Source organism: Sebastes umbrosus, chromosome 5 (assembly GCF_015220745.1).
Source record: "Sebastes umbrosus isolate fSebUmb1 chromosome 5, fSebUmb1.pri, whole genome shotgun sequence".
Classification (NCBI taxonomy): Eukaryota; Metazoa; Chordata; class Actinopteri; order Perciformes; family Sebastidae; genus Sebastes; species Sebastes umbrosus.
The window spans coordinates 22,160,052-22,408,303 of record NC_051273.1 but is presented as its reverse complement, the minus strand read 5'-3'; the positions used below and the strand labels follow the sequence as shown (position 1 = coordinate 22,408,303).

General features: G+C 42.1%; 4 protein-coding genes and 1 long non-coding RNA gene across 9 annotated transcripts; 4 read left to right on the top strand and 1 right to left on the bottom strand.

The window, feature by feature from the left end:
- Nucleotides 1-6,301: 6,301 nt before the first annotated feature.
- sema6bb (sema domain, transmembrane domain (TM), and cytoplasmic domain, (semaphorin) 6Bb) lies at nucleotides 6,302-173,057 on the bottom strand. Its single transcript, XM_037769257.1, has 17 exons — nucleotides 172,140-173,057; nucleotides 94,767-94,891; nucleotides 92,236-92,350; nucleotides 84,714-84,774; nucleotides 84,495-84,557; nucleotides 72,179-72,277; nucleotides 69,599-69,689; nucleotides 67,782-67,901; nucleotides 67,132-67,220; nucleotides 66,110-66,327; nucleotides 56,405-56,536; nucleotides 55,657-55,806; nucleotides 52,244-52,423; nucleotides 48,328-48,468; nucleotides 44,153-44,230; nucleotides 38,689-38,747; nucleotides 6,302-8,925 (listed from the first exon to the last, which is right to left on the bottom strand). Exons 2-17 carry the CDS (start codon nucleotides 94,870-94,872, stop codon nucleotides 8,018-8,020), a joined length of 2,610 nt encoding a protein of 869 aa, XP_037625185.1. The 5' UTR covers nucleotides 94,873-94,891; nucleotides 172,140-173,057; the 3' UTR covers nucleotides 6,302-8,017.
- On the top strand, nucleotides 74,153-76,321 carry LOC119488062. Its single transcript, XR_005206861.1, has 3 exons — nucleotides 74,153-75,550; nucleotides 75,636-75,656; nucleotides 75,873-76,321. It is a non-coding gene; the product is annotated as an uncharacterized LOC119488062 (long non-coding RNA).
- A 17,797-nt stretch (nucleotides 173,058-190,854) lies between the features above and the next one.
- On the top strand, nucleotides 190,855-205,224 carry plin3 (perilipin 3). Of its 2 annotated transcripts, none has more exons than XM_037769102.1 (8): nucleotides 190,855-191,018; nucleotides 196,584-196,673; nucleotides 196,894-197,089; nucleotides 197,401-197,483; nucleotides 198,878-199,109; nucleotides 202,476-202,819; nucleotides 204,045-204,260; nucleotides 204,641-205,224. In XM_037769102.1, exons 2-8 carry the CDS (start codon nucleotides 196,605-196,607, stop codon nucleotides 204,779-204,781), a joined length of 1,281 nt encoding a protein of 426 aa, XP_037625030.1. In that variant the 5' UTR covers nucleotides 190,855-191,018; nucleotides 196,584-196,604; the 3' UTR covers nucleotides 204,782-205,224. The 2 variants fall into 2 exon arrangements, with proteins under 2 accessions (XP_037625030.1, XP_037625029.1); XM_037769101.1 differs by having other exon boundaries at nucleotides 190,857-191,018; nucleotides 204,042-204,260.
- Nucleotides 205,225-208,269: 3,045 nt separating this feature from the next.
- On the top strand, nucleotides 208,270-218,084 carry zgc:77486 (uncharacterized protein LOC405808 homolog). 2 transcript variants are annotated; one of them, XM_037769103.1, is made up of 6 exons: nucleotides 208,270-208,445; nucleotides 211,170-211,369; nucleotides 211,717-211,828; nucleotides 214,604-214,731; nucleotides 215,121-215,228; nucleotides 216,865-218,084. In XM_037769103.1, exons 1-6 carry the CDS (start codon nucleotides 208,276-208,278, stop codon nucleotides 217,011-217,013), a joined length of 867 nt encoding a protein of 288 aa, XP_037625031.1. In that variant the 5' UTR covers nucleotides 208,270-208,275; the 3' UTR covers nucleotides 217,014-218,084. The 2 variants fall into 2 exon arrangements, with proteins under 2 accessions (XP_037625031.1, XP_037625032.1); XM_037769104.1 differs by having other exon boundaries at nucleotides 208,295-208,445; nucleotides 211,207-211,369.
- Nucleotides 218,085-225,718: 7,634 nt separating this feature from the next.
- On the top strand, nucleotides 225,719-235,771 carry abhd17ab (abhydrolase domain containing 17A, depalmitoylase b). 3 transcript variants are annotated; one of them, XM_037771146.1, is made up of 5 exons: nucleotides 225,719-226,470; nucleotides 228,581-228,946; nucleotides 230,954-231,148; nucleotides 232,175-232,354; nucleotides 235,345-235,771. In XM_037771146.1, exons 2-5 carry the CDS (start codon nucleotides 228,582-228,584, stop codon nucleotides 235,568-235,570), a joined length of 966 nt encoding a protein of 321 aa, XP_037627074.1. In that variant the 5' UTR covers nucleotides 225,719-226,470; nucleotide 228,581; the 3' UTR covers nucleotides 235,571-235,771. The 3 variants fall into 3 exon arrangements, with proteins under 3 accessions (XP_037627074.1, XP_037627073.1, XP_037627076.1); XM_037771145.1 differs by lacking the exon at nucleotides 225,719-226,470 and adding an exon at nucleotides 226,522-226,639; XM_037771148.1 differs by lacking the exon at nucleotides 225,719-226,470 and adding an exon at nucleotides 226,697-227,102.
- The last annotated feature ends 12,481 nt before the right edge of the window (nucleotides 235,772-248,252 follow it).

Below are 248,252 nucleotides of genomic sequence, written 5' to 3'. Positions count from 1 at the left end.
TACTTGAGTAAATGTATTTCCCACCACTGCAGACCCTTTATGTCCAAACCCAACAGAAGGCACTCTGCAGTCTGTGCATAAAACTGATTATCAATTATAAATATACAACTGCCTTCCTCAGTGCAGCCTCACAACAAAGAACCAGAAAAGAGACAAAACTCAGACAAATAAACACAAATGATTGACAATAAATAAATAAATAGAATCAACAGTAGAATAAAACCCCACCAAAGCAGACAACGTTGACATGTATAAACAATATAGACTCCACAGCAGCTGGCTGCAGCCACTAACACACACATTACAGCACAGGAGAGACTGCAGTTTATACACACAGTGTAGCGCGCACCCGAAACTATGTTGCTAGGCAACGTCCTTGCCTGTTGTCAGAGTGTAGAAGAAGCAAAGAGACGAAACTCTATTGTTTTTATGACAACAGCCGCTGCCGCCACTTTGGACTGAAAACGCTTATTATATTTATAATATTTTACTTTTCAGCACAGGCCATTTCGATAGAATATGACAATAGAATAGAAATAAGTTTTGTTTTACTTTTGTATGGCACTTTTTAAGCTGGCGTTTTACTGGCTTCCGGTGGTCGCTTTCAGTCCAAAATGGCGGAATGGGTAACTCTCAGTACGTCACAACAAAATGACACGCCCCCTTTTGGCACTATTTGACTTTACAGTAATACCACTACATTGGCTGTTAACAGGTGGTGCATTAAAATTAGTCATCAATTAAGATAGGTGCAACATTTTTTTCAAAAGGAAGAATCTTGATATTATATGTTTTATTATTTTCTATTGTATTTAGTTCAAGTAAAACTATTCATCAGTTAAAAAAAAACAGCTGCTATGACTTTTAATACACACTAGTAATTTCTGTCTTTGTAGGAAAGGTATAGGTAAAAGGTGATGGTATTTCTCCTTTTCTTGTTTCTTATGTTTAAAAACAACTAACAAAACGCTGTCTAACACACACAGGCTGTACTTACGTACAATTTTGAGCTACTTGCACTTTACTTGAGTATTTCCATTTAGTGGTACTTTACACTTCTACTCCATTACATTGATCTGACAGCTATAGTTACTTTGATTTTACATACAAAACATATGATAAACTTTGGAGGTTTAACACTCCATTAGACTTAATAAATAATTTTGCTTTTTGAATACATTTTGCTGATATTACTTTACTTACTAGTAACATTATTTTCAGTGTGGTATACTACTTTTGCTTAAAATAAACACTGAATAGTTCTTCCACCACTGTGCAACTCAATCAAAAAGGTAATGAGGCCAAGAGTCTTTTCTGAAAAGAACATATTTCACGTTGCATTAATCACTGTGCAACAGGTTTTTTTTAAAGGTCCCATATTGTAAAAAGTGAGATTTTCCTGTCTTTTGTATTATAAAGCAGGTTTAAGTGATATATAAATGCTGTGAAAGTATCAAAACACTCAATCCATGGAGAAATATACACAGCCCGTATTCAGAAACTGTGCGTTTGAAACAAGCTGTCAGGACTTCTGTCCATTTGTGATGTCACAAATCTACAACATTTAGACCATTTCACAATTTTAAACATAAACATACTAAATGTGTCCCAGTTTATTTCCTGTTGCAGTGTATGTAAATTACATCAGCTGACAGGAAGTAAACATGGACCCAAGCTGTTTCCTAGCAACGCAATTCCGTTGCCACTCCTTTGAAATGCGCTAAAACAGAGTGTTTCAGACAGAGCGTGAGTACAGGTATATTCAGACAGACAGTATGAGAAAAATAATGTGTTTTTTGAACATTAAAGCATGTAAACATGTTCTAGCAGAAACTCAAAATACAAGCATGAACCTGAAAATAAGCACAATATGGGACCTTTAATGTTAGTATGAGATTATAAATAAATTATATAATTCAACTGAGGAAGTCAAACACACACTGTAGTCAATGATGACACCTCAGAGGTCAATGTCTGAGTGGTTTATTAGAATAAGAAAGTTGACATAGAGCAAAGTCTCCATGCGGAGTGACAGGCAGAGCTCGGGACAATGTGGAGAATGGTGAACAACTGCTGGAGTGTGTTTGCGTGTCGTGTGTGTGGTCGTGTATGTGTGTGTACTGGGCAGTTGTCGGAGGGTGCATGCACGAGTTGCTTTTTGCGTGACGACAGACAGATTTCTTCGCGGACACAAGCACACACACACTTGCATGTACTGTACAAATTCACACGTCGCTACTTCTGTACACACACAGAGGCTGTGTCGTCATGCAGCTACTGCACTTAAATTACATGTAAGCATCAAGGTTATGTACACGTAGTAGGGACATGTGTTGCGGCGAGCCTCTGGTGAGAGCCACAGGACGGCGGGGTCCTTCACAGTAGCAGGAGAATCCACTCCACAGGAGAAAAGCAGAATCTCTTTTTAACCTCAGTCTGTATGAGTTAATTTCCTCCTCCTCCTCCTCCTCCTCCTCCTCCTCTTCCTCTCAGCTTCAGCATCCAAACAGGACACACAACACCTCAGTGCTGCTCACAGTACTGCTTCATTGTCACTGTCAATACAATAATCATGATAGTCATCAGGTTCGTCTTCATTGTCGTCATCAAAATCCGACACACCAGAGAAATTGAAATCATATACAATAATATTCCATATAATTTCAAACCAAATATCTACCACAGAAACAAACTATAGAAAAAACAAACATGACAGAAATGATCAGTGCTGACTAAATAACATCTACAACTTTACAAAAATGTTGTTTTTCGCCTTGTTTTTGTGCTTTTTTTTCCTTCTTTCGTATGTTGGGAGCAGATTCATGTCACTACTCTCCAAGTGCGATGGATTTAATACAAGATAGCCTCCATTTCTGGGCTCGTTTCTGGGGCGTAGAGCAGCACAGTGGAGCGCTGTAGGGCAAGATGGCAGTTATTGGCTGGGGGGGAGGGGCATCGCATCACTGGGCCACACGGCACAAACAACCCCAACACACAAAAGGCTCTTTAACAAGCACACAGACACAACCTGATAAATAAAAACACAGACTGGGTCATGATGGCTGGGTGGGAATTTCATGTATGTGTGTGTCGGTAGAGATAAAGAGGGAGAATGTGTGTGTGTGTGTTTAGGACTGGAGGCAATATGTGTCAACAACAAAACTCCAAACAAAATAAATTCTAAGCAAAGGAAAGCAATTTACCGCATGAGAGGCTTTGAAAATGTTTGTAACACATTAAGGATTCGATGTGAAATAAAGCGGGATTTTGTGAATTACTTTGATTTCTGTTTCTGTCACCGACTCATTAAATTAACAAGCTAACCTTTAATGGTGACAAACAGGATGAAGGCGCAGCCCGGGCTTACATTACGTGTGTGTGTGTGCAGAGAGATAGCGTGAGTCTGTTAACAATAATAAAGGAGCTTTAAAAGAAGAAGACAAAGTGCAGCTGTTGAAAGAGGAGGAATGGGAATGACATGATGTAAAGCTTTTTGGGGCCAGGGACCCTTTAAAGAGGAGAAATCTCCAAGGAGCCCCTTTCAATCGTAACACCATTAAGCATAATGTCAATACTTGCCAACCATGAGATCTTAAAAATAGGGTTGATTTCAAAACCAAAGCGGGGGGTCTTTAATTCTCATGAAAGAAAACTGAATCATTCGCCCCTCTGGCATAAACGTGTGTGAATCTCTAGTATGAACTAATATTCATCGTTTTTTATTGCATTATTATATTTAGTCTCCCGTCGCTGTTGCTCGATATATGTTGCTTCTAGATGCCGACAGTAAGGTTAATGTTGCTGTTGCTTAGCAGCGATATTCTCCCAACTTAACCACTTGAATGCCAAGCATATCTTGTACACAACTTCCCATGTCGTAAACACAAGCTCACGAGTTTCATTTGAAGGCACCATGATTCATGACAGCTTGACGTGTCACAATCATATCAGAGTTTCTATCGGCCCAAAGCTAACGTCGGTGGGAGGTATGGACACAATATGCTCGTTTTATTGGCGCAAATGGTCCTCATTTGTAGGTATGTACTTTTTAACGATACTGCACAATTTCATAAACTTATAGCTAATTATTTCGCGGACCCCCTGACAGAGTGCCACGTACCCACTTTGAGAACCACTGCTGTAAAGTAGAGGGAGGATGAAGGCTTTAATAAACAGGCTTGCATGAGGCTACACCTGAATTCTTAAGCTGCCCTGTAATGTTGAACAAATGTAATCAAATTACACAGTCAGCACGATAACATCATGTACAGTAGCTTTCCTAGAACCAGTCAGTGTCCTCCTATTTCTAGCCTGTTTCTCATTTTAATTCACTTGCATTGGTTAAAGGGGCCGACAGTATTTGTGTATATGCTGTGAGTGTGTGGCTGGTGGTTAGTAGCGGGGTAAAGAGCTGGTTGAACGTGCACCTCCCTCTTAGGGCTGATGTGTCTGTAGTAATCTTCTCAAGGGCTCATCAGGCCATTAGAGGGCTGGGAATGTACTTTGCCTAATCAAGCATGTTTAGTGAAACACCGGAGGAGATGCAGAGCGAGGACACGGCTGGCTGGGCAAGCGAGGCCTCATTCACACACACACATACAGTATATATACAAGCCGGCACTCAGGTCACAGCAGAGATGGAGACGGAGAAAGATAAAGAGAGGCCGGGCTGGTGGAGGGCTCCCTATCCTCAATACTAATGACCTGTTTCAGGGTGGAATGTGTAAAGAATACACTGTACTAATGTGCTGAGGCGGTAATGCAGTAACATCATGTTCGCCCGCCTGACCTCCTCCTCTGTCCTTGCTTTCATAAATCTCTTTCACTGGCTTGTCTCATGCAGCACCACCAGCTCTGGCGGTCTAGGTTTTAGGGCTGGGTACTGAACCTCCGTGCCGCTTTGGTACCAACAGAAATTAATCCGAGTGTCAAAAAACTGTCAGCTGGTGTTGAATATTTAGTCTGATTTACAGTCTTGTTTACTTTTTTTATGATCAAACAGTCCTTGGTTTAAATTGAAATATTTAGGGATGCACTGATTTATCGGCCAAACGTCGGTATCGGACGTTCTTTGCCTCGTTGACTGCCATCGGCCTATCGGCAAATAAGATGACGGCAGTGGCCGATGTTTATGTGTCGCGTTGCATTCATTTTCTGCCCGCTAAATGTGGTGTTGTTATAATTAATTATTAATAATAATTTATTTCCCTGGCACTAAAGGGGGAATATATAACAACAAAATAAACAACAACAAAAAAAAACGGTATCGGTATCAGGTATCGGACAATGTCATTACATTGGCTTTTGTTGTCAAATGGAAAATAGGATTTTGTAGAAATTTATATTTCTCAAAGTTAGGTGTTGATAAAAGTGTTGTCAGCTATTGTATTGGCTTTTGTATTGAAACATTTCAAACAATATCCAGCAGGTCTTTTCAGACGAGGAGTGATTGACACGTGATTCATTTTCAATGAGAGGCGAGCGGGCAGGTAGGGCGGCACAGGCTGAGCGACTAACGGGCGCAATCCCGAGAAACTGTCGCGGTCATGCTCGTCTCAAGCACACGCTTGCCCATTGCCAGAGTTGAACTGACTTTAACTTTTTTTCTACGCGTTGTGACGCGCAGTATAGTTTTAACAACAACTTTAGCTATCAACAATAACAGCAGAAACAAGCTGAAAGGACAACACTAACATAATCTTTTGAGGCAAAGTCCAATATTCACTCTCTGTTTTAGCTCTGTTTTTGGTCTCCACCAACTCCTGAGGCAAATATCTGGCTCTGTCTGCTGTTTGGTGCTGGGAAGGTAGTGTGCAGTTGATTCTTATAGCATTATTGCTAAAAACAGCTGCAAGCTGAGGCCGAAAACGACACTAATGAGCCAAGTAAGTTGCGCGCCTGAAAAACAAAACAATGAGCTAAAACACACTATAAAGCTCCACATTAACACTTTAAATGGAAAATAGTATCTAAAAAAGTTCCAAACGATGCCCAGCCCTAGTTTTTCTATATTTCCTTGTGAGTGTGTGTACTGTATATCTATGAAGGTGCAGCCCAGCTTCTCCAGTTTAGCCATACTTCTTTGTGTGAAGTATAATGGTTTGAATATATCATATAGCATACACTGCTCCCACGCAGGGCTCCGACACTGTTATCGCGGATTTGTGAATGTCAAGCAAAGGGTTGCTGCACATTAATGGTTCAATAGAGAAAGAAACAAGGGGTGGAAAAGAAAGAGGAAGGGTGAGAACGAGAGTACAACTGATCAAAGCTGTTTTTTCGCACTCAATATGAGTAACGCATTCATGGACACAAACCCAAAGAGACTCACAGACACAAAAAACCACCACCTCTAACACACCGTGACCCAGATGAACTAAAGCTATCTCTGGATCTACATTTGAATCGGATGAGGACAGACAAAAAAGAACATCAAAAGATCAGACAACGGAGTGAAAGAGTAACTCCACACCCAAGTATACCAATGCCCATCTGTTTTCTTTATCCCGCTTTTGTTGTGAAACACACTGAAAGGGATAAAGCCACAAGGGATGACCATTGTGACAGTTAGCAGTGCCCCAGCTCTGGCCTCAGCCCTCAGCTCCTCCTTTAGTCCTGGCAAACCAGTGAGTGGGTGAAGCACAAGAGATGCCCGGTCCTGGTTGGTACATCTCACATGACGGATGGAGCCGCTGTCCTCCTCATTGATATTCCGCGAGGCTGCGGCGCTGGGCTAGGTTCCTGACTCTTAACGGCTATTTGTTGCCGCAGTCTCCTCCTGCTTCTGGGGCACAAAGAGGCTCAGTGTCGGGCAGAAGAGGCTGAATGGAGCTCCCAAGCGGCCGGGCCTCACAGCTCCAGTCAGACAGCCAGACAGCCACAGCTCACATTCCCTCCTCCAAATGGACTGCGGAGCCCGTGGGGGCCTCAGGTCAGGTCGGACAGACCCGGGCATACTGAGAGGCAGCGAGGGAGGGAAGAATGGGAGGGGGAGATATTGTTCCTTTTCCCAGCGCTCAGCTCCTCCTGACAGCTCTTAACTTCACTTTGCGGAGAAAACATTATAAAATTAAATTGGCTTTAACTTCGTCCTTATATGTTTCTTGCTTATTATTGCTTTCTTTAACTTCATGATGGCTCTGTCCAGCGCTGCCTCTGAGGTACTGGGAATCACAAAAATTGACCAGTGGGTCAACCACTCATACATCTCTGATTGGTAAACACATAGAGACACATAATAAAATTTGTCTCTCTGTGATTGTTTTATAAAAAAATGTTAACTTCAACCTCCTCCGTACAGAAACTTCATTATATAGTTATACTTCACAGTTAAGACAGGACACTGGTTGGGGTTGTCGTGGCCACTCACATTCTCACACACACACACACACACACACACACACACACATACAATCACACACTGCATGATTCGTTGAGAGTCACTTGCCCTCTGGCACGGCTACAACAGTTTTAGTCTCATCTGAAATCCATTGTAAAGCACATTGTTGTCTGCTGGATGCCACTGGCACAAAAAAAAGCAGAAAATTTCACACTTAAAGAAGATCCATGGTGTCATAACGGTGAACAAAAAATGGTGGAGGTGGAGGGAGACCTTTCACATTTGGCGCTGCAAGGGAAATTGTCATTTAAAAAAAAAAAAAATTCTCCTTTGAGAAGATTCCCTTTCCTTTGCACCCCTCTCTTTACCTTCCTGTTTGTCCCGTGGTGTCAAAGTCAAGCTCTGCGGGTCGTACCACTTGAGCAGAGGGGTGCACCTCGGAATAAGAGCAGAGGAACGGAGACGTGAGGAGAGTTTGCTCCTCGTTTTCGACTCTCTCTTTTGTCTCTCTCTTCAGTCAGCTGAATGACGTCAGGACATTGAATGACAGTGAGAGAGGACAGACAGGGTAAGGTTGGACCGGGACAGTGAGTCTGAGGGGTTTGATTTATTCCAGTCTGCTGTTGGAGGGAATGGGTGTTCAGAGAGAGCTTGGTGCCAGGGCTCACGTACTTTGCCTCACTGGCCACTGGGGGTGCGCTCTCCCATGTTCTTCCCTAGAAGGTGGCTGAAGTCAGCCAGCTCCCCCAGCCCTCGAGGCCCGTGCATGTCTGGCCTGATGAGGCCCGGGCGCTGGGGGTGGTAGGGCACGCCATTGTTGCTGTTGTAGTTGAGCGCCTCGTGACTCCAGCGAGGCTCCCCATAGTCCATGTGGGGAGTGGGAGCGGACACCACCCTCCGTCGGTCGGGGGAGTCCTGCGGCGTGGCGGGGTAGATGTAATCTCCCGCTGAGTTCCTCAGGGTACCGCTTGGACGACCGCCGCCGTGCTCCCCTCTCTGGGTGGCGAGGATCAGGTAGCGCTGGCGCTCTGTGTGCGGGGGCAGCACGACCTCACCCTGGTCCTCTATCCGGACCATCCCTCCGCCCCCTCCGCCTCCATGTAGGAACTTGGAGCTCAGGTAGATGACGGAGTTGTTGGGGCAGGGAGTCCCCACGGCGGTGAGGAAGGTCTGGCTCTGGTCCCAGTCGGTGTCCGGGAGACGCATGGCCCGCTTCTGCTGCAGCGGGGTCTGCTCCGGGGTCGGCAGCAAGCCGGGGTCCATCTCTCCTTTGGGCCAGCCGTTGGGCGTGACGAAGGGGTTGTCCGCTTGGGAGCGCCGCCTCTCACCGCCGCTGGTTCTTGTTACGCTCATCACTGACCCGCTGCGGCCCTGCCCCAGCATGCTCTGCTCTTTGTCACTCTTGCGCCGGGTGCCGTTGGCTCCGGAGCCTCGAGAGTGGCGGTGGCGGTGACTCATGATCCAGCAGACGGTGAGGCCGGAGAGGATGGCTCCTGTTGCGAAGGCTGAAACAGCAGAAACCACCAGCAGGTTTACAGACACCAGACCGTCGGGCTCCTCGATGAAACTCTCCTGGAGCAGCATTCCTACAAAGAGAGATAAAATCACAAAAACAAGTCCGTCAGTTAAACAGCATCAGTATTTCCTGTATTAAACATGTGGGAGTTAATAAACGGCCAGACAAAGTGGCCTATTTTCTCTCTCCCCTCCGTGGGTGGGAATGGTCGTATGCTTTCCAGCCAAGGTAGCTCTGACTAATTGCCTTGATTACGTAAAGTGGACGGTGATTTTAATAGCTGTAATAACTGTCTTCCTGATTGAGAATAGCTCTCAGCCCTAACATGTTTCACAACATTAGCTTAATGGTGAGAGATGCCATGTCTGGCATTAATGGTGAGTAATAATTTCAAGTTTTCATATTATATATACCATGAAACTCTGTCATACTTTCCTGGATGTTTGTGTTCTATAGGCTACATTAAAACAGCACATATAATAAGATAGATAATAACGCAAATTCGTTTTAACGCCACTAATTTCTTTAATGCATTAATGCAACTTGCAATTTTTAGGTTGTAGCGCGCTCAGTTTTAAAGCTAGAGTGAAGATACTGGCATCATATGAAACTAAAAAACCTAAAGAATCCATTAGTAACAACCATGTCATACTAGCTTGTCGAGAAGGAGGCTAAATAACGCTCCAAACTTACTTTCAAATTTGTTGAGGAAAAACTGGCATGGGCATTTTCAAAGGGGTCCCTTGACCTCTGACCTCAAGATATGTGAATGAAAATGGGTTCTATGGGTACCCACGAGTCTCCCCTTTACAGACATGCCCACTTTATGATAATCACATGCAGTTTGGGGCAAGTCATAGTCAAGTCAGCACACTGACGCACTGACAGCTGTTGTTGCCTGTTGGGCTGCAGTTTGTCATATTAGGATTTGAGCACATTTTTCCATGCTAAATGCAGTACCTGTGAGGGTTTCTGGACAATATCTGTCATTGTTTTGTGTTGTTTATTTATTTCCACTAATAAATATACACATACATTTACATAAAGCAGCATATTTGCCCACTCCTATGTTGATAAAAGTATTAAAGACTTGACAAATCTCCCTTTAAGATACATTTTGAACAGATAAATGTGCGATTAATTTGCAATTAAATCGCGATTAACTATGGATAATCATGTGATTAATCGCGATTAAATATTTTAATCGATTGACAGCCCTAATAATTATCCCGTTAAGTAATGGATAATGTACAGCGAGCCGGTCATTGTTGTGAAATAAACCCCAACAGGGTGATGCAGTGGACCCTGATGCAAACCAAAGAGGTTTATTTCACAACAATGACCCGTTAGCTGTACATTATCCCGCTTATTACACGGCTACTTACTTAAGAAATCAATAATTTGACACAAAAATGCTTCACCAGAGTCCGACATCAGAACTGCGCCCATAGCAGCGGTCTGTTATAAAGAAATAACAGACCGTAGAACGCCGTGGTTGACCAATCAGAATCGAGTATTCAACAAAGCCGTTTAATAAGCTTATATAAAACACCTCTGGGTACCACAGAAGCTGGATACAGCTATTTGTCTAATGTACAAACACAGTAAAGGCAGTAAAGAATCATCTGAACTTGTTTTCTATGCTGTGAATTTATATAAAAAATACTTCTACTCCTTTTCTGCTCAAATAAATAGGCTGATATTTTCCCCTCACTGCGTCTATATGCCAAAGTCTTTGCAACGATGAACACAAGGCGTCATGTTTATAGATAAAGGGTAAAATATCAGTAGACAAGACCATGGATTTCTGTACTTCTTTTATATAAGGACATGAGATGAACTCCCTCCGAAAGAACTGTTTATGAATTATTGAAGATATGAATACAGCGAGACCACAGCACGGGCTGCCATGGATCAATTAGGAAAATGCCAGAAGATAAGTTGTTCTTTGCAGCGTGGGCTCCTGGGACCAACACCAACGAATACAATGAAATTGTGCCAAGGGAAGCAGATTGGAGAAAAACAGATGAAGAAAAGCGGAGGGTGTTACAGAGAGAGAGAGAAAGAGAAAGAGAGAGAGAGAAGTTGCCTAAAGCGAACTCGAACATTTGGGGCCTTAGACAAACATAGTAATAGTTGTTAAATTACAGCAGCAATAGCAGCAGAGGGAGGACTGCCTCCACAAGGACACTGAAATAAATCCTTTCTCCCAGAAAATAAATGGATGTCATTAATAGACATTGGGAGCCACTTACTCACTTCCACACAGCACAGAGAAGCAGAACGGGAGGAAGAATGAACATACAGAGAACAGCAGCGTTTTTTTTTTTAAACAAACATATTTTTATTGTCTGACAAATTCATTTTTAATGGGGACAAATGGAGCTGGTTGTGGTGCGAATGCTCCAGCATGAGACAGCCTGGTGGTTAATTAATGTGGCCTGTGGCTCGCTATAATAAAGTGTTACTCTACACATTGACGTTAAGCCGGGGAGTGGCAGCTAAAACCCCTGTGAGAGGCTGCTGAGCTGCTGCGCTGTGCCGGAGGGGCTCTTCTACACATTAAGGGAGCAGTTCATCAAAAAACAATGTAAAAAAACTATTTCTACTCTTACCCACAATGCGATATATCTAGTTTCACGCAGGGCTGGCTTTAGCCTTTGTGGTGCCGTAGGCGAAATTTGGATCTTTTTCCAGATGTTGTCATGTATGAAAAAAACAAAAGTGAACAATGTAAGCGGACAACTTGATTACTATAAGCAAATTATATAAACAGCGTTTGTATAGGAATGATTCTGTCCCAAACTTTTTGATCAACATAAGTGGTTTCCTCTGTAACTGTATTTATTATAATATAAACAAACAATTGGTCCCTGATATTGTTGGCTTAAAAGTGTTTAGTCAGTTTCACTTCAACGAGAGTTACAGGAATCGAAAGTGTGTCTTTCTTTATTTGTTTATTTGTTACGTCAATGCAGAAAATGAGGAATGAGGGCGCCTTTTAAGAGGGCAACCAACGCCCCCCAGAAGGTGGCGCCGGCCCTGGTTTCACATAATGTTTGGAGGTTTGGGCACATATGATTAAGCTCGTCCCAACAGGTTAAAGAGCTCAAAGCTGGTTTGTGTTCGTTGACCACAAAAAAGAAATCTCTACAGTAACACCTCTTTCCAAAAACAATGACACGGTTTTTACTTTTTCCCTCTGTGAGGAGATGCTGGCAACTGTGCTGGTAGAAATAGTTCACAATGAAAACTACAATTACCGCCTCATGGCTGTATGCCTCCGCCAACCACTCAAGTTGCAGTTTTACATCCAAAATATCATCACTTCATTATTTCATCCTCTTAGACGTTTGTGTTAAATTATTATAATTAGCATATGAATTCTTGAGTTATGGCCATAAATGTGTTTTGTGAGGTCACAGTGACCTTTGACCACCAAATTATAATCAGTTCATTCTTGAGTCCAAGTGAATGTTTGTTCCAGATGTAATGAAATTCCCTCCGGGCGTTCCTGAGGTATCCGCTTTCACGAGAATGGGATGAATGTAAGGTCATAGTGACCTTGACCACATTAATTTCTCTGGGTGGCCATGACTCAAAGCCTTTCCGAAGACACAAGTACAAATCAACACGTTCTCATCCCAGCTCATCACATACTGCCGCATTGTCAATTTAACTTTAGGCAATAAAACCACATAGATAGGTTTGGAAAAAAACGACATGGTTGGGCTTAAAACTACTACGTCTGTACAGTGAAAATGACACTGAATGTTGTGAACATGGGACACGAACAAACAGCTGATTGTAACGTCAAAGTGAAACTTAACATATGGGACACAAACAGCGGTCTCATAGTTGAAAGCCTTGTGTTTGTTGGACGCATCCACCTCAAGTGTATCTTTTCACCACACTCCCGGCGCACTTTCTCTGAGTGTTTACTGTTGCCGCGGATGGGTTTTCATTTCAGTTAATGGAAAGCACGGTGTGGCGGTATCACACGCTGACGGCCGTAACAAAGCTTTGGTATTTGACGCCCCGTGAATGAGAACGGGCTGGTACAATGACCTCATAATGTGCAGGGAAAAGACCAGAAAAAACACTAATGTGGTAACAAGACTAACAGTCTACTATGAGGCTGCACTTTAGCCATGCTAAATGTTAACATCAGCATGCCAACATGGTCACAATGGCAATTCTAACAGGTAGCAGGTACAATAATATTGACCCTGTTGGTATGCTAATATTAATTCATTAACACCATTCACAGCTAGTGCTGCACAATTAATCAAAATCTTAACGAAACTGCAATATGGCCTTCTGCCATATTCAAAACGCAGGAGGTGCAATATTTGTTAAAGGTGAAATGTGTGTGACAATACTATTTAATATTCAATAATGTGGTGCTGCAGAGATGTCCTGGTCGACACATCATACTTAAAAAAAAACATCTTTGTTTTGGTAAAGATCTCTGTAAAAATCACACTATAATCATTTCAATATATTTTTCAATGAAAATGAGAATAATAATAATATCGCAAATCATCATCGCAACGGCAATAACAGTCAAAACAATTCGATATTTTTTCAAAGTCGTTCAGCCTTATTCACAACGTACAGCTGAGGCTGATTGGGATGTCACTAGTTTTGCAGATATTTGATCACAAATCAAAGTATTGGACAAATTAACCTGACCTGATGATGGCGCTAAATCAAAAAAGGGTTTTTACAATTCATCCTGAGAGGAACATGACTGTCTGAATTAAATTTTATTTGGAATCATCCAGCAGTTAGTCAAAACATTTCATTCAAAACCACAAATGTCAACCTCATGATGGCTCTAGAGGAAATGTCAGGATCACCAAAGTCAGTATGGTTCATCATCTGAGGAACATGAATTTCTGTACAAAACTTCATGGCAATCCGTTGTTGTGATAAGTGGTGGACAGGCATTGCCATCCCTAGAGACATGTTGCCAATGTGGCCAAAAATATAAGTTTGTCAAATAGAAGCTAAAGTCTGACCTAAAGGTAAAGTACTGTATAGACTCAATAATGACATATTATAAGCAGAGAGGAACTTTGTCTGTTTTTCTTTTATTTATTGGTTCATTGCTGGACTATAGCTTTACAGCAGTGGCCTTCAAGCAAAACTGCACTCTAAAGAGTCACAGTAACAAATGACCAGAATTATATTAAACCATTCATCCATCTCTTGTCACTTACAATTCCACCTTATAGCTTGGACAATAAATCCTCGCCTCTATTGAAACCAGTCCATACTCTCAACAAGTTTGCGGTTTCTATTGACTGAGACCTGGCATTAATCAACTGACCTTGTTGGTCAATCAATGTCCTTTTCAGCACTAATTAGTCCTTTATCGCCAATCCAATAAGCCCAGCGATAGACGTGGACACAGGCCTTACTTACAGCCTGATAATTATGTGACACGCACAGCTCAGTCCAGTTCACCGTCACACAAATCCTCCTGAATAACCGGAGATCACATCTCATCAGCGGGATTGTCTTCGGTCTTAAAGAGTATTTGTTTTATATTTTTTTGTTTGCTTGATGACACGACCTCTTCTTCCCTCATTTCATTTTAACTTCTTCTTCTTCCATTAGTTCCCCACTGCTTCTGAATATTAACTTTGGAATAAAACATTTTCTCGTAATAGTTTGTTCTAAAATGGGATTGTTCAGAGGAATTTTTCTTTTAACGTTCTTCTTAAGTAGGTCATCTCGTGTGGCTAGAGTTAGACATTTTAAAGTGTTTATTTAACCGCTTAAAACTCTGATGGTCCGCCGGCAGGCCCGGCCGCTATTCGGTATCATATGAAACTAGAAAACCTAAACAATCCAAACCATGTCATGCAAGATTGCTAAATAACAAAGTTACACTAAATTTTGGCGAGGAAAAACTGGGTCCATGGACCTCTGACCTCAAGATATGTGAATGAAAATGGGTTCTATGGGTACCCGCGAGTCTCCCCTTTACAGACATGCACACTTTATGATAATCACATGCAGTTTTTTGAATGCAGTACAAATGTGTTATTTTCGACTATACTACAATGATGTATTTCTGCATACTGGGGTCCCTAAACAGTCTTGGAATTACATAAATTGTGTATCACTGTGAAGCTGAGACTGTTGTGGATCCAATGAGCCCAACTGTATTCATGTGTGATGATGTTAGTCCCCATAGGAGCCATTTCATTGTAGTGAGACCGTTTTTTTTTAATTTGACCTCACTGTATAAAATGACCTGTGGTGACCTCTAGGATAATCACAGCCTCATGAAACTTTAAAAACCACAAACTAGAGACCTAGAGCATTCAGAGGATGGATGGCTTTCCTAGCTAGATTGACAATAAGGGGGTTTCTGAGCAGTTTACACAACAGAAGTGCTCGCCATCCAATCACCGAAAAATGAATTCTTGCAGAAATCTCCAAATGTCAAAAGTTTTTGATACCAAATCACAGCATGGCTTTTTCTAGTGTGTTCCTCAAGATCTTGGTGTCTTAATGTGGTATTTTGGAGGGATTATTGATAATTCTTATCAATTCCCGAGTGGTAAAAATGGTTAAATTTAGCACCAAATCTGTATAACAAATGTTATCAACAGCAACTTATGATACATAATAGAGCATGGGGATGTCCATCATATACTTCTATCATAATGTTCTACGCTCTTATACACGTTCACAATCTATTTTAATTGAATAATTAATTTATTCATTACTTTTTTATGTCTTCTTAATGACTAGAACACAGTGCTGAGCTGCATCTCAAATTAATCTCCAGGTTCCCAGCTTTCAGATGATGTGCACCACTTCTATGTGACATCTACTGTTGACTATTTATCTCCCCCTGAACATCCCCTCTCTCCCACCCTTATCTTTCTAAAAAAGAGAGCAGAATGGTTAGAAGGGGTTAACTGAATATTAAGGTTTATTTAGGAGGTTAGTTTTGCCCCAACGGGATGTAAAAACTTGATTGCTCAATATCTCAAAAATGCTCAGAAGGCAGCTCATAATTCAGATCCTACGACATGTGTTTCTTCACTTCATTCCTTCACGCTGTCACACAGCCAGCTCGTGTTTACATTAATCATTTAAGCACACATGTTTTTCAATGTCTATATTGAATTTGACATTTGTTCATTGGAACTTCTCTCCTTGAACACATTGTTGGCCTCTTTGTTGCAGCAGCCTAAACAAAAGATTCTTGCTGTATTTATTTTCATGTTTTAGGCCAATATTCAATTTGCAAAGACTGCCAGGTTCAATTACATTATCTCCGCTCTCCTCGGTAAAAAAGGGTGTTCGTGGGGGCAGCAGATGAAACACAAAGAAAGGCATTTAGAGGTTACCAGCGTGTTCATTTATAGTATCCACACACACACACTGGAGGAGTTTGAAAAGTCGGGTAATGAATTGATTCATTGCTGGATGTTTTTTTTTTTTCGAATGAACCGCAGCCTTGCTGACTTTGTAAACAAAAGCGAAGCGCTGCAACCACAGAGAAGTCAGAACAAGGCAGCAACAAACCGCAAATCTCCTCTCACACACACACACATCACATCTGGAATAGTTCTTGCTGCACTCAGCTGCAAAGGTTGTAGATATTTCTCTAACATTTACCTTAACTGTGGTCCGGGGTTGCTGTGTGGCACTTCAGATTAAATTCTGCACGGTGCAATAATACTGCTGTCATCCTCATGCAGCAGGAGAGGTCTTGACAAGTGTGTGTGTGTGTTAGTACGGCTTTCTGTGTGTGTGTAGCTGCTGGCCTTCTCACACTCAATATGCTTCCTCGACTCTCTTTCTTTGACACGGACATTCAGATAATGTTAATTATTTTGTGCATTTCTTTTATTCCCCCACATCTGTCTGTCTTTCTTGGATGCACAACGGAAATCTTTAGCCGGTGGCAACAAGCTGAAACAGCCGATGAAAGGAAAGGATAGATTCGGAGGAGTGTGTTTGTGTTTATGTGACAGCAGTAAGGTTTCCCTGCATCCTATCAAGAGGTGACAGTAGGAGCAGCAGCATGCTGCACACTCTCCCCTCCTTTCAACTCCTTCTCTCCTCCAATCCTGCTCACTTATTAAAGCTTAATAGAAGCCAACGGGCCGACCTGTCAGCCTGACGCACACTGAGCTGATCGTCTCCAGGCTTCCAGCTCCAATTACAGACTAACAATGAGAGGAGAGGAGAGAGGAGGAGAGAGGAGGAGAGGAGAGGAGAGGAGGAGAGAGGAGAGGAGAGGAGAAGAGGAGAGAGGAGGAGAGGAGATGAGAGGAGAGAGGAGAAGAGACGAGGGGTGGAGGGGAGAGGTGAGGAGAGAAGAGAAGAGAGGAGAGGAGGAGAGGAGAGGAGAGGAGATGCGAGGAGAGAGGAGGAGAGAGGAGGGGAGAGGAGGGGAGAGAGGAGGGAAGGGGAGAAGAGAGGAGAGGAGAGGAGAGGAGATGAGAGGAGAGGAGAGGAAAGAGGAGGAGAGGAAAGGTAAGGAAAGGAGAGGAGAGGAGGGAAGGAAAGGAAAGGAGGGAAGGGGAAGGGAGGAGAGGAGAGGAGAGGAGAGGAGAGGAAAGGAGAGGAGAGGAGGGGAGGGGAGGGAAGGAAAGAGAAGGAGAGGAAAGGAAAAGAGGGAAGGGTGGAGAGGAGAGGAGAGGAGGGAAGGAAAGAGGAGGAGAGGAAAAGAAAGGAGAGGAGAGGAGAGGAGGGAAGGAAAGGAAAGGAAAGGAAAGGAGGGAAGGGGAGGAGAGGAGAGGAGAGGAGGAAAGAGGACGAGAGGAAAAGAAAGGAGAGGAGAGGAGGGAAGGAAAGGAAAGGAAAGGAGGGAAGGGGAGGAGAGGAGAGGAGACGAGAGGAGGGAAGGGAAGGGAAGGGAAGGAAAGAATAGGAGAGGAAAGGAAAGGAGGGAAGGGAAGGGGAGGGGAGGGGAGGAGAGGGATTTTAAACAGATTGAGGAAAAGGGAGGGGAGAAAAGGACATGAGACAAAAGAGGAGGAGAGTTGAAACAAAAGAGGTGAGAGGATGAGAGGAGGAGGAGACGGCTGAAGAAAGAGTAGAGAGAAGAGAGGAGGACATAAGTGAGGATTAAAGAGATGAAGAGGAGAGAGGAATGAGTAGAGGCGGAGTGTTTGGAGAAGATGGCAACACTGAGAGGATATTTGTTTATAATATATAATATAATATTTTTTAAGAAGTTAACTGACAAATTGAAACTACAAAGGAACTCTCACAGAGTTAAACTATTTTCATGGTATTTCATTTCTTTGTCTCCACCCTGCAGTCATGTGTTCCTTCACACCCCGTATCGTCCTTCCCTCCCTCCCGCCATACTCTTGTTTGCTGTTAATCCTCTCTCCATATCTCTCCACTCCTTTGATCACCAGGGTTGGCGGCATGATGGGAGTAAATGGCTTCAAAACCCCAAAAGAGAAATAAAGAAACTTTAGCTCGCACACATACTTTCAAATCAAGGTCGTTCCTGCACGATCAAATTTAATATCTGCGCCACAAAGTGAAGTTTCCGTTACACGCCGAATGTGACAGCTGTGCTCGTGTTAATCTGAGTGATTTTGTTAAATTTTCCCTCATGTCTTCCGCTCTCATTTTCTCCCTCCGTTCTGCCGGTGAGTCGGGGAAATTAATGGAAAGCTCTGCTAGCTCCATGCCAGTTGTTAAACATTTCCCTTGATTAGAGCACTGGCAGAAGACTCGCTGTATCTGCCCGGCCCATGCTCGCTCGTCTGGCGGCGCTTTCCACAATGGCCTTGTGAACATGTGTGCGTGAGATAAAGACAGAGAGTCAGATGAAGGGTGATTTTTAACCCAGCGTGAGTGATGCTGATTAGAAACACGCATCCAAAGGATAATCACGCTTTATTACAACTAGGGTCTAATTTTCATAGTTTTGGCTGTCATTGCTATCGAGTATGATGTTCCCGGATCTCAGCAATTACTTTGATGAAGTCTGGCGAGAAACACCAGCGTTCAAACGATCAAAAAAGCCGACGTTTAAGCCGGTAAATCTAAACCAGCAGTTCTCAACCTGGGGGTCGGGACCCCTCAAAGGTGTCGCAAGAAAAGATCTGAGGGGTCACGGGCTATTTAACATGTGAAGAAGACAAACAAGGGCTGTCAAAGTTTACGTGATAATAATGTGTTAAAGCAAATTCGTTTTAACGCCACTAATTTCTTTAACGCTTCAACGCAACTTGAGATTTTTAGCTAGATATTGTCATCATATGAAACAAGAAAACCTAAAGAATCCATTGGTACCAACCATGTCATACCAGCTTGTAGCAAAGGAAGTTAAATGACGCTCCAAACTAAATTTTGGCGAGAAAAAACTGTCATGGCCATTTTCAAAGGGGTGCCTTGACCTCTGACCTCAAGATATGTGAATGTAAATGGGTTCTATGGGTACCCACGAGTCTCCCCTTTACACACATGCCCACTTTATGATAATCACATGCAGTTTGGGGCAAGTCATAGTCAAGTCAGCACACTGACACACTGACAGCTGTTGTTGTCTGTTGGGCTGCAGTTTGCCATGTTATGATTTGAGTATATTTTTTATGCTAAATGCAGTACCTGTGAGGGTTTCTGGACAATATTTGTTATTGTTTTGTGTTGTTAATTGATTTCCAATAATAAATATATACATACATTTGCATAAAGCAGCATATTTGCCCACTCCCATGTTGATAAGAGTATTAAATACTTGACAAATCTCCCTTTAAGGTTAATTTGCGATTAATCACGATTAACTATTGTAATCGACTGACAGCCCTAAGAAAAACATGTTTCTACTACCCAAAATGATCTTTTCCTTCTTGGGAACTATTTGAGTTTTGCCTCCCCCAAAAATCTTAAAATCAAACAATGTGAAGGCAACAATACTCTTTGGTGCAACTGTTCTGGTACAACTCATAATAATATGCAACTTGTAACAAGGGGGTGTGAGTATGCACTGCTTAACTAGGAAGGGCCACAAGCCAAAGAGGTTGGGAACCAATGATCTAAACCAATTTATTCGGAGGTAAAAACCTAAATTAAGTGCACCCAACATGTAGGTCATAATCCCTCATTCTACAGGAAAACTGTGTGTGCTCATAACTACAACAAGTATGACAAGAAAAGTAAAGTTAAACCAAAAAAGAACAACAACAGATAGGAAATGAATTCACAGTTTGCCTTCGTTTTCTCTTCTCTCTGGTTTTTCATTAAAACTTGTACAGCTGTCTGACTTCTCGTGTTCCTTGTCTTGTTGGACTTCTTTATAGTGATGTTGCAATTAGCAAGTAACTCAGCAATTAAAGTTGTTCTGTGAAACCCAACACTACGTCCTTATTTTGCACATGCACTTTCCAAAACCGAGCTGTGTGGAGGTGAGAAAGCAAACAGGATTTGAACGTCTCTCTTTTTTGATTCTTAACACAACTATTTCTGTCACTTCTCACTTAGTGCAACACTAAGTATTCCTTCTTGAGACCGTCTGAAACTGTGCACCGTCATCCCCGATGATGATATTGATTCTCCTCTATCTTTATAGTACGTGTTCTCAGGGTTGTTTTTGGACGTTCACGTCGCTTCGTTCTCAGCATTGGACGCTTGATGGGCTGCCCCTACGCACTATGCAAATGTTGTTCTGGAAACAATCGAGGTGAAAGGTAAGCCATGCAGTTGCTGAATCTGTCTTAATTCTAGATCGACAACGGTGAGTTTAAACGTTTTTCGGGAGTTTCCAGAGGCGGAGAGTCACGCTGGACGCCCCTACAAAGTAGCCTAGACCTCAACTTTATGCAAACGAGGAGCGGCCAAGGTGACGGTCTGTCTCTCGAAACGCAACGCTGCGCTACCGGAGGGCAAGAATGCAGAATCGAGTTTGGCCATTCGGAACAGCTAAAACTAGTTCATTTCTAGCATAACCCAACTCGTATTACTGATCGTGATGACCAAAACTACCAAAATAAGACCCATGTTGGAATAAATTAAATGTATAAATGTATATATCAACGGTATACAAAACAGCATCAAGAGGCCTGTTTCACCTGCTCGCTTTCTACAACGATTACAGTCTGGAGGTAATTTAGATGTTATCGAATGAATTTGGGAACTATTTGAGGCTTCCTACAGTTCAATAAGTTCCTTAATCAAAAGCCAGGCAAGGGAACTTTTATGCAGTTTGAGAGCTGGAATACATGTATTAGAAACGCAGCACATCAAAACAGAACAAAGAGACTTCCCAGCATCCCGGCGGACCTGTCGATGCCACGAGCACACACTTCTGAGCTTGATAGGTTACGACTCCGTCAGCGTACAGCCACTGATCTGAGGGCCTTTCATCTCCACCATCCACCATTTCTCTGCATGTTAATGTGTTTATGCACGCAGTGACGGCAGGGATGCACGTGGCAAAGCACACGTGTGAATAAGTGTGTGTGTGTATAGATGTATGAATATGTGTGTGTGTTAATAAGTGACTGCGTGCACTGCCTGCACCCATGGCTCAGTGATTTTGCTCATTATCCTCCTCTCCTTTCCCTCCGTCGAAAGACTGCAGGCACTATTTTGTTTCTTGTTTTTTAGCACGTCTTCCTCCTCCCTGCTGTCTCGCTCCTTTTTTTTTTCCCACCATCCCCATTACTTCTCTTTCAGATACACTGTCGATCTCGCTCTCTATTTCCACTACTGCGTCTCACTTTCTCTCTTTTTTTCACACACAAACATACAGTCACGTTCCAGCTGTAACACCGACGTGTGTGCGAGGATGGAAAGAAACTGAGAAAGAATTATTGAAGCTCTTTAAAAAAAAAGAAGCTGGAACTCTGCAGAGCTCCTTACTCGGACCGAACCTCGCTTGCTCGTAAACTGTGTTTACTCTCGGGATGATTGTAAAGCCATTTACTGTCCCTCCCAGACGGCGTTTTCAGAGCCCGGCTGCCGATGGCGAGTTCTGCACGACTCCCCGGTTAAAAAAATATAAAAAACATAAAAAAAGAAAACAACCACAGCTCCTGAGGGCTAGTCAGACGTGCCCGACCGATCAATATGTTAAAACATTTATGCGCGACAGCCATGTGTTTGCAATTAAAATTCCATAAAATCTCCACCAAAAAACCTGCTCTTAATAGATTCAGGTCTTCAGCTGGGTCTATTAGTGAGGGCAGATCAGGCGTTTGGCTGGCTCAGAGTCAGGGATTGCAATGATGACTACATAATTGCATACCTGCACGACTCTCTTGCTGCCTATACATTCCTCTTTTTCCACCTCTAGCTACTTCATTTTTAACTCTTCCCTCATCTTGGCTTCTTTCTCCCTTTTCATGCTCACAGAAAAATCTCTGCTTGGGGTAAATGAGGTAAGTCTCGAGTTGCTTTAGGGGAGCGCTGCGTGTTAAAATCATCAGAGGTGGCGGGGGCTGACTCCCTCCCGCTGCCGTGTAATCAAAAGCTACTTTTTTTTTGCTGCCCATAAACGTTTTTTTCTTCCAGCCCATACACACGTGTTGCTGTCAGGAATGTTCCTCATTGAATTTGTGGATTCAATTAAATCAGGAGACCTCGTTTTCACAATCTGGTCAACCTTTAGTGAGAGGCAGCTTAACAAGGGCCAGTCTGTTAGCCGTTTCAGCTGCATCCAATCCAAACAAAGCAACTGGGCTGTGGCGGACACTGTGGCGAAATAAATTGTTTTCCGGGAGAGTTTTTGAACGCATGAGAGTGCACGTGTGTTATACGTAAATGTGTTCTCAGCAGGATGCAGGTTTTATTCTTTTCCTCTACATACTATAACTTACAGAGTTGGCGACGCTTTCGTTTGGTAATTGATATTCTCATTTTAGGTGCAAAGCCAAAAGCAAACCGTGAAGAGCAATAATAAATATTCACAAACATGTCACAGGCAATAAATTGGAGAGCAGGTCCGCATAGCATTAGTCTAACTATCTGCCCAGAGGGCTCATATCTCTCATTCCCAAATCATGAAGCAGGCAATTTCAACTTAATCTTTCTCACATGCTACGTCCATATATCACATCAGAGCTACGTGCTAAACTACGCACCCACCAGCTGAAAACACTCGCCAATTTGTTTTTATGTTAACTCCCCCAGCGCTGAAGCGTTGGACCCGTTCCTGATACAAATTTCTGAAGGTTTAACAGAATGATTAAACCATCAGGCCTCATGTCGGGGCGGCACACCATCTGGGTGGCTGATTGAAACTACCCTCGCCCCATTCGTTCAGCCACCCGCTCCCCCCCGGTCTGTTAATTTACAGGCCGCCTTTAATGAAATGTCTCCGCCGCGACACGGAACAAGGCCTCGCAGGTGGACATCAGGACACATCCTGAGCTGAATGATCGCTCAGAATCACAAGCGCCAATGTCAGCTGACCTAGACTAAAGAGAGTTCAAGGTAATCAATACCGAGGAGCTGCAACAAACCGGCGTGTAAAAGAGATAGGAAGAGACTGATGGACTGACTGAGAGAGAGAGAGAGAGAGAGAGAGAGAGAGAGAGGGAGCTATGGAAAGAGAAACAGAGGCAAGAGGGAAGTGACAAAGAAAGAAAGAAAGAGGAAGTGTCAGAGGGAGGAGGAACATAAAAGCGAATGAGATTGAGACAGAGAGAAAGGGGAAAAAAAGTGTTATTGATGTGTTGCAGAAAGGACGAAAAGTGTTGTTTGACGCAGGGAGTTAGGGGAACTCACCATGGTCGATTTCTGTCTGAGTGATAGACACAAAAACAATCCCAAGTGGTGTGCGAGGAGAGTAGTTACAGTACTCTGGATGTCACGCTGCAGGACTTTCCGTTGAGGCATTACACAGCGCCTCCAGGTCCTGCCCGCACTTTATTCGACAACTATTACTCAGCACCGGCCACAGACCTGCCCGAGGCCCTTATTCTTCATCAGACTCTGTGTGTTGGGGTGTGTGTAGGTTCAGCCAAATTCCTTAAATGCCAGTTTCTGGCAGATAGTGAGAAGAGCCGGTGGCCGGTGGCCTCAGCTGGTGGTGTGTCTCTTCATGTATAGCTGTGTGTAAAAAGGCTCCAGGTCCCCTCACACAATGTTCAATGTGCCAATCTGTCATTTTCCAGCTTTTTAAAGGGTAACTTAAAGGTAACTTTGAAAGGGTAACAACCTTGACAATATTTTCCCATGTTTTTGTGTCTAAGTGACTAATAGCGACAACTTTTTTTTAAATTGGTCCGGTGTTGAGGGAGAACGCTGCAGACGACAGCCGCAAAAAACGAGCTGCGAGGGAAAGCGAGCAGCGTCATTGTAACGTTACGTCACCTCGCCAGATTTCAGAACGAGACATCTCCTTGAGGAATACTCTTTCCATAATGTCAGACACTTAAAATAACAATCAGAGCCTGTAATGGCAGAAACAAGCACTTTTAGTGGATGTAAATGACGGTGCCAGCTTGCCCCACTAGCACCATATTGCAGCCTGTGAGCAGCTGCCGTCTACAGCGCTCTCCCTCAGTACTGAGAGGGGAGGGTTACACTGTAAAGGACAGAGGGTGTCGTATCCTGACCAGATTGTAAAGCCCCATGAGGCAAACTTTGGGCTATTCAAATAAAATTGACTTGACTTGACTTGACTTGACTTGACTTGACGACTGGACCAATATCAGAAATTGTTGTCCCTATTAGTCACTTCACAATCTTGTACACACATACTAGTCTTAAAGTGGCGGTAGGCTGTATATTTTTGGCATCATTGGGCAAAAATTCCATAATAACCTTTCAGCATATTGTAATTCAAGAGTTCGGAGAGATAACTACACTTCTGCACCTCCTCATGGCTCTGGTTTCAGGCTTTAAAAAATCTAGCCCGTGACGGGAGACTTTGACCAATCACAGGTCAATTCATTGAGAGAGCATTCCTATTGGCTGTGCTCTGGTCATGTGACCGGAACTTGGCGTTCCTTCACCAGATTTTACAATGGCGACCGCGTCACAAACTTTCTCATTTTACAGCTAAACCGTGCACTACGAGATGAATCTGAAAACATTTGAGGCGAGGAATAGGCATTACAGTAACAGAATATTGATTCATATTTGATCAGCGCTGCCTAGTTTGACCGTTTGGTCGGAGTTCGCGAGTGATTGACAGCCGGCTCTCATAGACAGCAGCTGGACAGCGGGCCTCAGATTAGCTCTTACTGCTTGTTTTCCCCCGGTCTGTGAAATCTTGCAGATGCCGTTAGGAGCACCGGAGGACAAAGAGGCACATGATTTTTGTCAGGTTACCTGTTTCATGTTCTACCGTCACAATAAAGCAACCGTTTTATAAAAATAACTTTTTAAAAAAAATCATATTTGCTCCAATCTCGCCTACTTCAGCTTTAACAGTGCGCCATGCTTTTGGGATATATTCCATTATAAGCCCTGCATGCGTTATTATAAAGTATAACTCTGAATTCACACTATAGGCAGCGGTGAAGTGCAACTCGCTGCAATAATTACATTTTTCTGCGGCCGGGAGGCGTATTCATGTTTTTCAGGCGTGAAGAAATTCTTTGTAACAGAGGTCAACATGTCACAGGAGTCACAGGATCTGATTACTGATTGGCTGTGGGTCCTCGCAGTGATCAGTGGCCTCTTGCAGCATGGAACAACTTTTGGACGTGTGGGAACATAAAATCAGGGTGAAGGTGGTTTTACACTGACGTGCTTCTCTTAAAATTTGGTGTATGTTTTGGTGAAACTCTTGAAAATAAACAAAAAGTCTTAGAGTGACTGCAGGCTATATGTGTTCAACCCCTCACCACCCAAATATTCACTTCAACCTGTTGAAAGATGGCATCTATCAACGAGGACCCGTGGCTCACCGAGGGGTCAGTTTGTGTTTGTCAAGGCTCTTTCTGAGCCTCCCGCTCTGGAGAAGGAGATGTGAGGAGCAGAGGGAGGACTCAGAGGAGGAAGTTAGATGAAAGAGCCGAAGCCCTTCAGGAGTCCTCGCACCTCGCCGAGCCTTCCACAGGCTGCTATTCTTAACTTCTTAGAGCTCGCTAAGAAAACATCTCTACACTGGAAACCGCACATACAGTATTTCACTTCCTCTTTTTTTCCTCTGCAATGCCCAAGTACACACACACGTCAATTGTTATAAGGCGCATGGGTCCTCATATTTCATCAGCCCAGCCTCAGTATCCACTGAGGGGATCAGCTCTGTTCTTCAAGCCTCTCAGTAACTCCTCGGGGTGGGAGAGACGTGTGAGTTAGAGCTCAGTCTGACATCTGGGGGATGCACAGCTTCACACCACACTTCCTCTATCTCTACTCGTCTATTCTCCCTCTCCCTCTCTCTTTGCCACTGGTGTCTGACTTACAGGAGTGACAGCAGAGGGAATTAGGAGAGGAGGAAGGACGACTGTGGCGTCAAGGTTACAGAGCCCTCTCTCCGTCTGAAAGAGGAGACCACATCAAACAAAAAAAATGAACTACTGTGGCGAATGCTTCCTCTCTTTTCTTTCTCGTTTCCCGTCTGTCTCTTTGTCTCTGCTGGGGTTCAAGCTACAGGGCAGCTCATTTATCATCAGCAGACTTAAGACCCTACTTTAACTAGCTGCCATGTAAATACAAAGAACTGTGTCGGCTTTATGGGTCCCCCCCTTCCTAAGCCTCAACTCAGGCCCCGTTCCAAACCGCAGCAATTAGGATGGAACTAGATGAGACAACAGTCGTAAATTTGCCAACAAATTTCCCCTGCACAACCACGAGGGAGAAAAGACAGAGCCGATCCTGGCTCTGCGGTGATCGTCATCCCCTCTAACATGACGCCACAACAAGGAATCTCCATACCGCCATTCGCCTCATTGATGTTTCAGCGGACCTCAATTACGGAGTGATTGCATCCCGCTGTTCCACCAGTCAAAACACTGCCTTTCTTCAGGAAATATTTTCACAGCACCATAATTGCTTCCATCTGTAGCTACACTGCGGCAACACTAGCTGTGTCATTACGGCGGAGTGAGTTCACAGCGAAAACGGGTGGCGAATGTGTTCGTGCGAGTGTGAAACGTTTGTGTGTGCTGGCGAGCGTCTGGAAAGCCTTATCAACGTGGAGGAACCAGAGATTCGAGGAAAGTGTTGAGTTGGAACAACGAGGGAACGTGATGAAGCAGGACGTAGCAACACCTCCACACACACACACACCTCCTCCTACTCCTATTCGATGGCTGGTTTAACAGAGTTGACTTTAGCTGATGAGCTGTCTGTGCAAACACAATTTGACTCGCTCTCCCAAAAGGCCTGCAAACAGCAAAATAAAACGAGTGAGTGTTTATCTCATTGCTGCTGGGAGATTCAGGCGCTGCTTCAAGGTGCCAACAAAATGATTTGGATGTAAGAATCTCTTTCCTTTAGAGTTAAGAGACCCTCGTGGCGAATTAAAAAAGAGAAGTTGGAGGTTTGACAGACCATTTATCCCACGTTTACGCTGTAACCGATCTGCCTGTCAGCAAGGGGTCACGACCTGGAAAAACCGAGAGCCAGCCAATCGACACGTCGGCGATTACCTGCCGTAAGTGGATCCGACATCCTATACCGTCTGCCGACGCCTGAACCAAATCTCACTCATTGCGCTGTTTACAGAAGTGGTTTATATTACCTGTCACATGCGTGTTCACACATCCAAACCTCACAAACACACACCGGAGCAGTTGAGAGTTAGTTAGGTGTCAGCAGGGTATGTTCTGCTCAAACATCATTAAAACTGAATCCAGCATAAATCCAGCTGCGGTTTGTCACGCTGGCTGAGTTGTCCGCTGTGAAGAGACCACTAATTTAGAGGGCAAACAACTGCTCACACACACACATACATTAATGGCTCTATTTTCTCTGCAAGCAGAATTGCTAGCTCAAAGTGGGTGTGACTACTTTATTTGCAATTTTAGAGACCAGAGGCGATATTGCAGCCCTGGCACAGCCGAAAAAAAAAAAAAAAGGCTGAAGCAGAAATGAATAGTTTATTAGTGGGAGGAATACAATATCAGCAAATGGAGTCAGGGCGAGCTTCACTAATCACGTCAGGTCTGATAGTTTCCTAATGACCTTCAGGAGGTGCAGAAATCCCAAACCACATGTACACTGCAGATCAAATATGTTTATTCGGTGTTCTTGATATGCCTCCAATGGCAGATTATGTCCCTTTTTGAAGAATATAAGGCCCAGACGCAGCAAACCGACATCAAAGAACTAGCGGCGATGAAAGGCCACCTGTTGCGTCGACTCACGTCACCTTTGTCTTGGCCAAAACGTTGCACTCGAAAACACCGCAAGGACTACAGCCGACGGCTGACTACCACGTACGTTCTGCGCCTGCGTGAGATGATATAACTCTCCACACCAGTAAACGGCAGTAGTCTGTATCCATCATTCAAAAAAGGACAATATTTGTCATTGTTTTGTGTTGTTAATCGATTTCCAATAATAAATATATACATACATTTGCATAAAGCAGCATATTTGCCGACTCCCATGTTGATAAGAGTATTAAATACTTGACAAATCTCCCTTTAATGTACATTTTGAACAGACAAAAAAAGTCTGAAGAGTATAAACATGGAGTCTGTGTGTGCAGAAAATTTGAGATGTTTGAGTATTTTAGTTTTTAGATAACAGTGCTGTGTCAGAAAATGTAATAACTGATGAATGTACTACCTACACGGCTTGGCCTGAGTGTGTAAATATGGGCATTACATCATATCGCTCAAACTACAGACAACAGATTGGACAAACATATTATTTAAGCTGCTGTATGATGCGCTACATGTGTTTAATCAAGTGAAAAGGGAAGAACTTAGACTTACAGTTCATCCAAAACGCATTGAAACACTGTCAAAAGATGTGTGTTTGAAAGATGTCAAAGTTAAAGAGGTGAAACTCAAAATGCATGAACGTTTTGGGATTTTCTGTGTATGCACCTCGGTACTAAAGCCTTGAAATTGCTCTTTGTGCATGTGTTTGCAATAAAATGTGATCTTAGCAGGTGGAAAAGCAGTTTCATGCCACAACGGCTGCGTCACTTCACCCCCCTCGGCGTTAGAGCGTTTGTTTAGACCTATAAAATTAATTACTGAACAACAATGAAGTTAGCTTGCTTAGCACCTGAGAGAAAGTAGAGCTCATAGGCTAACAGACCTACACACACACACATTTAAACAACGTATTTATGTCCGCATAACAAAGAACGATACAAGGACACAAATACTAAAGGTGCCGTGGAATACATTCACAAAATCATGGACCAGTGACATAGACCTTCACGACAGAAAACATAGTACTCAGTTCTCAGGGATATAAGTAGCAGCGTCTCTGCCAATGATAGCAGAGACAGCACAGTACTTAGCAAGCCATTTAGCCCCTTTTTGGGCATCCCACGTTGTTGAAACCCTCTAATGACCAACCTGTGAGTGTGTCCCAGGCTGCCAAATATGAAAACAAGTAGTGTGCATCTATAACCAGCTCTGAGATGGTATTTAGGAGTGGTTGGTATTTAATGACCGTGGTCATAAAGGCTTCCCCTAGGCTGATTGTCTTTTGATGTGTGTTTGAAAGATGTCAAAGTTAAAGAGGTGAAACTCGAGATACTGGAACGTTTTGTGATTTTCTGTGTATGCGCCTCGGATACTAAGGGCCTTGAGAATTGCTCTTTGTGCATGTGTTTGCAATAAAATGTGTTCTTAGCAGGTGGAAATGCAGTTCCATGCCACAACGGCTGCGTCACTTCGCCCCCTTCGGTGCTAGCCTGTTGGTTTGGACCTACAAAAAATAATTACTGAACAACAACGAAGTTAGCTTAGTGCCTGAGAGAAAGTAGAGCCCATAGGCTAATAGACCCCTACACACACACACACACACACACACACACACACACACACACACACACGCACACACATAATTGAAGCCAGTTATTTCTCTGACCTCATCTCTTTCATCAGAGTGTCCCTCCCACAACACATCGTCTCAATTAGACGTAGTGCTTCCAAACTCTGCTTTGATCAGAGCGGGTTTAGAGGAACGGCATGTCTCTACATACTAATATTTGATGTGTGTGTGTGTGTGTGTGTTTGGGGGGGGGGTGATCTTTGTTTTCTAATAAAGGCAGAGAGAGCCAAGCATAACTACAAGGCAATACCCATAGCTACGCTCCACTTCCTATTTATGTAAATAAATTAAAGGGCCAGTGTGTAACAATTAGGGGGATCTATCGGCAGAACTGGAATATAAGAATAATAAGTATGTTTTCTTTAGAATCCCAAATCACATGTACACTGAAGACCACACATGTTTATTCAGCGCTCTTAAAGGAACAGTGTGTATAAATTAGGGGGCTTTATTGGCAGAAATGGAATATAATATTGATAATTTAGCTTTCTTTAGTGTATCATCCCCTGATAATAAGAGTTGTTTTGTTTTTGTTATCTTAGAATGAGCCGTTTATGTACGGTAATGGATAATGTACAGCTAGCGGGTCATTGTTATTGCATTGTTATTTCACAACAATGAGCCGCTAGCTGTACATTATCCCGCTTATGACACGGCTACTTACTTAAGAAATCAATAATTTGACACAAAACGGTCCGACAGAGTCCGACATCAGAACTTGTTTTGCTTTTTTTTTTTTTATAGAAATAAAATCTGTTGAGTTAATTTTTGCGTATCAGTGGACGACGGACGCTACAAACTGATGGTGAAAGTGTCTGCTCCGTACGGAGTCTCAGCTCAGAGTAGCAGGAGTCAGATTTCACACACGGGACGAGAGAGAGTTGACAGACAAGACGATGGCGGAGGATTTGGTGTCAAAGGGAATTGGCAATATTTCAGATTTAAATGTAACGTTAATGAGGCCATCGCTGTACGGAGGACGGAGCGGTCACAGCTGTTGTGCGCGGTGTAGCAGGCCCAGGTGGAAACGTGCGGCCCCGCAGAGAAAGCTGGACAGGAGAGGCCAGACACAGCCATCCGACGTTAAAGATCAAAGTAAGCGCTCTAAACATATTGAACATACAGTGTTATCAGCAACACCAGTGTTTATTAACCGTCACATCCCTATCTGCATCTTCACCACTAGATGTCACTAAATCCTACACACTGCTCCTTTAACTGATGTGCCACTTTGACATTGCAGAATGTTTTTTTTTTCTACCAAGGACTTTCTCATCATCGACTTTTTATGATAAATTAAGAAGAACTGAATGATACAAAGATAAATAAGCAGATAGTAGTGTGAAGTGAGGCGAAGGGCAGCAGCTCAGTGATACAGGAAAAGAGCAGATTAAGAGGCGGGCAGTTCACGTCACCTTGACAGAATAACAGCCTGGCCTCGAGCCCACTGAGGAGCCCGGTGACAGCGCTGTGACACAGGAGACGCCGGCGGCGCTCTCAGTCTATTTGTCACAGCGGCTCGGCCATGCGCCCATGAAAACCGCCTCTCCTCTCACTTCCCTGCACCTCCCACCTCTCTCAGAGCTTTCATCCACCCTCACCTTCCTATGTGATTACCACCACCTCGCCTCTCTGTCCTCCTCTGACCTCACTCTCTTCCCTTTCTTTTCTTATTCACCCTCATGACTTTGCACTTCTGATCCTCTGAACCGTTTCACCCCTTCCATCCTCAAAGTTTGCCTTCTTCCTATGATCTCTCAATCTCTTTTTTTCGCTCTGCTCTGTACTCCTTGATCTGATTTACCCGGTCTCATCTCCCCATCCTCGCTCTTCTCAGCCCCATTCCTTTGCCCCTCGCAGAATCACCCTTGATATCTATTCGACTGCCATCAGCCAGAGGAGAGATGAAAATCGATTCTCCTTCCAGCGGCCGTTTCTCTCTGGCTGAGGAGAAAGGGGAGGCAGTTAGCTGGGCTCTAAGTAAGGCCGTCCATCCATCTCCCTTTGAGGTCTGACGACAAGGCTGCTCTGAAGTCAGTGTAGCACTGACTGGGACTGGAGAGAGGGATGAAACATGAGGGAAGAGGAGAGGCTCTGGAGCAGCAGAGGAGCAAAGACTATGACACAATAAATGACTCCAGACAAGCTGCAAAGCCAAAACCATAATTTCCTCTTTTTAAAAAATGATAATATAAGCAGCCTAGCCTCAACCTTAAAGGGCCAGTTCATCCAAATTACTGACAACTTCTTCCTCACTTAGGTTTTATTTGGCCAGGTTTACAGACACAGTGTCTCTGAGATTTCTGAAGAGACTCAGACATTAAAAAAAAAATCAATTTATTTCAGTCGTAGGGCCATTGTCAAAAATGTTTTACTGGAACTACTTTATACTGAAGAAACCATCCCTCAAAACCAGGGCAAATAAAACAAAATGCTATCATGGCTAGATAAGCCTAGAAGTAGGGGTGGAAGAAAAAATCAATACAGCATAGTCTCGCACTATTAATTGTATCAATACACAGACGTCAAGCATCGCTCTTTTATTATATGAACTACTAACCTCTTAATAGCCACTATTCTGTCTTTCAGAGATTGTAGTGGGCTCAGTCTTTAAGCTAGAGTGAAGATACTGGTATCATATGAACCTTGAAAACCCAAGAAATTGGTACCATTTACCATTGGTACCAACCATGTCACACTAGCTTGTTGGGCAGAATGCTAAATAACGCTTTAAAAAAACTGGCATGGCCATTTACAATCATTTTAAAAGGGGTCCCTTGACCTCTGACCTCAAGATATGTGAATGTAAATAGGTTCTATGGATACCCCACGAGTCTCCCCTTTACAGACATGCCCACTTTATGATAATCACATGCAGTTTGGGGTAAATCATAGTCAAGTCAGCACACTGACACACTGACAGCTGTTGTTGCCTGTTGGGCTGCAGTTTGACATGTTATGATTTGAGCATATTTTTTATACTAAATGCAGTACCTGTGAGGGTTTCTTGACAATATTTGTCATTGTTTTGTGTTGTTAATTGATTTCCAATAATAAATATATACATACATTTGCATAAAGCTGCATATTTGCCCACTCCCATGTTGATAAGAGTATTAAGTACTTGACAAATCTCCCTTTAATGTAAATTTTGAACAGATAAAAAACGTGTGTGATCAATTCGCGATTAATCACGAATATGTATGGGCAATCATGCAATTAATTGCGATATTAATATTCTAATCGATTGACAACCCTAATAAATAGTCTTGTGACCCCCTCAGATTTATCTTGTGACCCACTGAGTTACCCGACCCTCAGGTTGGGAACCACCAGTTGAAGTGGCCCTTTAACCTTACCTGTTACCTCATGCCTAACCACAATCTTGATTAAAATCATGATTAAAAAAAGCTGTTTTTTAGATTCCTGACTGTTGGAGATTGTCTGAACTTTGATCGTGACTGGAGGCCAGAGAGGGAAAATTTAGTCTGACATGCAGCTGCAGAAAGAGACTCCTCCCGGAGGAATGAAGTAAGCAAAGGGAGGGTGAAAATGAGATCGCTGAATTTCCCCAAAGAGAGACAGATAGGCCACACCAAATCTCACCTCCCATCTGCTGGGTCAACATAAACACATGTGGACTGAGTCCAATATAGAGATATGAAATATTCAGCAACCAAAAAGCCTTCTGTCCATACTCCAACAGTCCAGGTCCCTGAAGAGTTTGTGTCGGCGTGTGTGAGCATCTGTGTGTGTGTTTGTAGGTACACAGATGTACAGTATGTGTCCTGCGTACGTGAAGAATGAGGCGAAGCACAGAGAAAGATGCTGACAGTCGCATACAGAGAGGCAGTTTTCAAAGTCTTAACGGTGTCAGTGACAGTTTGTCATAACAAGCTCAAGCTGCGCCTCTCTGTCTTCCTCTAACTGAATATTGCGTTCGCAGATGGCTGGAAGAATCTTTGTCTAACGGCAAGACAAAGAAAGATGAAGTCAGCGTTAACTAGGAGCAAGAAACACTGAGGAAAGCATCCATATCAGGGGCAATGAAAGTGTCAAATAAAAAAAGAGATATGATGAAAAGATAGGCCGCGGCACCGAGTTCATCACGCCATCTGAGACAGAGTGCTGTGTAAGTGTTGGTGGCAGCCGTCACATAGATACTGCCTCACATTCCTGTCTTGCCAACACCAGCAGATCTCTCTGCAGCCACAACAGAGATCACCTCCGTCAACAGAGTCCAGCTCGGACATATTTCATGGCCGGATCAGACGCAGGAGCACACGTGACTCAGAGCTCAGAAATTCGTCATAGGCCGGTCCAGGGAGCCGAACGGTACATCTCTAACTGACACCGGTCCGAGAGGAGCAGCCATCGGGCCACTGCACACTTTCATCTCTGTGTGACGGATTTCTTTGATGTGTACAAATCTGAAAAATTATATTCTGCTTCACATTTGTGGCCAGTTTAAAGGAGCACTGCACAGGTTTTTACACATTTGAGTCGTTTTACAAATCATGGCATAAACTACACAGCTTGTTAAACAGATCTGTAATGTCTTTTGTTGCTCTGGAAGAAGCTTTGTCACATCTGCCATCAAGTTGCATCCTGGGAAATGTAGGATACTGTGTTTTGGGGCTCTAGAAACAGAGCAGAACGGACATTGAACTGTTTTCCTTGGTCATTTGTCTAGTACAAAAGAAATTGGCGAGTGTTGTTATGGTGACAACACATGTCAGTGGGGTCATAAAGTGTGGTCGCAGATTCTGGGTAGCTTCTCCTGCGGAGTGGCGGGAAGTGAGGCGGAGCGCCCGTTAGACCCAGCGCTGCCGTGGGCCACCAGATATTTAATACTCTTATCAACATGGGAGTGGATAAATATGCTGCTTTATGCAAATGTATGTATATATTATTATTGGAAATCAACTAACAACAAAAAACAATGACAAATATTGTCCATTAACCCTCACAGGTACTGCATTTAGTATAAAAAATATGCTCAAATCATAACATGGCAAACTGCAAACTGACTATGACTTGCCCCAAAACTGCATGTGATTATCATAAAGTGGGCATGTCTGTAAAGGGGAGACTCGTGGGTACCCATAGCACCCATTTTCATTCACATATCTGGAGGTCAGAGGTCAAGGGACCCCTTTGAAAATGGCCATGCCAGTTTTTCCTTGCCAAGTTTGGAGCGTTATTTAACCTCCTTTGTGACAAGCTAACATGACATGGTTGGTACCGATGGATTCTTTAGGTTTCCTAGTTTCATATGATGCCAGTATCTTCACTCTAGCTTTAAAAGTTGCTGTAGCTGAGTCCACTACAACTTAAAAAACGCAAGTTACATTAATGTGTTAAGGAAATTAGTGGTGTTTGACTTTGACAGCCCTAGTCTGGAATAAACCAAAGTTGCTTATTATCTTTCCGTAAACTGAAAAACAATAGTTTTTTTGGTGATATAATTTAAGAAAACAATAATTTGTGCTCAAATAACAGCTGTTATACTGCTTCTTCATGTAGAAATGTGTCTGTATAGTGCTCTGGGAGAAGGAAATTGGATTTGTCCATTGTGTGATCTCGGGGGAATACAAAATGAGCATCAATTTGTTTTGTTTTCATGTTCTTTGAATTGGAATTTTGTGATCTTTTGTTTAGTGATATAAAATATTCAAGAGAGCTGACGGATATATGAATGACTCACAATGACCTGAAATAGTTGTTTGGATATAAGACATTCAAATTGGCATGCTATGTTGTGAATTTAGATTAGAGAGAAGTCATCAACAATAAGTGCCACAACGCTCAGTTTCATATTCCACCTGACACAAGATTGCAGGTGCATGCAGCAAGGCATGAAAATGCAGGAAATGAGAGTGAGAATGAGAGAGCATGTTAGGGGACCAAGTACTCATATTGGCTAAGGACTAAAAGTCAGGACGTCTCGGCTTTGATTTGACCACTTTCTTTATCTCTCCCCCAACTTTGCGGAAATGAAACATTAAATCGCTGTAGCACTTCTTTAAGGGCGGTAGACTTACAGCTCATTCAGAAAGCAGAACTACCGCCTCATCCAAGTGAACGTTTGTGCCAGATGTAATACAATTCCCTCCAGGTGTTCCTGAGATATCGGCCCAATCCCAATGTCCCCCCTAAGGCCTTAAACCCTGAACCCTTTAACTGACATCACCTGGTAAATGGTTGAGTGTGAGAGGCTGCAACGGCTTCAAATGGTCTAAATATGAATTGGACAGCACTTGGCGGGGACATATCACGTTACCTTGATGATGCCAATTGTGGGTTTTTATTTTGTTTTTTACTGCCTGGTTTGAACGCGTTCCAGGCTACGAGAGGTAATTGTCAAAAACAGCATTACTAAGCAAAATGAAAAGAACTGGGTAATGAATAAAGCAGGTGTGTAATACAGTCTAATGCTTGTATTAGTGTTTTTATGTTCCATCTTAAATCCTTAATGTTAATGTTTCTGTTTCATTTAAAATGCCAGACTAAATATGTGTCGTCCTCTTTGTATACTTTTTAAAAAAAAACGTATCCAGGGTTTACACTGTTAACCTTGTGTTTAACGTCACAAAGCTATGAATTGTGGGTAATTCCTTCATGCCAAAGTCTGCAGAAATGTGTGCTTCATCCAAAATTGCATACTATGCACTACATACCCAATAGGTGTGCTATCGTTCAACATACTTCTGTGTGAATAAACAGTAGTATGTATCTCTTTGGACGCACTGAGCAATAATTTACGTCGACACTTCCTGAGAGCCTCATTGCCGGTTGGAGACGTGTAACCATGGTAACCTGTGCTAAAGTCATGTGACCAAAATGATGGTTTGTGAGAATCAAAGTCTGAATTAATTTAAAATACATATTACTCCTAGCAAAGTGAAATCTTATATCTACAGTTAAATTGAAGCTTTATTGATGTTACAGAGCTGTCCGTCATCGTCCATTATGAACGTTGACGTCACTACCGCATTGCATTGTGGGATAGTTTTGCCGCCGTAGTGTCAACAATTGCATACTGTAATATTTGACCAGAAATAGTATGCAATTCGCGCACTATTGGTTTCGGACATACTAAAATATCTCACATACTGTTTTAGCGTACTAAATAACATGTTAGTATAGAATTTCAGACGTAACTGTGGACTGAAGGAAAGTGTTCATAAAGTGCTCTAAATGTCTGCAAGAGAGCCCTCAAGGACTTGATGATCTGACAGTGGGACGGCCCTAAACCCTCACAGACTTTACAGGAACACGCCTCAAAGTCCGTGAATCCGTGAGTGTGGACATTGGGAAAGGGCCATGGCTTTCACAAGAATGGGACGGACGTAAGGTCACAGTGACTTTTGACCACCAAAACCTAATCATCCTCAAGTCCAAGTGGACATTTGTGCCAAATTTGAAGAAATTCCCTCCAGGCGTTCCTTAGATATCCCGTCCACGAGAACGGGACGGACGGACGGACAACCTGAAAACATAATGGCTGTCGCCGGCGCTGAGTCATAAAAAAAGTGCTGTGATGATCTACAGTGTGCAGTGAGTGGAAAGTTGTACTTTAATAGCGGTGTCATTACTTTCTCTGACCCCGAGACCTTGCACCAGAGGTCAAGACATAACAAGTACAGGACGGGGATCCAATACTAGAGCTTGTAAAACACTCCATTAGCACTGAGCAAGAGTAATTATGTTCATCTCTCACCCGCTGGTGTAGTAGAGAAGTAGAGTAATGATCATAGAAGTTGTATTTTTAATTACAAGCTTCCTGCACAACACTATGTACCGTATTTGCTGGAGTGTAGTTTGCTAATGTAGAGAAGAAATATTTTTCTTCCAGTTCATGTTATTTTACAAACTTGCAGGAATGAAAAGCAGGATACACGCACAACATGATCTGTTTTAAATATAACAACCCCTTTGGAAGATCATGGGTTTCTGTTTTGGAGCAGGACCAACAGCTTGAATAATGTCCCCCCCACATGTTCTATAAGAGCTACACATGTGCTCAATGAAGACTAATAACTATCTCAACTTCACCATGCATTAAGGGAGCATCAAGCCATCAGATCCAGAGGCCGCCGCCGCCCCCCCCTGTGGTTTTGGTGGTCAGAGGACCTGAAGTGAGAGAGCAGCATCAAACAGATCGCCCATCTGAAACGGGATTAGAGTTGTTCGCGGGTTCTGATTATGCAATATTTATCTGTTCTTTTTCTCAGGGAGCACGGGGCACATGAACTCGGGGAACTTTCAGAAGCAAAGGATTAATTTGCACGCATTGGAATTAGCGCTCAGATCAAAGAGAGGGGGCGTCGTGGGAGTATCCAAAACCTCTGTGTATCTAGAATAGAGATTTCGCTTTGCTGTGTACCACTTCTATTTTCATAATGATATGGAGAGAGAGAGAGAGTAAGAAAAAAAGGGAAACATCAAGGGAAATTCAAACTGGAGTGGAATATAATTAACCACATGTATATATGCAACAAAACCTACCAGACCAAAGCAAAGATAGTATACAAGTACGGACAGAGTAAACAGTGAGGAGAACAAAGTTAGCCGTAAAACATACACAGGGATTTTCTTGCCGGCTCGACAAAACGAGACCAGCCGACTGTCTTTGAGTCGGATGTTGGTGGTTACTCTAGGGAGAAGTGAGAAACTACAGAGCACTGAGGTGGATTGGGACTTGTCTCTGTGTTTATTTACGGATTCCCTCTGTGTAAACTGAAACTACCAGGCTCTTCCTCTCCTTTTACTGAATCGTTGTTTACCCTGAAGATACACCGAGTTATGTAAGGATCTTAGCAAAGAGACAAGAGAGCTATTAGCTTTAACACTTGTGGGTAAACACACACACACACAAACACACAAACAGAATGGGAATCACTCCTCTTACCGTCACAGTCACCCAAGTGGGCCACGTTTCCCTGTTCAACATCTTGCTCGAACGGCAGTCTGCAGAGGAGAAGAGACACGGTCATTAATCAGAGGACACAGCAGCCCGGCCGCTGACACGCAGCACAGATCCACTCTGATAGAGGAAAACTATTGCAATGTTACAGCAGAGGGCAACTTACAAGGCAGCGTATATATATATATATATATATATATCTCTACAGGCTCCTTTAACACTTTGTCAAAATAAAAACAAAGATTTCTGCAATCAAAGTGAGAAAAAGAAAATCATTAAAACAGCAAAAGAACCCAAGAGGCCATTGAGCTGCCTAATAATCACCATTATCATTCAAAGATAACCACTTATGCCTACAGGGACATTAATTAAGCTAATTAATGCACTGAATAAGAAATATTTCTAGGTCAGCATACTTATCTTCACATTAGATATTTGTGAAGTAAATACTTGCCTTCGAGTTTAAAATCTGTTTAGTCATTAAAGGGACTGTATGTAACTTTTTATACATATAAATCCTCTGTTAAATGTGAAGAACCCGGTCATGGATGACATCAAAGAGGCCGTTTATAGATCTCACTAAGACTTTCGATATTGTGGACCACCCTTTACTCGTGAGTGCCGGCATTGGATGCAAAGCGGCAAAGTTGCTCCACAGTTTTCTGTCTAATTCTAAATCATACCTTTATGAAAAAGTAATGTGTCATGAAAGTAAACTTCAACCTTAACTTTTGAGATATTGCCACATATCTTATTTTAACAACTCAATTCTCGCTGCTTTAAAACTCATTTCCCATCCGGGCAACGGGGGAGCGTGGAAAACTCAAAGGACAAAAACATCTGATGAGGTGAGGAAGCAGAGAGGAAATGAGAACAGCACAGAGAGACCAGGTGCTCACAAAGAAAAACACAACTGCTCTTAATCACGGCCTCGCATCAGGGAAAACAGCACCGAGTTGCAAAGCACAGGCTACGAGTGTGTATGTAGGATTCATTCAGTACATTTACAATGATCAAATTCTCATCCCGACTTGTCACATACCGCCAGGCTTAACTACCACTACGTTTGTACAGTGAAAATGACGAACGAACAGCTGATTGTAACGTGACGCACGGGACACGAACAGCAGTCTCCTGGATAAAAGCCTTTTGTTCATATTTTTATGCTAAAAACCCTTTGGGGACAATATTTGTCATTGTTTTGTGTTGTTAATTCATTTCCAATAATAACTATATACATACATTTGCATAAAACAAGCATATTTGCCCACTCCCATGTTGATAAGAGTATTAAATACTTGACAAATCTCCCTTTAAGGTACATTTTGAACAGATATAAAATGTGTGATTCATTTGTGATTAATTGCAGTTAACTATGGACAATAATGCGATTAATTACAGTAAAATATTTGTATCGATTGACGGCCCTAAAAACAACTAACTAACATAGTGGTCATTTTGTGTCTTACAAGCTATTCATTGTTCAACATTTTCACAGTTCTCAATCGTGCTTCAATCCAATGCATGACGTATAAGTTGATATTATCTGGGCATGATTTCTTTTTCTAGAATTACCTAGATTGAAACTGACTGGGACTTGACTTGTGACCAAACACTTCAGACTTGTTTTAGTGCGGATCCATCTGTGAACACTTGGCAGCAGACGTGACTTGATGCAAGCCTACTGTAATAATTTAAGGAACATTTAGAGAAATGGGAGCTTATTCAAAGTTACAAGCCTGCAGGGGATGAAGCATGTGTTGAATGCTGGCCAAACTCTTTTCTACTTAGAAAAGGCATTACATTACATTCTGGTTGCTATGGATGGATATAACACGCTTTACTTTGTGGTAATGTGTCAGTCGAAACCACTGACGACACTTTGGATTAAATAGGAGAATCCTTACGCAGAAGTAAACAACCATTTAAAGTTCTACATAGAATCACACTGAATCACTATTTAGCCTCCAAACAACGTTGAAGAACCGGAGCACAAAGAAGCAGCTCATTGGGACGAGTGACTGCAGTCCGATTTCTGCAATTAGCTAAAGGCTCGGCAGCAGCGCAGCCAAACATCTGTGCTTTTAATGCCTAGAAATCACTGTGACAAATGAGTCCGAGTGCACTGTGAACCAACAGCGGCTTGTCACCTTAATAAAGAAAAATGTTTTGTGTTCAGTTGGCTGCCTCTGACGGACTGCGGGTCATTTACTTTGTATACATTAGCTCTGCTCTGTGGGTCTCTGTGTGTGTTTTACAGTGCTTTTTATTCCCAGCACATTCTCCCAGGTGTATTAGATCTATATTTAAAGACTTCATAATAAAAAGGAAAGTGATAAAGACCATGTGTGTATTCATGTTGGATGCTTGAGTGTTTACAAGCCAACCAGGAGGACTTGTACCTCAGGGGTTACTGCTGCTGCAGTGGCCAGGAGGTATGTGGAAAGCTAATCCAATAAAATATAAATTACAGTTTGACTTAAAAGTATATCCATGTATTAAAGCTGTCGCAATAACATCAATATTGCAGTACTGCGCTATTGACAAGCCAGCTGCAGGGGATGGCAAGCAACCGCCACAACCGCCATGTGCACGTTTTTTTTTTTTTTTTAATTCTTTGCGATGGGAGCGCCGCGTCTTTACACTCTGCTACAAACGGCAGCAGCGTGACGAGGCGGCGAGCTTCTATTCCGCCCTCAGCGTTGCACGTTTTGTGTTTTTTTTCTTGTCGCCATGAGTTGAAAGATTTTTGACTTTGGGTGAAACGCTTCGCTCGTCACTGTCACTTTTTACTCAGCCATCCAATCACAATGGAGTAGGGGCGGGACAAATACCACAACTGTCACATCCTACATGTAGGCTACAGGTGCTGAACAACAACAATGTCCTCTCTCCTTACATACGAGAGAGTACTCTACTTGTTGCCGACATTTTGATATTCCGTATCATAGCAACCAGATGCAACCAAAGCTCTCAGCTGAAAGAAACGCTGCGCCTCATTGCCCTTCTGTGTTCTGCATTTAACAATAAACAAGTATTTAATTAGCTGTCATCTTGTCATTGACAAAGCAAAAATATACCTTATAATAGCCTAACAATAAAGCTTATTTATATAGCACTAAAATCATAACAGTCGCAATATTCTCACTGGAAGAAGCAAAAGAAAGTGAGACATTGTTTTGTATCACCTTGTTGAGCGGTACAATAATAACACTCTGGGACATTCACAACAATAAAACCAAAGAAAAAACTATTTTTCCTCCCGGTACAACAATTTTTTATAAAGAACACAAAACTTCCTTTCCTTGGAAACTGCCCAGATTACACATATAACATCTGCTGAGCTCTCCTCTGGCGTCAGTGTGCAAAGAGAGGTTGCATTAGCCCACAAAGAGGAAATCCACTGTAACTCGATGCAAAATCGATTGCCGAGTTGACCGCCCTTGGTAAATCAAATCAAGACCAACACAGAGGCCTTTAATAGTATAAGCAGGCAGCCTGAGGTGGTCTAAAGGCCCATGTTGTCTGTTCCGCTGGCACTACACCTGTGTTTTGAAGGCCTAATTCAATAAGCAGCTCGACTAAAGAGATATTTGATTTCGCTGGAGGGAGGCAGACACGGCTGGAGGTGAGCTGCCAAGACAGACCGCTGCGTTTCAGTAGCGGGAGGAGAGAGAGGTCACGCAAACACACATCCAGACACATCCAGACAACACACTGTCTGGGTACATCATGCATAACACAGACAGTGTTACACAACAAACACAAGACTCTGCTCTCAGTCTCTTCTCAGTGTTATGTGGCCACCGTTTGATAAAAGCAAGGTGAAAGAACACAGTATTGTCTAACAGCGGCCGCAGACATCTTGAATCAATAATGTACGCAGAGCAGACTAGTGTGACAGGTTACTTAGAGGGCACAGATGTTACTCTGCGGCTCAAGTCATCGCAGATAAAACCAAGGACTTCCATACCAAATAAATAATATATAGGACGTCTCTACGGGCGGTCTGCTACTGTAGGTGGGCTGTCAGAAAAATAACCTTGAGAGGAATGATAAAAGTAGAAATAAATCAAATCAAAATGAAACAGAAAAATAATGTTGGATTAAGGAGAGGGGACAGAGAAAGGTGGTAAAACAGCACGCAGACTTAAAGACAAAGAATAAAGCAGACAGAGGGTCAGTATGTTGATGGAGGGCTGGTACTGTCAGGGGTGAAAGTAGGCCGGTACGGTCGGTACTCCGTACCACTAAAAGATTCAGAGCCGGTACGCAGCTGCAACCCGTCACTCACGATCACATTTCCAACAAGAAAACACATCTGCTAACATCACGTCAACATACAGTTAGTCACCTCTGCCAAGGAGGTCATGTTTTCGGTTCGGTTTGTCTGATTGTTTGTACGCATTCAAGCGGCAGTAGGCAGAATATTTTTGGCATCATTGGGCAAAATTTCCATAATAACCTTTCAGCATATTGTAATTCAAGTGTTCTGAGAGACTTCTGCACCTCCTCATGGCTCTGTTTTCAGGCCTTAAAAAATCTTTGGCCAATCAAAGGTAATTTCAGAGGGAGAGAGCGTTCCTATTGGCTGTGCTCCGGCTGGTGGGCTGTGCTTGGTATTTCCTCAACTGATCTTAACATGGCAGCCGGGTCACAAACGTTCTCATTTTACAGCTAAACAGTACACTACAAGATAATTCTGAAAACATTTGAGGCGAGAAATAGGCATTACAGTAACAGAATATTGATTCATATTAGATCAGCGCTGCCTAGTTTGACCGTTTGATCGGAGTTCGCAAGTGATTGACAGCTGCTCAGAGACGGCAGACTCCAGCTCGGCTCTGATTGGTTGTTTTCCTCTAGTCTGTGAAATCTTGCAGACGCCATTAGGAGCACCGGAGGACACAGAGGCACATGTTTTTTTTTTCAGGTTACCTGTCTCATGCACTACTGTCAGGATATAGTGAGCGTTTTATAAATATAGGTTTTTTAAAATCATATTTGCTCCATTTCTACCTACTGCAGCTTTAACACAGCAAGATAGGGCATTTGTGCTGCCTTGATTTGGTGTCGGAATAATCGGAATTATGAGTTACCGACTGGTAAAATTCACATGAATGCCCCCTTTAGTCGGAACAACAACAAGTTTTGTCAACATTTACAAATTATTCTGCATCACTCTCACCATTTAAATAAATAATTCTCTATACATGATGTCAAGTGTTTCTGATTTCTTTCTACACCATACAGGCATTGAATGGTGTGTTTGGGGATGCATGAAGCTGAGGGTGGGAGGAGAACAATATCAAGTGATGAAGGTTGGGATAGCCTAGTAGTACCAGCAATCTACTTTCACCCCTGGGTACTGTATATACTGTATGACAGTGTGTGTGTGTGTGTGTGTGTGTGTTGTGGTGATATATATATGAATGGACAGGTGTCATACCTGGTCCCAGGTCTGAGGAAAGAGCAGGTGCTTCCTCTGGTCCAGCCACAGTAAGGATCCCTGGAGGCGATACAGTTTCTGCAGAGATGCAAAAAAAAACACTTAGCTGTGAACCCCAAAGACTCTCTATTCTATTTCACTTCAAATTCCCTTTACGTAGCTTAAATATTAAATAAAACGTAAAGGGACAATCCATTATTTGCACAAATGAAGTAAGGCTGCAAATAACTTATCATTATTGATTAATTTAGGGATTATTTTTTTGATTATTAGTCAATTAGTCTATACTAGAAGTCGGGATATCTCGTCATATCTCATCCTGATTATTTTTGCACATCTGAGCCCATCAACTACAAATCATGAATTGTAATATTGATTTCCTACTTCCCAGAAAGCTATTCATTCCAAACTTCTTAATTTGCTTGATGATGTTATTCATCACAGCGAATATTTTGTCATCTACTTCAATATTGGGCAGGGTGCAGATGCAGTTGAGAGCAGAAATAGATTTTATTTCAACTGCTTTCTTGTTAGTTGATTAAAGTAGTCCTCGGAATGAAACGTGGAAATTAATTCTTGACGAGAGGATGGAGATGCAGATGAAAGTATTGGGAAAAAGTGGACTTTAAAGGTAGGATTTGGTAGAATCTAGTGGTGTGGTCGCAGGTTGCAACCAACTGAGTACCCCTCCGCTCACTCCTCCCTTTCCAAGACTGCTGTAACGTGAGGCCATCCTCACCATAATAACACTACTTTAGGAGCAACAGGAGTCAGACGGCGGCTGGCGGTACCACGGTTTTGCACTCTGCGGCTCACATTACAGCAGTTTCACAACCGTGTCGGAGAACTACTGTGGCCATCAGGTAATGTAAAAATGTGAAAGGCTCTCTCTAGAGCCAGTGTTTGGTTTGACCGTTCTAGGCTACTGTAGAAACATGGTGGACTCCGTGAAGACGACCCGCTCCCTATGTAGATATAAACGGCTCATTATAAGCTAACAGAAACACAATGATTCTTAATTTCAGGTGATTATACACTAAAGTCTTCACATGATAAGAAATTTGCTCTTCACTCACTGTGAGGGATGCAGAAACTTGCAGAGACAGCAAGTAAAATATCTCCCCATAAAGGGCGCAAAGAACGCCATTCACTGTTTCTAGGCATCAACAACAGTAGCAGCTGTTCTCATTGGTTGCGCAATGAAAGGTCAGCAGCAACCAAGGTCAAAGTTGAGATAATTTGAACCTTGAGCATAGCGCTCAGTGGCAATATCAAGCGGTGCGCCACGCTGAGGTAGCGCCTTATTGAAAACATGAATAATATATTCCATTTCTGCTAATAGATCCCCTGAAATGCTGCACACTGGTTCTTTAAGATTTAAGTTTTTTTTCCCTGAAACTAGGACTACTAAATTGAGACATTATGGGAATTGAGAGCTAACTGTCCAACAGCAACCCTTTTATATGCAAGAACATTTTTATCACAATAACAGTTTCACAATGCCCATGCTGCTTGCGGTTTGTCTCCTGGGTTTGATTTTCAGATAACATGGCTCAGGAATAACACATATTTCAACTCCATCTCTTAAACAGCAGATGTTTGAATGTCGCAACAAGGAGAGTTTCTGAAATAAAAGACTCTATGTTCACAACTACAATCATGATGTAATCCTGGAAAAATGAAAAACACAGCCAGGGATGTTCACTGTGATTGATTACCAACCTCAAGACAAATTCAAGTCTCTGTAAGTTAATTTTTATACCGCGCTAGCGTCATGAATAGAAATGACTGTGCACCCTTAAAAAAGAATCAATCTAAAAACCTGGGGTGTGTTTTAGAAAAATGGATGGCAGGGATGTCAAGTAGCCTAAAAGGGATTAATAGTTGTTGACCGATAATATGTAAAACCTCTGATATGGTCCTCGGTGGTTAACTGCACAACATGACTTTTTAATGACCTGTCTGTGCATGAGGTTAAATGAGGTTAAAAGGCCAATCTGTAACTGTATGCATTAGAAAGCAGACTGTAAAATGATGAATAATTAAAGATTTATTTAAAAAAAAAAAAAGCCAACCATGTAGACTAAAAGCTTTGTGGAAAGGAAACGCTCTTCAGAGGTTAAAAACCAGACCTGAAGCTGCTGAAGCGTGACTAAGAAATCCTGAACATACTCGCGTACACAACATTAACTCTCAGTCTCTCATCTAAACACATAAACTCACACACTAAACGCACCTCAGGAAGAATGAGAGCGTTTCTTAATGTGCTCTGGATTTCACGCTTGTGTGACTCACCTGGTTCAGTGAACACACTGTACGCCTGATGTGTGCTGGTGTGTGCACCGGTTTGTGTTAGTGTGTCAGTGGACCCCAACGGGCCACAGCCGTGGGCAGCGAGACTCGGTAAATGTGCCAGTGAAGGGAGAGAGAGTGTATTGTATTGTGGCGCTCGTGTGGGTGTACAGTACGCAGGTGAAACATCATTACACTGAATATATGCATTCTTATGTTTAATTATGTAGGATTAGTGGACTCGGGGTATTGCTGCACCTTCAGTTTGAGTTAAACACATTCATGATGGCAAACTGCCAGAATAACAAAAGACCTGTTTTTATCTTTTTTATGGGAGTACAGGGTGTCTTTAGGGGGAAATAGCAGATCAACAGTAGATGTCACATAGTAGTGGTGTACATCATCTGAAAGCTAGGAACTTAAAGATTAAATTGAAATGCAGCTCAGCACTGTGTGTCAAGTTGTTTTAGTCATAAATCAGAAATAAACATGAATTAATTCCCATCCCCCTGCTCTATTATGTCTCATAAGTCGTTGCAGCAATTTTTGGGTTGATACCATTTGTTACACAGAATTGGTGTAAAAAAAACATTTTTTACCACTCGAGAATTGATAAAAAATTATCAATAATCCCTCCAAAATAGCACATTAAGACACCAAGACCTTGAGGAACACCGTAGAAGAAGCCATGCTGTGATTTGGTATCATTGTCATTTGGAGATTTCTGCAAGAATTGCTTTCTTCGCCGATTGTATGGCGAACACTTCTGTTGTGTAAACTGCTCAGAAACCCCCTTATTGTCAGTCTATATAGCAAAGCCATCCATCCTCTGAATGCTCTAGCGCTCTAGTTTGTGGAAGTAAAGTATATAATTCCAAGACTGTTTAGGGACCCCAGTATGCAGAAATATTCAAATACACCATTTTTAGTATAGGCGAAAATAACACATTTATACTGCATGCAAAAACCTGCATGTTTTTTTGCCCCAAACTGCATGTGATTATCATAAAGTGGGCATGTCAGTAAAGGGGAGACTCGTGGGTACCCATAGAACCCATTTTCATTCACATATCTTGAGGTCAGAGGTCAAGGGACCCCTTTGAAAATAGCCATGCCAGTTTTCCTCGCCAAAATGTAGCCGGTTTTCTAGTTTCATATGATAGCAGTATCTTCACTACACAGCTTTAAAACCTGCTACAGCCTCTGAAAGACAATAGTCAGTTGGGATCGCACACGATCCCGTTGGGTCTCAGGTTAAAACATTATAAATCATCTGCTATATTAAATAATATATCACATCAACTATGCCTTATACTGTACTTTATCTGATGATGTAGTAATATTATTCAACTCTTATATAGATTTGTCACATGCTTACTATTCTCATAAGCTTAATTATCATTTATTATTATCATTTATTATCATATTATGTATTACGCTATCAGTAAACTACTTTTATTATCATCTGTTAAAATGACGGTACATCTATGATAAAGATAGAACTGCAGGCAAAGGTAATAAGAGCATTATATTTAATGGGGGAAGTGTGACACTAACGGCTTTTATTAGATTTGCTTCCAATTTACTGGCGCATTTTATTGCCTTTTGACTCATTCCAGTATTATAAGGCAGTTAACAGATTATCACTTTGCTCAAGGGCACAGTGACAGTTGTTATTAAGTTGTAGTATGGTTATTGTTGCAAGAAAAATTCAGGTCAGCTCCAGAGCAGCGACCCTGGAGGAGCTGGCAGAGGTTCACAGTGTCATGCTCAAGGACACTTGTGAAGTCCAGATGGTTCTTGAACGGTCACCTAACTTGTTATTATGCCGCCCTGCTGCCCTTTTATCTTCCTGTACGCATGGTGTTTTGGGGCCGACTCACTTCATGCATCGGGAGTAGAGCTGGCATCGTGCCACCGGCACTCTGACCACACAGGATGGGAAGGCGAGGAGCAGAGTGTGGCTCGGCCGGTCCAGAGTCAGAGACAGCAGCTGCCTGGCCTGCACAGAATCTTCAGCGCACCTGCAACACACACACACAAATATGCATTTCAACTACCCGGCCGGGACCGCAAACATTAAACCTCTGACCTCACTGAGCATTACAGCGGAGAAAAAACACATTCCTCATGACTCACTGTGAAACAACCAAACAAAAACAGGTCTATAAATAAAAAACATAATAAAAGAGAAAGGGATGAGAGGTAGCCAGATGTTACAGTGTAAATCCAACTACGCACTGTGGCTGATTGTAGAGGTTCAAGAGGTCCGCTGGCCGTCACAAAAACAGCAGCCAGGAGCTGAATCGCTTCTAATTGGCACTTAGAGCTACGATAGCCGGCACCGACCTGCCGCCGTGCAGCGGATTTATACCTTTTTATGCACATGTGCACTCATGCGTCAGTTGTATCTGGATGGTTTATGGTAATAACATTGTGGCCGACCCACAGTCATTAAGAAGAATCTATCATTCTGCTAAGGCCAAGCTGTGAGTCATTCTTCACAGCCAATATCACGAAAAGCAGGGAGAAGGAGGGGAAGCCAAACTAAAAATACAATAAACAACCAACAAAAAAGGCAAAGAAACAAAGACTCCGAGAGACAGAACCCAGATCAGATGGAGGGAGAAGATACAGGCTCTATTGGTGGTGCAGCTCTCTCATTTCCTGGTTCATTATGGCAACCGGCCAATCACAGAGCAGTGATTTCTCTCTTGTGCTGACTTCCTAAAAGATGACTGTGTTAGTGGCCCTGCTCCTGCGTACCCTGGGGTTTATAACAGGGCACAAGACATCTCTTTGTCTGTGTATGTAAGGTGAGGTAGGGGGTGGACTGGCCTGGAGCATAAAAGGGAGAAACAACCCTGATGTGTCTGTGCTCTGTCTCCTGATTAGCTGTGTGCCTGCTGTGATGGCCGGACTGTCACTGACCTCCTGGTGGGCTCACCAAATTATCCCTCACACATTGGCTTCGGTCCACACCAACTCACTCATCACACAGTCCCCCACGTTTCACTCGCCATCACTATCCCTCATTCTGTCAAGTCTGAAGCAGCACATAAGCTGAGACACAAATTGGTGCGTATATTGGAGGAGTTGGGAAAGGAAGGAAGATGAATACTAACAAGAATAGTACAAATAAGGCTGGGCGGTATGGACAAAATCTTCTATCACGATATACGTCATTTCATATCTCGATGACAATTTAGACGTAATTGTTTATCATGATATCTCAATTTATTACACGGCTTTGTTGAATACCCAATTCTGATTGGTTAATGCCGCTGTTCTATGGTCTGTTACATATTTCTTTACAGTTGCTATGTATAACAGACTGTTGCTATGGCCGCAGTTCTGATGTCGGACTCTGGCGGACCGTTTTTGTGTCAAATTATTGATTTCTTAAGTAAGTAGTTGTGTAATAAGCGGGATAATGTACAGCTAGTGAGTCATTGTTGTGAAATAAACCACTTCAGGGCGATGCAAGACCGTGCCGCAACGCCTGAGGTATACATCATTTTGAGATATGTATACCTCACTGCATGGAATTTGCTGGCATTATTTTTATACAAGGTAATGTGAGTACAGCGATTTTTGGAGATGTTTGAATGTATATAATGTATATAATGTTTATGATTTCTGTGTCGGACCGCAGGAAGACTAGCTGGCTTCATGGCGTCATGAAGGCGTCCTAATGAACTAATAAACTGTCAGGGTTTATTTTACAACAATGACCGTCTCGCTGTACATTATCCGTTACGTATGATTTCATCACGATATGATTCCATTGAAAGAGGATAAATGATCAAACTGAATTACTGCCCAGCCCCAAGAACAAGTAGTTTAGACTCTACTTTAGGGAGAAAGAGAGTTTCCAGCCAGTTAGTTCAAGAAATAATCCTTTGTTTCCCCCTTATTGCAGAAAAAAAAGGTATATATCAGAGAGCACAATTACCATGACAGAAAGCTAGTGTGTAGAAATATGTTCTTTCTTTTTTTAAATGCCTCTAATTAGCCTCGGTGAGAGATAATCACCAGCCAAATCTGCCTGCATCTGTGTGACAATCTTCTTCCCCTCCTCACCCTGCAGCCATCCACCATGTGGAACGCTGCTTCTCCAGAGAGAACAAAAGCAGAATTGAAGATTGAAAAGGCCGTCGTACCCAGTGTTCATTACGTAGTGGTGGGCATCCAACGAAACCTAGAAGCTGCCTGCCTCATGCAAAATGCTAATTAGAACAGGGACAAGAAGGCCACTCCAATCTTTTGTCAAGATCCAGATATTAAATATGACTGAAGATAAGAAGTAATTTTGGTCAAGATTAAGGATAATGTGATTTTATCATCATTTCATTACTTTCTGATGTTTCCCCCCCTAATGTCGTCCTGCCGTACGTCTCCACCTCATTACAAGATGTTTAGATCTCCTGATAATGAATATTAGCCTCTAATGCTATTCTTTTCTCTTTGCCCTATTTGTATTCTCTGCATGGGGTTGCATCGTCTCAGCTTCTGCACAATTATGTGGATCTCTCGAAGAATAGGTGAGGCTTTCTGCATAATTCAGGACACGTCATGTTTCCAGGACATGTCATGCCTTTTTCTTTTTTTGTTTCTCCTTGCGACTCTTTTTCTCGGCGTATCACACCACCAGCTCCTCTCGCTGTGTATACATCAACCCCAGATGTCATTTAACCCTTTCCTGTCCTCCCCTGCTGTACAGTATGTCCTGAGCTATTTTACATCGAGCTCTCTGACTGCACAGGTTCGGCATTTTGGGAAATACGCTTGCTTGTTGTCTTGCTGAGAGTTAGATGAGATGATTGACACCACTGTCATGTCTGTGCAGTAAATATACACTCAGTGGCCACTTTATTACATACACCTGTACAATCTGATGCAACTCAATGCAGCAGCTCTGTTATATATTTATTATTGAGGCTGTAGTTTGCAGTGGTGTGGTGGTTCGTATGATATCTTACGAAAAGTTATTTCTCATTTTTCATGAATGTCCAGCAACACGTGTTGATTTCCGTGCGTTACGTGCATACAGTCTTTTCAAAATAAACTTTGTCTTCACAGGAAACGACTTGGTAAAGTTTAGGCAATAAAACGACTTAGTCAGGTTTAGAAAAAGATCGTGGTTTGGGTTCAAATAACTACGAAACTGGCGTTACTTAAGTACGGAAGTTACGTGACAAAACATCGCTGATGTTTTGTCACGTTTCACACTTCTGGTTTCACACGGTGTACAAACATTGGTCTCCTGGGCGAAAGTCGTGTGTTTTTTAAACCAACGCATCCACTCAGACCTCCTCCCAGCTCGCCGTTTGTTGCTTTGTGAGCCGGACGTGTCGCGCTGGACGGACTCATCTGCATAAAGTTGAGATCTTTCAACTGTATGCAAATACAGACCCTCTCCAACTCGCCGCAACACTCCCACCATGCACTGGGCGACTGCGTCTCCAGCTTTCCATATTAAATGAATGGAAAGCGCTGAGACGTCACCGGATCTGGTGGAAATGTGCCGATCGAGGAGCACTTGCGCCGGTGAGTGGAACCGCTGACACGCCCCCTTCAAAACTTAAACACAGGACTGTTCCCTGCTACACAGTCCTGCACATAACCCCCCGTAAAAACACAACGTGACGTGTTTACACTTAGGTTTTTGTGGTTTCAACCTTCTCATCTAACTCTCAGCAAGAAAGCTAAATAGCATATTTCCAAAAAATGTCTAACTATTCTTTAAACAGTTCAAAATATACGTCCACTTCCTTTCTGTTAGCTTTAACGTCTTACTTATCGGGGTTGAATCCCTCCAGTTCCTCCAGGAAGATGTTGCTGTTGGTGACGGTGTTGTCCTGGTTGGGCATGATGAGGAACTTGAGGATGGTCCCTCTGCTGGACCCGAGGAACAGCACAGTCCGGTTCCTATGAGGCCCGGCTTCTGAATCCACCACGATCTTATTCAGCTGGTACCTGCAGAGATAGAGCGCTGCGTTAACGCCACAGAGCTGAACGACTCATTAGGGACTTTTCTTCCATAAAAAGATAAAAGCATGGTCAAGTAGCTCCCAGAGGCTAATTTATGATTTAAGTGCAACAACTGATTGGTTTAGGTGTAAAATACAGACTCTTGTGGATTTAAATCATAATATGCCAGTTTCTCTTGAGTCACTGCAAAATGAAATGAATTCCACGGAGAAGAAACTGCTCATCAAATTTGCATAATAAACTAATTACGGCAGACGTTCAGTCATTAATAATATCAGTCAAGTAAATGGGCCCGTCTTGGAACAATAGCAGAGTGTTGCTGAACTACACACAGTCCTGTGTGTACGAGTCAATAGACGACAATAGAAGCCGTGTTGTGCCGGCTGTTTAATATTCCACATACATCCAGTCTCCATAATCCCCCGGTGGCTGGTCGGCAGCGGGACTACATATGGTAGATAGCGAATAGAGAGAGAGAGAGAGAGATGGAGAGAGAAGCATGTGTGCATTTATGTGAGACTTGATGTGCTACAGCTGCTCGCCTGCTACCACAGACTTCAACACCCAACCAGTTTAACTTCAACAGAAGGAGCCCAAACACACAGACCGTGTGTGTGTTTGTAATCCTGTCTCCTACACTGTAAAACATCATACAGCGGTTTAGTGGAATCAACTCATCAATTTAAGCTCCTAAAAAAAAGCACAATTAGCATATTAGCAGACAGCTAAGCAGCATGCATTGCTTGACGGTGAAAACTCTCCAGAAACTCTTCTTTTTTGTGCATTAAATTGTTGTTGTAAACTTGTTTCTACACTTCTAATTTGTTTTGCCAAATATATCTTGATGGGAACATAACTGCTGCCAAGATTATGTTTAATGTAGGGCTGCACAATTAATCGAATATAAATCACGATTTTGGCTTCCTGCAATTAAATGAACATGATCGACTGCGATGTTGACGTTTAAAATGCGTGCTCCGCTCATAGGAAACTCTGCTGCATATCAAATCAAGCGCTTCCTAATCTAACAGCCAGCCATCAGGGGGCGATTGAGATGTTTTGGCTTCACTTTTGGGAAGCTGTCATGCCGCTGTGTGTGCACTCTACAACAACAGCCGACAGAGCAGACGGGCAAAAGGAAAATGCACTGAATGAGGTGAGGAAGAACCTAAGTCTTACTTGAAGCCTAACACAACGGGAGAGTGAAAGCAGCGCTCTGTTGATGTAATTTTAGGTAAAAAGTTTTGGTACAATTTCTAGGAGATGCACTGTGAATAAGGACCAGTCTTGTTTTGATGCAGAGATTCGTACATTAGCAGGAGCACAACATGGAAGTGAAAGCAGCGCTCTGTTGATGTAATTTTAGGTAAAAAGTTTTGGTACAATTTCTAGGAGATGCACTGTGAATAAGGACCAGTCTCGTTTTGATGCAGAGATTCGTACATTAGCAGGAGCACAACATGGAAGTGAAAGCAGCGCTCTGTTGATGTAATTTTAGGTAAAAAGTTTTGGGACAATTTTATTTTGCTTCTAGGAAATGCACTGTGAATAAGGACCAGTCTTATTTTGACGATTTGTACATTAGCAGGAATGTAGCACAACATGGAAGTGAAAGCAGCGCTCTGTTGATTTAAATGTAGAAGTGCTATACAAATATTTTGCCCCTAAAATCAATAAATAATCGTGATTTTCATTTTGGCCTTCACCGTGCAGCCCCAATTTAACTGTTACATTTTTATGAGTGCAGGAAGAGCAAAGTTTTAGTACTGAATGGAAGTCATATGGAGGCGGTCAGGATGGATGGTTGGTATACAAAGCATCAAAGTTAGTGTACAGTACAATCCTGGTTTCTGTTAAATGTTCATAGAGTAAATACACCCTGTCTCATGCTTCAAGTCACTTCTGAGTTTTTCATTATTTAACCAAAACCGCAATTTTTCCCTCCTCATCCTCTTTAAAATCCGTCGGCCACTATTTGGTCTTTAAGAGGCTGAAGGGGGTTCCGTTTTAAAGCTTGTCAAGAAACTGGTATCATATGTAACTAGACGACTTAAGGAATCCATTGGTACCAATAACTCTCCAAAGTTAGGCTAAATTTTGGAGAGGAAAAACTGGCATGGCCATTTTTGAAGGGGTCCCTTGACCTCTGACCTCAAGATATGTGAATGAAAATGGGTTCTATGGGCACCCACGAGTCCCCCCTTTACAGATATGCCCACTTTATGATAGTCACATGCAGTTTCTTTTGCATGAAGTACAAATATTTCACCGATTCAAAAACGGTTTATTTGAATATTTCTGCATACTGGGGTCCCTAAACAGTCTTGGAATTACATAAATTGGGTATCACTGTAAAGCTGAGACTCTTGTGGATCCAATGGGCCCAACTGTATTCATGTGTGATGATGTTAGTCTCGATATTAGCCATTTCATTGAAGTGAGACCATTTTTTTTTAACTTGACCTCACTGTATAAAATGACCTATTGTGACCTCTAGGATTATCACAGCCTCCTGAAACTTTATAGCCACAAACTAGAGAACTAGAGCATTCAGAGGATGGATGGTTTTCCTAGGTAAATTGACAATAAGGGGGTTTCTGAGCAGTTTACAGAACAGAAGCGCTCGCCGTCCAATTGCTGAAAAATGCAATTCTTGCAGAAATCTCCAAATATCAAAAGTTTTTGGTACCAAATCACAGCATGGCCTTTTCTATGGTGTTCCTCAAGATCTTGGTGCCTTAATGTGATATTTTGGAGGGATCATTGATCATTTTTATCAATTCTCCAGTGGTAAAAGAAATGTGTAACAAATGGTATCAACCCTTGCTTCAAAACCCTTAAACACTTTCACAAGTTATTTTAATTCATTAATTTATTCATGTTTATTTCTGATTTATGACTAGAACAACTTGACACACAGTGCTGAGCTGCATCTCAAATTATTCTTCAGGGTCTCAGCTTTCAGATGATGTACACCACTTCTATGTGACGTCTACTGTTGACCTGCTATCTCCCCATAAAGACCCTCTGTACCCCCCATGAACAACCTTTATTATACTTTAGTTCAGTATTGTATTGTAGGGACAAAAAAGCAATTATGTTCTATATGAACATTTTGCAGCTTGTCAGATATGTTCATTAAAAACGTTGCCTGTCTCCTGGTAACATAATCACTAGGAGACAGACAGGGTTGGATGCTTCTCTGAGTTCAGTCTCACCTGACCATGGTTCTGACAATCCAGGGTCTCTGTCCGAGTGATGGGACGGCTTCATCCATCAGAGGATGGGTCTTGACGAAGTTGAGCATCTCATCAGGGAACGCGTTTGAGGAATTAAACCTGGTGCCTTGAACAGCACAGCCGCCGGGTCTGGGGACGACAAGTTTCAGCACAGGTTTAGCAGACGATACAGAGGTAAAGCAGCATCCTCTTTTATGACTACTCCAGGCCTCAGTAAAGATATAGTTACATAATTAAACCGTCTAGACTGTCTGAGTGTCTCACATTCAGACACATACCACTTTTTCAACAACAGACTGATTTGATTTAGTCAAAAGAACATGATGTTGAAAGGATTTGGCAAGTGATGGGACAGTTATGAGGTCAAGACGTGCCTTTAGATAAGCAGAGAACGTTGTATCCTTTTAAAAATTAATTTCGCACCTCCATGTAACTTTCAGAAGTTTCTACAGGCTGTGATATCATATGCAGCATCTTCCTGCATTCTCCATTACATTTGTGTATAATCAACTTGTTTCACCTTGTAACTAAAACTTTTAAAAAATGCCCTTGAGCAGCATCTTCTTGCATGGTGTGCATTTCCTTTTCTTATGAAATCAAACCTGTGACCTGTAAAACACACCTTTATAGACGAGTTTTATAACTGAATTGAATGAGGCTTGTCATAATACAGTTTTCTGATAACAGTCTGAACACAGGTGCATAAATTGATTACAGCCATCTGCACCTTGGCTTCGGGATGACTTCATCTGGAACAGGCGTCCAAATAGACTCGGGTGATTTCTGCTCCTTGAACCTCCCTTCAAACACCCCGGCCAGCTGCTCCATGTCGAAGGCACACACCGCCGAACCCGGGATACTACAGAGACAGAGAGGTGAAACAGAGGTGGATTGAGACAAAGAAAGTTGATTGATAAAACACTTTGAACTGACACAAAATGACTGTCAGTCCCGTGTCAAGTAGGATTCACTTCCCGACGGGGGTGCAGAAAGAATAAGTGTCGGAATAAGAAAAGACAAGGTAGATAATGCCGAGACTGAAAAATAGGCTGTGAAACGTGAAAAGGGAAAGAAGTTTAAATGTAGAAAGCCAATTGTCAGTGTGAGAAAGGGACAGGCTTCCAGCGAAGATGACAAATTGGATTTGGGCTGCTCATATTTTGACGTTCAGAACTTGAACACAAAGGAAATTGTTACTGAGACGGAAAGAAAGACTGGATAAGATAGACGCTGTCAACTCCGTGGGCGAAGAATAGATATGCAGCGGATGCAATAGCTAGATTAGCCACATGAAAAGATCTTGGCTTGAATTCCTGGAATATAAAACGAAATAGGAAATGAGTCACTGAATATTTTGCTTTTCACAAAGTGTGTGTATGTGTGTTCGTGTGTCTCATAAACACATCCCAGTAAAAAGCTTGGTGCACCTCGGAGGCTGCTTAACTACTCGTGAACCCTGCAACTGGGAACAGAACATCTGCTCCGAGAAGTGTCCATAGCCCACACACACACACATAACCAACAAATAGAGACACATTCACAGAAAGTTACACTATCTCTTCACTGAGACTGTTACTTTTTCCTGTTTTGGCTCGAGAAAGCACTACAGAGACTGAGAAATAAAGAGAGCAGTGTCAGGATGAGATAAGGAATGAGTATTAAAAAAACATCCCATGCTTCATGCTCCGAGACTCAACTCTGCTCCGAATGTGTCCTCGTCAATGACTAATGGTGTGCGTGGTGTGAGAGCTAGTGACTAAGTGTTAATACCTCAGTGATACGCACGCATTGAAAGACCCGGAGAGACTGAGTCACCTGCAACCTGCTGCTACCAAAAATCCCACACATACCCCATCTGTTTCTGGCCCTCTTTCCTTTGTAAAAAAAAATACGCTGGTGATTTGAGGGTCTGTGCCGCCTGCCGTCGTGACTCTGAGTGGTGTTTCTGTTGAGTGCCCCTTTGAAAGCCGCAGAAGGGTATGTTTGGGAAGGCAGCGCCCGAAGGCTGGATTTTGGTTGCGGCGGGGAGCCGTGCTCTCCTGATGTGCCATTTGATCAGGTCACGCCGTCTCCCTCAGTACTTATCATTCATATGCAGGGATGTGACTCAACCCCGGCCAGCGTGGCGGAGCTGCAGGCATATCTGTGGACGATACGGTGGGTCTCTCTCAGGACCGCCGGCACCAGATGTTATGTGTGACATGTCTGCCAGCTATGCACCGGTCGGCGCCAGCTCGGCTTCCTTTCTCTACCGTATCCCACAACTGCAGGTCACTGGGTTTGCCCCGCGTAGGGCTGCGCGTCCAGCAGAAGTAAGCCAGAAGGCCTCGAGCAGTTTTTCTCTCCACATTCTCTTAATTATTCCCATTTTCACTCGAGTAGTCTCTCCTGCTTTTGTTATCTAGTCCAGTGGTTCCCAGCCTGGGGTCTGGGGCGCCAAAGATCACAGGATGTGCATCAGGATTCGTCTGCTCTGAGGAGGTCAAAATTAGATTTGCTTCTATATAACGAACACACCAGTGTTGATTTCGTTAACGACAACTATGACGCAATATGTTAGTCAACGACCTTTTTTACCATGACTAAGACGAGACGATGACAAGACGACACCTGTGTCATTAAACACTAACGGTGACGATATCAAATATGCAATATCGCTGACGAAAAAATACAAGACTAAAATGTCGTTTAAAAACATAAAAAACATTTTGACTAAAATCAAATGACTTTTCGGTGACTAAAACTAGACTAAACCTATGAAAGATAAAAATGACTAAAATGTGGCTAAAACATTTAATTTTTGTCTTAAGACTAAGACTAAATTTAAAATAGATGCCAAAATTAACACTGTAACACACTTACTGTATATTTTATACAAAAGTCTGTATATAAAACTATTTAAAAATATATTTTTTTGCCGCTTAGTAGCAAAATCTAATAAAATATTCTGCTTTAATCCATATTTGTTGGCGTTTAGCCTTTCAAAAACAACAGTCTTACTTCGATCAAAAAGGGAGGCCCGTACCTATATTAACGAAGCGTTCTAGCAGCAATCTAACAGCACCATAAATTACATTAAATCTATTTTGGCTCTAACGTTATTATAGTAAATTAATAAAGTAATTACAAAAAAAAGATAATATTATGCACCTTGCGTCATCGCTTGGCTTTTTTTAGGGTGATGATGTTGTCGGGGGGGGGTCAGCTTTACTTAGATACAAGTAGAGGGGGCTTCATGGATGATAGGTTGGGAACCACTGATCTCGTCCATGTGTTGTTTTCATTGTACACAAATTTCCTTCCCAGTCGCCTTGCTCACTTCAGACTACTTTCCTTTTTTTTACTTTCCTTTGGTTTTACTTGCCTGTCCCTTTCTCTCTGTGTCCATCGGCATTTGTCCGTCCTTCACTCTTTCTCCTCGACTAAGGTTGAGTGACAGGCTGTCCAGGCAAGATGCATAGGGTGTACGTTTGAGAGGACTGCTGCGGAGTCTAAAGTACTTCCTCACTGTTTAACAAGCTCTCTGACAGCCTGGAATAACACTCCTCACGGACACATGATGCCTCGTAGGGGCGGACGAGGAAGAGGAGAAGAAGGTGGGAGTCAGGGGAAGTGTCAATGTCGGCCCTTTAATTAGGGGTTTAACTTTGATAAATTGTAGAGAGACTTTAACTTCTGCACACTCATGAATATAAGAAATAAAGACCTTGAAATATGGTATCAATTAGCCACATGGGGACTCTATCATTTCTGTTCAAATGTTTATAAATTATAATAAAGGGCAGAAATCCCACAACTTCTTTGATTGACTTGACTTGATTTCTACCAGACTCGATATGGATCCAGAGGGGTTTCAGAAAAACTTTGGCTGTGTCTGAAATCACTCACTACTCACTATATAGTGTACAACGATGGTCACTAATCAAGCAGGAAAAATGGTAGACATACGAGAGCGGCGCGATTGATACAAATCCATGAGCTGTGGCACGAAAAATAACGTATTTAATGTGAGCAGAGCAGCACAACACAACACAGATGGCCACAAATTACTTTGTATCTATTAATTTGGGAAAATACGCCAATGGCAGCACATCACCGCTGAACTACTTACATTCTTGCCTTTCACAATAAAAGCCCTAGATATATATGCTGCATCACTGCTTACCAGGGGAACTTAAATTCACTCAGAGCATTTCACTAAGAGGCAACTCAACAAAACAGCTTACAACATGTACTTATCACAAAAATACATGTCGGAATTTATTAGGGATGGTCTACAGTACCACCCAGCATTCAAAGCAATAACCCTCGACAACACCTCACCTCTGTCTGACAGAGAACTCTCAGCTTTACTATAGTTTCTGTCACAACCACACTCCATCATGTTTCGATTCTGCAATAATCTTGCACATGTGGAATTTGCACATCAGTTTACTACCTCATTTAATTTATATCTTAAAACAGAAATTGTAACTTGCACACTTTGCTAATGTTTATAGTATGTTTTTGTTTTTCTATGTTTATATTTTCTAAGTTAGTTGTAGTAGTGTGGTATATTTATAGTGTATTATAATATATTCTTTATATTGCGTACACTATAGATATTATCTCTAGTGTTGATATGTATCTCTAAGCCGACGTTGATCTTTTTAATTGTGCGATACTCTTCCTTTAAACTAAACTTCGAGGCATCAGAGAGGTCTATATCTTGTAGTTATATACTGTATAGGCCAACGTACAGCTTTTACAAATAGCACAGATATTCAAACTATGATCAAAACTATATCACAAAAAGTTTCATATTAAACCTTTTCAACTTTGGCCTTAATTATGAGACTCTTTTCTTTACACCTCTGAACTTTTACCCTTTATCTTCAATTTTTAATATTATTCAGGCATCCTTTTTCTTTCATTTATTCTACCACACACCTCTAACCTGATCTCCTTTTTTGTATTCAAGCAACCTCATTTTTCATACTTTTCCTTGACCTTTCCACATCAGGTCCCTGAGGGTATTCTCTTCCCTCCCTATCCCGACCATCCAGACTCATATGGGCTCGCGAAGATCTCTGTAACAAGTCTGTAATTTCCTTGTGACGTGGCTCTGCTGTCAATTACATGTGTTCCCAGACTCATTTCCTCAAGCTCTAGCTAGATACCTAACTATGCATTCCCCTTGCCTTCTCTACTGGTGCAGGCCCGGGGGGACTAGCTCGCACATCTGTGCATCCTCCCTCGTTTCACACTAAACCTGTTCTCCTCCAGCTCCTTGTCCTCCTCATTTCCCCTCCTCTGCTGTGTTTTCCCAGAGGGACATCCTGCTGTCTGACCCCCGTCACGTGGGATTCTTTACAACCAAAACCAAACATGGCCTCCCACTCTCAGGATGCACTAGATTTACTTTACTTTGCATGGGATGTTTTGCTTGCATTCCTGCGTGGCTCCATTAAGCCTAATGAGCCCACGTCACTCTGCTCCAGCGGCAATAGACATTTTCAGCTGCCAAAACAATAGCGAAGAAATAACGAGAGCTGTTTGTTTTCAGTAACCAGTCCAGTGCAGCTTGATGACGGTAAGCCTTCCATTTGACATTTCGACACATACCCACTTATTTGCGCTGATAAATAAAGCAGAAAGTACGGCCTGTTCTCTTCTTCTCCCCGATGGTTTCATATTTTTATTCTCTCCTCTTCTGAGATTGCTGTTGCTCCATACGCCTCCTTGACCTCTTGAGCATCAGGAGTGTGAGACCAGGAGGTGCTCGGTAGGAAATCCGAGCTCTTCTTTCATCCCTCTTCGAGAGGAAAGGCCCGAGGCTTCAGAGGTGGATGCACAAAGGAACTGACAACTGGAGGCGATTTTATACTCTGGAAGTAGAGACTTTAAGGATCCCACAAATGCAACTTCATAATATTTGAGGAGCTGGTGTGTGGCTGTAAAATTATCCCTGGGCACAGGAGGAGATGAGTAAGTTCAGAGTGTCCAGGGGAGACTCCAGGAGGGCCCAGTAAAACCTTGACTTTATCCGCTTATTCCCAAACTACAGTCCCGTATATGCTGCTTGGGGCCAAATGGCAGGAGAGAATAGCTATTCCTCCACTCCCGGGTCCTGCTTCATGCTGTTTTCACTGCACGATGCCAGCCAAAGCAATTTGTCTGGCAAGCACTTAGCCAGCGCGGCGCAGCGGGCCACACAGGGCCAATGGGAGTTTTGCAGCTCACCTCACACATTCTCTCGTTCTCTTTGTGTTCATTTCCCTCCATCACGCGTCTCCTTATCCATCCATCTAAACCCTCTCTTTCTCTCTCTCCTGGCTGGCAGTTATTTAAAAAAGGACCCAGTGGCAGTTTACCCAAGCAGGGGTGTGTGTGTGTTCAGCTGGTTCGCCGCAAATGCTGTTATCTGGGAACCATTGTAAGTGTGTTTGTGCACGTGTGTGTTTGTATGTGTGTGTGTGTGTGTGTGTGTGTGTGAAGCATCCATCTGTCTCTGCAGGCTCCCGCTCGCAGCGTAGTCCTTCCAAAACACGTAGATAAGATGCAGCTGATGAAACAGTTTTAGATCTCAGAGAGAGAGCGAGGGATGCACGTGTTGTCCATTATTGACTTCCTCGTCCTTGAGCTTCTCATCCGTCTCCCTCTTTATTCTCCTTCTCTGTCTTCTCTCCTTTCACGTTTACCTCATTGTCCCTCTTTCTCTCCTGTCTCTTACGGGGAGCCCACTGCTTTGAGACACTGTCCTACAACTGGTACCGTATGGTGCTTTATTCTTATATCCTAAAATAAACAAGGATGGGACCACTGGCAGATTATAGCTATGCTGCTGGCTGCATTTAAGCGAGACGCTGTATTGATTCCAGGCAAGTATTTCTATATGTTTGCCTCAATGTCTACCAGACACAGTAAGTGGTGTCAGGGCCATTCCGATTTAAGGTGAGCGGACCATCAGAAAAAGTATACCGAGTACTTTTCTATGATTTGAGCCACTTATAGACTGCAATTAGCTGTAGCAATACCTCATTTTAAAGTGTGCAGAGTAGTTTTTATCCCTGTGCAATGTAAAGGATACACAGAGGATGTTCCCACTAACATGCACACTGCAATGTTCCCTCTTAATAAGTCATTTATTAATAGGATATTTTTAGGGCTGTCAAAGTTAAAAGGATAATAACGTGCTAATGCATATTCATTTTAACGCCATTAGTTTCTTTAATGCATTAACGCATTGCGATTTTTAGGTTGTAGCAGGCAAGGTTTTTAAAGCTAGAGTGAAGATACTACCAACCATGTCATACTAGCTTGTTGGTAAGGAGACTAAATACACTACGAAGTTTCGTTAAATTTTGGCGAGGAAAAACTGGCTTGGCCATTTTCAAAGGGGTCCCTTGACCTCTGACCTCAAGATATGAGAATGAAAATGGGTTCCATGGGTACCCACAAGTCTCCCCTTTACAGACATGCCCACTTTATGATAATCACATGCAGTTTTGGGGTAAGTCATAGTCAAGTCAGTACACTGACACACTGACGGCTGTTGTTGCCTGTTGGGCTGCAGTTTGCCATGTTATGATTTGAGCATATTTTTTATGCTAAATGCAGTACCTGTGAGGGTTTCTGGGCAATATTTGTCATTGTTTTGTGTTGTTAATTGATTTCCAATAATAAATACATACATACATTTGCATAAAATAGCATATTTGTCCACTCCCATGTTGATAAGAGGATTAAATACTCTCCCTTTAAGGTACATTTTGAACAGATAAAAAAGTGTGATTAATTTGCGATTAATCGTGAATAACTATTTTAATTGAATGACAGCCCTAGTAGGTTTTTTCTTGTTAATGTGGAAAATAGCTAGAAAAAGCAGCATTTCAACGAAACACAATAAGTAGATTGCTAAAACTGTATCGGTTAAGAGAGACATAGGAATCAAGAAAAATGTTTTTGTTTATTCACACTTGCTTCAGGGGGAATTATCTCATCCCACTGGAAGAACATGTAAAACTCAACACTAGATTGAGTCACTTTAGAACATTAGTGCCTCTCTGGTGTAGAAACTAATTTATATTTCCATTTATATTTCCTGCATCAAAAGGATCTGAAGTATACTGAATGTGTAGCTCACATAAATATTTTTTTGTCGCACTCCTTCCTTCCTCCTCTCTGTCGTTCAGTTTCTCTGGTTTGCTGTTTGTGTTGTCTTTGGCTCTGCAAATACCCACCTCCTTCAATAATCCCCCATTTACCAGGAGGCACATCTCCTCTCCTCTCACCTTTTTTCAATTTAATCTCGTCTTTCGACAGATCACCCTTTTGTCCTCAATGAAAGCGTTCCATGTGTCTTAAATTACTCTGTACCCCACAATCCTGACCTCTGTACCTCCACGCAGCCTCTTTCATTTCTCTGGAGCTTTAATCGGCCTGTAGGAAGCCTTGCTCTTTCCAACTTCATAGGTGAAGGAACAAACTGTGGTGGTCCACTGAATTTCCAAGGTGAGCCGTGTGAGTGCTGCTTCACAATGGGTGTCTATCTCAGTCTCCACGGGACGTACGTCAAGATGTTTCCACGTCTGTGTGTTTCTTAAAAAAACACTCTCGGTATGATTGAATCCCCTTTTCTCTTTCCAGAGAGGACATAGATTGAAATCCTTCCACTTCAGCCCTCAAAGTCACACAGGTATGCACACGTACACACACATTCACACACAAATAAAGCTTATTGAAAGGCACACAGGTTGATTATTGATCTGGAGCAGTGATTGTCAACCAGGTCTGCACTTGCTTTGGGCTATGTGGAAAAATTGTCAGCTGGAACAGCGTGTGTTGAGAGTGCGTGCAAACTAGTTAGCAAGCCAGCAGAGAAGTTGAATCGATAACACTTTCTATGTCTATAATGCATTATAAACATACTTATAATGTATTATAGGTTATTATTATAAGTTCTCATACATATTCACAATGCTTTGTAACAATACTATTCACACATTATAAAGCATTTTATAAAAACTTATAAGGTCAAGTATCATAATACTTCTTTTTAATTTTTTTGTATTCTAATTCCCATACTTGTAATACATTATAATCTTTTTATAATGCATTATAATCACTGTTATAATGTGATTATAAGTTTCTCTAAGTGAAAAATATCATTAAATCAATGAAAGAACACAAAACATTGTAAAAATGTATTTTTACTTTACTTAAAGGAAACAATGGCCACTTACAATAACTTATAATCACATTTTAATGCATTATAAATGTGATTATAATGTATTTTAAAAAGATAATAATGTATACAACTATGGTTATTATAATACACTATGATCCTTGCAAACAAATGTCAGTGAGTGACCAGCTATTATGAAGTATTATATATATAATACTTGACCTTATTAGTCATTATAAAATGCTTTATAATATGTTATTATTATTGTTAGAAAGCATTATGAACATTAATAAGTGCTTATATCTATAATTATACAGTGCTAATACATAATGAGTATTAATAATGAGACGGGCGTCATAGAAGGTGTTACCGTTGAAACAGTTAGCTATACAGTATTTCAAATGGTGAAATATACCGTAGCTATAATGTATAAACCATGCTAATAGTTAGTCAAAGCAATGGATTAAAAGTTCAAATAGCTAAAAGTAATAAATACGTTGTTAAAATACTTATATAGCTAAAATGAATGAATGGAAAAGTTAAAATAGTTAATTTAAAACACGGTTCAAATAGTTAGCTTAAAGTGACAGTTGAAACAGCTCCAGTAAACGTGAATCGAAAGATAACTAAAAGAACTAACTGAAATATAACTTAAAGTAATGTTCAAATAATTAGCTAAAAGTAATAATTAAAGGTTAAAATAGAGCTAACAGTAATGGATAAACCAGCACATTCTCATCCCAACTCACGCCCCTTGGCGTCACTTTAGTTTCGGCATCAAAACCACTATAGTGTTGACGCTGAAAGTTGTGAACAGGAGACGTGAACAGGGGTGTCCTGGATTAAAGCCTTGTGTTGTTGGGCACATACACCTCCCTTCTAGCCCGCCCTTAGTGTGTCTTTTCGCTCTTTAAACTACAGTCACTCCCGACGTACTTTCTCTGAGCATTTACTGTTGACGCGTACGGGTTCACATTGTAGTTAATGGAAAGCCTGGTGCGTTTCATACCGGCGCTAAGGGGTGCCTTGTGCGGCGGTATCAAACGCCGACGGCCATGACAAAGTGTCTGTATTTGGCGCCCTGTGAATGAGAACGAGCTGGATAAACAGTTGAATCAGATGCCGATGTTCAGGCTCCTGGAGGTACAACTGACAAAATAGGTTGCACTGATCTTGAGTGTCCTTGTGTGCACATTTTTGAGAGAGATGAAGGCATATTTTGTGTGCTTTGTAGCTTGTTTAAAGGTTTATGTTAGTATGTGGTACCTGTTTGCCGGTGTGGAGAACACCCCCAGGATTATGTCCCTGCCGTGCATCCTGATGATGGGGCTGGTGGAGTGGAGCAGGTTGAAGTAGAAGTGGGAATCGCCGGGGACGGAGCAGTTCAGACGGGCCTTCAGGAACGAGGTCCACTGCTTCTCCAGGACACGCTGAGAGCCGCCGAGATCACGTTTGCACACCCGCGACACCCTTGACACCACCACCTGTGAGTAATCAGGCACAGAGAAGCAGCTGTGGGCATAGAAAATGACTGACAGGTGTGCAGCGTCTCACATATAACTCCGATGATACGCTGGGGAGCAAGCTTTGGGGTTTCATCTTCAAACAGGCATATTTAAAAGCTCTCTCTAACTTCAGGGTGATCTTTACAGAGTCATTTGCATGCTATTTGCAATGCGGAAACCCTGTTTTGACAGATCATTGTTTTATAATGGTAAACCTAATATCAATTATTCATAAAAATGTCAGCGCATCTCAAAATTGCTTCTTTGAACACCGTCCTCCACACAACGGTGATGCTGTTTAAGTATCCATTTACTCTGCTCTCTGTAAACATGTCAAACCCGGAGACCTTGTGCAAGCACTTCTCCCCAAATGTGAATTGCTAATTCATTAGAGAAGATCCCGATGCTGATTTTTTTCCATAAAGACATATCCCCAGCTCTGGTAAGGGCAGGAAATATACAAAGCTATTTAAAAAAAGGCTTTTCTCAGGTTAATACCGACATGAATTGTTTACTCAGACTGTGATTTGTCGGATTAGATATGCAGACAAACAAATATAAGGATGAAAGGTCAGTGTAGCTGAGGGAGAAGAGTTGATATTGACATTCAAATAATAGCAGCAGGGAGATATTAGAGCAGCTTTCGTGGTGTTGCATTTTAAGCACACATCCTCTACAGTCCTTTTAAAAAAGGTGCTCTGAATGGACCGGCAGCTCCTCCGTGTGAATGCTGTGAGTTCACAGGTCCAGGAGGATACCTTTTCATCAGAACGACTTCTATACCTTCTCCAGGTAATTGAACTCCATGGCTATCTCTCGGAAGAAGAAGTAGATGTGAGGTCCCCACTCCACGGCGCTGACAAAATACGGCTCTATATTGAGAGAGAGAAGGGGGGAAAAAGGTTTAATAAAATATAGATGGACCATCAGAGAGCAAACAGCAAACAGTGTCTCCATTTGCAAATGCATCATTCGCTCCCACGACACCGAGGTAACATGAGGGCAGTGAGAAAGAGGCACAGGCCACGCTTAATTTCATTACATGGTGAAAGGGGATTTCACACCGAACAATAAGCGCATTATGACTCCCTGATGTTTCGGAGAACTCGGGTTTCACGCTACGCATTTGGACGCTATTACACCCGGGACCGGCTACAACCTGTGTGTCTGATATCATGCATTTTTTTTTTTCCCGCTGTCTCGTTGTCTTCGTTAAGTTTGACCGTGATGTGGATTTTCTGTCAGGGAGCAGCACGTTTGACAGCTTCGTGTCCAGTGACCTGAACATGGAGTTGTCAGGGCGCTGCTGACTCAGCCGCTCTGCTACTGACGCATGTATCGATCCCGCATGCTGCTAAGTGATGTGGACGCACACACACTCAAAACACCAGAGTCTGATGCACACACACACACACACACACGTCTGTAGGTACCTCTGAACCACTTGGAGTCGTGCTTGACGGTGCGCAGAGCGGGACTGTCCCCAAGGCTACGGTAGATCACCGCATCAATGGCCAGGAAGTCTGTCACTGTGGCTGTAAACAGATTCCCCTCTGACACACAAACACACACACACATAGAAACACTGGTGAGTTAGGCTGCAACAGCATGACCACAAACAATAAAGCCGGCGTGAACGTTTTATGAAAGTCCTCCTGCATCATAAACATAACATGACTGACCAGTCAACAATATAATTGCAGAAACATAATTGCAACTTTGCATCACTCCCACGCCAAAAAAATAACATTTTTACTTCTAGCTAATATCAGATAATGGGCTGATGGCTGAACAGTAATGGCTCCCTACAGTTTCAGCCACAGAACAGCGTTGATTATATTATAGTGGAGTGTTTAAATCTGATGAAGTAAACAAAGCTGATGAATAAAAAAAAAAAAAAATCACAATAGCTCCGTTTTGTTGAGGCTGCTGAATGCAGCGCATTCAGTGACATTCAACAATGATATTCATCAGAGCTGATCCACGTGCAGGAGAGGAAGTAAAGACTAAAACTAGGGCTGGCAATTGATTCAAATATTTAATTGGGATTAAAGCAGCAGTGGCTAGAATTGTAACAAATATGATTAAAAGAAAGTTATATATAAAACGGTCACTATATCCTGACAGAACACTTGAATTACAATATGCTGAAAGGTTATTATGGAATTTTTGCCCAATGATGCCAAAAATGTACTGCCTACTGAAGCTTTAATCGCACGATTGTTAAATTCCCAAAAGCATGCCAATTAGAATGTTTTATATTCAAACAACTATTTCAGGTCATTGTGAGTCATTCATATATACGTCAGCTGTCTTGAATCTTTTATGTAAGATCACAAAATTACAATACAAAGGACGTGAAAACAAAACAAATTGATGCTCATTTTGTATTCCTCCGAGATCACACACTGGACAAATCTAATTTTCTTCTCCCAGAGCAGCATGCAGACTCATTTCTACATGAAGAAGCAGAATAACAGCTGTTATTTGAGCACAAATTATTGTTTTCTTAAATTATATCACCAAAAAACAATTATTTTTCAGTTTATGGTAAGATAATGTGTACGCAACTTAAGTTTACTCCAGACATGTTTTCCTTGTCATATCTAACTTTGTGAAACACATTCTACCTTAATGTAGAGATACTAGGGCTGTCAGTCGATTAAAATAGTTAATCGTGATTAATCGCAAATTAATCACACATTTTTTAATCTGTTCAAAATGTACCTTAAAGGGAGATTTGACAAGTATTTAATACTCTTATCAACATGGGAGTGGGCAAATATGCTGCTTTATGCAAATGTATGTATATATTTATTATTGGAAATCAATTAACAACACAAAACAATGACAAATATTGTCCAGAAAACAATAAAAAATATGCTCAAATCAAAGGGAGACTCGTATGGATACCCATAGAACCCATTTTCATTCTCATATCTTGAGGTCAGAGGTCAAGGGACCCCATGGCCATGACAGTTTTCCCTCGCCAAAATTTAGCTTAAGTTGGTAGCGTTATTTAGCCTCCTTCTCGTAGATCATAGTATGACATGGTTGGTACCAATGGATTCCTTAGGTTTACTAGTTTCATATGATGCCAGTATCTTCACTCTAACTTCTCGCTACAACCTCAAAATTGCAAGTTACGTTAATGGGTTAAAGAAATTAGTGGCGTTAAACCAACTTGCGTTAACGAGTTATTATCGTGTTAACTTTGACAGCCATAACTAAAACAAAAGGTGCATCTTACCTGCAAACCGAGCTACATTGGCGTGTTTGGGGTCATAGGGGCATCTCGCCATACCACTGACCGTGTCTCCAACCATCTCGAGAGTGTCTCCCTGTAACACCGTACACACACAGACACACACAGAAAGATGCACGCATCAATCAGCAATCTCCAAACAATATGAATGCGTCTACTGAGCAGCATTATGAAAACAAGCCACAAAGAGAATAACAATTAGGGAGCGTTACCGTAAGTGCAAACTAATGATTCACTGGTGCCAATTAGGCACAGCAGCAACAACAAGAGAGTCCCGTTCTCATGCATAAATAAAACACACACACACACAGGGGCCCATACACCCACATAAAGTCATACATAAATACACAGTGAAATCTCTCTTCTGCTTCTATTACACACTTACAAACAGATGCACTTAAAAGGCAGCCAAAAGCAAACAATCTCAACAGCACAGTCTAATTCTCGTCCACGACTGAAAAGGAAATAATTTATTGGTGTCATTTCATTAAAAAAAAACAGCTATAAATAAAACAGTAGCTAGCATCGCTAACTAGTCCCCAGAGAAGCAGACAGCCTATCACGGAGAGACAGGTGTGTTATACTCTGTTGTAGAATGTCATTAGCTGCTGACAGATAATGGGCCAGGTACGTCTCAGTGTCCCACTGTTGCGCTATGTTTGAAATGTGAGAGACTGAAAATAACACTTATCTGAAAAAGCCTTTGATAGTTAAAGGATTTTTTTTCCCCTCTACTCACTTTCTCCAACTCAACTGCCTTCATCGCTCATTTAATATTCCTGCAGAATGATGTGAAATCAGCCGAGTCCGTGATTAATATTTATGCGTAGTTTTTCCTTCCACAAGTTTGAAATCGTCACAGTAATGGAGCGAGACAGGGAAGTGGTCGGGAAGTGGAGCACATTTGGCTGCGTGGTGGAGGATTCAGGTGAGCTGCTCTGTCGGGATGGATACAAACCTTCTGACAAATATGTTTTTTTGGTGGGGTGGAGGGAATATTCAGAGTACACTGCGGCTAAATGTTAGAATCAGGTCAGTCAGCACTTACACTTGTAGCTTGAACTCGGCTGTCTCTTAACTTCTGCCTCAAACTGCGGGATTGCTTTGCTTTCTTAAAGGGACTGTATGTAACTTTGTACACATGTAAATTGTTTTTTATTGCCAATGTGTTAACAGGTTGTAACCTAACCTAAAAAAGTGAGACCTTCTGCGACTTTCTGGGTTTCCTCTATCAGCGAGTGTGTGAGACAACGAGCGACTAGTGGAGCAGAAGAGAGTTAGTTTAGCTTTGAGAATATCAAGTGAATGCTCAGTGAAAGTTGCAGTTTGTGCAGAAATGTGTCTTGTTTCCCTGCTGCTGAGTGAAGTGACAGTGGGATTAAAGAACCAATATGTCATATATTTACTGTAATAAATCATAAAATGACCATGATATGCCATCAGAGATTAAAGAAACATCTGGCTTCTCCAACAATAATGCTACAGCCAGTATGTTCTTCTATGAAATTTCCAGCCCGGTCCAGAACGTCTGTTTTTGTTTTGGCCTGTGTGATCCGTCCACTGCCCATTTCAACACCCTGTTGCCACATATAAAACAAACCGGCACGCAAACACAGCCTTCGGCAGCCATGGAAGCAAGCAAACGAACCGGATCAACAGAGATAATGCTAACGTTAGATTCTGCCCGACCTGAAAAGCCTCGGCACATCTCTCTGTGGTCCGTGTGCAGCTGGTTTTCAAGGCAGCGAGTATGTGAGACACACAGCCGGTGAAGTGATTCAGACTACTGCTGCTGTCCAGAGGCTAATGCTGTGATGCTAACACACACTAACAGTCACACTGGAGGAGCGGACGAGCCACAGTTCCAATATTTGGAATGTCAGTCCTACGTATTGATCCTTCCTCCGGAGCGAGTTACGTTATCGACTCCAACCCAGGAGACCAAAACTACGGTGTCTCCCCTGGTCCTTCTGACCACGGTCAGGAGGCTGAAGCAGGAAAAGTTAACACTAGGATCAACATCAGCCGGGCCTTCTAATCATGGAAGGACCTTTGTTTGGTGACGTTACTGCCAAGCATGTGAAATATGTAGTGATATTGTGGTTTTAGCTACTAATGTTGCTACAGGTGTCACTGTTAACAAGCACTTTCTGATTCTAACAGAGAGCCCCTTTAACCACTAAATGTAGCCAAAGAAATCAAACCAGGCAAACAAGTCACGTCTCTGCACCCTCCTCTTCCTCTTCTCGCCTCTTTGTGTTCTTCTTGATTATCCGTCTCTGACTCTCAACGATAACAAGCTCGGCAGACCGCAAAGTTTAACCACCGGGAAATAACAACTGTTGTATCTCAGGGAAAACAAGGCGCTGAAACCGCCAGACAACAAGGATAAAAAAAGTCCTGGGGAGGAAGTCGACACCGCCTCGAGTGCCGAACAAACAGCTCTAATCAAGCTGTACATTCTCACCTGAACAGACGTACTGATTATGTTCGGAAGCGAGGCCTCTGTTTAGGAAGAACAGATCAGTGACGTCAAACCAAACCATTATGTTATGGTGAACTTACAGTGTAGTTGGCACAGAGCGGGTTGAAGGCGTTGGTCCCGCACACAAACAGGCCTCCTTGTCTTCTGAGCAGCACCTTCATGAAATTACGGCATTCATCCTGCAGGAAAGAGAGAAATAAAAGAGAGGGAGAGCTTAATATGCAGGAGGCGTAAAAGTGAAGAAAAGAAAAGCAAAATGACGGAGCGAATAGAGGGAAAACTGAGTTTATTTTTCAGAGACTGATTATCCAAACCGCTCTGTGAAATGAAGCTTTTCAGTTGCCTGATGTGTGGAATTATCACACCATTAACGCTGTCAATCATATTGATACAGTCTGAACGCAGCCTGCAGAGACTCAAACTGTCTACCCTCCTCACACATTGCAAACACAGACCGCTGCACGTACGCCGCTGATTGACAGACGGTAATCCAAACCAGCCTCAGGATTTTAAAACAAGCCACAGATTTAAGGCTAATTTCTCCACCGTGAGGCGTCAAACTACATGAAGCCCTCTTAATGACTAAATAAACCCGAGTCACAGTTTAATTTGTCCATGCTTTTTCTTTGAAATGAGAAGTCGTGTAAGCGCCACATGACTTAATAACCGCTTTAGCCCCACAGTGCCAAAAAGTAATAAATGGTGGTGGAGTGAAAACTGAAAAAAATGACTTCCAAGGTAATCTGCTGCCTCGACAAAAGGATAATGTGTCAGTGTGTTTAAAGGAGAAATTACTAAACACATGTAACCTCTGATGAACACTTTACACTGCTGTGATAATCACACAATCCTGGAAATACAGCACTGGTACTTTTACCCAACTCTTTCAACTGATTATCTTTTACTTTTAACTATTTTAACAATTTATCCATTAAGGTAGCTAACAGTTTAGACTTCACTGCTTCCTTGCTAACTAGTTTTCATGCACTCTCAATGCAACAAACATACATTTATACATTGAATGAAATATAGATGTAAAGTGAGAAAAATTATTACTAAAAACTTGGGGCTGTCAATTGATTCAAATATTTAATTACGATTAACCGCAAATTAATAGCACATTTTTTATCTGTTCAAAATGTATCCTAAAGGGAGATTTGTCAAGTATTTAATACTCTTATTAACATGGGAGTGGACAAATATACTGCTTTATGCAAATATATGTATATATTTATTATTGGAAATCAATTAACAACACAAAACAATGACAAATATTGTCCAGAAACCCTCACAGGTACTGCATTTAGCATAAAAAAATATGCTCAAATCATAACATGGCAAACTGCAGCCCAACAGGCAACAACAGCTGTCAGTGTGTCAGTGTGTTGACTTGACTATGCCTTGCCCCAAAACTGCATGTGATTATCATAAAGTGGGCATGTCTGTAAAGGGGAGACTCGTGGGTACCCATAGAACACATTTTCATTCACATATCTGGAGGTCAGAAGCATTATTTAGCCTTTAGCGGCAGTGGCTCAGAGGGTAGAGCAGGTTGTCCACCAATCGGAAGGTCACTTAACAAGACACTTAACCCAAAATTGCTCCCAAAAGCATAGCCATCGGTTTGTGAATGAGTATTTAGCTTAGATCCTGATGGGCAAAGATGGCACCTTAGAAGCCTCTGCCATCAGTGTATGAATGTGTGTGTGAATGGGTGAATGCTGACATGTAGTGTAAAAGCTTTGAGTGGTCGGAAGACTAGAAAAGCGCTATATAAATGCAAGTCCATTTACCATTTAGCCTCCTTCTCGACTATTTAATATGACATGGACTGCACCAATGGATTCCTTAATTTTTCTAGTTTCATATGATGCCAGTATCTTCACTCTAGCTTTAAAACTGAGCCCGCTACAACATCCAAAGATCAATTGCATTAAAGAAATTAGTGGTGTTAAAACGAATTTGCGTTAACACGTTATTATCATGTTAACTTTGACAGCCCTCTAAAAATGCTGAAAAATACAAGAAAGATAAAAAATACAGACAATTTGTACATAAAAACTTTGATGCGAGTTGTGCGCAGTTCAATAAAGTTATTTTTTTCCTCTCAAGTTTGATTTGTAGGATTGTACAGCATGGAAAGGTAAAGGTACTCACAACAAATATTTCACAACAAGAAGAAGAAATAAATTGCAGAAAAGTTAGATACATACAGTACGGGTAACAGAAAGGTTTTTTGTTCTTGCTTTTACCATCTTGTGACCCCTCAGACTTATTGTAGTACTACTTGGGAGGTCCTGATGCCCAGGTTGGGAATCACTGTCTCCAGTTAAGAAAGTAACATGATGATGAACAAACAAAGAATCTATCAACAGTGAATCTGCATGTGCATGACCTTTGACTTTAAAAGCCAAAAAGCACCGACAGCAGCTTGCTCTTGCAGGGCCGAGTCCACCACCCATGTGTGTGCGTTTGTGTGTGTGTGTGGTTGAGTGAGTGAGAGAGTGTCGATGTACAGTACAGTACTGTAGATCACTGGTGGACAGCAGCCAGCCACCCCCTCCCCAAACGATGAGTGTCCCAGCCAGGATGGCACCAGCTCTGACACACACACACACACACACACACACATGCACATTGCACACACATACCAGATGGGGTCTACTTCAAGACCACCACTCGCACTGATCTCATCGGAAAGAGAAGCGGGGCTGCAGCAGAAGCGGTGGTGGTGATAGCGGGTATGTGAAATGACAGTCTGTATGTGAGTGTGTGAGTGTGTGAGTGTGTGTGGGTGAGATCAGAGGGAAAGCAGCGATATGAGAGACGGGTGAGTGTTATTCCAGATGCTCCACCCTGCACCCTCCTACCCCTCCACCGGCCCACTTCACTCCCTGCTGGGTTCTCGGTTTTCAACGGCATAAAAACAGGAAAGGAGGAAGTGTTTTCAATGTGTGAGTGTGTGTGTGTGTGTGTGTTGGGGTGCAGGGGGGTGTGTCAAGTGTGAGGTGTAAATTTCTAATGGCGCAGCACTGTGTGACAAATTGCGGAGCGAGTGTGACAGTATATATGTGTGTGTGTGTGTGTGTCACTCCCCCGCATACAGCTCATGTGTGCCTGGTGCATATATCTGTGTGTGTGTGTGTGTGTGTGTGTGTGTGTATGTGTGTTGTATCGCAGCGCAGATGCATGCTCATGTGTGGGAATCATTTGCATGCTGTTTGTCGGTGGGGTTGCAGTCTGTCAGCTTGGTCAGAGCTGTAATCACAAAGCCAGATGAAGCACTCTTAATAACAACCCAGTCCAACTGCCAGCGTCTCAGAGAGGGGAGTAAACACTTGGAAGAGCCAAACCGCTGCACCAATGTGCACATTTGGCAGCGCTTGTTTGCAGAAAATGAAACATTTCATGACAGGATAAAAACAAGGGGTTGGTCCTTTTCAACTATTGAGGTTTGATTGCCATTTACAGACATCTACAAAATGCATCCCCCTGCTGCATACATGCTTTTCATTAACCCTTATTCATCTGTTCCAGGAAGCAATTTGGCACTTCCAGGTATGTGGTTTGTCTTTATTCAAAGCCCAGTTTAGTCAGCAGGATTAGTGTATTACTATGTTTTTCACATTTAAAAAAAATAAACCAATTACAAAGGATCAAGTACTGAATCACTGAAATAAACAATTATGTATAAATCCAAATGTTGTATGTCCTTCTTCTCCGCTCTGCCTCCCCCCCTCTCTCTCTCTATCTGCTCCCTCGCTCCCTGGGCAGAATCCAGACAAAACGCCACCTGTGCTGGCTGGCAAGCCTTCCCAAGACCCAGACGACTGCAGCCCTCCTCCTCCTCCTCCTCCTCCTCCTCCTCCTCTTCCTCCACCTCCTCCTCCTCTCACTGACAGTGGCAGAGCTGCTCTGAAAAATTAATCTGCAGCACAGATGAATTACACAGGAGCACGCGCCCAAGTGCAAATATGGACGTAGCTGTGAATGGAGGGGAGATTTAAAGGAGTGTGAAAAGATATGGGGAGATGCTTCACCAGTGTGTGTAGTACAGTATGTGTGTGCCTGTGAGCAAGTTTGTATATCTGCTGATAAATAAACTAGGCGCTACGTAGGCAGCGGGTTTTTAATTAGTCTCTTGCTCTCAAAGCGGCAGTGGGTAGAAATGGAGCAAATATGATTAAAAAAAGTATTTTTTTATAAAACGGTCACTACATCATGACAGTAGTGCATGAGACATGTAATCTGAAAAAAAATCATGTTCCTCTGTGGTCTTCGGTGCTCCTAACGGCATCTGCAAGATTTCACAAACCGGAGGAAAACAACCAATCAGAGCAGAGCTGAAGCTGCCGTCCAGCTGCGTCTCTGAGCAGCTGTCAATCCCTCGCGAACTCCCATTAAACAGTCAAACTAGGCAGCGCTGATCAAATATGAATCAATATTCTGTTACTGCATTGCCTCAGTTTTAGAAACATCTTGTAGTGTACTGTTTACCTGTAAAATGAGAACGTTTGTGACCCGACCGCCTTGTTGTTTCCTACCAACGGAAATAAAAATACAACCTGACCTGAAAACGTTTAATGAAAAGGTGAAACACTGGCTGAAACTAAACCAAACCTGTGTGATCACTGGTTATTGATTGAGATCATACATATGGAAACTGATTGTAATGTTCAATGTTGTATGATGTGATTTTATGTATGATGTGCTATTCTGTATTTTTTATTTATTTTCTTTTTCTTAAAAGCCTAACCAGGGACAAGGTCTGCAAATTAGCTATAGCTAGAAGTCCTATATACGTTGCATCGGTTGCACTTCAATTAAGTGTAACAATGCCTTTGTGTTGTCCTTGTCAAATAAACTAATAAATAAATAAAAAATGTTGAGATCTGTTGAGGAAATACCAAGCACTGCCCACCAGCTGGAGCACAGCCAATAGGAACGCTCTCTCTCTCTGAAATGACCTGTGATTGGTCAAATTCTCCCGTCACGGGCTAGATTTTTTTAAAACCTGAAAACAGAGCCATGAGGAGGAGCAGAAGTCTCTCAGAACACTTGAATTATAACATGTTGAAAGGTTATTATGGAATTTTTGCCCGATGATGCCAAAAACGTTCTGCCGACTGAAGCTTTGAGGCTGGTTCTACTCTGCAGATGTTGACCGAGCAAGTGTATTCATCACTCTTGGATTCTCACCACAGATATTTTCCATGGACACACACAGATATCCAAAAGAATTCATATAAATGCAAGTGATCACACGCGCTCAGTCAGAGTATCGGCAACAAGTTCTCTGTTGCTACAACATCTGCGCAAAACAACCTGCAGCAGTCAGACACCATTAAGACTTGAGGAGGCTCCACATTCTGCATCTGCTTTCCATCTATTGTCCGGAACTCAACCTTTAGTCAGAGACGATAAACAACCTTTTTTCTTTCGGTCTAATCCTGGGTTCAATGTTTGTTCTAATGACGAGGCTTTATCCAAAAAACCTAAACCAACGTGGGGTTTTTGCCTCCGGCTACAATCAGCATTCCCGTGTTAGGTCTACCCGAAATACAAAACAGGTGCACACGTCGTAAAATCTTCTGCTCGTTTTCCTGCTTTAGGAGCAACTGCAGCATGTTTCATACCCTCATAAAACATAATAAGTTATCATGATGACCTGCTTTAGTAATGTTCGTACAATAGGAGCCATCTAAGGCAGTACATCAGGGGGTCGTATTTAGCAAGCTGCTCCTCTAAATCTCCAAAGTTTCCATTACATGCCTGGCTGGTCCCCTGATGTTAGCGACCAGGGAGAAGAGAGCATCGCTCTGCCAAGAGACGCCGTTGAGCCAGAACACTCCCACACACACACACACACACACTCGCTCACACACATATACTGTACACACACACTCAAAAAGGTTGGCGAGCCCTCTTCTTCACTCATTAACAACAGGCTTGTCATTCCCAGAAAAATCCCTGACGCACAATTCTGACTGAAAACAGAGCGACTGTCAATGACAGAAAGCGAGAGTGAGTGTGTGTATGTTTGTGCGCATGTGGGCGGAGGATAAATTAACAGCGGTACCAAATTAGCAGCAATGTGCTGTTCTGAGAGCTGCGGTCTTACTCAGCATGTTAAAGCTAATCCGCATCCCTCTGCAGCCCTTCTTCTCAGTTTGATGGTAATTCTGACTGAACACACCACAGGCCACAAACAAACATCAGACTCCAGAGGGCGGGGGAGAGACGGAGGGGAAAGTGAGATAATAGAGATAGGAGGCGAAAAATAAAGAGAGGGGGAGACGTTTGGGAGAGAGTGAAGGAAAGAGAGACAGAAAGGAGGAAACACAGTTTTTCCAGGCCAGTCAGCCATGTGGCAGCCTCAGCGGTGGAGCCGACCTGCAGCAAGACCTACAGATCGTGGGGTCAGCTGAGCTCCACTCCCTGGTGGACACACACACACACACACACACACACACACACACACACACGCCAGCATTCAATCCTTGCCCACAACACTTAACCTGAATCACCTCTGGACAGCTCTCTGTCTGACCACCTGCTGAGACAACGGTGGCAAATTGTCACATCGTGACTAATACATGTGATAATGGATGCTCGCCTTTAAAAAAAAAAAGAAAAAAAACTTTTGGGGAATATATGGAGAAAAGAAGGCTCAGCACACTCAGGTCAAATGCAAGTATTTTATGTAGGACTGTCAACGTTAATGCATCATATGAAACTACAAAGCCTAAGGAATCCATCGGTACCAACCATGTCATAGCTTGTCACCAAGGAGGGTAAACAACGCTCCAAACTTACAATACAGTTTGGCGAGGGAAAACTGGCATGGCCATTTTCAAAGGGGTCCCTTGACCTCAGACCTTAAGATATGTGAATAAAAATGGTTTCTATGGGTACCAACGAGGGGTAAGTCATAGTCAAGTCAGCACACTGACACACTGACAGCTGTTGTTGCCTGTTGGGCTGCAGTTTGCCATGTTATGATTTGAGCATATTTTTCATGCTAAATGCAGTACCTGTGAGGGTTTCTGGACAATATCTGTCATTGTTTTGTGTTGTTAATTGATTTCCAATAATAAATATATACATACATTTGCATAAAGCAGCATATTTGCCCACTCCCATGTTGATAAGAGTATTAAATACTTGACAAATCTCCCTTTAAGGTGCATATTGAACAGATACAAAATTTGCAATTTATTTGCGATTAATCGCGATTTAATATTTTAATCGATTGACAGCCCTAATTTTATGATAAAGCCAGTTTATAGTCACTAAACCCTCATCTTTGCTATGTCATAGTACTGCACCAAACAATTACAGTGTATCACAAAAAACTGAGGATAAATCAATACAGAAAGCCATCGGAAAAACGAAATAAGAGAGAAGAATTATAATAAAAGGGAAAGAAATACTGCACAAACACAAGCAAATTAAATATGCCGAGATAAAGGCCAAATAATGGAAAACTCTGCTTCATCATTACTGTGCGTTGTTGCACTGGAACTGAGTATGCAGAGCCTTCTTTTCTCCATATTTGATGTTCTTGCACCTCAGCATTGTGTAGCGATCGTTTCGGTGATAGTCTCAAAACTACAAATTCTTTGGGAACCTAAAAATGGGCTGCTGTGATACGAAAGATACAATAAAGTTTGAACTTTAATGTCCCCAGTGGGGGGTAACCTCCATTAAAAGCTGTAGCAAAGAAACAAGAAAGGCAGTGAAACAAGATGCTTTATGCAGATGAAGCCTTGGTGAGATTAAAAAAAAGGGCCACAACTAAAAGGAATGAAAGTGACTCCACACGGTAATTCAAATTGATTAATTTGGGAGCCAAAAAGGCTGTGAAACCGAATCTCCTAACCCAGAAAAGGCATTTGGGTTGGCCGATTGAAAACCCTGAGCTCCTCAGAGAGCACGATCAACGCAATATTGATCAAACAATCTCGCTAAGTGCTGCTTATAACGATGCCCCACCGCTCTTTAAAAGCGCTCTATATGGAATTGCCTTTGTTTGCATGCACATGCCACGCTGCCATGGCCTGATGTGTTGGCACAGTGCCACCTCTAGGGAACGTCTCACCCTCTATCTCTCGCTTTCATAAGTAGAGAAAGGGAAGGAGCGAAAGAAATGACAGGGACCGACATGAAAAGGGCAAATACAGGAGAGATAAAGAGACAGCGGAGAGCGAAAGGACAAAGGAAATTATGACGGGGAATATGCAGAGAGAGAGTGACAGCAAGGCCGACCGTTGCGTTCACCAACAATCGTTCGGTCAACACGGGAGAGTAAAAAAAGGCGAAAAGAATTAGGATATTGAATTTTCAGCCTAATTAGGGAGAATACTATGTCCTTTGTGATCAACAAAGCCGAAACATTTAATTACAAAACCAATTACGAGGTGGTGAATGCATCACATCTGACACAACCATCCCCCAAGCAGAACAGGACATTTACAGGAGGAGAAAGAGGGGAAGGGAGGGTGAAGAAGGCACGCAGAGGATGACTGCGTGACAGATGTGATTTTCTTTTCTAATTATGTTCACGTATGTGTAGGAGAGAGAAACAAAGAGCGAGCAGAAAAACACTTGAAATCATGAATATGTATGAACATACATGAGGGCTGGTGATCACACCTCCATGTTGTGTGTAGGCATGCATTAGAGTCAGTTCCACTTTCAACGTGACGAGCAAAACAGCAACAGGTCACCTGTAACAATCTAATGCATATTAATACGAAAGCCCCGCAGTAAACATGGCAGCGAGTCATATCATTTGGTTATCAGAAGAACATCTAAATATATCATAAATTATGACTTTTCCAGGTCTGGAAAGGCTTCATCACAGCTCAGAGATACAATATTCTGAACTTATTTCAGAGCTTTTTTTGTTGTTGAATAAAACATATGATGCAATTCTTTGTTGAAGAAGCCAAAATAATCAAATATGAAGACAGAAATGCTCTGCACACTTAGGTCCAATGCAGGTATTTCATGATAAAGCCAAGCTTCATTAAGCTACATTTTTTGACAATATGAATCCACAGATATTACAATGACATCAAATAAAGCACAACTGTGTCTTGACATGCAAGTTCACGTGGGATATGTAGTTCCTAATCGTAGTTTCCAAGTTGTTATAGCTCAATAAAAGGAACAGTGCGTTATTCTACTAGTTTGGTCATCATGTTCACATTACAAATGATTTTGAAAGGCTTTCCTTAAAGCTAGGGTTGGTAATCTTGAGAAACTAGCAAGAGTACGATTTGAAAACTTATCCAACCGTAAAAACCAGCCCAGTGTTGACAAGTCTTTTCCAATGAAAGTAGCCAGCAGCACTAGCTCCAAAAGTCCCTAAATCTAGCGAGAAAGTCAGCAACACTGACAGTCAGATCATTTATATCACACATATATCATTTATATAATTTAAAGAAGATTATCAGTGTGTTTTCTTGCCAGATTTGCTTGCGGCATTCGGAGAAAATAGACCAGACGCCGAAACTATCGCTGAAGATCGTGAGCCAGCTGTGGAGCTCCGTGGCGCATCGCGTCCAGCTCAATTGATTTACACGGCCGGGATGAGGATGCGGGCAGCGCTTCTTCAAAATCGCGCCGCTTTCGTGGCCTATGTGAACCCGGGGTTAGTCGACTAAGAATTTCTTTTGGTTGAGGACAGCCCTACTTCTTGGTGAGGAACGCTGAATGTAAACTTTGATTAAATGAAAACTCCACAGGGTACCTTTGACACTCTTTCAGAGAGGTGTTAATTCAACTCTGTATTTTGAGGCTGCTGTTTGTGTTGTTGTTGTTGTTGTACAGGATTACATTATACCGCCAGATATGTGCAGTTCCACCTATTTAATTCTCTTTTCAGCAGCTGTTATTCAGGATGAAAATAATTGCATTTTTAGTCACATATAGTGACTTGAATATCGCAGCAAGTGTGTGTGTGTGTGTGTGTGTACTGAATGTGCTTGTGTGTACACCCATTCATATGCGTCTGAGCCCAGAGAGCTGACTGAGAGGACCTGGCAGTGTTCTTATCTTCCTCACATTGCCGTGTGACTCACAGCTTTACCAGGCAGCACACTCATTAGGGGCAAGAAGACCTTTCATATCTCAGTCAGCCCCACAGCTCTCCTCAGGGCTGGCCAACGAGGACCCACACACTCCCCCTCTCCTCTTCTTTATCTACCCCTCTCTCTCCTCTCTCTCACCCCTCCGTCTCCCTCCTCCTCCTCCTCCCCCTCTCCTCCTCCTCTCATCCGAGCTTTTTGTCTCTGTCCCTCTATTCTCCATTGTGTTTCTGTCTGGCACTGTCTCACACAGATTTAATGTCAGGTGTTCTCTCACTGTGTTAAATAAGTCATTTTTTCCTCTGCCTGGAGGGGACAGAGCCCATGCTTTCCCCCGCCAACCATCACCACTACACTCACCCACACACACACATACACACTGAATACGGGCGGCTTATGTGTGGCAGCTCGGGATGTGTGTGTTGGAGATATAAGAGGTATTCAGGCGTGGGCTGCTGGTGGCTGCTGGGACGTTTCACCCCATCACTCCCTCATCGCCTCACTTTCCTGACGCCCACCTGTATTTTCTGAGGGCACAAACCGCATTCCTAGCTCATGATGGTGGAACAAATGGCGTACAGGTAGGAGTGGCTCTATTCTTCTGATCGATGTGTACGTGTTGGACGAGCAGGGACAATGAGATAATACGCGGTCAGAGCCCTCCTCTTCTAGACGCTGAGCCAGCAGGCATGACAGTCACAATGAAACCAGAGCTCCAGGCAGAAAGGTAAGACATGTTCCATAATAATGTGTGTAAGAAAGACAGATAGTGTGACATGATTTCAACAATATTACACTGACAAAGTGTCATCCAATACATTTGATCTGGAACTCTACTGTACATAATCTTTGTAGATAGTCTCCAGTTGCTTTGGGGTTTTCAGAGTTTTCAAAAGAAGCTGATTGATTTAAGCTACTCTGAGAAACAACTCAGAAAACACCTCCAGTAAAAGAAAGTAAAAATGCAAATGAAATGCTGAAGTAACTTAAAAATCAATAAATGGAGGGACTTTTTCTGCTATAAATGGTAAATTATTGTATTTTTGTATTATTAAGTATTTAATTTGATGTTTTTAACATTTAACATCGACACAATCTTGTTTTTTTTTTATAATTAATTAAAGTAAAAGTGATGATTTGTCATTATTTATGATGAGGCTTTTTAAAGCCGCTATAATTAATATATTTATATTACAGTAACAATCTCTATAAACAGATTCTGCATTCACATGTAAAATCTGTCGGCAACAGGACCAGATTTTGGCATCAGAAGTGTTCCGGTTTCGGTTTGTAGTGCGAGTAGTGTTGACCAATCACGTTCAAGCCAGCTTTGGTTGAATGCAAGTTAACAGTCTGTGTGAAGAGCAGGAGAGGCGGAACGCATCGGGCCGAAATGCAGTCTGAGAACCCGTTGACTATCGTCTGACGGTGATTTAGCTTCATGTTGGTTTAAAATTAGCTACTTGTGAAACAATCCGGTCGCAGACTCCAGTCTCGCATCTCAAGTTGCCAATCGGACTATAAACGATGAGCAGCGCACGGAAACGGAAGTCTTTGCCCGGATATTGCTGGCAACACCTGAACCCCCAGAAATATAGGCCCTTGACCCCCTTGACCCCATATAGCCCCCTGTCGTCAGACCGATAGCAGATGGGTTCCTGAGATTGCAGTAACAATGGATTAAATGAGCACTTGTATTCAGAATGAAAGGGGTCACTCAAAGTGAAGATTATTATCACTCAACTCCAAAGCTGTATGGAGCATTCTTAGCATCTTTCAGCTCATTGTTTTGGTTTTATCGTTCGCAACTTTACTGTCTTGGTTCAGTCTCACTACTTTCATCATCATGCAGCTCTTTACAGTGAAAAATCTCTGATAAACCCACCGTACTCTACCTGTCCAGCAGCAGACAGACATACCTAGCGACTAGCTGGTGAACATAGTGGAGCTCTTAGCAGCTAAAGAGACAGATATTCCACTCAGGAGTTGGTGGAGACCAAAAACAGAGCTAAAAGAAAGTGAATATTGGACTTACATTCACCAAGTCACCAAAAACATGGCTCCCTAATGAATAATAATGTTGCTTCTTGTCTGCTAGATGTGTAAATAAGCAACTGTTTGCTAATATCTTTGTCATATTAACTTTATAAGGTGATAATATGTCGATGTTGTGTTTACAGGTTGTTGAACTCCTCCCACATGGCCGAAAAAAATCAATTAATGCAGGTTTAATGTGCTGTTTTCACTCTATTATGAGAGAAAGAGAAAAAGAGAAGATGGAGAAACGGACACATTGTCTCACCTCATGTTTGCCCTTCATTCTGCAGATCCTAATGTCATTCTTGTTCGACTCCCACGTCCTTTTCTACGCATTAAAAACACACACACACACATGCACTGCTGGTTAGCTACATTCGCATTTCACTGCAGTAGAAAATGACATTTCCCAGCCTAATGACAAGTCACATATCCACCCAGAAATGTTGTAAATGCTTTGGGTGTCTGTCCAGAAGGTGCTCACCTTGCTGTAGAACATCTCGTCTCCTGAAACGATGTCCAACTCGACGCGGAAAAGGTCATCCCTGGAGAGAGAATGAGAGAGTGGCGGTCAGCCAACACAGCACTATCCAAAGCTTAAGGTAAGGCAGAGGGCTGCATTAAGCAAACCATGAATATCAGTTCCACAGCATAGATATTAAAGCTCAGGACGGTGCAGGTCGATGCAGATTTTACTTTGGATGAAATCCAGGCCACACGCTTAATGCAAACTCTGTGTGTGAATATTTCCACTATATATTGAATCTGTGGGGTTTTACAACTAAATAGGTCTGTGCGTGCAGCGATGTAATGCATACGTAGAGACTTTTATTCGTTTAAAGATGATCACACCCTCAGAGATTAGGTAACAGCTTTACAATGTCTTCCATTTCTCCCAATATATATGAGAAATGGTACGCGACTGCATAATGATGTCTCGTATTTCCCCTTTTGCCGTTTGCCTCTTCTCATTAAACTCCCCTTGCTGCATTAAATTTGCTCCGAGGCGCCCGAATTCAGCTTATCAGTCTTATTCCAAAGCCTGAAATTGAATTAATGGATGATTTAATCAAGTTGTTATACTGATGCTTGCACGCCCCCACATGTTACCTACACGTGGTCCTAAACCTAACACTGTGCACGTATTCATGATATTCCAAACACTGCTTCCTCGCACTCTTAATCTGCTGATAATTCTGCAGTAACCTTGGATGTTCCTGTGAAAATACCAGCTAAATGAGAGTTGGGCGAGGCAGCTACAGTAACAGCTGACGCCTGCATATTGATCAAGGCCTCGGTATCTGCTGGGATGGATCTGGAGCTTGGGCTTCATCTCAGCAAAGGGCCGGGCTCTGAATGGGCTAATCTGTAAATCTGCCATAGCCGTGTTATTGCGGCAGTATCGATCCCATCTCTGATCCAGCTCTGCCTCCCGGTGCTGCATGTTCTTTTGGTTTCTCCTTTTTTCTTTGATGTAGGCATCCATGAACAAGCGCCCTGCTCATGTGAGCATTCATACCACCTCGGAGTGCATTTGCATCTGTTTTTCTGAGCTGTGAGAATGTGTGCATGATGAGAGCACAGGTAAGGCAAAGTGCCATCGGGTTACTCCAAATCCTGAATAATTCATCCTCACTTCCTGCTGTTGTTTTAGAAAGATTCCCGCTCTTACTCGACCTCGCAGAGCGGGACGACGGCTAAGTGGCAAAGAAGTGCGAAATCACCAAACACTCGCTGGGTGCGTCCCTGCTTAACAGGTCAGAGTTTAAGCGTTCTCCAAACAGTGGAGTGGGCCAGAGTGTGAGGCATAATCTCATCCAGGCTGCTTCAGCGTTGTCTCAGCATTAACATAATGAATATAGCGACAGGCCTCCTAGTCAGAGTGGCTGGCAGCCAGCGCTGTTGCCTCTGATAGCGCAGAGGAGGGGGAATTATTTATGCCGCTGCTTCTCTTTCTGTCTCTCTCTCTCTCTCTCTCCATCTCTTCTCTTCTTGCCTTCCAGGTTGTTTGAATGATGCAAAGCCTGTGGCCTGTATGTTTTCGTTTGTTTAAATCTGTGTTAGTGGATTTAATGTGTAGTGCATGGGGTAGAAGGTCAGGGTAAGGACTCACATGTGAGCTGTGTAAAGATTTCATCATTCTTTATGTCGCAGGATGCGCACACAGCCTTGAGTAGCCTCGATTCATGAGGTCATAACTTACAACGGCGCCTCAACTCACAAAATTCAGCCGTAAAACCTACAAAAGTCTCCCATTTCTTTCCTTTCCTTTCTCCTTTATTTCTCTGTCTGGCCTGTGTGTGTGGGATGTGAGTGTGCCTGAGCCCCCAACCCTTTTTGACCTGGCTAATACAAAGTCAACACAGAATCTGAAGAGAAACAGTCAACATTTCCTAAATTTCTGACTTGACCGGCTCGTGAACTTTCCCCCTATTGGCCGGCAAAACAACAGCAGACTCAAGGTCAAGACATTTTAAGCCGCCAAGTTTTCCTATATTTCTTGTTAGCCTTCCTACTTTTCTTCTCGCTAGCAGACGTATTGTGAGCGGCGCTGAGCCTCTCTGAGCCTGGAAATAATGTGCAGGAAAAGCCGCTCCGCTGGATGAAATTGAAATGGAAAGATTTGAGCTGACCACCTAGTTACCCCGACACTTCTGCTGACTGAGGGAGAGCGCTCTGTGGCACGTCTGTGTGTGTGAGTTTGCATGCATTTGGGTGCCTGTAAATATGTGCCAGACTAAGAATAAGAATAAGAAGCCGTGTCCAAATTCGATATTGCAAATTAAATTCTGACAAGTGAAATTGTAGTGCTCTCAAAACTGAAAAGTGCATATAGAAAAATGCACCACCCACTAAGTTCCCACTACGTTTTGGTCAAAGATCTTCTTCAGGTTTATACTCACAGTACATCGTCTGTATGCTTGAGCCTGAGGCTGCAGCAACCATAGACTACATCTTAATAATTGATAAAGTGAGACAAAAAATGTATTTCAAAATCCATAAAAATACAAATACCTAGAAATTCAGGCACACAGAATACAAAATAAGTAATAACAATAAAAAAACAAACAGTGACTGTCCAGTAACCTTGGTATAGGATGTCAGTCTGGAGATCATCTGAGGCACTCTGATTGTGGATTAAAAATCCTTTATTAAGACACAGATAACACAAACTTCTTCAACACCCTGATGAATACTTGTTGAGTCGAAACACGTTGGTGTTATCCGTGTCTTAATAAAGGATTTTTAATTCACAATCAGAGTGCCTCGGAGGTTTTCCATCCTATACCAAGGACTTCCTCTCAAAGTAAACTGGACAGTCACTGTTTTCTATTGTTATTTGACTACTTGCCCCTTCCTTGAAGTGCACCTGATTTTTTACTTCAACATTACCAACACAGAGTGTCCTAACCCAGTGCAGCACTCCCAATTTTGTCTTCACAAAATAAGTAATATTCATCAACAAAAGAAGTTTAAATTGGTGTGAAAATAGACAAAAATAAGCATACTCATATATTTAGAGTGAATTCCAGATTTGTTTGTATTTTGACATAGTGCATAGTTTTTGTTTTTGCCATTTTTGTTTTTGTTAGTTGTTATAATATTTAAACTGATAAATTGACCTCTTTTATGACATCTTATGGGCATATTTTGTAAATTGTGTACTTCATTTTTGGGTATATAAAACCCACCTTTTGACTCCTTATACCTGCTAGCTCAGTCCCTCACACTGACCTATAAAAGGCCAAATGCTTAATAATAGGGCTGCCAATCAAATAAAATATTGAATCGCGTTCAATCGCATAATTGTCCATAGTTAATCGTGATTAGTCGCAAATTAAACACGTTTTTTTATCAACATGGGAGTGGACAAATATGCTTGCTTTATTCAAATTAATGTTTGTATATATGTATTATTGGAAATCAATTAACAACACCAAACAATGACAAATATTGTCCAGAAACCCTCACAGGTACTGCATTTAGCATACAAAATATGCTGAAATCATAACATGTCAAACAACAGCTGTCAGTGTGCTGACTTGACTATGACTTGCCCCAAACTGCATGTGATTATCATAAAGTGGGCATGTGTGTAAAGGGGAGACTCGTGGGTATCCATTTAACCCATTTTCATTCACATATCTGGAGGTCAGAGGTCAAGGGACCCCTTTGAAAATGGCCATGCCAGTTTTTCCTTGCCAAAATTTAGCACAAGTTTGGAGCGTTATTTAACCTTCTTCACGACAATCAATTATGAAATGGTTGGTACCAATGAATTCCTAAGGTGTTTCTAGTTTCATATGATGCCAGTGTCTTCACTCTAGCTTTAAGACTGAGCCCACTTCAACTTCCGAAAGATCGGATGACGGCTGGGCATGACGGCAGCCCCTCAAAGACGTTAATTAAAAATCACAAGTTGCGTTAAAGAAATGAATGGCATTAAAACGAATTAACTTTGACAGCCCTACTTAATAGATTAATCAAGAAAATAATGGGTTGATTGATTGATAATGAAAATAATCACTGGTTGCAGTCCTAGTTAAATTTCTAAACTTTAAAACAACAGCTTTCCAAAGTTGTAGTTTTAGGTTAAATTGTGAGTCATTCATCAAAGTGCATTAACTTGTTGTACACTAACAAACAGTATCCTACTGTATGAAGGTTAGTCCAGAGTTCATACATAGTGGGGAGAGTGTCTATGGTATGTGTCCATGTGGGTGTCTTCACGTCTCTCACCACATACTTGTCCTCGTCTGCATGCTAAACTTTCTCTACAGCTGAACAGCCTGGCAGCTTTACCTCCCCAGCCTCCCAGTCTTTGCCACAAGTGAGCGTCTCCTCGTCCGTCTGCCATGAGGCATTTGACCCGGCTGTGCCCCCCCCGTGACCTCTGAGGTCAGCGTCTGTGGGCTAATAAACAGAGCACCTGGCAGTAACACACTTTCCCTTTCCACCTAATGCAAAATGTAAACACACACACAGAGAGTGCAGAGAGCCAGATGGCAAAAAAACTCTTACGCTTTATCACAATTGGAACAGTTAATCAAGAGTTGGCTCCGCAGCCTTCGGTCATCTCGTCGATAGATAAACACTCTCCAATTGGTTTATATTTGTGTGGATTAGCCTCTTGGATCCGTTTGAGCGCTGAAGACCACAGGATCCACACAGCTGCTCATCTGGACAGCAATGAAATGGGGCTTAACACAGCAAGGCGCTTCACTTCACCAGCCACCAGCCAAATGTGTAGTTTACTTTCATTTAGCGAGCACGGGAAGGGGGACAGGGAGAGGTAGCTGCTCTCAGCAGGTGCTCGGGGCAGGGATTTAGCAGCGCTTGCAGTCTGAGGAGCAGCTATGCTAATGGTGACAGGATTTGGGGATGAGTGAGGCGTCTTATCAGGCCGTGCACTCTGTAGGAGCTTTTGGCAGTCATACCTGCCACCACACAGGTACTTATTTATATATTACACATTTTAAAACTCTGCCATCCTGCTGGGTTGTCTCTGGCTCACACAGGCATTTGAACATGGATCTGTGTCTTTCTAGGCTGATAATATTCTGTCAGGAAGCCGCAAACACTATTAGCCACTTACAGAGAAATATATAAATATACTCTGCTAAACGCTCTCTCTGTGAATGCTGCCGAGGACCCCCCACCCCACCCCTCACTACCACCTCTTCGCCTCGCTCGTCTTTCCGCCTGTCAGTCTCGCATTTCATTATCATCCGGTTGGCTGAGACATTCACATCAGTTTACCTCTGCTTTTCAGTAAAAATTTCTGCAGCTGTAAATTGAAATTAACGTCTCTCAGACATCCTCCATGGCTCAGCTTATATTTTAAAGCAGACCTGCAGACTGCAGTAGCTGTCTGTGTGCAAGTTTTACTATCAGGCTGTGTGCACGTGTGTGTGCTTATAGACCCTCTCAGAGCAGACAGAATGGCTGGAACCATGTTACATAGTTTGATATATTTACTACCAGCTCTCAGTAGTGAGGTTAGACCAGCTGGAGGCTGGGGACTGGGTCATTTCCTGGACCACAGTGGCGTCTCTTGTTGGAAATTCACTTCAGTCTTCTTTCAGACTGCCACTACAGCAAATAACCAGCGCCATATGTGGAAACGGACTGGGTCTCATTTTTTTTAAGCATGTTTCAAGCTAAATTATTTTTTGACAACACGGGCCGTAAATCTTGAGGTGTATGTTTTTTGTTAGTTCAGTGTGTTTCAGGTCGGCTCCTGAATGGCTCCGGGGAGCAGCAGATGTAGCTTTACAGTGTTAAACCGGTGCAGCTGAGCAGGCCGTCCTCGTCTGACCACCAGGACTTCTGTCTGTCCAGGATCAGCACATTCACCAGACTGACAGATGCATGGGGACCACCATCATTTTGGAGACCAAACTAAAAAACATATGTCGGGCCAAATATCAGCCTTCAAATGAAACTAGTGTAGGAGATTTGTTGTCTCACATAAGTCACACATTTTTACAAAGTAATCAGAAGAGATTATAGAACTTGTGAATAGCTAGTAACTTAGTTATGACAGTGCCTTTAATTATGTAACTATTTGTTTTTTGATATATACCTTGTTCTGCCATGTTGTGAGCAAAGGATATCATACAAATGTAGATATCATGATTATTGTGGACCTGATAATGGTCTAATAACTGATAACGTTTTGTTACATATTTACATCCCTGTGATTTTTAATGTTTAAAGTTACTACGAGGAACTTTCATTTGTGTGGATTTTGGCGGTCCCTGTGGAAAAAAGCGGTCGTGTTTCCAAGCACCAGAGTCCCTTTAGAAAACCTCTTATTTTACTCTAGCAGGTTCTGGCAGTGTGCCCCCCGTGCCTCCCTTCCCTCCAGCGGGTCCAACAATACGGCCTCCAGCAGCATGGTGTCGGTGTTGGCTCCCAGCAGGGACCAGCGTAGCAGCGAGGTGAAGCTCTGCTCCGGGCTTGAGGAGGAGACGCTGCTGCCGGGCTCGGAGCTCTCCACCTCCCGCCGGAGCTCCGACTGCAGGTTAAAGGTGGCAGCGAAGCCGGATCTCGGTTTGTCTGCGGTGGGCTGGTTGCTACCGGAGGCCCCATTGGAGTTTCTGGTGAACCTACATGATTTCGTCTGATTTTGCCAGAATCGGACCCGGTGGCACTGATGACGCGCATTAAGAATAACTATATAGAAACAGCCAATCCCGGGCGCCCCGGTAGCTCACCTGGTAGAGCGGGCGCCCCGTGTACCAAGGCTTAGTCCTTACCGCAGCAGCCCGGGGTTTTGAAAGTGACCCACGGCCCATTGCTGCATGTCATACCCTCTCTCTCACAACTATCAATGTACCTATCTAATAAAAGCACAACAGCCCAAAACAGACATTGCCAATCTTTTCGCTGAAGGTCTTGTTTGCTGATGTAAGTCAAATAGAGGCATCAGTATTACATTGAGACTGTTTCATAACCAGTTAAAAGTTCCTCAAAGTAACTTTAAATAATGCTTGTTTTCGTTAAGGCCTGGTCAGCAACGGAGACAAATCAATACATTTCATTGAAATCAGTGGAGAGAGTCCAAACCTAGCCCCAGCAGTACTAAGCCACAGCTGAATGTTAATATTAGCATGTTGAAACACTGACCAAAGTGTTGGACCTGCCACAGTTAATAAATTCAACAAGGAACACTTCCCTCTCTGTAGCTATAATACTGATGGTATATTTTATTAGTAAACTTAGGTTTGAGACTTAGACACTGTAACTCCTAAAATAATGCCCAATGAAATTGGCCAATGTTGCTTGGCAACAAATGCAGTGATAACAGACAGTCCAACAGACATTAAAGCTGAAAATGGCTCTGCCAGAGCTATATTTGTACTTGTATATGTGCGTGACGCAAGCAATTAAAGGCATATCACAGGTGCCAGATTTCTCAAAGTGTATCCTTACTGTAGATAAAGCCACAAATGAACTATTTATACTATAAGTTTATTAGTATGTCTGCGTGTGTGTCGTACCTGGCTCCGATGTAGAGTGTCCGATTGACCTGGAGGACCCTCTGGATGTGTAGAGGCTCTTGTCTCAGCCACGTTCGGTGGGGTCGGCCCAGAAACACCGGGTGTCTTCTCACCACTGTTGATGAATGAGAGACAGAAACACACACTGGCTTATTCCCAAACTGACATCCGTCTTTGACAAAAGTAGTCAACATAAAAGTGTTTTCCTGTTAGTTTGTTTTGACAGTTCTGCGGCAGTAACAGGTAGTCAAGGTGACAAAGTTTGCATTTGACACAGCAGCATATCTGCTACATTAAGCATACAAAGACACAGAGCAGAGCACAAACTGAGATACAGGAGACAAATAATCCTCTGAAAATAAAAAGATGTCTGAACTATACCTCATATGTCACCGTTATATTCACGAGCTTCTGTTTGTTGACTGATTGGGACTCACTTTTGATAAATTGTTCATTTGCATGCTGCTTTTTGTTGACAAGTTTGGCAAGACATCTTCTGCCAAGTGATTCAGATAAATTCAAAAAGAGAGGCACGCAGAGACAGGTGAGTTTTTCAAAAAACATCAGAAAAGGTAAAACAAAATGTTCAAAGTGTTTCGGAGGACGAGGAATTCGGTACAGCGAGGAAGGGAAACCTTAAGGGAGAGATATCAAAAGATAAAAGTGGTGGAGCATTTCCAGCATGTTTTTATCATGTTGTCCCGCAGATGTGCAAAGACACAGAGAAAAAACATAAAGTGAAGTGAAGAAGCAGAAATCACACTTACATATAAATCAGATGGATTACCACCAGTACCTCTCTTTGACCTTGACTAAGGTGAATTAGAGTATTTTCATCTTATATCCTCTCATCCTCTCTCTGCTCTTTCATCATTACTTCTTTAAATCCCACTCTATACCCTATTCATCTGTTCCCTCTTCTTATTCATCATGTTTTGTCTGCTTCTGCTTTATTTCTATCCTGTAATTTCTTCCATTAGTGTCTACGTCACTCCGTCTTGGGACCCACTGTGATTCATTCTTTCCTCTCCTTGTCTTCCACCTTTTCTATCTCTGTCCACCTCCACACCTCCCTCTACTTGTCTTGTCTGACCATCCAGATGAGCCTGCATTTTCTACTATAGCTTATACCTGCTGTGCAGCTGAGTCTAACGCAGTCGCTCAGCGTAGCGCTCAGTCAAACAACGTATATTGCTAAGGAGTGTAAGTCAATTGGTCGCGCCCAGCAGTGAAGCTAAGCTTACACCATTTTGGACTGAACGCGAATACCAGACGCCAGTAAAACGTCCGCCTACAAACTGCCGTTCAAAAGGAAAACTAAATTATTGCTATTCTATTGTCATAAATTGAATGTCTCTACCGAAATGGCCTGTGTTGAACAATAAAAATATTACAAATATGCATACTATCATAACTATTTATTTACTTACTTACTCATTTAGAGTGATGGACATAATTGGAAGTTAGAAAAAATCCAGCACACAGATTTTGAGAGCAATCTCAATCTTTTTCATGTGAAGGATCCAAAATAGATGTCCAATAGACCACAGATAATGGATGTGTAAGAGGTTGTGTCTTGTGCTTTTGCCCTGCGTGTTAATAAATAGCCTACAAACTCCATTAAATTCTGTTTATGTCATGCTACTAGCGCTACTAGCTACTGGCCGATAGCCGGTTGTTTGGGAACAGAGATGTTAACACATCCACCACGGTACAGGCTTACAGCATACAGACCATGGGTGCAGTCCTTTGGGTCTGATGCACGTTCATTAAGCAGAGGAAAATAACTCTGGATTCAGCTATTAGTTCATTTTACAACTTTTAGGACATAATGATTTAAATGAAGGCTGTTTAAGAGTTCGTACTGGGAAGTTGATTTACCTTAAAAAAAAATGATCTTCTAATTTACAGATGTCTCTTTATACATCCATGGCGAAGAACTCACTGGCGTTTTCAGTCCAAAATATTGACAGCGCTACCGCAGCGCCATCTAGCGGCTGAGTTTCACCGGAGTTCCCGCTCTTTGCCTCTATACTCTTTGGCTCAGTGCCCTGACAACCTTTAAACTCTACTGTTTGGTATTGATACATCGAGAAGGGTCTGGACTCAGCTGGGAGACCATCAATCAATAATATTGAACTGCAATCAATCAAGGTCGGGTCTGAGTTGGAGACTGCCAATCTGATATGGAGACTCAAAGTCTGAGTGTGTAAGAAGCCGCGTCTCTCGAGGGTCTGAGTGGTATGTGAGTGGGAAAGTCATGATTGTGAAAGCCCCTTCCTACACTCTGGTCTCATTCCTGAGTGCGACCCCACACCTCCTGACCTGGATACCAGTCAACACCATTCGTGTGAGAGTCTGACCTCAACAGCCCACGCATGACCCTAAAGCCATGTCATTACACCCCCACCCCCCAATTCAACACCCTGCCTGTTAGACCGCGACACCACACATCACACGTCACGACCTGGGAGAGAGGGCACGCAGGGGAGTAGGCGGCTAGAGGGCGAGAAAAGTCGGGAGGTCAGTACCTTCGGTGGGGATGAAGTTGAGGGGTGCCGGTTCCTCTGGGAACGCCGAGCTGGCCGTTCGGAACAGCCAACACAGCAGGAAGAAAGGAGGGGCCACGGTCGCCATGGCAACACAACGACGGAGTCTGTGGAAATTAAGAAAAAGACAAAAAAGGGGGTGAGTGGAAGCTAAATGAGGCAGAGCAGTGAGACACGCGTAAACATACACAGAGAAATACATTCACTCACTCAATCTATGACCGACTGACTGGCTGGTTTTCTCGACTGAACCTCTATCTTTGCATTCCCACAGCATCTCTGTCTCTTCGCCCCGATATGAGGGGAGAGAAATAGCTGCTCGGAGCAAGGGATTAAGTCATCCACTGAGGGAGAAGTGTCCAGTCAGCTCTGAATGCAGCCAGATCACTGTGGCACAACATGACCACATCAAACATCTCACCACTTATGACACATCTGAGAGAAATGCGAAGGAGGCAACGGGGCAACATCTTGGGCTCGACAGAGGGCAATATACGGCCTATAGATGAATGGAAAATCTGTGAGTGAAAGGCTCAATAACGCTCCAGACATCAAGCGTTATCCAGGATATGAAAGAGGCTGAGAGAGAAGGGGGGGGAGAAGTAGTGGTTTACTTAAATTAAATGCTTGCCAGCGACGCAAATCACCTCTCCGTCAGCGCAGCTAAACTGTTGGTATTTTTCATCGGGCGGTACAGAGGCCTATGCAGGTCTCGGATGTGATTCATGTGGAACAAATGATACCCAAATTAAGTTACCCTACGCGATCCATCTAGAAAATGTATCAAGCACTCTGCCTCGTAGGAGAAAAGCTCTCAGAACTGCTATCGACTTCAGCCACAAACCTCAGAAGGCATGGCTGGTTGGCCGCTACCTCTGCGTGCTCTTACTGCAATTTCGCTGCTGTTGCATGTGTGTGGTGGAATTCAATGTGCATCCGACAGACGCTTTCATTCAAGTTGTTATTATCTTGAGCTCCGGCTCGTCCGCAATTATGTATCTATTTTTCCCCTCTTCATACAACCCTGGCATGGAATTGTGCTTTTAATTTCACAAACACATAATTTACAAAACCCCATAACTCGATTTTCATCTTGTTGTCGTCTTAACACTGAATGCAACACTGGGTAATTTGTTTTGAAAATCAAGTGGAGAGGCCTTCCATCCCCGCAAAAACACAAATACAAAACACTTCATTCAGTCATGCACAATTGCGACATCTCAAATTTGAATCCTCAAGGTTGGATTTCTTTATGCAAAACTCCTCAGCAATTTACTGTGGTCACAGATGCACGGTGTGTAAAACGATGCAGAACAAACTCTTGAAGGTACAATATATAACCCTCTGTGCGCCCTTCCTTTCTGTGTCAGTCTTTATCCCTCGGACTCTTTTCATGTCTTCTTCAGTTCAGTTCAGGTCAACTGGACTGTATTGTTCGTTTTAGAGCTCTTCTGGCAAAGATTACAAGAGTTTTGTTGCGTATTGTAAAGGTTATTACAATATAAACATGAATTATGATGAAACCTTTGTGCACAGGGTCATAATGTTGAAACAGAAAACCGCCTCAGTTGCCACAAAGTTGGAAGCACACTAGTGTGTAAATTATCATTGTATGCTGTAGCAACAACAATTTGTTGTACCCAGCGGCCACTGCTGCCACAAGTAACACATTATGGGATAATGCTAAATACTTAAACATAGGCTAGTGTAACAGTAACACAAGTACAATAAAGTCATCAAGTTGGGGAACTGACAGTAAGGTAATTTATATGCAAATATCTATCTAAACATATATATCTAGCTAACATTAGCCACCATAAGCTACTGGTCATACCAGACCAAGTAAGGCTTTTGAAGCAAACACCCCAAGGCCCCGATCACATGGAGACGCAGAGCTGTGCTTAACCAGGAAATCAAATGTAATTAACGGAAAATCTCTCTCTCTCTCTCTCAAAGATAGCAGCCTACATGAAACTATCACGACATGAGATATGTATTCCCCCTTCCCTCTCACAGTCCAACACCTAACTAACCATCTAGCCCTACCACATCTACCGGCATCAAAAGAGGATGGAAAGTAGTAAAGTGCGCCTCTTGCTTGATTTGATTGCCTGGCGCTGAAAAGTTGAGAATATTTATGCGCGTCTAAAAACGGCAACACGCCACGCAGGAGAGGAGCACACAGCAGGCTGGCCGTACCGTAGGAAAACAATGGTTTTGCAGGCAACACGTTTCTAGCGACGCTTCTCAGTGTGATCGGGGCCTAAGTGTACTGAATTGAAAAGAGCATAGATTGTATATAAGAAGTGGACGTAAAATGTTACAATTAACTTTCATGAACTGAAAACACACTGTGAAAGGGTTAAAGTTCTAAGACGAAAACACGGACAACTCCCAGACCGGACAACGCCGTGGTAGCGTCCTGTCAATCACAAGGTAGCCACGCCCTAAGCATCCCCTGCTTTATGGTCTATTTGACTCTAAATGGGACCATAATTTACTAAATGAACATCATGCTGTATTGAAGAAGACTTGAAACTAGCGATTGAGACCATAAACTCATGTTTACATTGTTTACTAAGGTAATAAATCAAGTGAGAAGTAGGCTCATTTTCTCATAGACTTCTATACAATCAGACTTCTTTTTGCAACCAGAGGAGTCGCCCCCTGCTGGCTGTTAGGAAAAATGCAAGTTTAACGCATTTCAGCATTGGCTTCACTTCTCATACCCGGAGGTTGCCGCCTGTGCAAGAGTGAGTTTTATTTATTATAAATTCAATGTTTTATTTATAAGAAAAACAATGTTTTTTTTCTTCTTTAAAAGGTTACATAGCCCCTCAGAATTTGAAATAAGAGACCTTGCTCAAATAATGGCAAACAGCCCCAGAACAAAAGAATGACCATAAGTAACATAATTTAAGTAGTACTTTACACAGTGGAATATGGTAATTAACTAAATAATGAATGGTTTTATCTTAATCTTAAATTAAATTTTAATTAGGGTAAAGTGCAGAATAAAGTTCAACAGAAAATAAAAACAGAATAAAAAAAGCTGGCATACTGTACTCTATGTCGGAAACAGTTTCCCTCTTTCAGTCATTTTCAGCCTTTCTCTCACTCTTTCTATCACTCTCTTTCTCTCCCCCCGAAGGATACAAACAGCCATTGTGCAGCCCATCTCTTTAATGGAGTCCCAGACATAACCTTATCAGGACACATAATCTTTATGGGACATTTCGAACATTCCCAGCTCTGACATCAGTATTAAAGTGGGAGGCATGCTAATTACTCAGCACCCACAAGCTAAATTACAGGAGGTGAAGGGGGAAAGAGTCACCGAGGGAAGAAAGGAGGTCACGGGGTAAAGAGAGAGAGAGAGAGAGATGGAGAGAGAGATAAGTGAGAAACAGTAAGAGAGAGAGAGAAGATGAGAAGTCAGGAAGTCACTATATCCAATCACAGATTCTATTGTTTCTGCTATTAATAATGGATGAATAAATGTCAGGCGGTACGCATTCGATTAGTATAATTAGACACCCTGGGCTATACAATTTCATGGGACAGCAGAATAAGTAGATACACAAGTATAAAAGTGTGTGTGTGTTTCGGTGTGTGTGTGGGTGCGCAAATGGTTCAGAGCCAAAGCATCTCTGTAATTATGACAAATGGCTGCAGCCGAGTCCATTCAGAAGCCTCGCTGCATGGCACAAGCTGTACAGTAATACGCCATTATCATTGAACGAGGCATACTGCAAGTCACATATACATTTCCCCCATTTGGAGGGAGACACTAAACCAAAATATTCAACCCCAGGGTGCTATAGCACTCCGTGTTAGAAATTGAAATGGCAGTAGATGTCACTGAAGTCATATTGAAGCTGGCACGCTGTGTGGGATTTAAGAAACGTTAAAAAAACGAGACTGTCAGAAGCAAATTATTGTGTCAGTTCCTTCACCGAGGGGAGACTATTGTTTCCAGTGTTGTGACAAACATATTCAGGGATTGAGCTTGATTTTCAGGCGCCATCCCAACAGTCTTATTTGGGTGCCAAGTCGATACAGATGGCGAGTGACGACAGCGGAGGAATAAATGCAAACGATAGCTGGTCAATTGAAACTTAAGTCTGAGCTTTTTAAAGCACCAGTGTGAAACAATTAGGGGGATCTATTGGAAGAAATTGAATATAATATCAATAAGTATCTTTAGTGTATAATTATCTGATAATAAGAATCGTTGTGTTTTCGTTACCTTAGAATGAGCCGGTTATGTCTATATAAGGAGCGGGTCCTCTCCACGGAGACCGCCATGTTTCTACAGTAGTCCAGAACGGACAAATCCAACTCTGTTAACTTTTCCTGCTTGGGCCGGAGTCGATAACGTTACTCCCTCCTGTCGCCGCCGCACTCTCTCTCTCTCTTCACCACTCATTTCCCACGTACACACACACTCTACGCTGTGCTCCAAATGGCTCTAGAGAGGAACATTTGCGTTTTCGCGTCGGCCACAGTAGCTCTCCAACACGCTTGGCTCACGCCGGCTTGCCAACCTTGAGATGTCAAAAATATGGCAGAGAGTCTGTGGGCACCCCCTCCCCCACCCCCCAGAATAATAAATACACTGCAACGGCATTTTTTGTTTAATAGGCTTACTTTTAATTTGACTTTTAATTCTCAGGAAAGAAAACTTAATGATTTGCCCCTCTGGCGTGAACTTGTGTGAACCTAATGTGAAACTAATATTCATCAGTTTTCATTCCTTCATTCATTTTTGCTCCTGCTTGAGTATTTCTTTCTCTTAGTACTCTACATTTCTCTCTCACTCACTGAAGGCCATTTCAGACATAATGTGACATCGGCACCACTGCGCTCTGAAACCCGTTATTTCTAAAGTCACGACGGCTTTGCCGTGATGCTGTGACGTGTGGCGAGCGCACCGCAAATCGTGCCGTGGTGTCACAAGCTGTTCTCCTCCGCCGGGAAAAGACATTTGGTGTCGCTGTTTTGTCGTCCGGGTGGAAACAGTAGGGCTCATACACGCTGTACAGTGCCAGAAACATGTTGAGATAACGAAAAGGAAAAAAAAGGTGTGAAAATTTGCCATAAATCGGGAGAACTGCGGGAGAATCGCGACCCCGGGAGGAAACAGGGAGAGGGTGATGAAAAACCGGAGTCTCCCGGGAAAGTTGTGAGGGTTGGCAAGTATGGGCACACGGGAGAGGATTCAGTTGGTTGCAGTCTCCTCAAACTATTCCTTTAATATTCCATCCACTCTCTCTTTTCTTCACTATTAATGAAACAGGACTCCTGAACTCACCACAATGCTCCATTTGCTTCAACAGGATTTACACAGACTTGTTAATTTGTCTGTTTCCACAGCACCAGATCAATTTGATTATGGGTGTTTAGGCGGGTAATTTCCTAAACAAAGTCATTAAGAGATCATTTAGCTCCAGAAAAAGTAGGGGGGAGATGAGGGGGTGCTATGTCTCTCTGGACCCCATTAAAGCCACCCAAGAATGATCACCACTGTGGCCAACGCAGATAACTTAAATAACAAATCACCAACCAATCAATCAATGACGTCTCGTGTCTTTGGCGGAGCCCTAATGAGGACTGATACAGTTCTGATACACAGTCAAGTCGGACGATAGAACGGCGGCTTAAAAGAGAAGAGGAAATGATTTGATGGCGAGATGTGAGGAATGCCTGCGACGTGGAATTGGATGCTGGTTATACCGAGATAGTGACCCTCTGCTGCAGGGGTTTGGATACTTTGCATGCAAATAGAACACCTCATCATCAAATGAAGGCGCTAATACGCTCTGAAATGCTTTTGTCACTTATCACGGTTGCCATGGTTCTCGCTTTCTCCTCTCCTCAGTCTCTCTCTACCTTTTCCCTTTCACCATCTCGCTACGCCTTGGTTTCCCTCTTGCTCTCCCATAGCCCCGGTCTTGTCGACGTGTATGTTCTCAATGTGTTTTCATTAAACAGCCGTGAGGTACTTGCACTAAAAATTGGACGGTTGAAAGAAAACCAAGATTATGCGTGTCCTAGATATAGGGAAAATGGTAATGAAATGGAGCAGCATTAATGGGGACACTGTGGTGGTTGGGGTATTTATGATTAAAATATTTAACAGAGTGGCTGTCAAGTATTATACAGAGGTATCAGTACTGGTAACACAGTACTCAAGCAATAGTCTGATATAATCCCTTTTCACACTGGTCGCCCGGCTTCAAAAAGCCTGCATAGAGGAAGAATTAATTCAAACATGGTCTATTTCCACTCAAATCCTTTTATCATCATTTTACAAGGCAAATTTAATTTTTATGCTCACCAAAAATATTAATGATTTTTTTTATATAATTTGCAGATGTTGCACATATTAAAGCTGCACTAATCAATAGGGGTATAACAATTTGTGAATTCATACCGAACCGTTCTGCCGCACGCAGAATACACGGTATGTAGACTGATGCACGTAATGTGGAACCAAAGTTCACAAGTTCGAGTTTCGCCCAGACACTTATAGCTGTACGCCGTTAGCAGCATATGTTAAGGTTAGCACAACAAGCGGACTGGCGTGCGAGTCAGTCACACTATAGCGAGTGCAAATAGCCGGAGCTGGAAAACTCGCCTGTGGGTCCCTGGTCAGTTTCAACAGCAACGGAGAGAGAGTTGTGTATAAGACGACGGTGTGTCGTCGTTGCTCCACCGTTGTAGGAGGTGTGGATGGAAATACAGCCAACATGTTAACTCATAATCAACAGCATCACTCAGATGTGCCAATCACCGGGATGATAAATGTTTGCCTGCTTTGAATGTCTAAATATAGCCACGGTGGAACTAATTGAAACATTCCTCTTATTGTAAGTTTTATTTTCTTTTATTCTATGTATTCTGGTATTTTGAATTTCATAGCATAGGAGATGCTTTTCATTTTTATAGCCTATTGTGACCTGTTGCCTTTTGGGTCTTGTTCGTACAGTGTAGTACAGAAGTGTTTAAAATTTTCCTTATTTTTATAATAAAAAAGAGTTTACCAAAGTAGCCGGGAGGCGAAATGTTACCTCAGTCCCCGGCAAGAAGTTTTTGTCTTTCTTTGACGATTGCACTACTGTCTGTTCAAAACAAATGAAAAGAAACTTATCCTTATGGGTTATTTCCCACTGTACTGAACTCGCAACAAACTGTGACTCCTAAACTAGATTATGAAACGAACCGTGAATTTTTTGTACTGTACACCCCTCCTAATCAATATTTTTATATTAACAATGACATGACTACTTGCATGTGAAACGGGACAGTCTCAATAATGAACCCACAGACAACTACCACCCAACTCTACAGCTTTCCTCTCCTCTATAACCCACAACTTTACTGGATGGGTTCACTATCATTGCTCTCATGAACCTCATTTCCAGCAGCAGAAGGCCGCTGTTTTCAGTGAAAAATCTCCGAGGATAACTGAAACAAACGAACCCCCAAAAAGCACCAAACAGCAGACAGACACAGTTAGCAATTAGCTGGTAAACACAGTGGAGCGTTTAGCAGCTAAAGAGCCAGGAGCTAATAGAGAACTAATGTTGGACTGATCATTTGACTTACATTCACCAGATGTCCAAAAACACAAGTTTACATAAATGCTAATGTTGCTCTTTGTCTGCTGGATTTGTAAATAAACATTTTTCTGTATTAACTTTATGTCGATGTTGCTTTTACAGCTCGTTATGCTGTCCCCAAGTGGCCAATGTAATCAAGTTAAAATTCTGAAGAGCGGTTCTTGTCATGGTTTTCTGTGATTGATGATAGCCGCATGAAGATTTAATCAGAGACGTTCTTAAAGAGATCAGCCTGCTGCTTGAAATATTCTCTAACATATACAGTAGTTTGTCCTTTTGTAATGATAGTAGTAGAGGCTATAGTAACAGTAGAAGATGACGTAGTAGTACCAGTACCTCCTCTTGATTCAATTCGCAGTTTCCAATAAAGCTCTGTAAAGAGAGATAATACGGGATGGGAGCCAACAACAACCCAAAGGATTTCAAGCTCTAATAACCTTTGTTATTGTAAGAGAGATACACTCAAACTACCAAAAGACTTTGAGCTTGATCCTTAAAAGACTTAATAACTTTTTTAAAGGAATTAATGTTCAAAGAACCACTCCTGTGCTGCAGGCACAAGGGTGAGCTCTGCTTTTATTGTTCCACATCACCGACATGACCTTCAGAGTTGGGTACACGAGACTGAGCCGATACATGGGAAAGTGTATTAAGTAAGCGGCGGAGGGTTTTATGATTGTTCCATTTTCTTTATGCAGACTTAAAGACACCCCATAGATTTCTCAGAGACTGGCCTTAATTGTCACATTAGTGAGAGAGGAGAGGCTGCTTTATGGAGTGTGTAGAATCAATGACAGGTGATAGCCTGATGCCTCTTGGATCTCCTTCAATCAGCAATAACATAAGATGCTGTACGCGGCAGGGATGTGAGGAGGAAAGGGAATAAAGAATAAGAACGCTGTGAGGGAGGATTTAAGGCAATGGATGGAAATGAACATAGCGGCAATAAAAGAAAAAACAAGTTTGGAGAGGAGGGAGAAGACAAGTCAGGACAAAGGAAATGAAAAAATGATGCACTACAGGGAGTGATGAAGAGAAACAGAGGTGAAAGAGAGACAAGTGAGGCATTCAGACAGAGAGGGGGAGTCACACCGGACATAAAGAGAGAGAAGCCAAAGAATGTCCGGAATGAGAGAGACAGAACGACAAAGAAACAGACGAGAGGAAGAGCACAGAGCCAATACACTTGCATTGCCAGATTTATATCCATACTGAGCCAAGAGTAGACTAGTGGGAAGGACCTCTTCGCTCTGTGCTTGCCTGGTTTTCAACTTATCTAAAGGGATGACATTTTGCTGTATCTCTTTATGTGTGGGAAAAGGGGTGTCCCTCAGGGGTCAATACTTGGACCAATGCTGTTCGTGTACAGTCTGAACAGCCTCTAGGCCACAAATAAATCAAAAACACAAGGCATGTTACCATATGCTGATGACACATTGTTATACAGTACCCACGCTTGTCCCCTGGAGACCTGAACCCTTTTAAGTCACTTAAAGAACTGAATGTCCCACAACTTCCTGCAACTCAACAAAGACAAAAGCAAATAATTGTTATTGGTGCTGAGCCTTCTCATTAGCCTCTGTCTCTCTGGAAGTACAGTACCACGAAGGTCATAAATCTGGCTGTTATTGTTGATTATGGCCTCATGTCCCAGAGCCACGTCCCCAGTACATGTAACTCAAAAACTGTCTTTTATCATCTTAAAAATAAAGTAAAAGGCTTCTCAATAAATGCAGAAACATTTACATGTGCTAATCACCAGACAAGATTGTTAATATTGGACTATTCTGCGAAACCCAGAGTTCGGTTCAAAGCCAGCAGTATATCATGTTTAACGTCCAATGGCAACATTTTAAAATTTTCGATTTCTTCAATATGTGTGGTTAAGGTTAGGGAACGATCGTGCTTATGGCAAATAAACTATCGTATGATTAGAAGTTATACAACTAAAACAATTGGTTATGGATAATAAAAATGCCGTTAAAGGGAAACTCCACCAATTTTCACATCAAAGTCTGTTTACAGGCCTCGGGGAGTACTACTGAAAAAAACTTGTATAAAGCCTTTTGTTGCCTCAAGAGAGTTCTATGAAATCTGGTAGATTGCATCAAGTGATGTTGCTTTAGGCAGCATTGGTTGGTGCTGAAGACTACAAGTTTGAAAATGAAAAGAAAATCTGGTGGTGTGGAGTCAGAAAGGAATGGCCTTACCACAACTCTGTAGCCTGCTTCTCATCTCTGCTTGAGGTTAGAGGCTCAAGGCAACATTAGCCACTACAAGCACAAGACCCCGATCAGGCAAAACCACTGCATTCCTATGGTACGCATGCCTGCCATGCGCTCTGTTCTCGCGCCCCGCGTCACATTTTTCTAGCTGTTTTTAGACGTGCATAAAAGTTAAAATATTCTCAACTTTTCAGCTCCGGGTGCAAAGTCGAACCACTCTTCGATGTCAAACTTGGCCCAGGCAGCAAATCAAATCAAGCAAGGGGCGGCCTTTACTACTTTACCACTTCCTTCCTCTTGTTTTGATGCTGGTAGATGTGGCTAGAAAGCTAGCTTGTCAGATGTTGGACGGGGAGAGAGCTGCGGAGTACGTGAGAGGGAAGGGGCTCATGTTGTGATAGTTTCACTACTGTCTTTGAGAGAGCATACATTTTTCAGTTAATCACATTTGATCGCTCCACAGGCGCATCAGCTGTTTTGCCCTATGCCAAGGCGCGTTTATGAAGCCGCTGCACCTGTAGCGACGCGTCTCGCATTGTGGGTAATATAGGCACCAAGTTTTGACAAGGAAGAAGAATGTGTGGAATAAAAAAGACAGTGTCTCGGGTTCTGCTGCATCAAAGATAATCCTTTTTTAAGAAAACTATCTATCGTGAGTCCGACAATGCTGACCTCTACTTTCAGCCTTGCTGCATAAAGGGCATACTACTTCCTTGTTGGCGCTGTATATTGGCATTGGATCTAAATCTTGAGGTGTGGAATTGTCCAATAAATGTCCACCTAAAAAGACTGTGTGCTGACTGCACCTATCAGACCTCTTACAGTACGTCATCTGTCGCAGGCCCTCTGGTTGTTCCGAAGGCAAAATCAAAAGTTGACAAAGCAAGTTTTGTTTTTTACGAGCCAAGCTGCTGGGACACTTTTCCAGATTGCACTATATGTGCTTCAAAATTACCCACTGTTAAAAAGCAGACTGAAAACATTTGTTTTCCCCTGTGCATTTGATTACTTTAGTTGTGTTTGTACTTTAAACAGCATCTAGTATAGTCACGTTTGTGCATTGTGTCTCCCCTTGAGTAAAATGTTCTATATGAATAAAGATTTCTTTGTTTCGCTTTCCTGAAAAACCACCTTAAATCTGCTCTGCTGACCCCAGACTGTTCCTCTTCCTTGGCTCCCTGACACAGATGCACATCTACACAAGCAAATTATACTCTACACACACACGCGCACTCTACAAAACAACAAACACACACATCTCTAGGCATTATGTCTTCACTTAAGCCAAACCACAGTCGTCCCTCTCTATCTCTCTCAGGCCTAATGTAAAAACGATGCAGGAATTCCCTCCAATGGAACAAAATGCACACGTGATTTCTTCTCTTTGCTCTGCACTTAACTGACCCGGGGTCTGTTTACTAGATATTTGCATCACCATGAGATCCTGGAGCCTCAATAACGTCGCACATGTTTAAAGAGAGGGAGGAGAGAGAAAGAGAATATGTAGAGAGAGAGAAAAGAGGGGGAGTGCACGGTAAATGAAAAATGAAGAGTGACCTTTATGCACAGAACACTGGTTTTCCCAGGCAGTGAGAGCCGCCATGGATTTATGTAGTGGGAAATATGTGCAGCATGTGCAGAAAGACAAAAACATTTCTGTAACACTCCTCTTTTATCCGAAGCAGACCATGAGAACGCGTCCTCTGTCTCTGCTACCTGACAGCGAGGCCAGTTAGTACAGTATCTTCTTTACACAGCACCATGTGTCTAATGGATATATAATTTCAGGGGATTTAAAGGTTGGTGCTGGACTAAGATAATCTCTGACTCTTTCTCTCTGCAGCGGATGTGCTTCTATTAACGGGCGAGAGGTAGCCCGACTAAAGAGCGCTAGATGACAGCGCAGTAATGTAATACCTGTAATAGCTTATTGTTGATGAATGGATATCTTTGAGTATTACTGGAGCTCTCCCCGGAGTTGTGTCACTGTCATTAACCTTCACAGTCCTCAAAATTACAGCTGCTGAGACGACACAGGAGCTGCAGTCGCAATCTAGACGGAGAAGAACAAAGATTTTGCAGCATCGTCTGACAACGTCTGCAGGTTAATTATAGGTCTGTGTTTCAGCAGGAAGACTCTCCAAGAAGGAGTGCTGAGATAAATCTTTTATTCTCTGTACCACGCATACCTTTTATTTTTACACCCTCCATGTTACATCTCCTCGCCTCCTTTATCTTTTTAAGCTTCAACATGCTTCGCGAGATGAGGAGAAACATCATCTCACATCACAAAAGTAGAGATAGGCCTAACCTTTGGCTTCTCACCCGTTTACAACCATCATTAGCAGGGCAGGGATCAGGGGCCAAAGCCATAAATCACACTCAAACCATCCATGTAGGAGGAACCCGGCTACACTGCAGTAAAAATGAAAAGAAAACACACTCCGAGACTGACGGGAGGCTAAAAGCAAATCCATCCATCACTGGCTGGAGGCTCCATAAAGCCAGTAGAAGAAAACACACAAGGCGATAATCTCCAGCATGGTTATAAATAATACAGAAACCTTGCTAATGGCAGTAAGAGGTTCTGCAGCATGACAGAATCCGTCTTGATGTGATTATTCGGCTAAAATTCCCCCAAGGACATGTATTATCTTGCATAAATACTCAGGAGTAACTCAATAGGGCAATATGTTCCCTTCCAGAGACTGTTTGCCCTTTTTGCTTGTGAATCAGGAGGAGAGGTGGATTTATTGTAATGGCAACAAGTGACTGTCAGTGGGGGCACGAGGTCGACTGGCGGGCAAAAATAGAACATTTGGGGAAAAGTGGAGGTCATTGAAAAATGAAAACAGACCTTTTAGACTTTCCACAATGGCACTGCTACTCATAGTTTAATCTACATTTGTGGTATCAAGAGAAACAGGAGGAGAATGCAAATGAGCTGCTGATTATGACTCATTCTCACTGGGTAAACAACAATAAATGGTTCAACTGCAAAGCGATTTTCACCTTGATATTTATAATCCAGTTTTCACCGTTTTTATGTAAAAAGCCTTGACAATAATGAGCCGTAATGGGAAAAAAACTGTGATGTGCTTAGAGCAGAGTGAGTCATTACTATTAGGATTGTGATACCACCAGCATAGTGATGAAATACTGCCTCAACCTGCTTGGCCATCAGACAAAAAAACATGTTTGTCAGTATCACCCATTTCCAGATGGTTTCTTATTGCAGATAGTCATTTTCTCATTTAAAGTGGCCAATTCATGTAATGTAGATGAGGCCACATGTTTAGCACGGTAAATGCAATGCTATAGAGAGGTGCAGGGAAGATGTATTTTTGTTGGCCAACCAGGAAGTTAGCATCGCCCTGGGATTTTTCTATTAAGTTTTGGATTATTGCAAAAAATGCAAATGAACACCACTTTTATAATTTTTGAAGTTTAAATGCAATCACCAGAAGTAAAAATTAGGCTATAAACGAACTACATCACGGTCGTATGAGCGCAAATATAAACAAAAAGGATGTGAAGGCGGACGAGTCGCCGTGATGACGTTTAGTAGTCTCATTTCACCACTTGATAGCAACCGCCTTTTTTAACACATAAAAAAGCTTAAAAATTCATGAGTGGGATATTTACTAACGTATTTCACATCGTAGACCAAAATGTTAAAATCTCTTAAAGGACCAGTGTGTAGCATTTAGGGGGATCTATTGGCAGAAATGAAATATAATAATAATAAGTATGTTTTCTTTAGTGTATGATCACCTGATAATAAGAATCATTGTGTTGTCGTTAGCTTAGAATGAGCCGTTTATATCTACATACGGAGCGGGTCCTCTGCACGGAGTCCGCCATGTTGCGCCGCCATGTTTCTACAGTAGCCCAGAACGGACAAACCAAACTCCGTTAACTTTTCCTGCTTAGGGCCGGAGTCGATAACACTACTCGCTCCCGTCACCGCCGCTCTCTCTCTCTCTTGCTTCACCACTCACTTCCCACGTACACACACACTCTAAGCACTGGTTCTGCTCCAGATGGCTCTAGAGAGGGACATTCACATTTTCGCGTCGGCCACCGTAGATCTCCAACAAGCTTGGCACACGGGAAATGCTTCAGTTGGTTGCAATCTCCTCACCAGATCGTACACACTGGACCTTCAAGATTGTGTTAACCACAGACCTTATTTAAAGCATCTAACTAAAAACACATTCAAAAAACCTATTGACTTCCAGACGAGGGAACCGGAAGTGCTTAAATGCTAACTCAATTCCAGGTTTTAGGACTCATCCTGCACCGCTCTATCGCCAAGAAACTATCATAAAGACTGGAAATAGGAGAACAGCATGCTCTGTGTCAAAAGTGACAAAAAAATCAGCCTATGAGCACCTCTAGCGCTCACTATTGTACATCTTGTTTGTTTAATCCATACAGAACCCGGAGTTTAAAAACAAAACCTTGTGGTTTTACGAGGAGTTATGTGCCGGACTGTTTCTTGGCCGGGAGCAGTTACTTCCTGGAGTCTTGTCGTCACTGTGAAGTTGCCAGGCAACCAGCAGAGACTTCAGGAAGTCACTTTCTTGCCCGGCCAAGAAATAGTCTGGCAGATAACCTCTCCTACAACAAACAAGATGTTAATTTGTCAGCTTTAGTGGTGCTTTAGTTTCTGATTTTCTGCCAGTTTGTATGCTACGCTAAGCTAAAGTCCAAGCTGTAGCTTTATACTGTACAGACAGATATGACAGTGGTTTAGATCTCAGGAAGAAAGAGTATGAATGTATTTCTCAAAATATAGGACTATTCTTTAAGTTTCAGCATTGACTGGCTGCAAAACAACACATAGCCTGGTCTCTTAAACACAACCCAGACTGGTTGAATGAAGCATAAAGGTCAGATTGTACAATACACATACATTTGGATAATGCAATGTGTGAAAGGGCGGCATGAAATTGTCTCTCTAAGTGATTACAGAGCAGAAAAGAGCCGTCAGGAGAGCAGGAGAGATATAGAAGGAACACGGAGGTCTGTATCCATTTCGGGCTTCACAACAACATCTCCATTTGCTAATGGTGTTTACCTCCTCTTCCTCTATCTTCCCCTTCCTGCGCAGTGCATGAAAACTCTGCCAAATGAAGCCACCGCTTGGTGTCAAGACGGGCACATTCAATACAACGTTGATGGCGAAATAATTCACTGTGCAGAATCGCTATATAAGCTATAGCATTCAGGGATAATGTGTCCCTCAGCTGTGTCCAGATTATTTATTTATAATGGCAAATTTCACAGGAAAATCATCTTGTCAAGCGCTGAACGCCCCCATCATAAACACTGTCTGAAAGCAATTTTCTCTCCCCCGACGGAGACAGGGAGGCACAGTATCTCCCCTCCCGGAGGAAGGCCGACAGACAGTGCAGGGCTGGCACTGACAAAGATAGAAAAGTGTACCTGCTGCAAGTCCCCAGCCTTTCATTTCACATGTGCACCCAGGCTGTAGACGTGCATGCACGCTTGCACGCACACTCAAACTCTGTGCATTATCAGCATCCTGGACTCACACATGCATCGTTCTACCCGTCTTTCCTCTCACCTTCTCCCCCCCCCCCCTTCCTCCCACTCTATCTTCTCTCACCACAAATCAGCCACCTGCTCGTCCAATTTAATCTAATAAATCCAACCTGTATCCATTTCAATACGAGTTCACGCACTACAGTGGGTCTGGGTTCCCGCCTGTGCTTTATCTCTCCCCGTTGCTTTGGATGTCACATCTCATGTGGTATACACACACACATGCACACAGACACACACACACACACTGCGGTGTCAATCAACAGATGTCTCCAGTTGACAACTGTGCACACAAGGCAGCTGTGAACAAAGACGCATGCCTGCATGTGTGCCGAGCCGTAGATCCAAACTCAAAACAAACAAACAGAAATAAACACACACACACAACCACAAACACACACTCTATCGTTGCATTGCAGGCATAACTCCCAGGCCTGGCTGTGTGCAAGTTTGATCCCTCTCACCGTGTCTGAGAGGCATGTTAATCAGCGAAGGAGGCTGCCAGCTCAGCCATATATGTCTCTATCTTTCTTGCTCTCACTCCCTGCGCCTCCATCTCTCTGCTTCTATCTGCATCTAGTCTCTCCAATCTGTCTTCGCTCTTGTCAAACCCCGTTTCTCCATCTCTACCCCATTGTATTTATCTCACATTCCTCTCCTTCTCCTCCTGTTCTAGCTCCAGCTCTCATCCCATCACGGCAAATCATGTCTTTTTTTTTTTTTGCTTTCCTATGCATCTACTTCCCGGTGTTAGACGGATTGGATTTAAGACACTTTAGACTGGAAGGTTTATTCAGAAGAGCTCTGAGAAGATATCTCACCACTTCATTGCCCTCTTCTTTCCCCCCTCCTCCTGTCACCCTCCTCTTCAACCCCCAACGCTACGAGGCTTTGGGATCCGTTTGTGCCCGTGTTAAAGTGGATTTGGTTATGGTGACTGGATCAGGGTGGGTGGCTGTGGGATGCTGGATGAGTTTCACAGGAGGAGTTTTAAAGAACGAGCTTGGAGAGCTGAAGGGCAGAGAGAAAGAGGAAGGGGAGGATGGGCGAGAGGAGAGACGGTTGTGCGGAGAGAGATACAGCGGTTGTGTGTTTACAGAGACGGTTCCTAAGGAGATTTCCACCCAAGCACTCAGTTCTAAGTCATGAGGTGGGGGAGTGAAGGGAGGTGGTCATCTCCGCGCTGACAGCGATAACAATGGCGAGACAGATGACGAGGTAGTAGAGCGGAGGAGGGACAGAAAAGGGGGAAATTAGAAGAGAAGGAGAACATGAAGTGCAGTCAATTTAGAGAGAAGAGCGTGCCCATTCAATGGCTCCACATGTGTAGAGTGCGAGCACAAAAGAGGCCTTCAAGCTTTCTTAAACAATGGTGCAAGGCCGAGACACAAATTAAAAGAGATGTTGCCTCCTTGACCTGAATAACTCAAAGAACACGTGTTATGGTTAACAGCCTCCATTCTTTGTTTCCCCCGCCATAAAGCTCTCGGGCTCCATCCGTCGCGTCGCACTTAAAAAATAAATGCATTCACATGACACACTTCAGAGATAACATCTCAATGGGGATTTCTCTGCTCAGTCACCCAGTACCATCAATTCCTATTTGCATAAAATGGGCTCGAGCCTCCTCGTCGCTCTACAATCGTAGGGATGTTCAACAATGTCATTTAGTACCTGGCATTTCATGGAGCGGATCAAATCAATATAAACCATTTCCCTTGGAAGTCAATGGCCCCCGCTCTGCTTGTCAAGTTAATTCAATAAAACCAGAGACGAAACAATGTGCTCACGGAGATATGTTGGTGAAGCTCGCACTTATATGACATGGAACTAACACGAGAGAAGCATTCCCGGGCCAGAGGCGCAGCTCAGGTAAAGTATGCAGGACACTGGTAGTATTGATTGTGACGGCTGGAGTACAATGCCGGCTCAGGGATGTGTGAGGGTGAAAGGCTGTACGGCGGAGCTTTTCTCTCTGTGTTACCTGTCAAGAAGTCAGTGGAGAGGAATGAAGCAGCTCATCTGGGCCTTTTAAATTCCACATAACAAAAACAGGAGTCCAACACACAGCTCCATCAGCCCTCTCTCTCATCTCCCCATTAAAGCACTGGTCTGGTAGACAGGTTCTTTGTGCTCCTTCCACTGCGACAGATTGGTAGCTACAAACATTATTTTGTTCTCTGAATAACAGGGTAAGTGGCCGGTTCATTGATTGGTCTTTCTCCGAGCTTTTGAGCAACAGGGTATAACGCAGCAGAGCCAAACAGACAGGAGACTAACCCCCCGCTGTGGCTGTTGACAGAGGCTGCCATTTAAAAACACCGAGAGGAGGACAAACAACAAGGCGTTGAGGAAAATTGCCCGGCTTGGTTTCAGCGGCATTTTTTTCGCCTTCCAACGCTCTCTTCCAGCTGGAATATCTTCACAAAAACTCTGAAGCTTAAGTTTGCCCCAAAAAAAAGATAAAGACAGGAATGCTTGAGGGAATGTGTTCTCCAATTTTGCATGAAAGGAAAATTCCTCCTTTGGATACTCTAACAGAGTTGTATATCCTCAATCTGTGATGTTCAATGAGTTCCAGGAGCTGTTTTTTGTGATGAAGCAATTTGCATATACAAACCCGCTTGGTCTACTTCTGCTGAAGTTTCCTTCCAATTTCCAGACAGCCCTGAGAGAATGAAAATATGATACTCTCAGTACGTGTAGGTGGACACACCGAAAGCTGTAGTACAGGAACAAACCCCTCGAAAACACAACATGGCCTGAGGCTGCTCTTCTCTCTGGACTATAGTGGCTACTGTCAGTGGAGAAACGAAATGTCTGCCTGTATGGTAGACTCGTATAGAAACTCAAGTCCTTGTTGTTTGATTGTGATTGACACAAATTCAGTTAGAGACAGTCTTGTCATTGTTTATTACTGAGGAAAACATAGTTGAATTTGTTTTTTAATGTCTCCATTCAAGCAGCTTTTCTGTCATCTCATACTGGGCAAAACCACAACCACCCTGTGGGAACTGAGGGGATCTGTGTTAGCTGGTCACATGACAACACACTATATGATCGGGCAAATACCTTATATATCATATATATAAGTAGAGATGGGGGAAAAAAATCGATTCACCAATGTCTCGCGATTTTTTTAATGCCAGAATTGATATATTTGCTTCATTTGAGTCTATGCGGAGGTAGAAGGAAGTTATTGTTGACGTCATATCCGTCTAAAAACAAAACAAAACCAAGCCACAGCGAGCCGCTACGAGAAAGTAGAAAACAGCGAAGGGTCCGCGTGGATACGACCTGCACCCTCACATGTTAAATCCAATGTGGTAAACACTACACATACAGTAAAGTATGGAAACACTTTGGGTGTCACACATTGCAGGAAAAGCAGAGCTAGACATCATGACTAAAGCTGCATGCTAACTCTGTCATGGACAGGAAACGTTATCGTATTGCGGTAACATGCGGTCAAGCCAGCCATCACTCTCATCTTCGTGGTCAAATCAACTGACGCTACAACTGTACAGCACCCATATACTGACATTTATGTTAAATGCATTCAAACGGCCCCGACGTAGCTGACCATGGATGTATAAAGAGAACGGAGCCGAGGGGAGAGCTAGAGACGGAATTGGAGAAGTTAGCGGAAGTATACACGTGTGACTACGTCCGATTTTCAAAATTAGGTGTTAACAAAGGGAACTGTATATACAAAATACATATATAGAAATAAGATTTATTGGATTGTATTCACGAGAAGTATATAGAAAATACCACTAATTTGTGAGGGAAATCGCTTTTTTTCTTTGATTTTTGGGTTTGCTGTAAAAATGTATTAAATAATGCCTGACAATGACTGACATGCTAAAAATAAAACATTTTTACTTTATTAATTTAGATATTTTCCCAAGTAAAAGTCCCTAGAAGTGCATGAACTTTTCCCCATGGTCTAGTGTTTAAAAAGTTAACAAAAATCACAATAAATCATAATATTGAATCGCAATACTTAAAAACCTCAATACATATTGAATCGGCACCCACGTGTCATGATAGTATCGAATCGGGAGCTAGGTGTATCGTCCCAGCCCGATATATAAGTAATAATGGTAACAAATAATCCACAAATAAACTGAATAACGTGTTCATTTTCAGCTGGTCAGTGAACAGCAGGTAGCAGCAGCTGATGATCTGATCACATATTCTTGCTCTGCTTGAACATATGAGCTCCATAAGGTGACATTTAACGTTCATGTTTTTGTTGGTTGATCATTTATCTGCTATTAAACTGTTGTAAAAACATTTCCCTCTGCTGCTAATATCTTGATGTTTTGCCACACCGTCTCCCGGTGGCCAGTCATCTGCAGCGATACGAAAAGAAAACCCCAGAAAAACAAATGACACAGTGGAAGCTGTTCAGTTAGGATGGATTTTCCCAAGTCAGATCTCACAAAAAAAAAAGTACAGCGATACTGTAGCATGTGGTTCTTAATGATTCCTCATACAATTCCAAACACTGCCTAAAAATAAGAAATAATGACAGACAGACACTGTGAGAAGTACCATAAAGCATGTGCTGTATTGTCAGTGCACATGGCAATTAGAAGTGAAACAATGCTCCGGGCCCGGATTGATCCGGCAACAACAACCTGCCTGTTTATTGACAGATCTCCTGGGTTCCACTGCTGCACAGATGCCCCGAGGCCACTTTGTTGGGCCCCAGCTTTCTGTCTCCCTCTCCCATGCTCCCTGCTCTTTGTGACCATGTGAGAAAGAGCACTATTCAATATTGCCTTACCCAATGTCGAGCATGGCTTTCCTATCAACAAAGAGGTCCAGCCTCAGAGCACGAAGGCTGTTGTTATTTAATTCTGTGACAGTTTGATAAAGATCTACCTTGCCTCTGGAGCTAAAGATTTAACTCCCCTTCCTTGACATTAATTCAATATAATGTCTGAAAAATAACTTAATTATTAATATGATGTGAAAATTGCATTTCTGAACGCAATGCAATATGCAATTTGTATTCCAAATATGGGACAATTAGCAGCAATTATATCCAACAGGGCGATGACCGGTCAGATGATCAGACAGTTCAGACAGATAATCTAAAGTGAAAGTGAACGCACTTGAAATGTCAGTAATGGTCTCTAATTTCACAGTAGAACTGCACACAACTAAGACAAATACAGTAACTCAAAGTTGAACCTGGAAGTCGGTCTGTAAACTGTTTACGATGGACGGTTTGGGTCATAATTTTAGTTTTCTCTTCTAAATATGTTAACAGTTTGTTAAAAACCTGTATAATTACCTTCTAAGACTTTAAATTTGAAATCCCGTTTTAATCTGGGAAACATTTACATATTTGATCTGTAATACTCTAATCCATGCCCATCCTATCAGTAAACTAAACTATTGTTGTTCTCTTTGCTAACGTAAATTGGAAAAATCTAGCAAGCCATGCTAAACGGCTACCCATTTTGAAGCCTCGAGTTCGGCAATATGGCCGTCGCCATCTTGGTTCTGGGCCGTCGCCATCTTGATTGTTTGCAACCAGAGGTGACACGAGAGGGTGGAACTAATGGTGCCTTCAAATGGGGTCGTGTTTACCGTGTTCATGAGAAGAGTCCGCCCCTCTTGTCGTAGTCATAACCTCATAAGTGGAAAGTTTCTGCGAGCTGAGTTCATGAGTTGTGACATGTTTGTTTGACGTTGTCAGAAATGGCGGAGGACATGGAAGTTCATTTTCCGGTACATAATAAATGTTGTATATTGTTTTTCTTCGTAATTTTATGTCTGAGGAAAATATTGATTTTCCTCCGTCATTATGCCGTTGCCTTTATTGCATTATGTTACCCACTTGCTAGCTTGCTAACGTTAATATTGCTGTTGCTTAACAGCGGTGTTCTCACGACTTAACCACTTGAGCGCCAAGCATATTGTGTACACGACTTCCCATGGTGTAAACACAAGCTCACGAGTTTCATTTGAAGGCACCACAAGTAAAACTGAATGCTGAATAAGACATTTTTAGGCGACCAAAAAGGTTATGATTAACTTTCATGAACTGTAAACACACTGTGAAAGGGTTAAAGTTCTACAATGAAAAAACACAGACAACTCCCAGACGGGACAACTCCGTGGTAGCGACCTGTCAATCACAAGATAGCCACGCCCTAAAGCATCCCCTGCTTTATGGTCTATTTGACTCTAAATTGTATCGATACAAGGACATCAAATATGAATCTTTTATTATATGAACTATCAACCTCCTAACAATACTCAGCATATCGCAAAATGTTCAAAATCATGACTTAAGTATTGTGATAATATCATATCGTGGGGCCTCTGGTGATTCCCACCCCTAGTAGAAACGATAGTCAAAACTATGAAAATAAGAACCAAGTTGTATTAAAACTGCAATTATCCTTTGAATGTTTGATAACAAAAATGATCTTAAAGCTACAGTGCAGTGATACCACACCAGGATTCCCAACAAACCCAATGTGCAGTGATGAAACTGTGATGAAGGCATGCAAGAGCTCTGTTTAAACAGGATTCAAGTCCTCACGTAGCCAACCATTCTGCATCTGCAGCCAACATGGAAACACCACGTACAGCTGAAGGACAGCTGTCAAACCTGGAAGCCCTTATTGAAAGGGGGAAAAAAAAGTAAAAAGAGAGATAATTGATATCTATCTAGAGGTGAGGATGGTGAAGAAAAAGAAGGAAGTAGAGAGAGCGAACAAAGACAGAGAGGAGAGAGAGAGAGAGAGAGGTAAGCTCAGAGTGAGAGAGAGAGAGAACGAGCGCATAAATGAATTTTAGAGTCGGAGCGAGATGACACGGGGAGATAAAAACGAAAATAGAGGGTTGGATTGGAACGGCTGGAGACAAATGGAAAGATAGTGGAAAGGCAGCCTCGCCAGCAGCGTGGTAATGCCGTACTCTCTCGCTGAAACAGTTTGGCTCATGACAAGATAAGGACAGCCATCACAACCTGAGCCTCCATTTTTAGTCATCCCGAGTGGTGGCTGAATAACACTTTTTCCTACCCCCCCACACACCAAACCCTTATCAGGAGCTGCTATTGTTTAAAATCACACACAGACACAAACACACAGCTGATTAGCCGTTACAGTGGCATTAAATGCAATTTAAAGAGCGTTGCGAAAGGACAGACACAGTTCATCAATTTGTGTGCTCCTGAATTAGACCGCCGGCTTTACGAGTCTGAGGCCGTAATGGCTGCTTCGTTTCTCTACTCCATATATTGCAGGAGGAGGACTCTGTTTTAGGCTATAAGTCAACGCCTCTGTGAGCATTGAAATGGCTGCCCAATGCTAATCAGAATGAGTCATGCTGTGGGAAATCTGTCAGAGAGATAAAAAGAGTGAAGGCAGGGACGGACAAAGGGATGAAGGAAGCAGCGACGAAGGTTTGAATAAGCAAACATTCGGCTATACGGTCGTTCATTAACCTCAACATCCACCCCTCGCTGTTCTCTCACTCATTTCTTTCCCGTGTGTTTCCTCCTCTTTATGCTCTCGCTTCTCTTCTCCTTCTACAGTGCTGCGTCCCTCAATGCCAACGGGCGCTATGGCAACAAGACATTGACTCCGGCAGAGTCGCAGTGAATATGGGAATCAACATGTGTGTGTGTGTCTCTCTTTGAATATATTCATGCATATTTGCCACCTTATATTCAGGGATTAAGACGCAGTCACACAAGGAAGTGGCACTGTGAAATGAATCTGTTCGTCTCCGTGAAATAAACGGCGCCAGAGGCTTGCTGATGTCGTAACTACACGCGACGCACTACTTGGTGAACTACTGTAACTGGCAAGCTAGCGCTGTAGTCATAACATCTTTCAGAGCTTCTTTATTTTCTCTGTACTGTGCTGGTTAAGCTGCCTGGCATTTTGTTCTCGGGATTGTACATCATTTCATTCAAAAAAGAGTTACTGAGAAGGGAGGTGGAGCTCTCCGAGCTAGCAAGCTCGCTAACTGCCAGTTGGCAAACTCGTTAGCTCGGTCACTAACGGGGGCCAGAAATATTATACAGTTTACTCAAAATACATATTTGTGCCATTGATTTCCTGTCTCATAAATGTCTAATAAACGTTCCTCTTCTGTGGAGCACACTATACTCCAGCAGAGGAGGTTAAATAAACCATGCAGCACAGCTAATAAACTGCGATTAACAAGCTTGCTAGCTGAATTGCTAGCATAAACATAAACAACACCTCTTTTGTGGAGCAACTATAGCTTCTTTCATATTGGACTCTCTGGCACTGTCAAGGCGGCTTGCTATTCTTTAACGGTGAAAATTTACAAAGTTAATTGTCACCAGGCGGCAACCTCCGGGTCTAAGAAGTGAAGCCAATGCTGAAGTGCCTTAAACCTGCATTCTTTCTAACAGCCAGCAGGGGGCGACTCCTCTGGTTGCTAAAAGAAGTCTGGTTGTATAGAAGTCTATGAGAAAATGAGCCTACTTCTCACTTGATTTATTACCTCAGTAAACATTGTAAACATGAGTTTATGGTCTCAATCGCTAGTTTCAAGTCTTCTTCAATACAGCATGATGTTCAATTAGTAAATGATGGTCCCATTTAGAGTCAAATAGACGATAAAGCAGGGGATGCTTTAGGGCGTGGCTACATTGTGATTGACAGGTCGCTACCACGGCGTTGTCCGGTCTGGGAGTTGTCCGTGTTTTCGTCTTATATCTTTAACCCTTTCACAGTGTGTTTTCAGTTCATGAAAGTTAATTGTAACATTTTGAGTGCCTAAAAATGTCTTATTTAGCGTTTGGTTTTTCTTAGCTTCACCCTCTCGTGTCACTTCTGGTTGCAAAATACCAAGATGGCGACGGCCAAAATGCCGAACTCGAGGCTTCGAAACGGTAGTTCTCAAAACAATGGGTGACGTCACGTAAGTAAGTGAATCCATCATTTTAAATGCTGGTGTGACCAAATTAATTTATATCCCCAAGTTGTAGTTCTACATTGATGTTTTACAGCATAGAGTTTACCCACCTTTACAGCAACAACATCATTATATTATATTATAGTTAGTAAAATGACTTGATCTTTCTTTATATTGGTGTCTGTTCGCCTTATTAACACGATGTGTAATTCGGGAATTATCCACCTTTATATTTATTGCCACGCGCAAGGGACTTCATTAAAGATAAAACCTGCCTTAAAAGAAAAAAATGATAATTTGCATCTTCTATTCAGCAGCACAAAGGCTGATTTAAATATCGTATTCTTATTCTGTGAAGCGGTAAAAACAAGCACAAAGTCAAAACAGAATAAGTAGTCAACCCTTGTATATTCAGCTCTTTTTTTTTCTGTTACAAAGCATCGTCTGGCCAGTGCCGATGTCAGCCTGAGGCCATGATGTTTCCCTGTGAATGCTTCCACTCATAAAGTATTGTAGCTGCTAATGATAGAAAACTTCCCACACAAAAGTAGAGAGCTCTCATTATACATTAAAACTTATCTGAGAGGATGCGAAAACAAACAAAGCCTTTCTCTTAAGGCACAAAAAAAGCCAAAAGTCAAAGCGCTTTGATTCTGATGTTGAGTGAGCAGAGCCTGCTGTGCGTCTGTGAAGACAGCAAAACACTAAGGGCCGAAATCCATAACCAATCACAAGTAAACCGGGAAGTTATGCTCTGACTGAAGTTGCTCTGCGCTGCAGTGGCTGGTTGACTCGTCGAGCTCAGCTTCAGCTCCCCAAGGAGGCCAGGGAGGCTGCCTCATTTATCCTCAAGCCATGATGAGTGAAGCGCTTTGAAGTAATGAGTAATGAGGGTAATGCTATGTAACCTGGCAAGTTGCTACACAAGAGGATGCCAAGAGAACGGAGCCGTTTCCTTGGGGTGGGAGACAGTGAGGTCAGAGGACGCAAACCTCAAAACGCACAAAATATGTGCTCGCGTGATACCAAAATATGTTTGATTTTCACATCGAGGGGTGTTAATATGCAATAGCTGCAGAAAGTTCAGAGCTGACCAGATGTTGGGATGCATTTCATATTAGCTGGGCTTCCTGTAAGTGGGAGGGGATCTGGTTAGTCCAAAAGCACCAGATGCTGCGGATCAGAGATGGCAAAAAAGAGACAAGACAGAGGAGACAGGTTGGGCGTGTAGGGAGGCTCAGATTTTCTTTTCCAGCTTTAACTATTTTTGATTCAATATCAAAGACAGAAAATAGAAGCAAGTGACACTGGAGAGCAAGAGATGTGAAATAGTTTAGTATTTGAGCAAATTAGGGCCGTCCTTGACCAAAGAAACTCTTAGGCAACTAACGCTGATACAATTTTGTTGAAAATTAGTTTCTCCACAAAGAATCACACAAAAACTCCACTTTAAATCCAGAGATGTGCTCATAAGTTTCCTAGAAATAAGTCATTCAGCATGAAAAAAGAATAAAAACTGACAAATCGACTCAAGAAATCTTCGTCGACTAAGACCAAAACAACCGATGAATCGACTAAGAGGGGGCAGCCCTAGAACAAATACACTTTAAATTGGTGATGACTCCTTAGGCATCTTCCTGCCCAATCAGAAACCATCTTATACTGTATAGGACAGGGGGGGAAACAAGCTGTCAGAATATAGTGAACTGAGCCAAAGCAAAATATAGATTCAAAAAACACTTCAGGTGTTTTGCTTTGTTCCATCTTATCTTATCACAGTTACAAGGACACTTTAGAGAGGAAATAGTGATGAGTGCAGCTATTGCAGAGCAATTTTTAAATAATAATATTTCAAGAGGTTACTTCACAAACATTTTTTTGTCTGTTGTCAGCAGGTGTCACTGATAGTTATGGAGGTACGGGGGGGTATAAACTAGGGTGTAAGAAAATATTACAAATATTGAGTATCGCAATATTATGTTTTGTGATACAATATTGATTCTCTAAACACAGTATTTATACAATTTTTAATTATTAGATTACATGCAAAGATTAACTCAGTCAATACTTTATTTCATTTGCAAACAGATGCGCCCTCTCAAAGTAGCACTATGATGTTGGATGTTACAGGGACTGAGATGAATGATGGTCCCACTGTTCTGATTGCATTAAAAAAGTAAACTTCTTTTACTCAGATGTTATGCATATGATGGTGTGTTTTTTATACAATGACAGTTTTTCTCAAGTTAGATTTTTTTTTAAAATCACCTTGCTTACAGTATCGCAATATATCACAATATGTTGAATCGTAACCCCTGAATCATGATCAGAGTTCATTGCGTTAATGAAAACTATGACAAAATATGTTCGTCATGGGCCTTTTTTTATCATGACTAAGATGAGACGATGACGAGGCGGCACCGCCGTCATTAAACACTAACAGGGACGATATCAAACATGCGATATCGTTGAAAGACGAGACTAGAATATAGTTTAAAAACATAAAAACTTTACCAGTTTCAGTCGGTCTCTTTCCTCCTTGTCTCACACCTCAATCCTGACAATTGTGCTACTATAAATGACTAAAATGTGACTAAAACTAAGAAGCATTTTCGTCTCAAGACTAAGACTAAATCTAAAATAGCTGCCAAAATGAACACTGATCATGAAACGTATCGTATCGCCAGATTTCACTAGTCTGAAAGCATAACTCGGGGCCTCACACCTCATAGATCAGTACAACACATATTTACAAGCAGCCCCAGTTGATGTGTGCCTGCAAGTCAATTTCAAAAGCAAGTAAAAGTAATTGAACTGGAAATATGGGTGAAAGCTAATTTCCTTTCATGCTTCACCTGGATGGAGAGACGGGCTGTGAGTTTTTAATCTGAGAGTGTGCACATGGGGAGATTGTGTGAGTGTGTGTGTTTCTGATGAGCATGACAGCACCGTCCGCCCACTTTTATAGCCTCTTATTGGACAGGAGCCTAGCAACAAGCCGAGCAGCCTCCTGTGCGCGGTGTAAAAGTGTAATCAGACATGGCGTCAATTAACAGCACCGGCACCGGCAGTCCATCACAAGGCCTTTCACTGCACACTTGGCCCCAACTTCAAGGCTGCTGAGAGGGGGAACATGTGGGAGGCTGTGCGAGGAGCCCATATGTTCAGAGACGAGGACAGTAGATGTGTGTGTGTGTAATTCCTTGGCTGTATGAGGGGTGTCCTGGTGGGCTCCCGCTGAATGTACGACATCACACGAAACAACGGGATTCAAACTCAAAAGCGACTCCCGCCGTGCTGTCAAATGTGACCCTTTTCACTTCTCTTGTATAAATTAATAAGAAAAAACTTGAAAGAGGGTTAAGACCTCTAAATCTCTTCAGGGGAACAAAAATGAGACACAAGACCCCGCTGACGGGGGAGACGTGTCGAACAACTGACCGCAGCGAGGAGCGGTGGCAGAGGGAGGCGGGAGGTGAGAAAAGATGAGGAGTAACAGACGGGGAAGAGGAGAAAAAGCGTGGGGAGGAAGGAGAGAGAACAAAAGAGAGAAGGCAGAGGAGAGTCAGGCGAGGGCGGCGAGGGAAAAGGGAAGGCCGAGGAAAAAGGAGGGCGAGAACAGACAGCGGGGTTTGGCGCTCTGCCACTCTGGCATCAGTCCAAGCATTGGTCTGTGTGGGCCGAGTAACGATTGATGCAGGCTTTCCCACCGCGCTGCCCGTGTCACGTGAAATGTGCCGATGTCACGTGAAATGTTCACACGCCGACGCACGCACACCAGCATCTCATGCACACACTTCCAACATTTTTCACTTTTGAAAAGCTGTCACATGAACCTCAAAGTTGCTGTGCGTCCGTGGGGCTCCTTCCTCCCCTCATCTGTTTTTCCGTCTATCTTTTTCTGTCTTTGCTTCCTTGCATTTTGTTCATCTGTTCTGCCAGTCTCTAACAGGTCTCTATTGATCATCTTATTTCCTCTTTATCTTTAATCAAAAGGCTGGGAAACTCTGTTGTTTAATTGATGAGTCTCTGCAAGAGGCCCACTCACTAGCTCCCACAGAACCCGCTCTCATTCATAATTAATAAACTACTGCTAATTATCCAAGTGCTGCTCCACACCATGCACGTCCTATATACGAAGGGAGGAAGAGAGACAGCAGCAGGCGGGGAGGAAGAGACACAGTGAAGAGGAAAAATGGCTGCAATGAGAGGCAGAGTGGAGATGTGGGATTTGCAAAAGACAGAAAACAGACATTTTGGGGCGAGACGGAGCAGAATATGAGACCTGTCACCTGTGGCTCTCATCCACATCCAATCTATCTCCATTTCATCATCGCTCTCATCTCCATCACATCACACACTTCCTCTCCCCCTTTTCATCTTCTTATTAAAGTGCTCCAACTTTTATGGGCTCTGGGAAAACAGAGCGGGAGAGAAAGAGGAGGTGGCTGCAGAGACAGGCCGATGATAGTGAGGGGAAAATGTGATTGATTTGAGAAGGAATAATGCATTAGAGGCTTATATATTTATTTTTCCTCGCATGTAGCTCTACGCCAAAAAATCCTCTCTTTTCAGTGTTAACTTCGGAAATGTTCAGAAAAGTGTTTCCGACCCCGTTGAGGGTTCTTGAAGTGGAGCGAGTGAGCTCCTGGCAGACGGCGGGTAGTTTGGGCTCAGATGGATGGAGCGGCTGTCTCTAATATGGGTCCATCTGGAGGTGGATTGACCTGTCTGCCTACCTACCACAGCCTAATGCCGATTGATAAATGGGTGGCGAGGTGTTCCGGCTTTGGCTGACGAGAGGCTGCAGGCAAGGAAACTGGGACGGCGCATCACGTTCGGATACAGAACCTGAGTCACCGCCGCTCACCGCTGCTGGGGGGCGCATCTGGAAAGAGGTGTGAGGCGAGGAGGGAGTTTGGCTTGTGTGTGCGTGCGTGGAAATATTTACATAAATAAATCTATGGGAAGCTTAAAATGTTGATTGTCTGCACTGTAGGGCCTTTAAATCGATAAAGTAAACAGAAAGAAATACACACACTAACTCACTTACGCACAGGCTGAATAAACTCCAGAGCTTCACTTCATTAATTGGTCTCTTATGTCTGTTAAACCAACACATGTATCTCTTTATCTAATTTAAAGCCGTGTACTTTGGCTCCCCACAAACAAATTATTGGATTTACTTGTTTTCCTCCTGCCTATAAAACTCTTTTATATAATGACAAACAAAAAAAACTCAACTTCAGGATTATTTTAACAAGCTGAAATACATTATTAAATTAGATCTTGAGATGGTTTGAGAATCTGCACGCAGTTCTCGGTGCCAACTCTTAATCTTTTTACTATTCACACCAGGCTTTTGTCATATTCTTTCCCTCCCGTCATACTCGCTCTCGCCTGCAGCCTCTACTCCATCTCTTCTTTTAGCTCCTCGCTCCGTTTCTCAGAAAAATATATATATTAAGAGAGGAATGAGCTAATGTGATGGGAATCAAGCACACTCAAAAATACTCAACTCATACATATTCATACATCGACAGCTCAAATCGCACACAAACTGTGTTAATAATAGGGTGACCAAGAGACGTCCTAGAATTAAGAGCAGTTGTTCCGAATCCTGAATCCTTAAACATTAAATACTGATCACTTTGAAACATTATTTTGGTGTTGCCCACAGACGGACATTGTTAAGCGGGCTTCTGGCTCAGGCTGACTCTGGCCCCTCATAACCGACGCATTGGCCTCAAGCGCATTCATTTATACGAAATTGCACTCAGCTGCAAAACTTTATGGCCGTGTTTGCGCTGTGATACGCAATATCTTTTGTGAATCACACCTTAAGACGAAGCATGTAGTGGTTGCAATCCATTCTTTGTGAATTCGCCCCTGAATGTACCGGCCACGTGACCACGCCTACCCCCAAATCCCCTGTCCCTAATTTCACCCATTCTCATCTGGTCATCACAGTTAAAGGTCCAGTGTGTAGGATCTGGCGATATCTAGACACAAAATGACCCTCTCTAGAGCCCGTTGTTGTAAGAGTAGGTAGGTCATTTGGAGCAGAGTCAGTGCATAGAGTGTGAGCGTACGTGAAAAGTGAGTGGTGAAGCAAGAGAGAGAGAGCGGCGGCAACGGTAACGTTATCGACTCCGGCCCAAGCAGGAAAAGTTAACAGTGTTTGGTTTGTCTGTTCTGGGCTACTGTAGAAACACGGCAGTGCAACATGGCGAACCCCGTGGAGAGGACCTGCTCCCTATGTAGACATAAACAGCTCATTCTAAGGTAAAGAAAACACAACGATTCTTATTATCAGGTGATTATACACTAAAGAAAACATACTTATTAATATTATATTCCATTTCTGCCAATACATCCCCCTAATTGTTACACACTGGTCCTTTAAAATGGAGCAGATAGCGGTTGCAATCCATTCTTTGTGAATTCGCCTCTGAATGTACTGGCCACGTGACCACTCCCACCCCGGACTCCCCTGTCCTGAATTTCACCCAGTCTCATCTGGTCACCCTCGTTAATAGAGACCAAAAAAGCATTAGGAAGAAGCATAAATGTGCCCCCAAACTACATGCACCTTTATACATTTTTAACAGCAGTTTTAATTGCCTCCATGGATTTATTTTTTGTCTTTTTGCTCACTCAGGCCTGGCAGCCAAACACTCCCACTTTCAATTCAGTGACCAGAGATTAAATTACAAACCCTACACCTCTTCTTCCCTGTATCAACTTGGCGCTGTTCCATCTCTTTCTTTGCCTCGGGCAGGTTAGACCTCGACTGGCCTCCATATCCCCAAAGTCCTCCACCACAGCCTCCTACCTCTCTCTATTTCAGTCTCCTTCACTGCCTGATGTCAACCCCCCCCCCACCACCACCACCACCCCTCCTCGTCCACCGCTCCCTCTCCTCAACCAGGGGCCATCACTGCTCCCCGTTATTTTCTCTGGCTCTCTCTACCCAGAATGCAAAGTGTCTTCACTCAAACCCCTAAGTGACGGTGACCTTGGCTTTCTGAACTGAAATAGAAGACAGATAAAAAATCACTGACCGCCTCCCAACCCCCCCCCCCCCCCCCCCAGCCAGCCAGCCCCTTCCTCTCAAATTACACTCTGATGGTTTAAATGGTGCGTTCCCCATGAGATCTAGGGCGGGCTGGGGCCAGGGTGAAGGGTCCAGCTGACAATTTATGAGTCAACTAAAGGTCATCGGTAAATCCTGCACCTCAATTATTATTAAGTTTCACTAAGCAACGGTAAACACGGCACAACTTGTGCAGTAGTTTCATCAAATCTATTCCAATATATCCTTTCACGACCACGAAGACGAGTTTTTCGGAGCGCTGCCATTGACATCAAACAGGGAAAATTATTCGTCTGTTGCAATCTGCAGCCAACAGGCAGGACCAGATAAAATGGTATCTCCGATGACATGCTGCATTCCCAACTGACTCATTTCGCAGTTTGGCAACAAAATAGAAACATAAAAATGCACAAATGAACCCAGCGAGTGCATGAAAAACTCATCTTCTAAACTCTGCTGTAAAAACAGTGCTCTTTCTCTGTGAAATTGAAAGAGCCAAAAGTTGAAGTTTACCTTCTCCTGCTCCACGGGGTGTTTGCAATCGGAGCAGGTGATATTATTTCATTATGACAGAGCCAATATGTTATCATTTTCAGCGGCTATCTGCTCTCCCGCCTTGGATTACCATAGTGAGCGGGGCTCTCGTTCTGTTTTCACACTCAGGTGCCAACCTGTAACCTGACTGACTCCCATTCATGTTGGTCTTAATGGCACAACTGAAGCAGCGGCCCTTAACCGAACAGTCAATGTACCTTTCAGCTACATTTAACTGTATCATTCATTTCACTTTAGGTGCAGTAAAATGCAAATGAGTGGCCAGGCTATAGTCTGCTTCAGTTTGACACAGACAATAGCACTATATGCTGTAAAATTAAAGGAATAGTTCAACATTTTGTGAAATATAGTTATTTGCTTTCTTGCCAAGAGTTAGACGGGAAGATTGATACCACTCTCATTTTGAAACTGATATAAGAACAACATGTCCTGGTGATATGGGGGGCTATGTGTTGGACTAATTCATGACCGGGCTCAGTTCCAAAGTCAGTGTCACGACAAGACTCCAGGAAGTCACTTAGCCTGGCCAAACAAGGCAAAAGTGAGCATGGCCCACATACCCCCGCTCACTGCTTGACCACTCCTAAAGTAGGGGGAAAGGTTTTGCCCTTTTGGAACTAACGGAATTAATGGGCATTAACTCATTAACTAATGGGCACCCTGGACTTCTAACCCCCAAAAGGCACAACTAGACCACACTGTCAACCATCAGACCAAATTTGAAGTTCCTAAGTTAGATAGTTTTCGAATTCTGCTCTGGAAACCAAAGTGTGACACACGAACGAACGGATGACTACATTGTCGCCTACGTTGTCGCCTACGTTGTCGACTATGGTGTCGCGGGGGTATAAAAATAGTCAGACACATTAACCCAATGTTAACCCAAACATGTCACTTTTACACTTTGGTTTTTGTACATATTAAACCAATGAGATATATAACGTGTTAATTAATGAGCTTTAGAGGTGTTGGTAGGCTGTTTTGTTACCTTTGGACGGAGCCAAGCTAGCTGTTTCTCCATGTTAACAGTCTTTATGCTAAGCTAAACTAACCGCTACTAGTGTAGGGCTGTCAACTAATGTTCTAAACTTGAATATATATTCGAATAGTAAAAAAAAACAGATATTTGAATATGAAAAGTAATATTCGACTGGTAAAAACACCTCAGCCCTACCGCTGTACGGCTGTCTGCTTTGCGCGCACTGAATGTACCGCTTTTCGGGAATAATACAACGTCACTTTGATTGATGAAATGCAACGTTAGGTTGAGCTGAACGAGGAATAATTGAACAACGACTGTAATGACGGCAGAGAACTCAGCCACAGAGGGAGCGACACCATGTCTTACCAGCAAGCGTTACGTTACATCATGTAAACAAACAACGTACCTATCAGCTGTATGCTCGAGATCAGATTGGAGACGCAACCACTTTAAAGATGGAAGAGTAGTATTTGCTATCTTCTGACGATCTCCCTCTAGCCAGCTGTCACCTTATTTAGGCTTTTGTGGTGAAATGAGGAGGTATCTATATATCATATAGATACCTCCTCATTTCAACTTCATAGATCAGCCGTTCCTCATCCATTGCGGCGCTTTCAAAGTGAGCAACAAGAATAAATAGAAACAGGGCGTCTGACAAAAGTTTAGCTCAAAAAGGCGCTGCGCTGCGTCGCTCACGGCCAGTTAAGACACGGTGTCGTGAACATAATGTGCAAAAATAGATGTTTGAATAGTACGAACCTGTATGTTTTTTAAGAACAAATATTCAAACGTTAGTTTTGGACAATTTTGAAAGCCTTAACTGGTAGCTACATATTAACACAAGAGTAGTATCAATCTTCTCATCTTACGCCCAAAATGTCACACTATTCCTTTAAGAGGTCCACCCTACAAAGAAGCAGTTTGTCGATGCACTACTTTAGCTTTAGAAAGTTAAAGCCAAAGTCATTTTTATTAGGCTCAGTATGGTGACACAGCATATTCATCCCAGAGAGCAGTCCAAGGTTGAACAGTTCTGAAACTCTGACTAGTTCCTGTTTTTTTCCGTCTCTCCCTCGGGGTATTGGGTCCTCCCAGACAGACAGGCAGAGGATAGAGAGATATGATGGACTCCACTTGATACATGGCAGCCAATATTTGTTTTGTGTTGACAGACAGAGACAGGATACACATACAGAGCCCTCTACAATCTCCTGACACAAGCGGATTTCTATCCAAACTGTTTTTATAAAAACCAAACTTGGGAGGAATTGTTTTGATGTCAACCGCGTCAACTTTTAAATATTTGTCTGTGTGTAAAACAGCATCACTGGAGTGTAACATCAGCAGCGAGTTAGCGTTGTGCTGCGAATACAAAGACGACACATGTAGTTCACACACTTGCACGGAGCAGCAGATGTTACAGAGATGTGACAAACTGCAAGACGGCTCATATTAGTGTAATGCTGAGACGCATTACCCGGCAGGTCAGACGCACCGCTATGATTGGCTGAATCAGCCTGGGCAAACACTGCTAACACAGTACGCCGCCTTCAAACAGATGCCAGTCTCCCTAGAGACAGCTCCGCCAGTGTCCAATCCCCAGCCACACACGCCACTGTTTTTCTTGGCGTCCCAGCATACATTTTCACACTCGCACACAGAAATGCACAGCTCCAACCTCCAACCACTGGTCTCAAGCCGGAGCTAAATATAGGCGATGAGGTAGGGCTATAGGTAGTTGTCAGATGAGGCCCCATTATCAGCCTCTGACTGTGAGGCTCTTGTGTTCTTCTATAATGACCAGCCGCTGCACCTGTCTCTCTGCCTGGCCTGCTCCGGTCCACACACGGGCACTCAGGTCAGACTAAATTTAGCCGTGCTCCCTCTTTGTCTCTCTCGCGCTGCACCACTCTGCTCAACACCCCCAACCAAACCCTCACCCCCTCAACACACCCCTCTTTTCAACCTCTCATTTGGAGCAAACTAGGTTCAGTGGCCAGGCTGGGCCGACGCAGTTACACTATCCCTCTCTCATCTCATCCCCTTTTATAGAAACACGATGACATTACAGTGGGCAGGAATAACAAACAGGGATCTATTGGCACCAGAGAGGTGGCCATTAAACATTATCCACTCTGATTGAAGTGGTGATGTCTGTATGTATGAGTCTATCTTTGGACCGCTATAAAACAGTCTTCCAGGAGCGGAGGGTCACAATAAAGCTGACCAGTTTAAGAGATGGATTTCGTCTCCATATTAAGTATGGTCTAATTATTTCTGGTTATTACTTTTCTTTCAATCTGGGAATTGTTTTTTTAACTACAAACTCAATAAACCTGAGTGAAAGTCAGATTAGAAAAACACATTGTTTTGCCCAATCACTACTTTAATAGATTTTTTTCATTACTTTGAAGGGTTCTGCCACAATCAGCTTATTTGAGTTTTCTCTCCATTTCCCCCTTTCACTTTCTATTACATGAAGCATATTCCCAAACACCGCTTACCGCAAGAAGAGTTTGTTTACTGGAAACTGCAGAAAACCGTGAGTGAACTTTTGGGTTTAGTATAAACAGATACGCTCCTTTAAACTGCATTTCCTGACTAAGTTGAATACCAATTTTTTTGACAAATAACTTAATTTTGTGCTCAAAGTAAAAAAAAAGAAAAAAAGAAGAAGGTTGTTTGCTAAATTGGGATTATGACGACTGACTACAGTAGAAGCTGCAAGTTATACGTCATCCTTCCAGCTTGCGCAGGCGCACTCATGCTCGTTTGCGTCTGAGCAGCAGCAAACCGATAAATCTGTCTAGTTAGTTAACTAGTCGGGTGTAGTTAGCTAGCCCAACTTGTTGCATTAGCTAATTGAAGGGTTTCATTTTCAAGAGAAAACAAGAGAAAAGTCCCATTAGAGAAATAAACGAATCACAGCGCAGCCCGTTGAGGTGCCGGTCGCGAGAGCTGAGCACCTCCAAAACGTCCCGAAACTACATTTCAAACTGCGGACCTCGGCAACATGTCTATCCTTCCTGTGGTGCGCTGTGGCTGACGTGCGGAGGTGCGGCTCCTCGGTGCAGCAGCAGCCAGACGGCCGCCTCACAAGGAGGAGACGGTAAAGAAGAGAGCGAGTGAGAGAGAGTCGGTGTGTTGCGCTAATTCTTGTTTCATTTGTGGTCTGATAAACAGTAAATTCATCTAAACTGGGTTGAAAAACATTGCAGTCTTGTTGCCATGGAAATGAATTACATCTGACTATTTCTGTTCGAGAAAGAACGTTAATCAAAAAACAGGAAGTAAAACTGGTTGGAGGGTGGCTTTTAAAGTAAGGGGCATAAAGACAAAGATACAGATCATTCTGGTCTTCTGTTGTGACATAAAATACCCACTTTTGACCCAGTCAACCACTAATGCGCTCCCCGGGACTGAAAATATGATTATGGCTACTCTTTTAGCTGTTTTTAAGTCAGCGGAAGGCACAGGATTTCATGGTTCATTGCTTTGATTGATGTTTGTTTTCCTGAATATCTGCAAGGTTGTTCAGAGAGCTCTAATAATGTGGATTACAGGAGAAACGCTGGTCTCAATCCCAAAGGCCACATAAAGATTTGACGAAGGAATATTTTCTTAATGTAGTTTTGCAGACCTGTGAGGGTTTGTTGCAATTCCGCGCGCAAATATTAATTCCTGGGAGCAAAGTGAGAATATTACTGACAGTTGTATTATGGTCCGTCTTCTCTCCTCCTATTCTGCCGCTGACAAAATGTCCAATACTGCAGGCGGTAGAAACATCTGCAGTGCCAGCACCCGAGAGGAGAATGACTTTCCGAGGTAATAAAAGATGAGACGGAGTGATTAGGGAAATGCCAGTGAATGTCTGTGAGGCATTCCAGCTCACTCCTTCTCCTTATAAATGCCAGTCAGGGTTACTCCTGACAAAGGACAATGCATCAACCTGCTCAACCTCTACAACAAGCCACAGCAGCTATCTCATTCCCGAAAAGTAAATGCAATCACATAAATTGAAAACTGCAGTAACGTTGTGGCTGATAGAGACATCGCTGTCCTACATCTTCATCTCCACACCTCAGGTTGCCAGCGACGCAGGCACAGTGTGTGTGTATCAGAAATGGGCCAAAACATTGCGGTGATAAAATTGACTACACCACAGTGCACTCCGTGGCCTTCTCTCCCCCGTCTCTGTTACCCTGGAAACTGTTGTCCATGTAGGAAGGAGCAATTCTATTACAGCAGCAGGGCCAGCCAGAAAATAGAACTATAAAACATGACTTAACAGTTATGGAGGCCGAGAGGAAGCGAAGATGAAGAGGGCTAAGAAAACGCATAGGGTGAGGGAAAGGGGACACAGGGGGGAAACAAGAGCAGGAGATGAACATAGATTAAAAGGAGAAGGGCGCAGCGCGGTTTGGCGGAGATAAAAAGGAAGTTCAGAAGTGGAGGGAACGTGCAGGAATATGGAGACTAGCTGAACATATTAAAGATTACTTCCAATCCTCTGACCCCCGAGTCCCAGATAGAGGAACATAGAAATGTAAGACGACTGAAGAATTTGCTTAATAACAATATCAGAGGAGACTGCTAATGCACACTTGGCAGAGTTATGATAATAACTGCTATCAAAGTACGTCTGATTACAAAGTGTGAGAGGAGGGAGAGTAGGGAACAGGGCCAGGAGCTGTAAGCTGGTTAAGCAGATTGCCTGATCTAACTATGCTTCCCTACATCTATTCACATCCTCTCAAAGCCTCGTCTTTGCCATCCATCTTTCAACCACCTCCCCCCCCTCCTCCCCGACTCATAATGGACCCATTGAGTCACTCCATTTGTCTTCCATCACATGCCCAAAGCCAAATCTTTTTCTTTATTCTTTCTTTTTCTTTCCCTTTGTCTTTTTTTTCTGCCCCTTCAACGCCTCCACACCGTCTCACACCATCTCCATTAAGGGTAAGTTATCACGCTCGTGGCAAGAGGCAATACTCAGTGTGTGTGTGTGTGTGTGTGTGTGTGTGTGTGTGTGGAGACAGACAGTCAGAGAAGGTCAGTGTGGAGCCTGCAGGGAGACACAGGAGAGGAGCGACTGGCAGGGATCAAATACTAATCGATACCGAACACACACTCTCTCGCTGGGGCTTTACGCTTAACTCAGCCTTGTCCCTTTCACACTCTCGTGCACGTCGGAGTGTGTGTGTGCGCGTATCAAGTTTCTCTTCTTTGGCCGAGGGGAATGGTCCTCTCTGCTGCGACATCGCCTTTGAGAGACTTGTTCGTGTGCCTGACCCCCAGATGCCTGGGAATCATGGCAGGGCGGCTCACGTTACGGGCCGGCTCAGGCCCGGCTTACTTTGTTCTAAGGTAAACTACGCTAGCTGGTAAAGCGTCGCAGCTCGGGGCTATACTATCTGACGGAGGTCACATTACTCTCCCAAATCCATTTCAGTGCTTTTGTGTGATCAACTGCAAGTTGCACAATGGAAATACAAGTGAGTCAGTCCTGAGGCTTTAAACACACCCACCAGTCTGGATCTTCAAACCAGTTTAGGAATGTGGTTGTTTAAAGATATTTTTCATTCAGACGTCTTTTGTGTGCCAGATTACAAACAGTGCAGCTTAGGTTACTAAAGAAATCACTGTCTGACCTTACAGCATCAAAGTTATACTCAGAAAACGATAACTATGTATTCTGATTACTTTAAAATACTTGTACTGGTCATACTTGCTTACTTCCTGTTAGACCTAAGATTGTTTTGTGTTATTGCAGCGCTGGTATCTCAGTAGATACGTTTTTGAGTCTTGCATTTGAAATAGTGTCAGATTACAGTGGTACATTGTGGGTATCCGGGCAGTGGCAGGGGTTAAATTGAGACTTGTGAGGAGGGGGAGCCCTTGTCCAATGAGTCTGGGGGTTTGGGTATGAGTGGGCTGGTTTCCACAGACCACTCAGTCGACAGTTTGAGTTGGACTAACTCTCCAGTAAAAACTGGTTCCAATGAAAACTGTAGACATTGTGTTTGTGGACGTGGGGTTGTCCAGAGTAGCAGTGGCGCCGTTTCTGGAAAAAGATGCGGTGTATAACCAAATACACTGCCAGGGGCATGTTATTTTGGTGGGTTTGTTTGTTGTTGCATTGAATTAAAGGTTTATGAAACACTGAATTCCTGTTAATACGTAAGAATAGACACATCTTTGCACTGAGGACGCTACAGCACAGCCGTGTCTCAAGGTAAAGGCGTGAAATAGACCCGCCTGTCGCCGAGACATGAATATTACACGCCTGCACGAAGGTGACGTGTCGTGTAGTGACGGAAGTAACTTCAGAGGTAGTTATGTAGTATATAAAATGAGAAAGACAATTTAAAGTGGGTGGGTGGGTCCAACAAACACAGGACTTTCAAGTAGGAGACCCGTGTTTTATTTTGCAAGTTAGTGACGTGTTTGTCACATGTTTTCGTACTTAGTTTACACACTTATTTCAAGACCAACTATGACGTTTTCCCTCAACCTAACTAAGTAGTTTTGTTGCCTAATCCTGTGGAGTGGCTGTTGTCCTCTGCTGGTACTGCACATTCATACAGGCAACAATATTCACGTCTCTGCGAGCTAAAAGGTGACACTGACACGCTATCCTCCGGTGGACAGGCGGGTCTATTACGCGCTTTGGCGTGATATCGGGTTGTACAGTAACCGCAGTTACTTCTAGGCTTAGTACAATAAGTGTTGGAAAGGTTTGGATGTGTGCTGCTGTTTTTCTAACTTTTGACATTGCTTTTTTTAGCCCCTTCTCCTGTCCCTCAAGAGGCTTTGCCTTTTGCCAGGTTGCCATTGTAAATGAGTTTTTGTTCTTAATGACTTGGCTCATTAAATACAGGTTAACCAACTGAAGCTTCTCCCGTGTGACAAGCGTGTGGGAGAATTACCGTAAATGCCGGCTCTGTGAAGAGGACCCCTCCGTATGTGAAATAAACGGTAACGAAAACACATTGATTCTTATTTTCAGGTGATTATACATTAAAGAAAAAATACTTATTAATATTATACTCTATTTCTACCAATAGATCTCCCTAAATGCTACACACTGTTCCTTTAAGTGATTTGAAGTGCCATATTAGCAGTAAGGCCACTACTGCGATATTATTGCAACTAAGCAGCAAAACTGAAAACTCCCTGTAATAATCCACTTCACGTGCCAGAAAACAATATTGTGCTTCTCCAAAGGAAAAGATGATTCGGACTTTTCAATTATCAATCCTGCTGCTGTGTGATGGCCACAGGCAGTTATTTAATAAAGTCAAAGAAAAGGAGACTCCATTCTACATTTGTTTGGTCAGCGTGAGACAGTGTCTGAAAGCGGATGCTTCAAACCAAAAGGTGTGTGAGCCGTGCAAGATTTGCTTCCATTTTTACTGTACTTTAATCCAAACTGTAAAAGAAATAACTTGCCTCCCATTCAGCCACACACTGATGCCTCCGAGCTACCATGCAAGGTAAAAAATGTTCATTGTGTTCCCCAAGGACACTCAGAAAATATATTAAATGCTTAAAGCAATGAAAGAGAGAAGCCGATGAAAAACATTTTGTCCTCCACTAAAATGTTAGCTCATTTACAATTGAACAGAAAGAAAGAAATACATTTAATCAATTAGTACACTTGTTTTTTAATAACTGTTTAAGTTTAATATGCATCTGCAGCAGAACCTAGCTGTTAACATCAGGGCTGTCTATCCATTAAAGTAGTTAATCGTGTTTAATCGCAAATGAATCACACATTTTTTATCTGTTCAAAATGTACCTTAAAGAGAGATTTGTCAAGTATTTAATACTCTTATTAACATGGGAGTGGATAAATATGCTGCTTTATGCAAATATATGTATATATTTATTATTGGAAATCAATTAACAACACAAAACAATGACAAATATTGTCCAGAAACCCTCACAGGTACTGCATTTAGCACAAAAAAATATGCTCAAATCATAACATAGCAAACTGCAGCCAAACAGACAACAACAGCTGTCAGTGTGTCAGTGTGCTGACTTGACTATGACTTGCCCCAAACTGCATGTGAATATCATAAAGTGGGCATGTCTGTAAAGGGGAGACTCGTGGGTACCCATAGAACCCATTTCAGTCACATATCTTGAGGTCAGAGGTCAAGGGACCCCATTGAAAGTGGCCATGCCAGTTTATCCTCGCCAAAATATAGCGTTAGTTTGGAGCGTTATTTAACCTCCTTCACAACAAGCTAGTATGACATGGTTGGTAGCAATGGATACCTTAGGTTTTCCTAGTTCTAGAGTCCGCTACAACCTAAAGGCTACGTGGTTCATGGTTTTGGGGTCCACGAAAGTAGTTAAAATGGCTCACAATGGGTTTAGGGATTATTTTCTCTGAAGAAAGGTAAAGATGTAAAACTTGTTTTACAGCTTGCTTTAAAAGTATTCCACCGAGTAATCCTCTATTTTGTCTGTCCTCTATCAGCAATCACAAATCATTATTTTAAGTACACAGCTGTTACGCAGTTAGAAGTGTTCCATAACCAAAACCCTGCTCTCAGATACAATGCTTTGTTCATGTGCTGCCAGTTAACTGGACTGCACTCTGCTTGTGAGAGAATGGAAAAGCCCTCTGCCAAAGTTTTTATGGAAATTTCAGAGAAAGAGCAAAAATAAAAAAACACTAGTTTGACTGAATGATGTAGGCAGACAGAGAGGAGATGGGAAAAGGTTGCATACTGGGTGAGATGGAGGAACAAAGAAGAGAGAGAGAGATAGAGAGAAGATAGAATTGGCTCAATCTGTGAGAAGGTGAAACTAGATTGTGGTATTTCTGCACCTTCACCACCACCCAGCCTCGTCTCTGGAGGTTTTATTCTCCATCCTCTCCGTTACTTTAACTTTAAATTGAGGGTGTTGTGAGTGAGGGGATAGAAACAGCGCCGTGCCCTCTTGCTAATGAACACCTGTTTCTTAGCTCCCGATCGACATGTCACTTTGTCTGATACATTACTTCCATCTCTAGTAGCTGGTCTGTGCTCCACATAACTACTCCTCACCCCCCCTCACTGCACTCTGTCATATTAACTACCTAACCTGTCACTTCACCTGCTGCAGCCTGTCTCCTATCCCCTAAACCCGGTCGCCTTCTCTCACTACATCTGCTATTTCTGCATCTCTTTGGCACCCAGCGTCTCATCCATCAAGTGCCAAAGTTCGAGTGAACTCGCTCTTTGGCAGACGCGGTTCATCGATAAGGGCTGATCGAGACAATAACATTTAAATATGCTGCTCTCTTCTTGTTGTCAAACTTCCCCCGCTGACCGCCGTGCACTTCCCCCATTGACTGTGAGCAAATTAATTCAGCAAATCAATGGCTCAGTATTAAAGAGGCTCTACAGTCTAAACCTCAGTGAACTTTTCCTCCTCTCTCTCCGTTTTCCAATAGTAAAAAGTTAATTGATAAAAAGTGCACCACTGTTAAACGCCTCTTTAACTAGCCCACGGTCAGCTGGGAATTCGTAGTAAAATATGAAACCTTTGACAGCGTTTGGGTGTTTGTGTAGGCTTCGAGATGCACTTGTGATTTTCATGATGAATTACACACTTGATTGTTTGAGTGAGGCAGCAGGCTTTGGAGATCCCATATAATTCCTGATAGTTAGTTATTATGAGTTTGTTTTCAAATAACATTAACCTTATTTAACTAGAATTACCGCCTCGTGGTTGTACGCCTCCGCCAAACAAATTTGAGTTATGGTAAATGGACTTGCATTTAAATAGCGCCTTTCTAGTCTTCCAACCACTCAAAGCGCTTTACACTACACGTCAGCATTCACCCATTCACACACACATTCATACACTGATGGCAGAAGCTGCCATGCAAGGTGCCAACCAGCCCATCAGGATCTAATCTAAATACTCATTCACACTCAGCCTTTGGGAGCAATTTGGGGCTCAGTATCTTGCCCAATGGCACTTCGACATGTGGACTGGAGGAACCGGGGTTCGAACCGTCGATCTTCAAATTGGTGGACGACCTGCTCGACCTCTGAACCACAGCCGCCCCGAGACATTACGTTCAACGGACGGACAATTTGAAAGCATAATGCCTCCGGCCATGGGTGTCGCCAGCAGGAGGCAAAAGAAAATTGCATCTGATGACGGAGAGCAAGATGAACTTTTCTAAAGATATTTGTGTTATTTATTGATAAATTGCAATAACTTACCCGTAAAAACTGTTACTTTGATTATATAAAAAAAATGTAATTACCGCCTCGTGGTTGTATGCCTCCGCCAACCAGTACAGTTGCAGTTTACATCCAGGTTTCTGTCCAAAATGTCATCACTTTATAATTTTATCCTTTTAGACATTCGTGTGAAATTGTCAAAATTAGCATATGAATTCTTGAGTTATGTCCAAAAACGTGTTTTGTGAGGTCACAGTGACCTTTGAGCATCAAAATCTAATCAGGTCATCCCTGAGTCCAAGTGGATGTTTGAGCCAAATCTGAAGATATTCCCTCCAGGCGTTCCTGAGATATGTTCTACGAGAACAGGACAACCCGAAAACATTAGATATAAAAAGAATACATTTGATGACGGAGAGTGAGATCAACTTTTCTAAAGATATTTGTGTTGTTTATTGACAAAGTGCAATAACTTACACTGTAAAAACTGTTATTTGGACTGTACTAAAAAAAAAACAAGCATTTTTTTTAAGTGTACCTTCTTGACAGGCGAGCCAAAAATCTGCAGCTCCTCTGCACACCTCAATATCCAGGTACTCTCCCTGCTGCTCTAGTCGTCTCCAGTATCTTATTTTTTATCTTTCCCTCAGCATTTTACCCGTCGGCCTGTCCGTCCACCTGTCTGTCCGTCTCCATCCGCAGAGAAATAAGAAAAACAGAGCTATCTGCTGTTCCACAGTACAGTCCCCCTAATCAGGGGCTTTGTAAGGTCTAAACAACACTCCCACAGCATACAGAAGAACAGAGGGAGGAGAAGGCAAAGGGAAGTCGAGGTAGAGAGAGCTCCACACAGTATGAGAGAGAGAGAGCAGAGAGGAGAAGACACCATCCTACCCTATAATCCCCTCCAAGCCCACTTGAATCCTGACAGCACTAACCTGTTTTTATTGCAGCGAATGGGAAGAATACCAATGAAAATGCACCTTAACTGCACTGCTGTAAGTCTCTGCTGTGGAGGCCTGCTCTCCGTCTGGTTGCACTAATATCATTAAGTTATTCTGCCTGGTAATCTCCAAATCAATGTCTCAGAATAATACATTTTCTTTATCAGGACTAAATCATTTAGTTATCTAGCCGACGCACGCCACGGTGGAGGGAGGGTGAGAACGAGGGTGATGTAATTTATCAATATGATATTCACGTCCTAGTGAACTGTTCGTCATAACCAGTGTTGGAAATTAACTTTTTTGTCCACCTGCCACTGTGGTTGGTGTTGTATATTACAAAATCTAGCAGCCAATTGCATATTTAACCAGCATTTGGCTGGTGGCTGGTGCTAATTTCCAACCCTGGTCAAAACTTTTTTCCATTTGTGAATAAATATACTCAATGAAACATTATTTAAAAGTTTTCTGAATCTGCTCGTCTTAGGGCAAACATTTCCGGAAGTATTAAATGTTCAGACAAAGGCTGTGATATGTGTAAATAATAAAATAATTATTGAATAATAATGGTCCAAAATAATGTAAAAATGCAAAGTTTTAAATCAAAAACCTTCACATTTTTCTTGGGGGAGGACCCCCGAACCCAATATCTCCTAATATCTATTATTCAATGTAGAAATTCAGAATGTGTCTCTTTATCCTGTTGCATAATATGTAGAAGCATCCAGCTCCTAAAACCTGAATGACACCCTACTATAGGCTACAAATAACACAGGAAAGCACTTTAACTATTAACAATAAACACTCCACCATAACCCCATAATGTTCCATTTGGAATATTATTGGAGCATTATAGGCCAACTATAGAAGATACATAACCCAAGTATAAAACCACAGCGGATTATGACTGACACAGTATATCATGCTTAATGAAATAATGAATAAATAGGAATTAGTTCAGCAAAGAGATTGCTGAAACCGGCCGATACACACGGCAACATGTGAATAAGAGAGTACTGGACACTAAAGACATGACGCTGAAAACTGTGAACTATTATGAAGAAAAGGCACGTGGCAGAATATTTAAAGTTTCCTCTCGTCACTTCATATTTCAGTCAGATTATGTCAGCAGTAGGTGTTGAGAGACGTCTTCATCGACTTCAGAGGAATAGTCTTTGTAATGGAGTTTGTCATTGTGCGACCCGTTACAATTATGGAGTCATTATATCCAGAATAGCCTCCAGCTCTCTGTAATCGTGACAAGTGACATTTTCTGTTCAGTTGTTTTAAGCCTTCCTCTCAGTCACACACACACACATTCACACACATTCACACACATGAAATGGAGCTCATCGGGAGCAGCGCCATCCAAACGCTTGCTTACTTACGGTTGATTGCTACAGTAAATATATTATCTGCTAACAGGCCTCCTGGGGTTGACGGAATTTGGGGAGAGATAAATTAAATTCAAATCAATAGGCAAATTAGGAGTTCACTAAATAATGCTACTGCCTTTGAAATTACAGAGAAAATTGTGATTAAAGCGTGTAAGTCAGCACCAGTTAGCAAGGTTTCACTCTTTAATGTGATTATTCGGCTCAAATCCTAAAACAAATCTGTCTGAGCCAATTAAACAAAGTTGCATTGAAATGTAAGTCCAGGTTGAGTTTTACGAATTAGAGACAAAGCGGTGCATGACTTTAGGAGAAACTCTCCCATTATGCAGAGTGGCTGAACAAATAAAAGGGACATTACACTGCAATTTACGCCCTAAAGCGATTTTGAGAGCAGGCATTGTTTTCAGAGACGCCAAATCCTCTCCGTTTATTACCCGAGATTCCACCTGCCTGCCTGCCAGCCGCCCATCGCGCTCGACGTTTGCTTTCTGAGCGTGTCGACGGGATGCATCATTTCTTCGGCTGCACCGAGACGAGCCGGGGATGAAGTGTGTGACAACTCGTGTTTACTCCACTCGCTGCATGAAGGAGACGGAGGGGAAAGGGGAGGAGATGACGTGACGAGACGGAGCCGGGTAGCATAAACGGTGACAAGAAAGACGGAAAGAAAGAAGAGAAAGGTGCTGGGTGTGTCGTCGCTCGGCTAGACTGTGATTAGGCGCATATCTGTGGAGGACGTGGGATGGTTGTCAAGAGAGAGAGAGAGAGCAAGCGAGGAAGACATAGACAGAAAGAGGAAGAGAGAGCTTGGTAACCATCATCTTGGACATCAAAGGCCTGTCTGCTTGTTCTGCCTGCAGCCTCCTCTTCAGCTGGAAGACGATGGTGGGAGGGAGGAGGGGGTCTGCATCAAGAAGCTGACTGGAGAAACTTTACTTTTTCTTGCTCACTTTGCTCTTCTCCCTCATATCTGTCCTGATGCTGTCTCTCTTATTAACAACAACCTTCCATCAGCCTCTAGACATGATGCACGCAAACAGATCAACAAACACATACTCGGCACTAACAGAGGGAGGGCTACAAGCGAATTACGGAGTTAATGAAGCAGCATTGACCCGCTCTCACCCTAACAGCCGGGGGGAATCAGTGATGTGACCTTGATCTGCACGACTCATACGGACCACTTTGGCCAATCATCCCCGCCATCACCTCCGCTATTCTCACTCACTTTGTTCTCTCACATTCGCACACAGAAAGATAAAGCTCTTCTCCTCCTTCTTAACCTGAAAGAGGGATTAAAGGGTAACAAAAAAAAATCTCCATAATCTTCCATGCTGAGCTCAGTCGAGTCGAGGATTGCAGCGTCAAAAAGGTACTTTGCTGAAACTTCTCTGAGAAAAAGTTCCCCCCTCTCGACTCCTCAAAACCACTGCGTCTCTGCCTGAAACCGCCTGCACATTTTTAGCATTTGTCTCAGAGGCAGTGGAAATCCAAATATCTGCTCGTGCCAAAACGCCACCAGCAGACCACGGACAATGGCCAGCAGCATTAAGGTATTCTAAATGAGCTCTGGGAGCAGCGCAGAGCCAAAGAGAGGAAGAAAAAGGGGAAAAATAAAGAGAAGGAGCGACAGAATTGGAGGATGAAGACAGATCCAAATTAATTTGGGGTACAGAGTCGTGGCAGCATGGAAATCAATCATGACAGCTCTTTATCATATCAGAGGAAAGACATTATTGGTTATTGTACGTCTCCCTTTGCCAAGAGAAAGTCTTTGAGAAGACAAAGTGAAAAAGGGTTTGGCGAGAAATATTGCGACCCTCTCTCTCTCCAAAGTTACTCAATTTAAATGCTAATATTAAGGTTAGGTGTATGCAAAATGTTATGACAGACCGAGTAGTTAGCAGGTGACAAACTGAGCCAATGTCACACTGCATGCTCGACCTGTCTCTGCATGTTTGTGAAATGTAAGTGAGACGCAGACAGAGAGAGAGAGAGAGAGAGAGAGAGAGAGGGAGAGAGGGGGATGGCTGAGTGACAGCAACCGAAAAAGAGTGAAAGTCGATGTGATGGTGCGTCACGTCAAGCTTCCCTTCTCTCCTTCCACAGCTGCCAAATATGTCCTGTTTGACGTGACGTGGGGGAAATGGAGGATTTGCTGTGTAAACATGACCTTTGACCCCTGTTTATCCAATATGCCATGTGACTGACAGTCGGGCAGCACCCTGCAGCACCCTACCCCCCTCAAACCCTGCGGCACTAGCAGGAGAGTTTCCATTAGGCCCTCTCAGGCTGGGTCACGGTAGATGGAGAGGGAAGAGATTGAGGTCTCCCATGTCTTACAGTGTGACAAACAGCTAAATAAAACATTCCTGATGGCTGTGAGACGAAGAGCCATCTGCTGGGGCCAACTCCTCGGAGAGACGGCTAGATGCTCATGCGCTTGCAAGTGGAGGGGGTAGGAAGTGGGAAAGCTTTGCCTCAGTCCTAAAATTTCAGTCACGACCTTACTTAAAAAAGCTGGTGCTATAGAGGAAGGCCAGGAAAAGGTGCGCCATCCTGTAGCACGGTATTATCGTCTGCTCGCTATTGTACCCCTGAAGGTTTGAGGTTGATTCACTTCCCTTAATCAGAAACTACTCTGCCCGCAGGGTGCGATACTAACTTTGTGCAAGAGAGAAGGAGAGAAATGGAAGGAGGGGAGAGATGGAGGGAGATTAAGTTAACAGGACAAATGGGAGTCATATGTATTGTTGGGCTGTGTGGCCAAACAAAACACGTGCTAGGGAACCGTTCCCCGTCCTGGCAGTTCTGTAAATGTTCTCTGGTATTTCTTTGGCATCGGTCCCCACAACTCTGATATCCTTGTGCGAAGGCCAAACAACACAATCCTGAAACCCACGTAGCAGAATCTGACCTGATCTGCACCAGCTCTGTAATCCCACTTTAGTACTGGAGGTATTAAGGCCCAGACACACCAACCCGACATAAAGAACTAGCGGCAACGAAGGCCACAAGCTGTGTCGCCTCACGTCGCCTTTTTCTTGACTAAAAAGTTGCTCTCGAACACACCGCAAAGACTTCAGCCGACGGCCGGTTAGCACGTACGTTCTGCGCCTGCGTGAGAGGAAATAACTCTCCACACCAGCATGTCGCGGTAGTCTGTGTTTGTCATTCAAAAAGGGAAACCGGAAGACTGAGCACTGCGGATGTACAAGCCGTCGGTATGATACAAAGCGGCGTTTGCCGACCATTTTCACACCACTCTCACTCACCACTTAGCTTCATTCCAGATGGTCATGTCACTGTGAAAATATTAATATAGTATTGGAACGATCAGATGAGATGAAGATGTAAAATGAGAAGAGCCTTCTCTTGATTTACTCGTTTGCTTGCTTTCCTCACTTCCGTTTCTCTTCTTGTGCACTGATTTGTTTAAGCCGACCAGCCAATCAGAGTGATTTCTCTCACTAACGGGCTCTGCCGCCGACTAAACATGCTGAATCGGCCGAAAGAACTCCGACACGGGCAGACTAGAGCTGACAGTGCTTGACACACCGAAAAAACTAGGCCGACAGACGCTCACCGTCGGCCCCAAACTGTCTGACGGCTGACCGTCAGCTTGGTATGTCAGGGCCTTTACCACAAGCAGTCATGGGCTTCATGTACAGCACTAGTATGCTGTGAGGCTACCCTAAAAGCAGTACTGTTGTTTCCAGGCTGCATTTCCAAGAAGCATATGATGTCTACATTCATCTGTTGCATCAAGTCTCAGATTTAGAGTAACATTTGAGCAGCTAGTAGCTTCAAAGCAAAGGAAAAAAAAAAAGAGCTTGCTTGCCTCCCAGCATCAAAACAGCTCATGTGCATGCAGAGCAGTTCGACATAAAGAGCAGCAGAGATGCGATGGACTGCTGGGAGGCAGCGCGGGAGGCAGTCGCCGGATTAAGTGAGCAGATTTGGACCCAAGGTGCCGCTTGATAGGTCGATTAGGACGGCTGATGCCTGCAGGAAAAGGCCCCCCGTTTAGCATAGTATGGGGAGGCTGCTTTTAATTCAAAGACGTGATGTCTTTTACAATCTCGCTGTATTCAGTCATCATCTGTTTTCGGCGTCGAGACTTCCTAATTGCCGGAGTCAGACGCGCTGTAAATGCCCGATCTTATCTATAATCCAATTACTATAACTCAATCAGGAAGAGTCGACATAGCTGCATACATGAAAATCAATTAAAGTTCTGGGTTTGACTATAAACACGCACGGCAACAGATCATCTATTGTTAGCAGCTTTTCCTCGATAATGGCGTGCTTTCAGTAACTAGCTGGGTGGCTAATGGAGCCGAGCCACACATAAACACGGGTTGTCCAGCCATGAATAAGCTGAAATAGAGGAGCAAATTTGGATACTATAAACACACTAAACTCAACTTATCAATGCTATGAAGGGCTGTTTATGTCTCCGTGCCACCTGAGAAGTGTCTAATAAAGAAAAAGGGCCATATTTAAAAGCACTCACACCTGTCAAACTCTGCCATCGGAGTGTTTTCATTTCCACTGTAAATTGCACTGGGACTTAAGTGGCGGCGAGTGTGTATGTGATGCGTTCTCGGTGAGTAGAAAGGAGTCCTATAGTGAAGCACCCTCTACCAGCCTCTCTCATCTCCCACCGAGAGGGCAAGATGCCATCAGCAGATGCTCCGATGTGTTTGTAAGGAGACATGGAGTTAAATGAGATCGGAGGAGAGTCAAATAGTCAAACAGCGTCTTTCAGCGCCTCGCTGTGTAGTGATAATTCACTGAGGGCTCTGGTAAGCAGCTATATGGCTTGTTGTGTGTGTGTGTGTGTGAGAGAGAGAGAGAGGCATGGCACCTTTTAAATGTGTTTTTTAGAGTCTCTAAAGGGAGTCACCCCACGGTGACGGAGGAGAAGCGAAAAGACTCAGATCTGTTGGATGCCGAGTGTATTTCATTATCAGTCGACACTGTGTACAGTACATTTCTTTATAGACGCGGGGCCGGGCCGCGATCTGTCTGCACACCACTTGGCAGGCCAAGACACTCCGTCTCTACCAGAATGGAAGTCAAGCCATTCAAGTGCCGAGACATCGAGGACCCGCTTTTGTCCTCTGTTTTATGTCACTTTAATGTACAGCTGAAAGAGAGAAAAGCCAAGGACGGAGAAGAAGAAAAACTTTGTGAGAGGAGGAAGCCGGGTCTAGTTGTCCGTGGGAGGTGGTGGCTGTGTTTTGTGTGCACATTTGTATTTGGGATGTAATCTGCATTTTGTTTTTCAATGTCGCCATCCGTCTTGAAAGCAAGAATAATGTCGCTGTGGTTTGTTTTTTTTCCCCCAAGTCGACTGAAGCCCAGGATAAAGAGTTTTACTGCCCAACTGCATCGCTGACATTAAGATTCAGAGAACAAAACAGAAGTGATGCAAGATGTGAGGAAAAGAAAAGACGGCAAGCAGCGACAGCCACACCTGTAACCATCAAACCTACTGCAGAGTTCCACTGCACCTTATCGGAATATATTTTCTTATTCTCAGTCTCACTCTGCAGGTGATTAACACCAGAGCCCCGCGGTCTTAACTTAGGAGACGTCAAGAAAATGACACGTCTCACTTCACAAGAGATCCTTTTTGTGCACTGATACACTCAGATGGATGACGGATGGCACGCCCATTCCCTCACCCTTGTCATATATCATTACTTAATCCCCTCGGTAGCAATTACCTCTGAGGGGGAACAAAAGCTGGTGCCAGGCAACTATTACTGACATGGCAGCTCAATGAACAACACTGCCTGCTTTACTATGAGGCCAATTTGCAGAGCAGCCGCAACAAGACCCGGTCTAATGAAGGGAAATGTTTAGATCTGCAGACACAGACCACAGTCACGCAGGCTGGAGCTGAGCATCTGAAAGTGAGAGCAAAGTGGGGTGTGAGGTTTCAGAAAGAGGGGCATTGTGGGTGAATGTGGCAAAGACGCATGAGTGTGGAGAAGCAAAGGGGCAGAACGGGGAGAAATAAAAGGGGGAGAACAATATAGAGTTGTTCCGATAATGACACCAGTATCGGAAATGCGTCCGATACTGCCCAAAATTAGGGATCGGGTATCGGCGAGTTCGCCAGCCTATGCACCGATCCGATACCATAATTTATGAACCAGAAAAAAAACGACTTGTTTAACCGCAAATCATTTCTTTGCTGCTTTAAACTGCTCTATTTAAAGCAGCGAAGAAAAACTGATTGCAGGCAGGGTCTGAAATGAACCTTTTTCCACTGCCTGCTACTGTGGCAGGCAAGTTTTCTGCCACACTTTTATCCACCACTTTTGAAATCTATGCCCTAAATGAAGAAAATAACATTTTAGACCTAATGTCATTCAATTTTCGATATATTTTACACAAAAAACATTGTATGCATGGTAAATTACAGTGTTTGAATTACACCGTAGCTTCTGGGGAGCCCTATTTTTCAGGAGACACTCAATTCAAATGATTGATTATTTAAATATTTGCTATCTAATATAAACAGTATATTGGCATTACTAGTTTTAATGATGTATTATAAGCTGCTTAGAGCTAGTGTTAGGAAGTTAAACAGGACATAATTCCCTCTCTAATATCTATTTTATATTGCTGTGAAAACATCTCCTTCAAAAAACTGGTTTCTCAGCAAAAACTACATTTTACGAGATTACATTTGAACACATCATAATAACATTGTAATTTACCTTTGCCTAATACTTACACTTTTTACTGAACAGAACTTGAATGCACCATAATGTAACTCAGTGGAACCTCTGTTTACCACCTGCTAACAGGTAACGTTACTAACTCTAACTCTAACTAACAGGTTTGTTGTTCACAGTGTTGCATTATCAGGGGAAAAAAAGGGTGCGTCCCTCAGGTTTAGTAGTAGTAACGCCATGCTTTTGAGCACTTTTTTTTCTCTCTGTGCATGCGTAACAGTTGGAAAGCATCGATAAAGAGAAAACGATAGTCACAGAAGCATGAGATACCAAAAAAATCCAACAACTAGGAACCAGTTCTCAACAGGAACCGATTCTCTACTCCCATCCCTAGCGTTTTGCCTGCCTGCCAAAGTGGTGGATGGCCTGACGATTTTACCCGCCACTGCCAACAATTTACCCGCATTTGGCGAGTGGCGGGTGCTAATTTCAGACCCTGATGGCAGAGAGTTTGTCTTGTGACGATAGCAAACAAAAACAGTGCGGTGCTAATGGAGAGGGTCATGGCAACGGTAGTCAGAGCGAGGACAATGTCAGCCATTTGTCAGTATTTCACAGTGGAAAATCCAACAAGTAAAACTGTATGTATTTGTTCATGTTTTACAAAGGCTGAGACAGGCCCTACAACAAAGACAGTAATCATATCACATCCATACATGGTCGGTAGTAAACAGCTGTTAAATAATAAAAACGATATATTCTTTTTATCACGCTGGTATTGATGCCGCCAATACCGCAAGTTCAGGTATCAGACTCGGGAAGGAAAAAATGAAAGTGTAAAGGTGGTGATTAAAAACAGTTGAGAGCACACACACACAGTTTGTGAGTGATGCTGGAGCATGGCAGTAAGCAAGAAAGAGCCGTCTGAAAGAGCCACTGTGACAGTAACGGATGCGGTTTCATAATGAGAAGGGACAGGGCAAATAGGAGGGCAAAGCTAAAATGTCAGGGCGCGGGGTGCAGGCGATACACGGCCGCCACGGCAAATTGTGTACAGCCGCGAAGGGATGATGGGGTCACGGGATGTCTGCAGACTCTGCAGGTTGTGTGCTTGAGTCAGCAGTGACAGAGCAGTCACTCCCCACACAGTGGCCGGGGCATAATCTGTCTGCCAAAACCACAGGACGCTGTTTAGAAAACACTAACGGGAGGAGGAGACAGACAGTGAGACAGATAAATCACAGCAGGTAGACATATTTTAACATATCATGCTCCTAATTTGCCGGCACTGTGGCACGAGGGAGAGGAGAAGACGTGAATTTGAGGAAATCACTACGAGAAATGAAGATGGCAATTAAGATAGAGAAATGTTAAAAAGATTGAGACAAAGTGTTTCCTTTAAAACAATTATACGCCGCCTTCCTTTCGCGGGTGAAAATGAGACCCCCAGACTGACAGTGAGAACAAATGAGGCGGCGGGGACACGGTCGGGGTTCGTTTGGGGACGGTGCGGATGTTAATCATTTCCACCACTGGTTTACAAGAACCCAGCATGCTTTGTTTGCCAACGCTCCCTTACCGTTTATTTACCCGTACTCATCAACATTCCCCCTCAGCTGCATAAAAAACACACACACACACACACAAAGAGAAAGAAACACGTGCACAAAAACGTGTGCACACACACACAGGTATTTCTCTGTGGAATCACTTTTTGTAGGTTCAAATACGACAGGCCGGGACCGCAGGGGGTCTCTTATAAATGCGCAGCAGGGAGAAAAATACCCATAAATGACAGAAAAAAACGCTGAATGTGTATGAAAGAGAGAGGGCACATAAAGTAAAAGCAGTGGCTTATGATAAGGCAGACTTCTCATCCTTCCACAACAAAAAACACTTTGAATGACGCTGATATTGTACCTCCCCTCCGTCCTCCCTCGGCCGATAACATTCCCAGCTTTGAGAAAAGCAAACAACCTGCAAGATTTTCCTCTCTGGAGTTTCTCTCGGGAGAGGAAGGGGAAGAGAAGACGTTCACCTCAATCCTCTTTGTCAGCCCGGAGAGTCAGTTTTAGTCTTTTCGGTTAATTAACTAAGTGGTGTCTCTAGGCCTTGTCTGTGCGCCGCTAGGTGCCGAAACTCCATCAAGCCACCCAAGTGTCTCAAGCACCGTAACTTCAGGGAAACCGCCCCTGGTCTCAGGATGATAATTGCAAACGCAACAGGGGGGAGAAAACATGCACACGCCGAAACAATTACAAACATGCAAAGGGGGGAACATTGCTTTCCCCTTAGCTCTTGTTTTCTCCATCCTCACGCCCACTCGCTTTGCTGTCTTCTCAACTCTTCAGAGGATTATTCTAATTTAACGGAGGTTTTCAAGCCTTGTCTGCCTTTATCTTCACTCTCCTCTCCTCTGCTGTAATCTTGTAGCCTCTCCTCTCAAATGCTCCTCTATATCCCAGGCTTGGCCATGGAGAGTTACAACAACCTTCCTCCAAACTCCAGCAATCGTTCTCATTTATTCTAGCTTATTCTCCCTCTCCACCTCATGCTGTTCTATACGCTGCTCCAAATTCTTCAATTTGCTCTGCTGGGCCTTGGCAAGAAGCAACCGCAGTCTTCCTCCAAACAAACTTCGATTGGCCCACTTCAAGCTCTCACTCTAGGGTCATTTATTCCTTTCCTTTCCTGGCATGTACCAAGTTGCATTCTTCCAGAGGCACTTATGCGGCAATGGAAATAATTTTGGGAGCGACCCAGGCTCACCATCTTTCTGTGCCCCAGCAAGAGAGAGGACGAGAAGAGAAGAGGAGAAACTTGCTGTTGTGTAGCCTTTGGACAAACTCCAGGTCAGCTGGACAGTGGGGTACAAACACAAACTCATATACACACAAACAGAGACAAACACTGTGCCTTGTTTCTTCTGAAAGCACCACTCTGCTCAGCTTGGTACAAAGGTCCCTGTGGAGAGGCACAAGGCCTCTCTGGCCGAGCTGGTCTTCTTCCAGCTGAACTCACACACTGTAGTAAGTGAAGGCCATTACCCCTCATTCACTGTCACTGACCTGAGACTTACTCTGGGATACTGATGCCTTCACCTGCTCCACTGACTCTATTGACACGATCTAGGTAATTGTTTCCGATAGCCCGGGGCTCAGTCAGGTCAATGGCGGGAAGACAGAGGGCGGTAATACAATGACATCAGAGGAAGGACTCCGGCCAGTGTGCAGGATTGAGGCTGATTCTTACGCTGCTTTCACACCAAACACATAAGAGTGAAAGTACATAGAGTAAAGCCGTTAATTTCAATGTAGTATTTCAATTTCCAACCTGATTTTTAATCAGAATTTGTGGTCAAAGTTCAAAGTTGAACCAAAATTGCGCAACGAAAATCCATATCACACGTCCAATGGCATTCCAGCATTGACAGGAAGTGGAAGAAAAGACAACGCTAATCTCATTGTAGAGAAGAACGAAGGAGAAGTTAATTGTGCATCTCGATAATTGCTGGAGTTACTGTGAGTAACTTGACTCTCTGATCCTATCAGGACATGGCCATAAAATCAGCCCAGTTGCCTGGAAAACAATGTTGGCTTTGGGCATTTCTGCAAACCAGGGATACGTTGAATGGCGATATTTTGCATTCGGTGAGAAAAAGTGACGTAGTTGGTGGGTGGGGTGGTGTCTGCGTCCAACAAACTCAAGGCTTTCATCCAGGAGGCCGCTGTCACATTACAATCAGCTGTTCGTTCGTGTTCCGTGTTCACAACGTTCAGCGTCACTTTCACTGTGCAAACATAGTAGTTTTAAGCCCAACCATGTAGTTCTTTCCTAAACCTAACTATAGTGGTTTTGATGCATTTTGACAGTTGTTACGTTACGTTGTTATGTCTTATTTCGAACCTTAACAAAGTACTTTTGTTGCCTAAGCCTAACCAATGGTTTCCCAACGTTAATCAGGTGGCATTGTGTTTCTGTTTCAAGTGTGATACGAGGCTGAAACGTATTAATGAAACGTATTTTTGGCTCAGAAACGTCGCCATTCATCGTATCTGTGATTTGTAGAAACGTCCAATGCGACTGGGTTGATAAAATCAAGCAAATATAAGAGAGTTTTGGGATATCTTGTGATTATTTACATTCCAGTGTAGTCTGTAGCATCCGAAACACGAGTAATACCTTACACAACGCCCATCATAAAAAGTCATATTTTGTCATGAGCTTAATGAAAACAGATAAATATGTCATTTTCAATTCAAGTCAATTTCTAGTGACCGTTTTCAGACCTCAAAATTATACTTTTGTGACTTGAAGTATTGCGAGTTAAATGCGAGTTGAATTGAATGTCAAATTTGTATTGTAGGTGATCAGCCACACAGTTAGTACATTTATATTCTGAGTTTCCATTGGTCCTCCGTGAGATTTGTCATTGTTTCTAACATGTAGATTTACAGATAGTATAAGGGATGAAGCCTCATGGTGGTCAAGCCTGATCTGATAATCTCTAATTCTCTCTCACAAAAAGCATCAGCCGTCCAAAGCAGAGACTTTATTATTGCCCAGTTAAAGCACCATTACATTAGAGGAAGATCCTGGGCCATTTGCTTCCTTCTCCTGGAGTAACAGGTCTGTGATACTCTGGGTAGTATCTCTAGTTTCAGAAAACTCATTTAGGGCTGATGATGAAACTATTGCTACTATTATGTTTGAATGCACTCGGCTCATTTCTTTGCTTTTCCCTTTATTATAATGTGATTTTTGAGGGCCTGTAGGGTGTCTTGTTTTTAAATTGTAAACTTGACTTTGCTCTTAAATGTGTCCCCGCCACTATAAATAAAGATTGACTTGAACTGAATTAAGCAGATGGGATCTCTGTTCTATATTAAGCCTACGGTGCATATCTAATGGTGGGAGGTTGCCGTGGTCTATATTGAGGAGCACACTGATTAGAAATACACCAAAACACAGCAACAGTCGGGCCCCGAACTATTTACATTTTGCTATTCTGAGGGGAGCGAAGGAAAGCACAGTTTCTCTGAAATAACAGGGTATTTATGCTGGATTCCAGTTGTAATGAAACTAATAATGGCTGTAGTCGGGACAGGGTGACGGCTCTGGGGGTTTGTGTTTTCCTATCCTCTGAAGTCTGTCTGCATTCTAAACAGTCTCTGCACAACATCTAATTATCACTAAAATGGCTCATACTTTTTCCACGCATTCAGGGGCACCACTTAGCGCACGGAGAAGACCAAGACAGTCATTTTCTAGTTTTACGCATATTTTCTTGTTCTCGTTCCTCAGTCTTAGAGTTATTCTGTGCATCTCTCGAACAGTACATACAAGAGGAAACATTATATCCTATAGAGAACAACTACTGCTTTACAAAATGGGATCTATTTGCTTGTTAACAAGATATATTTCCTGCCATAAAAACCTTTTCGAGTTATATAACGCCCTTCACATTTCAACTGTAAGCCAAGAAAGTTTAATTAAGTGTGTGAACAAAAACCAGCAGCAACATGAAGTTAACTCTAACTGTGGTAAAATCTCTTTTTCACAAGCATAGAAACCAGCCTGTTCGCACGAAAAGGCGTATAAATGCCACGATAATGCTCAAGGCGTTTAGCGTGCAATAAGTACTCCTTTCTTGATTTCCAAGTGTCTTTTTTATGCCATGTATCCTACACTGACTGTAGCATTTATACGTGGATTAATGCTACAGTAATAGTTAATGAGGTAGTATAAAAAGCGAGAAAGACCACTTAACAGGTGGGGAGGTGGATGGGCCCAACAAACACCGGACCGTAACCAGGAGACCCGTGTTCGAGACCGTTGTTGATTGGTAGGGTTGGGGAAAAAAATGTATTCCCCCTATGTATCAAGATTTCTTTTTTTTAAGGATTTTGAAATACATTTTTCAATGCCGATATATTTGCTTCATTTGAGTCTATGCAGAGGTAGAAGGAAGTTACCACTTTTATTGTTGTAGTCTGAGTAACGTGACGTCATATCCGTTCCGTATCCGTCAACCAAAACAAACCGTAGCCGGCCGCCGCGAGCCGAAACAAGAAAGTAGAGAAAACGGTGAAGGGTCCGCATGGATACGACCTGCACCCTCACATTTTAAATCCAAAGTAGTGAACACTACACATACAGTAAAGTATGGGAACACTTTGGGTTTCACACATTGACAGGAAAAGCAGAGCTACACATCACGGCAAAAGCTGCATGCTATCTCTGTCATGGACAGGAAAAGTTATCGAATTGCGGTAACGCGCAGTCAAGACAGCTGCCACTCTCCTCTTCCATTTCCTTAATCAAGTGGTTTTCTTTCCTGAACCTAACTGTGGACATTTGCGTTGTGTACAAATGACACGCTAAAATGCGTACTCATGACGGGCGGAATGTCCGTGTAATGTCGTGGTATTTATACGCCTTCCCGTGAGACCGGGTTGACAGAAACACACTGACATGAGACACACACAGCAGCACAAACACAGCCTCACATACTAAACCACCGTCTCAATAAGATGGGAATCCATTTCTGAAGGAGAATGAGATGTCAAAGGTCTGTACGAAGCCGTCAGGATGATCCAAGACAGAAATGACTCAACACGAGTGGGCATTCTGATTTTTCACACTTGTGTGCCAGTAAACACTTTGGCCGGTTGGCTCGCGACAGTGGCCCACTCTTTCCAAGTGTATAATCAGTCACATTAATGAGAATGGTAATGTGATGCAGGAAGGAATTGGTCCAGGTCCTTGGGGTTGACTCTCAGGAGGCCTTGGAAGAGAAACTCGCTGCCTCGGCTGTAGACTCGCTGAGCCTTAAAAAATAAGCAACCTCACTCTGAGCTCTCCTGAGCAGCTCGGCTACTGATCCGCCTGACAACAATAACAAAATGTCCTGACGTATACACAGACTAAATAACAAATATATTGCCCCTGAAACCGCTTTGACAAAATCAATATTGGTCTCCTGATAATCATGCTGATGCAAGCTGTTGTGAGGGGTTGAAGAACAGCTCTGGTACACAAACACACATAGAGTAGGTTACCATGAGGCAGGAGTTGTGTTTATGAACAAAAAAGCTATTTCTATAACTAGTCTCCCTTGTGTGTCTGTGTCCCCCGACGCTCAGATGAAGGAGAACTAGTTCACCAAAATACAGCGCCGGCTCGGGGAGAGTGTTCTGCTTTAAGATTTATCACTACATCCACTTACACAGACACTCCTAAGCCTTAAGTCTAACTAAATATCAGCTCCTCGGCGAAAACAACAGCACTTGTTAGCTGAGCTGCTTTCCGTGTGTATGCAAGCGTTCGTGCCGAAGCTTGTGTGCATGTTTGTTTGTTTTTGTTTTTCTGTTCGGTTTGATTGGTTCTCTCTCTCTCTCTTTCTCTCCAGGCTCTTCATTAGTTTGTGCATTGATATTAATGAAAAAACTTGCCAGAGGCTGAGTTCTACCCCTCTACCCAGCTCAGGGTAGCCCGCGGTGAGCATCACCTCTTAGCTTCTGTTTTTGGCTTGGCTCGCTGCCTGGTGTAGCCAGTGGTGCTAAGGTGCATTAATGAGCCACTGAGCCAGCCTCCGTGTGTGTGTGTGTGTGTGTGTGTGTGTGTCTGTGATGACTGATGAGACCTCCGGCTGCCATTCCACACACCCCACTCCCCGCCTCCTGTATGCACTATCCAGGAATCTATTCATTTCAATCAGGCGAGTATCCCAGCAAGAGTCCTTGATTGCAAGCAGAGAGGCCTCCTCCACTCACACACACTCAGCCACATGCACACCCACTTGTTCCACTCATTTCCCTATCTGTTCTGTTTCACACTTTTACATTTGTAATCCTCGCTCATTTGTAATTTTGCTTCTGCACGTTAGCCTCAAGAGAGAGAAACTAATTTCAGGAGTGAAAAGGGATTATCAGATGCAAACGAAATCTCCCCACCTCCAGACAAAGATATTGATGTAGACTTTTCACGGTGAACAAAAAGAGTCTCAAAGCCTGCTTCAGCCTGGATGGCAACTCTCAAGGAAGAAGCAAGTCAACTGCCACGCTGGCAATTACTCCTTATCGGCACCGGGGAACCGACTTGACAATGGCGAGGAAATGCTGAGCTGATGGCCCCGAAAACACAAGGAGGAGTGACTCTGCGCGGAGCATAATCAGCTCTTTGCTTTTTGTGAATTTTTGCAAAAGTGACAAATATACAATTAAGAAACGAGGTGGCCGTGGAGGGTCTGGCGAGGCGTCCATGTGTGTGTGCACGTGTCACATAAAGCCTGCTAGCTGTTCTACCCGAGGAGTGTTATTATATTAATGAAGGCTCCTCGCAGCGGCTTGGTCTTTTCTTCTGTGGACTGACTGCCAGACAAATAATCCCCATCACATTTTCACTGGCCTCATTGAATTAATGCCAGACCAGGCACAAGACACTGTTATATTAACCTACCTTCACACACAGGCAGGGGCACACAAACACACACACACACACACTCTGACTAGAGGTGGCACGATTTCCATTCAGAATCTGAAATTGATCGAAATCAAAAGCAAGATCGACAATTTTTTTTTTTTTATGATTTATGTTTTGTTTTTGTAATGATTATGTACTGAGGTGGATCACACAGATACGTGAGGGATAATGTACATCAAGCCGGTCATTATTGTGAAAGAAACCCTGACAGGAAGATGCTGCACCCCGATGCGGAGCGAAGGGGTCTTACATCGCCCTGAAGAGGTTTATTTCACAACAATGACCCGGTGGCTGTACATTATCCCGCTTATTACACGGATACTTACTTAAGAAATCAATAATTTGACATAAAAACGGTCCGCCTTAGTCCCACATCAGAACGGCGCCCATAGCAACGGTCTGTTATACATAGCAACGGTCTGAAATAAAGAAATAACAGAAGAACGCCGTGATTGACCAATCAGAATTGAGTATTCAACAAAGCCGTGTAATAATGATATTGAAAATATGCAGCTTTTTATATTGTAGACTGTTGTAGTCTAATTTTTTAAACATTTTCTACATAAAAAGAGAGTTCAATTCTTTTTTTAAAGAACGATTTGAAAGTGTAAATGATCTGTTAATCTTTACGAATCAAGACTCCATAGTCTAATAATGGCATGTTTAAATTGAATTATGTCCTTAAAATCAAAAGTCAAATTGAATTGTGGATTTGGAGAATCGTGACACCTCGTAACTCTGACACACAAAACCCTGCCCGCTTCACTACTAAACAAATCGAGGAAACCATGGAGACACACACAGAAGACGAAGAGACGGAGATGAAGATGTTCGGAGCCAGCTGGTTAAAGCCTGCAAGGCTGTAAATTAACCATCTGATTAAGATTTGAAAAACGGCAAAGGAAATGAACATAATGCATCCAATTAACCGAAGAGACGGCAATAAATACTGAGCTTCCAGCAGTTGCTACCTCTGTCTTGAAAATAGCTCCGGAGAGCGACGGGTTTACCGTTCAGCGCTTTGGCATCATTTATCCTGTACGGTTATGATCCGTGTCGCCGCGTTTGTCGACTTCACCTTTAATGTCAGAGCCTGGTAAAACAGAGATGAGAGGCAGTCAGAAAGGTAGACGAACAGACAGACCAGAGTAATTGGTCCAGATGTCTTTAGAGCCGTATCTTATGAAAGCGGGAAGAAATCTGAACTAAGGAGCAAACAGTGGAGCCCCTGAGCTTTCCCTCCATTATAGTGTGAGCCTGGAGCTGTCCTCCTATTACGGCCTAAGCCCTGCAGAGCTTCAAAGCTACTTTGTTGTGGCCATTAATGGTGCTGATGACAGCAGAGAGGATCTCTATGCCAGGTGAAGCGACCCGAGCCAAAAAAAAGTGAGAGAAAGAGAGTGGAAATAAAAAAAATAAATGTCCACCTGAGAGGAGCGGCGCTGTCCAGCAGGCAAGCGATAAAAACAAAACACAAAAAACAAGAATTCAAGAATAACTGCCATCTTTAACATTTGGCAGGAATAGTACACACTGGTGTTTCTGTAACTAAGCATTCAGCTCGCCCCCTCAGGGTAACACAATTAGAAACACGCTCACGGAGAGTCATCAATGACGTAAAAAAATTTAGTAGAAAAAAATTATGAGTTCGCAGCATGCTGGGAAGGCAGGAGGCTGATCTGAAAGCTTATTCATTGGCTGCATGTTTGATGATTTGGGTTATTTTGGCCAGGGCTTCTGTTTACTCGCTATTACAGCAACAAGGCTTTTATTGCTATTAATCTCTAACATGCATGCAAGTGACAAAAAAATCCCAGTCAATGCGTTCCCCTTGTGACAGCACCCTTAATGTTTCACGGTATGACATATATCAGGCCTGCAAGAGCTGCTGGCTCTCAGGCATTTTCTGTCGTGTTTATTACTTCGGTTTAGACTCTGGGATCGAGTTTCTCTGTACATGCGGCTGCTGCAGAGAGCCGAGGGGAAGAGCGAGGCCGGTTTTGAAATGAAACAGACAGAACAAGCGAGGCTATTTATAAAGAGCAAGCGGATAATTGTTGAAAAGGTTAGAACAGCCACGGCAGGTAACAAGCGAGCCGCGCGTTGATGAGCACAACGGGGCGCCGAGGCAGAGCGGTGATGATGTCGCCAGGTAAGGGCAGGGGTCAAAAAGAAGCACAAGAGTCACATCGTTGAGAGATGTTTCGCTGATGAGGAGTCAGAATCAGTGCACCGTGAGCCCAGAAACAAGCCAACGAGAACCAACACATTTGTATGATTAAAAGGTTTCTCAGACTATATTTACAAGAGCAGCCAACACACAACTACAGCGAAGACCACACAGTGACGGCAACGAACCAATGTTTCCCTTTAGCAGCAGACACACTGTACAGTAACATCCTATAATTGGGATAAAACAACTGAGCGCTCAAATGTCAAGGAGGGGGATTAGAGACATGTTTGAAGTGTTGTCACATCAAACACACACCAGCATAAACTGGAAACTTTTAAAAATAGTTTTTTTGTGTTTATTTAGACGGTATATACACACACACAACTTCATACATTGGCAGAGACACGTTCACATACTCGGATAAAGACGTAAGATGCGCCCACATCAGTGTTGGGAAGACTACAGCGCATGTGAGCGCCAAGAGAGCAGAAAAATTCCACAGTGGAGCATTGTGGTTGCCTAAACAGACATGTTTCAAATAATGTCAATTAAATGGACATATCCATGGCATAAACACACATACCATCAGGAAGGGTAGTGAGTGTTTTGATTCTCTACAGTATGTCCTCATTCACTCAATCACTAAACACTCACACTGAACTTACTCACTCAAAACTCGGGCTGTGAAAGCATTCTTTAATGCATTAATGCAACTTGCGATCTTTAAGTTGTAGCGGGCTCAGGTTTAAAGCTAGAGTGAAGATGCTGGTATCATATGAAACTAGAAAACCTAAGGAATCTATTGGTACCAACCATGTCATACTATCTTTTCGCAAAGAAGGCTAAATAATGCTCCAAATTTACGCTTAATTTTGGCAAGGAAAAACCGTCATTGCCATTTTCATAGGGGTCCCTTGACCTCTGACCTCAAGATATGTGAATGTAAATGGGTTCCATGGGTACCCACAAGTTTCCCCTTTACAGTCATGCCCACTTTATGATAATCACATGCAGTTTGGGGAAAGTCATAGTCAAGTCAGCACACTGACACACTGACAGCTGTTGTTGCCTGTTGGGCTGCAGTTTGCCATGTTATGATTTGAGCATATTTTTTATGCTAAATGCAGTATCTGTGAGGGTTTCTGGACAATATCTGTCATGTTATGTGTTATTAATTGATTTCAAATAATAACTATATATACATACATTTGCATAAAGCAAGCATATTTACCCACTCCCATGTTGATAAAAGTATTAAATACTTACATTTTGATTAGATAAAAAATGTGCAATTAATTTGCAATTATCGCGATAAAATATTTGTATTGATTGACAGCCCTACTCAAAACATTCAATCCCTCCCGAGTTTCCTTGTCCCCCGACGTCCCCTCTACCCGCCTCGCTCAGCAACCAGAGACACCCAGCTAGTGAAGCTCAGGGACCTGAAGGACCATGTTTCATTTGATGACAGAGGCTGATAAATGCCTGACAGACTGCCAAACCCTGGGATGTGCTACATGAGTCAAGCACAAACACTCCTCCGTTGAGCAGATACGCGTTTGCACATGTATCCATCATCGTCATGTGGGAGGTGGGTATGTGTGTGCCAGCGTCTGTGTGTGTGTGTGTGTGTGTGTGTGTGTGTCACGCTGGTCTGGGCAAGAGAAAACCTCGCAAAGTGTCCATCTCGGTGGCGCCATGGGACGACGGAGGTGGCCAAGCTGAGGCTCCGGAGGCTGCATGATGAGGTAGGAGGACGTGAGTCTGATTCTCATGTTTGGAGCAAATCAAGGCGTTAAGAATGGGGCTGTGAATGCCCACTAAAGGATCTACTGACGAGTTATCACATCAACATAAAAAAAAACACCCTTTCCTGTCTTTCGCCTTCTCCTTCCCACAGAAACGAACGTGTGAGCGAACAAGCGAATGAAAGCAAAGGGTGAAGCCTGGCCTGAGCTCTGAATGTCACAGTCAGTCATTGCAGCCTCCCTCTTAGTGATGCAGACAGAGAGCCATTCTGATTGCCCCACCAGTCAAGCCAAGGGGTGAAAAACATTTACATGCAAATACGAATGACCCACTAGCCACTGTGAGCACGCTAGCTATGGTATTCTGAATGCACAGCACCCACAGAAAAACCCCGGCACAGAGGACTTGCCAATCAACGGCTCTATTGTAACAGCACGCAGGCTTTAGAAGTAGCTGTTATGTGTGTAGGATATCAATTATTTTTGCTTTTGGGGCTTATTGGTTTGCCGCTATTGTTACCGCTCCTTGTATCAAGCGAAATTAATGTTAATGAATTCAGGCCGGGACATAATGTAGTACTGCAATAACAGATTTGCTGTGAAGGAGCTTAAATCCTTTCTATCATTTTCCACATAACTCCTCAGTATACAGAGCGTCTACCGTCCTCGCAGAATCCACTCATCTTTGACAGCGGCGCTAATATCAGCCATCCACTTTCAATTTGAACAATTAGAATCCACAACCCACCATAACAAACATGCCACATTGAAGTGGTTAGTAGCACGGTACAGATTGCTGGTGGATTGGCTGGGTCTCCAGGGGTCTTGGACAAGGGGAGACCCTGGCTCCCGTCCTGGCTGTCACACACGGCTGGGATACTTGGATTGGGACTCCGCCTGCTGTCACCAGACCTGTTGCCTCCAGATGGGTCCTGGGTCTGATTCTGTGATTCGCGCCCTCGGAGAACACACTCTGTCCTCCTCCTCCTCCACTCCTTATTTCATCTCATCATCCTCTCATCCCATCATCAAACTTCACCTTCCCTTCATCCCTTCACCACTTATGAGCAAAGCCCAAATCACCATCCTTTTGTTCTTTAACCTTGACATTCAGCTTTAAGCTCCAGCGACACTTTCATCTCTCACTTATTGGCGCGACTTTCTTGGCTAAAATCCCCTCTGTGTGTGTGGGGGGGGGGGGGGGGGGGGGCGTCAGTGTGTCTGTGAGTGCATGCACACACATGCTTTGGAGATGAGCAGACGCACCGCACAGCAAGACCTCTTTGATTCGGCACAGCAGAGACCCACAGCGAGGCTGTACATTAATTGGTGCTTCTGAGCCGTTAATTTAGGCGAGTACGTTCAAGGACCCACTTTCCTTCCACTTTCCAACAGCAACAGAGGCTGAACAAGCATCCTCTCAAGACTATTTCCCACCTTCTCTCTGCCTCTCTACTTTTCCCCATTACCTTACAGTTCAGCTTCACCCATCAACCGTCAACATGTCGATGCCTCTTCACCCCGGCTCCCCGTCACTCTGTGACAGTGAAGCGAAGAGAGACAGCGGGTCACAGTCTCTGCTCCGTCCCTCCGCTTCGCCAACTGCCCCGAACCCAGTGCCAGCGAGCCAGAGTTTTCTTTCTGTTTTTTTTCAGCATGACCGACTCCCCCAGGTCACTGAACGCAATAAGCTGTTAATTACCTCAAAGCACAAAACAAGTGGTTGCTTGGCAGAAAAAATGGGCAGACATTTACATTTTTGGCTGGACCGCTGAGGGCCAGCCCTACAAACGCAAAAGCCTGTCCCCGAGTGATGAAGTCACACGATTGGACGGCCGAGTGTTGGAGTTTCCTCATTGGCCGTTGCTCTTTCAAAATGAAAAGGCGGGGAATAGTCCTTTATGCAAATGAGCCTGTCCAGCGCGACGCGTCCGGTTCACGAAACTTGGACCAAACTGTCAAACTAGGCTAGTTGTAAAATGAAATGAGATTCAGCAGTGGCATCGCCTATTTCTCGCTTAAAATGTTGTCAGAAGCAGATTTTGGTGGATTGTTTAGACGGAATAACAGAAAGTTTACGAGCAGGCCGCCATGTTGTTTCCTGTTTGAAACGGCGAGCAGAAAACAGCAAAGAGCAAAGAGGCAAAACACCGGCGTTTTTTGACAAAAGCCGCTGCCGCCATTTTGGACTGAAAATGCTTATTATATTTATAATATTTTATTGTTCAACACAGGCCATTTCGGTAGCATATGACAATAGAATAGAAATATTTTTTTTGTGGCTCTTTTAAGGGGAATGTTTTACTGGCATCCGGTAGTCGCTTTCAGTCCAAAATGGCGGAAGCGTAGCTTTGCTGCTGGGCGCTGATGTTGCAATGGAACAATCAATTGACTTTCACTTCTTGGCAATACACATTCTTTGGTTGAGTGCATCAGCGCGTCCCCTAGTGTCCTCCCAGAACCTGGTGGACATGTACGGCTTGATTTAACAATACAAACATGACCACTGATTATTTGTGTAACAATTTAGCCACAAATTCACACTCTGACCATACACGGTCCAGACATATGCTCGGCTTTGACCGAGTCTTTAAAAGAGCACAGTCACCAACCTAAAACCAGAAGAATGAGTCAAGCGGTGACCACAGCAACCATAGCGGAAGCTGCAGCTGCACTAATAAACAACTCTGTCAACAGCAGTAACAAACAAAGCCAACGAGAACATTCTCATTTTATTTTTGCAGCTTCTCTGCGACCATTAAACTACAGGATTTGGGCTGGAAGTTCCCCTAAGAAATGAATCAGCTATAAAAACAGCAGCAGGGTAATACCAGTGTGGCCCAGAGGGCATGGTTTCTTGAGATTCACGCTGTGCTGATGCGGGAAATGATTCCGGATGTGTGTGACCAGCATCCTCTCCACGCAATGTCTCCCACCGTATACAGCAGTTAAACGGAGTCTTATTAGTTATCTGCTTAGTGATCGTAGCAACCTGGCATGGGAAATAAAAACCGGGGAGGAGGTGTGTGTCTGTGAATGCTATAATAGAAATAAGTGTTTCTATTTTTATCATGTCAGAGGAGAAAAATAATATAATTGCAGTATGGCTGCTGGCGGTGAATATGCTGCTCCAGGCTTTGGGCTTGTGGTGGTTTGTTACTTAGCTGAGAGTGTGTGTATTTGTGTTTGTCAGTGGTGGAAGAAGTATTCAGATCCTTTACTTTAATGAAAGTAGAAATACCACACTCTAAAAATACTACATTACAAGTCCTGAATTCAAAATGTACTTAAAGTAAAAGTACTCGTGCAGAATGGCTCCTTTCGATGTGTTATAATATTATAGAGCATCTTAATGTTGTAGTTTGTCAATGTGGAGCCAATTTTAGATACTGTGTGTACTACTGGGTAAACTAGTAATATAGTACTGCATCATATCATATCAGCATACCATGTAAAAAGTAGGGCTGTCAATCGATTAAAATGTTTAATCCTGATTAGTCGCAAATTAATCACACATTTTTTATCTGTTCCAAATGTATCTCAAAGGGAGATTTGTCAAGTATTTAATACTCTTATAAACATCGTAGTGGGCAGATATGCTGCTTTATGCAAATGTATGTATATATTTATTATTGTAAGTCAATTAACAACACAAAACAATGACAAATAATGTCCAGAAACCCTCACAGGTACTGCAATTAGCATAAAAAAATATGCTCAAATCATAACATGGCAAACTCAAGCCCAACAGGCAACAACTAGAGACTTGTGGGTACCCATAGAACCCATTTTCATTCACATATCTTGAGGTCAGGGGTCAAGGGACCCCTTTGAAAATGGCCATGCCAGTTTATCCTCGCCAAAATTTTGCTGAAGTTTGGAGCGTTATTTGACCTCCTTCAAGGCAAGCTAGTAAGACATGGTTGGTACCAATTGATTCAAGTTTCATACTGTATGATGCCAGTATCTTCACTCTAGCTTTAAAACTGAGCCCGCTACAACCTCTGAAAGATTGAATAACGACTAAGCGGATGGCAGCCTGTGGGATTTTTAAGAGGTTAATTTAAAATCACAAGATGCGTTGATGGGTTATTATCGCGTTAACTTTGACAGCCCTCGACTATAAGTCTCAAATAAATGTAGTGCAGTAAAAAGTACAATATGTCCTTCAGAAATGTAGTGGAGTAGAAGTATAAAGTGGCATAAAATAGAAATACTCAAGTAAAGTACCTCAAAACTGTACTTAAATACAGTACTTGAGTAAATGTACTTCTTACTAGTGGTGTTTGTGTGTGTCTGGGAATATGCAAGTGTGTGCCTCAATGTGCCAGTGTGTGTATTCATGTATTCCGGGTGGTATATGGGACCGGGCCTGTCCACTCTCTTCCTGACTATGGCCCCTCATTAGTCTCTGCTCTTGTTAACAAACCGGAGGCTCTGCTGACACCGAGACTTCATACGAGTGTGAGCGCCGCAGACAAGACGTTGTGTGTGTGTGTGTGTGTGTGTGTGAGATTGAGAGAAAAGGGGTGGCGGGGGAAGCTATATGACCACGGTTTAATGACAAGCAAACAGGCAAAGAAATTCAGCTCACACACACTGTTTATGTGTTCAGGAAGTAAAAGTTGGTGTCCGTCTCCGTCATGTCTGCCCGTCTTTTCATCCTGTCTCCCACAGTATCGCTCATGGTCCGCTGCCAGCAGGATGCAGTTTCGACTCATGGAAATGTCTTTTTCACTGCTGCAGAGAATGGAAGAATCCCCAGCGTCTACCTTATTCAGATATAGGAGAGACTCACACACACACACGCGAGAGCACACATCCCCCTATGGAGGTACAATAAGCCTACATGGAATGCCAGTTTTACCAACGGGAAGCATCTTTATTCAACAGCCACTTGGCCTTTGGTGATAGCAGTTGCATTCTTTGTTCCTGTCATACTGTGCCACCTCAGGCTTACACAACATGATATCGCTCCAACTTCTCCAAGACATTCTGTCACAGTTAAAGGGCATAGACAAAAAAAAATATTGAAATCATAGACTTTTACAAACTCCGAGGAGATACTAGCCTGTGGCTGCCAACGAGAGCAACCATAAGAGAGAGAGAGAGGGAGAATTTTTTAAAGAAAAATGAAAGAGCGCTTATTATTGACTATATCGGGCTTCCTTCTTTGAACTCTCTCATCTATTCTGGCTGCCTTGGCATTGCAGTGGATGTAAAAAAAGCCATGAAGCAGACGGAGAGAGATGAGAGTGAAAGGAAGACAGGACTGGAAAAACAAGTGATTAAAAGATAAAAGGGAGAGCGCAGATGATGGGGGGGGGGGCAGCGGTGTGTGATTAAATGGCGGAGGTGGTCCCGTTGGGCTATAGCCCTTATTGCATTTTAATGGGGGGCTGGATGATCCTTGACCCTTTGTGAGGCAGTGGTAGCACCTTGGTGCAGATCAAACTGCCAGGCTTGACGAAGCCCCCTGAAAGGCATCTGGGCCTTGAGAATGAGGTGTGTTGTGTATGTGTGAGGGCTCGCAGGGTCAGAGGCAAACGTGTTTATCCTGCTGCTATGGCAACCCCAGCACTAGCCTTGGGCAAATAACAACAAGAAAAGCTGCATGTGTGAGTGCACAGGAGAATGTGTGAAGAGCGGATTTAAAAAGCCGAGGTGTATGATTTAATGTAAGTCTTCAATTCATACATTTCAAAGAGCTGTCCTCCTCTCTCTCTCGCCCCACCCCCCCATCTCTCTCCTCCAGTGTGGCTGGCCTGCCCCTCAATCATCAGGCCCTCCTTTTCACCTTCTCTTTCTCCCAGCTCCACATGCTAAGTGGGAACATTGTTACGGTCAATTTGTCCCATTCAGGGTCCCAGTGGGCAGTGTCCCTGCCCTGACAGCCTGCAGACAGAGACCACACTGCCTGAGAGGCCTTGACATCAAGGTCCAGAGGAGACGGAGAGAGGGAGGAAGGGAAGAAAGCGAAGGACAGGAGTGAGGGGGGAGAAACAGGAGAAGAGAGGTAATGAGGGGAGCGGTGGTATGGAGGCAGAATGTGCGAAGGAAAACAAGCAGGAGGAGGAATGCTGAAGAAAGAATGACGGAAGAAAAGAAAAGGAGGCTGAGGTGCCAGGTTTAACACCCAGACTCGGCAGCTCAATATTTCCAACCAGTCCGTCAGTCTCAGACCAGACTGATGTAGATGGCGACAGCTCTGCTCCCACAGAGGACGCTGCTAATACATCCGCCTCAGTTTGGCCTAAACCCAGAGAAATACAAGACAGACTGGACAGGCTCAGGAGGGAGGAAAGGAACCACAGGTGTTCACGCACATGCGTTCGGTGCAATATTGAAATGTAATTAGAATCAAATGTATAGCCTTATGACTCATTTTTGCCGAGAAACTTCAGCTAAAGGGACATTGTTCACAAAAATTGTAAGAAATCGTACTTTCTCACTGACCTCTAGAGGTATGCACTGTTTTCATTGGAAACACTTTCAACCAACAAAAAGGTCCCGATGAAACCTTTTGACAGCGTGCTGATTATCAAGATTAATAGGGGCACTGGTTCTCAAATTAAATTCCATTAATCTTCATTAGGGATGCACCAATCCTACTTTTTCAGTCCTGATACTGATAGTAATACCTGAGCTTTGGGTATCGGCCGATACAGAGTACCGATCCGATACCAGTGTTTAATTAATAAGTGTTTGCCTCACTGTGTGGAAGTGACTAGCATTATTTATGTGTTTAGGCAACATCAGGCTTGACTTAAACATTGCTTTCTTAACTTTGTGAGACAAAATGTAAATACATAGATATACATTTAATGAATTGTTATTTAGTATTAAAATAATAAATCGTGCACCAGCAACTTGGTAAAAAAATCTTAAAAATTATCAGGAATTATAATTCAATTGTAAATCCTTTTAATGCAGCAACAAATTGGTCAAAACTTAAACAGGAAGTAAAATATATAATGTATATGGTATATAAACATAGAACTGAATTGAATAGATCAGCCCCATTGTCACGATAACCGATCCAGTATCGGTGCATCCCTAATCTCCATTGTAGTGGGGTGGAGGGAGAAATCACAGAAACAGATTTCTAAAATCAAAACTATCTGCATTGTTAGATATTGTACCACTCGATGCAGTAAGTGAGAAAGTATGTTTGAACTATGCCTTTTACTCGCATAAAGGCTCTGATCAGACAGAGGGTGTTTTGTAATTGTTTTCAATGAGAGTGAAGCGTTGGAGTTTATCCGCTCTGTTCTCCTTGTGTATTTAACAGGAACGCTCTGAACACCTCAAGTTGAAAGATATTCAACTCAGAGACAGAAAAGCACCCAACATCATTTGTGCTTCCTCTCATTGTGGGGACTTTTGCTGGATACCCAGAGCTATATGACTTTACCAACCGTAGTTACCAAGACCTGAGCAGAAAACAGCAGGAGGCAAATTAGTGCGGTACTTGAGATTTTGGGTAAGTTGTTTTTCATTAATTTAAACTGCATTATTAACTTTTTGGGTCGCGTACAGCTCATGGTTTGTATTAAGGTAATGTTAGCACTCGTTTGGTGGTTGCTGAGCAACAAAATAAAATAAAAAGACCCAGCAAACTGTCTGATCAGGCAACACAAAGGCAGAGCGGTGTGCCTCGTGTTTTCCAAATGTGCTCTGTGTGAACAGGGCCTTAAAGGGCTATTCCAGTAGTTTCGTAATGAACTTTTATAAAAATGGGGAGACTCACAAGAGACACATTAAGAATGATCGAAATCAAATCAGCAGAGGCCAAGATATCCTGACTTTTAGTACCTAGTATGTTTGTTTCAATCTCTAAAAACATTGGATCCTACATTTCCCATAAGGCAACTCAGTAGTGTCTTTCATTAGACAGCCCCTGCCCTCTTAAATTCACACTTCTTTCAAACTCCACAACTTCAGTTTGTAACACAAGCATACTTGCCAACCCTCCCTGATTTTCCCGGGAGACTCCCGTTATTCAGTGCCCTCTTCCGGTTTCCTTCCGGGGTCACACTTCTTCTGTTTTTTTATCCCAGTTTTCACACCTTTTTTCCTTTTCAATATTTCAACCTGTTTCTGGCATTGTACAGCGTGTATAAGTCCTACTGTTTCAACCTGGACGATAATAGAGCTACACCAAATGTCGTTTCCAGGCGGGAGAGAGCTGCTCGCGACCGCTTGTGACTTGACACAACACGGTTTGAGCTGCGCTCGCCGCACATCACAGCGTGCAGTGCCCAAACTTGGGCTTTGCTGGACGCAGAAAAAAACCATCGTGGCACAGCACAAGCCATTAGAAATAACGGGTTTCAGAGCGCAGTGGTGCCGTTGTCGAGTTGTATTTGAAAGGGCCTTCAGTGAGTGAGAGATGGAGAGAAAAATGGAGAGTACTAAGACAAAGAAATACTCAAGCAGAGGCACAAAAGGAATGAATGAATAAAAACTGATGATTATTAGTTTTGCCAATTATTCACACAAGTTCACGCTAGAAGGTCGAATTATTCAGTTTTTTCTTTCCTGAGAATTAAAAATGAAATTAAAAGTAGGCCTATTTAATATAAAAAAGCTGTTGCCGTGTACTTATTATTTTATTTTCATTCTTTAGAAAATCACCAGAATGCAGGAAACAAAGTCTCTGAAACTCAAGACCATCTTGAGATCTCAAGGTTGGCAAGTATGAATGCAAGCTTTCTGTTAAATCAGAGATAACCCAGATGACATAATCAGGGTTGTTCTTTTAAACTTTAGACAGCTCCCTCCAGAGTCACAGAAGACATTATACAACTGTTTTCACAGGCTGAGCAGGACTCCTCATGATGGATAAAATTACCATGTGCCAAATCGGTGGAACCCAAGAGGGGTTGAAGAAGGTTTTTCTGATAAGAGAACCTCAGTGATATTCCCACTCTCAACCACTCCACCTTAACTTCAATGCTCAAGTTTCTGTGCTATCAGATTCTGTGACTGTAGAACAAAAGCGCAATTTGGCGAGGTTTATGTGGTCTGAACTGGTCTGGGAAAACAAGCTTTGTCTGACTAATGTATGATTTTTTTTTTCTTAGTTAGAGCTGCCCCGAGCACACAGGTGACGCAGCGCCCAGCAGGGTGCAGCGGGGGAGGTGGGAAAGAGGGATTAAGTCATTGTGTAAAACGCACCTGTTATTTTAGCACATAGGGCGCAACACTTGCTCCGAGGCAAAGGGTGCAGAGCGGCTGTTGGCGTCAGAAACCACACAGGGCGCCCATTCAGCCGAGGCTTGACAGCGTTGAATCACACTTGTATAGGGCACAGACGGACTGACTCACACACACGCACACGCACACAAAGTCCGTACGAGACAGGAAGGCAAACAGACACAATGTGATGAACAATGTGCCTCATGTTTCTCTCTGATAGACAAACTCTGACTCTGTCTTTCTTCTCCTTTCTTAATGACCTGCACACACACACTTACACAAACAATTCTTCAAACTAATTGGCGATTCAAGACTCCGCAGTAAAGACAGCGGGGATCTGTCAAAGGCATGTGTGTACGGTGGGATGTTGCAGATCTCCCCCAAATTAACTAACTTTATAATAAATCACCGGGCACTGCTAGCCAAGGATTAGCCAAGCTCCAGTGAGCAGTTTGTTAAGCTTCGAGGAGAAGCACTGGGGACGGAGAAAACACCGCCAAAAACTGACATCAGCACTGGGACCTTGGAACGGTACAAACCTCCTGCCTGGTTTCCTGGGCACACATTTAGCCTTGTTATCTGAGTTCTACATTGACATAAAATCCTGCTCCTATATTAGGCTTTTACTTGCTTTGCTCCCTGTTGGGGGTTTCTCCACTAATCACTTTAAGTGTTCAGGACATCAGCTCTAACATCAGGTACACCGCTCCTTCGATTGCTTTCCTTATGTTTGCCTTACATGTCTGTGCAATCTTGCCCCCTACTGAGTCATTTCTTTTGGCAGCAGCAAGACTTCCTACAGTCTGGTTATTTATATAATGACTGAGAAAACATTTATCCCTTCCCCCCCTGCCTGCAGAGAGAAATCCAACTCTTTTGAGCAAGCTTATTATAAAAGCCTTCAACTACAGTAACTTTAATGGCACTATTAGGGGGTTAAATCTGGACTAAATGCTAATCTTTCTGTAGTGGTAACAGACTGTGACTTACAGTAAAATTAACAGCGCAGCAGCTCAGAGGTCTGCCACTTGATCATTTCCCGTTCCCGCTGGATCTTGTTCACAATCTTGTGCTGCACTTGGTGAGAGGTACAGGGCAGTGTTTTGGCAAGAATCTGGCGATATGATACGTATCATGATACAGGGGTTACGATTCAATATATTGCGATACTGTAAGCAAGGCAATATATTTCTAATCTAATTCTAGGAAAACAGTCATACTATAAAGAACACAACACCTTTTTTTATGCAATCAGAACAGTGGGATCTGCATATGCATGAATCACAGTCCCTGTAACATCCAACATCATAGTGATACTTTGAGAGGGCGCATGTCTTTGTAAATGAAATAAAGCATTGGCTGAGTTCATCTTTGCATGTTAACTATTAATTAAAAATCAATACAGTGTTTTTGAGAATATCGCAAAACATAATATCGCGATATTCAATTTTTTTCAATATTTTTCTTACACCCCTAGTGAGAGGAATATATAAAAGTTTTATTTCTGGGTAGATTTTCCCTCAAAAATGTTCTAAAAATGACTTGAAACACCAGAAAAATGATTCTATTCTCAGCTCTCAAAACGTGCCCCTGTACAAATGAAAACTAGATCCGGTGCAATAAGAAGATCAGAGATCGTAACAGACAGGTATTTCCTCTGTTGTCTATTAATTAATTCCCTCTGATAGCGCTTCTCTTGTAATTACCGGTGGCGTGATGGGCCTACGAGAGGTTGTCAGCACATGAGAGAAGAGGGCGCCGCCGTCGTGCCAAAGAAGCTGCAACACTCAGATGATTGCGTTTATGATCATTTCTCCTTTCATCTTAACTACCTTCCTTTCACCACCTACTGTATCTCCCCTTGTTTGCAACCGTTGTTTCTGTTAAAACGGAGTCTGGTGCAGTACATCACCCCCTGGTGTAGCTCCTGAGCGGCAGGGAGGAAGGATCTATGTGTAACCTGTGGCAGCGACCCTGAGCTGTGGCTGTCAGAGTGGGTGACAGCCCCGAGGAAGGGGAATTAAAGAGGCTCTTGTCCTCCCGGGCTGATTGACACAGTCAGAGCGACAGAAAGGTTAGTGGAGGTGCTGCTATTCCCTTGGCTGCGTCTACCTTTGCACTGGACAAGGAGCACTGTCTCACTTTCTTTAGATGTGTCTTTCACTGTCCTCCTGCTCTTCTCTCCTCTCTCACACACACACTAGGGCTCATTATAGGAATGCTCTGACCCCTCAGGGACTTCACTTACTTCTCTGTCTCTCTTTCCAGTCCACAAACCTCACCGATGGACAAAAGGCAGCTGAAAGGAAATTTGAATTTGAAACAGGGGGCCACAACAAAAACACGCAGCTCCCTAATGGAGAAACTTCAGGAGACTTGGAGCCAGCTACTGAGAGTTAGCGGTCCGAGGACACAAAAAAGCACACAAAAATGTGATTCTGACACAATCCAGCCAACTAGCTCAATGTACTGTAAAGATAGCAGCTACTGCAGAGGGAGAGGGGAGGAGGGAGGGATGGCAGAGTCTTAAGGCAAGAGCGTTGGACACCAGGGGCCCAGCGGGTAGGACTGGAGAACATACACAACCGCCAGCAGATAACATACAATCACAAACAACAACAGTGAGAAAGACACAAAAAGAGAGAGGTGCACGTTTTTTCACCAAATCCCCATGGTGCTTCCACAGTTCTGCAACTCACTGGATTTTGAAAATTAGGTTTTTCTAGTCACCCTTTAAATTAATTATAATGTAAAAAAAAAAAAATCCTCCTGACACATGAAGGAAAGTCACAAATCTCTCAAAATAAAACATCCCTCTTGAGGTTTAATTAAAGTGAGTGTACCATAATGTACAGTAACAAAATGATCTTGGTCAATGCACATACATAACTGTCAGACATTTTTCAATCACACAATCTTGAGTCGTGTGTCGATATCTAATCAATCAATCAATAGATGGATGGATGGATGGTGAAGCGCCTCTCTTCAGGCTCCGGACAGCTGCTTGTTTTGTGCGTGGTGGCTGCGAGCTACGCAGTATGAAATTGAGAATTATACAATGAAAGCTACTGTAAAAGCCAAAGATGCCAAGGATTACACATCAGCATCATTGTGTATTGTTCTTTCTTTTCTTTTTTTTAACCAATTCTCCCACAACTAAATTTCTTCATCTAATCAGATTATATATTTTTTTATATATTTACTGTATTGTTATTGTTGTTATTATATATATCTTGTCCTAATTGTTTGTTATAACTAGTCATATTATTTCTTTATATTAATCTTGTCTCTATAGGTGGAGGCTTCAGATAAGCCCAGTGTTTTGTTTTTTTTCTCTTCCTGCACTGTATATTAATCATTTTTGTTATGTTGTATAGTCTTAAATTGTGCAAAACAAATAAACAAATAAACAATAAACAATATCCAAAAAAGCATCAAGGCGCGTCAGAGCCTGTGTGGAGCGCACCAACACCATCACCTCCATCACCATCCACCTCCACCATCCACCACCACACAGGACAGCTCTTGGGTCACTTACCTCTGATAATCGAGGGTGAAGATGCCAACTGAGAAAAAACGACAGTGTGAGTCGATTTTTGCTGGATACCAAAAAAAAAAAAAAAAAATCCGAGTAGAGTGCTCAGAGGACAGAGGACGTTACCAGATCCTGTTCGGTGCTTTGGAAACTACTCCTCCCTGTCGCACCTGTCTCTTGCAAAAAAACTGATCCAGTCCGCCGGCCTGACATCCCTAAGACAACTGTCTCAGGGGGGTTGTGTGTCCGTGCCCCCTTTTGCAACACACACACATCACACACACCACGCACCACCTGTCCCCGGTGCAAAACAGACCCACAAAGAGCTTCTATGTCGCGCAACGACACATGTCTCTGCAGCAGCAGTACTCCCTTCACACACAGAGAAGACAGCCGTCCGAGATCAACCAAGTAATGTGGAAACGCTGGAAGCAGTGACTGATGAAAAAGGAGAATAACCCATCCAGCACTGGCAACCAAACCAGCTGCAACGCTTCTTTTTTTTGGTAAATTACATCTGCTGGTGTCTCTGCTCGCCCAGTTCAGTTGTGTTATCAATCTTCAGTCCTCCACAATAGTTGGGTCTATTTCGCTGCTCGCTGCTGCGCACGACTGCTGCTCTGTCACTGCTGCGTCTTTTCTCTTCTCCACCTCGGGTCTCTTTTCTCTCACTGAAAGAACAAATCCTGTCCCCTCTCTGTCCGCTTTTATGCGCCCCACTTCCACAGCACAGAGCTCGCAGGTTCAGGATCCAAAGTCCCATTCATCGGTGTTTTTATTAAGGATAGTTGCTGCTCCTCCTCAGGGCTGCTGGGAAGGTGGGAGGACCACTGCGTTTGTCTTCTAGCGGTTGTGTGAGCAGCTACAGCATCTCTACCAGCTCCTGCTCCCTGCTGTCATCCACAAGAGAGACTCCTAAAAGCCTGTTACTGCCAAAACCTGAAGCAGAATTACACAGCATACTGGAATGGAATTGATTAATGGCTAATTGAGGTTTAATTTTACACCTTTAAAGGGACTGTTTGTAACTTTCAGAAATTGCTTGTTAACAGCGACACCTGTGGCCGTTAAAGGGACTGTTTGTAACTTTTTAAGCCGTATAAATCTAACGGGTCGGGATCCCATACGCGCTCGCGTGTGGCCGGAGTCTGTGCTCCTCTGCCTGCTTGCCTTCACTCACACACACCGCGCATTCTCGCTGTCTCGCTCCACCTCTAGACGTGCATGCGCGCTCACTACACACTGCAGAAGAGTTAGTTTAGCTCTGAGAATATCTAGTGAATGTACAGTGGACGTTTGTGCAGAAATAAATGCTGCAGCTCCTCCAGACCAACAGAGGTTTTCCGTGTTTTGTGAAGTGACGGGGCTCCGCAGCGAGAAACGTTATCGTCTCCTGACTGGATGCCGGTGTCTCCCTGCGGGCGCAGTCGGGAGACGATAACGTTTCTCTTCCTGCTTCAGCCCCGGCATCGACCCGCTTTTCGGGGCTGAAGCAGGAAAAGCCAACACTAGGATCAGCATTGATTCATGGAGAGACCTTTGTCTGGTCAGCTAACATTACTATTACTGAACATAAGTCAACGAAAGTCAGCGTCGGGGTCGCGCTTGCTCGCTCTAAATGGACATAAACGAGCATCCCGTAACACAGTGAGGCGACACACGTCAGCTAAAACCACAATATCACTCTATATTTCAGCTGCTTGGCAGTAATGTTAGCTGACCAGACGAAGGTCTCTCCATGAATCAATGCTGATCCTAGTGTTGGCTTTTCCTGCCTCAGCCTCCGGGGTTGAAGCAGGAAGAGAAACTCTATCGTCTCCCGACCACAGCCGGAGGAAGACACCGGCACCCGGTCGGTGACGATAACATTTCTCGCCGCGGAGCCCCGTCACTTCACAAGACGTGGGAAACCTCTGTTGGTCTGGAGGAACTGCAGCAGTTATTTCTGCACAAACGTCCGCTGTACATTCACTAGATATTCTCAGAGCTACAAAATCTTCTGCAGTGTGGAGTGAGCGCGCATGAACGTGAGGTGGAGCGAGAACGCGCGCGTTGTGTGAGTGAACACAGGCAGCGGAGCGGTTTGAACAGCGCATTTGCGAGCGTTCATGGGATCCCGACCCGTTAGATTTATACGTGTAAAAAGTTACAAACAGTCCCTTTAAATCCCTAAAAAATACTCAAAGTCAAGCCACTCATCGCGGATGAAAGTTGCTTCTTGTTTGTTGACACCATTCATTGGTGGCAAGATGAATTAAGAAATTAATTTATCTTGTTAGACACGAGGTCAAAAACACACCGGGGGCACATACCAGAGAGAGAGAGAGAGAGAGAGAGAGAGAGAGGGGGCAGTTTGTGGTTAAACTTTATTCTAAGAAATCTTTATACCAAAAGTACAAACATCAGCAGTTTGGAAAAGGTCTTAAACTGTGCTGACGTTGAAGCAAAACCACACAGATGATTCGAATCAGTTTCCCGATAAAAGTGTTTTTGTTGTTGGGATTTCTGAATTCCTGGATAGTTGTTACGCAATGTGGAAAGTACAGGAGTTGCACCGAAATCTGTGACTACAGAGAGCCAGTACCACATGAGGTCACCATTTCTGACGGCTGTCATCAGAAAATGTGATCCTGCTGTAGCTGTATTTTACTTTTCTTTTAGAGTTTTGTATCTTTAGATTAAAAATAACAAAATACAGCTCAGCTCAGATTCCCCCCCTCTCTCTGGACATTCTGCTCAGCTCAGTCCCGGTGTTACACCCAAATCTGTGACTACAGAGAGCCAGCAACACCTGACCTGAGGTCACCATTTCTGACGGCTGTTGTCAGAAAATGTGACCCCACTATACCTGTATAATAGATGAGGCAAATATTAGACAGAAAACACACAAAACTAAATTGTTAAAAAAAAAAAAACATAAATGTATTTTCATATTTTTAATTTATAGATATATTCACAAAACTGAAAAAGAAAAGTAAAAGATATGGTGCCTTCAAATGAGGTCTTGAGTCGAACGCCCCCCTCTTGTTGTATTCAAGACCTCGTAAGTGGAAAGTTTCTGAAAGCTCCGAGTTCACGAGTTGTGACGTGTTTGTTGACATTGTCAGAAATGGCGGAGGCCACGGAACGAGATTTTTCGGTTCATAATAAGTTAATATATTTTCATTTTAGTCGTATATTGTTTTTCTTCGTAATTTTATATTAGGTATGAGGAAAATGTTGCTATACCCACTTGCAAGCTTGCTAAATTGTTAGCCTCTGTGGCTTCTCCAACAGTGACGTTAATATTGCGGTTGCTTAGCAGCGGTGTTCTCACGACTCAACCGCTTGAACGCCAAGCATATTGTGTACACAACTTCCCATGTTGTAAACACGAGCTCACGAGTTTCATTTGAAGGCACCGATAGCTACAGTGGGGTCACATTTACTGACGACAGCCGTCAGAAATGGTGACTTTATGTGTTGCTGGCTCTCTGCGGTCACAGATTTAAGTGGTCACAGATTTCGGTGTAACACCGGAAAGCAGGTGGATCCAAATTAGCCGATGTGATGATACATTTTGATGAAGCTCAAGAGATACCAGTTTCAAAACATTATGTGTTTTTGCTTCTATGCTCGATTAACAAGCTAATTTACAGTATTTCTCAACTGTGAAGCTCCTCAGAGTGGACAATAACAATAATATTAACTGGAAAATTCAAGCATCGCTTAGTGAGCAGGGTAGAGAAATGTGCCTATTTGCATGTATTTTCATTATTTGATATATGATTCAGCATAAATAGGCCTGTTTTATGGGACACACTTAAAGAACAATTTGTTTTAATTACCATTCCTGACTCAGTGAACTTAAAAACTGTTTTTCGCAGCAGTCTCCATCCTTGAGTTTAACATCTTTCTGTGTCTCCTCATTGAGCCTAAATTAACACAACAGAGGAATAATTTAGTCCCATTAAAATTAAATCTCAATAAGCCTCCAGCCAAACGTAATTGTTGCTTTATCACACTTTGGGGTCTGTGTTTGAACACTCAATGTCTTCACACTTTCCCCCAAATGGGAATCTAAATGGCCTGTAGTGGAACTACATGTCAACATGACCACATAGAAAAGCATTTAGAGCGCTGTCAATGGATAATGCTGCATGGTGCTGTGTTAAAAGGAGTTAAGACCTACTGGACCTTGCCATGAAATTGCAAGGAGCCAAAGCCACTTTTAAGCTTTGATCTATGAATAATTAATTTGCTGAAATAATGACTTATAGGCTTGAGGGCTCATGTGTGTCGCTCACTCTCTTTACCATCTTAATAAAGCTGCTGGCAGCAATCTGACAGTCTTTTTGATACAATCTGCTAATCAGCGGCGCCAAATCAGATGACTCAATTTACGATTTGGGAGAAATATGCAAAACAGTCCCCTGCTATCACTGAATATAATTTACCCTAAGGTTATCTGAAGATTGAATCCAAAAACATATTATTGAATAAGACGTTGTAACTTCGTGTACATTATATAAGAAATAGTTTTAAAATAAGCACTTCCTTCAATGCCAGAAGGCTTTAAAAAAGGCTTTCTCTTGGCATATTGTGGTTATTGTTATGCACGTTCCTTTGTAGAGCTGATAATATGGCCTACTGTTGTCTGACATTGATATTATTGTAGGACATTGTTTTGGTTCGCTTGTTATTTGCTGTTTTGTTTTCCGTCTTATCTTCATTTACACAGCCAAAAAATGTGCCTGCACCAGCACTGTAATGCTTATTAACATTATTCATCCTGCTTATGTTATCATCCCATGCTGACTGTGACTTTGTAGCATCCGCAATTAAAACTTAAAAAGAAAGTTCCCTTTGTCCAGAGGAGAATTGAGCCGACTGTGGTTTACAACAGAGTAAAGTAGTTTCACTAACAGTGGAGTAATGATGTGTTGTCCCTATACTTGATTTCTGTCCCTCTATTGCTTTCACATACAAACCAGCATGTTTGTGTTTGTACAAGAATATAAACCGAGGTGTTCTGTCTTTTCATAACATGCAGCCACTAAGGACAAGATAGCTTTAAGTAGGACAAGACGAGCCAATCAATACACTCTATGAAATGTGTCCATTCTTTTCAGAGGGATTTAGAGAAAAAGAGGAGTTTCCTGTATGTGTCTCAGAGTTCACGAGTTGTGACGTCTTTATTGATGTCAGAAATGACGGAGGCCATGGAAGTTCATTTTGCCGTGCATAATAAGTTACAGTTAAGCACTGCACTGTTACTCCTCCCCAAAAAACTAACCAAGCATTGCTACTCAAGTACTATAGTCAAAACCACAGACTGCATAAGAAGTGGACGTAGTCACCATGACATCATCCATTGATTTGTGGACTACGGTTTTGAAGCCTCAATGTTTGGCATTTGTGGCCGTGGCCGTCTTGTTTTTTTGCAACCAGAAGTGACACGTGAGGGTGGAGCTAAGTACAACAAGTTATAAGAAAAGTTATAGGTTACATAGTTTTGTTTAGGCACTTGTACTTAACGTGAGTATTTCCATGTTATGTTATTTTATCATTCTACTCTACAATTAAGGAGAAATATTCTACTTTTTACTAACCATAATTATTTGAGAGACATAGTTACTACTTTGCAAATTCATATTTTGCATACATATGATACGCTATTAAAATACAAAGTTTTGCATGTTGTTAAAAGCTCCACCTCAACCTGCTGCAGTACAACATTAAAATTATGCTCACTACCATGTTTATGCATCAGCTCTAAAAACCCACTGTACATTACTTGCCTAGCATCAAACAACACACAGACACAGTTAGCGATCAGCTGGTGAACATAGTTTCGCATTTAGCAGCTAAATAGCCAGATACATACGTCAGGAGCTGGTGGAGACCAAAAACAGAGCTGAAAGGAGAGTGAATATTGGATTACATTTGACAGGTGGACAGAAACACGACTCCAAATAAATGCTAACTTGCTCCTTTTCTGCCTGATGTGTACATTTTGACATGGTTGTATGTATTGCTGCCTTCTCCGAATGTATGGAAGGGAGGGAGGAATCCTCCACAATGACTCAGTGTACTGTAGCTGCTGCTGACAGCACTCTATTAAACAGCTCTCCAAAAGTTTTTCTTTTAATCCCCAGATTAGCGTTATTATTCTGTTTCCAGCTACTTTGCATAGAAATGATTCAGGACACAGGAACTTTGAGCCATGTTCAACAAAAGAACTTGAACCATGCCATCTCCTGTCAAAGTCTGTGTGCTGACAATAAATGAATATTTGTTTTGTTCATCCGTTTCCTTTCATCCCACTCGCTGTGTAGTAGACCTCAGGCAGATAAAAAGGAGAGGAGCTGCCACGAGAAAGCGAGAAAGCTGAGCAAAAAACAGTAACCTTTCATGGAGAATGCACTTTTTTTAATCTTTCAATAACATGGGGAAAAGAGGGCAGCACAGTTGTCCTACCCCCTGCTGCACAGTGAAGAAAGCAGTGTGTGCTATAAGCATTAAGAGGGGATATGCTGATGTCAAAGTTAGAAGAACTCTATACAGCAAGGGCTTTTGTCTGCTAACTTCCAATTCAGCAGAAATATGACTGCAAAATAAAGATGCCTCAGTCTCCAGTGTGACCCTTTTCCATCCCACCAAAGTAATCACATGGTTCACCAAGCTGCGAACAAAGACGCTCAGACTGCGTGCCGGGCTCATGTGATCAGACGCAGTGACTTCACGAGCTCGGCAGTCACTCTGACGACTCAACTTAGCCAATGGAGCGCAGCCATTTAATAAGCCTTTCAGACTATGACAAATTCATTAGCATTAACAAAACATATAAAATATTTGAAGCGCTGAACAAATCGATTCGAAATGACTTCTAATAAAAGTACGAACATTATCATCATGGTCTGCTACATAAAGGTCTTTATCAACCAGTAGAGGAAGAAGAGCTCAGATCTCTCACTTAAGTAAAAGTAGCAATACCACAGTGTAAAAATACTCAGTTACAAGTAAAAGTAAAAGTAGTAGCAAAGTAAAAGTACTCATTATTCAGAATGGCTCATTTCAGAATAACATATATTATATTACTGGATTATAATTATAGATGCATTAATGTGTTAATTAATGTTGCAGCTGGTAAAGGTGGGGCTAATTTTAATTACTTTATATACTGCTGGGTAGCTTAACCTACTGTATAATAATATACCATAATTTATTAGTTGACTTTAAATTTTGTATTAATAATTGTAAGTAACTAGTAACTTAAGCTTTAAAATAGGGCTGTCAAAGTTAATGCAATAATAACGCATTAACGCAAATTCGTTTTAACACCACTAATTTCTTTAATGCATTAATGCAACTTGCGATTTTTAGCTTGTAGCGGGCTCAGTTTTAAAGGTCGAGTAAAATATTGGCATCATATGAACATAGAAAACCTAATGAATCCATTGGTACCAACCATGTCATACTAGCTTGTTGTGAAGGAGAATAAATAACTCTCCAAACTTATGCTAAATTTTGGCAAAAAGAAACTGTCATGGCCATTTTCAAAGGGTTCCTTTGACCTCTGACCTCAAGATATGTGAATGAAAATGGGTTCTATGGGTACCCATGAGTCTCCCATTTACAGACATGCCGACTTTATGATAATCAAAAGCAGTTTGGGGCAAGTCATAGTCAAGTCAGCACACTGACACACTGACAGCTGTTGTTGCCTGTTGGGCTTGAGTTTGCCATGTTATGATTTGAGCATATTTTTGTATGCTAAATGCAGTACCTGTGAGGGTTTCTGGACAATATTTGTCATTGTTTTGTGTTGTTAATTCATTTCCAATAATATATATATACATACATGTGCATAAAGCAAGCATATCTGCCCACTCCCATGTTGATAAGAGTATTAAATACTTGACAAATGTCCCTTTAAGGTACATTTTGAACCGATTAAAAAGACGTGTGATTAATTTGTGATTAATCGTGATTAACTATGGCCAATCATGCGATTAATCGCGATTAAATATTTTAATCGATTGACAGTCCTACTTTAAAATAAATGTAAAAAGTTCTAGACAAAGTACAAAATTTGCATCCAAAATATAGTGGAGTAGAAGTACCATAAAATGTATAAGGTACCATAAAATAGAAATACTCAAGTACAGTATAAGTACCTAAAAATGTACTTGTACACCACTGCCATTAACACAAGGACAAACATTAAAAAGCAAGTTTGACCTGACACAATCTAACGCAAAATTTAAACAAAATTCAGTTTATTAGTATGGTGGAGAAGAAAAAATACAATAGTTGAATTACTTGACCGAGGTACTATGTTTTCTTCTCTCAATTTTATAGCTTTAACTTGAAATGTTGATTATCGTTGTTGTTGTACACTAAAAATAAGAATACCAAGTGTGTGATAAAGTTATCAAAAAATGCCAGAAATACCAATAACACTGGTAATGCCTAGAGCAGCATTTACAGTGAGAATCTGTTTCAAGAGAAAAATAGAGAAAATGGCCTTGAAAGTGACAGCCCTCAGTGTGGGATTCTGCTCCTCTATTCATACAGAACATCAAGGCAATGAACTCAATTTTGAATTGTTCCTCCTCTCAGCGTGACATGTAAACAGTAAAGTAAAAAGGTTTGAATAAAGCTTTGTTTGGATGTGAATGAGAACGACAACAAGTCTGCTTTCATAAAATATGGATGTTTGTTCATCTCCTCTATGAGAAAAAAAACTCAATTTTAGATTAACTCGTGTTTATCCAACTTATTCTCTTTTTTCACTGTTATTTGTTAGTCTGTGGCACTGCACTTATCTAAAGATGACTTTGTAATTAATAATCAAAAGTCAATTTTAAGATCTGATTGCTTATACGAATTAAACAGTCTAAATATGAAATAATTTACAGTCAGTGTGTAAACAGACTTGATCAGCTCGTTGTAAATTAGTTGGGAGCAATCTCGGTGACTTTATTATTACTGAGCGGTGCTGCAGAGGCAGCCATCAATCTGCCATTGTGAATGTGGTGCAGAGATGACAAGGTAGAGGAAATGAGATGGGAGATGGAGTTGGAAGAGAGGGCAGAGAGAGGAGAGAAGGCAAGCACACTTTACTATGAAGAGATTTCAAGAGAATAATAGTGGAGAAAAATAGTGGAAAAGGGATAAAAGAAGCCCAAAAAAGAGGCTCAATACTAAAGAGATATCGTTCATACACTGAGAGGAGAGAGGAAAACAAGCAAAGCTTGGATACTCCATGTATGGTGGAAAAGCATGCACTTTGCCTCACCCCTCCAAGTCACAACAGATAGCAACGCATCAGGCCTTCTGTTTGGGGAAGGGTCACAGTAATGTGCCATCGCTGTCAAAACTCATACAATCACAACACTAAAGAACCATAAATATTTCAGAGGCAGTCGGCTCTTTCCATGTTCCCTCTCCACCTCCACTGTGGCAGCTGACCCGTTGTCAGGGCTCTGGGGTGAAATAAGCTCTCCAAAATAAACAGGGGAGACCCAGAGAAATAGAAAGGCAGCCGCTGCTATTCAAAAAGCGATGGAAAGTCTTAAAACACAGAGGGAGGAGAAGCATTCTCTGTGGAAGCAAAGTTGAGTCTACCTGTTGGCTGTGGCAAGACACTCAGCTCTGTTATTTGTTGCTTTCATTTTGTATGTTGCATGCAGTGACCTGGCATTTCCCATGTTCTCTGACCGGGGCTATACAAATCTTTTAGATTATGTGTTTTTAAGGTCTGCTAGAGGTCTCCCACAAATCACTTTTCCAATATCCTTTAAGCCGAAGGCATAACAGTCATAAAATGTCTGTAGCCAGTTAAGTTTTCCTCGCAGAGCAATTTCACTCGTAAGATTAAAGACTGTTGCTCTTGCAAAAAAGTTTAATGCAAAAAGTTAATGACTTTTTATGAGCTGTCATTTTGGGATTCCACTTTATAAACTAACATACTCTCTTCCAACGTTTAGTTCTCAAACACTCTGATGCACATCACTAGTTAAGTTGGTATATTTTCCTTGAGGATGGACAGATAAACCTAAAATCCAAGGTTGTGTCCAAAATTAGCTGACTCAAGAAAATCAATAGATATTTAAAAACTGTACAATTAAAAAAAACATGACCTTGATGCAGGTCTACAGTATGTAGGTATGTTAGCATAGCATAAATACTTGAAACAGTGGCAAACCGCTTACAAGGTAACAAAACCCACCAGCACCTCCGAAGCTCACTAATTAAAACGTTACACCAGTACAAAAAGTGTAAAAACATTTATTTTACTGTTTTTCAGGGCCTTGTGTGCCAGACTATTTCTTGGCCAGGACCAGCAACTTCCTGAAGTCTCCGCTGGTTGGCTGGCAAGACATAAGTCTGGCACGTAACCCCTCCTATAAAACAGTAAATAAGATATAAGTTAGTGAGCTTTAGAGGCGCTGATAGGTGGGTTTTGTTACTGTTTGACAGAGAGCCAGGCTAGATCTTTCCCCCTGTTTCAAGTCTTTATGCTAAACTAAGCTAACTGCTCCATGTACATATTTAACGTACAGACGTGAGAGGGCTATCTATCTTCTCATTTCACTCTCAGCAAGAAAAGCCAAAAAGCATATTTTCCAAGATGTCAAACTACTGCTATAAACTAGCCTCAAGCAGTTTCAGATCATGATGTTCTCCTATTGGATAAATGTTAATAATGAATACTGTGCTTACCAGCATGAGACTCAAGGTCAACCTCCTGTCTCTTTATTATTTCAACATGACGGAGGAGTTCTCACACACAACCGGTACATTACCCTAGCCTCGGTTATGCCTTATTAATATGTTATTGGGCAGAATATAGTAAGGGCAAAGGTCCATATCAAGTTTCAACCTGCAGATGATTTGTAGCCGTGTTGTATGTTACTGATACCTCATGTTGCAAGCCTCCGGAAATTTGTTGCAGGATGTTGGGAATAAGATTCCCATCAACGGTGTAGTTCAGATGAAAGCAAGGAGATCTGGTCAGCTATTAATCGATGGAAGCTAATTTCTATAGTTTCAGGCCGCTGATAATGAAGAGCAGAAGGTGAAACGGGAGGGAAGACGAAGGCTGAGCCAAAGAAAAATGCTTGTGATGTGATCTCAGCACACCTGAGACTTGGGTGGATTGATAGTAAACATGAAAGAAAGCAAATGGATTTCATTACAGCGTAATTGCACTGCTCCTTTCATTGCTTAGCAAAGACCACGTCCTTTTCTAAAGTGCGCTTTGATGATAATGGATATCTTATTGAAACAATTAATCCTACACGCGAGACGACTCAAAGACTCAAAGTGCACCTGGGATTTTAACATCTTAAAGTTTTGTTTTTTATGCTGATCTCTTTATCATTTGTTGCTTTGTTGTGGTTTGTGTGGTTGTGTGCTGGTTTTTATATGGGGATTTGGGGACTATATCAATGGCTACTGTATTGGATGTATACAAATCTGTGTGCTGCTATACCGCATTGCATATGTTGTCAAATCTAAGGTATTGCATTTACTCATTTTGCACTATTTATTGGTGCTATTCGTTGCTCTGTATACAACAGTTTTCTTTTCTGTTATGAAGGCCTCTGAAAGTAGGCACTTCTATTTACTGTGGAAAAGGCACAAAATATCTTTAAAATAAATCTATACAAATAAGACTGGGTTCTGCTCTCACATCCATAAAAATCTGGTCAAATTGCGAATTTATTGCTGTTATCATGAAAGGTGTGTCTTCAGGCAGGAAAAGGGAGAGAGAGAGGGGGAGAGTGGAGCGATCATTTTACTCCAAGGGATGGGTGATTTCCCTGTTATCTACTAATCTTCAATTACTCAATATCCAGAACAATTTTGGCCTCAATCAAGTGATCCAGTGAAGCAGAGTTAAGAGTTAAGCGGGAACAGATGAGAGCCTTCGGGCGCATGTTGCCAACTCTTCTGCAGGAGAGCGCGGTGGCACTGGTGTGCATTTGTGTGTTTTAGTTCAAGGAACAGTGTGTAGCATTTAGGGGGATCTATTGGCAGAAATGGAATAAGTATGTTTTCTTTACAGTATAATCACCTGAATATAAGAATTGTTGTTTTCGTTACCTCAGAATGAACCGTCTACATACGCTCGGCACACGGGAGAAGTTTCACTTGGTTGCAATCTGCAACCGAACCGCTAGATATCGCCAAATCCTACACACTGGACCTTTAAAGAAGATTAATTATATGCACATCACATAGGTGCAAACCTATCAGAACAGCATCAATAGGGAAAAAGTGAATGCTTGCACACTACTCCATGCCACAATTTTTATTAATGACTATTAGGGCTGTCATAATAACCGCAATATTGCAATACCACGCTATTGACAAGCCAACCGCAGGGGATGGCAAGCAACCACCACAACCGCTATCTTCACGTTTTTTCCTTTTTTGAATTCTTTGCAATGGGAGTGCCGCATACTTACACTTTGCAACAAATGGCAGCAGCGTGCTGAGGTATCTGCGCTGAGCGCTGCACGTTTGGTGTCTTTTTCTAGTCGCTGTGAGTTGAAAAATATTCAACTTTTGGGTAAAACGCTGCTCTTGACACCGTCACTTTTTTATCCATCTCAATGGAGGAGGCGGGAGACAAATACCACAACGACCAAACGTCACATCCTACATGTCGGCTACAAATGCTGAACAACAACAATGTCCTCTCTCCCTACGTGCTTCAGCCTTCCCTTCATCCAGAGCAAGTACTCGACCTTGTGCCAACATCTTTACTTCTGCGGATATTCCGTATCATAGCAACCAAGACGCAAGCAAAGCATCTCAGCTGAATAAAAACGCTACGCCTCATTGACCTTCAGTGTTCTGCATTTAACAATAAACAAGTAGTTAATTAGTACCTTTATCATTTAAAAAGCAACAATATACCTAATAGCTCAACAATCAAGCTTATTTATATAGCACTAAAATCAGGATAAATTAAGCAATTTGTAAAAAAAAAAAGAAAGAAACGCAGGGGAAATTCTTCCAGTGTTACAGCCCTAATAACTAGCCTACGTTTAGATCCTACTTAAATCTTTGTCAGGTCAGAATGTGTGTTTTAGTAACAGGCATAAAATGCAGAGGTTGAAATTGCATGGTCATTTATAAACATCACACAATACGAGGGAAAGGAGCCACACCGCTGTGGTCAAGACGAAACACCCATGTTTCCCACAGTCATGCTATTTTCTCTCACCCTGACCCGTTAACTCTCACGCCCTCAGTCTGGTGTTGCATCATAAACTGTTCCCAGTGCAGCCTGGATCTTAAACATGGCCAAAACAAAGCTACAACAGGTCCTATTCAATGAATTAGTGATAGCAACATTAGAGGTAATCTGTTTCCTTGGTGCAGGCGTTTGGAAAAATACAAACGGAAAACATAATGAAAACTGCAGCGGCTTGAATAATGAAAATCCTCTCTGGATGAAGAGGGAGAGTTAATGGAGCTCTAGTGGTGATGATACACAGCATCCAGCAGGGGAAGTCTCTGCACTGGCTTTACAATGATAAAGTGCACAGTATTATATGCGAATGCCACTCGAAGAATAAAGGTACTGTGAACATCACATCCCAGACTATGTGATAAGTACATTAATGAATGCAGCTATTGTTACAGTCTGTCCTCCTTTTCCAACCATGCCTCATTTTTCCTGGAGATTTTTTAATCTTTAATTCTTTAATATTTAATACAAAATAGACTCTGGAGTTGTAGTGCATCTGCATTAAAAAAAAGATTTTAAGGATGTAAATGTGAATGAGTCTAGCTCAGTGTGGGTGAGGCACAGAAAAAAAGTTTAAGTTGACTCAATGGGTAAAGACTGCCCTCTCAGGGTTTACTATGTCAATTGCAGTTAACATGGTTGCCTGACTCTCAGCACAGCTCAGCCAACTGGCTGAGTACACAGTATAAGGAAGGGTAGAGAGAGGCCACACATTGGCATCCAGCGTCACATGTGATTCATCAGTAATAAGTATTTAATTGTTGTTTTCTATGCATATTTAATAAATGGTTTGTAACACACTATAATGTAGTTGTAAGCAAATATAAGGACATTTTAAGTGTTTCTTAATTTATTTGTCAACAACTTGTCATATGAAGCATCTATAACTGGAGTATAAATACCAACTGAATGTTATTGCATGATCAATAAATTAGTAAAATAGTTTATAAATGAGTAAAAGTTTCACAAATGATTCTTAACTGAAGGTCCACTTACTAGATTTCTTCTGGGGCTTTCTTGTAGCATCTTGTTGCATCTTATGACCTTCATCAGCGGATGGCGTTTACACATTAACCTGGAGAGTGACAAAGAAGAATTTATGAATAAATAGATACATAAATAAATAAACTCATATTTCATATATTACATATATTTAATACATACATTTTATAAATATAAAAAGTGTATATGTTATGTCCGATACTCACATAAAACATGAAGGCATATTTCTATATTCTACTGTCACTTATCCATTAACTGTTTATGCACAAGTTATGGAGGCTTCAAAGGAGGAATTATAATTATTGACAAATACATAAATAAACACTTAAAATGTCCTTATATCTGCTTACAACTACACATAGTGTGATGTAAAACATTTATTAGGTGTTTGCTGCTGATAAATACTAAATAGAGGGGGTTCAAATTATAACATTACACATATTTTAAAAGGGAAAGTTAAGCTTGAAGGATCATTATTGACCTTGGAAATAATAGTTTGATCAAAAAGATCTGTGCTCATGGTCCACTTACTGGAATTTCTGGAGTATCATCCATATACTGATATGACTGGTATGTCATTTTCAGGTCACGTGACAACAGCTGAATCATCTCCCTGTTTTTTTTTTTATCAAAAAGTAAAAGTAGTTCTGTGAGATTTTTTTTTTTTTTTTAAATTGCAACTCAATTAATTACCTGGCTGGTTGCAGCTCAGTGGGTAGAGCGGGTCATCCTTTAACCACAAGGCTGGGGGTTCGATCCCCAGCTTCTTCTGTCAGCATGTCGAGGTGTCCTTGAGAGAGACACTGAACCCCAAGTTGCTCCCCGGGCGCTTCACAGCTGCTCACTGCTCCTAAATCCTTAAGATGGGTTAAATACAGAGGTCAGATTTCATGTATGTACCTGTATGTATATGACAATTCTAATAAAGTTTAAGTTGACCTGTATATCAGGTGTGGACTTAAAGGGATAGTTCGGGTGTTTTGAAGTGGGGTTATATGAGGTACTTATCCATAGTAGGTGTATTACTTACAGTAGACGGCGGTTGGCACGCCCCCAGCTTGGAGAAACAGACTGGAGTACCGACACCAGAGCAAAGCAATACAGTGCTGTGGACGGGGACGGAAGAAAAACGTATTTTTGGCACTTAAAAGAAAGGCTCCCCTAAAAAAATGATATCCATTGAAGTGTACGCTATATTTAGAATATTTTCACCGCTTTATCTCGCCGTCAGAAAGCCCTTTCCTTCTCCTTTCCGATGGGGAACTGAACTGAAAGTGAAATTCATCTATGCTCTCTCCAAAGTCAGAAGGCTCAGATTACAAAAACAGTATACTGTAGATATGTTTCCCTTTATGTTCAGTTTGCCATCGGAAAATATTCTAAATATAGAGTACACTTAAACAGATATACATTTTTTTAGTTGAGCCTTTGTTTTAGACGGCTAAAATACATTTTACTGCCATCCCCGTCCACAGCAGTACATTGCTTTAATCCGGTGCCGGTGCCCCTTTCTATTTCTCCGAGCTGGAGGTGTGCCGACTGTCATTTACTGAAAGTATCACTCCTGCTATGGATAAGTACCTCATACAACCCCACTTCAACACATCCGAACGAAGTTACCTAGAATTATAAAGTACAGCAAGATAGATATGTTAAGTACTTCAAAATTGTATTTAAGTAAAGCACTTAAGCCTACTTAGTTACTATTACCACTACTTCCTAGAACACACAGGCTACTGAATTCATCCATCTTTATATACAGTCTATGGATTTATCATATTATGAATGAGTCAGACATAGAAATAAAATAGGAGTGAGTCAGACAATGCTTATTCAGAGGATATCTTGTAAAATATGGACCAATCAGCAAGGCAAGTTCATAGTACAACAATAAATACATAAAATGAAAATATCAGATTTGTTAATTGTGTAGGAATTTAGATTTTATATGAATTATTTATTTACATGTATTTTGACCTGATGTGACAGTAACTTCCTTGCTGTGATGTATCTACTTCAAAACACCCAAACTATCCCTTTAAAAACAGCCAGCTCTCTCTTAAACCTCACGTTGAAAAACTTGTGAAGAAGCTGAAATTAAAACTAGGATTTTATTATCGGAACAAGGCCTGTTTTTCTATTGAAGCTAGGAAGAGAGTGGTTACATTTTTACCTTTGCTAGATATTGGAGATCTGCTTTATATGAATGCATATGCATTTATTTTGCATTTGTTTTATGTTGTGGCGTCTGAATGCTGCTGTCTTGGCCAGGTCTCTCTTGTAAAAGAGATTCTTAATCTCAATGAGTAGTACCTGGTTAAATAAAGGTTAAATAAAAAAAAATAAAATAAAAAACCTTGGCCACATGAATGTGCTACATCATGAATTTGGCAAATACCAGAGGTAACGGGAAATATTCAGATCATTTAGTGATAAGCTAAAGTAGAAATACCAATTTACTTCAGTGAAATAACATGGCTACATGTAATATGGCTACGATACAGTTCAAAGTGTATTTCAAACTTCAAAAGTAAAAGTAAAAAAAACTCAAAATGCAGTATTACTATTGATGCATTAAAAATGAAGCAACACTTGAGTGTTTAAGTTTGTTGGGATGTAGCTAATTTTAACTGTTTATATACTGCTGGGTAGTTTAATCTAGATATGCATCGTATATTGTAAACCGGTCAAGTTGTGTATGTAAAATCTTAATCTGAAAAGTAGCTAAAGCTGTAAATGAAATGTAGTGGGGTAAAAAATACTATAATATACAATAGAAATACTCAAGCGCTTCAATATTGTACTTAAGTACAGCACTTAGGCCTACTTAGTTACTTTCCACTACACTTCCCAGAACACATATTGAATTCATCCATCTTTATATACGAGCTGTGAATCATATCATGAATGAGTCAGACAATATAAATTCAGATAATATCTTATACAATAGGGACTAATCAGCAAAGCAAGTTCATAGTACAGCAATAAAAACATAAAATAAAGACATCAGGTTTGTTCATTGTGTATGAAAGTAAAAGTACTCATTATGCAGAATGCAGAAAAGGATCATTAACATTGAAGCAATACTTGAGTGTTTAAATTGGTTGAGATGGAGCTAATTTTAACTGGTTTATATACTGCTGGGTAGTTTAATCTAGATATAAATCATATCTTATAAACTGGTCATGTTTTGTATGTAAAACCTGCAAAATTTGTATGGAAAAGTGACAAGTAACTAAAGCGTATTAAAGAAATGTAGTAGGGTAAAAAAAATACTATATTTGCCTCTGAAATGTAGTGTATTCATCCATCTTTATATACAAGCTATTATATTATGAATGAGTCAGACAATATAAATGCATAGACTATCTTATATAATAGGGACCAATCAGCAAGGCAAGTTCATAGTACAGCAATAAAAATATAAAATGAAGATATCAGGTTTGTTAATTGTGTATGAAAGTAAAAGTACTCATTATGCAGAATGCAAAAAAGGATCATTACTACTCTACTGGTTTATATACTGCTGGGTAGTTTTATCTAGATATGCATCATATCTTATAAACTAGTCATGTTTTGTATGTAAAACCTGTAAAATGTGTATGGAAAAGTGACAAGTAAATAAAAGAAATGTAGTAGGATATAAAGTACTATATTTGCCTCTGAAATGTAGTGAAGTAGCCTCTCATAAAGTAGAATAAAATAGATATACTCAAGTGCTTAAATACTGTACTTGAGTACTACATATGAAAAAATACATATTGAATTCATCCATCTTTATATACAATCTATGAATTTATCATATCATGAATGAGTCAGACAATATAAATGCAGATAATATCTTATAAAATAGGGAACCATCAGCAAGGCAAGTTCATAGTGCAGAAATAAAAACATAAAATTAAGATATCAGGTTTGTTCATTGTGTATGAAAGTACTACATCTCAGAGGTAACTATTGTACTTTATACTTTATACTTTTTTTAAAATGAAGCAGTGTAAAATCTGTATGGAAAAAATGTACGGAAATGTGAAAAGTAACTAAAGCTGTTAAAAGAAATGTAGTGGGGTAAAACGTACTATATTTGTCTCTGAAATGCAGTGAAGTATCATAAAGTAGAATAAAATAGATATACTCAAGTGCTTAAATACTGTACTTAAGTACAGCACCTAGGCCTACTTAGTTACTTTCCACTACTTCTCAGAACACATATTGAATTCATGCATCTTTATATACAATCTATGAATTTAGATCATATAAATGCAAAGACTATCTTGTAAAATAGGGACCAATCAGCAAGGCAAGTTCATAGTGCAGCAATAAAAACATAAAATAAAGATATCAGATTTGTTTATTGTGTATTAATTTAGATTTGTATGTGGATTTATCTCCATGTGCATTGACCAGATGTGCCAGCTGTGACTGTAACTTCCTTGCTGTGATGTAATTGGTGTAAAGTTGAGAAGACACTCCGCCTTTCTGCTCCATAACGTGACTGAGTGCTGCAGCTCAGCAGCTTCTCCTGAGACTTGTTCTGTTGTTGTGGGCTGGACCGGTTCATTGACCAACAGTATCCTGCAGGAGGTCACACCAGGACAGACAGAGGACAGCAACAGACTACCAGAGAGGTCAGTGGCTCATCTAACAGCTTTAAATCAACTTCTAAGCTAACAGTTCCCTCTGAGGGCTGAAACAGCTACTAAATACTTACTTTACTCGATAACGTCGAGGAGTTTATCTGCTCAGAAGTCATGATAAATATGGAGGAACCGGTTAAAAGTAGGTGGTTGTTTGCTAAAGTAACGTTTACATTACAACAAGTCATAGTTTCTGTCATCTGGGTTAAAGTTCATCAACTGTTAGTTAGCTGGAAGAAGTGACAGCTGTTGTGTAGCAACGTGCAGCGGGAGCACTGCAGGACACGGTGTTGTGTTCAATAGCAGCTAAAAGGGTTGGAATTCATACTTTCAGCAGGATTGACACAGTTTAGCACAGTTAGTTCTCAAACTTTTTCACATCAAGGACCCCTAAACTGTTTCAAATTGTTTTATTAGGAAGCATGTGCATGTCAGTGATACAGACTTCTGTGGGTTGTGTATCATGCCTCATTTTTGATATATATATATCAACAAAAACAGACAATACTAGGAACTAAGGGCAAACAAAAATAGAGACAAGCAAATACAAAGAACATAAGTAGTTAAAGGGACTGTTTGTAAGAATCAGAAATGCTTGTTAACAGCGACACCTGTGGCCGTTAAGTCAAAGAAAGTCAGCGTCGGGCTCGCTTGTGCTCGCTCTATATAGACATGAACGAGCATCGCTCAAAACAGTGAGGCGACACACGTCAGCTCAAACCAAAATATCACTCTATATTTCACCTGCTTGGCAGTAATGTTAGCTGACCAGACGAAGGTCTCTCCATGAATCACTGCTGATCCCAATGTTGGCTTTTCCTGCCTCAGCCTCCCGACCGTGGTCAGAAGGAACAGTGGAGACACCAGAGTTTTGGTCGGAGACGATAACGTTTCTCGCTGCGGAGCCCCGTCACTTCACAAGACACGGGAAACCTCTGTTGGTCTGGAGGAGCTGCAGCAGTTATTTCTGCACAAACGTCCGCTGTACATTCACTAGATACTCTCAGAGCTAAACTCTTCTGTAGTGTGGAGTGTGCGCGCATGCACGTGTAGAGGTGGAGCGAGCTGAGCAGGCAGAGGAGCAGAGTACAGCAGAGACTCCGGCCCTGGAGACCAAAGCTACGGTCTCCCCCGCGTCCTCCGACCGCGGCCAACACTTTTTTGCAAGACGGGCTTCACTCATGGATGTATTAAAAGGCTTCACTAGATATAACTTTGGGGATTTGGTGCTTCCGTGTAGTTTGTGTTGGAGTCTGAGTCTGAACAGCGTAGCCACACGCGAGCGCACATGGGACACCGACCCGAATTGATTTATACATGTAAGAAGTTACAAACAATACCTTTAAGAGATTTTAGCATTGTGAATTATGAAGCTTTTATTTGTCTTAAAAAGGCAGTTGCTAACAAGCGGCTGAATGAGACTTTTCCGCCTTGACAGACTTGTTGTGTATACTCGTGCTCATGAGATCGTGGTGTACTTCATTTATAGCCTAATGTTAGCTTTTTACTTATGGCGCTTGAATTCTCGCTTCAAGAATCATAAACGTGGTGTTCATTTGTGAAGATTGTCTTAATCATAAACGTTTGTTTACCATGGGAAAATCCCATTGACGTTTTGTCGAGGGAACCCAGGGCAATGCTAACTTCCAGGTTGGCCTAAAATACATCATCCCTGGAGCACTCCATAGTAACTGAAAATAAATGATTCCCCTTTGACCCCCTGGGACCCTCTCAAGGACCCCTGGGGGTCCCCGGACCCCACTTTGGGAACCACTGGTTTAGCCTACATTTGCCATGTAAGACTGCTGCGGTTAAATCCTATTTTGTTTTGCTCCACAATGCGCTGATTCTTCAGAAACAGGACATTATACCAATTAATGACAACACAGAGCATTTTTTAGAAGACAGTGACCTCTTAGTGTGTGGACATGAGCTGTGAGCACATACTTGACTTTTTTTCCTCTCAAATTGTTTCATTTGAGGGATTTTTTTTAGAGGCCTGAAGAAATTCAATTGTCCAATATTTCACAAGAATATTGTGTAATGGATTTCTTTTCCTCCTCCTTATCCCTGATATCATCTTATGAGCCCTTGGTGGGTCCTGAACTCTGACTAAATGCTTTTCATCCCATGCAAATTCATCTCACTGACCTGGGTCTACACTGTTTTAGATAAAGCTGAAATATTCCACTTTTAAAAACCTCTTTCTGTCTTTCTTCTCTCAATGTCAGATCAGTGACAGCTGTCTTGGATCCAGGACAGCTAGGCCTCTTTAACCCACTGACTAGTAGTGATCTCTCCTTTGTGCCAGCTGCAACTCTGTCGCCTATATGCCAAGTGTCTCAATAGTTTCCTGGAGACATACCAGCTAATATCAAAGGTCACATATTGTTTCAGCTCCAAAGGGAGCGTAGCAGCTTTCCCTTCTCTGAAAGGGGATGATGTGGCTCAACATTGTGAGGATGTGACAAACAGTCTTATAACGCAATAGAAGGAGGCCTGATAGTCTTTTTGGGGTTTTTTTATGAGCGCTTCGCTGGCATCACTTGTCAGTGAGATGATTATATCCGAAAGTGTAAAACAGCTTAGTTTGTGTTGCGTAACAGCCTTGCTCATAATATGTACTGTGTTTCTGAAAATTATCTCATGTTCATCTCACACTTGATAGCAGGGAGCATAGTGTCAGACTTTGCTTTGTAATAAAGCCAGTGAAGATGTCATCAACTGCCTCTCAGTAAAAAAAAACATGTTGCTCAACCAAGCTGTTGCAACGAAATGCAATTTGCAATCACACAGTCTGGAACACCACCAGTATCGAAAACATCAGAGAGTGTTTTATTCACCCTGACATCTAAAAGAATCTGTGAAATGACTTGACGGTAGTTCTATATAAAGGCCATACACAGTTGGAGCTGCTTGTCTTCTGTGTAGTTTTCTGGATACAAGGCTCGTCTCTCTCCGTCAACATTTCCTTCTGTCAGGTGGCTGTGTAGCATTTAATCGACCTGAGCATGTACTGCATGCTGGCAACAGGTTTACAGCTGGTGGGCTGCACTCCTCAGACTACTGTTGTATGTCTCCCCAGCAGTAAGATCACATAGGCCACGTCCTTCTTTGATACGTCTGCCCCGTACATCAGGTCAACTATGCTTAACAACCAGTGTTCCAGTAGATACAGATGGAGTTCACTTCCGTCTCCCTGTGCCATCTGGTAGAACACAAACAGATGCCGTCCACATGTTTGGAGCGCCAGCTATCATGCATCTTTGCTTTCCTCACTTGCACCTCTTCGTGACGTTTTTCATTGTCGATTTATGTCTATAACATGTCAGAAAATAATGAAAAAACTTCTCAGAACCCAAGGTGACGTCTTCAAGTAGCTTGTTTTTTCTGGCTAACAATCCAAAACCCAAAATATTTAGTTTATTATCACATAAGACAAAGAGAAGCAGCAAATTCTCATGATTGAGAAGCTGGAACCAGAGAATGATTGGCATTTTTCCTTAAAAAAATCATTTAAGAAATAATTGATTCTAAGCGTCTTGAGATAACTTCTGTTGTGATTTGACGCTATACAAAAATAAATTGAATTGAATTGAATTGAATTATCAAAATATTTGCCGTTTATTCAATTGACTAATCATCAATTCATTAATTAATCATTTTAGCTCTATGTGAGATGTATATACATATTTTTGGGCTTTGGACTGTTGGACTGACCCAAAAAATTTAAAGAGTCCCGTTAGACTCTGGTAAACTGGGATGGCCATTTTTCCTATATCTTTTGACATTTTTTAGTTTAATTGATTAATTGAGAAAAATACATAGTAATCTGCACATTAATCAATAATAAAAAAGCACTGTTAGTAGCAGTCTTACATTATATACAACATACCCCAATGACAGAGGATTTTTATTCTTATCACTCACTCTTATAAGAAACATTCACTCATGTCACCCGTCTTGTGCCAAGTTTATTATTTTACCCTTTTCTGACCCAATTAAGTATTAAATTTAGTTTTTATTTCAGGCAATAACTCATTGTATTAATAGAATAGGGTGGCAGTATTTCACTTGAGTAATTCCTTTGGCCTAGTTTTCATTTAAAGCAATATTTTACAATAGTAGACTTGCAGATTGCTCAATATTTCACTTAAAAGAATTTTCACTTGATATAAATGATATTGAGGTCCATTCGGCCTGCACGCCTTCATGTGAGCTTGTGAACAATCAATCTCCAGCATCAGTGCCCTGCTGGTCCATAGTTAGCCATTATTCATGGCTTTTCTCTTGACTCTAATATCTAATTTTAAAATAGACTTACTTCGGGATGCCCAGAATTCTTTCTCATAATTTATCATGTCTATAGTCCTTTTATGTCGTAGCAATCATGGCCTTGAAGCGAGCGTCACCTTGAGAAACCAGTATTGTTTCAGGATACTGTACACATAGTAAGAGGTTGAAGTATCAAGCTAAATCAAAGGAAGAAATAAGCCTTATGACTCTTCCTATAATGCTGCCATCAAGACTTCTATAATATGATTTCAACTTGAAGTTTTCCTTTACGCACAGGTAATCATGAAACTGTAGAGTCATGCTTTACTCCTCAGTGGTGATGATGTCACTAAATTTACAAGTCAAAATAATAAGTATGTGTTTAAATGAGGGCTGTCAATCGATTTCTTCACGATTAATTGCATGATTGCCATAGTTAATCACAATTAATTTCAAATTAGGTCATTTTCATTCACGTATCTTGAGGTCAGAGCCAGGTTTTCCTCACCAAAATTTAGCGTAAGTTTGGAGCGTTATTTAGTCTCCTTGGTGACAAGCTTGTATGACATGGTTGATACCAATGGATTCATATGATACCAGTATAGATATTTAGTCTCCTTCACATACCAATGGATTCCTTAGGTTTTCTAGTTTCATATGATACCAGTATCTTCACTCTAGCTTCAAAACTGAGCCCGCTACAACAGAAATTAACATGTTATTGTCCCGTTAACTTTGACAGCCCTGGTTTAAATATATAACTCACACAAGCTTATCCTGCACCTTGATCTACCAAACATCGGCCTCATTAATCCCTCTTTTCATGAGCTGATTCTAAATTTTGCCCAGCCTCTGATGTTAAGACTTTAATATTTCAAGATGCTATATAGTTTTAAAAATGCAAAAATAAAGCTGTGGGGAGTAAACAAGAAAAAAAAAACTAAACTCCAAATGTCTCATTATCCATTTTTTGTTTTACTTTCAATTTTGACATAGGGTAGTGACTTGAAGTGCTTGCTTGCTTGGCTGCACCATTTCTAAGTGCAGTTTCGTCCTCATTGCATCATAGTGTTGACAAATGAATTTCACATGGTTGAGTTGCCTTTCTGCCCACATTCTTAAACCGTCTGACAGGACAGCGATTCCATTTCCAGATTCATAAGACATTTCTCCTCTCTAAGATAGCCACTTAAACAAAGAATATCAGAGATGTGTTTCATCATGCATGCCAAGCAATGTGAGGTGAATCTGGTTTTACTGACACTCTATATTCCATGTCAGAGATTGAATCCAGCAGTCACAATGGCAGACAGCGGGAAGACTAATGAGACTGGAGCTGCAGCAGCAGAACCAGCTAATGGAGACCAGCAGGTGAGGAGCAGTGTGACCCAAAATGACACATATTACAAAACCGAGGCATATTATGAACTCATTTGACGCTCGATAAGCCGCTGTGGGGAATCAATCATTACTCCAACAGAGAACTTAAACTCTGTACTGGAAAGAGCTTTACTTTACGCAGGCAGGATTGTATTTCACATTGTTTTTAATGTCTTTTCAATGACAGTAATTGTTGTTGTTTTTGTCCTAGAATGTTGTTTCCCGGGTGAGCAATTTGCCTCTGGTCAGTTCAGCTTGTGGAGTGGTCTCCAGCGCCTACAGCAGCACCAAAGACAGCGTGCCCTTGCTGAAGGGAGTGATGGATGCAGCAGAGAGCGGGGTCCGAACCCTCGGAGCAGCAGCCCACACGGGGTCCAAGCCTCTTTTGGACATTATAGAACCACAGCGTGAGCTCTTCTCTCTGTGCAGAATATATGATGTAATATATTTGCAACGATGGCATATACTATAAAAGAATATTGCAAGCTTGTTGCCCATTAAAGGTGTGAAACTGATGTCTGGTCCACTTGTTACCTCTGGGCTGGAATACAACGAGAATAAAAATAGGTTTCTACACTTCGTTCACTGGAGATGTCATTTTAATCTTTCTTACTTGACATTACTTCATACTGATCAAGTTTAGCAGAGGATTCTTTTCATTTTGAAAACATTTAATCTTATTCCTCTTAAATGACTGAATTTTGTGTTCTTGTTTCAGTTGCTACAGTGAATGAGTATGCCTTGAAAGGACTGGGTAAGATGGAGGAGAAGCTGCCTATTCTTCACCAACCTGCAGACAAGGTCAGACAGAAATAATGCAGTCGAGAAATACCTTTTTACTGTGCATTTGGATGTATTAATTATAATGTTATCCTTCATCAATCTTGGTCGTTTTACAGAGTAACAGCCCACATAACTAGGACTGGGTATCAGTACTTGATAACTTTAAGGTATCGTTCTAAATAACCCAGTACCAAGTAGTATCAGAACTTCTCCACTCAAACGATACCTGCATTTGATCCTTTTTGTATCCAGATCTAGAAAAAAAAATACAATTTGTATGATTTTGCTCACAGCCAATCACTGCAAACTTTCGATTAAAGGACCAGTGTGTTATAATTATGGGGATCTATTGGCAGAAATGGAATATAATGTTAATAAGTATGTTTTCTTTAGTGTATAATCACCTGATAATAAGAATCGTTGTGTTTTCGTTAGCTTAGAATGAACCGTTTATATCTACATAGGGAGCGGGTCCTCTCCACGGAGTCCGCCATGTTGCACCGCCATGTTTCTACAGTAGCCCAGAACGGACAAACCAAACTCTGTTAACTTTTCCTGCTTGAGCCGGAGTCGATAACGTTACTCGCTCCCGTCATCGCCGCCGCTCTCTCTCTCTCTTGCTTCACTATTCACTTCCCTTTATATACACACTCTCTACGCACCGACTCTGCTCCAAATGTCTCTAGAGAGGGACATTAATGTTTTCACATCGGCCACCGTAGCTCTCCAACACGCTTGGCACACCGGAGAAGCTTCAGTTGGTTGCAATCTCCTCACCTCACCGTTAGATACCGACAGATAGTACACACTGGACCTTTAATGCAACATGTGATTGGCCCACTACCGCAGCAGCAATACAACCCGTACAGTCTGTGGTGAAGTTGAGCAAGGCCGAGATGCCGAAATGCCACAAAAACGTTCATAGTTTACTAAACGCCTGTGACGTCTGATAAATGCAAAATACATTGGTGGCTTTTTACGCAACTGAATGCTTCCATACACATGATGGCTATCGAATGAAGTAGAAAAAAAATTATCAAATGAAGTACTTGGTGTATGTATCACTTTAAGGGTACTGGTATCGTCCTTTTTTTAAATGATACCCAGCCCTAGTGATAACTTACACATTTGAATATCAAGACACTTCAAACCTTGCTCCAGTCATTAACTAGCCTTCTAAATAAGTCCACAAGTTGTATTACACTCCAGGTAACCATAGCAACAACGTTTAACCCAAGCCATAAATTATACTTTGATACAGTGTAAGGCCAGGGTATAAGTGGTATAAAACACTCAGGGATGTCCTCACCTTACTCTGTTATCAAATGTCATAAAAGAGTTATTTAGAAAATACATAATAGCCCCACCATTACACTCCAAGCGCGACTCATAATGTGCTCTCTCTTCCTCAGGTGGTGTCGGACACGGTCGGCATGGTGTACCAGTCGGTGGCGGGGGCCAAAGATGCCATGATGGGGGCTGTGATGGGCGGTGTGGAGATGACCCGGGCAGCGGTCAGCGGAGGTATCATCACCGCCATGGGCACCAGGATGGGCCAGATGGTCAGCAGTGGGATGGGTCTGGCCCTGAGCCGATCCGAGGACTGGGTTGACCAGAACCTACCGCTCACTGAGAGAGAGCTGGGTCAGTAGCTATCCTACGTGTGGGGAAGCATAAAAACCAGGGGAGGTGATAAAACCCATATGTCTACTGCTGAGGTGTAGACAGGTGTGTTTTGTCAGTTGGATCAAATGAGGCTGAAACAAGGCTGCAGTTGGATTGTATTAATTATGGACAACGAGTGGCCAGATTATCAAATATTTATCACAAATGATTGTAAATAAAAAAAAATGTAGAGCATCAAGTCAGAGATGTTCCGATACCATTTTTCCTTCCCGATACCGAAACCTGCAGTATCGTCCGATACCGAGTACTGATACGCTACCAGCGTGATAAAAAAATATATAGTTGTTATTATTATTATTATTTAACAGCTGTTTACTGCTGACCATGTGTGGATGTGATATGATTACTGTCTTTGTTGTATGGCCTGGCTCAGGTTTGTAAAACATGAGCTAATACGTACAGAGAGTGAATGCAATAGAACTTTCTTTTATTATTCAGTTTGTCAGTTACAAAGAACATCAATTAATTATATAAAAAATAAATAGAATATAAGATAATCCGGTTAAATAAGTTCATTTTTTATTCTGGGTTAATAAATTATGGTATCGGATCAGTGCTAGACTGGCATACTTGCCAATACCCAATCCCGATTTTTGGGCGCTATCGGACGTATTTCTGACACTGGTATCGGTATCGGAACAACTCTACTTCAATACCCAGTCAATAAGCATTTCATTTTTCACACCAGTGCTTCATAAATAATATAACTATTTATATATAATAATAATAACATATAAAATAATAACTCGTGAGCTCTTGTTTACAACATGGGAAGTCATGTACACGATATGCTTGGCATTCAAGTGGTTAAGTCGTGAGAACACCGCTGCTAACTGTCGGCGTCTAGAAGCCACAGAGGCTAATAATTTAGCAAGTTAGCAAGTGGGCAACATAATGCAGGAAATGGAAAGGCATAATGACAGAGGAATAAGATGAGGCAGTTGGGAATATCAACATTTTCCTCAGACCTATTATAAAATTACGAAGAGAAACAATATACGACTAAAATGATGATATATTCACTTATTATTCACCGAAAAGTTAACTTCTATGGCCTCCGCCATTTCTGACAACGTCAACAAACACGTCACAAGTCATGAACTTGGAGCTTTCAGAAACTATCCATTTACGAGGTCGTGAATACCACAAGAGACTCTTCTCATGAACACGGTAAACACGACCCCATGTGAAGGCACCAAAACGCGATTGCTTTCTCTCCATTTCTTAAATTGCCATTCAAGCTCTGTTACACCACCATAATCTGATTTTTGGTACTTGCAAACAAAAAAATAATTAGGAAATAAATAGTATTTAGTTCCACATTGGCATGTGAAAAGTACATGCTACAGTTTTGCTTTAAAGAGGAACATTTAGCACAACAATTAGCCTCATATCCCTTACACTAATCCAAGTTTAATTTCATACATTATAAATTGTAGCTGGCTTTACTGCCATTTACTTAATTTATTCCATAATTAATATGCGTGAATGATGGCATTTGCACTATTTCTCGTGAGAGTCATTAGCCGACACTGTGTCCTTGCTTCACAGATATATAGATCAAACAGCAAATTTGATGAGACGGTCCTAATGAATTATCATTATAAAGGCAAGACAAGGTGATGTGGCGAGATGGATGGGGGTGTTCGTGACTGCATCTGAACACATGAATGGTTGATGCTATTCATAGAGATGGAGGCAGGACATCCCAGTGAACTTCCCCTCTGTTAACTTGGCCCATAAAGTGCCTACAATTTCCAGCACTCACAGCTTTGACACCTGCTACTGTGATGTCATATTATCATGACAACCTGCCATATAGTGGTTATACTCAAGAGGCCATCCTCTTCTCTGCTTATGGATATGAAAAAGATGCGATTGTAACTGTTATCAGCGGCAGCAGCAAAGTACCCATTATGGCAGCACTCTGGGGATTTTGGGTGTGTTCACTGGTTATTGTGGCTTTTAACAGAGGGAGACAGTGTCACTCTGCATATCCCTTAGCCTCCACAGACTGATGGTTTGAGGGGAGTGAGGTGGCTCTCAAGTCTTTTTGTCTCTCCTGAGCAGATGTGCTTTAACCCTGTCAGAGACTTAGAACAGATGCTCCAGTTAGCACAGAGGGAGGGAGCCAACAATGCCTCCATCCATCACTCAAAACATGCCCACCAGCCCGTTGCATAAAGAATTTATATTTACTGAATTTCTCCAGTGCATTTATTCACATAGCAGTTAAAACTAAAAGACAGAAGAAGAGGTCACTAATGGATTGTTTTTTGGATTCTCCTTTTCCAAGAGTTGGCAAAACTGTTTTCACTATATATGACATACAGTACTATGATAGGTAGATCAGTCCCTCAAGGAAGTTGCAATGTTGTGACCACAACAATTCACGCAAATTCAACCAATCCCAGTGAGTTTTGCACGACCTTGCAATTTTGTCCAATCACCACAACTTCATCATAGCTGTTCCCTGCGCCCACGTCACCAAACTCACTTCCTCCTTCTTTCTGGCTGTGAAGATCGGTCATAATCTAATAATCATAATCTAAGTGTTATTGACAAATATGAATGAATGTTCTGTGCACTTTAATATTTGATGCTGTTATGAGCTTTGTGGATAACCCCGCAGGTGCATTACTTCATTTACAGATAAAGCATGTTTTGTTAGAATCTTTGTAATGCTGAGCCTTTTTGGTAAGGTTACTTAAACCACTCCAAACAGTGCGGTTTTATTCCCACTGGAACAAGTTGCCTTTGATTTTTAATGAATTATACATATATAAAAAAGTATTTTTGCAATTTTCACTTGCTCCTGCAATTTAATTGCAAAAAACAACTAAAAACATCGCAAGATGCATTGCAATTTTTTAGAAAACCTGCCGTGAAATCAGGTATTTTAGGCTAGATAAATAGATAGATAGATAGATAGATAGAGAGATAGAGAGATAGATGTTTTTAGAATAAAATATATAAAGAATATATAAGAATATAGAATAAGATACTATATACTGTACATTAGCAAAGTGTTCAAGTAACAATTTTTTGTTTTTAAATAAAGATTAAATGAGGTAGCAAACCGATATGCAAATTCAACATTTGCAAAGTTATTGCCGGAGTAAAACAGAATGAAGTGTGGTTGTGACAGAAACTATAAAGCTGAGAGTTCTCTGTTTGACAGAAGTGAGGTGTTCTAGAGGGCTATAGCTTTAAAAAAAATAATCACATACAGTACATCTACATTTTTAATGCCATATTTAAATTTCTACAACATAAAACATCTCTTTTGAATATATATGAGATTAATCCTGTTCTCTCTCTCAGCTGCTGTGGCTGAACCTGCCACCACCAGTGAGGTGACCACCCCATCGACCAGCCCGAGCTACTTTGTGCGTCTGGGGAAACTCTCTGCCAAAGTACAGGAGCGAGCCCTACAGCAGTCCCTGGTCCGCGCACGGCATGCCAGGGATGTCACCTATACTACAGTGGGTCAGATTACCAGTACTCTGGACCTGCTGGAGACTGCCCGTACCAGTCTGGGTACCGCCAGTAACCAGATAGGAGGAGCCTCCGAGCAGCTGCTGCAGCGCTGGACGGAGTGGAAGCAGAAGCAGGCTGGAGCTGGAAAGACTGAGTCTGAGCCAGATGGGACCAGAGATGAGGCTGAGGTCAGGGCTGAAGCATTTGGGAATTGACTTAATGGTTTCTAACCAGATTATGTTTGCATTTGACAGCATTTACAGTGTATATACTGGACATCTGCAGCATGTATACTCCGAAGTGGATTGGAATACCACTGGAACAAAGTGTGACAGTGATAAGAACAAAATAAGAGTCCTGAAATTAGCAATAAATCCGTATTTTAGAGGCTGACGTGGTACTGTAATCAACCAACAAACACAAGACTTTGATTTGGTTTTGTTTGATTTGATTTTTATTTGGCAGGAATGATGCATTTAACATAGCTCCAATACAGGGCATGAAACTGATGTGCTGCACAGAGAGTTTACAGCTATTGCTAATTTTCAACTCTTTAGTCCTTAGTTGGGCTTTTGTGCATGAAAAAAATATTTAAAAAGAAAGGAAAAATATATGTCTACAGATAAATGCAAATGCACTTCAACGTTCAAGTAAAATAGTAATAATGACATTTATAATATAACGGGTAACTAATAGTAAACCACTATAATAAAAGAAAACATTAAAGTTAGGGTTAGTAATGTTGAGAAACCAGCAAGAGCAATCTAGATTTAAAAAATTATCCAACCAAAAAACCCAGCCCAGTGTTACCAATTATTTTCCAATGAAAGTAGCTAGCAGCACTAGCTCCAAAAGTCCCTAAATATAGCGAGAAAGTCGCCAAGTCGGCAACACTGACAGTCCGTCCCTTCAGGCCTCCCTCCAAAGACACTCCCCCAAAATTATCATAATGAACGCAAACAACGAACATGGCTTTTGCATCCAGGAGACCGCTGTTTGTGTCCCGTACCTTACGTTTCACTTTCACGTTACAATCACAACGTTCAGTCACATTTTCACTGTAAAAACATGGTAATTTTAAGCCCAACCATGTTGATTTTCCTAAACCTAACTATAGTGGTTTTGATGTCTAATCCTAAGCAAGTGTTTTTGTTTAATTCACAACATTAAGCACGTGTTTACTGTGACCGAAAAGTGACGCCGAGGCGATTGACAAAGCGTCAGTATGTGACGAGGTGGGATGAGAATGTGTTCCAATAGGAGTGATATGACATTGTGTCATCATCAGGATTGGGATGGGAATGGGGAAACTACTTTGTTCGAAGGAAGGGAAGGGAACTGGGAGGAACTGATATGTTACAGTTTTATTATTTAATATACAATTTTTTTATTCCCACTTTCTGTCCACAGCAGCTGGAAGGGCGGGTCCTCTCCATGGTTCACGGTCTGAGTGACCAGCTGAGGTCAGCGTGCTCCAGCGTGGTGTCAAGCGCTCAGGGCCTGCCAGGTGCGGTCCAGGACCAGCTCACCAGCGCGAGGCGATCAGCTGAAGAATTGCACTCGTCTCTGGGGAACACCAGCACCATCACACCCCTCCTTCTGGAGCGGAGCCGTCACCACCTGATCCAAGTACTTAATTGCACCGTGTTGTCTTTACTGCAGTGTTTTGTTTTGCTGCATCAGCTTGGTTAAATATAGTTTAGTGCTTAATTTTCTTTTTTCAATGTCATCATCACTTCTCACAGTTAGTCCATCTATTAACTTTATAATGGTGCTTGAATAATACCCACATCGTCTTATTGAACAGGAATTAAACTCCTGCATACTTTAGATAAACAAACACCAGGGCTATCTGCTCATTCATATGCATTTATGAAAGTAGGACGGTCAAGCTTATGTTGTATTTAGTATTCCCTTCCCACAATAAGCTTAGCATATGTTTAAGGTAAAGTTGTTTTGATTATGGTTATGTAATATTGTTGAAACTGATACTATGTGTTTGTTCCCAGGTTCAACAGTCTCTGGATGGTGTCATGGAGTATCTAGTAAACAACACACCACTCAACTGGCTGGTGGGACCGTTCGCCCCCCAGATCACTGAGAAGGCCGAGGGAGATGTGACGATGGAGAAGAGCGGAGCGCACAACTAGACTTTGTTGTGTTTTCCATGAGTTAATCCAGTGGTTCACAAACTGGGGGGCGGGACCCCTAAGGGCCCAGAGCTATAAAAGGGGGGAGGGCACGGCGAGGCTAAATAGAGGAATACAGGAATGAGTCCCAAAACCCGGAAATGAGTTAGCATTTTAACACTTCCGGCTCCATCGTCTCAAAGTCAATTGTTTTTTTTTTTTTAAATGGGGTTTTTAGTTAGATGCCTGAAATAAGGTTTTTGGTTATCAATGATGCACGGTTCTGCACTGGCCTGGGAGGGGTATGAACATTATTTTTTTAATCTACAAAAGGGGGGCCCTGCATAAAAGGTTTGGGAACCACTGAGTTAATCAATGTGATGACAGAAGACTGGTATTTACTGTAGATGGACCAATTAAAAAAAAACATATCTGCTTGCTTTAATAATGAAAGAAGCCTTATATTCCTGTTTTCTTCATGATGCACTAAATTTTTATGAGTTAATGACACTACATTTATAATGTAGAAGTTAATGACTGAATGCTCTGACGTGGCCATAGAGAATTTATACATTTGTGCACTTTATTATGTATCCTAAAAGATAAAAGTATTTTTTACATATGTTGAAGATCAATCTATGTATGTGCCATACTGGTGTTTAACTAAATATTGTTGGTGCCTAAAAAGAAGTCAAAGCATTTCGAGAACTAAACCAAATTTATGTTTCCTGCAACTAACGATTATTTTCATTGTCGATTAATCTGTCGATTATTTTCTCGATTAATCGATGAGTTGTTTGGTCTATGAAATGTAAGAAAATGGAGAAATATGTCGATCATTGTTTCCCAAAGCCCAAGATGACGTCCTCAAATGTCTTGTTTTGTCCACAATTCAAAGATATTCAGTTCACTGTCATAGAGGAGTAAAGAAACCAGAAAATATTCACATTTAAGAAGCTGGAATCAGAGGATTTAGACTTTGTATTCTTAAAAAATTACTCAAACCGATTAATCGATAATCAAAATTGTCAGCGATTAATTTAATAGTAATCGATTAACCATTGCAGCTCTAGTTGCTTATCAGAATGAGGTTTATTTGACTGCAGTTTTTATGCAGCTCTCTCAATGTACTTACACGGAATATAAATAACAGAATAAAAGAATACAATATAAAAATAAAATGTCTACATTCAGAAGTTGTAACAATACAAATAGTGCAAAGAAATAAATACTGGATGGATATACATGGACTGGATGATTATTTACTGTATGTACATGTGGAGATGTTTATATACAGTATTTACACTGAGTAGGATTTATATTTACAGTGACAGGAATCTACTATAAATATAAATCCTACTGTTAACACCAAGACCATTTCAAGGCTCTAAAATCCCCTTTGTGATAATAGAACAAATATAAGCATGCAACTTTAATCAGCTGTAGAGTTAGTAGTGTATTCATTTGTTTTTAGATTTTTGCAGTTTTAATTTCAGTATTTACTGTCTGAACTTTGACGGGTTTTTGGAAGCCGCTAATGAACTGTCAATGAGCTGACATGTCAATAATAAAATTTTGACACATGAATACATTCATAACAGTGTTATGTGTGAGTGTTTTTGTTGTTGTGGTGTTTTTGGTGGTGTTATGGTGTTTTTTTGTGTTTTTGGTGGGGTGGTGGTGTTTTTGGTGTTGAGGTATTTTTTGGTGGTGTTTTTGGTGTTGTTGAAGTGTTTTTGGGTTGTTGAGGTGTTTTTGGTGGGGTGGTGGTGTTTTTGGTGTTGAGGTATTTTTTGGTGGTGTTTTTGGTGTTGTTGAAGTGTTTTTGGGTTGTTGAGGTGTTTTTGGTGGGGTGGTGGTGTTTTTGGTGTTGAGGTATTTTTTGGTGGGGTAGTGGTGTTTTTTGGTGGGGTTTTTGGTTTTGTGTTTTTTGGTGTTTTTGGTGTTGTTGAGGTGTTTTGGGGTTGTTGTGGTGTTTTTGGTGGGGTGGTGGTGTTTTTGGTGTTGAGGTATTTTTTGGTGGTGTTTTTGGTGTTGTTGAAGTGTTTTTGGGTTGTTGAGGTGTTTTTGGTGGGGTGGTGGTGTTTTTGGTGTTGAGGTATTTTTTGGTGGGGTAGTGGTGTTTTTTGGTGGGGTTTTTGGTTTTGTGTTTTTTGGTGTTTTTGGTGTTGTTGAGGTGTTTTGGGGTTGTTGTGGTGTTTTTGGTGGGGTGGTGGTGTTTTTGGTGTGCTGTTTTTTGTTGTTGAGGTGTTGAGGTATTTTTGGTGTTGTACTGTTTTTTGTTGTTGATGTGTTTTTGGTGTTGATGTATTTTTGGTGTGCTGTTTTTTGTTGTTTGGTGTTTTTGGTGTTGTACAGTTTTTTGTTGTTGAAGTGTTTTTGGTGTTGTCTGCTGGACTTTGCTATGTTTGCTGGCTGACTTAAGGTTTGGTGTTGTTGAGGTGTTTTTGGTTTGGTGGTGGTGTTTTTGGTGTTGTTTTGCTGCTTTTGGTGTTGCCTGCTGGACTTTGCTTTGCTCTGTTTGCTGGCTGACTGAAGGTTTTGGTGTTGTTTTGGTGTTTTTTTGGTGTAGTGTTTTTGGTGTTGTTTTTGGTGTTGCTTGCTGGATTTTGCTTTGCTATATTGGCTGACTGACTGAAGGTGTTGGTGTTGTTGGGGTATTTTTTGGTGAGGTGGTGGTGTTTTTGGTGTTGTTTTGGTGATTTTACTGTTGTTTCTGGTGTTGCCTGCTGGACTTTGCTTTGCTCTGCTCTGTTTGCTGGCTTCCTGAAGGTTTTGGTGTTGTTTTGATGTTTTTGGTGTTATTGAAGTATTTCTGGTGTTTTTGGTGTTGTTTTTGGTGTTGTCTGCTGGACTTCGCTCTGCTCTGTTTGCTGGCTGACTGAAGGTTTTGGTGGTGTTTTTGGTGTTATTGAAGTGTTTTTTGGTGTTGTTTTTGGTGTTGTCTGCTGGACTTCGCTCTGCTCTGTTTGCTGGCTGACTGAAGGTTTTGGTGTTTTTGGTGTTATTGAAGTGTTTTTTGGTGTTGTTTTTGGTGTTGTCTGCTGGACTTCGCTCTGCTCTGTTTGCTGGCTGACTGAAGGTTTTGGTGTTGTTTTGTTGTTTTTGGTGTTATTGAAGTGTTTTTTGGTGTTGTTTTTGGTGTTGTCTGCTGGACTTCGCTCTGCTCTGTTTGCTGGCTGACTGAAGGTTTTGGTGTTGTTTTGGTGTTATTGAAGTGTTTTTGGTGTTGTTTTTGGTGTTGTCTGCTGGACTTCGCTCTGCTCTGTTTGCTGGCTGACTGAAGGTTTTGGTGTTGTTTTGTTGTTTTTGGTGTTATTGAAGTGTTTTTTGGTGTTGTTTTTGGTGTTGTCTGCTGGACTTCGCTCTGCTCTGTTTGCTGGCTGACTGAAGGTTTTGGTGTTGTTTTGGTGTTTTTGGTGTTATTGAAGTGTTTTTGGTGTTGTTTTTGGTGTTGTCTGCTGGACTTCGCTCTGCTCTGTTTGCTGGCTGACTGAGACTGAGGGCTTGAATCGATGCTGAGGATGACGTCATGCTCGTTGTTTCGAATGTGTGGAGCTAGCGCTCGCTGGGTAGGAGGCCGCGCGCTCTGCTGGGGGACACAACTTCACCAGATCTTCACCAGATCTCCAGCTCTCCACCAGACCAGAGGTCGTCTTCAGCCGCCGGTAACCGTGAACCCCAGGTACTGTCTCCATCCTACACCGCTGTGACGGACTCCCGCTGAGCCTGACCGACTCTAAACCCGCTAGGACTCTGCTGTGTCTGTGGCTGAGCTGATTTATGCTAGTTGAGCTAACGTTAGCATGCTAACCACTAGCCTCTTTATTCGATTTAAAACACACAGTTTGTTTACATTGTGTCGCTAAGGACGCTGTGGTTCGTTTATCTCCTTGATTTCCATTATGATGGAAGCTTATTAAACGTCCTTCTCTTTGTGTTTGGTATCCAGTCAGACAGATAAAACCTTCCAGTGCTAATGTTTGCTAATGTTTGCTTTGAGCTATGAAAGCAGAGGACGCACATTGTCTCAAACTGGGGACAGAAAGACAGTCAGCTGGAAGTTGTTTATCTCAGACTGGAAGCAATGCAGCTTTAGCCAGGTTATCGGGTTAATGTATGGGGGTTTATATTAAGTTTTCTGGGTGGTTTGGTGTAGACGTGTCTTTAGCTTTTGTTTCCTTTTTGTTAACTTTGTCCTGACCCAAAACATCTTGCATCAACTAGCTGAGCTAGCCTTTGCTTTGCCTTTTTACACTGAAACTGAGCACCTCTCTTTGTGCCTTTTGTTTTCATTGATGTGAACAGCTCTCCACCTGTTTTTTTTGTCATATTTCCATACATTGTACTACTTTCAAAACTCCTGGTGCATTACCCCTAAATGTTGCAGGAGGAGCATTACATTGAGTGATCACTTCTTACTTTGTGTTTATTTCCTGTCCATGTCTGAGATTGATTTGGTCTTTTTACATTATTTATAGAAACATACTAAATTCTCAGTTGATGTGAACAGCTCTCCACCTAGTTTCTGTCACATTTCCATAGTGTACTACTTTCAAAACTCCTGGCACATTGTCCTAATGTTGCAGGAGGAGCATTAACTACTTTTTTATGTTGCCATACATGTCTGTGATTGATTTGGTCTTTTTACATTATTTTTAGAAACATACAAAATTCTCAGTTGAAGTGAACAGCTCTCCACCTAGTTTCTGTCACATTTCCATACATCTACTACTTTAAGAACTCCTGGTGCATTACCCCTAAATGTTACAGGAGGAGCATTGCATTAAGTGATCACTTTTATTTTGTGCCATACATGTCTGTGATTGATTTTACATTATTTTAGAAACATACTAAATTCTCAGTTAAAGTGTGACAAAGTCCTGTTCTGCTTTAGTGGCAGAAACTGGAGTTTTTCACTCTGTTGTTGGTGGTGTTGGACAGCCCTAGGGTGCTGGAAGGTGTGGTTTGCCTAAAATAAATCAAAAATAGCTCCACAACTGCCAGGTCTATATGCATGATCTTGGTCTCTATGGATAGGTAAGACCCCAGATAATTCATCCCCAGTGTAAGTAACATTGTGACTGTTAACTGTGCCTGAGTAAAATGTGATGAACCACAGGAAAAATTTAAATTTTTATCCTCGCCTAAAATGTTTTCCAGATTAAACAGTGGATAACACCATTATAACAATGATGCCATGCACAGAGATGCCACTTTTCCATAGTTTACTACTTTCAAAACTCCTGGGCGCATTACCCCTAAATGTTGCAGGAGGAGCACTACATTAAGTGATCACTTTTATTTTGTGTTTATGCATGATCTTGGTCTCTATGGATAGGTAAGACCTCAGATAATTCATCCCCAGTGTAAGTAACATTGTGACTGTCAACTGTGCTTGAGTAAAACGTGATGAACCACAGGAAAAATTCTAATTTTTATCCTCGCCTAAAATGTTTTCTAGATTAGACAGTGGATAACACCATTATAGCAATGATGCTATGCACAGAGATGCCACTGAATTAATTTAGCAACTCCTTGACTACAACTGTGCCAAAGTAAATATAAATAACACAAAGCACATAGATTTTACAAAGCTTTTTAGTGAGGATAGGACCAGGCGGACACTCCATTTGGCCACTTGGATACCCAAAGTGTGCCAAATGGGTTTTCTACCTCTTGAAAGGGAATGTGGCTGTAAAATACTACTGATATCCACTACAGGAGGCTATATGCACACAATGGAGCCTTTGGCCATGACATTTACCCTGTGCATCATCACACTCTACCATTGTGCAACAGTATTAAATCAATAAAAAACAACTAAATTGTATACTTTTGACTCCAAATGGAGTAGTATGTTATAATAATGAAATATAATCAAGTAAAACTTAGATAATAACAATGTAAACAAACAAGAATCCAAAGTCCAGTATGTACATTCAATAAAAAATGGTCAAAAATATTATAAAGTAAGAATACAATTTCTCATGTGTTTATTTTGTAACTAAAATATTGAAATCATTGCCAAACTAACACTGTTTGGACAAAATACACTTGGAGTGTTGTTTTAGTAGCATTAAGCTTTGTCTAGAAACAAATAGGAAAAAAGTCCACCACAGCATTTTATAAAGTTTTTAAAGGCAGTGTTTTAACACACAGCTCAGCCGAACCGGGTTCGTCAGGTAAAAGAGGTTAATTTTGAAGGTATGAACCTGTTTGACAAACCAGCTACAATTAGCAGGTCATCATCCCTTCGCTCACAAGTTAACTCATATTTTCTCCAACTCCACTCTCATGCTCCAATGCCAGTCTCCAAACTCTTTTAGCTTAAAAAGATGAATAATAACCATGTAATCAAAAAGGGCCTGCTAATCACTTTGACTAACTTCTGCAACCCCATTTTCAGGAATATCCTCTCCCATCCCCCTTACCCCCTCTGTCAGAGCATGGCTCAGGAGACCAATCAGACGCAGGTGCCAATGCTTTGCACTATGGGATGTGGTTTCTATGGTAACCCCCGCACCAACGGCATGTGCTCGGTCTGCTACAAGGAACACCTGCAGAGACAACAGGGAGGGGGGCGATCCAGCCCCCCGGGAGAGAAAGGTAGGAAGATGGGAGAGACATAAAACCCAGGGGGGTGCTAGATATGGGTCTGTTAGGTGGGAAAGACTTGGAACAGGGGGTCACTCAAAAACTGTACAGTCGTGGGGGCACTTGCTAAAAGGGGTTGGAGATCAGAGGTAGCAGTAGCTGCCGACACTGTGGCATCACAAAGCAAGAGAGTGACATCGCCATCTGTTGTTTCACATTAACTCAAAACACATCTGATCATAGTAGACAAACACGGGCAATGAATGGTGATACTTAGAAACAAATAAAGTCCATTGCTCAGGGCCAAAACAACAGGTTCTGTGTTGTTGGTGCTATCAGACTGTTCTGTCCCCACACAGCTGCTACATCACCGGCAGGATCGCCAGGGTCGGCTGGTGTGACTGTGGAGAGTACAACCTCAGAGCCCAGTACAGAGGTGGCAGGAACCCCACCTGAGGAACAAACGAGCAGGTATGTTGACTGACCTGTGGGAAAGAGTCCTCAAAAAATAAATCATTGTGACAGGCAAGACTTCAGAGAACCAGGTCCAAAACACACTGGATTTAAGGCAACAAACTTTATTAAAGACTAAAGTTTCGATGCCAGGTGCGTCTTTATCAAAGTCAAACAGATCTGAGACTCACATTTTCTTAAATGACCTCCCCATAGTTGGGAACTGATTCAGCGTAGGCTGGAAAAATGGGAACAATAAGCTACATGTAGGCAGGGTAAACAGTCATATAATAATAAAAAGAGAGACGTAAAAGTAATTATATAAAAAGCTATTTGTGATTTTTGGCAGTGACTATGTCCATATATATGTATCAAAACATTTTAGTAAGAACAATAAGTAACGTGACTAGGTAAATTTATCCAACATCCAAAAATCATAGACATCTTAAATACCACCTCCTAAAGGGAAGCATCACCCTACAGAGGGAGAGTGGGTTACATTTATATAAATCATTGTGAATCAGTGGTCCTTTTGATGTCATTGCTCAAGGAGAATTATAAACACAATATCCAAAGTGTTGTTTTTTTTTTGTTGTTTTTTTAAAAAAAAGCTGATCAGACAAGTTAAGTCATTATATGGAAATAATGGAAAAACTTTGGCCTCTTTTACACAGTGTTTGTCATTCTATTGGACATTTGATTATATTGTTAAAATGCCTGTTTAATGGACTACTAATGAGTAGATCAGTCCATCACTAGCTCCAGCACATTGTGTTCTAATGTGTTCTCATTAGTCCCTTCAGTTAATAATACAAGTACCACAGCAGCTTGTCTCTGCAGAAATCAGAGATGCTACGCTACTATAAGTATATTCACATCCTACTGCTCAAGATACAATCTTCTCCCTCCTTGTAATCTGACATATTTGCACGCATCAGAGTAAATGTCAGTCAGACATAATGCCAGGTCTGAACTGACTGTGGTAATGTGTGTTTTATAGCAATTATTGGAGGCATAATGTCACTTTGACCATTTATAAAACGTTTTAGTCACTTTAAAAGCTTCTCTGGATTCATTTTGTCTAAATTTCTTGGTGACGGAGTATCTCCGCTTTGCATTTTTCATTAGGTCTGCACATATTAACATTAAACCAATAGCAATAATGTGAGGTAGACGTGTTTGTTTTGCTCTTCATCTGTGAAATTACACACATAATCCTTGTCTGTAAGTCTGCAGGTCTTGCTACACCTTACCTACTTAAAGTGGCTTTTATTTTGTATTTATTTATTTATCGTGGATGGGAAGTACTGAACAGTGCGTTCATTGCGTCGTTTGTCTCGCCATTTTCACCAAGTCTTGTGATATTTTTCGAGGGTTTTAAGTATAAGCACCTAACAAAGGCAGAATGAATGAACCATATCATACAGCTCTCTTGTTTAAAGTTGACACTGAAAGAAAAAGCTGAAGAGTAACGTTCTGTGTTTTAAAGACTTGCTTGAGGGCCCGTTCTTAAAACTGCTGCACAATGTTGAATAATTGTTGCAGCCCTCGTTCATTTTTTTGTAATTAAGCATTTTGTACGAGGTCTTGTGTGGTTTGCTTTAGTTATGCCAATAAATAATTCTTTGTGAATTTTGATGGGTGAGAAAAGTAGTTGAAGATGACGACGTCTTGGGAGTTCTACGAGGCTGTTTAATAGTTAAAAAAGATTTTGTGTTGTTTTTGCTGATTTTGTTACAAAATTAATCAAACAAGGACAATAGACCAGGGTAGATCTCAGAAAGACGACTAGAGGGTTTAATATTTGAGCAGTGACTGTACTGTACATGCCTACATTTCTGAGTGTCCTGGAAAACACAGATAACCCACATTATAATGAACCCAGTTATCAGAGAAGTTGTTCCAGTAATGGGTTTATATACTTCCCAGACTGTCTACAGAGACGTCCACAGAGTCATTTGTTCCCAGTGTGATGAAATTTTGGAATTATCAGAAGGGATTTGCGCCTGATCTGTCTGCATAATGTGATCACGGATTGTGCTGTGTGTACCGTACGTATGCGCTGTCCCGGTTTCTGCACGCCCTGCCTGTTTGTAGCTGCTTGAGTCTTGTCAAGTTGATTGTGATAGCTCTTCAAAGGCATTTCTCTAAGTAGCTGACGGGGAGCGTGCTGAAACAGATCCATGTAGGTTGTAGTCAAACAAGATGATGGGACAATGTATGCAGCCAAAAAAAAAAGATTAAAAATTGCAAAACATTTTCTGTGGTTGGAAAAACCCACTTTATTGTTTAGATTGTGTTCTCTCCATTTCCACATTGATGCCTTATAATATGTAATTCTGGATGGCAACAAGAGCATCTATGTTGAAGTTAAGAAGGGTATCACTAACATGCAGTTTAAGGGGCCGTTTACATGATGTGTTTTTTGCACCCTCAAATCCATTGTTGTCGATGTTACTGTGAGGGATCTATGGTGCTTGAAATTAATTTATCTTTGTTTAATATAGTCAGTGATGCTTTTACTGCTAAATTACCGCAACTTTGCAGGTTTTGGTTGCTTAGTAACGGAAGCACCGCAAACTCTGAAGCACCTTGGATAAAAGGATGAAAGCGGCACCGCTGGCATTTCAGACGCGTTTTTAGACACGGCATGTGAACGGCCTCTAACAAAATATACACAAATCTTTCAGCCATACATTTATTGCAAAAATATATTTTTTTTCAATTTTTGAATGAGAAAATAATTCCTGTATGGTCTAAAATTAGTTTTTTTGTTTGTGTTTGTGATGACAGTCCCAGCTCTCCCAGCCCAGTAACTCAACAGATGACAGCTATGAGCATCTCCCAGGATTCAGGAGCCGTAGACTCTGATCGAGCGGAGGCCGAGGAGGGAGAGGAGGAGGGTACTTCCAACAGCTCAGGTAAACCTCATTTCCAAATCAGTCATCTACCCACCATCCACATGAAGTGAGTCACACTCGCAGCTGTGGAGGGCACTTCTTATTAAGGGTACGAATAAACATGTAAACCGTGGGATGCTCTTGCCGCCCTCTATTATAAACATCTCCAAAACAATAAAAACTATACACCTTGGGGATTTTTTATTTTATCCGTCCTCCAGTCTATGTAGCCTGTCTAATCCCACCTTGAAACAAGAGTGTAAGGAAATTGTAGTTATTGTTTGCTGTATTAGTTTGGTTTAACATATAGTTATCCTAGTATAGAAGCATATATTATATTTGAACAAGTAATAGACGGATTGTTTTCTGACTATTGTACTTGTTGGTGCGTTTTTGTTTTTTTCCATCAGAGCCAGTGGAGGAAGCAGCACAGGCTTTGTCCGATAGCGACCAAACTCCAGATAAAAACAAGAAAAAGAACCGCTGCTTTTCTTGCCGGAAGAAAGTGGGCCTTACTGGTAAGGAAGAGAAGAATTTCGCACGCACACACATACTGAGTAGAGGTGGTTCAAAGGTTTATGACTCATGGATCTGTTTACCTGAACTTATTTTGAATTTCAGGACAGTTTGTTTATTACACAAGCAGTTTGTAGTTTTTGATAAACTCATCGCACCTTTTGCAAATCTGAAGCAAGAATTGCCTTATTTGGTTTAATCATGAATCTGGAAAGGGATGATATTCTTGGGCTAATGACATAAAAGTGTCATCTTACTTCATATTTTGATGACGCTGATCAAAAGCTTCCTGCCATTCAGTGTCGGACAAACACAATAGATAACAGTTGGGGAGTTTTTAAAATGTGTGTCATCTCTTATCTTAGCTTTGACTTGGATCTAAGCTTTGACTCCGGCATGTTAATTTAATCATGTTTCTTCTACCTAAAAAGCATCTCTAAAATTGACTCTAAAAAGCCTTTAATTCCCCAACAAGATCCAACTCCCAGTCCGTGGTTTGTGTGATGTTTTTACTCCCCAACCCAACACTGGGTGCAGAGAGCAGCATACTGCAGGTCAGTGGTGCATTTCACAGTGTACTGCTGGCCTCCCCCTTTTAGTCAAACTGGAGGCTCCAGTCGCCATTTAATGTTAGATAGTAATATTTGTATTTTATGCCTGATCACTCACCAAAACAATGTGAAAATGGGCCTGAATGCAGCCTGATAATGGCAGTACCCTCCGACCTTTATGCACGTTCTGTCTTACCCTCTTAAAAGCAGTTTAAGAGCAAATCTACTCCGACAGTGGTACTGGTTGTTAAACAACAGATATGCACTAGAGCTGTCAAAAATAACGCAATAATAACGCAGGCTCAGCTTTTTTAAAGTTAACGTGAAGATACTGGCATCATATCAAACTAGAAAACCTAGGGAATCCATTGGTACCAACCATGTCATACTAGCTTGTCACGAAGGAGATTAAATAACGCTCCAAACTTGAGCTAAATTTTGGCAAGAAAAACTGTCATGTCAAAGGGGTCCCTTGACCTCTGACATCAAGATATATGAATGAAAATGGGTTCTATGGGTACCCAAGAGTCTCCCCTTTACAGACATGCCTACTTTATGATAATCACATGTAGTTTGGGGCAAGTCATAGTCAAGTCAGCACACTGACACACTGACAGCTGTTGTTGCCTGTTGGGCTGCAGTTTGCTATGTTATGATTTGAGCATATTTTGTATGCTAAATGCAGTACCTGTGAGGGTTTCTGGATAATATGTTTCATTGATTTGTGTTGTTAATTGATTTCCAATAATAAATATATGCATACATTTGCATAAAGCAGCATATTTGTTCACTCCCATGTTGATAAGAGTATTAAATACTTGACAAATCTCCCTTTAAGGTACATTTTGAACAGATAACAAATGTGCGATTAATCACGATTAACTATGGACAATCATGCGATTTATCGTGATTAAATATTTGAATCGATTGACAGCCCTAAAAGGAACCTGTCACCCCGTAGAGGTCAGTGCAGCAATACTTGTCCTCTGTACAAGAATTAGTGTGCAAACTCTTTAAATGTATAATGATGTACGTATATTATAAAGCTTGTATGTTGACTGACCTTTGTTGCTTCTCTCTACTGAAGGTTTTGACTGTCGCTGCGGGAACCTGTTCTGTGCCATCCACCGTTACTCTGACAAACACGACTGTCCCTACGATTACCGGAGCGCAGCCGCTGCCCGCATACGCAAGGAGAACCCCATCGTGGTGGCTGAGAAAATTCAGAAGTTATGAGGACTGAGTGCAAAAACAACAAAAAGTCTCTGACTTTGTGAATTTGAACAATGGCGACTTGGATGAAAAACACCTGATATCATGGCTTCATTTGTTCATGGTAGTCTAAGACGGGCGGGGTTGGGGTGGTGAGGTTGCAGCCACTGTCCAGACGCTTCCCTTACTAGCATCTCCCTCTCTCTCCACTAGTGACTGCAGCTGAGCGTTTCTGTGTGTGTGTGTGTGTGTGAGTGTTTGTATGAAAGTGTGTGTGTGTGTGCGCACATTTGCTTGAGAGTCGGGGAGAGCGCCGTAGGGGCCTGGCGGACATTAGTGTTGCTGTGGGGAGGGAAGGCTTTTGATTTTAGCCCTTTTTGTTTCTCAACTTGGGGGATCGTGTGGTTTTATTTTTATACAATCCCTGTAAGGCAGTTGAAACGAGACAGGGGTAAGCTGTTGAGGAATGTGTCACGGCCTGGATAACGACACAGAGGTCAATTAAGGTCTAACAAGTTAAAAAAAAAAACCCAACTGGGAGATTTCATGTATCAGCAAGACCTTTTAAGGGCTTTGGAATATTTTTTTTTTTCTCCCCCCAGACTGAAAATGATGTCAACTTCTTGTCAAATTGGCATATTTTTTTCCCCCCTCCCACCTCTCTATGGGTCACCATACATTGAACTCCCACATCTCAGCATTTTCCAGAAACGTTTCTCTTTGATATATTGACTTATCATACTGATATTGGGTGCATGAACAGTTATTGGAGGGGGAAGGTAGGGGAGGGCAAGGGTAGGGGAAACTGAGAACCTTGACTTAACTGAGTGATTGAATTCTGTTTTTTTTTGTTTTTTTTCTGTTTTAATGAGCGTATGACATCAGAAGATCTATATTAATATATTGTAGTTAGCTTGAATTGTGTGATTGCATTCTATTTATTTTTTATCGTTTGGTTGGTCTGTGCTGGAGGATTGGCAGCATGTGTCAGCAAATCATTAAGATTTGCACTTTAACCTTTTCAATTATATTTAAGTAATTCCATCTTGATTATATAACCATTGAATAAAAATAAAAAAAATACACAAGCTCTGACATGATGGAGTAGAGTCCAGTTAAGCCGTTAACAGTTACAGTTGTGCAGTGAAAAAAACGTCCAGAGTTTTGGATTTGGAAACAAAAGCACAACAAAAGTGTGTCAACTGCAGAGCACAAAATAATGTGCCACACCTACTCAGTTTTGTTCAGCATCTGGGTCATTTGCAGTTTATATTTGATCTGTACAGCAGGCTCGCTGAAGAAATTGCCTGAGTGATGAGACGTTCTGTTTTAGTTAAAAGGCGGCGTGTTCTCCTTGAATGCCCTTTTTCTGTTTTGTGGAGTGAAGCTCCACGTTTCTGTAACCACCAGCAGACCACTGACACATGCTGAATGAAAACTGACCTGGGGGTCGCAGTGACTCTATATGTTGACACACCTTCTGCTCAGCTAAAGTCAAGACTGTCGCACTGCTACAGAGTCGCGTGCTGTGCTTTTACAAAACGATTCAGACGAGTCCTTACAACAAAGACCGCCTCTAGCTAGCTGCTTCTAGGAAGATCAAACTTAAAAACCTGCATGTGTGCAGCCAAACATACAAGTTACCGTTTTGTAACCGGCTGCACAGTTTGAGATGAAGCTGGAATGTTTAAAAAGCCACACAGCAGTAGCACAATGCATGGCTGGAACCGTAAGGTTCAAGTTTAACAGGGCTCTACAGTTGTTTCTTTCTCCAAATGTAAATACCATATGGCTCCTATTCATATAGTATAATCTTAATGTAGAGTTTTGCCAGGTAATAAAGGTGGGGGACTAAGGTGAAGAATAGTACTGTGTGTATAAAAGTGCTTTTCATAATTATCCCCAAAAAAAAATGAATGTGCCACAAATGGCACTGATCTTTTTTCCCCATCTTGTTCCCCCTTTTTATTTACAAGTTATTAACCAAGTCCATTTCCAAAGTATATTCAGTATCTGGCTTCTATTCTACAATATTAGTCAGATTGTTAACAAGCCCCTTAAGCTTTAATAACCTCGCTGAATTACACAGTTATCCCAGTCCATGCTTTCATCCTGTTACTGAAGTCTATTCATAGCGTAGCGATAATACTGAAAGTTTAAAAGAAAGGCCCCTTTGGAGACGCAGAGGGGCACTTGAGGTTTCATCTTTTCATTATCACAACTTTCCTTGTAGATGTTGCTCGATCTCGGTTATTAAATATTTATGAAAGAGCTGCAGAAACAAGGAATTTGCAGAGTATGTATTTTCAAAATAAGCCAATGCAGAATGTATTGGACGTGAATGACTCTTCCTTGTATACACAGAATATCACGATGGACCTGATTGAGTTTAGTTCTTGGAAAATTGGCCTTCATCATAAGTCATGTTTAAGTCCTAGTGTGGCTGATGGACGTGTATTAATGGCTTTGTGACTTGGCGTGCCAACACCGAGAGCGTTTACCCAGGATAAGTTGGTCATCTAAAGCCCCTGACTGTGATTTAATTACCACTGGTGGAAACTTGAAATTCAGGATGTTAAATATTGTCATATTCAGGGGGAACGTGTGGTGTGGTGTGGTTGGAGCAGCTCTGCAAACGGTGTATCTTATATTTTCCAGAGTATTCAAGCTTGCCTGCTGGGTTGATGACCGTTACAAAATATTGTCACCTACAAAAAAACGCTCAGTTTTCCTTTTTACAGATTGAAAGCCCTTTCAGAGTAAAAGCCCTTTTTACTTGGGATGATTGTTCAGTTCTGTAAATCGTGAGGTTTGCACTTGTTTTCTATTGACTGCTCATATCAAACCCCCACTCCTTTATTTTCTTAATGAACATGGGCAGTTTGAATGTAAACCACCATAATTCACATAATCAGCTGTTATGTCATTTATCAAACTACTCGGCCCTGATACCGTCTACGTTTTTGGAGGCCCAATTTTCTTTCTGTTCATTTGATTTGGGACAGTTGGATCACTCAGATAAGTTTGTGATGAAGGACTTGGCACCAGCATTTAAGGCAACCATACCTAAATAATCTAGATATTATCAGTACATATACATCTCTCTTCCTTCCTTCCGTTCTGTTGCTTCGATAGAGTTTTGATGTCTTCAATCCCGTCTTTAGCACAACCTTTCACAGTCGACGTCTTCATCGTGCGAGGGGTTTTGATTGATAATAATGATAAACCTGTCAGTCGTGACGAGTCTGGTTGAAATTCAGCTTCACCGCAGAAGAAGTAAAAAGACAAAATGACGAGGACTTGATTCATTCTGTCTTTTCAAGATGAGCTTGAGGGACATCAAATGAAATCTACCAATGTTCACAGAGCTGTAGTTCTTGTCCCTTTGGCACTCCAGTCCCCCAGAAACACCACCAGATATCTTTTTATTTTGTTTTCTTTAAAGATTTAGGATTGTATGATGTGTAAGAGTAAGTATAAAACAATAAATTCACAAAGTTTATTTTAAATTACACTTGTCTTTTGTATTTATTTATTTGAATGTTGTTAAAGATTTCCAGAAAACAAACTCTCATATATTTAGTGGTATATAGTTACAAGCATGCATGACTTCTTTGCTGCTCCGGTACATGTTCATGCTGTGGCCCCACTGCTTTGTACTTGTATATTGTTTCCACATACAAAGCAAAACACTATAGGCACAAATGGTACAATAGCACCTAATGTTCAGCTCCGATGCATGCTGTAAGAGGAACTGACACAAGGCCATTTGACTGTACTGAATTACACACTTATTCTGTTATTCATGAAAGTATTACAGTATGTCACCTTGAGTTCTTGACATCACTAGATCAGGAAAACTAAATAGAATTGACCAATTGCATATTTTTACACCAAAACATGCCAATAACTTGTCCTGGAAAGTGGTTGAATGTGGTGTGCAAGTGATAAAACAAGGGGCTGCTGAATTTTTAGATGCTGTAAGCACTACAAATCTAATTTATAGTGGGGTGCAGGCAGATATCTCCAAGATTTGATATCTCAGAACCATGATGGGCAAATAAAACCAAAACTATGGCAGGATCTGGAGCACACAGCTTTTGATAAGGGTGCAGCAACTAACATTTCAACATAAAGTATGTCTTTGTCCTATCATCAGAGTAACATAAAGACTGATGAATCTTTCCAGATCCTGCCTCAGATGTCCTGTTTGTTGAGGCACTGGTTTGAGCTTTGAGTTGGCTGATGTGCGGTATGGATGCCAAAATCAAAAATGTATTTAAAAATTAATAAAAAATAAACACATAAGTAAATAAAAAGGAAAATTAAACCGAAGAGTAAATAAATAGGGTAATTAATACACAGATAAATAAAGAAGCAAATTAAATCAGAAATATCAATTTATGTGACATCTTATCAATTAATCAATGGCTACATTTATTTTTAATATTATTTTTGCTATATTTAATGACATTTATTAGGGCTGTCAAAGTTAATGCAATAATAACGCATTAACGCAAAATTGTTTTCACAACACTAATTACTTTAACGCATTAATTAACCATGTCATACTAGCTTATCGTGAAGGAGGTTGAATAACACTCCAAACTTGTGCTAAATTGCTAAGAGGAAAAACTGGCATTGCCATTTTCAAAGGGGTCCCTTGACCTCTGACCTCCAGATATGTGAATGAAAATGGGTTCTATGGGTACCCACGAGTCTCCCCTTTACAGACGTGCCCAATATGATCATCACATGCAGTTTGGGGCAACTCAAAGTCAAGTCAGCACACTGACACACTGACACACTGACAGCTGTTGTTGCCTGTTGGGCTGCAGTTTGCCATGTTATGATTTGAGCATATTTTTTATGCTATTAAATGCTAATAAATATATACATACATTTGCATAAAGCAATTTGTCCACTCCCATGTTGATAAGAGTATTAAATATTTGACAAATCTCCCTTTAAGGTACATTATGAACTGATAAAAAATGTGTGATTAATTTGTTATTAATTGCGATTAAATATTTTAAATGATTGACAGCCCTAATATTTATTTATTTATCGAGTCATTTATTTATTTTGGATTTTGGCAGGTTCCGTCCTTCATAGTGCAGAGCTTCCCTCTCCCTAAACTAAAACTATCTGAATTGATAGATACTAATAGAGGAAAGTGACAAACAAAGTCTTTTGTAATTTGGGTGACCCGACCCTTTAACCTGAAAAGAGGTCTTTTCAGCCAGAATAACAATATAAAACAACTGTGTGAGGGTGTGCACTCTACAGGGCCTGTAACAAGGTGGCCTATTTCTGTTTTTGGCCATGCATCCATGGCTATATAATAAAACAAAGTTTGAAAGGCTGACACTTGCAGTTCTCTGTAATAGGTAGTAAAGGTGGTTCTTGTGCCAGCAAAGCTTCTTCCTTAGAAACTCAGAGGGAAATGTCCTCTGTGTTTATGTGTGTACTTGTACGTCTATCTCTATAAGGACCAATTTGAGTTTTAGACCTTCAGAGAGGACATTTTGTCTGGTCCTCTCCTCTTCCAAGGCCTTTTTTTATAGCTCAGACTTGGTTTTAAGGTTTAGAATTAGGTTTAGGTTAGGGTTAGAGGACTATAATCATGACTCAGAGTCATGAAATTGTACTGGCACAGGCCTTAGTCTAGATAAAAGTTACTCATTTTGTATGGAGAACAACTCCCAAACATGCTTCAGTCCTGAATGTAAGATAATAAGAAATTATTATTCAACTACTTAACCAATTAGAATAGAGCAGCAAATGTGCATTTGCTTGACCATCGGACACTGCACGCACAAGTTAGACGTTATTTCCGGCGTGGATTGAGTGACACTAGAGAACACGAGCTAAACATGCATTCAAATCTTGTAAGATTAGGAAAGAGGTACAGAGTCAATTTAGGGCGAGAGAGCTCTAACAACCAGCTATTGCCATCTCCCATCAGGTTAAGATTAGGAAAGAGGTTTAGGGTTAGTTTAGGATGAGGGAGCTCTAACAACCAGCTATTCTCCTGTCTAAACCAGTTAGGGTTAGGAAATAGGTCAAGGGTCAAGTTGGGCAAGGCTCAGCCAAATGGCAAAGGTTAGGATAAGGGGCTAGGGAATGCATTATGTCAATGAGTGTCCTCACAAAGATAGAAGTACAGGGAGGTGCGTGTGTGTGTTTTGGATAATCGTGTATTCCCGTGAGGTGTTACTTTATCACAGTTGCCTACACAAAGATACACAATGACTCATCTTCTTCTTTGTTTTAAAAAACAAATACATTTACTGTAATAAGCTCCCACCAACTTTAATTAATCATTCTGCTATTTAACTTTTTTTCTTTCAAAAGTGCAAAATGAAAACAATTAAGTTCAATTATGTCATCTTTTACCAACACTGTCACCCACACTGATAACAAGCTTCCCTTAATTGTCCAATGGAAACTCCTGACGTCACTTCTCTCAGCTGTCGCTTCCGGATGCGATTAAACGGGCAGAGAAGAAGAGGAAGAAGGAAAACACCGCACGTACATACATGGATTAATTTAAATTTAATTAAAGTGCGCCAGTGGTTAGAGTCCAAGATGGTTGCAGATAGTGCGTGTTTAAAGTTCTTAAAGTCCTCATAGTTCTCATATGGGGGTCAGCCTGGGTTGTGGAGCCTGATGGCTACCAGCATGAAGGAATGACCCAGGCGCTTTGTGTTGTGCCGAGGGGGGATGGTCATGTATTCCCGTCAGGTATTATTTTATCACAGTTGCCTACACACACAGATACACCATGACACATCTTCTTCTTTGTTTTAAAGGGACTGTTTGTAACTTCTAACACGTATAAATCTACCGGGTCGGTGTCCCATGCGCGCTTGCATATGCGCGCTCGTGTGTGACTACGCTGTTCAGACAAGACTCCAACACAAACTACACGGAAGCACCAAAACCGCAAAGTTCTATCTAGTGAAGCCCGTCTGTCAAACAATGTCAACTCTTCCTGCTCCAGCCCCCCGACCACGGGGAAGACACAGGGGAGACCGTAGCTTTGGTCTCCAGGACCGGAGTCTCCCTCCGGCCGCAGTCGGGAGGATGAAGCAGGAAAAGCCGAAACTAGGATCAGCAGTGATTCATGGAGAGACCTTCGTCTGGTCAGCTAACATTACTGCCAAGCAGCTGAAATATAGAGTGATATTGTGGTTTTAGCTGACGTGTGTCGCCTCACTGTTTTGAGCGATGCTCGTTCATGTCTATGTAGAGCGAGCACAAGCTTGAGCCCGACGCTGACTTTCGCTCTTAACAAGCATTTCTGATTCTTACAAACAGCCCCTTTAAAACAAATACATTTACTGTAATAAGCTCCCACCAACTTCAAATTAATCATTCTGCTATTTGACTTTTTTTTCTTTCAAAAGTGCGAAATGAAAACAATTAAGTTAAGTTATGTCATCTTTTACCAACACTGTCACCCACACTGATAACAAGCTTCCCTTAATTGTCCAATGGAAACTCCTGACGTCACATCCTGTCAACCGTGTATATCTGGTATAATTTTTTGTACTTTGTACTACTAACTTTTTTACTGCCTTTTTACTAACATGTTTTGCCTTGGGATTAATAAAGTTACTATCTATCTATCTATCTATCTATCTATCTATCTATCTAAACCGGTTAGGGTTAGGAAAAAGGTCAAGGGTCAAGTTAGGCAGGTTCTTAAAGGGACTGTTTGTAACTTTGTAAGCGTATAAATGTAGCGGGTCGACACACATGCGTGCTCGCATATGCGCGTTCGCGTGTAGCCGCTGTGCCCTCCTCCTCTGCCTGCTCGCCTTCACTCAGACAGCGCGCGCGTTCTTGCTCAGCTCGCTCCACCTCTAGACGTGAACGCGCGCTCACTCCACACTGCAGAAGAGTTAGTTTAGCTCTGAGAATATCTAGTGAATGTACAGGGGACGTTTGTGCAGAAATAAATGCTGCAGCTCCTCCAGACCAACAGAGGTTTTCCGTGTCTTGTGAAGTGACGGAGCTCTACAGAGAGTTACGTTGTCTTCTCGTTACAGAATGGGTGCCAGTGACACGCTGCAGAGCCCCGCTGCCTCAGCCTGCACTTAGGCAGGAAAAGCCAACACTAGGATCAGATCTAAATCATGTTCATGTTCCAGACCTTCGTCTGGTCAGCTAACATTACTGCCAAGCAGCTGAAATATAGAGTGATATTGTGCTTTTAGCTGACGTGTGTCGCCTCACTTTTTTTAGTGATGCTCGTTCAGGTATATTTAGAGCGAGCAAGCGCGAGCCCGACGCTGACTTTGGTTGATTTCACGGCCACAGGTGTCGCTGTTAACAAGCATTTCTGAAAGTTACAAATAGTCCCTTTAAGGCTCAGACAAATGGCAAAGGTTAGGATAAGGGGCTAAGGAATGCATTATGTCAATGAGTATCCTCACAAAGTACAGTATGGGTGTGTGTTTTGGATGGTCATGTATTCCCGTCAGGTATTACTTTATCACAGTTGCCTACACAAAGAAACACAATGACACATCTTCTTCTTTGTTTTAAAAAACAAATACATTTACTGTAATAACTTTAATTAATCATTCTGCTATTTAACTTTTTTTTTTCTCTTCAAAAAAGTGCAAAATGAAAACAATTAAGTTCAATGACGTCATCTTTTTTACCAACACTGATAACAAGCTTCCCTTAATTGTCCAATGGAAACTCCTGACGTCACATCCTGTCAGTCAGCTGTCGCTTCCGGATGCGGTGAAACGGACAGAAGAGAAAGAAGAAGGAAAACACCGCACGTACATTCATGGATTAATCCAACTGACCAGGCGACACATCACTATAAATGACAGAGGAGACACCAGCAACCGGTCACAATGGATCCACGGAGACTAATAACCATCTATAAGACTGAATAGCGGTGTTTATCGGTGTTTAACGTCGGAGGATCGGTGCTTTTACCGTGTTTATGTGTCCTGCTAGCTTAAGCCAACGTAGCGTTAGCTGGTCAACGTTAACGGCTCCTCTCTCCGGTCAAACAGCACCGTGTCGTTATTATTGATATATAACTCGTCTCTACAGGTGATAACAGAGCTTGACAGCGTGTTTTATTGTCAGTGAAAGGCGTTTTAAGTAGTTGTTTTTGGTCACATTAGAAACTGCTCTTTAAAAAGAAGGACAGAAGTTTTCTTAAAATATCCAGAGCTCAACGTTTAGATGGCAAAATGGATGTGATCTGGACTTCAGTCTCCTCTCAGACAACACAGCAGATAGTTAGTAAATAACACTTCCTGTTGGTGTCAGCTGTTAGGCTCCACTACGTTTTCCTCCTCCTTCTTCTGCTGACAGGACAACTTTACAAACAAGTGTCCTGTGTTTGAAGTGGAGCAACTCTTCCTTGTTTCTGTTTTTGTTTTTTGTTGAGGCACAACTTCTTCTTTTTTTAACTTAGACTATAATAAGCTCTTCAGATCAACAGGTAAGTCTACTGTTGCTGTCATATACATGTATTGTATGTTATCCTGGTGTTTGAGGTTGAGTAACTTGTTGAAGTGGAGCAACTCTTCCTTGTTTTTGTTTTTGTTTTTGTTGAGGCACAACTTCTTTTTTTTAACTTAGACTATATAAGCTCTTCTTCAGATCAACAGGTAGGTCTACTGTTGCTGTCATTTACATGTATTGTAATTCATCTTTGATTTTGGCAGCCATATCGTACATCAGCCAACTCAAAGCTCAAACCGGTATCTCAACAAACAGGACAACTGAGGCAGGATCTGGAAAGATTCATCAGTCTTTATGTTACTCTGATGATATGACAAAGACATACTTTATGTTGAAATATGCTCCAGATCCTGCCATAGTTTTGGTTTTATTTGCCCATCTTGGTTCTGAGATATTAAATCTCGGAGATGTCTGCCTCCACCTCACTATAAATTAAATTTGTATTGCTTACAGCAGCCCCTTTGTTTATCACTTGCACACCACATTCAATCACTTTCCAGGACACGTTATTGGCATGTTTTGGTGTAAAAAGATGTGATTTGGGTTTTTATTTGTTGAGGCACAACTTTATTTTTTAACTTAGACTATATAAGCTCTTCAGATCAACAGGTAGGTCTACTGTTGCTGTCATATTAATGTATTGTATTGTTTGGGGTGATGTCATGTGGTGGCTCCACCCAATAATTATTCTCATAATCTTTTTATTAGCAGCTCAAAAATATGTTCAAGGCAAGGCAGCTTTATTTGTAGAGCACATTTCAGCAACAGGGCAATTCAAAGTGCTTTTCATAAACATTCAAGAACATTGCGATTAAGTGCAAAAGAACATTAAGACATAATTAAAACAGTTATAAAAACATTAAAGATAAGAAAATAAAAAACAAGCTAAAAATAAAAGCTAGGATAGAAGCTAAAATAGAATATAACACACAAGAGTAAAAGCTTTAGTGCAGTATAAGATCATTATCTGGTTTAATAAAAGGCAGCGGCAAACCAGGTTAGTCCCATTGAGATCAAAGATCTCTTTTACAAGAGAGACCTGGCCAAGATGGCAGCAAGACAGTTATAGTGAAAGTCAACACATAAATTAACAACATTAAAACTTGCTCATACAAAACACTTCCACACAGACAACCTGGACTTCAGCGATTTCACCAGAGCCTTAAACTCATTCAAGGTAACTAAGTTTTGAAGTTGAAGATCAGATTGTACATTATTCCAAGCGGTAGGTGCCAAAAACCTAAAAGCTTTCTTTCCTAATTCAGTCCGTACTTTGGGAACAACAAATTGCAAAATGTCCATAGAACGAAGATTATGACTTCCAGTTTTCCTTTTTTAAAGTGAAGACAAGTAAGAAGGAACTAAACCCAAAATCTATTAGTTGATAGACAAAAAAATAATAATAATCAGCAACTATATTGATAATTGATTCCTTGTTGATGTCTTAAAGGGAGATTGGTCAAGTATTTAATACTCTTATCAGCATGGGAGTGGGCAAATATGCTGCTTTATGCAAATGTATGTATATATTTATTATTGGAATAAATTAACAACACAAAACAATGACGATTATTGTCCGGAAACCCTCACAGGTACTGCATTTAGCATAAAAAATATGCTCAAAACATAACATGGCAAACTGCAGCCCAACAGGCAACAACAGCTGTCAGTGTGTCAGTGTACTGACTTGACTATTACTTGCCTCAAACTGCATGTGATTATCATAAAGTGGGCATGTCTGTAAAGGGGAGACTCGTGGGTACCATAGAACCCATTTTCATTCACATATCTTGAGGTCAGAGGTCAAGGGACCCCTTTGAAAATGCCAGTTTTCCTCGCCAAAATTTAGCGTAAACTGATCCCGCTACAAAAAGAAATTAGCATTATTATCGCGTTAACTTTGACAGCCCTACTTATAATCTTTACATGTTACAAACTAGCTGTTGTAGAAACATTGTCATCATTGTTGCCACTTTGACTGAATGCATTATACATTACATTGTAATAAGTATCTCATTGTGTGAACACTGGGATGATGTGGATTCATTAGCACACTGATCCTCTTGTCTTCCTCCTGCACGCTGAAGGATGAATGGCCTGTCTCTCAGCGAGCTCTGCTGCCTCTTCTGCTGCCCGCCCTGCCCCAGCCGCATCGCAGCCAAGCTCGCCTTCCTGCCCCCTGAGCCCACGTACGCCTTCCTCCCAGACCCAGAGACCGGCCCCGCTGCAGCGGGGGCAACGGGGACGGCCAGCCTGCGGGCGCGGAGCGGCGCAACGGTTGCTGGAAGCGGAGGGGCCGGGACTGTGGAGGGGAGATGGAAGCTCCACATGACGGAGCGAGCGGAGTTTCAGTACTCGCAGAGAGAGCTGGACACGATAGAGGTGTTCCTCACACGATCCAGCCGAGGGAACCGAGTCGGCTGCATGTACATCCGCTGTGTTCCTAATGCCAGGTAGGTCGTTTGAAAGGTTTACGCACCTTTTGAGTCAGCGTGGTAACAGTTAAGTGACTGTGTGTTATAGATCACAGCTTGCCTGACCTTTGTTATTAATTTTTTCGACACTGTGTCACACTTCCTCAGAAGTGTTTCCACACCCTCCTTCCTTGTCAGTCTTCTTCCAGCCACATCCAGGTCTACTTCCTTTACTTGTATCCCTGTTGACTCAGCTGACTCTAAGATAGTCTATTCCTGCTTTTCCGTGGATCACTTACATTTATTTTAACAGTTTTATTCTTCAAAATGATTCTGTTTTCTATCATTGTTTGTCATGTAGGTTTGTAGGAACTCGAATGTTGAGTTTCACTGGCGCCTGGTAATTTTGCTTCACGATAATGATCATGTCACGATAACAAAATATCCAGTGAGTCAGAGATTAAACATTTTCAGCTATCTGGCTTTCTTTCCTGTAGATGTGTGTCATTGAATTTATTGGCAGTGATTGGTAGATGGTTTTATGAGAAGTGATCATATCATTTAGCAGCAGAAGTTTTACTTTATGATGTACTGTACAAGTATTTAACTTCAGTTTTATGCCCATCCTGCTGCACTGAGCTGCTGCTGATTAATTTACTAAATCAATTAAAAAGACATGGACAGGCTTGTGTTACAGTCTGTGTGCCCTTGTATTAATGTCTATCTAGTATTACACAAGAATGACTCCAAACTAGACCCGATATGGCAGAGTCATTGTTGTGCCACATTCTCAGTGGAAAGGCCACGAGCGAAGCTGTGGGCCGTACGGGTTCATAAACAAAACCACTGAGGGAGGATTTCAAAACGGTCAGTGTGTAGAGAAAGTATCGGATTTCTCAAGAGAGCACAACATGCATTCATGAATAGAAGGCGAAGGGCTGGATACCCAGCGCTTATAGTGGATACCCTGCTTCTCAGGTTGAACAAAATGTCTAGAAGTAAGAGTCATTTGACAAGCGTGGTAAACCAATCCTCCAACATGCTGCACTTTGAGACAAAGGCGCGTTGGCACGGAGTCAAAGTAGCCTCGCTCCTAACAACAGGTTGCTTATGGTTTGATTCAGTGTCGAGTTACCAGGTCAACGAACTGGATTGCGTTTGAGTCAGTTTGTGTCTGTTTGTGTCTGTTTTGATGTTATTTTTAATCCTTCATGTGACTCTTTCTGCTTCAAATGAAGTCCAGTAGAATCTCCAGTGTCTATACAAATGATGTGGCATATGCACTTGAACAAAGCCTCAACTAAAGATGCTAATTTTCATTAGTTTCTCGTGGTGTTTTCTAGTCCTGTAGGACCACTATTTTAAAGGCCAACTTCGCTCTTTTTCAACCCTATTTCCCCATGTGTTTGTGTCTAACAGACTAATGACTAAGTGACTTCTGTCTGTCTGTCTCCATCTCCCCTGTTTCAGTGCCTGGGACAGGGCTGCTGCCGCACTACTGTACATAGACACACACAACAAACAGCGATATTCGTCTGAGAATAACTACTAATAATTAATGTTGAATATGAATAATGAATAATGTTGTGGGGTTATTCCTTATTTCATGGGCTATTTGGGGTTTTATACATTATTATTAGCTTTGAAACATTTGAGTCACCCCTAGATAAAAGGTTTTATTTCTCTGTAGGATCCTTTCCATGATGTTGTCAGACACTTATAATAACAACCTGAGCCCATCAGTGGCAAAAACAAGCACTTTTAGTGGACATAACGTTACATTGACGCTGCTCACTTGCCCTCACGGCTCGTTCCGGTTACACCGTTCTCCCTCAATACTGGACGAATTTCAAAACATGTTGTCCATATTAGTCACTTAGACACTAAAACATGAGAAAATAGGATCCAGGTTGAAAGATACAGAAGTTACCCTTTAGGAAATGTAAAGGATATTTCTCATGTATTATTTCAACTATAACTAAAGTACTTGTCAGGGATTGTTGGCCCATCTACTAACCGGCGTCTATTGTATGCGTATCCTTTCAGATTTACAGTGCTCTTCTCCCACGGCAACGCAGTCGACCTTGGCCAGATGAGCAGTTTCTACATCGGCCTCGGCACTCGCATCAACTGCAACATCTTCTCCTACGACTACTCAGGCTACGGCGCCAGCACCGGCAAGCCCTCTGAGAAGAACCTCTACGCAGACATAGATGCCGCCTGGCACGCCCTGCGCACGCGGTATGTCACGATATAATTAAGCCATATGTGTCCTTCGAGGGGTGATTAATTATACGGCGTCTTGCTCTGCTGAGACACGGACGCATAGTTTAGATTAGGAGCAAATCAAACCATGTTATGGATGGATTCAAATATCACTGCATTTTCTCAGGGACAACACTGTTGTCTTCCGAAGAAAAAGCAAAAAGGGGGTGAAAAATTAAGATAGGCAGAAGAGGGTTGAGTAAAGATAAAGGTGTGAATCAAGGTGTCAGAGGTTGTGATCAGGACAGAGCTGAGATGAAGAGAGAGTGTGGACAGATGCCGTGGGAATAAAAGAGTGAGAAGGATGGATGAAAGGAGGGAGGGAAGGCTACGGGGAGAGAGAGATGTCTCTCAAGGACGTTGTGATGTGATAAAGTGTCTCATTAGTGAAAGCGGAGCCGCCTTAATGCGACTGTAGCCCGCGGAAGACATGACACCACCGAGCATTGACTAAGGGTTGGTTGAGGTGAATTTACATTCGGGTGTCGCTGTCACTTTTCACTATGTCATTTTAGCATATTTATTAAAACATCTTTTCATTGGATGTTCTCAAAACTCTGCAATTAAAATTATAGTATATATATCAGGGCTGTCAGTAGATTCAAATAATTAACCGCAAACTAATTGCACATTTTTTTTATCTGTTCAAAATGTACCTTAAAGGGAGATTTGTCAATTATTTAATACTCTTATCAACATGGGAGTGGACAAATATGCTGCTTTACGCAAATGTATGTATATATTTATTATTGGAGATCAGTCAACAACACAAAACAGTGACAAATATTGTCCAGAAACCCTCACAGGTACTGCATTTAGCATAAATAAATATGCTCAAATCATAACATGACAAATTGCAGTCAGAAGTCAAACAAAACATATATTTCTATACAGTGCTACTGCCACTGTGTGTACTGTATGTGTCACTGCTGTACTTGTTTTGCTACAAGGCACATTAACCTGCACTATAATGGCTTCTCTGTATCTTTGGTGTTTAACCAGGTATGGCATCAGCCCAGAGAATATTATCCTGTACGGACAGAGCATTGGTACAGTACCCACTGTGGACCTGGCGTCACGGTACGAGTGTGCTGCCGTGGTTCTTCACTCGCCTCTGACGTCTGGCATGAGAGTGGCCTTTCCCGACACGAAGAAAACGTATTGCTTCGACGCGTTCCCCAAGTAAGTCTCTGCTGAGTGTTGGTTTATTTTCTTTCTCTCTCTCATCGTACCCTTTTCAAACCAGTCTCTTATCAGCCTCAAATATCAAATGGTTGACATTCAAATTCAAATGATATTCATTACATTTGTGTGTTTTAGTGCATGGGATAGTTAAATTGACAAATAGATAATTGTCTGTAAGGATAACATGTTTGTCAAAGGAATCTTTCTACAACAACAGAGTCTTTATACTCTCCTCTGTCTCCTTCTGTGTCCCATAAAATCCTTAAATAAGGTGTTCTTGTAAACATGATACACACACAGAGATTAAGCAGACTATTTTGCTGCCAGTTGGCATTTCCACATAATTACAGATCTGCCAACAGAAAAAGCGTAATTGCTACTTGCACTCGTGAAAGTGTTTCTTATCCAAGACAAACATCTGCGCTGAAAGAACAGCTCCTGTGCTTTTTGTTTGTGCTGTAATTTCAGTGTTAATGTCTTTTCCTGATTAGTGTGTGGATGTCATTTTTATTATATATTTTCATAGATGTGAGTAAGCCACCCAAAATACTGTAGTATTTCAGAGAAGAACTGTGTTGTCTTGCAGGACGGCAGCAACTGGAATCTCTTTCACTTTAGTCTAAAAGTGACCTCGCATGAGTGGAATCTTAGTTTATCTTTAACTTTTAACAAGAGTGTAGGACTTGCAGTCTGTTACTTTCAGGTAATAAAGTCTTTTTTCAACTTAATTGACAGTGAATGTCAGTTTACAGTGTTAATTTAGACCTGCAGCTTACACTGTGACAAGAAAAAAACAGGAAAATGTTGGTATTAATAAGCCGTAAAAGTGAAACACTAAGTAGCAGGTTGTGAAATTGAGTACTTTTTGGCGCCGTACCTGTTAGAGATTCTTTTATTGCTTCATATTCAGTTCCAACCTCCTCTGAAGAGATTTGTGTGTGACTCTAATGTGGGTGTTCACTGTAATGTGTGTTGCGCTACTGTGTTTTTATTTTTAAATCTTGGCCACTGAACAGATTCCCTTGGCGGGACGGTAACAACGGCGAGTAATGCTATCATTAGTGAGGCTCTATCCCTTCTGTTCTTGTTGTCAGTTTAGTTTTAGTGGCTGCGTCTGACGGAGGTCAATAGCAGCGCACTGCCAGCCTTAACGCAGAGTCTAGTCCCAGATGGCACAAGTGGGTGAGGAGGAGCAGAGGTGGAAGGGAAGCAGGGGGATGCCTTGCTGTGTGTGTAGTGAGCTGAGAAAGCCTCCAGTGTTCGCTTGTTGTTCACATTCAGAGTGGGCAGCTGGCGTCCCTCCTTCCTCTGTGTCTCTGTATCTTTCTCTACTTTTTTCTGTGTCAAATATATATCTATATTCCATGGGATGACTTGATTATAATTTTAAGATTTGGCCATTGCGTGCTTAGCTGAAGCCATTATTTTTGCAGAAGTTGTTATCTGTTTTTATGCCTCCATGACAGCCGTGGCCGGAGGCATATTTTGTTTTTGGTTGTCCGTCCCATTCTCGCGATATACTATCAGGAACGTCTTAAGGGTGTGTCTTGAAATTTGCCACAAACGTCCACTTGGACTCTAGCATGATCTGATTAGAAAGAACTGATTAAGATCATCGTGACCTCACAAAACATGTTTTTGGCCATAACTCAAGAATTCATAAGCTGATTATGACAATTTCACACACATGTGTAACGGGATCAAATGATGACGTGATGATATTTTGGACAGACATGGATTAAAACTGCAACTTGACTGGTTGGCGGAGGCATACAACAAGGGATGCACCGATCTGACTTTCTTTAGTCCCAATAACGATAGCGATACCTGGGCTTTCAGCCGATACCGAGTACCGATCCGATACCAGTGTTTAATTAATAAGCTGTGTGCCTCACTGTGTGGAAGTGACTGGGATCATTCTTTTATGTGTAAGGAAACATCAGGCTGGACGTAAACATTGTTTTCCTAACTTTGTAAAACATAACAAATAAATACATAGATATAAATTTACTGATTTGTTATTTATTATTAAAATAATAAATCGTACACCAGCAACTTGGTAAAAACAAATCTCCAAAATTAACAGGAATTACAATCCAAATGAAAATCTTTTTAATGCTGCCACAAATTCATCAAAATTGGAATTGTTACTGTTACTTGAAATTAAAATTCCAGCATATAATGTATATAGTTCTGTATATAAACATATAGAATTAAATTGAATCCGGTATTGATCCGGTATCGGTGCATCCCTACATACAACCGCGAGGCGATAATTCTAGTTTCTCATTTGTCAATAAATGTGTTAATTTCTATTGATGATATCCAAGGCTCATGTTTGTCTGGTCGTGTCTAGAAGGTAAACCACGAGTTGTGAAACTCTCGGGAGATGGTTACGGTTAGGATATGTTGTCGGTTGTTGAGCAGCGAGTCTCGCAAGAGTTTTTGCAGATTTCTGATCAAATTTCGCAATTTGCGTGTTACCTTCTAGACACAACCTGTTTGTCTTCTGTCCTGTCCTCAAGGGTCAAAACTGTACTAAAGAGACGGGCGGGTCAGAACTGGTGTAACCTTAAATGATAATATGTGCAAATTATCCTCACCCAGGAAATAAGACGATTTCTTTTGAGACAACTAAACAGAATAATAACTCTAAAATATCACATTTGTTTCAAAGCAATAAATGTTTTATAGCCTATAATTTACTGTCCTGACAAAACTGACGCCTCGCCGATCCATTAAGATGCTCTTATTTAATCTATAACAACATATTTTACTGACTTTTTTTTCCAGACCAGCAGACTGACCCACCACAATGTCACTTTTTTATGACCTCATCCACAGAGCCAGTGATTTATGAGTCCGACTGTATTAACCCAACCTGTGCAATCTGCTTTCAGAGCTCTTTTACAGGGGTGGGGGGGAACTAATAAAGGTAGTAAGTAAATCATCAACTTCTTAATAATCTCATTTATTCCCTCTTTTAGCATCGAGAAAGTGTCCAAAATCACGTCCCCGGTGCTCATCATCCACGGGACGGAGGACGAGGTCATCGACTTCTCCCACGGCCTGGCTCTGTTCGAGCGCTGCCCCAAGGCCGTTGAGCCTCTCTGGGTGGAGGGAGCGGGACACAACGACATTGAATTGTACAGCCAGTATCTGGAGCGCCTGCGCCGCTTCATAGGACAGGAGTTGGCGGTACAGCAGGCCTGAAAAATCATCATCATCATCATCATCATCATCATCATCATCATCATCATCATCATCAACGTCATTCATTACCATGTTTCTGTGTCCGAGACGGAGGCATGTCATCTAAACTGCCCCTCAGATCACCAGGGGTGTTTCGCTTCACGTACTGTAGTGCACCTTTTAATGGAGCGTGGATTGATGGAGAAAAAAAAGAAGTGTGTTCATCAACATCAGAAGTGCGTGAGTGTGAAAGACTTTGTCACAAACTGCATTTCGACTGTTGTTGGTGTTTTTGTTTTTTTTAGCAGCAGTTAGCCGTGTGTTAACGTGGCAGCAGATATATTCCTATACTGTGCAATAATATGGACAGTGTCCACAGGAAACAAAGACTTTAAATGAGATTTAACAGAACAACAAACTGATTAGTAATCATGTAGATCAATAACGTTGTGGTCCACATGGAAAATTTCCATCAATTTTCCAGCCTCATAGAGTTTTGTGTGTAAATTTTTGCTGTTAACCCCGATGGATAATGGTGAAGCGATGATGGGAAACACTAAGGAACACTCTCAAAAGTGCTTGTGACATGTGTTGGGGAATATTTTTTGGTTTTCTAATCACCTATTATTACAATAGCAAACAGGTTTGTAACTAAGTTCTCTACAGTTTTTATTAGTAACTCCTGTTCAATCTAATGCAATCCAATTTAAAGCCCGACAATAAAATACTTGATCAGAGAGGTTGATTTATTGCCTATTGTAGTTACTGGTTGCGTTGTGTTGGACTGCATTATGTTGAACAGTGTTTTCTAATATCTTATCGCTTCATGTATGTGTACATACATGCATAGAGATGAATTTGAATTTTGCGTCTTTCATTGTGTTTTTCACTGTACTGAACATTTTGCTCAGGTAACCCTGTTTTAGACATTAGGGTCAGTGTGTTCCACATTTGTTTGTGTCGTTTTTGTTTATTATGCAGTCGGCTAAATCTCCTCAGATGCTTTGAGCTTTCTTAAAAACACGTTCATCTAGTGTGTGGGGTAATTATCTTTATCTTATTATCTTTCATTTTAACCAAGTAATGAAGCAACTAGGGCTGTCAAAGTTAACGCCATAATAGCGTGTACACCACTCATTTCTTTAACGCATTAACGCAACTTGCGATTTTTAGGATGTAACAGAAGCACTCTTTTAAAGCTAAAGTGAAGATACTGGCATCGTATGAAACTAGAAAAACTTAAAGAATCCATCGGTACCAACCATGTCATACTAGTTTGTCGTGAAGGAGGTTAAATAACGCTCCAAACTTCCGCTAAATTTTGGCGAGGAAAAACTGGCATGGCCATTTTCAAAGGGGTCCCTTGACCTCTGACCTCAAGATATGTGAATGAAAATGGGTTCTATGGGTACCCACGAGTCTCCCCTTTACAGAAATGCCCACTTTATGATAATCACATGCAGTTTGGGGCAAGTCATAGTCAAGTCAGCACACTGACACACTGACAGTTGTTGTTGCCTGTTGGGCTGCAGTTTGCCATGTTATGATTTGAGCATATTGTTTCTGTTAAATGCAATACCTGTGAGGGTTTCTGGACAATATTTGTCATTGTCATTGTTGATAAGAGTATCAAATACTTGACAAATCTCCCTTTAAGGTAGATTTTGAAAAGATAAAAAATGCAATTAATCATGGACAAAATAGTGCGATTAATCACGATTAAATATTTGAATGGACTGACAGCCCTAGAAGTGAACTATGGTCCCAAAACGAAAGACCAAACTGTGAGTTTGGTGAGCCGTTAGCTTTTTCATACATGTTTAACTCGAGTTTCCACAGTCTTCTCTGCACCACATCTGTATCCCAGTAACAGAGTGGCTGTGTTAAAGAAGTTCAAGAGCCTCAGAGAGAAAAATACCTCCAGCTCCTTCATTTAGTGGGATGTCTGAGAGTCTGTTAGTCCCGTCCGCTTTGTTTTAGTCTTGTTCGTCTTGTTTATGTCTCACACCGGTAGGTCACAGCTGTCAGCGAAGTTCCTGTTTCCCTCAGTGTCTGGAACAGAGAAGCAACACTAAAATTAAACAGGCCTCGGTCGGTGTTCTACCTCCAGACAGTTTTTAATCACTTTAAACGCTGTCTGACGGCCGTCTTTCTCCTCGTTTGCACTCCATCTTGAAGGCCAATTTTGTCAATTTGAGCAAGTATTTTATGAAAATTGCGACTGGATTTTCTCATTCTAGTAAATAATGAGCTTTACATTCTGATGAATAATAATCAGTCCCACTCTTATACACTTACAAGCACAGTAAACAGATGTTTATCACTGTCACTCCGACAGACAGATTTATTGTCCAACATGATGACAATGTTATTCCACTACTATTCTGCTGTGTGTAGGTCTCTTTCCTGTCTGGTTTACAGGCTTTACAAGAACTGCCTATAACATCTGTCTGTATGTTTAAGCATACATATGATAGTTCAGTATTTGTACTCTTTTTAGGCAGAGCGTCTTGGTAACACTTTTGGTTTTACACAGTGGTACAGTACATTTTCTAGCTGCTGGTTTGTAACAATTGGAAACTGTCTCTAGCATGTTGTACTGCCCTTGTGGTTGTTCTTTTTGCGCTGATTATTTAGGGGAATATCACTAACCAATATACAGTAAATTGTCCCGTTTTGGTGCAATGACCATCTCTTTTTTCTTGTGACAATATTGTAATAATTATACAAAAAGAACTGGCTCATGATTATATCAGCTGGCTGTCCTGTTCAAGTCATTTTGGGTTGACTCGTAAGATAAATGGTAATCCCTTCCTGTTTACTGCCTGTTTTAGATTCACTGCACTCCGTCGTGACAAAATCCCCTCGCTCTCTCACTAATGGTCTGTTTTACGAGCAGACATGAGGTGCAGCCTAAAGCGTTCATCTTAAAGGTGCAAAACTCACCAAGCCACTGAAGTTTGAAAATTAGAATCAATGAAAAAATGTAAAAGAATAAAGTGTTTTCTCTAACTGAGCTGATTTACCTGAACCGTAAACATTGAGTTGAACTTCTTAGCTGAAAACTGAGATTATTCTATTTTTGAAAAGGGTTTTCTTGTGTACGTATGAACCAAAGTGTAACTTTCTTTTTAGGGCTTTACCCAGCGTACCTGCTGTTTATGTTGGCATCTTCGTAACCAAAGCTATTAACTTTTTATTTATCTCTGTGGTTGGTCTTTTCCCACTATACAGTACATTTGGATACAAATTAAATGTGACCATTTGTCAAATTACTAAATAATTATCTTATTATGTTTGGTTTCAAATATGCAGCAGCTGAGTTTGAACAGCATAAATTACAAAGTTGTGGGTGTTGTTGTTGTTTTTTTTCCAAGCTGTTTATAATTTATCATTTGTGGAGGAGTACAACTAAGCAATACAGCACAGTCGTGAGTTTGGAAATGTTTAGGGGGAAACAAAGTGTGTGGGATGATTAAAGAACAATGATAGAGGAGCTTCAAGCAGACAAATGAGAAGCTTTTGTTTGTAAAGACAAGAAGTCTTTTTATTCAAATGTTTGGATTTCTGGTGTCACACATCGGTGGGTATCATTTTTTGTCAGCACACAATTGTTATTCATTGTTTATTATACTGACTTGTTTTTAGTTTTTGAAGATTTTTGTCTTTTTTTTCCAAGAATTGAAGAGAATAAGAAGTTAATAAAACATAATCAGAAATTGATCATTAACATGACTCTTGTGCTCTTTTATTTCCTCCATCCAGGTGTTGTTTTACAGTTTTTTTTCAATTGCTAACACACTAAAATGACACAAAGCACAATTATTGAAACCTCAGCTCAAGTCTACAAAACTCTAAACACATTTTCTGCTTTGCACCCAATTTGCAATTCAACATGGCACTTTTTGCAAAACACTGAACACGGTTCTCTATATAAAAGACACAGGAATCTAATATAAAGTCACTTGATTGTCATTTCAAACACTACCATTTAAAATACCACCCCCAGGGACCAACTGGCCAAAACATGTGTCACCTGGCCGAACACTTAATTGCTTGAATGTTGGCTCATCAATCAGGATTTAAGCACTATAAAAATACAGTTTTTTAAATTATTTTATTTTATTTTATATTTATTTAATTTTTTAATTATTTAATTTTATACTATTATTTATTTATTTTTTAAATATATTTTTTATTAAGTTATATTTTTTTTTCGTTCCCTTTTCGTGTGACCAAGACCAACATGGGGAGGGGTGGTCCTTTTCCTGTTTTTATTTCATATCTCGGACACTGAGTTATGTTCTACATTTGATAAGATGATCTTTGCCTCGTCTGCAAAAAAAGACCACAGGTGAGTACCTGTTTACAACAAAGGAAGCCAACATAGCGGCAAGAGGCCTGTTTTCAAAAATGTGTACTAGCAATTGAAAGAAAACGTTCTTCATGTTTTCTTTTTTTGTCTCCACAAATGTTTTCTCTGTGATTATGTTCTATATTCTATTTAGAATATGTTCTGTTCAGATTTTCAGTGCAAAATGCAACCTCTGAAAATGCATGGGTTGACAGATTTTCACAATGTGGTGAGAAATAAATATTTTAATCACTGTGCAGTACAACACACTCTTGTAATATCTCTCTTTACCACTCTAACGATATCACAGGTTATTTCATTGAGAGAGCGTTCCTATTGGCTGTGCTCCAGTCATGTGACCGGTGATATGCGGTCCTTCAAGAAATCTCAACACGGTGGCCGGGGTCTCAAACGTTCTCATTTTACAGCTAAACCGTGCACTCAAAGATGATTCTGAAAACATTTGAGGAGAGAAATAGGCATTAATGTAACATAACGTTGATTCATATTTGATCAGCGCTGCCTAATTTGACTGTTTTGTCGGAGTTCGCGAGTGATTGACAGCCGGCTCTCATAGACGCCAGATCTGTGAAATCTTGCAGATGCTGTTAGGAGCACCGGAGGACACAGAGGCACATGATTTTTTTCAGGTTACCTGTTTCATATACTACTGTCACGATATAGCGACCGTTTTATTAAAATAACTTTTTTTAATCATATTTACTCCAATCTCGCCTACTCCAGCTTTAATTGATTGAGCACAGTGGCGTGTAACTGGTTCAAACAGAATCAGTATGAACCATATGTGTGCCATACCGTGACAAAACTGGGTTTTTATAAATTATTGAATGAAGGGTTTTCAAAATCGTGCTTAAGCAATCGTAAAAACCTGTAAAGATGTTCTATAAGCTGTGAAAGAACAGCCTTTTCTCCTGAAGTCAATGTTAACGTGTGTCTCATTCAGACCCTGATTTTCCACTCGTGGCGGCCCTGGCACTCGGTGAATGATGACCTGCCTGGAGTGAAAGGCCTCGCAGGGCTGCACGAGACCGATCCAAGAACGGCTCGGGTGAATAATTGGCTGATGAGTAAATGAGTCTTTAATTGCCTGGTGTGTGAGTGTGTGTCTGTGTGTAGTTTTTTTCTCCCTCCTCTGTAGAGTTGCTGTGTGTTGGGATGAGCTTGTTATCGTCTGTGCCAAAAAAGGTTCAAATGATGTGTTTTAATTAAATCAGTACCAAAGGACTCAGGTCTGTCCCAGCCTCCCCTCACTGCCTGCCACCGCGTAGAGTTGTGGGGAAACGGTAGACAGATGGATCGTAAGCTGAGCTCACCCTCCTCCCTCTGAACACACACACACACACACACACGCACACACACACTTGTGCCAGCTCGTTTTCAATAGACTACATAAACAATCTGGTGTCCCACTCAAATGCTCTTACGGATTAAAAGCAGCTGCAGCTCACATCCCCCTGCGTACGTAAGGCGAAGTTAGTGCAGCCTGACCTACTGCATCAAACGCTGCTACCACCAGCACCAACACTCCTCCACACTCACATGCCCGCTCTTCCACACAGCCCTGAACACAGAAAGCCTTTCATGTTGACATGTATCAAAGGACTGTGGACGTGCAGGGTCTCGACAACAGAAGACTTAAAACAAGACTTGTGATGCAGAGAGCTTTGAAGCCTTTTGAATGTTCTCAACTTAAGGATTGTAGTGTGGTGAGCCTTCAGACTAGCAGTTTGAGAGCTAGAGAAACAGGTACCATAGAGTACAAAGGGCCTGGATCAGGAAAGGAAACAGTCTTTGCATTGTCGCTGCGTGGATGTTGTCATTGTGTCAGCTGGGTGCATGGAGTTCACAGGTTTCCGTGACCTAATGACCTGACTGTGACGCAAGGCTGCAGATAAATAAAGACTGTGATGACACACTTTAAGAAAATACTGCAAGTATGCACACAAAGTATATCAAACTAAAGTTTCAAGGTAAAACAAAGTCATTATTTTGCAAGTCTCAGGAGTAAGTTTTTAGATGGATTGTTTAAATATTTAACGAGAGAATAATTAAAAAAGTAAGTTTTAATGAATCTTTTGGCAGCCTTGTACAATCCATGATAGCAGACAGTATAAAGTGGTGCAGGAATGAGTTAGCATTTTAGTACTTCTGGTTCCCTCGTCTGGAAGTAAATGTTTTTTTTGAATGGGTTTTTAGTTAGATGCCTGAAATAAGGTCTGCGGTGAACACAAGCTTAGGAAATTTTAACATTTTGTTCTACAACATAAAATACGTCAGTAAATACCCCACTCGTGAATTTTAAATCTTTTATATAGTCATAAAAAAGGCGGCTGCTAACAATGAGACAACAAAACGTCTTTACGCTGACACATCTGCCTTTACAGCCTCGTTGTTTATACTCGCGCTCATGTGACCGTGGTGTAATTTGTTTGTAGCCTAACGTTCACTTTTTACTTCTGGCGTTTGCATTCACACTTCAAAAATCTGAAAAGTGGTGTTCATTTGTGGAGATTATCTTGCTGAACAAAACGTGTAAGTATCATAAACGTATGTTTACCACACAGCTTATTTTCTGCAATAATCCAAAACCCAATGGAAAAATCCCATTGGCTTTCTGTCGAAGGAACCAGGGCGACGCTAACTCCCTGGTTGGCCTACAAAAATACGTCATCCCTGGAGCACTCTAGAGGTCAACTACCTCAGCCCTTGATCAGTTTCAGAATATTACATTTTTTTTCCAAAGTATGGCACTGCTATAGTAAGTACATTTCCCCTTTCTTATCTCACTTTCTAGCATACAAAGAATCACTAATAAAAAGTTGTATAAAATCAAACAATGCTGAATTAATACTCATCCAGATGGAATGTAAACCATCAGCCCTGCACCGCATGTCTCACTTGACTCTGCGCCTGACATTTGTTTAGGTTTGGCAGTCACTCGATGTTTCTGTAATTGTGTTTGTATGTACAAAAGATCGCTCTTGAAGTGCTCTCCAGCTCGTCTGATTCAGATCTCATAACAACGAGTAATCATCCACTAATATGGTTCATCATTAGCCCAGATAGAGTCAGGTTTGTATACCTGCAGCCCAGAGACCTCCAACTGAGAGGGTCTGACCTTTTGCACTCTCCTCCTCCACCTGCAGGATATCAGGCTGATATCACAAAGCAGGATGTGGGAGAAAACAAATATTACTCTGGTGGACTCAACGGGGGGGGTTTGTTCAAACAAACCGTAGCAAAAGTGCCCTCTTAGATGCCCTTATGGTATATAAAACATGACAAAGTGCCCTCTAGGACAGGGGTTTTCAAACTTTTTGGGGCCAGGGACTCTTACAGGGGAGAACATTTTCAATGGACCCACTCATAATCGTACAATCGAAACTATTTGTATTCTAAATTTCGTCATGATAAACAAACAAATGTGCAATTTGAATGATGTTAATACCACATATACTTTTAATCAGAGGGTCATTTTATTCAAATTGCATTTGGACTCAACTTGACAGCATTTACACTTTAAGTAATTGATCGTAAAAGCTTTCAGAACATGTAGCACAGCAGCAAAACTGGCATCGTCCTAATAAATCCAGATATTTAAACTCACCAGTGTAAAGCTGAACTTCAGTAAGTGCGTCAACTTAAAAATAACGACCTTCTTGCTGTGTGTTACAATCACATCAGAGTTTCTATCAGCCCTAAACAAACGTGGGTGGGAGTAATGGACACAATATGCTTGTTTTATTGGTGCAAATGGTCCCCATCTGTAGATATGCATTTTTTAATGATACAGCTCAATTTTATAATTTATAGCAAATTATTTTGCGGACTCCCTGAGAGATTGCCACGGACACCACTTTGAGAATCACTGCTCTAGGGTGCCCTTATAGTGGAGAGAGCATGATGAAGTGTCCTCTAGAGTGGCTTTGAAATTGAGAAAGCGTGATGAAGTGTCCTCTAGGGTGGCCTTAAAATTGAGAAAGCGTGATGCAGTGAGATATAGGCTACCCCACATGCTAGAAAACGTTCTGCATGCTGGTGCCCCACCGCATGCAAATCTTTTTTCTGCCCCTGCCTGTCAGACAGCCTGAGTCCACCACTCTACTACTATAATATCTTGCTGCATAATCAGTCAAGAAGTCGCCAGCATGTAGGATGAGCTCTGACCTCTAATGAATCGTCTCTGCAGCATTCAAAAGGAACATGAAAGCTTCCTCACACAGGTTTGGAACATTTAGTGGTAGAGAACATTTCCTTCTTTAGTATTGTGCTGCATATTAATTTAAGGCTAGCCAGCATGCCTGCTGAGTTTATGTCTTGCTTTTGTTTCTCATTACCATTCCTGCAGAGCATCTTTTGCCCCGTGCATTATGTATGTCTCACTGATGTTTATCTGCTGTCTTCTCTGTAGTCTACGGCGGGTTTTAATGTGCTCCCCTCCTTCATATTTTTTCTTTTTGGATTTACTTAGAGAGCACTCTCTGGCACAGAGCTTTTTTCTGTCAAATGAAAATGCTAAAAGTGTAAAAATGTTAATTTTCTATTTTGGAATTCGCAAGAAAGAGAAAGTCACAGGTGAGTGTTAATAGCTTGTGGCATTAAGGAGCTTTGTGATGCCTGCAGCCTGAGGGCAGCGGCTTGAACTCAGAATACAGGAGGACGACGCTGGTCATTGAAAACACTGGAAAACTTCCACAGGATGAACTTGTCATGCAGAGCAGAGAGCCTCCAATGCTTTCATTAAAACAAGACTCAATATTTTATCTCCATCTCTAGAATGCCTGTAATTGGCTGTAGTGTAATGTAGCACTGTTTCACATATAAAAAAGTACACTACAGTTTTCTGTCTGGTTGAGAGGATCACAATTGTGGAATAATTACACTGACTATGCAAAAGAATGTGTGTCAATAGGTAGAGCTAGAGAGCCTTTTAGGGGACCTGAGCTGCATGCAAACAAACAAGGACAGCGGTTCTAAACCTTTTTGGCTTGTAACCCCTTAAAATGGATAAATATGACCACTTATCACAGGTTATGGTCTTAATGCGGACATGAGTTGTGAGTTCAACCAAGGGAGGATTTTGGCTTCTCAAATTGTTTGATTTGAAGGATTTAAAGAGGCCTAAAGAGGTATCCTGGGACCCCTTGGTGGGTGCTGATGTCCGGGTTGAGAACCACTGAATTAGGGCATTGGATTAATGTGCATGAGTCAGGAGGAGTGGGACGCAATTGCGGACCAGGGGAATTTTAAAGTTAGCCCCAGAAGGGTATAACCACACCAAGTGATTGAAGAGGAGAGGGGAAACACCAAATCAGAATGAGCCTAAAAGCAAAAGGCTCCTTATACTCACTAGGATATTTAGATTAGTGGACTCAGATAGTAAATACCACTGCCGAGCAGAAGACTGGAGGATAAACTCTCTGCTAAGTGAAATCGACCAAAGAAAAAAGAAACTGGCAGCCATGCCAGGTCAAAACTGAGAAGCCAGGCCACACAGACCGACCCCAAGTCAAACAGACTAAGCTCAAATAAAACGGTGAGCAAATCATGCAGATAGGTTCACTTGGTAATTTCTGCCAATATACACTAGAACAAGCAACAGAATGAAGCTCTCGCTAATATAGGCTCCACACACCTGATCCTCATCAGGGACAATCAGACTCCACAGCTGTCCTCCTCAGAGATAATTAACCCAACCAGCCTGGTGAGAGGCAAGCGCAACAAAAATGTGGTGTTGGGGTAGTAGTAGTAGTAGTAGCACAAATACAGGTACAGCACAAGACATTAGAATATCCTCTGAAAAAAAATGTATAATTGGAAATATTGACCCCACAAAACTTAGGAAAAGACACCAAATATGTTGGTTACATAGACCCTACAATATTTACACTATTTTACATAGACCGTGTCACTCAAAATGTCAAAACTTGTTCAACTAAATACATAAAGGTATACTTTTAATATATTAGACAGGAGGGTATTAGGACCAATAAAAGGCGCGTGACGCTAACAAGGGGCGTGTGACTCCAACAAGGGGCGTGTGATGCCAACAAGGGGCGTATGACTCCAACAAGGGGGCGAGAAGTCAACAAGGGGCGTGAGATGCCAACAAGGGGCGTGAGATGCTAACAAGGGGCGTTTGACTCCAACAAGGGGCCTGTGATGCCAACAAGGGGCGTATGACGCCAACAAGGGGCCTGTGATGCCAACAAGGGGCGTATGACGCCAACAAGGGGCGTGAGATGCTAACAAGGGGCGTTTGACTCCAACAAGGGGCGTGTGATGCTAACAAGGGGCGTTTGACTCCAACAAGGGGCGTGTGATGCCATCAAGGGGCGTATGACGCCAACAAGGGGCGTGAGATGCTAACAAGGGACGTGAGATGCTAACAAGGGGCGTTTGACTCCAACAAGGGGCGTGTGATGCCAACAAGGGGCGTATGACGCCAACAAGGGGCCTGTGATGCCAACAAGGGGCGTATGACGCCAACAAGGGGCGTGAGATGCTAACAAGGGGCGTTTGACTCCAACAAGGGGCGTGTGATGCCAACAAGGGGCGTGTGACTCCAACAAGGGGGCGAGAAGTCAACAAGGGGCGTGAGATGCCAACAAGGGGCGTGAGATGCTAACAAGGGGCGTTTGACTCCAACAAGGGGCGTGTGATGCCAACAAGGGGCGTATGACGCCAACAAGGGGCCTGTGATGCCATCAAGGGGCGTATGACGCCAACAAGGGGCGTGAGATGCTAACAAGGGGCGTGAGATGCCAACAAGGGGCGTATGACTCCAACAAGGGGCGTGTGATGCTAACAAGGGGCGTTTGACTCCAACAAGGGGCGTGTGATGCCAACAAGGGGCGTGTGACTCCAACAAGGGGGCGAGAAGTCAACAAGGGGCGTGAGATGCCAACAAGGGGCGTGAGATGCTAACAAGGGGCGTTTGACTCCAACAAGGGGCGTGTGATGCTAACAAGGGGCGTTTGACTCCAACAAGGGGCGTGTGATGCCATCAAGGGGCGTATGACGCCAACAAGGGGCGTGAGATGCTAACAAGGGACGTGAGATGCTAACAAGGGGCGTTTGACTCCAACAAGGGGCGTGTGATGCCAACAAGGGGCGTATGACGCCAACAAGGGGCCTGTGATGCCAACAAGGGGCGTATGACGCCAACAAGGGGCGTGAGATGCTAACAAGGGGCGTTTGACTCCAACAAGGGGCGTGTGATGCCAACAAGGGGCGTGTGACTCCAACAAGGGGGCGAGAAGTCAACAAGGGGCGTGAGATGCCAACAAGGGGCGTGAGATGCTAACAAGGGGCGTTTGACTCCAACAAGGGGCGTGTGATGCCAACAAGGGGCGTATGACGCCAACAAGGGGCCTGTGATGCCAACAAGGGGCGTATGACGCCAACAAGGGGCGTGAGATGCTAACAAGGGGCGTTTGACTCCAACAAGGGGCGTGTGATGCTAACAAGGGGCGTTTGACTCCAACAAGGGGCGTGTGATGCCATCAAGGGGCGTATGACGCCAACAAGGGGCGTGAGATGCTAACAAGGGGCGTGAGATGCCAACAAGGGGCGTATGACGCCAACAAGGGGCGTGTGATGCCAACAAGGGGCGTATGACGCCAACAAGGGGCGTGAGATGCTAACAAGGGGCGTGAGATGCCAACAAGGGGCGTGAGATGCTAACAAGGGGCGTTTGACTCCAACAAGGGGCGTGTGATGCCAACAAGGGGCGTATGACGCCAACAAGGGGCCTGTGATGCCAACAAGGGGCGTATGACGCCAACAAGGGGCGTGAGATGCTAACAAGGGGCGTTTGACTCCAACAAGGGGCGTGTGATGCCAACAAGGGGCGTGTGACTCCAACAAGGGGGCGAGAAGTCAACAAGGGGCGTGAGATGCCAACAAGGGGCGTGAGATGCTAACAAGGGGCGTTTGACTCCAACAAGGGGCGTGTGATGCCAACAAGGGGCGTATGACGCCAACAAGGGGCCTGTGATGCTAACAAGGGGCGTATGACGCCAACAAGGGGCGTGAGATGCTAACAAGGGGCGTTTGACTCCAACAAGGGGCGTGTGATGGCATCAAGGGGCGTATGACGCCAACAAGGGGCGTGAGATGCTAACAAGGGGCGTGAGATGCCAACAAGGGGCATGAGATGCACAGCAAGATGTACACTCAGGACGCCAACTTAACGCCCCTGACCTCCAGTTGATTAGAGGATTGTGTTTCCTGACGGGTGTCCCAGAATGAGTGGTACATTAGGTGCATTAATAAGGAAAAAATGCATATTTTCCACTTGTCTGTCAAAGTTTTTAAGATGGCCAG

Bases quoted from the DNA above. Each gene is read 5' to 3' on its own strand.
- sema6bb (XM_037769257.1), bottom strand. From the start codon at position 94,872: ATGGCGACCGTGGCCCCTCCTTTCTTCCTGCTGTGTTGGCTGTTCCGA. The intron at 69,690-72,178 runs GTAAGTTCACCA...ACGGTGTTACAG, and splicing joins CGCTCTGTGCCAACTACACT to GGAGACACTCTCGAGATGGT. The intron at 66,328-67,131 runs GTATAGAAGTCG...GATTACTCACAG, and splicing joins AGTTCAATTACCTGGAGAAG to GTGGTGGTGTCAAGGGTGTC.
- plin3 (XM_037769101.1), top strand. From the start codon at position 196,605: ATGGCAGACAGCGGGAAGACTAATGAGACTGGAGCTGCAGCAGCAGAA. The intron at 196,674-196,893 runs GTGAGGAGCAGT...TTTTTGTCCTAG, and splicing joins CAGCTAATGGAGACCAGCAG to AATGTTGTTTCCCGGGTGAG. The intron at 199,110-202,475 runs GTCAGTAGCTAT...TCTCTCTCTCAG, and splicing joins GCTCACTGAGAGAGAGCTGG to CTGCTGTGGCTGAACCTGCC.
- zgc:77486 (XM_037769103.1), top strand. From the start codon at position 208,276: ATGCTGAGGATGACGTCATGCTCGTTGTTTCGAATGTGTGGAGCTAGC. The intron at 208,446-211,169 runs GTACTGTCTCCA...CCCCATTTTCAG, and splicing joins CCGGTAACCGTGAACCCCAG to GAATATCCTCTCCCATCCCC. The intron at 211,370-211,716 runs GTAGGAAGATGG...GTCCCCACACAG, and splicing joins CAGCCCCCCGGGAGAGAAAG to CTGCTACATCACCGGCAGGA.
- abhd17ab (XM_037771146.1), top strand. From the start codon at position 228,582: ATGAATGGCCTGTCTCTCAGCGAGCTCTGCTGCCTCTTCTGCTGCCCG. The intron at 228,947-230,953 runs GTAGGTCGTTTG...GTATCCTTTCAG, and splicing joins CGCTGTGTTCCTAATGCCAG to ATTTACAGTGCTCTTCTCCC. The intron at 231,149-232,174 runs GTATGTCACGAT...GTGTTTAACCAG, and splicing joins TGGCACGCCCTGCGCACGCG to GTATGGCATCAGCCCAGAGA.